The 288,358-nt window shown below is 45.2% G+C and overlaps 1 protein-coding gene across 1 annotated transcript; it reads left to right on the top strand.

Moving 5' to 3' along the window:
- Positions 1-51,611: 51,611 nt before the first annotated feature.
- LOC147729083 (Krueppel-like factor 13) lies at positions 51,612-281,402 on the top strand. Its single transcript, XM_086959366.1, has 2 exons — positions 51,612-52,352; positions 280,447-281,402. The coding sequence occupies exons 1-2, from the start codon at positions 51,794-51,796 to the stop codon at positions 280,737-280,739; spliced, it is 852 nt and encodes a 283-aa protein (XP_086815492.1). The 5' UTR covers positions 51,612-51,793; the 3' UTR covers positions 280,740-281,402.
- The last annotated feature ends 6,956 nt before the right edge of the window (positions 281,403-288,358 follow it).

Here is a 288,358-nt window from a genome sequence, read left to right as displayed (position 1 = left end):
CCCGCACACACCACGACACCCGCCTCCGCTACAACTCCAGCACTCTCCACGCACTCAACGCAAGACGATCTCGCACCTGCTTCCTGGCCGCTCCGAAACGCACCCAAGGACCCTTCTCCTGCCGGAACTGCAGCTTTACCAGCATCCAGCCCGCCAACCCACCCAACTTGGAAACCAACTTCCTCAGATATATCCTGCTCAACACCCGCTCCGCCCGCAAACACGCCGTCGAACTCTGGGACCTACTCGACACCAATGCCCCAGACGTCGCCTTCCTGACTGAGACCTGGCTGACCTCCTCCTCGGCACTTGACATCGCCATAGCCATCCCAGAAGGCTACAAGATCACCCGCAAGGACCGCACAAACGGAATAGGAGGAGGAATTGCCATCGTCCACAGAAACACTCTCAAAATTTCGACACACGCCAAAGACACAATCAGCACCATTGAACACCGGCACTTTCAGATCCACACCAACCCCAACACCACCCTCAGAGGCACCCTCATCTACAGACCCCCCCAGACCCCGACCGCAATTCTGCAACTCCATCACTGACCTCGTCAGCACACACGCCCTTGCCTCCACGGACTACATCCTCCTCGGGGACCTGAACTTCCACCTCGAGAACAACAACGACGCCAACTCCTCCACCCTGATCGGAACTGCCCTCATCAACGCCACCGACGACATCAGGAACATGCTCGACAACGGAGAAACCGCGGCCCTCATCCTCCTGGACCTGTCAGCTGCTTTCGACACAGTCTGCCACTGCACACTAAGAGCACGCCTCCACGACGCCGGAATCCAATAGAAGGCCCCAGACTCGACCACCTCCTTCCTCTCCGGGAGAACCATGAGCATCCGCCTCCCCCTCTTCCACTCCGAAGCCACCAAGATCATCTGCGGCGTACCCCAAGGATCATCTCTCAGACCAACATTGTTCAACGTCTACATGGCACCACACGCCCACGTCACCCGACAGCATGACCTAAACATCATCTCCTACGCCGACGACACCCAGCTGATCCTCTCACTCACCAAGGACCCCCACACCGCCAAAACCAACCTCCACGAAGGAATGAAGGCCATCGCCGACTGGATGAGGAACAGCCGACTGAAGCTGAACTAGGACAAGACAGAGGTCTTCATCCTCTGCTCCACCCTCTCGGCCTGGGACGACTTCTGGTGGCCGAAGGCACTAGGAGAACCCCCTACACCCACCAACCACGCACAAAACCTAGGGGCCAACCTCAACTCCACACTCTCCATGACAAAGCAGCTTAACGCTGTCTCCTCCTCCTGCTTCAACACCCTCGCATGCTTGGCAGGATCTTCAAGTGGATCCCCACCGAAACTAGAAGGACGGTCACCCAGGCCCTTGTCAGCAGCAGACTGTACTACGGCAATGCACTCTACGCAGGAGCCCCGGCCAAACTCCTGAATTGACTCCAACGCATCCAGAACAGAGAACACCTCCGCGCATCTGATCCTCGACATCCCGCACCGCAGCCACATCACACCCCACCTGAAAGACCTGTACTGGCTCCCCATCAACAAGAGAATAACCTTAAAGCTCCTCACCCATGCACACAAGGCACTCCACGACACCGGATCAGCGTACCTCAACAGACGACTCAGCCTTTACACCCCCGCCCGCCAGCTCTGCTCTGCAGACCACGCCCTCGCCACCGTCCCCTGCATCTGAAGAGTGACCGGCCGCAGTAGATCATTCTTCCACCTCGCCAACAAGACGTGGAACACCCTCTCCATCCACCTACGGCAGACCGAATACCTTCTAGCCTTCGGGAGACTCCTCAAGACCTGGCTCTTCGAACAGTAGCAGCCCCCCCCCCCAGTGCCTTGAGACCCTCACGGGTATGTAGTGCGCTATACAAATGCTATCATTGATTGATTGATTGAATTCCCACTGGGAGTCTGAGAGGAGGATAAATCTTTACCGTTCCTACACCTTCTCTTGGGAGCAGACAGGTCAATTTTTCACGATCCAGGGCTCCCTCAGTACCTAACTTCTTGGCCTGAGCCCTAGTGACAGCAAAGACAGTGGCTGGAATTCCCATCATTTCTGCACTCCTGAACTCCACTTCAGACCAGACTGGCATTTCCAAATAATTGCCCAGTAGACAGTCCACAGGTAGACCTGAGGATACCACAGCTCTCTTTGGGCCAGCTAAGATTAACAACTGCCATGGAATTATCTGTCCTGACAGTGCTAGCATTGGTCACTTGGTAACTCTTACCAAGAAGAATCTGCTCAGGAGACACAAGTTTCTCTATCACCATAGTGACACTGGCCCCTGTGTTCCTATAAGCTACAGAGTCCTGACCATTGATGAGAGGTTATTTGCTGTATTTGCCCAAGTTAGTGGGACTTTCAATAAGGGTGGCAAGCTCAGTGCCACCATTACAGACTAAAGCAGCCTGAGTGGGTGTTCTGACTAGTCCAGAACCCACTTCAGTACCCACGGTTAACCGAGCCTAACTCTTGGGGTACTACTCGTACCAGTGCTATTGCTAGGGGGCACAAGGAGGTTTAGGAGCAGTAGTAGCAGTATTGGTGCTAGACTTAGAGCAATTGGCATCCTTTGCCCTATGGTCTTCTTCCTTACACAAATAGCACCAAGGTTTCTTATTAGAGGAGGGAAAAGAATTAGGACCTGCCCCCCAGAAGAAGATTTTTGAGGACCTTCAGAAGACTCTTACTTTTCTTTAGATTTTTCACCAGCTTTCTCTTGGAACTTAGAAGAAACTTGTTTTTTTCTGGTCACCACCACCATGAGACATTTGTTTGACCCTGGTGCGGACCCACTCGTCTGCCTTCTTTCCCAATTCTTGGGGACAGGTCAGATCCGAGTCCACCAGGTAGTGGTACAGTTGCTGATGTTGACAGTTATTAAGGTTGTGCTCCCTCACAAGTACATTGTACAATCCCTCATAATCAGGCACATTACTTCCATGAAGCCATCCTTCCAGAGCCTTAATAGTACTATCTAGAAAAATCTACCAAGTCTTGAGTGTGTGCCATCTGTGTGTTAAGAACCTTAATCCTTTATTGCTCAGTGGTTAACCCAAACCCATCTATGAGGGCACTCTTCAAGACTTTGCAATTGTCTGCATCTTCTTCCTTTACACTCAAGAGTTTGTATCTGCCTTTGTTAGCAAATGAGAGCCACAGGATATCTGCCCACTGCTCCTGAGGATTCTTCTAAACTTTACAGGCCCTCTCTAAAGCAGTAATGCACTTACGCATTCCATCTCCTTCCTGGTAAGGAGGGACTATCCTGCTCATGTTCCCAGTGTCAAAGGAGTGTTCCCTAACTCTAGGTTCATTCGTGCTGCCACCATGGGATTCTAATCCCAAATTCTTCCTAGCCCTCTGGACTTCTAGTGTTCCCTTAACTAAGGCCTAGTGTTCCTTCTTGATTCTGAGCTTGGCTCTCTCAAGTTTGAGCTGGGAGTATTCCCTTTCCAAAGAATCCTTCCTCTTGATAGAGATGGTGGTCCCTATGGAAGTGGCAGAGGAGGTTGAATTAACTGAGTATAATCTGGACCTCCCCTGAACCCTTTTTACCCTTCCAGTAGGAATAAAGTTGGCCCTGCCTCTAGGACATCCCTCTGTGTCATTAGAACTATTTCCTGAGGTCTAGAGTTCTCCAGTAAGAGGTCTTCAGACTCCTCCTGGACAAGCTCAGAAGCAGAGTCATGGGTATTGGAGACCCTTGGCTCATCTTCTGGAGCAGCATCACCCAAATCCAACTTATCCTGCCCATCTGACCTTTTTTCCTGGTAGCAATAACTATTCACCAAAGCTTACTTACCTATTAATGCATAACTCTTCAAATGTCACTTGTAAATAAATCATCATAGTCTTGAGCAAGGTCTCCATGCCTTCATTCATTGTTTCAATTAAATGTACAATATTTTGGCTCAAATAATCCTAGCACAGGGCTTGTTATTAAGCTTTGAGCATTTTATAGTTTTTGTGAGCCTCCTAATTATCAAGGTTTTTGTGCGTTAGTGCATCCCACGCACGACTCATTTGTGTCCTTCCACCCAGTATTCATTTGTAAGCTTCACACACAAACACTATGTTTCTGATGTTCAAAAACCGATCATATCTGAGGTTTGCACACAACTCATTCTGCATATCTCACTATACCAATCTTCTGTGAGCATCTCATATGTGTCTCTCACAGCAGGCACTTTTACATTGGTAAGCATCTCTCTACCACACAAACACTGAACATCTCAGTTTTTTTAGCATACCACACAAGGCTAATTCTTATTGCAAATGTATCACATGGGGCTTCTTTTACTTTTATGCAAGATAATGTGGTTTGAGTGCACTCCACTAATATCATCCATCTGCAATAACACTTCTTATAGATTAGACAACAACAGTTTCCCATCATCCCCTTTTTTTTCCGCTTTGTTCGCCCTAAATTGGCAGGGTATGCTCAGACGTGAGTCCCTTGCTCACTTGGCTACTGGATTCAAGATAGCCTGGCTGATGAGGATTATGAATCAGAAACCGGTCCCAGGATACTTGTTTCCGGTCCAGGGAAGACATGGCTTGGCAGTTCGGGCTGGTCTGTTCTCATGAGGCACAGGGTCAGACTGATTTGCTTATGGCCATGTCTGAACTGGGGTGGCTGAGTGAGCTAAAGAATGGTGATGGATTAAACCCAGATCAGTTGACTGGGTGTGAGTGTTTGATTTGCTCAAACGATCCGTCCATCATCCCCTTTTGTTTCACTTTGTTCGCCCTAAGTTGGCAGGGTATGCTCAGATGTGAGTCCCTTGCTCACTTGGCCACTGGATTCAAGATAGCCTGGCTGATGAGGATTATGAATCCGAAACCGGTCCCAGGATGCTTGTTTCCGGTCCAGGGAAGACATGGCTTGGCAGTTCAGGCTGGACTGTTCCCATGAGGCACAGGGTCAGACTGATTTGCTTAAGGCCATGTCTGAACTGGGGTGGCTGAGTGAGCTAAAGAATGGTGATGGATTAAAACCAGATCAGTTGACTGGGGGTGAGTGTTTGATTTGCTCAAACGCTCCGTCCATCATCCTCTTTTGTTTCGCTTTGTTCGCCCTAAATTGGCAGGGTATGCTCAGACGTGAGTCCCTTGCTCACTTGGCCACTGGATTCAAGATAGCCTGGTAGATGAGGATTACGAATCCGAAACTGGTCCCAGGATGCTTGTTTCCGGTCCAGGGAAGACATGGCTTGGCAGTTTGGGCTGGACTGTTCCCATGAGGCACAGGGTCAGACTGAATTGCATATGGCCATGTCTGAACTGGGGTGGCAGAGTGAGCTAAAGAATGGTGATGGATTAAACCCAGATCAGTTGACTGGGGGTGAGTGTTTGATTTGCTCAAATGCTCCGTCCATCATCCCCTTTTGTTTCGCTTTGTTCGCCCTAAGTTGGCAGGGTATGCTCAGACGTGAGTCCCTTGCTCACTTGGCCAATGGATTCAAGATAGCCTGGCTGATGAGGATTATGAATCCGAAACCGGTCCCAGGATGCTTGTTTCCGGTCCAGCGAAGACATGGCTTGACAGTTCAGGCTGGACTGTTCCCATGAGGAACAGGGTCAGACTGATTTGCATATGGCCATGTCTGAACTGGGGTGGCTGAGTGAGCTAAAGAATGGTGATGGATTAAACCCAGATCAGTTGACTGGGGGTGAGTGTTTGATTTGCTCAAACGCTCCGTCCATCATCCCCTTTCGTTTCGCTCTGTATACCTTGAGAAGCTTTAAAGGTTTCTCCACCCTCCAGCCACAGGAATGCAGATGATAAACTTCCACTGTTTAAGAAACTATTGTCACTCTCCTTCTTGTATACACAAAACAGGGGGAGGAGGAGGAGGGTCCGAGGGACAGTTTAACGACCTAGCAATGCTATTATCCCTATTAACAGTTAAACCAACACAGAATAGCAAGAGGTCCACTCATATGCAAATTAAGCTAATTCCTATGTAAAGAAGAAGTTAGACTAATCATGTGTGCTACTAAAGTCACGCATAGGGTCTCCCTTCCTTGTGAAAAGATTCCCATCAGTCACCACTCGGATCCACCCTTCATCATTTGGGATCCTTCAAACCAGAAGGTAGAATAGTGCACCCACTGCGGACTTGCAGATGTCAAAGCCTAGACCTACATGTGGGACCCAATGATTAAATTTCAAATTGTGTATTGGGGGTGACTGAAAGCAGTGCTCTATAAGTGAAATAAAGGGTGAAAATGCGTGGAAGTGAATAACAATAAAATTTGGTAGGGAAGAAAAAAGAAATTTTAATATGTTTTTCTTCAATCACAAAGTAATAAAAAGTGCATAGTGGACTAAACAAATAACCACTAATAAGAGTGAAAGGTCGACATGTTTCTGCAGACTATTTAGATCCAGCTGGTATCTCGCTGCTTCTTCAGGACCATTAACGGAACGCTACTGCTTATTGAAAATATTAAAAAGGTAAAATATCACCTGAGATTTAGTGAAAACAATCCTGAGATTTAGTGAAAAAAATCCTTCTCCTGACCGTGTGGCAGGAGAGAAACGCCCCACCTCACCTGGCTGCAGCCAGGTGAGGTACAGGTACCCGACGGTCAGAGCGGTGCGCCGTTTTACCTGAGCTGCAGCCAGGTAAGGTGGGGCTACAGACCCCGTCCAAGATTTAATCTTGATCCCTGGCCGATCACTCACGGATTGAAGCCTTCACCACGCCAGACAGGCATTCTGTGCAATCACGAACCTGTCCAACGGAATTGGAGCCTCGGTCTCCGCTTCTACTGGCTATTCTCGTGTCTCCTTTCAGATTCATTCCTACCCCGCCCATCCCCGCTGGACCACTGCCTTGAACTTCATCTTTCCTCCCCCGGATCGGACCACGCTACCTACCATCCCAGCCGACTTCGAACGACCAGCACTGTTTTCCACCAACCCAGTCCTGATGAAGATCCCAAGTTAAGAGGATCGAAACACCATCGACCACACAGCGCAAACATAGGCGCGATGATACAATGTGGCTCATCTAGAACAAAATAGACCACAACTCAATTGAAACCATATTGTTGCCTTTATTCACTGTATATATTCGCACAACAGTCACCTTGCGCCGTCTGTGCTCTGCACATTGTCACTTGCGTCGCCACTGTGTACCTCACTTGCACCCTATAAGCACCAAGTACAATTTGGGCTGTCTTTATTTGTTTACTTACAGTGCTGCTACAACTGTAAATTTGATTTGGATAAACATGATGCCTTGTGCACATTCATAACTATGTATGAGTCTCCTTTTTCCTCTCTGATAATGTTTTCTACATGTCAATTGTATTTGCCTTAATGGAAGGCAACGGAAAAGTCGTGGTTGCAGTTTTAAAGAAGAAGGACCCTTCCCAGCACACCCAGAAAAAAACCCTTTGGAAGATAGGAGTTTGGAGACCCACCCCACCTGTGGATGCCCCAGGAACCAGGTTACCTGCACTTGGGAAGCAGGGTGCATAGTAGTGAAGTGACGTCAGAACCTGCCGTAAACTAAAATGGAAGACTTTGAAGTGACATCAGAACCTGCCGTAAACTAAAATGGAAGACTTTGAAGAAGATGCCTCTGGAGAAGCCTGTGAAGGAGTCCGGTGGAATCCAAGAGTGGATTTTTGAAGAAGAGAACCTGCAAGCAGAGGTGACTGAGTCTATGCCACTCGGAAGTGACCAGGAGGCATGAAAGCAGAATGCCCACCGATGATTTTGTTAGGTTCAAGAGTGAAGACAGTGACCATATCGCTGCAGCTGTGAGGACCAGGTGATGGTGAGGAAGACAAAGAGCTGTGCACGAGCAGTCCCATATTGGGTGTCGGTGTTCAGGTGGTTGGTGTCCAGCTGGAGCACCAACAAGCCTTTGTAGAAGCAACTGGCGTGGAAACCAAAAAGATGCAAACATTGGGACCAACAAAGTCCAAGGGACTCACCAAGTGCAGGAGAGTCAGACCAGACCCTGAGCAAGCAGGAGAGTCCCCTGCAGCAAAGAAAGACCCTCAAGAGGACCCACAGGCTGAAGGGGCAAGAGTCGCAAGAGGACCTTGGGCAGCTCACCTAAGATGAAGATCCACGTCAAAGGGATGCAGTGAGGATGCTGATCTTTGAGGGATGAGGTGCTAGAGGCCGGAGCTTCTTGTAGCCCGCAGACCTCTGGATGCCAAGTCAACAAGCCTTGTCAACGGCAAGTTGTTGCAGTGCACAAGAGTTTGGTCCCAGCGGCTTCAAACTATTTTCTCACAATTGCAGAGAAGACTGGTCAGGTCTCTACGGAGCTGCAGACCAGTCAACTCAAGTCGGTAGGATGACATGAGCAGCAGACCAGTCAACTTTGCTGTGGTGCCTGCAGATGCAGGGGAGTGACTACTTCATTCCAAGGTAGATTACTTCGGATGGCCTTGATGCCCAGAGGCCTTCTGGAGAACCTGGATGTAGCACAGACACAGATGAGACAGAAAACTTGAAGAACAGTGAGAGAAGGAGATGCAGGAATCTTTCTTGATGCAGTCTTGGTTCCAGATGAAGTACAAGTGTCCAGAGGGTCGAATATTGTCTTTGATTCAGAAGTGAGTCTTGTTACATGTCGAATCTAAGGACCCACCCACAGGGGTGCTCTTAGAGGGGCCTAGGGAAAGGTTTGGAACGACTCCCAGAGGAGGGGCTGGACAGAGGGGGAGAATACTCCCTCGTCATTTGTTCAGTTTTGCGCCAGAGCACGAACCAAGGTCTCCTGAACTGGCTCAAACCGAAGTGTGCATGGGGGCACCAAATTTGTCCTTCAAAGCAGTCTGGTGCTGCTGGAAAGCACCCCCACCCCAATACACTAAGTCCTGTCTGGGAAGTGGTCATACCTCCTTGTGACAGAAAACCTATTGTTTTACCTTCCCCATGCTCTAGCTCAGTTCAGTAGCAGGAGGCTAGAATTGTGTCTGTGGTCAGCAGCAGCCCTAGCTTGCAGGCAGGCCCTGAAAAGCTGTTACCGGCAGTACAGTGGGATCCTTAAGGAGCACCCCCACCCCGAGTACATGGGATCATACTTCCAGCACTAGAATCGGTGATGGGGTATGATTTAAATATGTTTGATAACAAACATGACCAGGTTCAGTGCAGCCTTTATATATTTAAACATCTCGTAATGACTGATATATATATACCTAAAATGGCTGACTGCTCTTACAAAGTCTAGAGAATGGACTATGGGGTTTGTAGGGGTGCCATGCTCATGCAGGGGCACCCTCACACTTGTAACCAAGCACCCTGCCTATCACAGGGGTAACCTATAGGTTTTAAGTGCAGTGAAATCAGATATAAGGAAACGTATGTTTGCCGTGAGATGTACAAACACCATCTCACACAGGCTGCAATGGACTTCAATGATTGGCACAATACATGCTGCAGCCCATGGGAGACACCTGGTGTACCATGGCCTGGGTACCTTAGTACCATATGCTAGCAACTTATAAGGGTACACCAGTAGCCAACCAGAGCAAATTTAGGGGAGACAGCACAGTTGCTAGTGTCCAGATTATCAGGATCCGAGCAGACTGCTGCCAAACACACTGACACCAGGCAAAAAGTGGAGGTAACCATGAAAGCAGATCCTACTTTCATACCCCCTCCCTCTCCCATCCCATGTAAGGATATGAGACTAACCTTGCCCAGTTGATTCTTCATTTTCTAAGTGGAAATATCTGTACAGTCCATCTGCATTGGCATGGTTACTCCTGGGTTTATGTTCCACTGAAAAGTCCATCCCCTATAGGAAAATGGACCACCTCAAACGTTTTTGGTTTTCACCCTTCATCTGTTTATGCCATAAGATAGGCTTGTGGTCTGTCTGCACAATTAAGTGAATGCTAAACAGGTATGGCCTCAACTTCTTCAAGGTCCAGACCACAGTAAAGGCCTCCCTCTCAAGAGATGACCAACACTTCTCTCTGGGGGCCAACCTTCTGTTTGTAAAAGCAACTGGTTGATCCTGGCCCTCTAAATTAAGCTGTGACAATACTGCACCTATTCCTATCTCAGAAACCTCTGTCTGGACAATAAATGGTTTGGAGTAGTCCTGACTTTGCAGAATTGGAGCAGAGCACATGGCTTACTTCAGGTCATCAAATGCCTTCTGCTAGCTAAATTTCCACGACCTTTCGTAGGCATTTTTTTGGAGGTGATGCATTAAGGGGTGTCACTTTGAATCCATAACCCTTAACGAATCTTCTGTATTACCCAGTCAGGCCAAAGAAAGTTCTGATCTGAGTCTGGCTAGTGGGAGCAATCCAGTCCATGATGGGCTGAATGTTGCTCTCCAATGGTTGAACTTGGCCTCCAACTACATGAAGACCCAAGTACACAACCGTACTGTGCTGTGCCGTATCTGGCACTTTGTGGCCTTGATTGTGAGGCCTGCTTCATGCAGGGCCTCAAGTATATTTCTGAAGTGGACCAGGTGATCCTCCCAGGTGGAACTAAAGACCGCTATATCATCTAGATATGCTGCACCATAGGCGTCCAGACCTATTGAGACTATTCACCAGCCTCTGAAATGTGACAAGTGCATTTTTCCAACCAAATGTCATCATAATAAATTGATAATGCCCCTGGGGGTTGAAAATGCTGTCTTTAGGTTGGCATCCTCATAGAGTCTGCCTTGCCAATAACCAGCAGTCAAGTCAAATGTACTGAGCTATTTGGCAGAGGCAAAAGTATCAAGCAGTTCATCTGCCCTTGGAATTGGATGGGCATCAGTCCTAGTGACTGCATTGAGGCCTATATATTCAACACAAAACCTCATCTTTCTCTTACCATCCTGGGTGTGAGGGTTTGGTACCAGGACTACATGACTAGCCAAGGAAGCTCCATGACCCTCAACTCTAGCATTTTTTGACATCTGTCCTGATGCAATCTCTGACATGGTCAGGCGCTATGTACATTTTGCTCTTCACAGGTAGGCTGTCACCTGTGCCCACTTCATGGGCCATCAGGTGGTTTGACTGGGTGTTATAGAAAAGAGACCAGGAAACTAACCGAGAACTTGTCTTCAGTCAGCTTGCGGTTGATCAGTGGGGCCATCTGCCAAGACTATTCCTTCAACTGATCCATCAACAGGGTCCTGAGAGAGGAGATCAGGAAGAGGGTCACTCTCTTTCTCCTGTCCCTCATCAGTGGCCATGAGCAAGTTCATGTCAGATCTGTTAACAAAAGGCTGCAGGCGATTCACATGAAGTACCCTCTGGGGACTTCTTGGAGTACCTAGACCAACTAAGTATGTGCCCTCACCTTTTTTTTCCAGTGTAGTGCGGAGTGCACTCCACTTGTCTAGTGGAGCCTCTGTGACCACAGGCTCCAACACTCACACTTTCTGTCAAGGCTGGTAAACAGTCAGTACAGCCTTTTGGTCATGTCAAGCTTTCTGAACCTCCTGGCTGGCCTCAAGATTTTTGCTCGCCTTCTTAATGTTAGAACACAGCCATGCAAGAACGCAGGCCATAACATAGTCTACTATGTCCTGTTTAGAAGGCTTTGGAGGATGCTCTCATCCTTCTTTGACTAGACATAATGGGCCCCTAACTGGATGTCCAAACAGAAGTAAAAATGGACTATCGCCTACCTCTCCTGAGGAAACTCTCTGTAGGCAAAGAGAAGGCAAGGTAGTTAGACATTTTCTCCTTAGCTTTTCTGGGAGTCCCATGTTCATACCTTTGAGGGTCTTCACTGAACCTTTCGACAAGCCTATTACCCTGTGGATGGTAGGGTGTGGTAAACTTAAAGTTAACACCACACTCTTTCCACATATCAGTGATGATGCTAGACATGAAGTTAGTACCTATGTCTGACAAGACCTTAGGGAACCCAACTTTGGAAAAGATTCCCAGGAGGGCCATGGCCACTACAGCAACCGTAGAGGTACTAAGGGGAATACTCTTTAGACATCTAGTGGCATGGTTTATCACCACTATGATAAAACTATGTTCAGATGCTGCTGGAGGGTTTAATACCTACAATGTGTATCCCTACCCTCTCAAAGAGAACCCCATCCACTGGTAGTAGGATTAACGGGCCCTTTGTAGTGTCACCTGACTTACCACTGGCTTGGCATGTGGCACAGGAGCAACAAAACTCCTTTGTGTTTTAAGACATGTGTGACCAGTTAAAGTGAGGGTCAAGCCTGTCCCAAGTCTTGCTTTGCCAAAGATGTCCTGCAAGGGGAATGTTGTGTGCCACTGTCAATAGGAAACTCCTGAACTTCTGAGGTATGATCAACCTCCTGGTGGCACTACGCTTGGGGTCTCTCATTTCAGAACTTCTGAGGTATGATCAACCTCCTGGTGGCACTACGCTTGGGGTCTCTCATTTCATAAAACACAAAGCCATCTTCCCAATAAGTCCTGTGGGATACACTGACTTTCCCTGCTCCCTTCAAGAGCAGCTTGCTATCTGAGTTGTTCAAGAGAGGGGCAGGCCTTCCGCTCCAGACTCAAGTCTTCCCTGGACGGCCCCCTGCCCCAGTAGCTCTGCCTTGTCAAGCCCAAGCTCCTCTGGGTCAGTTCCTTCACAGGTACTAAGATAATCTTCCTCAGAAGGCTAATTCCCCTGACCCTCCTGGTAGGTCGCTCCTCCTCTGCACAGCTCCGCCTGTGTGCCCCTGATGCTTCTGAGGTCTCGCTCATAAATGTGCTACTTCCGTCTTGGTGTCCCATTTTTTTTTGCCTTTGTGCCACTGTTTTGCCCGTCCTTGTGCCCCTTTTTTTTGCCTTCTGAGCCACTGTTTTCCCCCTCTTTGTGCCCCATTTGTTGCCTTCTGTGCCACTGTTTTCCCTCTCTTTGTGCCCCATGTTTTGCCTGCTGTGCCACTGTTTTCCCCCTCCTTGTGCCCCATTTTTTGCCTTCTGTGCCACTGTTTTCAACCTCCTTGTGCCCTGGTTTTTGCCTTCTGTGCCACTGTTTCCCCCTCTTTGTGCCCTGTTTTTTGCCTTCTGTGCCACTGTTTGCCCCCTCTTGTGCCCCGTTTTTTGCCTTCTGTGCCACTGTTTACTCCCTCCTTGTGCCCTGTTTTTTTGCCTTCTGTGCCACTGTTTTCCCCCTCCTTGTGCCCCGTTTTTGCCTTCTGTGCCATTGTTTTCCCCCTCCTGTGCCCCATTTTTGCTTTCTGTGCCACTCATCTCCCCCGCCGCTGTGTCCCCTGCGGCCCTGCCCCCCTGACTGACCACTGCCCATATGCTGGTCCCGCCACCCGCCTCCCAGCTGCTCCTCCCTCCCACCTCCCCATATATGCCAGACCCTGCGCGGCCGCGCCTCAAGTGGGTCAAAGGCGCGCCTAAGGCAAGCCCGTCTGCACCCATCCGCACCTGGACCGTGCCCAGGGACAGGAACTTTGGACTCCGCACACACCACGACACCCGCCTCCGCTACGACTCCAGCACTTTCCACGCACTCAACGCCAGACGATTTCGCACCTGCTGCTTGGCCTCCCCGAAACGCACCCAAGGACCCTTCTCCTGCCGGAACTGCAGCTTCACCAGCATCCAGCCCGCCAACCCACCCAACTTGGAAACCAACTTCCTCAGATGTATCCTGCTCAACACCCACTCCGCCCGCAAACACGCCGTCGAACTCTGGTACCTACTCGACACCAATGCCCCAGACGTCGCCTTCCTGACTGAGACCTGGCTGACCTCCTCCTCGGCACTTGACATCACCACAGCCATCCCAGAAGGCTACAAGATCACCCGCGAGGACCGCACAAATGGAATAGGAGGAGGAATTGCCATCGTCCACAGAAACACTCTCAAAATTTTGACACACGCCGACGACACACTCAGCACCACTGAACACCGGCACTTTCAAATCCACACCAAACCCAACACCACCCTCAGAGGCACCCTCATCTACAGACCCCCCAGACCCCGACTGGAATTCTACGACTCCATCACCGACCTCGTCAGCACACACGCCCTTGCCTCCACGGACTACATCCTCCTCGGGGACCTGAACTTCCACCTCGAGAACAACAACAACGCCAACTCCTCCACCCTGATCAGAACTGCCCTCATCGACGCCACCGACGACATCAGGAACATGCTCGACAACGGAGAAACCGCGGCCCTCATCCTCCTGGACTTGTCAGCTGCTTTCGACACAGTCTGCCACCGCACACTAAGAGCACGCCTCCACGGCGCCGGAATCCAATAGAAGGCCCTGGACTGGACCACCTCCTTCCTCTCCGGGAGAACCATGAGCATCCGCCTCCCCCTCCACCACTCCGAAGCAACCGAGATCATCTGCGGCGTACCCCAAGGCTCATCTCTCAGCCCAACATTGTTCAATGCCTACATGGCACCACACGCCCACGTCACCCGACAGCACGACCTAAACATCATCTCCTACGCCGACGACACCTAGCTGATCCTCTCACTCACCAAGGACCCCCACTCCGCCAAAACCAACCTCCACGAAGGAATGAAGGCCATCGCCGACTGGATGAGGAACAGCCGACTGAAGCTGAACTAGGACAAGACGGAGGTCCTCATCCTCTGCTCCACCCTCTCGGCCTGGGACGACTTCTGGTGGCCGAAGGCACTAGGAGAACCCCCTACACCCATCAACCACGCACGAAACCTAGGGGTCAACCTCGACTCCACACTCTCCATGACAAAGCAGCTTAACGCCGTCTCCTCCTCCTGCTTCAACACCCTCGCATGCTTCGCAGGATCTTCAAGTGGATCCCCACCGAAACTAGAAGGACGGTCACCCAGGCCCTTGTCAGCAGCAGACTGAACTACGACAATGCACTCTACGCAGGAGCCCCCGCCCGAACTCCTGAATTGACTCCAACGCATCCAGAACACCTCCGCACACCTGATCCTCGACATCCCGCACCGCAGCCACATCACACCCCACCTGAAAGACCTGCACTGGCTCCCCATCAACAAGAGAATAACCTTCAAGCTCCTCCTCACCCATGCACACAAGGCACTCCACAACACCGGACCAGCGTACCTCAACAGACGACTCAGCCTTTACACCCCTGCCCGCCCACCAGCTCTGCTCTGCAGACCACGCCCTCGCCACCGTCCCCGCATCTGAAGAGTGACTGGCCACAGCAGATCATTCTCCCACCTCGCCAACAAGACATGGAAGACCCTCCCCACCACCTACGCCAGGCCGAATACCTTCTAGCCTTCGGGAGACTCCTCAAGAGCGGCTCTTCGAACAGTAGCAGCACCCCACCCCCCTAGGTCCTTGAGACCCTCACGGGTATGTAGTGCGCTACACAAATGCTATGATTGATTGATTGATTGAATTCCCACTGGGAGTCTGAGAGGAGGATAAATCTTTACCGTTCCTGCACCTTCTCTTGGGAGCAGACAGATCATTTTTTTCACGATCGAGGGCTCCCTCAGTGCCTAACTTCTTGGCCTGAGCCCTAGAGACAGCAAAGACAGTGGCTGAAATTCCCATCATTTCTGCACTCCTGAACTCCACTTCAGACCAGACTGGCATTTCCAAATAATTGCCCAGTAGACAGTCCACAGGTAGACCTGAGGATACCACAGCTCTCTTTGGGCCAGTTACCCCTCCCCAGCTAAGTTTAACAACTGCCATGGAATTATCTGTCCTGATAGTGCTAGCATTGGTCACTTGGTAAATCTTACCAAGAAGAATCTGCTCAGGAGACACAAGTTCCTCTATCACCATAGTGACACTGGCCCCTGTGTTCCTATAAGCTACAGAGTCATGACCATTGATGAGAGGTTATTTGCTGTATTTGCCCAAATTAGTGTGACTTTCAATAAGGGTGGCAAGCTCAGTGCCACCATTACAGACTAAAGCAGCCTGAGTGGGTGTTCTGACTAGCCCAGAAACCACTTCAGTACCCGCAGTTAACCGAGCTGAACTCTTGGGGTACTACTCATACCAGTGCTATTGCTAGGGGGCGCTAGGAGGTTTAGGAGCAGTAGTAGCAGTATTGGTACTAGACTTAGAGCAATTTGCATCCTTTGCCCTATGGTCTTCTCCCTTACACCAATAGCACCAAGGTTTCTTATTAGAGGAGGGAAAAGAATTGGGACCTGCCCCCCAGAAGAAGATTTTTGAGGACCTTCAGAAGACTCTTACTTTTCTTTAGATTTTTCCCCAGCTTTCTCTTTGAACTTAGAAGAAACTTGTTTTATCTGGTCACCACCACCATGAGACATTTGTTTGACCCTGGTGCGGACCCACTTGTCTGCATTCTTTCCCAATTCTTGGGGAGAGGTCATATCTGAGTCCACCAGGTAGTGGTACAGTTGCTGGTGCTGACAGTTATTAAGGTTGTGCTCCCTCACAAGTACATTGTACAGTCCCTCATAATCAGGCACATTACGTCCATGAAGCTAGCCTTCCAGAGCCTTAATAGTACTATCTAGAAAAATCTACCAAGTCTTGAGTGTGTGCCATCTGTGTGTCAAGAACCTTAATCCTTTATTGCTCAGTGGTTAACCCAAACCCATCTATGAGGGCACTCTTCAAGACTTTGCAATTGTCTGCATCTTCTTCCTTTACACTCAAGAGTTTGTATCTGCCTTTGTTAGCAAATGAGAGCCACAGGATATCTGCCCACTGCTCCTGAGGATTCTTCTAAACTTTACAGGCCCTCTCTAAAGCAGTAATCCACTTACGCATTCCATCTCCTTCCTGGTAAGGAGGGACTATCCTGCTCATGTTCCCAGTGTCAAAGGAGTGTTCCCTAACTCTAGGTTCATTTGTGCTGCCACCGTGGGATTCTAATCCCAAATTCTTCCTAGCCCTCTGGACTTCTAGTGTTCCCTTAACTAAGGCCTAGTGTTCCTTCTTGATTCTGAGCTTGGCTCTCTAAATTTTAAGCAGGGGGTATTCCCTTTCCAAAGAATCCTTCCTCTTGCTAGAGATGGTGGTCCCTATGGAAGTGGCAGGGTAGGTTGAATTAACTGAGTAAAATCTGGACCTCCCCTGAACCCTTTTTACCCTTCCAGGAGGAATAAAGTTGGTCCTGCCTCTAGGACCTCCCTCTGTGACCTCCCTCTGTATTTCCTGAGGTCTAGAGTTCTCCAGTAAGAGGTCTTCAGACTCCTCCTGGACAAGCTCAGAAGCAGAGTCATGGGTATTAGAGAGCCTTGACTCATCTTCTGGAGCAGCATCACCCAAATCCAACTTATCCTGCCCTTCTCACCTTTTTTTCTTGGTAGCAATAACTATTCACCAAAGCTTACTTACCTATTAATGCATAACTCTTCAAATGTCACTTGTAAATAAATCATCATAGTCTTGAGCAAGGCCTCCATGCCTTCAATCATTGTTTCAATTAAATGTCGAATATTTTGGCTCAAATAATCCTAGCACAGGGCTTGTTTTCCAGCTTTGAGCATTTTATAGTTTTTGTGAGCCTCCTAAATATCACATTTTTTTGTGCGTTAGTGCATTCCACGCACGACTCATTTGTGTCCTTCCACCCAGTATTCATTTGTAAGCTTCACACACAAACACTATGCTTCTGATGTTTAAAAACCGATCATATCTGAGGTTTGCACACAACTCATTCTGCATATCTCACTATACCTATCTTCTGTGAGAATCTCATATGTGTCTCTCACAGCAGGTACTTTTACATTGGTAAGCATCTCTCTACCACACAACCACTGAACATCTCAGTTTTTTAGCATACCAGACAAGGCTAATTCTTATTGCAAATGTATCACATGGGGCTTCTTTTACTTTTATGCAAGATAATGTGGTTTGAGTGCACTCCACTAATATCATCCATCTGCATTAACACTTCTTATAGATTAGACAACAACAGTTTCCCATCATCCCCTTTTGTTTCGCTTTGTTCGCCCTAAATTGGCAGGGTATGCTCAGACGTGAGTCCCTTGCTCACTTGGCCACTGGATTCAAGATAGCCTGGCTGATGAAGATTATGAATCCAAAACCGGTCCCAGGATGCTTGTTTCCTGTCCAGGGAAGACATGGCTTGGCAGTTTGGGCTGGTCTGTTCTCATGAGACACAGGGTCAGACTGATTTGCATATGGCCATGTCTGAACTGGGGTGGCTGAGTGAGCTAAAGAATGGTGATGGATTGAACCCAGATCAGTTGACTGGGGGTGAGTGTTTGATTTGCTCAAACGCTCCGTCCATCATCCCCTTTTGTTTCACTTTGTTCGCCCTAAGTTGGCAGGGTATGCTCAGACGTGAGTCCCTTGCTCACTTGGCCACTGGATTCAAGATAGCCTGGCTGATGAGGATTATGAATCCGATACCGGTCCCAGGATGCTTGTTTCCGGTCCAAGGAAGACATGGCTTGGCAGTTCGGGCTGGACTGTTCCCATGAGACACAGGGTCTGACTGATTTGCATATAGCCATGTCTGAACTGGGGTGGCTAAGTGAGCTAAAGAAAGGTGATGGATTAAACCCAGATCAGTTGACTGGGGTTGAGTGTTTGATTTGCTCAAACGCTCCGTCCATCATCCCCTTTTGTTTCGCTTTGTTCGCCCTAAGTTGGCAGGGTATGCTCAGACTGAGTCCCTTGCTCACTTGGCCACTGAATTCATGATAGCCTGGCTGATGAGGATTATGAATCCGAAACCAGTCCCAGGAGGCTTGTTTCCGGTCCAGGGAAGACATGGCTTGGCAGTTCGGGCTGGACTGTTCCCATGAGGCACAGGGTCAGACTGATTTGCTTATGGCCATGTCTGAACTGGGGTGGCTGAGTGAGCTAAAGAATGGTGATGGATTAAACCCAGATCAGTTGACTGGGGGTGAGTGTTTGATTTGCTCAAACGCTCCGTCTATCATCCCCTTTTGTTTCGCTTTGTTCGCCCTAAGTTGGCAGGGTATGCTCAGACTGAGTCCCTTGCTCACTTGGCCACTGGATTCATGATAGCCTGGCTGATGAGGATTATGAATCCGAAACCAGTCCCAGGAGGCTTGTTTCCGGTCCAGGGAAGACATGGCTTGGCAGTTCGGGCTGGACTGTTCCCATGAGGCACAGGGTCAGACTGATTTGCTTATGGCCATGTCTGAACTGGGGTGGCTGAGTGAGCTAAAGAATGGTGATGGATTAAACCCAGATCAGTTGACTGGGGGTGAGTGTTTGATTTGCTCAAACGCTCCGTCCATCATCCCCTTTTGTTTCGCTTTGTTTGCCCTAAGTTGGCAGGGTATGCTCAGACGTGAGTCCCTTGCTCACTTGGCCACTGGATTCAATATAGCCTGGCTGATGAGGATTATGAGTACGAAACCGGTCCCAGGATGATTGTTTCCGGTCCAGCGAAGACATGGCTTGGCAGTTTGGGCTGGACTGTTCCCATGAGGCACAGGGTCAGACTGATTTGCATATGGCCATGTCTGAACTGGGGTGGTTGAGTGAGCTAAAGAATGGTGTTGGATTAAACCCAGATCAGTTGACTGGGGGTGAGTGTCCATCATCCCCTTTCGTTTAGCTTTGTATGCCTTGAGAAGCATTAAAGGTTTCTCCACCCTCCAGCCACAGGAATGCAGACGATAAACTTCCACTGTTTAGGAAACTATTGTCACTCTCCTTCTTGTGCCTTGCTAAACCAGAGGTTTCCAAAAGGGATCCGACTGACTTCAATACTCAAACAGGCACACAGAATATTATATTATACTATTAGACCTGCCAGCTGTAGGGTGGCCTTCCACCAAATTTTTTGACTGCTTACCGCCTCTTTTGCTGATTCTTGTTGTTGGACTTAGGACTCTGAGCACTTTACTACTGCTGACCAGTATTAAAGTACATACACTTCTCCCCTAAACATGGTAATATTGGTGTATACACAACTGGTATATTTTATTTACTTGTAAGTACCTTGTAAAGTGGTATACCATATAGCCAGCACCTGTAAAATAGATGCTACTAGTGGGTCTGTGGCATTGATTGTGCCACCCACACAAGTAGCCCTTTAAACATGACTCAGGTCTGCCACTGCAGAGCCTCTATGTGAAATTAAAAAACCCTTTCCAAGCCTTTAACATGTCTTTTATTACACAAAAGGCACACCTAAGGTAGGCCCTAGGTTGCCCATAGGACAGGGTGCTATGTTACTAAAAGGTAAGACATGTAATTTTTTTAAAACAGTTTTTTATTAAACATTAAACAGAAGATCTGCATTTACATCTTCACCATTGACAGAATGTTATATTAACAGTCCCACATCGGGCAACAATTTGTACAGTATATTGCAGTTATACACATATCGTGACATTTACACCTCCTCTTCAGATTCCCGGTCAATTGCTGGAGGGGTACATATGTTCCCTCTACAAGCATTCCATTTACCCCATACTCTGGGGCACCCTTTGTGTATATAAGTGTTTTTTTTGCCACCATAATCATGTCCATGTCCCTGCACCAATCCTCTAGAACCGGGGTTTGTACCGCCCCCATCTTCTGGGCAATATTTTGTTTGGCTGCAATCATCACTGTTGTTGCCCAGTTTTGTATCATGGTTCAGATCCTTTGGTTCCCATATATTCAGGTGGGACTGGGCTGGCGCTGACCTGTGTGATAGTGTTCATTACGGCTGTCCAGTATAGTTTAATGACTGGGCAGTCCCACAGAGTGTAATAGAAGGTGCCTATGTCGTTGCATTGACACATGCAGCATTGGTTCGCGGCTTTCCCTATTTTGCATAATGTCACTCTCGCGAAGTACGTCCTATGCAGGATTTTAAGTTGTACCAGGCGTAATCTGGAGGACACCGCCACCACACTGGGTGATTCTGAAGAACTGGGTTTTAGAACCCAGCAGCGCCAGGGGCACGCCCAAAGTCTTCGGGTTCACCTGTCTTAGAATACAGAGACACGGGATACTTCTCGGTGACGTCAGAGATCAAATTTATTGGCTGCAACCAGGAACAGAAGTCTAAGAAGTACGACACAAGTAGGTTTGTCAGAGTTTGCTCAATTTTCGTATTGCGAGACATCGTCTTTTATGCTAAAAATCACATTCCGGACAAACACCCATTATTTACAATTTGTCCAATCATAGGTAACATTGCAAAAGGTATCCCATGGCGACAAACCCTCTTTTCAGTTGTCCAGCCCACCATCAATTACACGGGAAAGCCCAACATTCTTTCTCGAACAGGCCAGACAAACCCATAATAAAAGACCACAACCCATACCACAAATAGGACATAAAAGAAGGAACAGAAACAGATGAGAAGTAGGATAAGGGGTGTGTGTGTGCATACCAAACTTTACAACGTCCTGCTCTCTGATCTTTAATCTTGATCAACTACTGGACAAGGAACTGGCTTAACAAGGTCAGCTTCAGGCAGCGGGGTCAGTTCACTCAGGCTATTCAGAAGTCAGCTAACGTTTACGTGTACTAAAGACTCGTTCGGCCGTAGTCATTGACCTAAGTGAGGGCAACCACAAAATGGCTGCCATACACAAAATGGAACCTAAGGGTTCAGAACGAAATCCCTAAATACGTAGTGAATCCATCGATCAAACATGACGAAAACACCCGTACTTGCCGCACTCACTAGTTACGGTTCGCTACTATCACATTTGTAACGAAACCATGACCTTTATGAAACGGGTTCAGAATTCACAGAACCTCAGAACCTCCTTTTGCCCTTACATAGGCAATAACCTAAACTCACGTCAATCTGAATCCAGGTCTATATTCATCAGATCATCAAGATGTTGCTGGAGCATAATCCTATTACTTAGTATCTCTCTCTGGACAGGTCTCGTTGCACGCGTAGTAGCACAAAGGCCACATATAGAAGGAGCACACTGTACGCAAAGACAGAACAGGAAAAGAATAGCTAAAGCCATCCCAATGATCATCAGAATCATCTATCCCCAGGTGGATAACAATCCCCAAAACCATCCCAACAACGACCAATCTCCTTCGTCCATATAAACAGACTCGGAGATCTTATGTAGCTTAAAATGGCCTGGTACACTGTAGGAGCATTGTCTGGAATGAAAACGCAGCAACTCGATTGAATCAATTTACATACCTCTCCTCTATCTGCAAGTGTGACGTCTAACGCAACACGATTCTGCAACGTCATAAGACGATCCGATTGGAGCTCAGCAGTCAAATTACTAAGGGCACCGGCAGTCTCAACTATGGTGGACTCAACCACTCTCGTCAATTGCCGTATGTTCCTACTATTAACCATAGGTCCCCAAAACGGCAGGAAACCCTTAAGAAAGTCTCCCAATTCTTGTCCTGCAGTATCTTCCTTACTGAAGACACCTCTAACTACTCTCGTTCTGTGGTAATCTGCGGCTGCAGTATATGTAGCGGGCAACAGAAACGAAACATAACATGTTCCTGAATAATCAGGGGGCAACCATGTGTATGCTCTATCATAGCAGACAAAATACGTACCCTTAGCTGCTAAAAACGGTGGGGAAGTCTGGGACGCAAAAACATACGTCTCAGTACAAACACTCTTCCCTAACTGAGATCTCGGATTCTTGCCATTACCTTGCAGACAGAAATGACCACGATGGGGTACGATCCAAATTGGAGATTTTTATTTTTTTATTTATTTATACAACTTGTATAGCGGAAAATACCCTAAGGTGTCTCGGCGCTGCTGGATCTAAAGCTCAAGATGGGTTCTAATTTAATTATTGACTAAAAAGCCATGTTTTTAGTAGTTTCCGAAAGATCATTAAAGATGGACTGATTTTTATATATAGAGGGATAGAGTTCCAAAGTCTAGATGCAGATACTATGAATCGTCTATCACCCCAGTTCACTCTTTTTGTTCTCGGAACTGAGAGCAGAGAAGCTGCAGATGACCGTAGCGTTCTTTTGGGCAAGTAAGTGCATAAAGCTTTTTTTTTAAATTCTGGGCCAGTATTATTCACAGCTTTATAAGTAATACAGAGCGCCTTAAACTTGATGCGACTCCTGACCGGGAGCCTGTGGAGTTGGCGTACAATAGGGGTGATGGAAGAGAATTTTGATGTGCCTGTTAAAATTCGGGCAGCCGCATTTTGAATTAACTGCATTTTATTCAAAACTTGTTCTTGGGCATTTAATAACAAGCCAATGCAGTAATCAATTTTAGAGAGTACTAAAGTGCACATTAGGATTTTACCTGCACCAAAAGGAAGAAAAGGTAGTAGTTTCTTGATCATCCTCAGAGTGTAAAAGGATGAGGAGACTACTGCATTAGCGTGGTTCAGAAATGATAGCTTGTTGTCAAATAGTACCCCCAGATTCCTGACTTTGGTAACAGGCAGTGGGGGAGCTCCTAGGTCTGATAGCCACCATACTGGGGACCAAGACGGGGTCAGTTTTCCAAATACCATGACCTCCGTCTTGTCAGAATTTAATTTCAAACAATTGTGATCCATCCAGGAACTGATAGCCATCATACCTTCCTGAAAATTAGCCGCAACTGTTCCTCCGTTGTTATGGATGACCAGTACCAACTGGGTGTCATCTGCATATGATGTCACCCCTATTCCATATGTTTTAATGACCCTCGCCAAGTCCGACACATAGATGTTAAATAGTGTTGGACTTAGCGAGGATCCCTGGGGGACACCACATGGTAAAGTAAAAACAGGGGAGTAGAAACTACCCAGTTTAACAGACTGATTGCGGCCAGATAGGAAGGAAGTCAGAAGAGATTTGGCTTTACCCTGGATGCCAATGTGGGCTACACGGTCGATCAAGATGTTGTGATCGACCGTGTCGAAGGCCGCAGACAAGTCCAATAAAATCAGGACTGCTGCTCCTCCCTGATCCAAAATCAGTCTGACTTCATCTGCTGCTTTAATCAATGCAGTCTCCGTCCCGTGCCCTTTCCTGAACCCAAACTAAGTTTCATCAAGAAGATTCTTTTGATCAATGTAATCCATCAGTTGGCAATTCATAATCTTCTCAAATATTTTGGAAGGAAAGGGAAGAGATGCAATCGGTCGGTAACTTTTAGGTTCTAGTGGATCCAAGTCTGATTTTTTAAGTAATGGTTTTATGACCGCTTTCTTCCAAATTGACGGGTAGGAGCCTGACAAAAACATAGAATTACAAATATTTGTAAGAGTTGGAGCTATCAGATTAGTCACTGGTTTAAGAATCAAAGGGGGGTACGGGTCCAAAGGAGACCCGACTTAATACTGATCATAAGTTCCTCTAACTGCTGTTGAGAGATTTGCTTAAATTCATTAAAAGTTGTAAGGGAAAAAGGGTCATTCCTAATAGAACCAATAGGTTCAGTGCTCATCTTAACCGTAAAGTTAGAAAAAATATCATTTACCTTAGATTGAAAAAAATCCGCTAGGTCGTTACACAGATTTTGAGACGGTTCTGTAGTAATGCTTTCTGGTGGAATAGATAATTTTGTAACGACTTGATAAAGTTGTTCAGTGGAATTTTTGGCTAATTCTATTTGCTCAAGATAGAACATTCGTTTTTCTATGATTAAGAGCTTTCTGTATTCAGTCAGGGCTTTTTTATAAAGATCTTTTTCATTGTTATCATAGTTTCGGCGCCAGCGCCTTTCTAGATTTCTGCAACATTGCCTCTCTAACCTAAGGGTCTCTGTAAACCAAGGGGCAGAAGGTATGTTACGATTAGGTAGCATTTTTTTTGAAGGTGCTAGTGTGGTAAAAACGTTGTTAAGCCAAGCATTATATTTCTCTGAAGCTACATTGGGATCTATTATTACCTTTGGTTGAGTAGAAGCCAGAGTAGATTGTAAAATAGAACCATCTATGTTCTTCCAGTCTCGAAATAGGACATGAGAACGATTAGTCTGTGAATTTGTATAATTTCTCTTTACAATTGTGAACATTACCGCTGCATGATCTGTCCATATTAGCGGTTTCACTGAAGGCGGAGTGATATTAGAGTTATTAGTAAATATACCATCAAGGGTATGTCCCGCCTGATGGGTAGAAGGAGTACTCAATAATTTAAGGCCCGCCGAGGCGAGGTCCGAAATAAGGGCTGAAGAGTCCCTATCATTATTGGCTTCTAAATGAAAATTGAAATCTCCTAATATTGTATAACCAGTGTTAGCTGCTATGGGTTCTAATAAAGTATTAATACATGCCAGGAATGAAGAGCGGAGGGTTGGTGGACGATAAAGAAAAATGCCTTTAAAAGATTGGACAGGAGAAAGCAGAATGGAAAAATTTACTGCTTCAGCAGAATCAATATCGATGGATTCTATCCTTATTTCAAGATCTTTTCTATGTATAATAGCTATACCACCGCCTTTCTTCCCTGAAGATCTGTCCTGCCTGACTACATGGTATCCATCCGGAACAGCTATACAGAAATCTGGGACAGAAGCTTGGTCCGCCCAAGTTTCGGTAATGAAAAGGATATCAATATTAAGACTAGTTATTAAGTCATTAATCTCCTCTTTATGTTTAACTAGCGGCCCGTCCCGACGTTGTCCGGGTAAAAAAAGGCTAGGCAGCAATGGTTTTAGTATCATTGTACATTCGTCCCACATGATAAGAGACATTTTGAAGCAGTGTCCCCAAAGGTCCATTTTTCCGAATAGAGCATATTGAATCCCTTTCAAGGGAAACTGTTAGAAGCAGTTCAAAGGTAGAATGTGCTGTTTTCCCAGCTGTTAGCAAAGTGGCAGCTATTCCATATGAAGCAACAGCTAGAGCCAAATTCCCAGAAGATCGAACTTTGGCAAGTATGAGGTTGATTAGGTAAGTCTTTCCTGTGCCACCGGGGGCGTCTATGAACAATAGTTTGCCTTGCTTCTTTTCAACACTATCATCTATGGTGTTGTAGGCGAGTTGTTGTTCGGGAACTAAGTTAGGCAAGTGTTGAGCAAGGTAGTTATGAAGCTCTGGAATATTGTGTGCGGTAGCGATATTGTGGTATCCAGTTAGATTAGTTTGGACCGCTGGCGGCAGGCTGAAATCTTGTAAGGACTTCTCGCTTAATAGATACAGTGAGTCTTCAATTTTTATAAGTCCTTGGTTTATGATTTCATTGTTGATAGCAGCCCATGCCGACGTTGTCCGGGTATGAATTGCTGCCAGCAGTAGTATATTGTTATGTAGGATTTCGTTTTGATAGCATTTCTTATCTGTGGCAGGCCTGTGAAACGCTCCGATCCACAGTGCACTGCTGATTTACTTAAGAGTGCGCCTTCAGTAGTGTGTGAACTCGAGTTTCCCTACTTTATATTTCTTTGCAATATTATATAGCGCAAACTCGACAACATGGCATGAGCACAATTTACATTACAGAAGAACACATTCATTTGTGGTAGGCACGGGGAGACAAAGCGATTTGCCTGGAATCACAGGATGTTGAGCTGATGCCGAGATTTGAACGTAATAATAATAATCCACATTTGTAAAGCGCACAATCACCCGCAAGGGTCTCTAGGCGCTGGGGGCCGTCAGGAAGATTAAGCAAGCTATTGCCCAGAGTCACATGGTGCTGGGCTAATCTGCCGCCAGTGCCGGGGATCGAACCGTGATCCCCAGATTCCGGAGTCAGTTGCCCTGGCCGCTGCCCCACACCACCACAGCTCCCCAGCTCTAAAGTTCGCAATTCTAGAACTTGTGGCGGGAGGTGTGTCTAAAAGTGTATGTTGGTGCTGGCCATCAATGAGAGTGACCTGTGCATTTTTCAAATGGGTGGTGAAAAAATATGAGTATGTTGCTGGAGATGTGGGCTGCCGTGCCACCAATGTACTTACCGGGGGAGGGTAAACACCGATTATTCCGCAACTTTCTTTCCGCATACCATCACTCCGCATACTTTCATTACGAAAGTACCATGACTCCGCAATGCCTTTATAACGCATGGCATTACATTTTATATGCTTTTACTACGCATACATTTACAACGAAATTCGTTGTAAATGCATGAATGGTAAAAACATGTTTTTTTTAATGTTTGGATAAGGTAAGTATGGGTATAGGGGTATATGTTTTTGGGGTACTTAGGTATATGTTTTGAGGTGTTTGGGTATTTTAAGGGTTTAGATATAGTTTTGGGTTATGGCGTACAGGGATAGTTTTAGGGTTTAGGGATAGGTATGGGTTTTGGGGTACAGGGGTATTTTTAGGGTTCAGGGCTAGGTTTCGGTTTTGGGGTATAGGGGTATTTTTAGGGTTCAGGGGTAGGTTTTGGTTTTGGGGTACAGGGGTATTTTAAGGGTTCAGGGCTAGGTTTGGGTTTTGGAGTACAGGGGTATTTTTAGGGTTCAGGGTTAGGTTTGGGTTTTGGGGTACAGGGGTATTTTAAGGGTTCAGATATAGTTTTGGGTTTTAGGGTATAGGGGTATTTTTAGGGTTCAGGGGTAGGTTTGGGTTTTGGGGTACAGGGGTATTTTAGGGTTCAGGGCTAGGTTTGGGTTTTGGGGTACAGAGGTATTTTAGGGTTCATTGGTAGGTTTGGGTTTTGGGGTACAGGGGTATTTTTAGGGTTTAGGGCTAGGTTTGGGTTTTGGGGTACAGGGGTATTTTTAGGGTTCATGGGTAGGTTTGGGTTTTGGGGTACAGGGGTATTTTAAGGGTTCAGGGCTAGGTTTGTGTTTTGGGGTACAGGGGTATTTTAGGGTTCAGGGGTAGGTTTGGGTTTTGGGGTACAATTGTATTTTTAGGGCTCAGGGCTAGGTTAGGTTTTGGGGTACACTGGGTATTTTTAGGGTTCAGGGGTAGGTTTGAGTTTTGGGGTACAGGGGTATTTTCAGGGTTCATGGCTAGGTTTGGGGTACAGGGGTATTTTTTGGGGTTCAGGGGTAGGTTTGGGTTTTGGGGTACAGGGGTATTTTAAGGGTTCAGGGCTAGGTTTGTGTTTTGGGGTACAGGGATATTTTAGGGTTCAGAGGTTGGTTTGGGTTTTGGGGTACAGTTGTATTTTTAGGGTTTAGGGCTAGGGTTGGGTTTTGGGGTACAGGGGTATTTTTAGGGTTCAGGGGTAGGTTTGGGTTTTGAGGTACAGGGGTATTTATAGGGTTCAGGGCTAGGTTTGGGTTTTGGGGTACAGGGGTATTTTAAGGGTTCAGGGCTAGGTTTGTGTTTTGGGGTACAGGGGTATTTTAGGGTTCAGGGGTAGGTTTGGGTTTTGGGGTACAGTGGTATTTTTAAGGTTCAGGGCTAGGTTTGGGTTTTGGGGTACAGGGGTATTTGTAGGGTTCAGGGGTAGGTTTGGGTTTTGAGGGACAGGGTATTTATGGAGTTCAGGGCTAGGTTTGGGTTTTGGGGTATAGGGGTATTTTTAGGGTTTAGGGATAGGTTTGGGTTTTGGGGTACAGGGTATATTTATAGGGTTAAGATGGGTTAGTGTTTAAGGGTGTTGGGGTATTTTAAGGAGTAAGGGTGGGCTATGATCATGGGGTGCAGGGGTATTTAAAGGGAGCAGGGTGGGATTAGTACAAAATATGAGACTTGGCATGAAGGGTGGAACGTACCACACGCCCCCAGTGTTTGTCACGCCCACAGCACACGCCCACAAGGGACTACTTTGCTGGCACGGTTCTTTTACCTTTTAAATGTATATGGTGGGCGTCTGTATAGCCTATGTCCTTCTGCTGCAACTGCCCTTTCCAACGCTGTATTGGGTGTTGTGATTGGTGCTGTGGTTCCTGAGATTACCCGCCTCAAAGGTTTGGGCTCTCTCTTTATATTATTAGTATGGATAAGAGAGCGGGTATTAATGAGCGCACAATAAGTTTGTTTAGTCTTAAATTTTTCTTCTGAGGAGGTGGAGTGCGTATTTTGAAAAGGAAGCGTTAATTTAAATGAACAGTTTGAGCATTGAGAGGACTGTAGATTAAACAAAGAGTCAGAATGAAAATGATGGCAATGGGAACCACTCCTGGTGTTTCTTAAATCCCTTAGTTGGATGTTAGTATATGTAATTACCTCAGTCTCATGATAAGCGGAATTGGGGCCAGGGATAATGGCGCTAGGCGCGTTCTTAGCACGGACGGGCGCAGACGGGCACCCCTTTGGCGCGGCTTCGGCGCGCAGACGGCGCGCCCGCTGCGCGTCCGAGCAGCCATTGCTATTTAAGTGCAAAGCCCCTCCCCACACTAGAGCGCTAACTCTGTTAGCGGCGGGATCCGGCCCTCAGGCAATATGGCGCCCTACCCTGCCCTCCACATCAAACGGCACGAGGGCCGCGGTGGAACGGGGCTGGTAGGAGAATGCACACAGAGCAAGTGCAAGTGACAACAGGTACAAATAGGATTTAAAAGTACATCATTTTAAAAATACATCGCTGTAATTAAGTTGGGGTTGGGGTTTAAAAAATACTTTCTGCAAGTTATTTAGGCTAGTCCAGCTGGGGTCAATACGGGCAGAGGAGGATCCCCTCGCAATCTGCCGGACACCGAAGCAACACACAAGGAGCTGCCACCACCTTGAAAAATCGCCCGGACTCCCAGGAATACAATCTATTTAAGTGCAAAGCCCCTCCCCACACTAGAGCGCTAACTCTGTTAGCGGCGGGATCCAGCCCTCAGGCAATATGGTGCCCTACCCTGCCCTCCACATCAAACGGCACGAGAGCCGCGGTGGAACGGGGCTGGTAGGAGAATGCACACAGAGCAAGTGCAAGTGACAACAGGTACAAATAGGATTTAAAAGTACATCATTTTAAAAATACATTGCTGTAATTAAGTTGGGGTTGGGGTTTAAAAAATACATTCTGCAACTTATTTAGGCTAGTCCAGCAGGGGTCAATACGGGCAGAGGAGGATCCCCTCGCAATCTGCCGGACACCGAAGCAACACACAAGGAGCTGCCACCACCTTGAAAAATCGCCCGGACTCCCAGGAATACAATCTATTTAAGTGCAAAGCCCCTCCCCACACTAGAGCGCTAACTCTGTTTGCGGCGGGATCCGGCCCTCAGGCAATATGGCGCCCTACCCTGCCCTCCACATCAAACGGCACGAGAGCCGCGGTGGAACGGGGCTGGTAGGAGAATGCACACAGAGCAAGTACAAGTCAAATCATACATAGTCAATCAGTACAGGATGTTCAATCTCGCTAAACTTTGTCGGCCTCGGCACTCCCCATGCGTTAGCCGGGCGACCAAAAATTATTTCATAAGGACTAAGTCCAATTCGGGAATGCACTGTAGTTCTTGTTGACAAAAGTGCCAACGGCAAAGCATCGAGCCATTGGAGACCAGAGCTCGCCTGAATCTTGGCTAACTTCAGCTTCAGGGTGCCATTGTAGCATTCGACTAAACCAGCTGATTGGGGGTGATTTGCAGCATGGAATTTCTGCCTAATGCCCAAACCTTCACACACTTTCTTCATAACTTGACCCACAAATTCACTTCCATTATCACTCCACACCATCCTTGGCAATCCAAATCTAGGTAAGAATTCCTTGAGTAGGGCTTTGGCTGTGGACAAGGCAGTATTATCTTTCAGGGGGTATGCCTCTACCCATCTCGAAAAGGCACAAACAACTACAAGGACGTATTTCAAATTATTGCATCTCTCCATGTGTATAAAATCCAGTTGCAGCACCTCGAACGGATACGTCGGAGGCGCAAAGTGACCAGCTGGAGTTGGAGTTCCCTTGCCAGGATTATACATCAGACAAACCATGCAATTCTTAACCAAATTCTCCACACACTTAGGAATTCCAGCTTTCTGCCATACTGGAGCCAACAACTTACAAATACCTTTCGCACTAATGTGAGACATTCCATGCGCCATCGTAACCACTGCAATCACATATGCATCAGGTAACAACCATTGCTGATGTTCCGACAACTCAACCCAACAACCAGTCGAATCCAATTTTCCCGTACTCTCTCTCCATACATTCAATTCTTTCCCTGTAGCTTCAGCCTGAATTGACTTCACACTCTCTATTGTATCCTCACACATTCCTCTATCCAGAACCCATCTCGCTGGACCCGCAACATACATTCGACTCGTTACATCTTTTGCCGCTTCTTTCGCAACTACATCCGCAAACGCATTACCACGACCAACGTCATCGGTAACCTTCTTATGTGCACTGCATTTCACAATCGCAACTTGCATCGGCAACGTAGGTGACTCAAGAAGCTCATTCACCAACTGACCATGCTGAATCTTCGTACCATGAGACGTAAGGAACCCACGTTCCTTCCACAAACGCCCAAAACTATGAGCAACACCAAACGCATACTGGCTATCGGTATACACAGTCACTCTCTTTCCTTTCGACAACACACACGCTCTCGTCAGTGCAATCAACTCTGCTGCTTGAGCTGAATTTTGTGGGATACGTGCAGCTTCAACAATCGTATGTAAAGTCGAAACCGCATATGCTGCAGTCGTATCGCCATTCGGCAGCTTAAAGCATGAACCATCTACCCATAATGTACCATAAAACTTCACAAGAGGAGTGTCTTTCAAATCAATTCTACCCTTCGTTTCTTCCTCTGTCCTAAGAAAGCAATCATGCTGTTCCTGAACATCTCTCTCTACAGAAATCAGCAACAACGTAGCTGGATTCAACGTGTTGCATCGCTTTATATGCACATGACTTGCCAAAAGCGTCAACTCGTAGCCTGACAATCGAGAACTAGTCAAGTGCTGTGTTTTCGTTCTGTTTAATAAAGTATCCACTGCATGTGGAACCATCACAATCAACGTATTATCCATCACCAAACCAGCAGACTGTCGGATAGAAACAGCCGCTGCCGCTGTAGCTCTCAAACAACTCGGCAACACTCTAGCTACCGGATCCAAAGTCGACGAGAAATACGCACATGGACGCTGTTTATCGCCAAACTGCTGTGTCAGGACTGACAATGCACATCCTTCTCTCTCGTGGACATAGAGTGTAAAAGGCTTACTGTAGTAGGAAGTACCCAACACAGGAGCCGAACACAATGCATCACGCAATTCAGAAAAACTCTTCTGACATTCGTCAGACCAAGGAAGAGGATTTGGTGTATCCATAAGAGTAAGTGCTAACAGAGGTTTCGCAAGTAGCGAAAAATTCGGAATCCATTGCCTACAATACGAAGTAATACCCAAGAAAGCACGCACTTCTCTCTGTGTAGTTGGCACATTCATTTTCGCAATCGTTTGAATTTGTTCTGGAGTCAACCTTCTTCCCTCCTTCGATAAGAGATGACCTAAGTAGGTCACTTCTTGTCGACAATTCTGCAACTTCGAAGGTGACACTTTATGACGAAGGTCGGACAAATGTCGCAACAAGGAAAGAGTAGCTTCTTTACAAATCTCCTCATTATCAGCAGCAACTAACAGATCATCTACATAGTGAATAAGAGCAGCACCATCAGGCAAGACAATCGTATCAAGCTGTGTTTTCAAAGCCTGACTATAGATGGATGGACTCTCACAATAGCCTTGAGGAGCACGCTTAAACCGGAAGCTTCGACCTCCTAAAGAGAAGCTGAAAATATCTCTACTCTCCTCTGCAATCGGGATACTGAAGAAAGCATTCTTCAGATCAATCACCGAAAACCAGGCAGCTGAAGCAGGAATCATATTCAACAAAGCACTAATGTCTGGAACAACAGGAAACTGTGGCACAACAATCTTGTTCACTTCACGAAGATCGATCACGAACCTATACACAGGCGGCTGAGAAGAATCAGTACGTTTCAAAACAGGCAGAACTGGACTATTGCACACATTACCTCTGTTTAACTGTACTGGTTTAATTGCCACATTCCCTTCCAGCTTTCTTATAAATAGGTCAATATATAGAGCGAATAGCAAGGGGAAACAGGGGCAACCCTGTCTCGTCCCCCTTGCTATTCGCACCGGCCCCGACAGAGAGTCAGAGATCCTAATAGCCGCTGTCGGATGACCATATAATGTCTGCGTAGCTCTGATGATCTCTGCTGGAATCCCCATCTTTGCCAGCACAGACGATAGAAAGGATCAATTGACCCTGTTGAACACCTTTTCGGCGTTCAACAGGGCCACCCCTACCGAAGAGCCGGTCCCCTGTGCACAGTCCAGCAGGGATATTATCCGCCTAATATGGTCAGTGGTCAGTGGTGCCTCTGCCATGTATAAACCCGTGTTGCCTTGTGGAAACAAGCCTTACTGTTAAATCATTTAGCCGGTTGGCAATCAGCTTAGAATAAATTTTACTGTCAGTATTCAGCAGAGAGATTGGCCTATAAGACCCCATCTCTTCTGCGTTTTTACCTTTCTTTTTGAAAATAACAACTATAGCTTCTGCCCATGATCGTGGTGCCAACCCCGCAAAGGCTTGACTGCAAACTTCCACCAGTTCCCTTTTTAATTGGTTTCTAAATATTCTATAAAATTCAAACGGAATATTATCTGGCCCTGTGGCCTTGCCCGGGGCTAACCCTAATATCGCTGTCTCAATCTCTTCCCATTCTGGAGGTATCGATAGGATCCTTTTCTCAGCGTCAGAAACAATTAATGGGGTTACGTCCTTTAAATATTCATTTGGTTCAGCAGGTTCCCCTTCCTCACTGTAAAGTCTCTGATAAAACTCTTGAAAAGCTAGCAAAATCCCTTCTTTTGTTTCCTGAATACCCTAATTTTTGTAATGTCATTAAACACCTGCTTCTCCCTTGCTCTCTTTGTTAATATTCTTCCTGTTTTTTCCCCGTACTCATAAGATGATTCTTTGTATTGAGTATAGTTAGCTGCAATTATGTCAGCTATCTTAGAATAGACATTAGATCTTTAATTGAAAGATCATTTGAGCTAATTTACTCAAATTAGGGTCACCACCTTGGATTAACACAGCTGCTAACTTTTCCTCAGCTTTTATTATTTCGTCAAAATCTTCTTGTTGTTTGATTAAAAGTTGCTTCCGTTTAAACCCAGAGTAGCTGAGTGTCTCGCCACGAACAACTGGTTTGAACGTATCCCAAACCGTTTCCTGAGGTGCCGTACCTTTATTAATAATAAAAAATGTGTCTATTACTTTAGACATATGTAGGCAATACTGTGTATCTAATAATAGTTTACGTTCGAAAGACCATCTTGGTGGTTTTATTCTATCCCCCGTGTCAATACTCAATTCCAAAATAACAGGATTATGATCCGATATTATTTTAGGATCTCATGTGAATCATATACCTAGGCAAATGCCCTAACGCAAAAACATTTAAATACCGTACTGCTGCCATTTTCACCCCCCCAGAACCCAACCCTCGTGCCCCCCCCATCAACCCCACACCCCTACGAAACACCCCTCCCCTCCCCCCTCCCCACCTCCCCGCAAAATGAGGCCCAAGGACCATTAGTCCCTGCAGTGATGGAGTGCCGTGTCCCCCCCCCCCGCATCCCCGAGACCAAAATCTTAACCTACCTAAATCGCTAAAAAAAAGGGATAGAAGGAAAACTATAAGGTAAGGAAGAGAGAACGAAAGCAAAAAAAAAAGCAAAAAAAAAAAAAAAGGATGGCATTATTACCAACAGACCCTGTACATAGTCTACAATCTACAGTCTACTATCTATAAAGTTTCCAAAAACTTGGTCTGGCCTTTGAACATGTTCTTAAGTTTTGCCGGGTTCTGCAGATAGACAATGGCCCCTTTCTTTTGGAAGTCTGGGATGAGTTGCCTTAAATTCCACCTTTTAGAGACCGTTGCCTGGCAGAAGTCAGGCCTAACAAAAAAGTTGCATCCCTTGCCCGTTGCTTTCTTATCCGGTCTTGCTCGATCGAAAATGTCTTCTCGTGCTAAAAAGTTGTTGAAGCACACTAATATCGCTCTTGGAAAGTTCTCTTGACCTTGAAGAGATTTTCTAACATTGAACGGGAACCTGTGGGCCCTCTGGACTTCTCTTGTCCAGTCCCAGGCAGTCAAATCCGGAAAAGCTTCCTTCAGAAGTTCAGCGATGAATTTACGAGGGTTCCCCCCTTCCAGCCCCTCAGGAACCCTGCGGAAACGTAGATTTTGTCTCCGAGCCTGATTTTCTAACTCACACAGCTTATTGCTCAAGTCGTCACGATGTGCCTTGATGCTCTCCAGGTCCTCTTTCTGCGCCACAGCGCGGTCTTCTAATGCGGAATTCCTTACACTCCTCGGGGCGGAGGCAAGATGGCATCCGTGGTGTCGGCTGTGTGAGCAGCTCCGTCCTCCTCTCCTGCTCCGGGACCACAACCAGTATTACTGACGATATTTTCACCGGCGCATATGCAAGAGGACGAAGAGAGAATATGATAGTAAATTATCCGTCTGCAGAAAGAACAGTTGTTGGAGCAGTTGCTGGTGCCAGGTCGGATTGAGGGAGAGGAAAGGCTCGAATCAGCTGGGTGGGATCAGCTACAGAGAGTCGGGAGCCGGGAGCCGACCGGGAGGCTCTCTGGAGGAGCAGCGCGGCCACAGCTGGGGGAGGCACCGGTGATTAGAACCGAGAGTCGAGAGTAAGGAGAAAAACTCTGCTGGCAAAGACGCTGACCCTCAGCCCCAGACCCCAGTGACGGTGTAAAACACTGTAGAATTGTGAAGCAAGGGAGTTAAAGAGTGAGAGAGGATCGGAGACATCAGAGACAGCCCGGGACTTTTCTTTTCTGAGACACCAGCTGAACAAGGTGCAGGAGTAGCAGCTGGCGCAGCCGAGGTGGAAAAAGACTGGAAGTGAGTCAAAAGCGCCCTATAAAGTGCTAATAGATTTAGATTTGTCTGTCACTTTTGCTAAAAAAAAAAAAGAAAAAAGAAACAAAGTGTTTTTACAAGTGGTGGCAGGGTAATGCTGAGCGACCTAATAACATTCAGGTGCAGAGCACCTCTCTGGAGGTCTACTTTCCTTTCTCTGTTTGGCGGGCTGCAAAGCCGGGTTATTCGAGGCAAAGGAGGTGCCCTGAGTAGAAGGAAGATGCCCCCAAAAACTTTAGCGAACACAGAGAAGGAAAGAGAGACTATAATGGTCACTACCTCTGAGTGTGGTCTTGGGGTCGATGTGGATCTGGAAGTGAAGGTGTTCTGCGTTAGCGAGATTGACGTCAGAGCTGGTTGAGATGCGGATGGATTTCTTATGGACGATAGCGATGCCTCCTCCTGTTTGGTCGGTGCGGTCCTTACGGATGATCTTGTAGCCTTCCGGGATGGCAATGGTGATGTCCGGGGCTGATATGGCGTTCATCCATGTTTCTGTTAGGAAGGCGACGTCTGGAGAGATGGTGTAAAGTAGATTCCAGAGGTCGATGGCGTGCCTGTGGACCGAGCGGGTGTTGAGCAGGATGCATTTTAGGTGGTTTGTGTCAGAGAACTGTTTTGTGTCCGAGGATGAGGAGTTGTTCTTAGTGCCGACGAACTTGCAGGAGTTGCAAGAGAAGGGTCCATGGATGTGTCCAGGAGCGGCTTGGACGCAGTTGGGGAGATGGCCGGGGTTTAGGGCTAAGAGGGTGGTGACGTCGTATGTGATGTGGGTGGGGTGGGTGGTACGGGGGACAGGGGGTCTGGTGCTGGACGCGGGCTTAGCGCGGACGGGCGTAGACGGGCTTACCTTTGGCGCACCTTCGGCGCAACTGGGGCGCGACCGCTGTGCGTGAACGCTGCGCGAGAATGCATCTGTCATATATGGATGGAAAAGAGGGAGGGGCAAGGGAGGGTCAGCAGGGATGCGGGGCGGGCTGTGGGGGCCAGGCTCTGAGGCACCAACAACAACAAGCGTAAGATGGCGTAAGAAACTCTGTCGCTCCCTTGAGAAGGCCTGGAAAAAAGACCCAAACACCAGCACCAAGGACGCCTTCAAAAACACCACCAGTATACACCACCAAATGATTCGGACAGCCAAGAAAGCCGCTTTCAAGGACCGACTAGATAACAACGCCCACAACAGCAAGGAATTATTCAACATCGTCAAGGAATTTACCAACCCCTCAGCCAACTCCAACGACATCACCCCCTCTCAAGCCCTCTGCAACTCCCTAGCTTCATTCTTCCACAACAAGATCGCAGACATCCACAACAGCTTTGACAACCGACCCGAAGACCAACCCACCCAACCCTCCGCAGGACCTCCACCCCCCTTGAACATCCTCAATGACTGGAACCCAATCTCCACTGAGGACACCATCCGCCTGATGAACTCTATCCACTCAGGATCCCCCACAGACACATGCCCTCACCACATCTTCAACAAAGCAGACTCCATCATAGCACCACACCTCAGAGACGTCATCAACTGCTCCCTCAACTCCGTCACCTTCCCGGAAAGCTGGAAACACGCCGAACTCAGCGCCCTTCTGAAAAAACTCACAGCTGACCCCACCGAATTTAAAAACTACCGCCCCATCTCGCTCCTTCCATTCCCGGCCAAAGTCATCGAGAAAGCTGTCAACAACCAGCTCGCCGCCTTCCTCGAAACCAACAAATCCCTCGACTCCTCACAGTCCGGCTTCCGAGCCAAACACAGCACTGAGACCGCACTCATCGCAGCAACCGACGACATTCGAACCCTACTGGACAATGGAGACACAGTCACCCTCATCCTCCTCGACCTCTCCGCAGCCTTTGACACAGTTTGTCATAGCACCTTAATACAACGCCTCAGAAACATCGGAATCCAAGGAAAAGCACTGGAATGGATCACCTCGTTCCTTGCCGGAAGAACTCAGAGAGTCCGCCTTCCACCATACAAATCAGAAGCCACCAAAGTCATCTGCGGCGTGCCACAAGGATCTTCACTCAGCCCCACCCTCTTCAACGTATACATGAGCCCCCTCGCGGCCATCGCACGCCAACACAACCTCAACATCATCTCCTACGCTGATGACACTCAACTGATACTATCACTCACCAAAGACCCTAACACCGCCAAAACCAACCTTCATGAAGGAATGAAAGAAGTAGCCGAGTGGATGAAGCACAGCCGTCTAAAACTGAACTCAGACAAAACAGAAGTCCTTATCCTAGGTACCTCCCCCTCCGCCTGGGATGACTCTTGGTGGCCTGAGGCCCTTGGAAAACCACCCATCCCGACGAACCACGCACGGAACTTAGGTGTCATCCTGGACTCCTCACTCTCTATGAACAGACAAGTCAACGCCGTCTCATCATCTTGCTTCAATATTCTCCGCATGCTCAAAAAAACATTTCGCTGGATCCCCACCGAAACTAGAAAAACGGTCACCCACGCACTGGTCACGAGCCGCCTGGACTACGGAAACACCCTATACGCCGGTACCACCGCAAAACTCCAGAAAAAACTCCAACGCATCCAGAACGCTTCAGCCAGACTCATACTAGACATCCCGCGTAAAGACCACATCTCTGGCCACCTGAAAAACCTCCACTGGCTCCCCGTTAACAAGAGGATTACTTTCCGCCTCCTAACCCACGCACACAAAGCACTTTACGAACTTGGACCCGAATGCCTCAACTCATGACTTTCCTTCTACACCGCCACCCGCCAGCTACGATCCTCCAACCAAGCCCTTGCAACTGTACCTCGCATCAACAAAACCACCATGGGAGGCAGATCCTTCTCCTACCTGGCAGCTAAAACCTGGAACTCACTTCCCACTCACCTTCGCCTCACTCAGAACCACCTAACATTCAGAAAGCAACTTAAAACCTGGATATTCGACAAGTAATTCCCCACCCTTCTTCAAGCGCCTTGAGACCCTCTGGGTATGTAGCGCGCTATATAAATCACTTGACTTGACTTGACTTGACTTGACCGTCAGCTGGTGAATTGAGCAGCACCAGCACTGTTAATACCGCGAAATCGGGTGCAACCAACACTCCTGGAGTTAATTTAAAAAGCGACAAATGCGATAAAGGAAGGGTCTCTGCAGCCCCACGACCTCTGAAGAAAGGAACACAGAAAGGAACACAGAATTTGACTCTCCCGGCTATGTTTGAGCGGCAGAACGTCAGAAGTAATGATGGCTTAACGGGAATGGCAGAGAATGAGGCATCAATCTCAACTTTAGTACTAACTCCAAATGCTCTGGGGGCATTAGTTGAGTATGTAGATAACTGTGAAATCCAGGAGAAGTCTGACAAAGTGCAGACTACGAGACACATTGAATCTCGAGACTCTCAGGAATTTCTGGAACAGGAGCTGGGTAATCTTGAAAGTACTGCTCAGAGAGACGGTTTAAGGAGAAGCACGGAGGATATAGTCATGCATTCTAATTTATCACAGAAGGAGGTTGGCTCACAGGGCACCTTGTCAGTACCAGAATCTGGAGAGAATGACTATTCATTGTCTGAAAAGTCGTCAGATGAGGCCTGGATAGATGATGAAAGTGAAGTCAGTACTGGCGATGAATTAACTGGGGAAAGCGGACTCTCGCCTAACCGTACCGCCTCTACTATAAAGAGGATAACAAGGAGGGAAAAGAAAAGAAAAGAAAACTCAGAGGACATGCAAGAGTATTCTCAAGTATCTGGTCTTCCTACGGGAGAAACAGCAGAGGAGATACAAAGGATAAGTGAGATGAGAAAAGCAGACCCAGTATCCTCTGAGTCTTTACCCCCGCAGGAAATTACCCTCGCTACTATCTATGAAACAATAATGGGCCATAGGGCTGAGAGCAAAGCCGAAATAACACGGGTTCAGGCTACATGCAGCAAGGTAAAAAACGCTGTAAGGTGGGCGATAAAGCTAGGCGCTGAAACTGCCGACAGAATAAGCTGTACTCCTGAAGGAGAACAATGCAATGTCGCATACAATGGATTACGAACTGGGGCGCCAGAAAAACCTACCGAAACATTTGTCAAGCCAGACAAAGGTGCGCCAGGGAGTTTAGAGTGCATGATAGAACTCTTCGCCGCACCAGTATCCAACAGAAAAGGCTCTGACACACCTGATGTAATCACTTCAACATAAGGTCCACTCTGATCTACTGGAACTGACACTACTCCCTCTCTTTGTCTATGGCTGTCCTAGCAACCATTACCGTCAGCATTCTCACCCTCAACATAGTAATCGTCAGCATAGTACTGAGTCGACTTACCAGACACAACATTCTGTTGATCAAAACAATTCATAGAATTCTGTGGAGGAAAGGAACGTGCATTCTGGGGGAACACACCACGTCCTCTACCTCTAGGAGCTTACTGAACACCTCGACCTCTCACACCAGATGCACCATTCGTACGCTGCAACAGAACCGGACAACTACTCTTGAAGTGGCCTTCTTCTTTACAATACGCACACTGATTAGGACCTACAGGAACACGCTGCTGAAAAGACTCGGGCCTTTGCGATCCTCTCTGAAACTGCTGAGGTTGCTGAAACTCACGCTGATTATAACGAGGCGGATATGCCTGTTGCAAAAGAACCTTCGTCTTTAAGTCTTTAGTCTTTTTCTCTGCTTACTCTTTGTCATCCTTATTTCTATTCTCGTAATATTGTGCAGTAGCCAATATCTGAGCTGTCGAAGAAACGGCCCATGAACTCTCTGAATCCTTCAACTTATTACACAACTCTGGAAGCAAATAATGAACAAACTTATCTACAAATAACCTTTGGCCACCTTCCCTACTCATATCTTGACCACTCTGATTGATAAACGTCTCTTCAAATCTAGTGAAGAAATCAGACACACTTTCATCTTTTTTCTGCTTACATGCAGACAACTTATCCCAATTCACTCGCATAGCAGGCATCAGAGTATTCATAAAATTAATAATCCTACCTGGGAGTTCTGCAACTAAAGCCTCAGGTTTAGCCCCACCACCCTGTAGACCATCTGCAGCTGTAATGTTAGCCCATGTATCACCTAACTCTTGCGCATGATTCTCATTCCGAATCTTTGCCCACAAAGGCTGAGAAACCACATTACCAAACAGCATGTCTATATCGGCTAAATTCATAATGCACGCATCAGCTGTCTGTGACAACTCTTTGTAGTACCCTGCAGGATTTTTACGAGGATCAGGTAGAGTCTGTTGAAGGGCCAAAACTTCAGCTCTCTTCCACGGAACATGTACCCAAACATGCTGAAAATGAGCTAGTACAGCTTGAATACCCTGATTAGCATTAGCCTGAATTGCCTCTTTCCATACCGGAGGAACCTCTCTCATTGGATACTGTCTCACTTTTCTCCTAACGGAAGGATCAGGCTCAAACAACGACTGGGAAGGAAACACACTCCTAAACGCAAGCAGCGTCGCAACTGCTTTCTCAACATCGGAACCCACTATCGTCCCTTTCGCAAACTCAGACTGTACATTAAACAACTCTGATGGGGTCTGACCCAACTCACTATCTTTCCATTCCTCACGGAGGAAAGTACACATGATATCGAAGACATACCTCTGCTTCGGTGCTTCCCATTGACGGAAGACATCCATAACCGACTCTAAATCATATCTCAAAGAATTAGTAACCCATTTACGAGCCAAATGATGTAACACTGCCTGCTCTTCGGGACCAGGAAACTGGCTACGTAATTGCTTACATGCCGAAACAGGGGTCACATTCAATGACCCAAACAAAGGAGACAAAAGACCAGTAACAGTACTAGTCATTCTCTGCCGAACAGAAGGAGAAGTTGTCAGAAGGACAGGAGACAAAGCAGACTGAGATGAAACAAACGTAGGATTAGTAGCAGAAGAAGTAGCAAGTACAGGAGAAAAAGTCGTAGGAATTTGAGGCGGAACTGATAGCAAAGTCGGCGGCCCTAGAGAAGGCTGCGCCAGAGGAGGAGGAACCAGCTGAAGAGGAGCTGGGGACTGAGCAACAACAGGAGGCACAACAACTGGAGGTTGCGCAACTAAAGGCTGCGGAGGTGCCGTAGCACTCTGCACATAAGGGGGTGGCGAACTCAACAAATGTGACATCAAAGGATCCTTTTCAGGGTCTTTTGTTGCACCTTGTAGAATAGGTGACAAAGCTGGATAACATTTATCGATGGCCATTTCATGTTCCCTATGCAACTCTTCACTCGCTTGATCTTCTTCATTCTCTTTAAACTTGCCGCACTCACTAGTTACGGTTCGCTACTATCAAATTTGTAACTAAACCATGACCTTTATGAAACGGGTTCAGAATTCACGGAACCTCAATTCCTGTGCTTCCTGCCAGTCGGTGTCATCCAGTTCCCCCACCTCTTCCTGCCATCTAGCCTGCAGTGTTAACATGGGGTCCATTTGATTATTAATGATTTTATGATATGTAAGGGACATTGCTTTCTTGTCTAAGTGGTCCATTAATAGCAGGTCCACTAAAGGGGAGGCTTGAGGGAGAGTCTCCATTGCTGGAATAGCAGATTCTAGCACATGTTTTACCTGCATGTACTGTAACATCTCGGCGGGTCGATCGCAAATTATTCCTGCAGGTGAGCAAATGAAACAGTTTTCCTCCCCTTCCAGAGGTCACCCAACCGGGAGATCCCTATTAGATCCCACTTTTGGAACCCCTTGTTTTTGCCCAGAGTGCCTAGCTTGTAGGTATCCCATAACAGGGTGTGTTGTGTGAGTCTGTCAGCCCGCCCCAGGTACTGTGTCATTGTATGCCACGCGCGAACCGTATGCGCTGCTGGTCCCATCAAGCCTCATTTTTTCTGTTTATTATATAGCACTCGGTTTACTCCTCCTTATCCCAGAGCTAATGTATCTAGGCGGTACGCAGGGTTGGTGTGGGGTGCGTGGGTCCATTGATTGCTTACTACCAGTTGGGATGCCCAGTAGTACGCCTGGACACTGGGCAGGGCAATGCCGCCATCATGCCAACTTCTAGTCAGGTGGCCGCAGCTATCCAAGCCGGTTTGTTCTCCCACAGGAGATTATTGACTTCTGAGTCAATGGCCCTAAAGTACGATTCCGGGACACGATTAGAGCATGTTCTGCAAGGCATATAGAAACCTGGGCACACCATCATTTCAAAAAGTGCCGCCCTACCCAGTAGGGTGAGCAGCAATGCTTTCCAGTGTTTGACATCTCACCTCAGCCTCTGTAATGGTTCTTGGAGGTTTAGCGCCTGAAATTCTTCCAGATCAGACGTCACATGAATTCCAAGGTACTTAAAGCTACCTGTTACTATTCTAACTGGGCAATTCCTTGGCAACTTTGGATGAGGCCAGTATAGGAGATATAGTACGGACTTCTCCCAGTTGATCGTATATCCAGGGATCTCCCCGTACCTCTCAAGGACATGTACTTTTCAGTTTTGCATGTCCTTCTAGTGAAAAACACTAACATTTGTTTTTCACTACTGTGAAGCCTACTCCTCTCATAGATTAACATTGGGTATTCCTCAATACACTCTTTTTAGCTGCAAATCATGGTTAGAAAAAAGTAGTTGGGCCAGGTTTTACATCTTCTGTATTACAATGATAAATCCTCCTTACGGGTAAGATTGGATTTCATATTACTATTTCAGATATGCCCAGTAGCGGCTGGTGGAGGGAGTGCTGCTGGGCGCTGACGTGGAGGGGGGGGGGGGTAGCTAACTCCGGATTACGGCCGATTAGAGGTAAGTAAACATATAAATAAATTAAACTAATTTTGTTGCGCACGCTGTATCGCATTTGGCGAAGCAGCACGCGCAACAAAATTTGTTTTATTTATTTATGTGTTTACTTACCTCTAATCGGCCGTAATCTGTAGTTTACTACCCCCAACCCTGCCCATCCCCGCCCCACATCAGCGCCCAGCAGCACTCCCACCACCGGCCACTACTGGATATGCCACTTTTACAAAGTGTCAAAGAATAGTAGAAAAATAAATATAGACTCAGTCAGTTCTATATTGCCGAAGACATGCCCAGCCGGACAGAGGTCTCCAAAGTATTTACTTGAATAAGAGTTTTGAAACACAAAATGACACCTTCAACAATTCACGTGCGTGGAGCACAAGCCTGTACCCAACCACGACGATACATAGACACAGACAACACACAAAAGGGCTTGCAAGGCAAGAGCGGCAATCTCTGTAGAATTCCAGTTATACAGAGAGATTCTTATAGGTACCATTACATAGCATTGTATATTAATTCTTTTCACAGGTATATGGTACTCAAAAGGTCGACGACGTTTCGGACCCCCTACTAAATGATGGGGTCCATCATCAGGACAAAACAATAGTTGCCTTAGAATATAAGCCTCTTTAGCCTAAGGAGGAAGAAGGGGGGAACAAACATATATTTAGTTTAACCAATCACATAACATAATCATAAGGAATATGGTGACATTGTGTTGTGGTTATACTAAAAATCGCTTATTTCCGGAGCGGAGACAGCGAGTGATATTTACATTAAAGTGTTCGCAGGCATGCGACTGAGTGACTGAAAACATACTTTCGGTGACTGTTGGTGACAGGCGTTCAACTATGATGCCCGAATTGTGAAGGGTGTACATGGGTAGTTGGACGAAGTTAAAAAATGGGGCACCAATGAGCAGTTACATCAGTGCAAACCAAAACGGCGCAGTGAGACAGTTCAGTTTCAAGGAGAGAAAGTATTAGAAAGAAGAATTGCGTAGGCTCACCAAGAGAGCGCAAGATGAGAAGCTCACAGAAGAGCTTGAGATGAATTCAGTTCAGCAGGGCCAGGGACTTCGACTCGTTAATGTCGAGGACATGAATTAGCTAAAGTGAGGGAAGGCAAAATTCAGTGAGGAGTCAGCAGAGTTCAACTGTGCTCATGAGGAAAAACGGGAGCCGGTCACACTTGTGGGTGAAAATTGGCTTACCAGGGAAAAAATTATTTGCTGTTGTTCTCGGGCCCAGGGGCGGAGCACGCGAATTACTTAGAGTCCGCGTGTATCTGTATAGGTAAGGGTACAAGTTTTAGGAGACAGAGCGGATATAACCAGTGGCGTGTGTGGCCAAAATTAGAGGGATGCTTACCGCAATCCGGATACTACCGGTAGCGCCGAGTCGCGCTGGGGTCATGGAGCCAGGGGTGGCCTGCAAGGGGATAAATAATTAGGGCCTATTAAGTCAAACGGGCTTTTGATTTTGTGTGACCACAGGCGCTTGGGCATAGCGCGAGGTGCAATCTTACCGGGTCAGTCGGCAGCAATGGATTTCCTGGCTAGGGGTATCATGTGACCGACACCATTATAACACGGTTGGTCATTGGCGCTGGTTGGGGCATAAAAATAGAGGACGGACTACACATCGGTAGCCATATTGGATGGAAAAAGTAAAGGCAGAAGACAGATGAAGGGTGCCAACACGTGACATTTGTGACAATAAAAACAAATTGCGTAAAGTACATTTAGGTCATGGAAGCGCATTTAAAGAGTCTGTTGAAATACACAGTTCTTTCACGTGAGTTCTTTAGAGGACGTAGTGTGCAGAGCAAGGTCAGATTAAAGTGGTCCATTCCTCTTGCTGGTTAAGACCAGAGTTCAGACTGTCTGTCCTTATTATCCATTTTAGTTCTTCCTTGTTGAGCAGAAGATTGAGGTCACCGCCTCGAGGTGGCATTGTCACTTGGTTTATCACAGTCCAACGAATGTCATTTTCTGTGTGCTGCTTGGAGGTGAAGTGCTCAACCAAAGGCGCATTGGGAGTCCTACAGCGTATTCTGCTCCGGTGTTGGGAGATGCGAAGCTTGATTTTTTGTTTGGTTTGTCCCACATAAATGAGGTCACAAGGGCATAAAATTGCATATATAACATTGCAGCTGTTGCAGTTTGTAAATGTTTTCAACACATTTCTAATTTCCTTGTATACAAATTCTTTCCCCTCAATAGTGAAATCACACACCACACATGTACCACATTTTGAGTGGCCCTTAAGAGGTGTTGTAGCCCAGTGGTCATCAATCGTTCTTTTTAGGGGGGCAGTGGATGGTAAAGCTGCTCTCACTAGATGGTCTTTGATGTTTTTGCTTTTTTTGAAGGCAAAGAGTGGATTTTCCCAGTTTAGTTGGCCCGAATTTAAAATATGCCAATTCTTTTTTATGGTTTTCTTGATTTTGTTGGAGACAGTGGAGAAGGTCATCACACAAACCAGTTTGTTTGTAGTGGGTTTGGGTTTTTGTTCCAAAAGGGCCTCGCGCGGGCAGTACCATGCGCGTTTCATAGAGTTCTTAATGAGGCGACAAGGGTAGCCCCTTTGTTTCAGTTTGGTAGCCAGAATGCTCGCCTCAGAGAAATAGTCCTCTTTGTGGAAGTTATTCCTTCTCAGACGAAGGAACTGTGAGTATGGCAAACTATCTTTCAGTGCCCTAGGATGGCAACTATTGTAACTCAAAAGAGTATTTCTCTCGGTTGGTTTGCGGTATAGGGAAGTATATAGTAGCCCATCCTGGTGCTGGATGTTTAAGTCCAAGAAGGGGATATTTGTTTTGCTGTGGGTAAGGGTGAATGTCAGACCACTGCAGTTATTGTTTAGCCAATGTAGTAGGGCAGGAAATGTGTCTGTGTCTCCACTCCATATCATGAAGACGTCATCTATATAACGTCTCCATGTAAGGATGCCTTGGTTGAATGGATTGCTGTCAACGAGAATCGTATTGCATTCAAGCCAATCCATATAGAGAATGGCTAGAGTAGGCGCAAAAATGGCTCCCATGGAGGTGCCACGGACCTGTTGATAGTATTGGTTGTCGTATGTGAAGAGATTTTGCGTGAGGCAGATTTCAAGGAGCTGAATTATAAACAATGTGGGTACCCTATGGGGGCGTGTTCTTTGGTTAAGGATAGCCTCCATTACAGACAGTGACTCTCTCTGTGGAATGTTTGTATATAACGATTCGACATCGAGAGTACATAGGGTCTCGGTGTCGTGATTGAAAGGGTGATTCTCAATAAGATTTATCATATGTGTGCTATCTTTTATATAGCATTTGGTTGCTGGAACAAAGTCTTTTAAGAAAAAGTTTACGTAGTGGCCCAATGGTTCCAATACCGAACCACATCCAGATACAATCGGGCGGCCTGGAGGTTTTTCAAGCCTCTTGTGCACTTTGGGCAAGGTATAGATAACTGGGGTTCTTGGAGTGAGAGTGTTTAGAAAATCATACTCATGTTTGGTCAAATAACCATCATCCAAGGCCTCCGTGGTGATAACTCTGATCAATGCTTGAATTTCCCTTGTGGGATTGGTGGGAAGTCTGCAATAATGGTCAGTATTTCATACTTGACGTAATAGTAATACCGTACAATATCTCTTTAGAAGAAAAATCAGCCATTTCCACACTTAAAAACAACTCCAATCTAATTATTAAGCCAGCAGATAAGGGGGGTGGAATTGTGCTGCAAAATATCGATAACTACAAAGACGAACTATTACGTCAAGTATGAAATACTGACCATTATTGCAGACTTCCCACCAATCCCACAAGGGAAATTCAAGCATGGATCAGAGTTATCACCACGGAGGCCTTGGATGATGGTTATTTGACCAAACATGAGAATGATTTTCTAAACACTCTCACTCCAAGAACCCCAGTTATGTATACCTTGCCCAAAGTGCACAAGAGGCTTGACCAACCTCCAGGCCGCCCGATTGTATCTGGATGTGGTTCGGTATTGGAACCATTGGGCCACTACGTAAACTTTTTCTTAAAAGACTTTGTTCCAGCAACCAAATGCTATATAAAAGATAGCACACATATGATAAATCTTATTGAGAATCACCCTTTCAATCACGACACCGAGAGCCTATGTACTCTCGATGTCGAATCGTTATATACGAACATTCCACAGAGAGAGTCACTGTCTGCAATGGAGGCTATCCTTAACAAAAGAACACGCCCCCATAGGGTACCCACATTGTTTATAATTCAGCTCCTTGAAATCTGCCTCACGCAAAATTTCTTCACATACGACAACGAATACTATCAACAGGTCCGTGGCACCTCCATCGGAGCCATTTTTTTGCCTACTCTAGCCATTCTCTATATGGATTGGCTTGAATGCAATACGATTCTCGTTGACAGCAATCCATTCAACCAAGGCATCCTTACATGGAGACGTTATATAGATGACGTCTTCATGATATGGAGTGGAGACACGGACACATTTCCTGCCCTACTACATTGGCTAAACAATAACTGCAGTGGTCTGACATTCACCCTTACCCACAGCAAAACAAATATCCCCTTCTTGGACTTAAACATCCAGCACCAGGATGGGCTACTATATACTTCCCTATACCGCAAACCAACCGAGAGAAATACTCTTTTGAGTTACAATAGTTGCCATCCTAGGGCACTGAAAGATAGTTTGCCATACTCACAGTTCCTTCGTCTGAGAAGGAATAACTTCCACAAAGAGGACTATTTCTCTAAGGCGAGCATTCTGGCTACCAAACTGAAACAAAGGGGCTACCCTCGTCGCCTCATTAAGAACTCTATGAAACGCGCATGGTACTGCCCGCGCGAGGCCCTTTTGGAACAAAAACCCAAACCCACTACAAACAAACTGGTTTGTGTGATGACCTTCTCCACTGTCTCCAACAAAATCAAGAAAACCATAAAAAAGAATTGGCATATTTTAAATTCGGGCCAACTAAACTGGGAAAATCCACTCTTTGCCTTCAAAAAAAGCAAAAACATCAAAGACCATCTAGTGAGAGCAGCTTTACCATCCACTGCCCCCCTAAAAAGAACGATTGATGACCACTGGGCTACAACACCTCTTAAGGGCCACTCAAAATGTGGTACATGTGTGGTGTGTGATTTCACTATTGAGGGGAAAGAATTTGTATACAAGGAAATTAGAAATGTGTTGAAAACATTTACAAACTGCAACAGCTGCAATGTTATATATGCAATTTTATGCCCTTGTGACCTCATTTATGTGGGACAAACCAAACAAAAAATCAAGCTTCGCATCTCCCAACACCGGAGCAGAATACGCTGTAGGACTCCCAATGCGCCTTTGGTTGAGCACTTCACCTCCAAGCAGCACACAGAAAATGACATTCGTTGGACGGTGATAAACCAAGTGACAATGCCACCTCGAGGCGGTGACCTCAATCTTCTGCTCAACAAGGAAGAACTAAAACGGATAATAAGGACAGACAGTCTGAACTCTGGTCTTAACCAGCAAGAGGAATGGACCACTTTAATCTGACCTTGCTCTGCACACTACCTCCTCTAAAGAACTCACGTGAAAGAACTGTGTATTTCAACAGACTCTTTGAATGCGCTTCCATGACCTAAATGTACTTTACGCAATTAGTTTTTATTGTCACAAATGTCACGTGTTGGCACCCTTCATCTGTCTTCTGCCTATACTTTTTCCATCCAATATGGCTACCAATGTGTAGTCCGTCCTCTATTTTTATGCCCCAACCAGCGCCAATAACCAACCGTGTTATAATGGTGTCGGTCACATGATACCCCTAGCCAGGAAATCCATTGCTGCCGACTGACCCGGTAAGATTGCACCTCGCGCTATGCCCAAGCGCCTGTGGTCACCCAAATTCAAAAGCCCGTTTGACTTAATAGGCCCTAATTATTTATCCCCTTGCAGGCCACCCCTGGCTCCATGACCCCAGCGCGACTCGGCGCTACGGGTAGTATCTGGATTGCGGTAAGCATCCCTATAGTTTTGACCACACACGCCACTGGTTATATCCGCTCTGTCTCCTAAAACTTGTACCCTTACCTATACAGATACACGCGGACTCTAAGTAATTTGCGTGCTCCGCCCCTGGGCCCGAGAACAACAGCAAATAATTTTTCCCCTGGTAAGCCAATTTTCACCCACAAGTGTGACCGGCTCCCGTTTTTCCTCATGAGCACAGTTGAACTCTGCTGACTCCTCACTGAATTTTGCCTTCCCTCACTTTAGCTAATCCATGTCCTCGACATTATCAGTCGAAGTCCCTGGCCCTGCTGAACTGAATTCATCCCAAGCTCTTCTGTGAGCTTCTCATCTTGCGCTCTCTTGTGAGCCTACGTAATTCTTCTTTCTAATACTTTCTCTCCTTGAAACTGAACTGTCTCACTGCGCCGTTTTGGTTTGCACTGATGTAACTGCTCATTGGTGCCCCATTGTTTAACTTCGTCCAACTGCCCGCGTACACCCTTCACAATTCGGGCATCATAGTTGTACGCCTGTCACCAACAGTCACCGAAAGTATGTTTTCAGTCACTCAGTCGCATGCCTGCGAACACTTTAATGTAAATATCACTCGCTGTCTCCGCTCCGGAAATAAGCGATTTTTAGTATAACCGCAACACAATGTCACCATATTCCTTATGATTATGTTATGTGATTGGTTAAACTAAATATATGTTTGTTCTCCCCTTCTTCCTCCTTAGGCTAAAGAGGCTTATATTCTAAGGCAACTATTGTTTTGTCCTGATGATGGACCCCATCATTTAGTAGGGGGTCCGAAACGTCGTCGACCTTTTGAGTACCATATACCTGTGAAAAGAATTAATATACAATGCTATGTAATGGTACCTATAAGAATCTCTCTGTATAACTGGAATTCTACAGAGATTGCCGCTCTTGCCTTGCAAGCCCTTTTGTGTGTTGTCTGTGTCTATGTATCGTCGTGGTTGGGTACAGGCTTGTGCCCCACGCACGTGAATTGTTGAAGGTGTCATTTTGTGTTTCAAAACTCTTATTCAAGTAAATACTTTGGAGACCTCTGTCCGGCTGGGCATGTCTTCGGCAATATAGAACTGACTGAGTCTATATTTATTTTTCTACTATTCTTTGTCTCCTTGCCTGGGACCATTGTTGTGTTTGTTTAATAAGTTCCCCGAGGTCCCTCGCTGATACTATTGGGGTCCCTTGTTGTTTGAAATAGAGACTTTTACAAAGTGGACAATTCTCTCCTCTTAAAGCTCTGTGTGCCTGTATCCAATACACTCCAACATTAGTGCAGTTGCATTTTGAGGTTTAGGAATGTTGCAAAGAGCTTTCAGTTTATTCTTTCTTTTTTTCCCGTCCCACCTTTGTTTTCTTGGTGCATGAAGATGTACGATTCAAAAACATGTTTTTTCACTTTTAGTCCAATTACTTTATGAATGTAAAATAAATCATACTTGCAAACTGTGACGACATGCTGCGATTATATTAGATTTATTAGGGCTCTTTGACCATGGGCAATTTGTATAGGGTCACTGGAAATTCCAAATTGATGTCCTCCATCTCACCCAACCCTACCCCCTCCCCCCCTCACCATCATCCCTCCCCCCCCCCCCCCCCCCCCCCCCCCGCACAATAGAAAGAAAGTGTCTCCTACGCCCCTGGTAGGGTCATTGTTTGTGCTCACTTATTTGTGCCCCTACTGATTACATTTCCAATGAAGCCGCTGCGTGCCTCTTTTCTGTAGCTCGTCCATGATATTTTTGAAATGAGAGCGTTCTTCAGGGTGCGAGTTGTTCTACATCATTTATAGAAAGGCTTCATGACTTCCCGGACACTGAGAGGAAGGTGTGTCACTGAAGTGAGGCATGCCGGGCCACGTGACACAAACAGCTGCGCTCTGCGGCACGCGATGCAAAGTGTGTCCTGCATCAGCGGGAGCCACCTCGTCATGCCGAAGCAGGCGTGTGCTGTGCCTGAGCGGGCAGCAGCCCGGGGCGCCTCGCTGTGCTCTTCGCAGCTGGCAGCGCACTGTGCACTGTACGTGGGCCCAGCCCAGGATGTGGCTCCCAGGCACAGTCAGCAGCAGCATCAGGCACTCCCGCAGACCACACCCCCGCGCGAGGGCGAGACTCGAACGTGCTCCCTCTGTCACTGCTTATGTAAGCACAGGGCAGCCGGCTGCAGTCACACCTCCCCGGGCTGGGATGCTCCTCGCCGGGCAACACATGGCTGTTCAGGGGGAGGCTGGGCGGGTGTGAGCTCTGGGGTAAAGGTGCCCCGTGCGGCACCCGACCGGGAAAACCGGCGCCTTTTAGTAAGGGGGACCGGGCTTTCTGGGGATGGCCGCCCTTGTGGACCACTTTGCAGCCGAGTGCCTGGTGTCCATGTCCAGCCGTGTGATCCTGCACAGCCCGAGGGGGGACGCTTCCCCGAGTCCCCGGGCGCACCCTCTGGCCCTCAGACCAGGTGCGGCCCCAGCCCTGCCGGCAGCTCCCACGCCTGGGGCACTCGCACCGTCCCACGCCCTTCCCAGAGTTATCCTCCCGCCGCCCTCGGACCCCAGACCTGGGAATCCCTTCGCCCTGCCCACGGGAGAAGCTGCCGGGGACACTGCCTCCCTGCTGGACGTGGCCAGCATCCTGGCAGACCTGAACCAGCACAGCCCCGGTTCGGCGGGGGGAGGGGAGCCCGGCGGACCGACGCGATGTCCCACGCCGCCCAGCTACCTCCCCGTGACCGCCGCGGACGCAGGGCACCCAGAAGGACTCAACACCAAGCATAGGAGGGACCGGAGCGACCCGGAGATGCCCCAGAAGAAGCACAAGTGCCCGGACCCCGGCTGCGGCAAGGTGTACGGCAAGTCCTCGCACCTGAAGGCTCATCTGAGGACGCACACAGGTCAGTCCGGGCGGGCGCAGCGTGAGGGGGGCTGGCACTCACTTCTCGCTCTCTCACACCCTGTCCACAGGAAGAGCACATCTGTTTCTCATAAACCCAGCACGAGCCTGCAGTGGAGGAATATATTGAAACTTTGAACACTGCAAGATTTGTCCTCAGGGCCGCGCCCACCTTGCACGTCGGTTTTATAGTATTATGGAATCATCGGTATTACAATTAATAGGATGATCTCTGCTCAGTGATCCAGGGTTAATAAACATAAGGGGCCGCAGCTTAACAAAGTAAATGGCCACTAGACACCCAGTACCCGCCAGCCCATAAGCCCCCTTCGCCCCTCCCATACCACTGCTCTCTGCCGCGCCCAGAAGACAGCGTTAACCTCAGTGCCACGATTGCGTGCCAGAAATACAGCCAAAGGGAGCAAGCAGACCTGCTACACTCTCTTATTATCCAAAGCAGGGGTTCCTGCCAGCACGCCCAGCCCCTTCAGAGTAGGATAAGCACCGTGTCAAAGTACCCATAAAATCAGGGTGATTCACTCCCCTACACCTAAAGCCAGTATCGGTGTCATGAATAGCTCCCCCAGTGCAATGCGTATTACAAAAGAAAGACATGGCATCTTAACATTATTTGTACATATAAGATAAAATTACACCAGAGTACACTTTTATAACACCAACAATTACCTACAATATGCCAATGCAAGCACCTTGAGTATGCACAATTGTGCCAAGAATGTCCACAGTGTATAAACCAGTACCGGCATTTTGCTCCAGAGTTACTCTAGGGATGGCCAACATTGCATAAAGAGTGTTTTTAACATTTCAATAATTACCATGATTATGCCAGTGCACACCTTACACGGGAATGTATGTGAAGAGATGCATTTTGCCATATTTATCCTTACTGCATTTTTACATTGCCCCATTGCTTAGTAGTTCTCAGTCTGTGTTTATATGAGCCCATCACTCAGTAAACCTTCCTACGTTTCGATTTACACCACTGTTCAGTCTCGAGTGTGTGTTCAGATATGTACATAGAAATATCGAGTGCTGGCACTGATCTGCAGCATCACTGAAAAGTCTTGGGCGCACGGGCATCTTTGAACCATCACTTATCATTAGTGTGTTTTCAGTTTAACACTCAGTGATTCTAGTGCACATTAAGAGTTGCCACATAATTTAGTAACCATTAGTGCAAGTTCATATTCATACTCTCATTCACTAATTTCCAGTACATACCCAAATGTGCACCGCCACTCAGCCATAATCGGTGTGTGCTGGTATTTACAGAAATACTTTTAATGTGTGCTTGGATTTGCATCATTAATCTTAAGTCTTGAGGATGAGTTTTACCCCGAAATCCGATTTGCCCCATCACTTTTTAATCCGTAATGCATTTTTCAATTTGCACATCACTTAGTAATTCTTGGTGCACGTTCATCTTTGCCCAGTTCTTCAGTAATCCTTAATTAATAGATTTACCCCCTCTTTCTGTAATCTTTGCTGCAAGTTCAGATTTTCCCAGTCGTTCCCTAAAAAATAAATGCATGCTTGATTTGCACCATTACGGAGTAATCCTTTAGACATGCTGACATTTGCTCCAGCACTCCGGAATCTCAAACCCTCCCAGTTTTGCTCCATTACTCAGAAATCTGGACTGCCAGACAAGATTTGGATCAGAAATAATTCGCCTCAAACCATGTGCCTTTGCTTATCTTTCCTTCAAGATTCCAGAAAGTAGGCTGAGGTTGGTGCTACAGACCGTCTACAGACGTCATTCACCTACCTCAGTCTAGCACCGGAGCTAGGGGTTTGTAACGAGAAGCACACAGTGGTATGAGAAATGCAGGAACCACAGGCGCCACGCGGGGCATGGGAACCCAGGGAGCATGAGAGGCGCAGAAGCTCGAGACACAGTGGAGGGGGATGGGAGGCGCAGGTGGCAAAGGAGAAATGGGGGACTCTAGAGGTACACGTGGCACTGGAGGAACAGCGTAGCATGGGTTGCACAGGAGTATGAGCAGGCCAGCAAAGGGGCAGAGGCACAGGTAGGGAGACATGAGATACAGGCAGGGTAGCACAAGTGATGAAAGCGGACTAGGGAGACACAGGGCTTAAAGAGAAGTGGGAGATGCATGGAGGAGTTACAATGCTAGTGAATGGTTAGGCAGGAGCGGGTACACGAGCAGTGGTGGGAAGTCACGGGGTGCAGGCTGCACGCCACAGGTGGGGTGCTTGAGGCAAATGCCCTCTGTCAACTCCAAAGGGTCCTCTTATCTGCAGGAGGAAAGCTGTGTGTTATGCAGTCCAGTGAGGTAGTATACCGAACTCGACTGGCACTGTGACTTCACCCCGTGGGCAGGACTCCAGACAGGCCTCCCCTGCTGCTAGGAAACTCGGAATCTCTGATGATGACCTCCAGTTTCCTCTGCCTCTTTATCCTGCACACCTGCTGGGCGCAGACATTTTCCTGATCTAGGTATTGTGACCTGGGTACCACAGCCACTAATCTTTTAAGTCAAAAGTGGGAGTTCTTAGAAGCCTGGAAACAAGCATCCTAACACTGGTTACTGGGCTTCACCCCTCTTCAGCCAGGATAGCTTGACTCCAGTGGCATGGAGAGCACGGGACCCACCTTTTGGGCATACCCGTTCCATTCCGTCCATCAATTGTTTCTTTTGCATTTGTCGCCCTAAGTGAGAAGGGTATGCCCAGACGTGGGTCTCGTGCTCACTACACCACTGGATTCAAGCTACCCTGGTGATGCCCTGAAACCAGTCCCAGGATGCTTGTTTCCATTCCAGGGAGGACCTGGCTTTGTAGTTCGGGCTGGAATGTTCCCGCAAGGAACAGGGTCAAGACTGATTTGCATATGGCTGGGTCCAAACTGGGGTGGTGGGCTGAGCAAAAGAATGATGGATTTAACCCAGATTCTTGTGACTGGGGCTGAATGCTTGCATTGTCCAGCATTCCGTCCATTAATTGTTTCTTTTGCAACTGATCTTGGAATATGGCATTACTTTTTTCCTGTTGGCCCTGTGTCAGCTGTACAGGTGAATCTGGCCTTAGGGGTTTTGGCAGCATAACATATATATTTTAAAGTACTAATTCGCCCAGTAGGGTATTGTCACACTGAATAACAGATGTTTACTATTAGTCAACTCAGTAGATTTCATTTCTTCAACCTGAAGAGGATTATAGGCTGAGTGAGTCTACCAAGATTTTGACCTGTGACCATGAGGTCAAGTGCAGGTCTCTTCAATGGATACATTAGTCTGTTTAACCACCAAACCAGAGAAGAGGAAGAAACTAAAGCCTCTATTACAGCATTTAAAATAATCCCAATCCAGTTGTGTGCATATGTTTTTGGCTGACCCAGGATTCTGAGTGTGCGGGTTCACAAAACACATGTAGTCATTTATAGAAAAAATCTGTCGAACTGTGCCCAAATAACATTCCCAAAATGTGTGAATAACTTGTGGAATCTGTAATGGACATATGTCTTTATTAATTTATTGGAGTTTAGATCAACCAAAGTGAACAGTGCGTGACTGGATTGACCCTTTGGTTGATCTAAACTCTTATGATTCCAGGACTGACAACCCTCATCAGTCACAGCACCTTTAGAATAGTAGTATTAGTTTGAATATATCCGGAGTGCCCCCCACGAACCTTCCAATAACTTTTATTAATTTATTGACATCAGTAACATTTCAGAAAGACACGTTTGATGGGATTGAGGTTTGAGGGAGGACCTGTCGTGTGATGTTAACTGTTGTGTACAAAGCCATGGTTGAATGAGCAAGGGCGTATTTTGGGAATAAAGTAGGTACATGCATTGGGTATCAATATAGGCCTGAGGGAGTCCTTAGGCAATGGATCAGTGAATGGTGCGCGCTGATTATTGAGATATCGGGGAGATTTTATGAGAAAACAGTATGGTACAGTTGATTATTGAGTGATAAATCTATGGATCGCATTTAGATCTTGGCGAACGAGTGACTAAGTCGCAACGGTGATGGATACCCCATCTGCCGAAAAATAAATCCCATTATGCCCGGGGGGATTTATATTACAGAGGAGTGGCTATCCCTCATGATGGAGTAACCCGTCCGCTGAGATCTAATGAAAGGCCCTAGGTCTCCGAGTGTGATTGGCGTGAGTGAGTCTAAGACAGGGTAAAACCACTAAAGGAATGGGTGATCATACTAACGGATAGTCCATATGGTGCTGTCTCAGATATCCAGTGATACTCAAATGAGGATGATGCGTAGGATGGTGTAGGATTAGGGATGGCTGTGAGTGTTTTGCACTGGGGGATGCCTACTCTCCCTTCCTTTTGGTTCCCAGAGGTGCGAGAGAAGGTACCGTGAACAACATGGAGTGATGCTGGTGTTAATGAGTCCAAGGGATCCGAGAACCCAGCCGTCTCTTTAGTGCTCCCCCTCAACCGTTACATGATGTGCTTGGTCGATAAGGTGTTGGGTATAAAACCGTGGTGTGAAAGTAAATGTGCGGTCATATGAGGTATTGTGGCAATCTTTACCTTCAGTTTTAGTTGTTGCAAGGCGTGAGTAGATTAGTATGTGAAGGCAAGTGTGTTGCAGTGCATCTATGTATGTATGTACTTACCATTTAGTTAAAATGCATCAGCAGGTAGTAGTGTTCCCTATGAGGGAAAGAACCACACATCAGTTAGAATAACGTGTCTATAACAGTAATGAGCGTGAATAATTTGATCGCTATAATTGTAGCGGGGTGCTAAAGTATCTTAGAACATCTACTACCTAGAGGTGCAATCAGCACGTTACAAGGTGACATGCATATCAATACACAAGAAAAAAAAAGCTGTTACAGCACACCTATTACTATGTACACCAACCCAAAAGCAGTGTTCCACAACTACAGGGGTCTCCATGGACCGGTTTGGAGACCCCTGCATAAATGCTAAATACAATCTAGATTTCAATATATTCCTAAGCATATGAGGACAATCCAATGAGACAGATAATATGCAGAGCATTAAAAATAGTCCAAGAACGTCATTAGTTGATAGTTCTTTGTATTTTAATTGATTTCTTAAGGATTCCCAGCACACGATTTAACCGACACATGTTTTGTCTGTACTCAGACTTTTTCAAGGCAATTTGGGAATGACGAGATAGTTAAGTCCAATGTAGATGAATGTGAGTTTGCAAGTCCGATCGTGTGTTCCAAAGCCCAGAATGTTCGTACGATGTACCAGATGGTCTAACCAAAGTAAATAACTGTGATGTGACACAAGAGAGATAATGAGTCACGAATTCCAAAATGTGTGCTTAACGCCGCTACAGTCTTGACCATTAGCTTTGTCATTTATGTCTCAAAGCAGTAAAATATAATTATGTTGACCATGTGTAGCATCCATTAGAGTGCACAACATCCTTATGGTATATGACACCCATGGTAAATTTGCAACCCTATAGATGATTATATCTCCACACCAAGAAGGCATGTGACCGCTCGCAGTGTATGTAAAGGATGCCTTTTTTCCTTGTGCATCAGAAGGTATTACTTGCAGCAAAGCGAAATACGAAGTTCAACTTTGTTAAAGTGCGTTTTCGCGTAGTTGACTCAATGAGCATTCATGCTTAGCAAGCATGAGACATAGTCCATCCCTATCATTATTAATACAAGCAGTCGCTGGTAGGGCCTGACCCTTGCCACTCTATTGGTGTATCTTTAATGATTTCATAAAATACAACAGACAGACCTGCCTTACCTAAAAAGCCTCCACTATTTCACTGAAGCCTCCTGCATTTTAGATGTACTCACTTATGTCAACAGGCCAATCGGGGGTATACAGCCTTCAAGTGTGCTCTAGCAAGGTTGTATACATTGATACTAATATAAAATATGACTTTCCTATATTTTGTAGAAGTTTACAGTACCATTTGAATCCAGCGTGTCTCCCTCTCTGCTCCTCCTCTCCTATGGCTTCCCTTATGGCCTCCACATGTTTTCTCCTTGGCATCCATTTCTTTCTCTTCAGCCAGCTCTGTGTAACCCCATGGCTTATAATCAACTTCCTGTGTGTTCCCATAATTTGCCAATGTCTCTTATATGGCAACCTTAGGGCTTGCATGCAGCCCTAATATATCCTGATCAATGCCCAATTGCTTATGATGCTTGGCTATCAACTACAACATTATTAGAACTGGGGGTCTTTAGTTGGCAGAGGTAGGTACCACTGTCCAAATAGGGACCCTTGCTTCTAGTCAGGGTAAGGAGGAAACCTCTGAGATAACCCTTGGTAGCTTGGCACGAGCAGTCAAAGCTTTTATCAAAAGCAATGTGTAAAGTATTTGTAACAAAACTCACAGTAACGCAGTGAAAACACCACAAACTTACTCCCCAACAGTTTAGAAAAATAAAGGTATTTAACCTAAACTTCACAAGACTAAAACGACAAAAAACCAACATACACAGTTCAAGAATATGGTTGCAAAAGAATTCTTATGGGTAGCGATAAAATTATTCATAGTTGCGTCATGTTTTTGCCACAGTACCTTTTTTAGCGATAAAAAGTTCCAAGCACAGAAGCTGTAGCGGTGAAAAACAAGCGATGCGTTGCTCCTGAGACCATGGGGAGGCGTTAGCGACAGCCCCACTGCAGCAGCCAGCGTGTTGCGACGAATCCGGTCTGTATGGGGAGGAAGGCCACTTGTATGGATTCCGGTGCGTAGGTTCTGTAGGAAGTTTTCTCCCGCAAAGGCACGATGCGATGATTCTCGGGTGTTGCGACGATCTCCCGGGCGACGATGCGCGGTCCAGCAGCGATCTATCACTCGCAGCTCCTCGATGTGATGGCTCTGTGACGATACCCGCAGCGACGTGATGCGATGATTTCACCCAGCGATGACAGGCTCTGGGACGATGTTCTCAGCAGCGGAAATCTTCCCGCTAACGAAGGGTGCAACGTCTTCAGGCAGCGGTGACAGGCGCGGCGACAGGCGCTGCGACGATCTCGGTCTTCGTAGCGGTGGGAATTTTCTCGCTCGGCCGAGATTGCGATAAATTTTCTGTAGCAAAGTCTTTAAAAGCTTGATTTCCAGCTCCCCAACACAGGTACAACTTCCAGAGGCACCACACATGGGCCAAGCAATCCAGGAAGGACAGAGCTCTCTCAGAAGAGCTCAGGGAAGCTGGGGGTGGAGTCCTTTTGTTCCTGGGACTTCAAAACAGGGAGCCAGCTCATCTAAGGCCCTTGGAGATTCCTTCAAGCAAGGGGACACAGCACCAAGCAAAGTCCTTCCCCTCTCCTTGGCAGTAAGGCAACAGCAGGTCAGTCCAGCAGAGCAACAGCAGGACAGTCTTCCTTCTTCAGTTTCAGCTTTCTCCTTGGCAGAGGTTCCTTCTTGATTCCAGGATGATCTAATTTTCTGTTGTCAGGGGTACTGTACTTATACCCCTAAAAAGTCTTTGTTCTCTTTGTGCAGGAGGGCTCTGAGCCCGGGCTGAACCAGTTCTGGGTGTTCCTTGAGCACTTTGTTTTCCGGGCTTCTCCTTTCCTTTCAGAGTGAGGGGCAGGGTCGTCAGCCTCCCAAGCAGGAGGTGGAACCAGCATTGTGGAAGGCAGGCACAGCCCTATTCAGGCCCAGGTGCTATCTCCTCCCACCACTCAAGTTGCAAATGCAGTCATTCAGTCTAGGGCTGACTCAGCCAGCCACCTGGGGAATCCCCAGCCCCTGTCACTCTCAAACCAGACAGTCAATTCACAAACAGGCCAAGGCAAACAGAAAGGTCTGACAAGCGAACAACAACTTTCTAAAAGTGCTATTCTCAAACACAGGAGTTAAAAACCACCTTTCCTAACAGATGTGTTATTAAATTTTGAGTTCAGGGATACCAGACATTTATGTCCTATCTTGGTCTTATGGGAAGATATGCTGGTAGCCACTGTAGCCAGCACCCCCCATGATAGCCTATTGAGCAAGATAGCATTGCAGCAGTGAAAAACGAAAATAGTAGTAATTCACTGCCAGAGCATGTCACCTGCACAAGTACATGCTCTACCTTTCACATACACTGCACCCTGCCCAAGGGGGTACCTTGGGCCTTGCATAGGGGTGACCAATGTGCACAGAAAGGGAAGGATTAGGCCTGGTCAGTGGGGACACTGACCAGGAGGACATGGCAGTTCACAGACTGCACACAGGCACTGTGGTGGCAGGCCTGAGACACCATTTTAGGGCTACTCATGTGGGTTGCACAATCAGTGCTGCAGTCCCACTAGTTGCATTTGTCATCACCAGCCCTGGCACACCCAGTGCACTTTACTAGGGACTTCTTGGTGATACAAATATGCCAATCATGTATATCCAATCACAATACCAATTTACACAGGGAGCACTTACACTCTGACACTGATCAGCAGTAGCAGAGTTTCCAAAGCATCTAAACCAGGAAAAACGAAATCCGGCACAGCATCAAAAATACAGGAGGTAGAGGCAAAACGATAGGGGGAAACTAAGCCAAGGATGCCAGGTCTAACACATATAATGGGCCCGCCCACACCCTCTGTATTTCTCCACTCGCCCTCAGTTTTCCCCAAAGCCTCTATATATTTCCATGAACCCCACTTAACTTTTACAGCCCTCTCGTTAGGCCCCAGCACCTTCCTACAACCTTCACGACTCTCCAGCCAACCTCATTTACATAATGCCTACTATATGACTCTAATGTCTCCCTTCGCTGCACAGTATACCCCTACTTGTAGCTCTTTCTCTTCCCCTCAAAGACATTTGATTAGACGGACAAGAGCTTGACAATCACTTTCAGGGGCTCAGATGTGTTTTATTTTTGGCAGCCAGAAGGGTTTTGCCTCCATTGAGATGGAACAGACCCATGCTGGATGGTCCTATTTAGCCTAATAACTTGTGATAATATAACATTATAACTGACTGCACCATGAACACCCATTTAAAGGACTGGGTAGACAGCATCTAAAGTGAGCAGTTAAAGTCTGGTCCTTATCAATGATTGGTCTTTGGCAATTGAATCCTATTTTGCTATGGAAGAGGTTTCTTTACCCCATTATATTATTGCACAAGTGTGGCCTGGTGTTCAGATTCCCATCCCCTCTGTTAATTGGTTGATACCTACAGCCGGACACACTGTTATCCATTTGAATAAGGTCTCAATTTGACGCAAGTCCTTTGTCGCAGGTTTCCACAATTGGCATGGAGGCAGATAAAGAGTGTGCAGGTGGATGTTACCTCCTTTCCATCTGGTAATATTACCTACTTCTGTGTGTTTCACACTGGACCATGTCTTCCGCTGTCTTTAGTTGGAACCTTGGGATTCTAATTTCCTGATTGCTGTTTTAAGGTTAGCAATGTCTGTATTTTACTAATGGTAATGCTTTATCTCTGGTTTTACCATAATTGTTACAGGGTTGACATCATTGGGTGTAGTCGAAGACAACACCATCCTCGACCCTTCCCTATCCAGATTCCGAAGTAACCACAGCACCGAGATCGCCCTATTTGCCACTACTGTGGACATCCGCGCCCTCCTTGACCAAGGCCACACCATAGCCCTGATTTTACTCAACCTGTCAGCAGCTATCAACACCATCTCCCACCGCACACTCACAGCCAGACTACATGACGCATGGCCTCAGCCTAGTCTCCTAGGCCGACAAGACCAAGCTCATCCTCTCTCTCACCAAGGACCCCACCATCACCAGACTTAATTTCCAGGAAGGAATGCAGGATGTCACAGCCTGGATGAACAACAGCTGCCTAAAACGCAACTCAGAGAAGCCAGAAGCCTAGTCCCTGGAACCACCCCTTCGGTGTGGAACAACACTTGGTGGACCACCACCCTCGGCAGCCCTGACCCCCACAGACCATGCCAAGAACCTCAGCATCATACTCGACTCCTCCCTCGCCATGAATCGACAGGCCAATGCCGTCACCTCCAGCTGTTCAACACCCTCCGTAAGACCTTCAAATGAATCCACCCCGAGGCAAGGAAGACAATCACCCAAGCACTCATCACCAACAGGCTGAACTACTGACATGCCCTCTACGCCGGCATCAACAAATCCCTACTCCGCAAGCTCCAGACAATACAGAACACCGCCGCCAGACTCGTCCTCGGGGTCCCTCGACACAAACACATCAGCCAACACCTACGCAAGCTCCACTGGCTCCCCATCGAGAAAAGTGTCACCTTCAAGATACTCACCTACGCCTACAAATGCCTACACAACACTGGACTCCAATACCTCAATGACAGAATCACCCTCCACGTGCCCAAACGAAGGCTCCGCTGCACCAACCTCCTCCTCTCCGAAACCTTGCGCATCCACAGAGCCAGTGCAGGGGGAAGATCTTTCTCCTACATCGCAGCCAAGACATGGAACGAGCTCCCCACCGACATCCGACGTGCCCCCTCCATGAACACCTCAGTAAGGCTCTGAAGACTTAGCTCTTCGACTGATGCGGAACTGCTGACCATCTCCCCTCTTAGCGCCTTGAGAACCTCACGGGTGAGTAGTGCGCTTCTAATTCCCTGATTGATTGACTGAATGATTAGTCCATTGGCCCTAAGTTGAGGTACAGAGTGTTTAGCATATCTACCAAGATTCTTTCATTGGAAGGGTTCTTCTGAATCAGAAAGCCATTCTTTTGAACTTCTGTCTTGCTCATTGTTTTGAGCTGTCTACTTAGTATGAACATATGTTGTGTTTATTTGGTGTTCTTGGAATATATTGCATATTAATTGACTTTTTTACTGGTTTAGTACTGCTTAAGTAGTTTACACATTTCTCTAAGTTAAGCCTGTGTGTGCTCCGTTGAGATCAGGTTAATTCAGTGACTTTTAGGGTTACCTCTAACGAGGAGTGTTATTATTTCATGAGGCGGGCAATGACCCACCCATAACAATAATTCACTTTCTTACAATTATGGCAATAATTAACCTAATTATCCTTAAAATTAATTGAGCATCACTCAATGGAAACGCCATCATTGCTACTCCCAGAGTTATGCCTGTCCTTTTTTTGAGAACAACTGTGGAAATAGTCATCAAGATTGTTGTGTAGTGTGTGAATGTTGAAGGCTCGTGACATGCTTGCTCCCAGCATAAAAAAGAAAATGCAAAGTAAACTTTGTGGGGGAATTCCTGCAGTACAGAAATGTAGGTAATGCTTTAAAAAATTCTTTACTGGAAGGAGCATCTGACCTGTGCTGCTTCCCCTCAAGGAAGTGCTAGACATGCTTGGTTCATCATATTATCTGGCTAATAAAGGGAGAAAAGAAGCACCGGGTGCAGACACTGAGGGACTTATAAGATCTAATTCTAAACAAGTGCAAACTTGACAAAAACCATCTTAAGCGCATATGATAAGCCTTCAATACATGCTGTTGTTTTGCAAACGTGGAACGAGACGCTCGTTATTGGCCAACATCCAACATTGCGTTGCCTGGTCATGTCACTTTACCTTGCAGTCACTTACCTGACATAACCTCCTTAAACAGTATTAGCTGGCTAAGAGCAAAAGAGATCCAGCATCATTTTTTTTATTTTGTTTGCCAGATTTGTCTGTGCTGGTGGAGTTTAAAACTCTACATCTGAAAATCTGCCACACATGATTGACTACTTAGAGTAGACGGTAGAGTTTTTACAATAAAGTGGCTCTATCTACATGGGAAGAACACTTTGATGTAGAAACATGTTGACAGTGTCCAGCAAGAGTGATCACTGGAAATGTCTCCATCTGCAGAGCAGAGAATGAAAATTTAGGAGATAAAAAGTGAGGGCAAAAAGAAAGAAACGTAGGTAACATTAGTGCGTAAGACCAATGACCTAATACAGCAATAAGCAGCGAGTATTGCAAAGGCACAAGGAAGAAAGATAAGAAGAGAAGAAAGCAGAGTAAAGTGGCCATTTTCACTTAAAAAACTGAGAAGGGAGATAGTGTAAGATAGTCAAAGATATTAATAGAGGGACAGGGAGAGGAGATAAGGAGGAGACAAAAGAAAATAAATACTTGAGTTGACAAAGAGAGAAAGAAGCAAAGGAGTGGGATATATAGGAAAAGAAAGAAGTGTGTTATTGCAAGATGCAGGGAATGCTCAATTTTCATGCCATTCAAAATACTAAGTCTATCCCACACTCTAAAACTAACCCTAAGGTTAAGGTCAAACCATAACCTTACCTAAGCCGAATTCCAACGCCACACTTAAAATTAAACTTTACACTAAAACTAAAGCTGATCTTAAACCTAAATCTACTACTTACCGTAGCCTTATCCAAACCCTAAAGCTAACCAATATCTTAACCGTAGCCTAAATCTAACCCCTACCCTACTATTGCAGCGAAGGCTAATTCGCACCCTAAACCTAGCCCTAAGAAAAAGCCTAAATCTTAACCCTGCCTTAAAAGAAACCCTAACTCTATGCCTAATTTTGGACCTTACCCGTAACACTGCACCTAATCCTACATCTAAGTCATTACTTACCTTAACATAAACCTGCTCCACACTCAAACACTAAGCCTAAACAAAACTCTTAACTTTAGTCTGAACTAGAGGAATGGGTAAAACACTCTGTAAAATAACCCCGTGGATTTATTAGCTGATAAAGCACAAATTATGACAGAAATGTCAGCAATTGTTAATAATTTTACCATCAGTGGAAAATAAAAAAAAAAGGTCTTTATAAACGATCTAGTTGAGATGTATGTACATTGCCAGAGAAACCAACATTTACACTCGTGAACACACATATACCATCTTAAGCTTCAGAGGTTTAAAAGTCAACCTTGTAGTAAAACTAGTCAAATAATCACAGTTTCTATTTTGTTCGGATTATTTGATGAACACATTTCTAACAAGTCTCCTTGCCACTTAAGTTCTATGTTTACGTGTCTTATTCCCCTCATTATTCTCCTGAAAGTCCCCCTCCATTGAGGTATGTTTATCTATGTTACCCCTGATGTATCAAGAAAGGTTGGAGTCATAATACTTCAAAAAATCCCTTTCATTTCCTGAGGAAATTTTCATGGCCTACCGCCTTTCAGAGATTTTAGGGTTATCTTCAGATATAGGTTAGAGCTCTGTTCTTTTATTCAGAGTATCTAGTCCACCAGTGACTGCCCGTGTGCCAGATTGCACAAAGGCAATCTGCATTAACCACTTCACATGCATCATGCCCACACATTTTATTTTGTTGATGTAGCTCACCAGTATTTATGGGTATCTTGTAGCAGGTGGCTTCCAGTGGTGATTAATAGAATAGAGTAACCACTCATGTCCAGTCCAATTCTTCACATACTTAGACAGCATGGCTTTGGGGGGGAGGGGTGGTAGAAGCTAAAGACTCGCTGCACGTTGCAAGTTTTACACAGTGCACAAGGGAACAAAGCACTGGGGCTGTTCAGTGCTTTATATGTGCAGTGGCGGTCAGTGACAACAAATGAAATAGAATCCTGCACAGGTCCTGCAGCCAGAGGTCAGCTCTAGGCTGTTCTTCGCATGCTTTAAAACCATAGCTCAGCAGGGGATGGCAAAAGAGTCACTTTTCTTTCCAGAGAAAGAGAACAAGTGTCAGGAAACAAAGATCATCATCACTTTTAATGTTGAATGGCTGTCAGCTGCAGCAAATTGTATAGTCCATGCTCAGGTTCCACACCCTCTCCCTATTAAGTTTCCCACCATGACACCGCCACCTAAAATGCTTCTTTTGCTACTGGCCGTCCTTCTATGTTTCTCAAAGATCACAACCAGGTACTAACTGATTTTCAATTTTCTAACTCATTCCCATAGGTTTAAGGAGATTTGAACATGGATTGCCCCCAGGAGCTTTAACCTTCTTAGCTATCCTCCCTGCTTGTATACTGTTATATGTACCAATATGTAACCAAACAGCTAGTCACAGCGTAGATTTGATGATTGGACCAGAAACAAATCGTTACAAATTTCACTTTGACTTGGTGAGATCACTATCTTCTAATGAGTCAAATAAATTATATCTACTGTAGTAAGTCATCCTCTATTGCAAACAAATCTATGTGTAACTGACACCTTTTCACTACGGATGACCTTGCTCCATATTAGTACCTAATATTAACAATCGAAAACATTTCCATCAGCTAATGGTATATCGAACCAGACATCAAGGTTCTTCTACACCTCAATGTCTAGTACCTTTAACATCCTGGCACCACTCAGATTTGTCCACCAGCAAACCAAAATCAATCTTGCTCTGGGGTACAGCGAAGATCTTAAACAGCAAAAAAAAGTAGCTCTAATAATTCTGAAAGTGAATGGAGATATAATTAGAATCCCTCCATGTTAACCTGTTATGAAGTTTCATTATGGCAATATAAGAAGACTAAACATGCAAGACGTTCTTATTTTTCCAATAGGATACATTCTATCCTTAACATCTAAAAAGAATTCCTCTCTTTTATCAGACAATTTTCAAGCACTGGTGGCGTGGTTTTAGGGAATTCTTTATCATTTAAAAGTGAAAAAACTCCCCCAAAAAATTGTTTCCTTTGCATTGGCAATAGAATCTGGCATTTCCCAAGCTAACTGGAATAAATTTGGCCTTAGGAATTCTTCTCATTTGGCAATATTTTTTAAGTGCTGTAAATCAAGATTAAGACTGATTGACATTGACATTACGTTGGCATAATGTGTTTAATTGTGGAAATGTAATGTTACAATTGTTACAGAAAATTCCTGAAAATACGCCACTCACATAGTTACCCGGCAATCATGGTAATTTTTTTTTTTACCGCCGATGCCATTTTCGGTAAACTTCTATTGTGAACACACAAAAAATCAAAACTAGAGCTGCTTTCTGTAGTGCTTTTGTTTTTTGGTACTATTTTTTAGCACAAATGCATCCTTGTGTTCAAAATTGATGGATTTGCATTTCACATAATTTTGCATACATTTCCAAACGTCTACATAATTAGGGAAAATCAAATTACACAAACTTTGCACACCACCTATCTAGATCCCCTGGCCCTTCCACATTTTATATTTGTAGTTAAACTTCGAGAGTTTAGTGATATAGCCCTGCTGGACGTCATCCATATCTTTTTACACACTATAGTTGTCTCTGCTTCGTTGAAATAAGGCATTGACTGCACATACTGCACAGACATGCCAACTTCTAGAAGTTGCACTTCTCCACTAGACAGAACAAGCACTGGCGTTGCCAATAGGTTTCGCATTTGGAAAGTTGGAGCTATTGGTTTTGTAAATGACATTTTATATTTATATATCGTTATTGGCATTGTCAATAACAATATATAAATATAAAATGTCATTTACAAAACCAATAGCTCCAACTTTCCAAATGCAATCTTGCGAGGTCAAAGCGCGTCAAGAACTGCCTTGCGAGCTCGGCCTAGACTTACAGTGGACTCCACGGGCCGTTTAAGAAGCAGAGGAGGATACTAAACGCCCTACTAAGCCTGCTTTACGCAAGCACATGTATAGACAACTCGCTCTTAGGTGTATACCGGTCGGCTATGGCGCAGCACCAAGCAGCCGAGGCCCTGCTCTCTCACCGTAGGAAGCAGCGATAACAACAGAAGAAGGACTTATTGGCCTAGTTGGCGGATCCGCCCTCTACAGGGCTCCGGTAATGAGGCCATCTTAAAAGAGAAAGCTCGAGCAAAAATCAGGTTTAGCAAATTCAAAGTAACAAAAAATAGGCATTCACAGATATCAACCTCGTATACATATTGTTCAAGTGATAACATTTAGAATATCGCTTAAATAATAATATATTTTTGCAAGAATCGTCACGAATTCTCTGGAAATCCATAATTTCGTTACTGTTTTTGATAAACACCCTCAACATCTTAAAAGGTTTGATCACATTTGGTGAGCAAGGCCATTTTGCTCTATAAAGTTGCTAAAAGGGGGTTGAACGGCCACTTTAATGCTCGTTCAGTTTCTAATCCCATAGCCGCATTTTTAGGGAAAGGGTGCCCGTTGATGGTAGTCTCCGCCTTCAACAATGAAGTAGGTAGGTTTGTAGTGATGTGAACTTAATGTTTACGTTTAGAGGTCCTACTGAAATGTATAAACTCACGCTACAGCTCTATGTTATTTTTGTTACGCTCGCGTTCATCGAGTTACAGGCGACTGTCACTAAATTCTAGAGTGACCGCTCGTGGGTGAAATTAGACCATATTTCGGAAAGAGAAACGCCACGAGTGTGGCGGCCATTTTAGGAAAGGAAAGCGTGATCTCGTCCATTGAAACGAGAACACGCTTGGTGTTTTTTCTTTCAGTTTGTCAATGACAACTGCTTTTCTATTTTTGGATAGAATGCTTAAATGATCAGTGTTCGACAAACCCAATACCTAAACTACCGGACCTTACCTTTACTGAATTCGGTGGTACTTTTAATTTCATTGACATTGGAGTGTGTACATTGCAAAAATAATTCGTGCACATTCAATTTTGTTTCCTTATCTGTAGACGTGATGGTGTTAACGTTTCAAGCATGGCTGACGTGTAAGCAATGGCACATATTGATTGTGCGAAGATGTTTAGAAAAGAGCCTGGTGGTGGGGGGGGGCGGGAATGCGAGCGAGGGGAGGAGAAGTGTGGCATTAGGGAGATGCGCGGAGGGAAGCCGGATGGGGGCGGGAGAGCCTGGGGAGATGCGTGTGCTTGTGTGGTCACGTGACCCGCTTTTGTGGTCACGTGACTCACATGCACTGTGGAAAAACCGCAGTGGTTTGACGAGTCGATGGAGCACTTGAATTTTCGCCTATTACATTCGCAAGCGAATGATAATAGGCGAAACCTAAAAAATCTGCACACATCATCGCGCAGCATTTAATCTCACGAGTTCACACCTACCAAACCCGACCCTGCACTCCCCACACATCAGGAACTACCTTGGACACACATATCCCCATGCATTCCTAAGGGAGGACAGGCCACTCTCACCACACGCACGCACTGTACACTTGACCACAGTGAAAAAGTGCGCAGAGGCCTAAAATCACCAACACCAGGTTACAGAAACAGGCTAGGCAAATGCAAAAAGTTTCAGGGTGAACCTGCCAAAAGGGCCAAGTCCAACATTAATACATTTCTATTTTGCACTCCCTCTATATTTGTTCCATCCTTATTCTGGATTCTCCTATTTTTAAGGATTAAACAACTGTATGCGCTTTGCAGGTGTTTAAAACTTCACAGTTATCTTCACATTTGGATCTGAAGGTTAGTAGCCATCCATTTTGAGGTAAACTTTCCCTATATGCAAGAATTACTGAATGAACCAGTCTATATAACCATGCCACCGTTCCCTTGAACCTATATGCATTTTAAATGGCTGAAGGTATTTATGATACAACGTTGCCAGTACAATACCAGCAAATTAACAACACTATATTTACTTCTATTATTCTTATTTTCTTTAGTATAGCATGAAGTGCGCAATCCGACTTAAAAAAATCTAATGAAAATAAGCGAAAAACATAAAAAAGAGTCTCCTGAATCAAAGTTCTTGTTGTGAGAAAAATGCAATTAAGCTGTAACCTTATTCATCCTTGGAAAAGTGTGAAGTATCCAGCTACCACACAGCTAAACAGAAGTCGGCAATTGGTTGTTGGATTTATGTGTATAGTAAAGTAGGGGAACTGTGTTAGACAGCTGCAGTGATTAAGACTGAAACAAAATTGCTTGCTGTAGCTTGTGTAGGACGCTTATCTTCTTCTCACACCTGAATACAATGTCCGAAGGGTGTGTCTATTCTGTAAGCTTTTACTGTAGATAATTGCCGTCAGTTGGTCCGCTTATCTCCTTTCTGTTCTCCCAAGGTCCAGCTTACCTGAGGAGTGCCAGAGGTGTCCTCTTTGTCCCCACTCCTCTTCAATCTGTACATACGCCCCCTCATACACTCCTTGAAAAAGATGAAGGTTATGATATATAACTATGCAGACGATATGCAATTGCTCCTTGCCATCGATACCTCGCCAGAATCCAAAGCTGCTTTTCAAAATACATTTCTATTCATCCGTGATTGGTGAACCGTAATCAGCTCAAACTAAACTCTGACAAGACGAAAATTGTCTTAACTAGCAGCAAACTTGAAATGTAGAATCCTACTTTTTGACCAGTAGCAATGGGCACTCCTCCCCAGCCCAAGTGGTCAGGGAAGAGCCTTGGGATTCTCATTTACAACAATCTGTCCAGGAAACTGTCTTGCTTCTTGCAGCTGCTCAAAATAAGAAAGATAGGTATGTTTTTTATCTTTGAAGCCCTCATCAGGGCCGAATTGGCCGTTGCGGCCTCTGGATGTTTCCCTGGTGTGCCGCCAATGTTGGGGCCGGTTTTGGGCCCCTATGTGTCCGTTCTTGTTATCGGGTGCCTGGAATATCGGCCACCTGTAACAAAATCAGCCAAAACCTGCCCTTCCAAACAACTCTTCTGTACCCACTTAGCCCAACAAGGGGGGCCGGCCGAGCAGTTTGCCAGGGCCGGTTTCGGTTCCCAGTCCAGCCCTGGCCCTCATCCAGGTCATTATTGCATTCGTGATATCAAGGATAGACTATGCAAACTCCCCTTTACTGGATCTTCCAGAGGGCCTCAACTGCAGGTTATAACTGGCACATAACCAGGTAGCCAGGCTGATTTATCAAAACCCAGAAAATGCCACATCATCCCCTTGATGAAGAAATTACACTGGCTGCCGCTAAAACACTCTATATTTAAGTCTGGCTGCATCATTTTAAAAACCCTGTATGGCAACAGTTCATCCATCCTTCATCTCTGCCCGCATCCAAAAATATCACCCACCCGCAATCTGAGACCCACCCACCTAAATCTTCTTACCATTCCCTTCTTTAAAAAGAAGAGGCTCAATGGCTCTATGTTCTCTATACTCGCCCCAGAATCTTTGTTGTAAATAGGAGCCTGGAGCCTGGTATTATTTAGGTTGTTTATTTCAAGATAGATTGTAAGATCAAGTCTTCAAGATGGTAAGAAAATAAGTTATAGCGAAGACCCACCAGGAGTGACCAGGTTGCCACTCAGCCTGCCTGGTTCCAACTGCCAGTTGTCACCAGGCTAAGCCCCAAACACTCCATGATGTCACCAAAGGTTCTAGTGGTGACATCATGTGAATGACAATGAAATCCCACAGGCAGAAAAGAGACAGGCTAAATACAACAATCTTCAGCTCCCTGTCACTAGAAATTAGGACGACCCCTGCTATGGCAGACTTAGACAGATTTTGAAAACTTGGCTTTTCAAGCAGGCGTACGAGTGAACTGTGTGCAGTGTGGTATGTTTCTGTATTCTAGCCTCAAACCGGTCAGTGTACGTGCGCTCTATAAATGCTTATAACATAACATAATATAGTCCGGCACAGTCGCAATCTGTTCTGCATATTTTCAGGTATGTGTTCGCATCTAATAAGATTATGGCTGCATTGTTAATGTTTCAGCTTGGATCCTACACGTCGCAGACAGGATTTCCACTTATGTACTATCAGTGGCGTATCACAGGCCCCGCATCCTCCTCGGTGCGTTGGGGGCCCAAGCTCCGAGGGGCCCCACAGCGTAGTATTCTGGCCAGAGATCTCTTGATTGAGTCCGGAGGGGGGCCCTCCACGTGCCTTGCAGGGGGGGGGGACCCCTCCCCCCTCGAGTTTCGTTACTACAGTGTGTACTCTAGTACACTGCACATAGCTGCTGAGATTCCTGCTGAGATTCCTGCAACCCTTAACCACTTTTTCAGAATTAAACCTGTCATCTAAAAATTTGCCTAGGAGTCCCTTGAAATTAGGGGCATTGCCTAGCATCTTAGAATGCATTAATTAATGACCACACTTTTGAAAAGGGCCATTATGAACCTAAAGTCCTTGGTCAATTACAGAATATTATCTGGCTTAAACTCTGTAGCCAGCGTACTGGAGATTATTCTCACTTGAAACAGAACAATCCTGTAATTCTTTTCCAGGATGTGTTCAATGCATAATTGGGCACTGAGGCATCCCTTACTTGTAGAGGGGTTGGAAAGGCTCGACCTCTGGCTGCATTCGGTACAATTATTAGAAAATGTCAGAGTGGGCTTGAACTAATAAGGACATTAGCAGCATGACCATAGCACATAACAATGGCGATCTACTGTTCAACCACCAGCACTGTGTCATCAGCAGTAAAACCTCCAAAGGATCGGCGCTGTCACTGATTCGCCTAAGTTTTACATATTTGCTATACGTTATATCTCGTAAAGTAGTTTTGCTACATTTAAAAGAGGAAAAAGATGACAATTTTCTTCATTCTGTCGGTCTCTTTTGTTTGCGTGTACATTTTTGTAGGTAAAATCATTAGTCAAGTATACATTGTCATTTTAGCTTTACTCGTAAAAATATTTGTTTTTAGTTTTAAAAGTGTAGTATTAGAGCATATTTTTTGATTTGTCTTAAATACTGATCGCAACATGTAACTGTGTTTGATGTAACATAGATGTATATTAGGGACAAGACAGACCCTCCAATTGCGTTAGCTCGGGATGTGAATGTTAGCTGTTGTGTAATTTGCAGCAAAATACATCCAAAAGTACATTTTATTCCCCACCCCCATGTGCGCAAACAGCATATGAGCACTATTTGCTCCCATGATTTGAGGACATTTTTTCATGCTGCAAATTTGAAGAGCAAACACACCTTATTTTCTCCCACATAATGTTGTGATGAGGGCCTAAGGATGAAATTGTTTGCTTTTGTGGGATCCAGGGCCTGCTTCAGCATTGGTGGCACCCTGTGCAACAATGTTTGTTGGCGCCCCTCAGTGACCACCTCTGTCATGGATCCCCTCACTACGAGCATTTAACAGTGCCCCTCAAGTTTCCATAACCACTCTCTCAGAATCATTTTGTTTTATAGTGCCACTCATACCAGTGTAAGGTGTCAAAGCACTTTAAATCACATACACTTTGCACAGAGACAATCATACAAGTGTAAATCAGTGTGTAGGAAATGTTACACTAGACAAAGAACTACAAGGTGTAGGAGTCACTTCATCCACACTGGTAGGCAGTATAGTTTAAGAGTCCTTGGTCTAGAAAAGCACAAATTCAGGATTAAAAATGTAACATTATTGATAGGGGTTCTCTTTAATAATAAGAATTGATTTCTACCCAAATGAACCCTTTTTACAAGATTAGGATGATGAAAGACTGGGCAAAAATATTCATTAATTTGCACTTTCAAGGCTTTTCTCTCTGATTTTAGCATCACCCAATCACGCAACAGACCTACAATCAATCAATCAATGACACTTGTAAAGCGTGCTACATACCCGTAGGGTCTCAAGGCGCTGGGGGGGGGGGGGGGGGGGGGCGCTACTGCTCGAACAGCCAGGTCTTCAGCTTCTTCCTGAAGGAGAGGTGGTCTTGGGTCAGGCGCAGGTCGGGAGAGAGGGAGTTCCAGGTCTTGGCGGCCAGGTAGGAGAAGGACCTTCCTCCTGTAGTCGCTCTTCGGATGCGGGGGACGGCGGCGAGGGCGTGGTTGGCTGATCGGAGGTGGCGTTTGGGAGCGTAGAAGTTGACTCGGCTGTTGAGGTAGCTCGGGCCTTGGTCGTGTAGGGCTTTGTGTGCGTGGGTGAGGAGGCGGAAGGTGATTCTTTTGTTGACGGGGAGCCAGTGAAGGTCTCTCAGATGTCCGGAGATGTGGCTGGTTCGTGGGATGTCGAGGATGAGTCTGGCTGAGGCGTTCTGGATCCGCTGGAGTCTCTTCTGGAGCTTGGCGGTGGTACCGGCGTAGAGGGCGTTGCCGTAGTCCAGTCGGCTGGTGACGAGGGCCTGGGTGACGGTCTTCCTGGTCTCGGTGGGGATCCACCAGAAGATCTTCCGTAGCATGCGTAGGATGTTGAAGCACGCCGAGGAGACGTTGTTGACTTGCCTGGTCATGGAGAGGGAGGAGTCCAGGATGAAGCCTAGGTTGCGTGCATGGTCTGTCGGTTTGGGTGCGGTGCCCAGGGCGGGAGGCCACCAGGAGTCGTCCCAGGCGGAGGGTGAGGAGCCCAGGATGACGACCTCCGTCTTGTCCGAGTTCAGTTTCAGGCGGCTGGTCGTCATCCACTCGGCTACCTCTTTCATCCCTTCGTGCAGGTTGGCTCTGGCGGCGGTGGGGTCGTTGGTCAGGGAGAGGATCAGCTGGGTGTCGTCGGCGTAGGAGATTATGCTGAGGTTGTGTTTGCGTACGATGGCCGCGAGGGGGCTCATGTAGACGTTGAAGAGGGTGGGGCTCAGAGATGATCCTTGAGGGACGCCGCAGATGACTTCGGAGGCCTCTGACTTGTACGGTGGTAGGCGGACTCTCTGTGTTCTTCCGTCGAGGAAGGAGATGATCCATTCCAGCGCCTTGTCCTGGATTCCGATGTTGCTGAGGCGCCGTACTAGGGTGCGGTGGCAGACCGTGTCGAATGCCGCTGAGAGGTCTAGGAGGATGAGGGCCGCTGTTTCTCCCTTGTCCATCAGGGCTCGGATGTCATCGGTGGCGGCGATGAGGGCGGTCTCGGTGCTGTGATTGGCACATACCAAAGGTTCCCCACTAGACCTAATCATAGCTGAAGAGAACGTCATACAAGTGAATGCCACAGCACCTTGTGACTGGTCAGACCATGGCTAATCTCCTTTCTCATATTGTAAAGGGTGTTGATTAGACAAGAACAACCTCGTAAGTTCAAAAAATAGTCTAGAGATCTGAGGAACATCAACATAAATGATCTGACAAACTTGTGTAATAATCTTCTGCCACAACCACCCCAACTTGAGAAATCTGGCTGACCTCACTGAACACTACCTTCATTCCATGACAGACATATTTGAATCATTTGCTCCAGTGCAGCTAAAAAGGATTCCTATCAAACATTCAGAACCTTGGTTAAATGGCTCCCTTAACGAGGAACGACGTAAGTTAAGGATCGTAAAGGTGAACTTGGAGAAACTCCTCAACTACAATAAATCTCAAACAGCTAAGGAGAACAAGGAATGCGTGTAACAAACATATCCATAGTCCCAAAACAGATCACTTTAGGCCACAACTTGACAATGCCAAAAACAGACCTTAAAAACTATTCGAAATCATCAAACAACAAACGAACCACTCCGTCAAGCAACGCTCACTTCATTGGAAATAAAAAAAAGGTTGAACTAGAACTGCAACTTTCCTTAACAGACATGCATCATCAGTCTCTGTCCACTTCCTCCACACAACTTCTTCCTGAGAATCCACCTCTTGCTGGCTCACCGGATTTTTCTCCAAAAAATGGTGCATCTTGGAATTCCTTTGTACTTCCAAATGATGCAGAGTGCCTGAACAACCGCACTGCATTAAAACCCTGAAATTATTACAACGATCCTATGTCTACCAAGTTCTTTAAAGAGCATGCAAGTTCCATTTCCCCCCTCTAGTCTAAGATTGTCCATGAATCTCGTCTAGGGCACAATTTCAGATTGTGTCAAGATAGGACAAGTTGCCCCCATCCCTAAAAAGTAAAACTCGGATTTATCCGACCCTAACAACGTCCGACCTTGCTGCAGTATCATGACTCTAGCTAAACTATTTGAGAAATTCGTACACACGCAACTCTGCAAGCACATCAAACAGTTTCAGCTCAAGGACCAATACCAATCGAGCTTCAAATCTGGTCACAGTACAGAAAATACACTAACACACATTGTTGATGATGAAGTAAGACTTTGTGACCACAAGGAACCGTGCTTGTTGATACTGATTGATGTCTCCTTGGCATTTGACACAATCAAACATGATATCATGATTGAACTGCTTCAAAAAAGGATGGTGTTATCGGGCCCAGTTTTAAACTGGTTTGATTCCTTCCTTCATAATGGAACACAAAGAATCAAAGTAAACCATGACCTCTACAACAGTAAACAGTTCTCAATTGGAATACCTCAAGGATCGGCACTATCCTACACTCTTCAGTTTGTACATGGAACCTCACCGAAATTCTGAGCAATTCAAACATACACTTCCACATGTACGCAGACGATGCTCGACTGCACATGAGAATTTCTTTGCAGGTTGACATCAAAGTTCTTAACAGTTAACAGTGTACTTCTGAAAACCCAACAATTGTTCTCTCCCAGAATAGCTTATGTTAAACACACTCAAGACGGAATTCCTCCTAATTGCCCCTCACAATCATTCAGCCCTTATTCAGGATTGGCTCAAACAACTTATGACCCTCAATTACATCCCACAGGTTGTAAACTATACTAAATCCCTAGGTATAAGCTAGGACAAATGCCTAAGTATGCAAAACCACATCAGTGCTACAACAAGAGAAGCCAATCACCAACCCAACACCTTAAGGAGAGTCAAACCATTCTTACCGCCTGAGTACATGAAACTAGCTGTCGAATCACTGGTTATCTCCCGTTAGGATAAGTAATTGGGACCCTGGCTGTGTTACCCAAAGCTAAACTGGCACCTTTAAGGGCTACTTTGAACTCTGCTGCTAGACTTGTCTCAGGATCAAGAAAACGTGATCACATCACACCAGATCTAATCCAACTCAACTATCTCTTTCGCAATGCAAGGATCAAGTAAAACATAGCCTGCTTAATGCACTACATTACAACACGCCCTCTTACTTGAAAAAAAAAACGTGAACTTTCATGCATGAATCGAACCCTAAGAAGTTCCAATACTGTATTGCTGAAACTACAAAAGTTCAAAAGGAAGAAAATCGATACCCCCGCCTTCTCTGGTCTGGCTCCAAGAATTTGAAATTATCTCCCTCCCGAAGTCAAAATGACCCACTCGACAGCCGCATTAAACAGTAAGTCAAAGGATTACTCTTCAATAGCCAAATGCTACATTAAACCAGTAGCCTCTCAAAGTAACTCTTACTCCTTGTGTACAACTCTAACCTACCGCACTGCTAAGCATTTGTTGCATGTGTAACCTATTATTTGGTGTACCAATTTCTTTTGTACCTGCTTAATGTCTATGATTCAGTGTACAGCACTCTGATACTCTAGTGGGTCTTGTTCGCGCTATATAAAACTCTTCAAATAAAAAATAAAAATAAATATAACTCTAATATATACCTTAAAGTTGGAATGCAGCTCTAGGATGCCGGGTTGTAGCTCACTGTTCTATATCAGGATTTTAACTTATAAACTGCCCCTAACAAAAGGATCTCTCTTATAAAAGCAGTAACCCACTGACCTATTTATATTATATCTACTTTGTGATCTGCATGGTACACGCTCTTTGCAGGAGGCATATTAACCCCTTCCACGCGGGGCTAATTCCCCGACCCCCGTGCAACAATTCTGCAGATCATGGTGTGAGGAAATATATAATTACTTTAGCAAATACGAGCACATAGAAAGAAAATGTCATATTGCCGTAGCACCTAAGCAGGAATCCATGGCGTAATAATTATTCAACATCCATTATGCTAATGTCACCTGGACATGTTCAAACAAAATATAAAATACATTGACAATAAGACTTTTTTTAAGGGAATAAGTCTAGTGTAGAAAAGGAAGATATGGTTACAAGTGACAATTTTACTTATGCACCATGGAAAGTTCATTGTGAGGAAAACAATGGAATGAAAATAAACTAATATGACCTTAAATTGACTGTGTGCTGCGGAGCCTATGGGGTGAGTGTTGAAACTGGCACTTCCTGGTTGACTGAGGCGAGGCCCTAGCCAGGCAGAACCTACCACTCCCGTCAGGGGTGTGTGATTACACTCGCTGTACACCTATGTGTAGCTTCGCACTGACCAGTCAGGCTGAACACAGAGGCAATGTGTAAAGCATTGGCACAACACTCACTTACAATAAATACACTGAGCGTCACAAAAGAGACTTCACACGTCATATATGTATGTAACGTTTGTATTCAAGACACACAATAATCACCACAATATGAACATTTTGTGGTGATTATTCGCTGAGCCTATTAAAAAACTGACTGGTATCTGCTTCGGCACTCTTATGATCTTTAGGAAGTTCTTCCCTCTGCTACCACAGCAGGCTCGGGCACTTATCCTCTCCAGGCTTGACTACGCCAATGCCCTTTTTATTGGCATCCCTGGCTACCTCATGAATAAACTCCAACTGATTCAAAATGCGGTGGCCAGACTCCTATTTAACATCGCCAAACGATCCAGTGCGAGGCTGCTGCTACGTGACCTTCATTGGTTACCTGTGGCCCAGCGGGTTCAATTCAAGATCTTGACCATGGCGCATAAAGCCTTGCATGACTCTGGACCCTTATACATTAGGAAGCGCGTGGCCTTTTACAAGCCTGGCCGCTCGCTCCGCTCCTCCTCTCGTTGCCTACTGGCCATTCCTCGATTTCAATGCTCCAGGATGGGCGGCCAATCGTGGTCAGTAAAAGTGGCCATTCTATGGATCAAGCTTCCTGGCCTGTTGCGACATACACAGGACCTCTGCATCTTCAAGAAACTCCTCAAAACTCATCTTTTCAACCCTCCTAGTTAATTTCATTGGTGCCCTCTCTGTCTATGTCCATTCGCGCCAGGATACTCCTGAGTAGTTGCGCGAGTTACAAATTATATATAACATAACATAACATATAACATTATGTATTTGTGGGCATAAATCACACTTGGAAATATTACTATCGGTACTAGGCCCAACCATGTTGAAATGACATTGGTAATATTCACGCTTGGGAAACAAGGGGGAAACCCCCCTCCCAGCACCCTTATGCAGTGCAACATGTCGTTAACCCTAGTAATTCTTATAATTCAACACCACCCGGTTTTAGGGTGTACCCCAGGACACAACGATTCCTAAAACATGTACATGCAAAGAATTATAACACTTTTTAGCAGCACTGCCAGCAGAGGCTGCATGGGCAAAACCAATGTCAAATGTAGTGTTCTCCCGGCCAGAAATCAACATGTAAAGCAACACTGCCGGTCTGTGTCGTAAATTACAGGCAGTTTGCAGACTGTCACTCCTACACACATGAACATTCACTTAGCACCGATACACGGTGCAACTAATATTAGACAGGTCCATACGGAACTCGCTCGCACACATACACACACAGCACCCTAATGGGCTGCAACTGATATCCATCTGGTCAATTTATAGCACACTGCAGACCCCATGGGCCAAGCCTCCCTTCAGCCTCCAGCTCACCCCGGCTGTCATACGCCCATAGATTGGAGGTAACCAGCGCCCCACCCTCGATGCTGGGTCACACACAGCTGAAGTCACACTTAGTCAGGGTCCCAGGGGAGTAAGTGTGGGGCAGGGTTAGGTAGTAGGACTAACTAGGAGGCACTCGTCAGTTGGGGGCTTGGCAGCCACTCAGGAAGTTTACCCATAGGATGCAGAGCAGAAGCAGGCTGAGGGCAATAGTCAGTCACTCACAAGGGTTCCACAAGGGGCTTCTGGCAACAGTCCAGTTCTGCAAAGCACATGGGGGTCATTCAGGCTCTTGACTCGCTTCTGATTGCTCTTGCAAGTGTTCCTTCAGCCCAGTCAATCACTATTACTGCCCAAGCCCGAGCCGAGCAATACTATTTGGCACACAATGTCGTTGGGGGAGGAGAGAGCAATTGGTCTGCGCACTGATGACCAGGAAACAGTCAATGAATGGGGAATGAAGCAGAGTAGCCTCTCTGATAAAAGAGGCACCCCGGTACACGTCGATCAGACTCCCACCCAGACAATCTGGGCACAATGTCTAGTGAACTGTGATATGAGTCGCACCAGACAATTTCACCTTCGCAAAATGAAGAGTCGCACTCTCAGTACCTCCCTGGAAAGGAGACACTACGCCTGGTGCTCATTGATATGGGGCACACCAGACCGTTACGGTCACACACAACGAAGAGTTGCAAATGCCGTACCTATCTGTAAATGAGGCGCAACATCCGGTGAGTGTTGATATGGGTTGCACCAGACAATACCGGTCAAACACAACGAAGAGTTTCAAACTCTGTACCTTACTGGAAATAAGGGACAGCGCCTGGGGCGTGTTGATAGTGGTCGCTCCAGGCAATTCCGGTCACACACACACAGGTGCAAGTTTAGCAATGCCACACGAGGTAGAATCAGGCACTACTGCGGATGCACCCCCACCTCTATGGGTCGCAACCTGTGAAGCAGACAATGCATGCAATGAGCAGGCAGTCAGCATGGCAAAACAGAGAGCTGCGTCACAATCAACTATGCAGGCCACGCTGGATCCCTCAACCGGTGAATCCACTCACCACTAAGACACTGATGTGTGTTGAGGTCCTCGTGATGCAGGGGCCACAGCCTTAGATGCTGGCAAGAATTCTGGAGTGCCACACAGGGCAATCTGTTCTCCAGACATAACTCTTAGTTCCACTCTCATGCTGCGCTACCAGTTGGGATTCAGCAGACGGTTTGGTCACTTGAGAGGGTTCAACTCACCAAGTGTCACAAGTACATTGTGTGGGTCCCTCGTAGATCTTAATTGTTGTGAAAATATATTCTTCTCTTAAGTGTCTTACACTTGTTGCCACCATCCCTTGTCAACAAAGCCATGCTGACCATTTCACATACTAGTTACTATTCACTTCACTCATTAATCTATGGACTTCCTTTATATTGAGGGTACTCTGTGTACCTAAATTAATGTAAATTACAACAATGGGATAATTTATTGCTTCATATTTTTCATTGACTTTATTCAATATATATGATATATTCACCTCTATTTGCTCTTTTCCTTCTTTCTCAGAATGTAAGAGTAGATACTTTCACTTGACTTTGCATAGTTACCAGAAATGCCATTGTTATGCCGAGAAGACAGCTGCTTTTTGCACAACTTTCATGCCTTGTATGTGAGGTGAAAATAGTTCAGTGATGCAACTGATAAGGAACCACAGTTCTTTTCAAGTACCTATTGGGAGATTACAAATGCCAGGACCTGGAAGCTTCATAATAATAATTTTTCAGAGCTATGTCCTATCTTTGGACTAATGTTTTACCTTTTATATGGCACAAATACAAAAATATTTGTTTGAAATATATATATTTAGTTGAATATTTGTAAGTTTTATATAGCAATGCAAGTCACCTCATGGTTATGGCGTACAGTTCAAATTAAAGTCCAAGGGGCATATTATCAACAACTAGTGATATTCATCGCTAAATAAGCTTGGTGATATTTTTTTTATCTCTGCGCATCGCCGGATTTTATCGCAGAGATAACATGCTATTAGCAACGTTTATCTCCAAAGCGATAACATATCCAGCGATATCGGTGAAATGCGTGAATATCGATGGGAATCCAGCGATATTCAGGCATTATCGCTAATAGGGTCTTAACCTGAATATCCACCTCCCATTGGATATACAGGTTAAGAAGTGGTCTGAGCCGGCGTTAGAGCGAATTTTTTCGATCGATTCACCTGCGTTGATAATAGGCGATAGCGATGTTAGCGACTGCTTTCAGTCGCTAACAGGTTGGGTACGCCCACTTTGCATGTCATTAGCGATAAATATAGCTGACATACAAAGCGGGCCCCAAACCGCTCGCTATCGCCTACAAGCTGTCACTAACTGTTGTTAGCGACAGCTTGCTAATGGGGCGATAAAATTATCGCCGCTTTGCGGCGAAAACGGCCGCTAAAGCAACGATAATCTCATATCGCCTGCCTTGATAATATGCCCCCAAGTTTGTCTACAAAGCATGCTCTCTAGTTGCTGTCCATCACTTGCTCTCATCAAATCTTATCAAAGGCCTTCTAAATAGTTTGGTTTTCAGGAACTTTCTAAAGCACAAGTCAAAGTTTAGGAAAGTTAATCACTTTGGATTTTTAATTCAAAGGGACTACCTGTTTGATTTTATATGTTGGCTGATTGGCGTGATGTAGCTGATTGGAGATCCCTAGTTAGGATGTAGCTGGGGCACAATTTTGTAGTACCCTGCCATTTTTGACAGTATTCTGTATTTACCATGCCTACATCTTGATTCTTACTTCCAGAACTCCGCCGGAGCAGGTCTCTTCAGTGATGGGGGAACAGCATGGCAATATTCATAGGGGGGTGTCTGAGCTGTTGGAAGCTGGACTTATTGTACAAATTGTAACACTTATTAGGGAGGAACTGCACCAGAATATGGCATGATTGGACACAATAGGTCGTGTTTTTCAGGACATAAAGAATGTGAAAGGGCACTCTGAAGTCCTTCCTTTTCACCCAGATTTTGAAGTCCAAGAGGTCACAAGTAGTCCAGGCTTGTTAGAGCATACCCATAGGAACATGTCCATCTGTGGTGTCATTAATCTTTACTTAAATCCTCTGACTCATGTACCAAGAGATCAAGATAGGCCTTATATGCTGGGCAGAGTTAGGGGAAATAATTGTAAAGATACCCCAGTGGGATGGGCACAACAAGCAGACAGGCAAATGGAAGGAGCCAGACTAAGGCAGGAGAAGACATATTAGAAGACAACCTGTATTAGCCCTTTCCCCTGCAGTATGTCCATACTTAGGTATCCTTGCGGGGGCACCCAGATTAAGAAATGGTCACAATGAATCATATGATGAGACATTCAATAAAACCTTATGTTGGCGGGCCTGTTACAGAGGTTTCCCGCTCTTACAGGCTAATAGTATCTTGATGTTTAGGAGGGTGAGATGCATTGGCCCATAGGTCGCAGATCGTCAAGGGGATTGTATTCATCTTAATTTCACTTCCCCTCTTTTGGCCAAAAAGGCTATTTATTGGGTTTTGGGTATTTTTATAAACCTAATTATCAAAAAAGCATTGGCATAGCCAATAGGTCTCGACTTTGAGATCTTATAGCGTTTAGCCATGCAGCACACAAGCTGCGAGTTTACAAACATCAGAAAGTACATTCAGCAGACGGTCACAGTTCATGTGAATTGCTTTTTTAGGCATTCAGAACATTGCTTGGTTTACTAACAGTGCCCAATTGTTACTGGTGACAAGTAGGTAGGTACAGGCAGGTTGTTGTTAAAGTACCCTAACAGTGACTTCAAAATAAACTCCATAGATGAACCACATAAAGGTAGTAGAAAAGGGCGACACTCCTCTGCAAACAGCCATAAGTGTGTTGATGACTTGGGTTTTAGATGGGGGTGAGTATGCATACCTTACAGGCACGCCTGAATTTAAGGACAGCCACTCTGATTTGGATATAAAGTGGCAACACAGCGGTACCTGAGCTAGGGTGCTTAACAAGGGGAGTACTTAAAAAATCATCTGCAGGGGCAAGCCTGCTATCTGTCAATCAAAATTCCGGAAACTGACATAATGTACAATACACACCCCCTTTACAGCTCTCTATTAATACTGTGAGTGGCATGTGTGGGACAAAACGTTAAAAAAAATATCATTCTGATATTTAGTAGTAATTCACAAAAGTGAGGACCATTGCTCCAAAATACTGATTCAGATACCTAGCGCAGGACAGCACAAGCATTGGCAAAGCCACTAGGTCTCGGCAATCAGAGAGCTATTGGCCTTGTCAATGTCAATGTTTTTTAGGCATGCTGAATAGCAAGCAACAGGGCTTCTGTTCAGCGTGGCTGAAAGTCAATATGTATATACAACCAACATGTAATCTGTGGACACATTGTATTAAAACGCCAACCTCATTAGAACGCTCATGCCGATATGATGCAGAATTATAACATGAAAACTACGGGAAACAAAACCAACCCAAACACCAATCATATGAGATGGGCATACCACAACATTAGCTTTATCTGCTCCAACCATTTTATTCCCCAATCTCAACATGGCAGCTATGGGGAGGGGAATTTTTCATTTAGCCCGAACAAAGATAGCGGCTACTGTGTGTAATCTCCACTATAGATTTGATTTTGTCTCAGCAGATTTGTACATATGAGGGGTAGGGTTTAAGGCTTTGTGGAGTATTTTTAGCGACCATATTCCCCTTCTGCCTGAATTTGGCTGGAGAGGTTTGTGGGAGAAGATTCAGAACAGGTACAGCAACCCTCCTACATTAAAAGAGCAGGGTAGGCAAATAAGTTGGGGCAGTATAGTCCCTGAGGATTTTTTAAGGAAGCTAATCATAGGTTGTAATTGTGACTTTGAGGTCCGCCTAAATCCCAACTCCCCAGGTCAGGCTATTCTGGGTGCGTATGTTACCATATGCAGAGAGGTACAAAAAGTGCCCCTTAGCCCGAAATTGAAAGCAAAGGAGATATGATACAAATGGTTTGGTAGGCTTTGTTCGAAGAGCCATAAAGATCTAAAGCTATTAGGAATTCCCTCAAGGGTCCCAGAGGAAATTGTTCATGAAGAAATGAGAGCAAATATTATAACCGATTTTATTCTACTCCGCCCAATGCTTCTATGGCTCTCCATATGGCTTAAGAGTGAACTGGAATTTAACAGAAGGATTGTGATTGATTGCATGAATTTGGAATTAAGTCATGCCATATTATGGTTAAGTTACATTAAAACAACCCTAGGGTGTTGGGTAAACCTCAGCTGTTCAGCACCCTAGAGCTGATCAGTAAATCGGACATAGGTTGGGTGAAAGAGGCTTTTAGTTTAACTACATGTGAAGCTAGGCTCCACGTAGCTCAATCCAAAGGTAGTTATAAGCACTTAATGATGATGAAATCCATGAATACAATGGAAATGCTCTTAACCTTGGATATGACGGCTCATCATAGAAGATTGCTAACTTACTTCTGTTTAAACCTGTTTCCACAGCTGCTGATTGGGTTGTGTAAGCCATTAGACTGTCCTTTTTACGAAAGTGACATGTCTTCTTCACTAGACACTTTGCATATTGTTTTTCTCTGTCCTAACTGGTCAGCCTTAAGACAAAAGTACATTCACCCGCTTTTTGGTCCTTTGGGGTTTTATCAAGTGAGCCCAGCCTTACTTTACTTGCAACTTTTGAAATCACCAATAACCTGTTTTTGGCGGGGATTGCTAAATGAACTGTGACAGTGAGCAATTTTACAAATGTACTGTTCATGAAACCTGGACAAAATTTGATTAGATTAATGGTTTTAGGTGGCCCCTACTATTTTCTACCTACAAAGCGGACCCTTATATGGAGGTTTTTGTTTGTTAGGTTTTTACAGGATGAGCCCGACATTGTTTTATACAGTATTTTTTAAGATGTTTTTGCTGTATTTATGTTTTTTTAGTAATGCATTTTTATCTTTTCAAATGTATTTAAAAAGATTTGCTGTAATTTTGATAGGAGATTAATTTTGGATATTTTATTTTTATGTGCTTTAATGGCCTATTTAGGTCCAAAAAAGAATGTATTGGATTTGGTTCAGTTTCCACTTCAGTATGTGGGTTTAAACCAATATTATGGCTTTTTTTTTAGATGTCTAATGTTTGTTTTCAAAATATTGAATACGAGTGAAGTGCACTCAGGACATGAGCTGTTTTAAAACTTCATGTTGAAATTTATATTTGATAGACTGACTGACACATCTGGCGTGCTATGTATCACACAGGCGTTCCCCTATGTTGTGGTCTACAGATGTTAGCGCTGGCTCCAGGAGAAGGAACCTGGGGCCATGTTTACATAGAGCATGTTTATTTTTTTGTTCTGTTGTTTTTGTTTTAATATACAACAGTACTTGAGCCAATGCAATAGCTTTTCCACCAAGTCCTGCATCAGCTGATTTGGAAACAAAATGTTGCTGAGTTAGCCCCAAAAATGTCCCCAGTGTGCTAAAACTTTACCGTATGTGTTTTTGTGCAGTGGTATACTTACAGGGTTTGTTTGGTTTCTGTAGTTCGAGTCACATGAGTCCCTGAGATCATTATCTCAGATTGTTCGACAGCACTCAGACAATAAGGGTCATGTGAGGCCAAGGATTGCAGTCAGACAAGCTGTGTGCCGACTCAGCAGCTTTCAGAAGGGATGAAAGCCACTGCAGGGAAAGAAACCCCGTAAAGTACAGCCTGCCACTGGAAAATGAACTCATAAGTTATTCTTTGTGTAATTGCAAAAAGAGGCCCATAATAGCTAGGAAACTGACAACCCAAACAACATTAGGGCAGCACGTGCTCCTTAAATTACCAGAGTTTATTTATAGCTTGCCAAGTCAAGACTTGCCCAGTCTGTCTACAAAGTGTTCATTATTATATAAAACATGTATTCATGAAGTAAAGACTAGAAAGTTGCTTTTTTGAAAATGTACGAGCATGCAAAAATATTTCAGACTGTGCATTACGCTATGATGTGGTAATTAACTAAGATGAGTCGTGTATATCTATATTTAGAACTTTCTTTAAATGTACTTCAATGGATCCGGAAGTAACCCTTTATTTAAGAGCCATGTTTATCCCAATTTGGGAGCCAAGGTGCGTTTTCACCTGAATTAAGATTGCATTTTGTTTGAAAAATCTTGCAGACATGGTAGATTTCCTTTAAACGACTTCTTCCATGTGAATCCTACGAAATTTTCAGTCGACCCTCTCTAAAAACCGGGACCGAGGCTACATTTCCTGAAATCTGCCAGGACAGCTGAGAAAAACCGGGACCCTCCGGGCAAATCCGGGACGCCTGGTCACCCAATGCGGTAGCCAATCTGATTGGTACCCATGATCTCGAACTGCTATGAATTATGGATTTCTGGCTTAACATTCAGTATTGAATCATCATCGATTTGTTCGTATGTCAAAGTTACGGGATACTTTATATCAGGGCTCGAGTCGGGGTACCACGCAGGTGGACGGCGTCCCCCCACTTATTTTACCCGGAGCTCGATTACTGCAGCAAATGGAGCCACACATTCACTCTTTGGCCTCTCTGGGGCAAGATCGGAGCTCATTTCATGACGTCACTTCCTGTTGTGACGTCAGCGCCCCCCACTTCTTTTTTTTAGGACTTGTGCCCTGCTTTATATGCAGATAGACCTCATAAACAAGAGGAAGGCCTTGCTGTCATCTACAAAGATGCTTGGAGGAACCGGATCAGGTGTATCGCTTCAGAGCTCTGGGTTGAAAAACCCTGCGAACCACCCCACCACCTAAATACATCCTTGCAGTGGGAAGACACTGCAGGGCATGCCTCCCTCCCTTTCCCCCTTACTATGCCTAGGGAGGGTGGGAATCCCGCCACTCTACATCATTGAAAGGTTCTCCATGCAATGGTAAGAACTTCAGAACACTTCCTGCTCACCATCTGCCCCTGGCTCCTGACTGTAGCCAGACCTGGGTTAGGCTGCAGAGTACAACATGAGGTGACCAGATCCTTGCCATGCCAGTGAACGACCATCTCCACCTGGGCAGCCTTGTTTGATACTTGTAGCTTGCTGGTCACACTGACTATCTAAGGCACCTGTGTGGATGCACAAGTGTGCAAGGATTGCAACAAAACCATGGGGTTCTCTAAAGTTTGGTGTTGCCTCCATTACTTTATGGTAGTCCCTGCAGCTCCCATGTCTGTAACATCAAGACCGACAACCAGCCAAATTTGGGGTTAAAAATGTCCACCAAGAGCTTCAAGTCTAGAAAAGAGAAATAAAATAGGTATTTTTCTTTTTATCATTCACACAAATTATGGAAAAGATGCCAATGAATAGGCCTGCAATTGGAGAATTATTGGGATGGAATACTGCTGGACTCCTACACAATTTTCTCTACCTTTGGGTAGATGCGGAGGAGACTGCTCATCACTTTTGGTTGCTCCTTGGTCCTGGTTCTGGTCTCCTCAAGTCAAGTCAAGTCAGAATTTATATAGCGCACTACATACCCAGAGGGTCTCAAGGCGCTTGAGGAAGGGGGGGAGGTTTACTTGTCGAATATCCAGGTTTTAAGCTGTTTTCTGAAGGCTAGGGGGTTTTGAGTAAGGCGGAGGTGGGTGGGAAGGGAATTCCAGGTTTTGGCCGCTAAGTAGGAGAAGGATCTTCCCCCCCATGGTGGCTTTGTGGACATCGGTGAGGGCTTGGTTGGACGAACGCAGCTGGCGGGTGGGGGTGTAAAAGGAAAGGCGCGTGTTGAGACAGTCAGGTCCAAGTTCGTATAGGGCTTTGTGTGCGTGGGTGAGGAGACGGAACGTTATCCTCTTGTTGACGGGGAGCCAGTGAAGGTCTTTCAGGTGAACAGAAATGTGGTCTGTGCGGGGGATGTCTAGTATGAGTCTGGCTGAGGCATTTTGGATGCGTTGGAGTTTTTTCTGCAGTTTTGCGGTGGTACCGGCGTAAAGGGTGTTTCTGTAGTCCAGACGGCTTGTGACCAGTGCGTGGGTGACCGTTTTTCTTGTTTCGGTGGGGATCCAGCAAAATGTTTTTTTGAGCATGCGTAGGATGTTGAAGCATGATGAAGAGACTGCGTTGACTTGTCTGGTCATCGAGAGTGAGGAGTCCAGGATGATGCCCAGGTCTCCTGCCATCCTCATGTGAGTGAGACACCTGGTTGGGAGTCTGTTGGCTAACTTTAAAGGTAGGCCACAATATTTCTATGGTTACACACAAAAAAAATCTTTTTATGCATTTCCAAGCCGTAATTTGTCCCAGTCTTATACGTAAAGCAGGCCTTTGCAAGTGGAAAGACTCTCTCAGCCTATGCTGTAAAAAGCACTTCAATTCTGTCCTTTATAATGTCTCCCATTATGCACTTTATAAACGTAGGCCTAGTGGGCCCCAAGGCTCCTTCTACATCTAATTTAACTAATAATAAAAAATTGCCTTATTAAGTATGTGATATGCGTTCTTTTAATGTGGGTGATGTTGCTAGGACTAAGGCTATGGACTGCATCTGCAGCTTTGATGCTATGTTTTTAAAGTCTCCCATGTGGGTGCTGCAAATCCACATTGCGTGCAAATTTTATGTCACTGGCACCGTTTCTGCACAACTGTCTAATGTCTTTGCCTAAATGTCAGATATTCAAATTGGGGTTTGCTAATATTTGCAAACTGTAGGCGTCAGAGTACTTGCGCTCGTAGGGGTCAGCTTCCCACTGCTAAAAGACAGACATTGACAGCAAAACCAGTCAAACAAATGGGGAAACCACACAGCAAGATGCACTTTTCTACAGAAACCTTCTACCAATTTACTAACATAAGAATCTGTAAAAATACTGCTCAAATGTTTAACACTCGAACATTTTTGCACTACTCTTCACTGGGATGCATGGAGATTACTTAATGTGGGGGGAATCCCCTCTGCCCTCTTCTTTGCTATTACTCATTCTGAAGCTTCTCTACGTTTGTTGAAAATTACATCACACTTGTGAGAAGATGCCCCTTTTTGCTTTGTCACTGCCCCTCCCGCCATTTTTTGTAGAATTGGAGCGCTGCTGTCCAGTAACCAGTGTATGTGGTCCGACTTCTAAAACATGTACAAACTGGCTAATCCTTGACTGCTTATTTACCATAGAATGTGATGTTGAAACTGCACCTATGCCATAGACAGTGAAATGTCACTTGTGGACTGCACCACTTTTTGTTCCATCTACTAGTGTGGCAAGGAAAACTTGGCTTCAGGCCTACCATTGAAGTTTAAACCTGCAGTGCTGTTATGAGCCCTAATGTACCCCAATATAGGCATAGGTAGTTACACCTATATTTGTCCTACCTTGATCTACATAACGGTTTTGACGCTGACCTATAACTTATTTAGGTGCCAAATAAATGTTGTGTTGTTTTCTCTGAAAACTAGCCTGATTTATTATGCATGACGATTCTCAGTATCACAGCAGGATTTACATCTTCTACTTAATTACTCATTATAAGGGTCACCACTATCGTCATCCTTGGCCAACATGACCACAGAACCATGACACATCTAGGTAAAACTCCTGAGGGTACCATTTGGGTATAAAAGTACCACATCTTCGCTGGGCAAGCCAAAGGAGCAAAAACGTACACGCTGACCCAAGACACTGAAGTCCCTGCATAAAGACACTCCAGCACGCAGTGGTCGACCTCTCTCGATGGGTGTCCAATTCGAGACCAAGACTGGGTCCTTCGCTCTCTCACATCATGTAATGGGGTTGGCTCTTTCCTATGGGGATTCTTGACTATACACCTACATACATGCTAGGTACACTTAGGTACATGTATTTAGGGTTTGCATCGTAGGAGTACTCATGATTACTGCCATGTATCTATATGCCTTAATATATTCACTGTTTTAGCGCCATGGTTGAATTCTACCTTTTATTTACGCTACTGGTGCTTGCAATCGTATATATCTGTTTCTGCCTAATGGTTGTTGCAGCACACATAGTTTATACTAGAACCCTTTTCCCTGCCTGAAGTTCCTGGAGGCTTCTTGGCCTGAATAAGGTATGAATGAGGTGTGAAATTATTCCCAGGAGAAACAAAATTGGTCATTGTGAATGACAGGCCAACCTGAAAGGACATGGATTTCCCCTTTGAGCTCAGCATCCGGCAAGACAGGTCTGTCTGAGAAACATGTAAAACTTCTGCACCCTTCAAAGGAAGCAAACAGGATGACAAAACAGCCAGGGGATCTTATGTTTCCTATTTATCCTTGCTGCTGTCCTGTGCTTTTGTCCTACAAGACTTTTGACTTTTGTCTTCTGGATTGTTGTGAGTACAGAGCCTGCTTCAAACTTGATTTGAATTGTTAGTTCTCGGTGGACATTGGTAATTTCATAGCCCAATCCCCTACACACCTCTAGTCTTTAGAGCCAAGGTTTAGAGTGGCTGAAGACTTTAGCCATGTTAGAGTTGCCATAACACATTGCATTTTGGTCCGGTTAGCCATAAAGTAAATAGAAACGACTGAAACTGTAGGTAGGCGAGGCCAAGGGAAAATGTATTACATTGATTAAAGAGGGATTAGGAGTGTTTTAGGGTGCCCACACCCAAAGGCTGCTGAACCATACAGAGCTAGACCCTCACCCATCCTTCCTCAGAAAACTTTCTGGACCTGCCGAGAACACAGAAGGAATGCACCTGCAGTTTGAATCCTGTGAGGAGACCTGTAGGGCTGGACTTGTTCCACTTGGCCCCAGGACAAAGCAGTGGACTCCAAGAGTCAGTTGGCTGACCACCTGTGTAGCTGCAGGGACACAACAAGCTTTGAAAGACCTCTTTCCTAAAATGCCCAGCTGGTCTGTAGTAACTAGACCTGGACTGGGCCCTGCTGTTGGTCTCTGCCTGACAACCTCTGAGTCTCTAAGTGCCCAGGTGGCTCTAGAGGTGTACTTCTGTGGGTGTCTAGGCACAAAAGAAAGTTTGGCAACTTTTGACAACTTTTCCTTCCAACCAGTGTGATCTAACCAGGACCAGACTACTTGGTGTATCCGACACAGTTCCATAGTGGTCGGCATGAAATTGCATCTTGGTCCTGGTCTACCACGTCCATTTACTAGTATTGCTGCCTGATCTCTCCTTAGTTATTTTCACCGAGGGCGATATGTACAGATTTTAATAATCGTGATGACCTAATTGTGTTTTTCTACGAATCGCAATTAGGGAATTGTGATTCCTGATGCATGAAGCCCATTTGAAATTCATGTAACGATTCCTAATGGGCTAAAAAATTGACCTACCTCATGAATATTAATGCGGTTGGTCGCAATTTGCTAGTCATTAGGATTTGCAGGCATCACAAGGATGGTGGCCTGTCAGAGTTTCTAGACCACCATGTCTCTGATTTCATTTTAATAAGCAATCTTTTTCTGTTTTTTTTGTATATGCAGCCTGTTTTCCTTAAAAGAAAATGGGATGCATTTAAAAAGAGAACATTGAAATGTTTAAGTTTCATTTTGTAAGAGTAGGCAGTGGCCGTGGGACCACTGGCCACTCTTAAAAAATATTTGTGTCACAATTCCCATGGGGACCCCATACCATTTGCGAATGGCTACCACCTCCTTTGTAGTTCCAGTAAAAAATTAACGATTTGCGACCGTAATTTGGTTGCAAAACATTCATACATGCCATTGCGAATCGGTATTAGGAAGGGACATCCTAAACACGCCCCTTCCAAATACTGATTAGCAAACCTAAATTGCAATTTGGTAACAGGTTACCGAATCGCAATTTGGCTTTTGTACATTTTAAAAACCTTTTTTTGTGGCTGTAAACAACCTCAAAAACGGGTTTGTACGTATATCCCTTAGTACTTTAAAAAGTCATATCTCTGTTTCCTGCTTTTGGATTTTTGTGTTATTTTGCGTATAACATTTTTCACTCTTTTTATACATTGGAGTTTACTTTTTAATGTGTTGTGTTTTTAACTTTGTAACTGTTTCAGTACTTCTAAATGCTTTAATCATGTTCTCGAAGTTGCACACGTTTGCCGAGTGCCACAGCTGCCAGCTCAATTACTGAAACATTACTTAAACATTTGACTGGACCTAAAAGGTTAGTGGCTTTATTACTTGTGGACTCACATCCACCCCAATTAGTTATTCACTTTCTCAAAATTTGATCTTGGATTCAGTGGAAAAACAGAACTTCGGTGAAAACCTCAGAGCTGAGGACCTCTTGCAAAAGACTAAGGAGACTTATTTTTGAAATAAGAATGGGCCCTAGAATAAATGTCTCTGGGTGTCTGGCCAGGCTGCTGTGGATGCAAAAGCACCCAGTTTTAATTCTTGGAGCCCTTTCCAAATTAATAGCCAGATTAGAATTACTTAGGACTGAGGAAGTCTGATAGGCACTATTTGAAAGCACTCCATTGTAGATGCAGGAAAGTGTCCTCCTATTTCATCATCAGGATACTTTATTCAGTTTCAAACCATCAAATGAACAAAACGTCCATAGAATACATATAACAAATTTCACCTCAATCAGTAACTTTTTATATAATATAGTGTATAAAACAATAACGTGCAATCATAAAACTTGGCCCCAGCACCACACACAATATGATTTTATTACCGATGTTGCTCTCAAACTATCAAACTAATCCCTCAAGTTATAATCTTATTACTGTAAATTCCTAATGGATAAAGATTGTTATATTTTAAAAAGTGGAATGTTCAAAAGTGTTTTTGGAGAGAATTAGCTAATAAGAAATAACTATAAAACATGTTTACATGAGGTATAAATACAAAATTGTTTCCTCCAAACAACCTATGCATTGAGATTACTTGAGTTACAGTACTTTCAAAAATTTCTCCAGCTCAATCCAGATGTTAAACCAGACCCAGCTCACAATAAAAACATCCGGACCAGATGTATCAATCATTAATATTCTTTTTGCCTCTCTAAAATGTAGTTGGCCCAAGGACGAACAGATTTGGCGCAACCATTTTCTGCATGCACCGCGATATTCAGGACATACAAACATCACATGACCAAGGGTCTCATGATTCATGCCACAAACTGGACATGAATCAGGTGAAGAGTTGTTATTCAAATTTTTGTTGAGCAATCGAAGGCGCAAACAACCTATACTAAATCTGATAAACAAACTCTTGGCCAGTGGTGGTGTAATAATGTCAATATAGTTTTCAAAAGCTGGAATAGGTTTAAGTGCCAAGAACTGCTTGGTAAGGTAGCCCAGAGAGCCCCTAGTTGAGTCTTGCCACACAAGGTACAAATACGTCGATTTTAAAATCTGCTTATCCACACCTTGCAGTACTTCAGGCGAATCCCACATTCTGATCAAACCCAATTTTGTGCACCAGTCACGTACAAACCTTAACCAAGGTATCTCCATGGTACAATCCAAAATCATTACATCGCTCAAAGAATTACTATATTCGTCTAATATAGAAGTAATTCAAAGACGAATCCAGACAGTAGTGGTTATAAGTGTGCCTGGTCAAATACTCTTTTCTTCCCTGTGTCACTATAGAGCGGGACTAAAAGGGTACTTGTGGGATGGAGAGCAATGCTCTGAGAAATATTCTCCATCAATGCGAGCCTCGAGGTGTCAGTGTAACCCCAAACTTAAGCGCCATACAGTGCGGCGCTTTGAGCCTTAGCTTGATAGACTTCCAAAGCTGGGGAGATAAAACGCGAATATGTATTTTTCTGAAAGCGTAGGATGGCCTTAGCTCAATGTGATATTGTGAGGGTTCCTTTATTTATTTTGTGAAACCATATAAATTTGTTTGACAGGATCAACCCAAATAATGTAATCTGAACACCCTTTCCAAATGATCATTCCCCTCCACAACTGGACAGCTCTTGTGTACACTCTTGCTAAAGGCCATGAATTTGTTTTTTGCAGTCTTCCTGTGTCACTGTGCATGCACACAGTGTGTGCATGAAACATGCATTGGTATTGGCAGTCAACTTGGAATGGGTTTTCATTGATTGAAGACCCATTGCAAGATTGCCAGCGATGCGTGCACAGGTATCGTGGCACATGTGCAGGGGTACTGTTGGAGAAAAGCAATAGCTTTGCCTTTTAGAGCCCTGACCTTCTGGCTTTGCCTATGCATGTTTGTTTTTCCAAGTGATGAGCCCTTAGTGCCATGGCATGCTTAGTGGTGGGTCTCATTCTGACTGTGCCACTGGACTGAAGCTACATCTCACTGATGAGGCCAAAAAGTGCTGAGACCAGTCTGCGGTTGCTAGCGTTTTCTTCAAGAGGCTCCCTATCCTTGTCTTTCGGACTGGACCATGCCTATTGCTGCAGGACCAGGTCTGATTTGCACATGATTAGTCTTTGTCTGGGGGGGTATAGCAGGCAAAAAGAATACAGTACAATAAATTATCATTGGCTGAGAGGAATTCAAGCATTTGACTATGACTATTAAGGTGTGAATTGACAGCGCACCTGTCACCATACCATATGTAATCACACACATTTTTTTAAGAAGCACTATTTAGAGAGGGTCTTCAGCTCCATATTATTCTTCTGTCTGCAAGCTTTTGATTTATTTGATTTAGTAGAAGGGGTATGTCTTCACTGCAGAGAATGTTTGTTTTGCCTTTTGTGGAAAGTCAGTGCTTTATGCAGTAGGCCTGAGTTGATTATATTGACAAGCCAGTAATCAGCGTTATAGGCCTGATTTGTTTATTGGAACAGGTTATGACAGAAGAATTAGGTGTGATCTGTTTATAATGAAAAGTAATTTCTTAATGTGGAGGCCATGTTCCAGATTTAGAATGATGATACACTATGCACAATACCATATCAATATTACTATCTGCATGTTTGTATGTGATATTTTTATAGTGTGAACCTAGCCAAAAGGCAGCGGAGTGCAGTACAAAGCCAAAGGCAAGCTTCAGGGTCAATGAGTGTGGGAGGTAGCTGTATTCTGAGAATGTAATGTTAATGCAGTCTGATGTACTGTTCTTCAGCTTCTGATGGATAAGGGGATGTTGTTCTGGATCCTTTGTGCATAGATGGAAAATGTTTTTTACCTTGTTTTTTCTTTCTACGCTTCTTATTTGCCAATTTGATGGTGTCCTGGCTGCAGGTTGTGCTGAGAGGCACCAGGGATGGCAAGATTGTCTGCAATGTAAGCAAGGGGGCTGGTCTTGATAGCTTTGTATATGATGTAGCTGATTTTAAAGATAGTGCAGACTAGCAAGGGAAGCCAATTGAGTTCCGTTAACATTGGGGTGATGTGATGATATTTATTCAGGCCCTGGATGAGATGTGCTGTGTTGTATAGGATGCCCTTAAGGGGTCCACTGTGGAGCATGACATCACCAATGTCCAGATGCTAGAGCATGATGGCTTGAGCTACAGATCTAAAGTCGCTTTCAGAAGGAAATTGTTTCACTTCCTTTAGATGAGACAGCTGGAGCCAGGTGAACATTACTTTTTACCGTGTAGTCAGATGGTGTCCAGGGTGAATCCAAATGGCTTGGCATTCCATAAAAGTTGGGTTTTAAGTTGGGTCAAAATGTATGTAACTGAGCCAGGTTTCCACTATGTCTTGCTTTTTTATGCCAAGTAACAGTAAATCTGTCTTGGTTGGGTTCATCTTCAGGTCTGGATGAGGTGCTCACAGTGTTTGTGGCCATGGATGTATAGAGTGGAGGAGACTTTCATCAGCATATTGGTGAATTTTGATGCTCTTATCTGAGAGTGAAGCCCCAGAGGGTACCATGTAGAAGTAGAAAATGACAGGGGACAAGATTAAATCCTCCCACTTCCTCACTCCCAATCGCCACCATCTTACTTATCAAGTGAGTAGAAAGCCAGGCGTGAGATGAAATTTAGCAATCAGCTTATTTTTATTATTTGATGCCTCCTACCACTTTTACCTGAAAATGAAAGACTCACCTTTCTAAAGCCATTCATTTTCCCCATGGGAATCACTATGCTTTTCAGGTAACATTGTGATATTTAATGTCACTCTGCTGCCAGCATGATAGGTGTGCAACGCCATTCGACATGAGTCATCATCAGTCATGTGGCTATTACACATAACACTCACTTCACAACTGAGGACAAGGTATGGGGCGGAGTCAGTCATTCTTCAAGCCTGTGCCTTTAAAAAATGGTATGCCCAGACGTGGGTCCCTTGCTCACTCTACCACTGGATTCAAGCTAGCCTGGCTGATGAGGATTATGAATCCGAAACCGGTCCCAGGATGCTTGTTTCCGGTCCAGGGAAGACATGGCTTGGCAGTTCGGGCTGGACTGGTCCCATAAGGCACAGGGACAGACTGATTTGCATATGGCCATGTCTGAACTGGGGTTGTGGAGTTAGCTAAAGAATGATGATGGATTAAACCCAAATCAGTTGACTGGGGTTGAGTGTTTGATTTGCTCAAACACTCCTTCCATCATCCCCTTTGGTATCGCTTTAAAAAATGGTAGTCTGACAGTGCCATGAACGTATTCACCTTTCAGACACATTCACCTAAGGTACAAACTCTGTCCCTTTCTCAGGGGCGATCCTGGCACGTGACTTACTCTGCTTTAGCCCTGAGGGCTCTGCAGAACAGACTTTGCAGCTCACACGTCACAGACTCTGCCCCAGCCATCGTGACCCTCACCCTTCAGACATCAGTTCGACATGGACCTGGGCCTGATCAATGTAGGTGAGACTGACATGGGAATGTCTCTGTTTTTACCCATCAGCTTTTTCGCCTTCCATGTCATCAATTCGTTCCTAGCCCCCGCTGATGAGTTCCTGACTCTGCAACAATGCTAACGCTATTTCGATGGAAAATCTGACATATGCTTGTCTGTGTTCCAAATATAAGGCTACTGCAATGGCAAATACGACATGTTCCTGTCTCTGCACCAGAACCGAGGCCATTACAATGGGAAATGAATGTGACATGTGCTTCACTCTGCTCCAGCTATAAGTCTATTTTAATGGGCAATCTGGCATGTGCCTGACTGCCCCCAAACTACATGTTTTAATGGGAAATCTAACATTCTTGATTGTGCCCCAGATCTATGGCTATTTCAGTGGAAAATGTGACATGTGCCTAACTCTGCAGCAGATGTTACACTGTTTCCATGGGAAGTCAGACATGCGCCTGTCTCTACCCCAGATCCAAGGAGATTTCAATGGGAAATCTGATGTGTGCTTGGCTCTGCACCAGATCTAATGTTATGCCAGCAGTAAATCTGCCATATGGCTGTTTCAATGGGAAGTCTGACGTGTGCTTGACTTTGCCCCAAATCTAGTTCAGTGGGAAGTCTGACAATCTATGGTCTTGCTTTTGTCCCAGTAATGCAGCGTATGCCAGGCATCACTATCCTATGTATCTAAAAAGAATGTGAAGTGCCTCAGTATGGTAGAAGCCTGTGTAGAGATGTCCAAGGATATCTGTCTGACCCTGTCCTATAAGGTGTTTGCTAAAACGTTTGCCAAAAGTCATGTGAAAATTGTAGCAGCATTCATGAACGACACATCGAGTTGGAACAAGTTTTAATTCTCACCTCATATAGGACCTCCACTGACAGTAGCATAGGAAAAATGCAGTGGGCCGTGGTGCGACGAAGGAAAATGGCCTCTTTGATTGGTGTTTGCATTGTAAATACAACAAGCATTTGCAATGCAATTGGTCTCGCCTTTGGGACCTTATATGTATTTAGCTATACAGCGCATTAGCCTGGGTGCTGAAACATCTACTATTCTTTAACATGGAAGGAAAGTAAGCACCAAACTGCGTAAAATGCCAGGTATGGGAACACATGGGGAGATATATTGCCTTTCAGCGGGAAATGGTATAGTCCAAAGTCGGGACCTTCAGTGGTCATATCACTGAAAATACAAGATTTGAAAAGAATATTATTGTCTACGGGTGCTCGTGGAAGACCATTTCTATGGACTGGAATCTAGAGAATGCTAAATTGATTCTGGTATTATACTGACCTCTGCTGGTCGTTTTCTGTCAAGAAAGTTAAATGAAGGAAGATGCCAGAAAAATAAAAAAAAGAAAGTCTCTCAGCAGAAAGCAATTCTGGTATTTTACTCACCTCTGCTGGTTGTTTTCTATCAAGACAGTTAAATAGAGGCAGTTGAACAGAAAAAAAGTCCCTTAGCGGAAGCAGACAAAGCCTAGGGCTGATCTCCAGAGCCCAAAAAGTACATACACATATAAGTATATAATAATAAGTGTATACTAAACTATATACAAGAGGTCTCGAATGCTCGACCTAAAATGAATAGGTCTCAATGGGCCCTTCTGGGCTCTGGATCCCAGTACCATTGTACCTCTAGTACCAGTGATAGCTACGTGCCTGGACACTGAAGACAAGGGTGGTGCAACAAACTCAGCTCTGTTTATGATCAATTTTTAGGGTTATCACTTTCTCCTAGGTGCCAACCTTCAAGTCTTCCAACAGGACCCAGGAACAATATTCTCTGATGCAGCAAAAGATATATGTATCTGCAGAAACAATGTGCGCCTGATGCACAACGCTGGATATAAAGCATTACAATGGGTGTGCTGCAGGAGAAACAACCTCTGTTTAATACTGTATGCCCCAGTGGAATGAACACTCCTCTGGAAACATAAGCCGGGTAAATTACACCAGATTTAAATTCTGTGGGAGGAGATGACGCTCATTAATGTCCATGTGAAGGGCAATAGTCCATCAGAACAGTCCTGCCAGAAAGAAATAGCATCAGAACTGAGAATATTGCATGGATAGAAGCCACCATCTATTACCAGGTGATCTCAATAATTGTGTATCTGAATTTGCTGAAATACTACAGTTTGCAGTCAGTTGTATTAGGGTGGAGAATGGAAGCACTAGGAGAAAGACAAGGCTTTCAGATTCATCAGCTGGAATCACCGCAGGAAAAGAAGCAGTCATTCACGAGCTGAAGTCTGCATTGAGAAACAAAGATCATTATGTAAGCCCAGGGGCCAGATTAGAGCTAGGGGGCACCGCAGTGTCCCTGTTTGCCCTAACTGTGTGCACCAAGTACAAACTGGGACAGTGCACCCTATCAAGGTTACTATACTATCCCCAAGGGTAGCCACAAACTTGCACCTGCCCTGGGGAAGCTCATTATGAAAGGCAGGCAGGCGGTGTGAAGCTATAGCTCTTACAGTCCCAGTGCAGGCACACCCCTGGCTGCTTTAGAAGTAAAGACATAATCATCATCTTTTCCTTTATTTTGGCTCATGGAACTATAAAAGGTACAAAACAAAACATACCGTAAAAAATTAACATAAAGACCTATATATTCAAATCAAATCAAAATGTAGCTTTTATCGATTTTTGGGTAAAACCATAAAAGCACAATAAAAGCATGATTAAACATTTACAGTGAGAACGCAACTACTCGGTGCTTTGATAAAAATCCATAGAGAAACATATTTGTTAAAAAGGAACCTAGGTCATTACAATTCAATTTAAATAAGGCATTAAAAACCTGCATACAGATCTGAAAAAAGCAATATAGTGTGATACAATTAGTATAAATATGATAACAATTGACCACAGACCCCAAGAAATGTATTACTACTGAGCATAGATAAGAACACTAATGTATACAAATTGCATGCCGCGAAGTTAACAATATTTTTTTTAAACCCCAGTCTCATTCCCCAAAATGGAATCACACAACACAATATAGTCACTGGGCAAAAAGTGCCTTACATTTTGATTCCTATAGGTCTAAATGCCTTCAGCCTAATGTGCTATATTGAGAACAAATCATTTGAGACTGAGAAAAACAATACATTCTCTGTTTGTCTTGCATACTCTCAAGGCATTATAATGGTCACTAAACCCAATGAGACGACAAAGGGGAATAAGCCAGTATGAACGCTGCTTTGCGTAAGCACTACAAAAAAATAGAGCCTGGTCATCATTTTGATCTACCTGGCAACACATAGGACATCAGTTGCTTGAATTCGTTTTTTTGTTCCAAGCACAGGTAAAGGAAGCCAAAGATCATTTCCCTAGTCTACATTTTATAAGAAATGCTTGTGCAGGTGGATTCTTAATGTAATTAATAAATGCCTCAAAGTCAGGTGAACATTTAAAAGACAAATAAGAATCTATAATACTGCCCGGGAAAACAATATTTTGTCTCATATAACAAAAATTCAATAGCCCAATATATGCTTTTCACGGGCACCTCGTGATATTGCAGTGGGATGGAGCCAATGATAACTCAAGCCTAGCTTTAATAACCAAGTTGTTATGTGTAGTAGCCAGGAAATTGTGCTAACTGATTGCTCATTTAATAATTCTCTAAACCCACCCCTATAGGGCTCCAGGTCCTCAGTTGTCCAAAGATTAATCCATTATAGAATGGGTCTCAAAACAGCAATGTCTGAGATGGATCTAAGATTTTGATCAATTCTTACTGGGAGTGTTGGAGCATTAGTGGGAAGTCTCAAAGGAGACTGTATAAAGCCATTTTTGCCTTTTTTAGGTCTCGCCTATGCAGAGCACATACGCTACCAAGGCAAAAAAACCTTTTGCGATCGGTATGGCTTTTCAGCCAAACACGTGCACGCGTTCCATTGCCTTCAATGGCAACACATGCATTTGTGGCGATTCACTTGTGGGAGCGCACGGCGACATTTGGGAGCAATTATCGCTCCTGGCGCTGCACGCTACCGCAAGTGAAACGCACTCGCCCCCTCCTCTCGCCACTCCCCCTACTGCCTCCTTTTGTTTTAACAGGACACTGAATGTGCACCCTTCGTCCCAAAGTAGCTCTTATTTTAAATCTGTGCTCGGGAATATCCCAGTCAGCTCCTCGCCCCCTGCCTGCCCCAATCTGGTGCCTGGAAAGGATCAATTGGCATGAGGGCGGCAGGATAGTGCTGTCAGTTCAGGCCTCGTTAATAAATCACGGCGGTGCTTGAAAACACTGCCCGAACAGCTGAGGCGTTATTACTAGATGTGAGCCCAGCCACTGGCACGTCTATTTACTTTGAGGCATGTGAAACCCAGCCCTCCTTCCCTCCCCAACCCATCACACCTATAGCATTGTTTACAGTGGTCGAAACAGATATGCACATCCGTAATGTAGTGCAACAAGGGTAAATACTTTTTCCTTAAAGGAAAAAAGATAAGATAAAAACATACCTTTAGGGCCTGTAGGGACCTCTTCCAGCACGGCAGTGTATTATTGAATCCTGCAGCACAATGTCAAATGACGTAATTAGAAAACGCGCCCAGCACCTTCAGCCTGCAGATGGTTCCTGAGAAAAGGACGCGACAACAAACGACTTGTTCCGTCAGGCCGCACTTCTGGAGGCTCTGTGAACGTCACAACATCCCCAAATCTATGAACGCTCCAGTTTTAACATCATGTGAGCCAGTTGGGTCACATGTTATGTAGGCTGCACATAGGATGGCTTGAAATCCTCCTTGAAGTTACAGAGCCCCCGTGCTCTGTAACTTTAGATCTGCCAGTGTTCCCTGTAAACAGATTCAAGCCCGGGACATTTTTAGACTTCACAGAGGAGAATCTTGGGCTTTGAGGCTCAAAGAGTCGAAGGAATCGGGATGAGAAATTGAGGAAAAGCCCTCCCAGCTTTGGTGCACCGCACAACTGTATGTGCCACACTCCCTATTTTAAGAGGACAAGGGACAATTATTGCGCGGTACAACTCATTCATTGACATAATGTGTAGTTCGTCATTGGCTTAAAGAGCTTTTGTTTCGACAGCAGTGACCCAGTGGCGTAGCAAGGTGGGGAGAGGACGGGGGAGGGGGAGGGGGCTGTTCACCCCGGGCGTCACGAGTTTTGGGGTGTTATCTCCAGCCTACGCCACTGTGTGGACCTGGGCCCCAAGAGGCTGAACGTTTTTGCCATTCCTGGCATTTCCAGACATGTCTACTAGAACTGGGGGCAGTTTCTCCCACTTCGTAAATCGCTTTATCATAACTCTCCCTGGAATGGACATATAACTGCATAAACACTGATCCACAGTTACCTGCAGGGTCATCATATACAAATATTGAGAATGGCTAATGCAATTAATTCAAAAGAGGTAACACTTATTTATATTATGCTTCTATTATGCTGTGCATGGAAAAATTATCGGAGGTCTGACTGGTAAGTAAAGTGACAACATAATCTTCAAAACCATTTTGAAATCATAAGTAAAAATATCACCAGTGGTAATATATAGAAATATAGATGGTACCAGTAAATTAAAGTGATGTTTTTCACTGAGGGGTTCAAGGTGACACCAAATAGACAAGAGCGAAGTTCAGGTTGTGTATGATTTATACAGAGCCCTGAGAGGCCATGGTATGAATGGGGGAGCCAGGGCTTTAAGTGGTCCGGGTCTCAATAATACACTGCCATGCTCGAAAGGGGTCTCTATCGGGCTCTGTTTTGTGCCCTGGCACATGTGGTCCTTTTTTTTCTGGACTGCAGTGACAGCAGGCACATCCATGTATGCGTGGTGAGCGTTGTAGAGGAAGGGAAATCCTTTAAATAGAGTCATTTTTCTCTCTGAATTTCCCTTCTCTTTTTGAAACTCGGGAGCAGCAACATTGTCGTGGTGTCACCAGGGCTTTAAGTGGAAGTTTTTTCAATATTATATACAAGCCATTGTTGCTGCTTATTTATCTTATGCAACTAGCAGCCATTGACAAAGCCAATAGTTGTGGCTTGTAGGGATGATGTGACTTGTATTTTGCAGTTCCTGTCATTGCGTCTAGGAATATGATACAAGTCGGGCTGCACACTGTGCTAAATACAGCTTACATGTTTTTAAGCCACGTCCTCAATTACATTGACCACGCCCCTTTGAGAGACCCCCCAGTTTTTTCATCCCACTTAAAGCCCTGGGGGGAGCCACACATAGCATGACCTTTCCTCCTAATCCAAATGTAAACAAGCATTGGCATAGCCAGTAGGTTTCACTTTTGGGACCTAATAAGTATTTCGTTATGCAACACAATATCCTTGGTGCAACAACATTAACTGTTGCATGGTTAAACACTTATAAGGTCCCATAGGTGAGACCTATAGGCTATGCCAATGCTTGTTAAGTCTGTAAGGTTTGCAATAGCCCCACAAATCCGCCACATTCAAGGCTGCCCCAAATGCTTGAAACTTATATATTTTTATAGCTGGTGAAATAGCAAAGGAGGAGGTCCTGTTGGCAAATCTTGTAATGGACCCAGTTCTGTGTTTTAACACTTTTCCCTGTCTTGGGTAACCATCTGTGGGAATCGTTAAGTCCACACACAGGTAATCAAATTTATAATCCCTGTCTAATGTCTCACCCTTTAACTTTACCTTACAGTTGATCTTTTTTGAGCAGTAAATATCATGTAAATTGTTTTATTGCTGTTAATTTCTAATCTGTGGTCTTTGCAGAATAGGCTAAATTTACCCAGGAGGATAGATCAGCACCATGCAATTTAGAAAGAAGCAAAAAGAAGACTAGGTATTTTAGGCCCAAACATTTTGTTGGAGTCATTTTCACAATCTAAAAGATAGGGAATACATACATTTATACATAGCAAAAAGAGAGCAGACGCCAGGACACATTCTTGATGAGGACCTCTTTTAATGGGGCTTAATCCCCTCCACCTAACCCTTGCAAAACTATTGGTATACAAAGCCGGGATCAGAGACAACAAGCCTGCGGGAACCTAACAGTTCCCCAGAGCTCCCAAAGTATCGCCCTCAGGCATGGTCAAATGTGGCAAGCAGGTCCAAAAAAGCTACAAATAGCGACCCCCGGTCAATATCCACTGTTTTCTATTTCATGAACAAAAAACGTAAGACCTGATCAATTGTGCTTATATTGGATAAAACCCCGCCTGAAGGTGAGATAACACTTGTTTCGAGGATATCCAATTTCACTACCTTAATAAAGATTTGCATGGTATAAAACTTTTCAATGTTATCAATCAAACTTATAGGCTGATAGTTTTCTGTGGCCAGGTTATTTCCCTTTTTGAAAAATGGCATAATTTTGGTGTTTTTCCAATTACTTGGGATAGGGACTCCTAACGCTATATCATTAGACAGAGAATATACATATGGCCCCATATTTGGAGTTTGGAACAAAATATATTAGCTGGACCTCTATCTAAGCCAGGGGCTTTCCCATATTTCTGGACCTAGATTGCAGCTATGGTTTCCTCTCTAGAGCCAACGGATAGCTCGAGTTTTTGTGCAAGGTATATCGGGATGTTGAAGTATAAGGCTTTTTGGGTCATGAAAGACAATTTTTGGGTAGATCCTTGCTTCATATGGGAGCCAGTTAGGGACTTCGCCTCAGGGGTGATATGGTTGTTTCTATTAGAACCGGTGATGAGCCTTCCAGCAGAGTTAAGAGAGGCCCTTAGTGGAGCCATCTTAGATATGGGAAGGCGACAGAGCGTTGTGCTTCCATAATCCAACTTGGAATCCACTAAGGCATGCACAGCAGACCAGAAGTCATTGGGGGGTAGGAAAGGCTTTATTTTCTTTAAGATGCTCATTTGGAAGTTTGCTCCTTTGGTGAGTGTACTGATGTGCTTCTGCATGTTCCAACTCTTATCTAGCATTATGCCCAGTGAGCCCATGGAGTCAATGATGTGTGGTTTGCAATTAAGAGCTGCTAGTTAATTCATCCATTCTTCGTTGGCTGGTGACTGTTTGAGTGGGGCGGTTAAGATCAATTCCATTTAAAAGTGTTTCATTTAAGTTGGTTAACAGTCAGCCAATTTGGGGTTTTCTGTAGAATTGTGTTGAGAGTAACCTGATGTCTTCAGGGGAGGAGTGTTTGCATAGGATTTGCGCATTAGAAAAACATAAACTAGGGCCTTGGTGCCTAGACTGATTAGACACCCCTGCAGGATGTATTGGCCTATTGGCCAGCTAGCTCACTGTGCCACCGTAAGCCCTCCCTAACCTACCAAGGAGCGAATAATTTCTGGCAAACACAAAACCTGACAGCTCTGACCCCTCAGGGATCGTGGAAACATAGCAGGACCTTTATCTCAATCACTCGTGCTCACTTATTCTCAGAGGATTATACAAAGAATACACAGTGGGACGTTTTCAAATTAGTTATTGAACCAACGTTATTCTTGTATAGAATACATGTGCTGCAATGATTAATACAGTACAGCAAAGAAATGGTCCAGTAGCACACAACGCTTATTGCAAAAACAACAGTAAGTTGCATCCACAATACCAATTCTAGAAGTCAAACTTGCAAATAATGCAGTTTATGTACAATCAAATAGATATTCCTAATTGTGGCAACGCAGTTGCTCAATCATCTTCAAAAAATTGCTAATATTTACAATATTCGGTGCTCAGGGTTGGGAAACAGAAAATGAGAAGTGATTGTGATTAAGGTGAAAACGTGAGGGTAGTGGCCAAGGACAGGGTAGAGTGACATATATCCATCATATTCACATGGTGATACTGATTCGGCCTTAATAAAGGTCAATTGTTCCAATGAAATCACATAGCAGTCTATGAACACTGTCAATGTATTATGGTTGTCCTGGCTTGTGATCAGGTTGAAGTCAATCATTAATAGACAGGCGTAGATACAAGTGATTCCAAGCTCCTAAAGTGTGAATAGTAGATATAGTTCTACCATGGTGCTAAAAAAATGTATATATGCTGGCATATAAAAGAATGCAGTAATCAAAAGTACTCCTACCATGCGAACCGTACTATTAGTGTACCTAGAGTGTGTGTAGGTGTAGTAGAGCCAAGAATCACCCCAAGGGACGATCCAACACCCTTTTCTGGTGGGAGAAAAGAAGGACCCCTTCTTGGTCACAAACTGGACACCGCTCACGAGATATCAGCCTAATGTGTGGTGAATTCTCAGCATGCAAGGACCCTCGTGTCAGCTGGAGGGCCTCCTCTGCTAATCTATTGGGATTTTCATCTTTTATAATAGAAAGCAGCCTTGTGATGTGCATATAGATTTGGGATGTTATGGATATGGGGATAGCCCTGTCGCCCCTTGAGTGAAGATAGAGATGACATTTTGTACATAGTACGAAAAGAGACCTTGTACGTGGAGTTCAGGGCATTGTGATACTAGAAGCTAGATGTGTAAACAAGTTTAATTTAAGGGAAACAAATCCAACATTGGCACACATCAAATATGTGCAAAAGGTTACTACTGAAAAATAGGACAATGTAAGAAATAAGCTGCTTCCCTACATGGGCCTTACTCGGGAATATAACAGGAGACTTTTAGGTGCAGTTGGGTGTCACCAGCATACATGTGATAATGGATGCTGGATAATTTTACAATTTCACTTAATGGCTCCATATACAGGTTGAAGAGAGTGGTTGAGAACATGGACCCCTGTGGTATCCCTAGAGTGACTGGTGAGGGATTGGACAGGGATTGGTTAACCTTGAATCATCTTTGAGTTCTATTGTGGAGAAATTAGGAGAACCAATTTAGGATGGGCCCTGAAAGCCCCATCCTATGTTCCAATTGGTCTTGTCAGCTGTCATGTTTAACCGTGCCCCATGGGCACAGAGAGCTGGTGCGCAAACCCATTGGAACCTGTGGACATTTCTTGAAATACAGCCCCTGCAAAGCATTACGAGTAACTGTAGACCCTATTTAGAGTGAAACAGTTTCAGTGAATGGAACACCACCGAGTAGGGGGTTGGATGCAAACTGTAAATGAATGCCTTTGAGAGAGACAGAATGAAGACAAAATGCATGTTAATTGTGGTGTTAATTTGGTATCACACTGTATTTCATCGTGGTCTCTTTTGGTATCATTTATGAGTAGGTAGGGAAATAGTCAGATAGGATGTGTATGATGGTGTCATTATTGTGTTGAGTGAATGCTAATACAAAGTGATCTTGCTGCTGTGCATTGATATCCGCTCTCTAAATTCCCTATGGAGCGGCAATCTTTCACTACATGTTCAGTGGCCTTGGGCTGCATTGGAGAACCTCAATCAATAAGACCGAGTTAAGGCATTAAAATAGCTCCTTCCTGCAGAGGGCAATTCAGCTGGGAGGACATCCATTAAAGCTGCTCCCTGGCTGTGGCGTAACCCAATAGTTGTGCAATCGTTCTTCTTTTTTCTCCATTCACTTGCAGGCTAGATGAGAACTTAATGTGTTTTCAATTCTAATTCATTACCTGTTCATCACTGATTCGTTAATATATTCCAAAACCGTTGTTTGTAAGTAGTATCAGAAGCGAAGTGCACATCCGTGTTGCAATTGGTCATTGCTCGGAATTTGCTGAGTGCCGCATATCCTATTTCATTTGCTTATAATCTGGCAGGCTCGGCAGCACTGCGCTCGTAAATCCCTTCTCTGGGGTGTGATTATCGAAGCTTAGCCACACCCTGTTCCGCTGCTCTTTATAAACGGGTTCCACTGTGCTTTATGCACAGGGCTTCCGAAGAAGCAGCAGTAAGTGTACTGCAGTTCCTGGGATTAGTGGTAGAATGTAATCCTCTGTAGAGCTTTGACACATGCAAACTCTTCCACTCAATTGCCTCGAGAGTAGCAGAACACAAACACAGCCATGAAACTATGGATAATTTATGATGAGTATAAATAACCCATGCATACCTTCTCTTAGATCTCTCCTGTCCCTACTACCTTACTTTCTCTTTTATCACCCCCTTATTTCATTTTCATAAGCTGGAGTAGATTTATAGAGAAGATATTTTCATGTGTACCATGTGCCTAGAGGCAAGAACGCTTCATCACAAAGTGCTCCGGTAATGTTCTCTCACCTCTGGAAGAGGTAGGCCGACACCAGCACTAGTTGCACAGCCAGTCTTTGAGTTCTCTGCGAAACACTCTCTTATTAGGTTGGTTTGGATCCCACTTTTATACACATTTGCAGATGGGAGATGTGGTTTAGGTTGGTTCTCTTTCAAGTGTCAATTTCCGGCTGTTCTTCAGACACAGCTTTTATACAAGGTGATGGCACTCACATGAAGTAGCAATGGGACCCTTCACAAGCAAGAGAGTCCAGAAGAAGGGCACAATGAAGTGTGAGATGTCTACACCTTAGTCTCATCAGACTTCCTGTAGAAACAATCAAGGTCAGACAAAAGAGCAGGCCCTGCCTAAAAACCTCTTAACCTTAAACAGCAAAAAAAGCAGTCCCACCACTCAGCTTAGCCACGTACCAGATGGCTGTTATTCAGGAAGAATTCATCAGCAGCCATTTGCTAACAAAGTCCGTGCTGAATTTGAAAAGGCAGTCCGCTTCCATTCTCCCTGGGTACAGTGTATTGATTTCCACCGTCTAGCACAGGAAAGCAGGCAATACATTTCCACTGTCTAGGAAGCTTTCCGCATAATTTAGCTTGTGCCATGCGAAACCAAAAGCATACAGAATATGTGGCCTTAGCCCTAGTGTGCAGACTCCTACCACATACACACAGCCCTTCCATCGTACATGTGGTACACACTTACTGCACATACATGTCCTCAACTCACACACGGAATGTTAGTGCAAGGTGCTGAAAGGCACATACCAGTAGTGCTTTGCAAGACAGGGGTCGTTACAATGCACTCTCTGCAATATGGAGGAAAGGTCTGGTCACACTAAAGAGCCACAAAACAGTAGCAGCCCCCACCACTTTTTGCGATTGACCCAGGAAATGGACAGTAGCCCAGTGTCCACTATGACAACACTCTTGGTGTGACCCTTCAGATCACAGGACAGATTTCTGACTTTGCATTCCCAAGCACAAGTCTAGGCATTTTTGCGCTGGCTAGATTAATGTGATGCCAGGGTCAGAAGAAAAAAGTCAGGATACCAATATGACATGCAGTGGGGCATTCAGGCAGGAGTATATACCCATTCTCACGCAGGAGAGATTTCTGTCCCAACAGCACTTCATTCAACACTTCTGCTATTTCTAAGAGCTGTAAATGACAGATGTTACTAGTACCCAAATACATGTCATCATTTTATCCACCTCACAATGATGGGAGGTGGAGTCAAACTTGTCACATGCAGATCACCAGCAGATTTTGTGTTTCACACATTTCCTTCTGTGATTTTTTTTTTTAGCTGGACGAAAATACCCTTTTTAAACTGGATTGTGCTAGGACATTTTGCTGAGTAAATCTGAGCAAGTAATTATGTATTTTTTTAACTATTTGTCCTTTAAAGTGTAGCTCTCAACTCATTTAAATGGCTTGCTTTTATAAAGGAAGTTTTTCACTTTGCATTTGTCCATGTACAAATTCCTATCTAAGGTATGAGAATTATTGTCACCAAAATGATTTTTGTTTCTGGAAATCGCATAGTTTACCTGTGTAATTTTCATAGGTTTAATGACAGATGTAACTCGAGAAAATGTCTATGAACTAGCAAAAATAGTTAAATAACCAATTAAACCTATATTTTCCGGAATCTTTGAGATTCAGACCTAAACTGTTTACAATATCATTAGATACTACACCTGAGAAATAGAATGTTTAGATACTGGACTAGTAGGAGGTTGTACGATTCAGTGGCGACTGGTGACTTTTGAATGTGGCTGGCATGCACACAAACATTAAAAATGCTTCTAATTGATGGTAAATATTTGATAAATAGAATGTGCCCCAATCACCTCTGTGTTCCGAATTGAATTCTGCAATGCAGAGGTGATGGGGGCCCATTCTATTTATAAATCATTTACCAACCCTTATACTGGCAATAATTAACATAATCAAACCTGGACATCTGGATTGACCACACGTTCAGCTTGCAACTACAAACCAGTAATCTGAGGTCACATTTTTCACGCATCGCGCTGCCTGCCTCTAAACATGTGTATGCTGGTCCCACAGAAAGCCCGAAGCATCCTAGCCAATCCAAGCACTGCTTTCATGCTGCTTACAATAATAAACAGCATAAGAGCAGGGCCAGGATTGCTAGGCCAGGCAAACACTGCGCTCCATCGGAGACTGATGCCTTATCTCTTCTGTTGAAACTCCCTGGTAGCATTATTTCTGAAGTCTGAACTACGCATGTTAGGCTGACCAGAGCAAAAACACCAGACAAACTGATGTGTGCAGTTCAATTAACTGTTCCAGCTTGTCACAATCAATCTGGGAGAAAGAGTGCTGTAGCCCCAACCCTAATGGGAAAAAAATAACAGCAGTACGGTAGAAGTAAATTAGGAGAACATAATGAGTGTCTCAGGTTTGAGGGATTGCGGTAGAGGTCAACGTCCCCGCGCCTATATAAAGGAACCGCCCCTGGCACCATTGTCCTGAGAAAGTGGTGGATAAAATTGAGGACAGTGGTGTGGTGAGTAGATAGTTTATCTAGATCCAAGCAGTTGGAATTCTACATCTTAGCCGCATACACTTGCGACGTTTTGAGGTCTCGATCCTTCATCATAGACTTATTTTGATTAGTTACGTTTTCAAATGTTTCTTGCTATTTTGAGTATTAGCAAATGTGTGGTAAGAACGTTGCATGTACAAAGTGTAGAAAAGACTTTTATGAAATTGGATGGTGTCCCATGTTGCTGTATTCTCAAATATTAGAATCACACTCCAGATAACCGTATTAGTTACACATGGTAAGTTTATCCTCCTCTATGTTAATTTTTTTTTTCTTTTTTTTTTTTTTTGTATCCTCATCTGCCCGACACACGTCCCTTAGATGCGGAAGAAACCAACCAACCATCTCACTGCTTTTTTTTGGAGCAAGGCCCTGAGAATTGAGCCGCTTCACAACTCAGCAGAGAATTTTATGAGGTGATAGGGACATCCATACATCTTGTGACGATGTCTCAAGGCAACTTCGTGCCAAAATATTCAGTATTTAGATGTCGAATTCTGGGCAGACCACAATACTGAACTATTGAGTGGGTGGGCTTAATCATTGGATGTTGGGGAAAAAAAAAAAACCCAAGGAGAACTCACTTCCATTCTGTCAAAAGCTTCCAAAAAGTGAGATTTTTTTGGGCTCTGCATGATCTTCTCAGATCTACCTTTGAGGTTTCATATAATGAGTTTAACCAAGCTGAGTGAGTTGGAATTCTACATCTTAGCCGCATACACTTGCGACGTTTTGAGGTCTCGATCCTTCATCATAGACTTATTTTGATTAGTTACGTTTTCAAATGTTTCTTGCTATTTTGAGTATTAGCAAATGTGTGGTAAGAACGTTGCATGTACAAAGTGTAGAAAAGACTTTTATGAAATTGAATGGTGTCCCATGTTGCTGTATTCTCAAATATTAGAATCACACTCCAGATAACCGTATTAGTTACACATGGTAAGTTTATCCTCCTCTATGTTCATTTTTTTTTTTTTTTTGTATCCTCATCTGCCCGACACACGTCCCTTAGATGCGGAAGAAACCAACCAACCATCTCACTGCTTTTTTTGGAGCAAGGCCCTGAGAATTGAGCCGCTTCACAACTCAGCAGAGAATTTTATGAGGTGACTAGCGGCCCGTCCCGACGTTGTCCGGGTAAAAAAAGGCTAGGCAGCAATGGTTTTAGTATCATTGTACATTCGTCCCACATGATAAGAGACATTTTGAAGCAGTGTCCCCAAAGGTCCATTTTTCCGAATAGAGCATATTGAATCCCTTTCAAGGGAAACTGTTAGAAGCAGTTCAAAGGTAGAATGTGCTGTTTTCCCAGCTGTTAGCAAAGTGGCAGCTATTCCATATGAAGCAACAGCTAGAGCCAAATTCCCAGAAGATCGAACTTTGGCAAGTATGAGGTTGATTAGGTAAGTCTTTCCTGTGCCACCGGGGGCGTCTATGAACAATAGTTTGCCTTGCTTCTTTTCAACACTATCATCTATGGTGTTGTAGGCGAGTTGTTGTTCGGGAACTAAGTTAGGCAAGTGTTGAGCAAGGTAGTTATGAAGCTCTGGAATATTGTGTGCGGTAGCGATATTGTGGTATCCAGTTAGATTAGTTTGGACCGCTGGCGGCAGGCTGAAATCTTGTAAGGACTTCTCGCTTAATAGATACAGTGAGTCTTCAATTTTTATAAGTCCTTGGTTTATGATTTCATTGTTGATAGCAGCCCATGCCGACGTTGTCCGGGTATGAATTGCTGCCAGCAGTAGTATATTGTTATGTAGGATTTCGTTTTGATAGCATTTCTTATCTGTGGCAGGCCTGTGAAACGCTCCGATCCACAGTGCACTGCTGATTTACTTAAGAGTGCGCCTTCAGTAGTGTGTGAACTCGAGTTTCCCTACTTTATATTTCTTTGCAATATTATATAGCGCAAACTCGACAACATGGCATGAGCACAATTTACATTACAGAAGAACACATTCATTTGTGGTAGGCACGGGGAGACAAAGCGATTTGCCTGGAATCACAGGATGTTGAGCTGATGCCGAGATTTGAACGTAATAATAATAATCCACATTTGTAAAGCGCACAATCACCCGCAAGGGTCTCTAGGCGCTGGGGGCCGTCAGGAAGATTAAGCAAGCTATTGCCCAGAGTCACATGGTGCTGGGCTAATCTGCCGCCAGTGCCGGGGATCGAACCGTGATCCCCAGATTCCGGAGTCAGTTGCCCTGGCCGCTGCCCCACACCACCACAGCTCCCCAGCTCTAAAGTTCGCAATTCTAGAACTTGTGGCGGGAGGTGTGTCTAAAAGTGTATGTTGGTGCTGGCCATCAATGAGAGTGACCTGTGCATTTTTCAAATGGGTGGTGAAAAAATATGAGTATGTTGCTGGAGATGTGGGCTGCCGTGCCACCAATGTACTTACCGGGGGAGGGTAAACACCGATTATTCCGCAACTTTCTTTCCGCATACCATCACTCCGCATACTTTCATTACGAAAGTACCATGACTCCGCAATGCCTTTATAACGCATGGCATTACATTTTATATGCTTTTACTACGCATACATTTACAACGAAATTCGTTGTAAATGCATGAATGGTAAAAACATGTTTTTTTTAATGTTTGGATAAGGTAAGTATGGGTATAGGGGTATATGTTTTTGGGGTACTTAGGTATATGTTTTGAGGTGTTTGGGTATTTTAAGGGTTTAGATATAGTTTTGGGTTATGGCGTACAGGGATAGTTTTAGGGTTTAGGGATAGGTATGGGTTTTGGGGTACAGGGGTATTTTTAGGGTTCAGGGCTAGGTTTCGGTTTTGGGGTATAGGGGTATTTTTAGGGTTCAGGGGTAGGTTTTGGTTTTGGGGTACAGGGGTATTTTAAGGGTTCAGGGCTAGGTTTGGGTTTTGGAGTACAGGGGTATTTTTAGGGTTCAGGGTTAGGTTTGGGTTTTGGGGTACAGGGGTATTTTAAGGGTTCAGATATAGTTTTGGGTTTTAGGGTATAGGGGTATTTTTAGGGTTCAGGGGTAGGTTTGGGTTTTGGGGTACAGGGGTATTTTAGGGTTCAGGGCTAGGTTTGGGTTTTGGGGTACAGAGGTATTTTAGGGTTCATTGGTAGGTTTGGGGGTACAGGGGTATTTTTAGGGTTTAGGGCTAGGTTTGGGTTTTGGGGTACAGGGGTATTTTTAGGGTTCATGGGTAGGTTTGGGTTTTGGGGTACAGGGGTATTTTAAGGGTTCAGGGCTAGGTTTGTGTTTTGGGGTACAGGGGTATTTTAGGGTTCAGGGGTAGGTTTGGGTTTTGGGGTACAATTGTATTTTTAGGGCTCAGGGCTAGGTTAGGTTTTGGGGTACACTGGGTATTTTTAGGGTTCAGGGGTAGGTTTGAGTTTTGGGGTACAGGGGTATTTTCAGGGTTCATGGCTAGGTTTGGGGTACAGGGGTATTTTTTGGGGTTCAGGGGTAGGTTTGGGTTTTGGGGTACAGGGGTATTTTAAGGGTTCAGGGCTAGGTTTGTGTTTTGGGGTACAGGGGATATTTTAGGGTTCAGAGGTTGGTTTGGGTTTTGGGGTACAGTTGTATTTTTAGGGTTTAGGGCTAGGGTTGGGTTTTGGGGTACAGGGGTATTTTTAGGGTTCAGGGGTAGGTTTGGGTTTTGAGGTACAGGGGTATTTATAGGGTTCAGGGCTAGGTTTGGGTTTTGGGGTACAGGGGTATTTTAAGGGTTCAGGGCTAGGTTTGTGTTTTGGGGTACAGGGGTATTTTAGGGTTCAGGGGTAGGTTTGGGTTTTGGGGTACAGTGGTATTTTTAAGGTTCAGGGCTAGGTTTGGGTTTTGGGGTACAGGGGTATTTGTAGGGTTCAGGGGTAGGTTTGGGTTTTGAGGGACAGGGTATTTATGGAGTTCAGGGATAGGTTTGGGTTTTGGGGTATAGGGGTATTTTTAGGGTTTAGGGATAGGTTTGGGTTTTGGGGTACAGGGTATATTTATAGGGTTAAGATGGGTTAGTGTTTAAGGGTGTTGGGGTATTTTAAGGAGTAAGGGTGGGCTATGATCATGGGGTGCAGGGGTATTTAAAGGGAGCAGGGTGGGATTAGTACAAAATATGAGACTTGGCATGAAGGGTGGAACGTACCACACGCCCCCAGTGTTTGTCACGCCCACAGCACACGCCCACAAGGGACTACTTTGCTGGCACGGTTCTTTTACCTTTTAAATGTATATGGTGGGCGTCTGTATAGCCTATGTCCTTCTGCTGCAACTGCCCTTTCCAACGCTGTATTGGGTGTTGTGATTGGTGCTGTGGTTCCTGAGATTACCCGCCTCAAAGGTTTGGGCTCTCTCTTTATATTATTAGTATGGATAGGGACATCCATACATCTTGTGACGATGTCTCAAGGCAACTTCGTGCCAAAATATTCAGTATTTAGATGTCGAATTCTGGGCAGACCACAATACTGAACTATTGAGTGGGTGGGCTTAATCATTGGATGTTGGGGAAAAAAAAAAAAAAAAAAAAAAACCCCAAGGAGAACTCACTTCCATTCTGTCAAAAGCTTCCAAAAAGTGAGATTTTTTTGGGCTCTGCATGATCTTCTCAGATCTACCTTTGAGGTTTCATATAATGAGTTTAACCAAGCTGAGTGAGTTGGAATTCTACATCTTAGCCGCATACACTTGCGACGTTTTGAGGTCTCGATCCTTCATCATAGACTTATTTTAGTTACGTTTTCAAATGTTTCTTGCTATTTTGAGTATTAGCAAATGTGTGGTAAGAACGTTGCATGTACAAAGTGTAGAAAAGACTTTTATGAAATTGGATGGTGTCCCATGTTGCTGTATTCTCAAATATTAGAATCACACTCCAGATAACAGTATTAGTTACACATGGTAAGTTTATCCTCCTCTATGTTCATGTCTGAAATGTAATGCACATTTTAAAATTAAAATGTGTATGAACTGCATTCAAAGTAAAATTGCAAACTTGCATAAACTCTGCAGTGTAAAAGATTAAATATTTGTGAACAGCTAAGAAGCAGGCGGAGCCCAGTGAAAAGTGCTCACATGCGCATCTTCAGTCAGATAAGTAAAAGCAAAATATTTTTTAGGCGCAGCTGGCATTGGACATCAGATGGCTTACATTTTAATGCACAAAATTAAATAGAATTTCCAGGAATAATCCTCTATAATTATTGTTGTAAGCAAAGCCAAATTGAAATTCCTCTAAAAAATATCAGTGATAGTTACCCTGGGTCCGTCCTTCAGATGACAAGATGCTCCTCTCTATTAAATAGATCAATTTTGCCATGTTTTAAAAAAATCAGCGTCTGGCTTATAATGTCAGTTTTTAGTTAGAAAAAATAAGTGTGACTATTTCAAGCAACATCCATTGTTATTACAAGACCTTTCAACCTTAGGGTGGTCTCCCTTCAAACCTTTTACCTTACTCCTCCATTTTAGATGATCTTGTTTTTGTTGGCCTTAGGACTCTGTGCACTGTACCAAGGCTCAGTCCTACATATAATTAGATGCTCTTCTCCATAAAATCGCTCAATTTTGCCATATTTTATATACATTTGGGATCTTTGGTTTGGCTTGTAATGAATGCCCGTTTTTACTTAGAAAAAACAGCTGTAATTATTTCAAGCAACATCTAGGGCCTCATTATGATGTGCGGCGGTCGGAGGCAGTGGGTGGAGGGACCGACCAACACTTTCGACGGGTTCAAGGAGCTCGTCCGACCACCGGAACGTAATACCCTGCAATGGGTATTATGATGTCCCTTTCAGACATCCTTCTTATGGCGGTCCGACCGCCATAGAAAGGTTGTTGGAAATGGGCTTCGGGGGCCCCTATCAGGACCCCTGTACACCTGCTGCCTCTGCTATGAGGTCTGGGGGGACCTGTGGTGTCCCTCCATACATCCATACCCCGTGTTACAAGCAGCACTTGGTGCCTGGTACATGGTGCATGGATGTCTGAAAACCTCAATTTGTCCAATGCAGCTTGTGCTGCGGCCCTTTGCCAGCTGCAACAGAAGCCACAATGGAAAAATTGATGTTTCTGACTGCTCCCTGGATGATCACATACGTATTTGTCAGATGGAACCACCGACTACAAGTCAGGTGGTTTCCATTCCGAAACGATGTTGGTCGGATGCGCGTCTGACCGTCACTGTAATAAGGCTCCTAGTGTTATTGTTAGACGTGTCAACCTAAGAGTGGTATTCCCCCAAACCTTTTGCCCTACTCCTCCATTTTTTAAAAACTTTTTTTTGTTAAGTTCAGGGCATAATATAATCACATGGCACACAGACGTGTCACTGTTCATAAATATGAATTCAAGAGAGTGGATCTGCACACCTTGTGATGTACCAATAATCCTCTATTGTCACTTAGTTGGCAATCTTAGCGTGCTTCTGAATGTAAGGGAACGTGCCCCCTCCCTACCGGGTGCTAAAAGTGTGTTTATAAGGACAACGAAAACCCTGGACTGTCAGATGCACAGCTAGTGGGCTGTATGCCTTTTACAAAAGTTACCTTTTTACATAATCAAATAAGTTGGGTGTGTAATCACATTGCTTTTAATGCACAAAATTATACATACTAAGTAGAAAACATAATCAAAAATTCCTCCAAATGCATTACTTTTTATGATCAAGCACTGATGTTTACATATTAACTGAAAAACGTTCTTGAAACACATTCAACAATTCACATTGTTTTTAGAATTGCCTTGATGAGCAAACTTGAAATTATAAAACTTATGTGCGTTTGTCCCAATGCATTTCGGGTTCAAACTGAACCCTTCTTCAGGGGGTGCACAGTTCAAGAATATATAGTGAGAGTCTTGAGATGTTGAAATTCCGATTCAAAGTCTCTACGGGACCTAGAAAACAGCAACAGCAACGAATGGATGTGTATCCAACACTTACATTAATTACATACAGTTCCAGAAGAAACAATCAAGCTAGGGAGCCACAGAGGAATAGCCTTCACATGTGCGCAAAAGAGTGAATTCAAATAGGAACCGGAAACCCTACACAAAAGGAGAAGTAAAAGGAATAAAATGCCGGTGATCTAAATTACAAAAAACGTGAAAGAATGGGCCAATCACCCTGTGTACAATAACATAACCAAGTACGTGGGTTGTTACTCACAGTGCCAACAAACGTTATATGCGTTGTTCACCTCGGACCTTTCCTAGAGGTGCTATACTTTTGTAAAACCTACGGCATGTATATGCCCAGACGACTTCTCACAAAGCCTATGTGAAGAAGTGTCATCTTACTTTGAAAATAAAATAGAAACGATTTATGGAAAAATCCTAGGATCCCAACCTAATAGCGATTCCCAAAATGCCTCCTCCCTCAATGAGAATACTAACCTCACCCTAACTACATTCCCTTCTATAAATACTGAAGAGCTTGACACAATAATGACTCAAGTCAAATCTGGATCTCCGGATGATCTGATCCCTGTTAAAATCTTAACCCCCCTTCGTACCCTGCTAGCCCCATACATTCAGGATATCATCAACCAGTCTCTTAAAAAGGGAAAGGTACCAACTGAATGGAAAAGAGCAGTGGTGAACCCAATCCGCAAGAATGCGGCCCTTCCTTGGACGGAGCTTTCCAACCTCCGCCCTATCTCCCTCCTACCTTATTACAGTAAGATGGCCGAGAAGCATGTCAACGCACACCTGTCCAACTACATCGAGGCAGCGGGCGGCCTAGACCACTCACAATCTGGTTTCAGGCCCAACCATAGCACCGAATCAGCCCTTCTGTCAGTGACAGATAACATCAGAATGTCACTTGACAGAGGGAGCTCAGTGATTCTGGTGCTATTGGATTTGTCCGCTGCCTTCGACACGGTGTCGCATGAAGTTCTTCTCGGCCGTCTGAAGGGAGTTGGAGTAGAAGGGACCGCCCTTGCGTGGCTGGAAAGCTTCCTTGAGGACAGACAACAAGGGGTCAAATTAGGCTCCTACAAATCTGTCTGCAGGAAGCTCACCAAGGGGGTGCCACAGGGCTCATGTCTAAGCCCCACGTTATTCAACGTATATGTGGCCCCCCTGGCAGAGATCATTAGATCTCACGGGTTCTCACCAATCTCTTATGCTGATGATACTCAGCTGCTTTTCCCTTTTCAAACCATTACACCTGCAGTCATGCAATCTTTCCAAGACGGCATGAGAGCGGTGGCAGGTTGGATGGCCCAGAACTTCCTCCAATGCAACGTGACCAAAACTGAGGTCATGCTGTTTGGAGGGGCCACCCTGCTTTGGTCCCCGGAATGGTGGCCACCTGAGCTCGGACCTGTCCCAGCGCCCAAGCAAACCATCAAGAACCTGGGGGTACGCCTGGACCAAACCCTGATCATGAAAGATCACATCAGTCAGGTTACAGGAATGTGCTTCCGCACAATTGGTCTTCTACGGCGTATCTTCCCTCTCCTACCAAACACCAATAGGAAGACGCTGGTTCAGGCACTAGTCCTTGGACGGGTGGACTATTGCAACAGCTTACTCATATCCGCCAATCAGGAACAACTTCGCAGACTGCAGGTGGTACAGAACACCGCTGCAAGACTTATCCTGAATGCCCCCCCCCGTACCCCCTCCCGCCCCCTCCTCTCCCACCTTCATTGGCTCCCAGTGCAACAGCGGATTCACTTTAAGCTTTGCTGTATCATGCACAAATGTATCTATGGCTCTGGTCCCAGATACCTGAAGGACATTTTTCTTCCTTATTCCCCTGGACGCATTCTACGCTCCAGCAACACTATGTTGCTATATGTGCCTAAAGTAAACAGAGCAAGACAGGGTGGCCGTGCCCCCTCCCTTAAAGGTCCAATGCTGTGGAATTCCCTCCCCCCCCAGCTAAGACATACTCAGCACCTTTATAATTTCAGGAAGCAATTGAAAACTTACTTATTTACACAGGACTAACTCAGCCTCCCTTCCGCCTTTTCTGATTTATAGTTTTGCCTAACTCACTCAGAAGCCACGCGCGGAGATACCCCTTCGGGGCTGATTCATGCGCGATACAAGACCATAAATAAAAATAAAATAAATAAACTTTCCTCACTGTACCCGTAATTCCTGTTAAGAATGGCATAGAATATCAGGACCCCGAGTGGCAGAAATTCAAGGTTAGATTACCAAATGCACTACACGGCGCTTACCAGCTCACACGGTGATGGATCAAGCCCTGATCTGTTGACTGGGTACGAATATTATGCTTAATTCAGATGCTCTGTCCATCACCACCCCCCTTTTCTGAATCGTTTTGTCCACCACAAGCGTGGAAGGGTATGCTCAGATGTGAGTCCCTTGCTCACTGCACCATTAGGATTCAAGCAAGCCGGGCCGAAGACGGCTGTAATGCCAGAAACCGGTCCCCGGAAGCTTGTTTCCTTTCCAGTGAAAGAATTGGCTTGGTAGTTTGGTCTGCCCTGTTCCCATGATGCACTGGGCCAGGGACAGACTAATTTGCATGTAGCCAGGTTCTGAGCTGGGATGGTGCAGTGAGCTAAAAAACGGTGATGGATCAAGCCCTGATCTGTTGACTGGGTACGAGTATTCTGCTTAATTCAGATGCTCTGTCCATCACCACCCCCCTTTTTCTGAATCGTTTTGTCCACCACAAGCGTGGAAGGGTATGCTCAGAGTTGAGTCTTTTGCTCACTGCACCATCAGGATTCAAGCAAGCTGGGCCGAAGACGGCTGTAATGCCAGAAACCGGTCCCCAGAAGCTTGTTTCCTTTCCAGTGAAAGAATTGGCTTGGTAGTTTGGTCTGCCCTGTTCCCATGATGCATTGGGCCAGGGACGGACTATTTTGCATGTAGCCAGGTTCTGAGCTGGGTTGGTGCAGTGAGCTAAAAAACGGTGATGGATCAAGCCCTGATCTGTTGACTGGGTACGAGTATTCTGCTTAATTCAGATGCTCTGTCCATCACCACCCCCCTTTTCTGAATCGTTTTGTCCACCACAAGCGTGGAAGGGTATGCTCAGATGTGAGTCCCTTGCTCACTGCACCATCAGGATTCAAGCAAGCCGGGCCGAAGACAGCTGTAATGCCAGAAACCGGTCCCCGGAAGCTTGTTTCCTTTCCAGTGAAAGAATTGGCTTGGTAGTTTCGTCTGCCCTGTTCCCATGATGCACTGGGCCAGGGACGGACTAATTTGCATGTAGCCAGGTTCTGAGCTGGGATGGTGCAGTGAGCTAAAAAACGGTGATGGATCAAGCCCTGATCTGTTGACTGGGTACGAGTATTCTGCTTAATTCAGATGCTCTGTCCATCACCACCCCCCTTTTCTGAATCGTTTTGTCCACCACAAGCGTGGAAGGGTATGCTCAGATGTGAGTCCCTTGCTCACTGCACCATCATGATTCAAGCAAGCCGGGCCGAAGACGGCTGTAATGCCAGAAACTGGTCCCCGGAAGCTTGTTTCCCTTCCAGTGAAAGAATTGGCTTGGTAGTTTGGTCTGCCCTGTTCCCATGATGCACTGGGCCAGGGACGGAATTATTTGCATGTAGCCAGGTTCTGAGCTGGGATGGTGCAGTGAGCTAAAAAACGGTGATGGATCAAGCCCTGATCTGTTGACTGGGTACGAGTATTCTGCTTAATTCAGATGCTCTGTCCATCACCACCCCCCTTTTCTGAATCGCTCCTGTAAACCGGCCACTAACGACGCGGGTGCCGTTGACTACAACTCCCAGCCTCCCCTTTGTGGCACCCACACACCGCATCACGGAGAAGCGCCAGGAGGCGTATTAATACCGTTCAATGGCTCCCGCAGTGCGGGTCCCTTTAAACATTTTTCCGCTGCTGCTAAATAGAGTGGGCTTTAAGACATTTAGTGTGGACGCTAGCCCATCAGTAAGGGGTTGGCCATCGGGGGTCTGGTAATATGGATGAGAATTACGCTCGAAATTGATATTGTTCCCCTGCATATACCATCATGTGACCTGGTGGGTTTAAAAATGTTTACTCGGGATGGCAAAGACTTATATTTAATTAACATCTATAATAGGCCAAGTCGTGCCAACAAAGAATCGTTAGTAATAGAGCAGTTAGACTCTTTTTTAGATGTACTAGTGTCTAAGTGGAGGATAATCATAGGTGGTGATTTTAATTGTGATTTTGAACCTGTAATAGGTTTCAATAATCTTTTTGATGAACAAGATAGGGCAAACAATATTTTGGCTCTGGAAAGTAATAGGCAGGTAAAGTGTACCGTAGCAGTGGTCCAAATTTTGAAGTTTACAATGGGTCACGATTTGTGAGCATGTAATGGGTGCTTGCCTTCGGATAGGCCAAATGCATACACATTTTGTAGAGGCAGCTCGCGGAGCAATATAGACTATCTACTGGTTTCAGTAAATTTCTGGTGATATATTTCAGACCTTAAAATCGACTCCAGAACTGAGAGTGACCATCAGCCCTTACAGTTGACAATAACATCACAACTTTTCTTATCTACCTCAGTGGGCAAAAGAGAAAATGGCATCACTGAGGATGAGCGTATAATAAGCAATAACAGGCGAGCTGTAAAGTGGCCCTATATTCTAGGCAATACCCAATCTATGACAAATATCTATAGTACCTTCGCCGAGATCATTACACCCTTCTTAAATTTACCAGTAGAAAAAATCCCAGTACTCGATCTACACAATACCCTGATAAATGCCCTATTTCCGATTGTAAGTAACATACCTAAAGAGAGGAACGGAGATGGTAACGGGCAGAACGAGATGGGAAATTCCTGGTATAACAAAGATTGTCAAGTAGCCAAGACAGAATTAATCCAGGCAATCAAAAGTAGCAATATACTAGTAGTAAGGGAAAAGAGATATAATTATAAGAGATTACTTGCAAAAGTGAAAAAAGACTGGAATGAAGATATTTGGACAGATTTAGTAAATGCAGCTAAGTCCAAAGGCCAGGCAGGTTTTTGGAGATTAATAGTGAATGGGAACAAAACAGGTAGGTCTAATAAAGACCTATTCCTAGATGAAAATACATGGGTCGAACATTTTTCCTGTTTATATTCAGATACAAATTGGGACCAGTATGTCGTAACTAAAGATTTGGAGCTTGCCGCAAAGGCTGGCAATATGCAGTTTAGCCTGAAAGAAACAAATAAGGCAATTGATGCCGTTGAACCAGGGAAAGCCCCTGGGCCTGATAAAGTTCTAGGAGATTTATTGAAACATGACTCTGTGGTTTGGGGTCCATATATAAACTTCTTGTGTAATTCAATAGTTGCAGGCACACCAATACCTGAAACGTGGAAAGGGGCAGAGATTATGACGATTTTTAAGAAGGGTAATCGACATGACCAAGCAAATTATCGCCCTATCAGTTTAATCGATATTTTACAAAAAGTTTTTGCTAGGCATATTTTAAACAGATTAACTGAGTGGATAGAGGAGACCAAAGTTTTGTCAAAATACCAGGCAGGGTTTAGAATTAAAACAGCATGATTGATCAAGTTTTTAGATTTACATGTATATGCTGGAAATATATCAATGTAAGGAAAGACAGTTTATATATTGCCTTCGTAGATTTAAAGGCAGCGTTCGATCTGGTACCCAGGCACTTATTGTGGAGTTCGTTAACATTTTAGGGGTGTTCCCCCTCCCCGGGGATGTATTGGGAGCCTTGCTGTTGGTCTCTCTGCCCGGAGGTTGGGGCGAGAGACCCGGAGCGCCAGTCGTGAAGTGACTCCGGTCCGGTTCACTCCCCCCGCCCCCACATCCTGCCATTATCCAGAAGCACTGACACTGCCTACGGTCAGCGGAGGTCCAGCGGTGCCCCCTGGAATAACTCCGGTCCCGCTGCGCAGTCGGGGACTGAAGCTGTGTGCAGCAGAAATTTGGGCCTCCTGATCTGGTGAAGCCCGTGGCTCGAGTGAAATTAGTGACAGGCTGTGGATTGGATGGCACCCGCGGCTGGGACCGGGAGTTGCCAGCTGAGCTCGGATGTCTTCTAATCCTGCCCGCACGGGTAATAATTGAGCCCCCCCTCCTGTCTGAGGTACTTAGGAGGTCCATCGGGGGGTACCCTCTCACTGAGAGACGGCAGAAAAGAGTCCCCGGCTGACGGGGAGAAACAGAGAGACAACGGGCCCGGCCGGGGGGCCAGAGAGACTACCGGGTAAACGGGTGTGCAGAATTGCGGCCGGGAGACCGTCCATCGCGGAGAGAACACTCCCCGGCTCTGAGTGTTGTGTTGCACCCTGGGGTACCCTGCCGGCCAAAGGTTGTAGAGATAGGTATTCGGCTGCACGAGTGATCGCTGGTGAGGGTCGATCATCCGGCGAACTTTTCCTCTCCCCCCCCCTAAGATCTATTGGAGCCTTACTATAGTTCTCTCTGCCCGGAGATTGGGGTGGGAGGCCCAGAACGCCATTCGTGAAGGTTTGCTCTGCTGGACAGGGCGGGAGGGGGGCCTGAACTTCGTATTTTCCAGGGGTGCAGAATGAGTACAGCTGGCCCGGCGGGGTGCTGAGGGAGAGGGGTGGCGTTGGAGCCTACGGGGGGCAGCGAGGCCTGTGAGGGGGTCTGCCGACATACTCCGTGTTCTGGACATTAGTGAGTTGGACATCCCAGTCTCATAATTGTCGGTCTGGCCGGGTGTGTTGTTGCCGCGCCTGGCACAGTGGTGGGCCTTGAAAGACCCGAGTGGAAGATTCCAGATGGCGACCAAGCCTGAGAGCGATTAGTCACAGTCCCGGTCTACTAAAGGATCTTGTTACATCCAGGCCAATAAACTGGACGCTATACGACACCTAGGGGGTCACCTCCCGATTTGAAGAGAACACAAGACACTGGTAGGGAGTCTGCCAGTCCTCCACCGGAGCCCACATTGCTGGACTTGATGGCGGCCATAGATGGGGTCAGAACATCCCTGGGACAGAAGATGGAGTCACTTGACCATAAGCTGAATACGGTAACTATAGAAGTTAACCTCATTCATGCTGATCTCACCAAAACTAGTGAAAGGGTTAAGTCCCTGGACATTAAAACCGCTAGCCTGATGGACGATGTGGCGTCGCTACAACAGGAGGTGCGAGATCTTAGGGCGGCCAGTGACCTCACGAGCCGAAAGCTGGATGATTACGAAGGGAGGGCTCGGGGAAATAATGTCCGCATTACAGGAGTCCCGGAAAAAGCCAAAGGCCAATCCCCAGACTTATTCGTGGAAGACCTTGTCCTTAACCACTTTAAGCCCAAGGGACTGAGTAACTTTTTTACTATCAAGCGGGCGCATAGGGTCCTGGTGGGAGATCAAGGCCTGGGGCACCCCCTTGTCCGATGATTGTGAGGGTGCTTACCTTTAGAGACAGAGACGCTATCCTGCAGGCCTCCAGGTCGGGAGGCCCCCTATGATTTGAGAATGCCAGTTTTACATTTTTTCCAGATTTTACACAGGCGGTACAGAGGCAACGCCAGGGCTTCCTGGATGTTAAGAAAAGACTCAGGGAAAGAGGTCTGAAATATGCCATGATGTTCCTGGCCCGGTTGACGGTTGAGATTGAAGGGAAGACGTGGTTCTTCGACAATCCGAACGTCGCCTCGGACTGGTTGGAGGGACTTTCCCCGGTGGGGTCTGAGGGGCAGGATGGTGCGGAGGGGTGGACACGCGGGAGCAGGAGTAATGTACGCCACTCTTGTAGACGATGTTGGTAACTGTCAAATGGGGGGCCTCCGACATGCCCTTCCTTTCGTCCTGACCCTCGAGAGATGTGAGTCGTATTAGATGCAGAGCTTGATATTCCGGGGGTGGGAGGGGGTTACTGGGTGCTGCCTTCCTCCTCATTTCTACCTGTAGATAATTGGTTAGTTAGATCATGGGGCGACAGGCACACTGCAAGTTGGGGTTAGGCGGAAGCCGTGAGCAGGAGTACAGTGTGGGGGGAGGGGAGTTGGGAATATTGTTATTGTGGTGTTTTTCTTATTTTTTCATATGCTTCAAGTGGGATTGTTGCAGTTATTTTCCTTTTTTCTTTATGCATTAGGGGAGAATGGAGTAGCTGGATGTTTTTTGTGTGGGCTAGATGGCACAGGTTAGTCAGGGATCGGGGATGAAGGTGCTGAGCTTGAATGTGAATGGCCTGGGAGACAGGATTAAGAGAGGGATGGTCAATTAGCTTATTAGAAGACACTCTCCAGATGTGGTATTATTGCAGGAGACACACCTTGTAGGTAACCGCTGTATGGCCCTATATGCCGGGTTTACAACCGGGTCCAGAGGTGTCGGCATTTTGGTTAAAAATTCCTTTCCCGTGACAGTACAGGCCACTTGGTTGGATCAGAGGGGCAGGTATGTCGGTGTTTCGGGGCAACTATGGGGATGGACGGTCACCTTTTTGTCAATATTAACGGTGGGCGTAAAATCCGTTTCGTGGGTGAATTTGCGGATTTTCCGCGATTTCGCGATCCGCAAATCTCGCGAAATCGTGGTAAAATCCGCGAATCAGCGGGGACGAATTTTCAGCCAAGCAAGGGTTACAGCAGCAGGTGCAAAAGTTGAACCTAATTTCTTTGTAACCTTTTACAAAAGGGTTACAAACAAATTAACTTCAACTTGGACACCTGCTGCTAATTGCTTCCTGGCGCCTCGTTGCCTACTTGCAACTATTCTCTGACCCTGCTCTGACCCTTGAAGCAGGGTCAGAGAATAGTTACAAGTAGGCAACGAGGCACCTGTCCAAGGAATTAAACCTCATCAGGAAGCACTTACAGATATAAAAAACAGGAAGAAGGGAGAGGATGGCAAATACACCCATTTTGAGTTGTCAGGAGGGGTTAAACTAAAAGAGACCTTTACAGCACAATTTTCATATGCATTTTGCTAAAAAATAAAAAGCTGTATGTTCTGTCGAGGCAACTCAGGAATCTGGCCCTTCAGAGATCCGGCCTCTCTTTCTTTCTCTCGTTCTCTCTCTCCCTCTCTCTTTCCCTCTCTTTCTCTCTCTCTATCTATCTATCTATCTATCTATCTATCTATCTATCTATCTATCTATCTATCTATCTCTCTCTCCCTCTCCCATAAACGACTGCATGGGTAACTTCGCTATGCAAGCGGCTCGCGAAGACGCAAAAATCCCCGCGAACACGCAAAAAACCCAGCGAACACGCAAAAAACCCCGCGAACACGCAAAAAAACAAAAATCCGCAAATTCGCACAAATTCGCGGATTTTGCGGATCGCGAATTCGCAAATCCGCAAATTCGCGGATCGCGAATTCGCAAAATTCGCCCATGCTTAGTCAATATCAGCCTTCAGTCTGATACTTTTCGATACCTGAGTACTGTATTTCTGACACTGCCCCTTGGCCTTTTTGTTTTGGGGGGTGATTTTAACACAGTGCTAGATGGAGAGGTAGACAAGAGCCCGCCGTGACTACTTAGGCAATCTCAGAGATGGCTCGCAAACTTCCTTGAGACGCTGGGACTGGTGGATAGCTGACGAGTGCGTAACCTGACGCAGACACACTTCACCCACATATCAGCAGCGCACAATAGTTTGTCCAGGTTAGATTACATATTGCTACCGGCAGCTATTGCAGCCACAGTTCAAGAGCTATGGTATCTTGGCAGAGGTATTGCTGATCATTCTCTACTGTGGTTGCAGCTCACGTTCGGACGGACGGCGGTAGGTAGGGTGGTTCCTATTAGCGCATGGCAATTAAAAGACCCGGCCACTAAGAAGGAGGTTATTCAGATGTCAGGACGTTATTTCAGGGAGAATGTAGGATCAGTCGACTCAGCACAGTCCCTCTGGAAAGCTTACAAGGTTGTAGTGAGAGGTGAGGTCCTGTCTCTGGTTGTGGGGAAGAAGAAGAAATGTCAGTCGGAGGTAACCTGGAAAGAGGCAGAAGTAATACGTTTGGAGGAGAGAGTGGCTAGATCACCTGTGCCAGAAGACCTCCACCTATTGAGGTTACGGCAAGATGAATACAATTGCCTAGCTAGAGATAGAGCGATAGCCCAAAACAATGCCATACAGAGCCGAATATATGAGCATGGTGACAAGACAGGCAAATTGATCGCGTGGCTTGAACATGAGGAATGGGCATCTAGGCTCGTACCTGAGCTAGAGGGAACAGTTTCAGATACAGTTACAGATCCGCAGGCGTTGGCTGATGCATTTTCCGAGTACTACAAGGTGTATACACCGCCGGGAGAAGGTTTATAGAGGCGTAGAATAGTGAAATGATCAGAGATATTGTCATGCCGGCATTGTCTGAGGAGGATAAGTGCTATTTGGACTCTCCCTTCTCCGACGAAGAAGTCTCACAGGCTATTAGAGTGATGAAATTCGGTAAGGCGACTGGCCCTAATGGGATGCCGATAGAGTTGTATAAATTAAATGCCCATAAGCTCGCCCCGTAAATCCGAGCCATGTTTCTGGGGAGTAAAGAGAAGGGTCAGCTCCCATATGATCAGCGAGTTGCGAATATAGTGGTCATACATAAAGCAGGTAAGCCCAAGACACAATGCTCTTCATGTAGGCCCATTTCACTCCTTAATGCAGAGCCCAAAATCTTGGCGAAACTGCTTGCCACTAGGTTGGTTAAGGTAGACACAATCTTGATACACCCTGATCAGTCTGGCTTTATGCAGCGCCGTAATACGGCTCTGAACTTGCGGAGGTTGCATGGGATTCTCGGGGGTTCCTCGAAGATACAGGAGCCGGCAGTCTTGGTGTCCTTAGACGCCACCATGGCATTCAATAGGGTTGAATGGAATTATTTGTTTGCAGTGTTGGCGAAACTGGGTTTTGGTGGGGAGTTTATCGGATGGGTGCGATATTTGTACGCAAATCCCCTGGCCAGAGTGGTTGTTAATAACTGTAGATCGAATAATTTTTCATTGGAGTGGGGCCTGAGATAGGGATGCCCGTTGTCCCCGCTGCTATTCGCTCTTGCAATAGAGCCTCTGGCGGCGTGTGTCCGATGGGATCGGCCGATACCTGGCTTGCGGTGGACACCAGACTGGGAGGATAAAATGTAATTGTATGCGTATGAAGTTTTGCTCTATCTCACTAATCCCAGAGCGTCCTTGACCAATTTTCTTGATGTGCTTGCTATATTTGTTAGGTACTCAGGATTTGCTATAAATTGGTAGAAATCATACTTTTTGTCCTTACAGGCGAACCTCCGATAATTCCGCAGTTGTGCCCTATTCAGAATGAGCCAGTAGGGTTTAAATATCTAGGTATCTACATAACACTCGACCCAAAGTTGAGATACGCAAATAACTTGGGTTCCCCCTTGAACCGATGTAAGATGGATGTGGAGCGCTAGAGAGCTCTTCCACTATCATTGCTTGGAAGGGCTGCGCTGTTTAAGATGATGGCTCTACCCCGATTCTTATATGCACTTCAGAACTCAATGGACCCAGTGCCGGTCTCCTATTTTAGGGACATTGAGGCACTTCAGAGGCAGCTTCTTTGGGACGGTAGACCCCGAATAGCGTTTGTTAAATTAACTCTCCCGTGGTATGATGGGGGAATCGGACTTCCGGATTTAAGGAAGTACTATTGGGCTTCGCAATTAGCGGCTGTGAATCATATTGTCTATGGACCTCCTGGGGATCCAGGCTATGCCATGGATCGTGGTCTAGCGCCTGGTGAAGAGATTAATAGAGTTTTATATGCTAAGCCGGGGAGGTTTGCACTAGCAGGCCCAACAGTGCATGCAGTACAGGTGTGGCATGCGATGCGGCTAATAGATATTTGGGCTGGGAAGGAAAATTGACATTGGCCACCCCACTGTTGAATTTGGAGAGACTCTGGAGCTTGTGGAAGTCTAAGGGGTTTGATAAGTGGGATCTTATTGAATTACCCAGATAAAGGATGTTTGGGGAGGAGACAAGATACATTCATTCGATTTTCTTAAGCAACAGTATGGTTTGCAGGATAATGAGCACTATCGATATCGACAGGTGAGACATGCTCTCCTCACCCACGTACCCAGGGACGCTGTACTTCCGGAAGCCTCTCCTCTTGAAGATCGTGTGCTGGATGGGCACCTTCCTGAGAAGACTATTTCCTTGGTATATAGGAAGCTTGTCAATAACAATTTGGATCCGCTGGGGCGGGTGAGAGCTCAGTGGAGTGCTGATGGGTTGGAATTAGATGATGAGGACTGGGTGGAAGCAGTTTCCTCCCCGAAGGTAGTGGCGATTCAGATGAGGCTCCGGCTGGTGCAGCTAAAGATTTTGCATAGATCATATATTACCGTGCCTCGATTGGTGCGAATGGGGTGAGTGGGGAGTGGAGAGTGTACAAGCGAATGTGGAGAACCTGGCACCTTTATGCATATTCGTTGGCACTGTGTGGCTGTACAGGCCTTTTGGACGAAGGTACATGACAAACTGAAAGAGGTACTGGGAGAGGAAATACGACCAGAGGCCCGAAGGTGTCTATTGAATGTGTGGGAACCCACAGATCTGAATGTGTATCGTAGACAATGGGTGAAACTGGCGTACATGGGGGCTAAACAAAATATTGCTCAACTTTGGGGAGCAAGCCAGCCGCCTCGAGTCTCTAGATGGGCCGAGGATCTGGACTGGTGTATGTTTAGGGAGAAGTCTGTGTACAATGTGGCCAGGGGTTGCCCGGAGAAATGGGGAAAGGTCTGGGGGGCATGAAACAGTCTCCGTGGAGAGATTTGTGAACCACCGGCGCCACAACTGCAATTGGAAGCACAGGAATCCCTGTGATCCTATTACAACAGATATAGTTGCATGCGATTATGTACCTGTGAATATTGGCCTGTGCGATGAGAAGAGTATGATATCACCTGATGTCTTTATTTAACCCCTTTTTCTTTGTAATGTAATTTTATTTTTTGTTATTTGTTTAATAAAAAGAGTTTTAAAAAAATGTTTAGGGGTGCCAGCTGAACTACTTGTACAACTAATTAGGCTCCACGAAGGGAACTTTTCTAAAGTAAGATGGGGGCCTGGGGGAGAACTCACCAAGGCAATACCAGTGAGTAGGGGTGTTCGTCAGGGGTGCGTATTGGCAACCACGCTCTTCTCACTGTATGTAAATGATTTCCCAAAATACCTGGGAAGTTGTAAAAATGACTCTCCCAAGTTGGGGGGCGAAGTAATACCAGCATTATTATTTGCTGATGATACCATCCTAATTTCGCAAACCCCAATGAGACTGCAATGCCTCGTGGATTCTTTCTATACAAATTGTACTATGAAAGGTCTTGAAATCAAATCCAGCAAAACTGAATACATGTCTATAAATCCACATAAATCTTTCAAGAGGAATTTAGTATTAAAAAATCAAAAACTAGAACATGTGCAAAGTTTTAATGATGTAGGGATAACACTGGATACTAAATTGTCCTGGAGGCCGCAATTGGAAACAAATAGAATAATTCTGCTCCAAAATTCATCGTCAATTTTGAAAAAATATGGGGCTAGCGCTTCAAAAGCAGTTTCCCCTGCATTGGAGGTCTTTATATATAAAACTCAATCAGCCTCCCTTTATGGAGCGGAATTATGGGGGCTTTATTGCAAAAACAATTTTGAACTGGGAGAAAATAATTTAATTAGGAAATTATTAAGTATTCCTAATAGAACACCTCTAATTCCAGTTGTCATGGATCTTAATATTAAACATACTGACCACTATGCACTATTAAGACCTCTCTTATTTTGGGTGAGGATATGGTCAACGCCAGAGCTCTTACACTATAGAGAGGGCCTAGAAGAGATTATGAAGATTGATCAAAGTAAGGATATTCCTTGGCACAAACATGTGGCAGTGTGGTTGATGAAGTTCGGTTTATCCAATTATTGGGAGGATCCTCTTCAACTGGATCCGGCCTGTAAGAAATTATTAAAATCTTCTTTCTGGGCCTACATTAATGATAGTGTGCTACATGGTTCCTCCGTTGCTGCATCTAACATTAAGATTTTTAGCTTTCAAAGATGTAGCACAGTTCGAACTCCTTTTAGATGAGGTGCGTCCCCAGCTAGCGAAATCGCTGTTCTTGAAAATTTAGATACGGGGTTCTCCAGACAAATGTTAATAAATTTTGATGGGGCAAAAATGATGATGATAATAGTTGCGATTGGTGTACTTTATGTACAAAAGAGGCCCAGGAAATTGACTTACGTATATTGTTTTTCTGGCCCGCATATGATATTGCTAGGAAAAAATGAATAAGCCCACTTTGTAAAAACTTGAATATTAGGCGTTGTAGTGAGGCTGAACGTATATTGAAGGCAGACACGTCACAAATAATCTTCTTCAGTGTAAGCAGGTTCCTATTCAATGTAACTTTAGTTACTAGGGGGTTAGTGACCTTAAATTGTTAAAAATCCCTGCATTTGCACTTTAGCAAAAGTGGTTGCTTCACTGAGGGATTGCGTTTCTCTTCTGTTTGGCAATAACATTGCTCTATTAGCTATCTCCTAATTAAAATTACCAAAACACCCAGGTTAGAATGTATGTTTGGAAAAAAATTTATGATTTTGAATTTTCTTTCTTTTAAATGCCTAGCTTTTATATGGCTTTTAAAATATTTATTGAGGTAGTTAGGTTTTATTGGCGTATTTGTATTGGATCATGTAAACTGCCACAGACTTAAAATGCCCTACCATGTTGCTCTGAAACCATTGGATTTATTTATGAATATACTTTTATTGTAAAATTTATTACCTGCATTTTTTGTGGTTGAAATTAACCGAAATAAAGATGTGAATTGAATTGAAATTGAATTGAATTAAAATAAAAATTTGACTTTTCTTTGGAGGTAAGTAAACCTGCTTTTTTACTAAGCATACAATTATATTCATAACAGTATTTCTGAAGTTGGGATTTATATTGTGGATCTCTAGATGTGATAAAAAGTCCTTCCACTGCTGCAATCTGTGTCTCCAATTCATTGAGGTGGGAATAAAAAGATTTGTTTTCGTGTACCATTATAGAAATTGAAACTCCACGGATGTAAGCCGTGCCAATGTATGATTTTGGAGATGTCACAAGACTTATTTTAAAAAAAATAATCAGAAATGGCTGAGGCCATTTTTTAGCATTGGTGGGGTTCTGAGTTCATTCGCCATTTTTATTAGGAATTTTGGGGATCGGAAATAGATAAAGAAAAAGAGATTAAAGCATGGTCTTAAACCGTAATAGGGTGAATAACTGATTCACTAATCGTGTGACATAAATTACGTGAAGATAATAAATAATCAATTCTAGAAAAAGAAGAATGAGCATTAGAATATAAAGTAAAATCTTTGTCTGTAGGGAGTTCAGACCTCCAAAAATCAACCAATTTGGTAACAGGTTGAAAAGATTTCAAAGCAAAGAAAGCCTTGCTAGGCCCAAACTTAAAAACAGAAGACCGGTCCAACAATGAATCCCTGTTAAGATTAAAATCACCCCCCTTTATAAGGGACTCGTTTCCAATTTTGAGTGTTTCAGTAGAGACATAGGACCAAAAGGACCAAAAGGCAGGGTCATCAGAGGTAGGGGCATAAATATTAACCACATTTAAAGTTAGTTTGTCTATAGGAACTTGAGCAGCAACAAATCTACCATTTGCATCATGGTGATGTGACAAAATGTGTGCATGAGCTTTGTGTGAGAAAAATAAAGCTATTCCATTTTTACTTTTTGCACCAGGAGATGAAACTATAAGCCCTCCCCAACCTTTAGACATAGCATGCAGTATTTTGTCATTAACATGAGTTTCTTGAACAAAACAGATATCAACCCTAGACTTGTGTAAATATCCTAAAATATTACGTCGCTTACCTGGGTGTCTAAGACCTTTCACATTTAATGAAGCAACAATTAACGTTTGTGGCCTAGATATACTTTCCTGTAGGAAAGAGAAATAACAGGCCTATGTAAAAAAAGACAAAACAAGACAAACAACATGAAAGGAGGTCAGTCACCAAGTCCTCATATTAATAGAACATTGGAGACGGAGGTACGAAGCAAGAAGACCACCACCCGCACTTGCAAAGAAAGTGAATAACAACCTGCAGTAAGGGGTTAGAAAAATATTATTAATAGCAGCCCTCAGAACCAGAAGGTTGAGAGTCCATGAGAACAGGATGATGTTGATCCAAAAATCTTTTTAAATCTGCAGGAGCTGAGAAAGACTTAGAAATGTAATTTTTCCAGATGCACACGACTGCAGGGTCAAAAAGATCATATTTGTAGCCAGCTTCTCGCAGGCGAGAATCTGAAAATTGACGTAGTATTTTAACAGTCTCTTTGCAAAGTCCTAGTGAATGAAGACTTTGTTTCCTTCAATTAGGAGAGAAGGGATCTCTCAGACAGCCTTACATATAAGAAGATCATAATGCCTCCGAACTTTGAAAATGATTTGTCGTGGTTGGACTTAATGGGTTTATGAATTGAAGGTATTCTGTGAAGAGGCAGGACTAAAACCCCTTTAAGAAGGGTTGAGGCTTCTAAAAAAAAGAGGAGGTGTCCAGTGGGTTAAGTCCGCCTCTTCTGTGTGGAAGGCTGCTGAAGAATGCTGAGGAGAGCAGGAGCCCTCTGTGAGGAGAAACAAAAAATGCCTACCGAACTTCCTATGGAGGCACAGGATTCCTGAAAATGGACCTGACGCTACAGGAACCACAACGGAGCAACTGGGGGGCAAAAAAGAAGCTTAGTTTGCCCCTATCGTCGGTAAAGACTCGTCGGTTCGACGGAGCTCAAGGCGCGGCAGCCATCTTGGATCACACGCGCTGCCGACTCCCTTCCATCACCATGTTGTTTTGACATTTAGTTGAAAAATTGATACGTGGGACAGTAACAGGTCTGTTATACTGTGTTAATCTGGGGGGCAATGCTATCTTTGAGGCATTTTACAGCTCAAGTGTTGCCAACACAAATACTTGGCAAGCAGAGTTTTTTGGCAGAGAACAAAAGATCCATACATCTTAATGGAATTGACAACAACTGGTAACAAATTAATTTAGCACAGTGGATGCACTGGTTAACAATTGAGGTGTATTCAAAATAGTTACCTCTATTAGAACAATATAATGGCTAGAAGTGCTTAGTTTAGGCTGACTGAGTTTGTATTGATAGAAAGGCTATGCCGTAAACATTAGTAAATGCTATTACTACTTAAAGCAGCAACTAATTAATTCTAAAATCCCTTTTATAGGATAAAACACAAGAAGCAAGTGCCTTTTCGGTTGTGTACTGGATGGATAATGAAGACAAACTGGCATTTTACATGTTATTTCCCTGTGTAAATCTCATACAGATGCACCTGGTCAAAGTGGTACACCCAGTCATAGTTCTTGTAAACCTCTTCCCCTCCTCTGGGAACGTTCCCTACGATCTCAGGACATCACACGTCAAATTAAATCTTCGAAAAACAAGGCTATAACCCAACCAACCCTGTCCACTTCAGAATGATCTGCAATTGACCCTCTCAAGCCAAAATCTGCATCACTTAGCTCCCCACCTCCCTGATGCCTGTGACCAGGTACTACTGAAACCCTTCCTCAACCTTTCAACATCCCTCCTTACTACGGAGACTAATAGATGTTAGAGAACAAGGTATTGGCCCAGACTGCAATTTATCCTACCTTTCCAAAGAATGTGATATAATCTCCCACGGTACAACTGAGTCTTGGTCCTTTCTGGTCACTGCGAGCATTTAATTAATATCCACCATTCCTCCAGTTCCTTTAAATGCTTACCTATTATCAAATACTTTACCCAATGACGCTCTGACAAGGAACAATCCTCAGATGTGGCCTTTGGACCCTGCATTCCTACTTGGATCACTGAATGCCACAGAACCACTTCAACTCGCCCAAAGCAAAAATCCTCTTAGTGGAAACTGGTACACACAGCACCGCAAGACCTTCTGGCCCTGTGAATTAGAACCTCTGCCATTTGTCAAGAACCTGGGGAAATTATGAACTTTGATCTTTCACTTCTCCTTCAGGTAAATCAGGGAATCAAAGACTCCTGTTTCATGATCCACACCCTACAAGGTATTTGTCCACACCTCATGTGCCCTCACAGGGTACAGACTAGAATCTCTTTGGTCCTCCCCTGCATTCTTTAGGCTGATTGACTGTAACTGTGGATACCTTCCTCTATATGGTGCATACTCTAGCAAAAGAAAAAAACTCTCAGTGAAACACAGAGGGAATTCTCAATGGCAAACAGAGGGGTTAACCTTTGTCATTTGAAATCTGGTACATATGAAACCAGTAAGAGTGGGAAGAAAGTTGGAACCGTATAGGGTTTGGACAAAACAGAATGGTATTTCAGAAGTAGCAATTCTAGGAGAAAATGTCATGAGAGGTGGCAAATGTGCGACTCTCACAGCTACTTTCTAGATGTGTCACGATTGGATAGTTACTCTAACAGCAAAATTATCTTTGTGACATCCAACTTTCATGCTAATCTGTAAATGGGAGCTCTGAGAAGCTTCTTTGATGTGGTCATTATCAGTTGCATAGTAAATAATATTAATAAATAACAGTCTGCCGAAATAGGCCAGATTTAAATCCATTAAACCAGCTTACTGATCATACAGTTAAAAACAGGAAAACCATGCCAATGTAAAATGAGCATAACAATTTTGTAATGATATTATGTAAAAGCAGGCTTTATGAATTCAAATGTTGTCATGAAGTGTGGAGAAAAAATACCATTGCCTTTACTAAGTTCTTCATCTCTAACAATCAACACTAATAGGCATTCCAGAATGTTGCTTTTCTTGATGACGTCTCCTTGGGTTTTGAGGTCTATTGTGACATAATTCACTGGATGGTTTATTTAAAACGATTCAGGCATATGAGTTATTCATATATTGATTACCCTTTATGTATCCTGTGACTATTTGCAGTGTAACTAGAATGCAGCATTGACATAGGATGCAAGCTGAGGGATATTAGGATACTACTGTAGGTGGAAGATGTGCATGTTTATCTAATTTTGAATGGTAAAGATTAAAGACTGTGGCATGTCCTGGAGCACACACAGATATGAAAAATTCCTCCACGGTTAAGTTGAACAGTAGTAAACACGCAGCTAAAGCTTTTTGTAACCGATTTACCAAATCGCAGCAAGATTAAGACAGTTTCCCACCACATTCAGTATTAAATAGTGCTTTCACTAACTTAGGCCATGGGATTGAGCTTGGTGGTTGCTGTTCAAATTTGACTCTCTTGAGTCTACTTCACGAGACATGCAGCGTGAGGCACGGCTCCTCTCTGCTTGCTTGTGTTGTGAAGATTAGAATCTAGACAGGGCGATGCATTGACCATTGGAGAGCTGGCTGGCGGCTCCCTCCTGCTGATCTTTTTACTTAAAATCATTTTACCAGTCTGTTATTGCTGGCACATCTTTTCAATGGCGACGAGGAGAACCAGCAATGCAGGAGGAGAGCACCCTTGGGGGCCTGCAGTTTGAACAGTGTGGAGCACATCTATAGTCGCAGTGCCTACCCATGAAGACATTTTGCCGAAAGTTGCTTCACCGCAACAAAGGAATAAGTGGTGCTCACAATGTCTTCTCCTGGTAAGGTGCAGTGTGGCGCAGATAGCTGGTTGAAGTCTGTGCATGACTAAAAGATGTTTACTAGTGCGCCGACTGACGCTCCTAAGAAGCCATATTGAAGGTATTAGGGCATCTTCATCCAAGCACAACAAGCTTCGGAAGAGTCATGCACGGCGCGACGGGTGGCCATTTTGAGGCATTGGGAAAGTTCCCATTGACTACTGTTGCTCTTGCTGCCCTAATTTTCTAGGTTGGTATAATGCAGTGTTTATTTCCACATAACGGTAAGAGGCACACCTAAAGCTGGGAATTAAGCTTTGTGTGTCCACTGACCTTTGCCTGGAGAGTTAATTTTGCCAGGATTTCAGTGACCGGCATGCTATATACATACATGTACAATCAATAAACAGCTTTGGCAATTCTAGTGCTCATTTGCTGTGATGCGCACAGCTACTGTTTAAGTTCTTGTTATTTTGAAAAGAAAATCTAAGTTCTTGGCATTAACCTCAGTAGTGGGACTTATGTAGTGCATTTGGCGATACAATGGAAGGGTTAATAGCACCATCATCATGTTTGGACTTGCCAGGAGAACCAATTGTTATTTGGGATGATTGGAAGGAAGGTTTCCAAGCATATGTGGTAGCTGTGGGCGGTGCAAACTTTACCTCGTCCCAGAAATTGGCCTTGCTCAAATGTTTGGGGGTGGAAGGAAGAAGCATTTTAAAACACTTGTCATCATTACCTGATGAAAGTGATGAGGATTCTGAAGGAAATGTCTATGAGGTGGCAATGCAGAATTGTATTAAAAAAATTGGAAAGAAGAATGAAGTGGTGGAGTGTTGTACATTTAAAAAAAACACAGTTCACAGGAGTGTATGTGGACAAATTCATAGCGGTGCTTAGGCTGTTGGCGTCTACCTGCAACTACAAGGGGTTTCTGGATAAAAATATTCAGAGACCAGTTAGACAGAAATTGAGAGACAAAAGGGTTCAAGAAAGGTTGTTGAACACTGAGGGCTTGACTTTTCAAAAAGCTATTGAAAAAGCCAAAAAGACTGAAAGTATGGAAAAGGGGATGGGAAGAATTTGGGAGGGGTTCAAGGTGTAGTGTATAAAACATCCAGAGAGAAGGAGGTGATGGATTCCCTGAGGAAAAACACTTGAGGATGAGAGGGAACAATGTTCTGTTACAAGTGCGGGTAGAGAGGGCATGTAGCGTCTGATCCTACATGCCCAGTTGTGGGTCAGGTGTGTAGAAGTTGTAAAATGAAGGGACATTTTGCAAGAGTTTGTTAAGGAAAGGGGTTTCAAGCCAATGCATCTGCAGACAAGAGGAGTGCTAACATGTTGCACGATGAGAAGGAGGGCAATGATTTGCAGGAAGTGAGTGAGGTAGGAGATGAAGGGGTGAGAGATGATCCGTTTTGTAGTGTAACTATAAATGGAATGGAAGTGTGCGTGATGGGAGATTCTGGGGTATGCAACAGATTAGTAGGAGAAGTGTGGGGAGGGACGTTTTCTGGGAATTTTGCATGCTCCAGACGACAAGCTTGTGTCATACGGAAACCAGCCCTTTGACTTAGTGGGTAATTGGATGGGTACACTGTAGTTTTAAGGTGAATAGACATTTCCCCAATGTTTGTGGCCAAGTGTGGGTCAACTTTGTTGGGTTGGTCTAAGCAGTGAGAATCTATATATAACAGATTGGACCCCAATCACCCTGATCAAGTGATGGTGGCATTGACCAATGTGAATATAGTGTGTGAAACCAAGTGGGAGGGTGAATTTTCTGCAGTCTTCCAGGAAATATTATGCTTGTTAAAGCAGTTTGAACACAAAATTGTCTTGAAGAAGGTGCGTGACCCATAGCACACAAGCCTCGAGGGGTATGGGAAAGGGTACCATTGTAGAACCTTTGCGGAAGAAATTGCTTAGATATACCAAGAGGATGTTGTTGAGGAAATTGAAGCATCTGAGTGGTTGGCTTTGGTAGTTTTAGCTAAAAAGGGAAATGGAGACTTACAGATGTATGTGGATTGACATGACATAAACAAATGCATTTGGATTGATCGGTATCCTCTTCTCCACATTGGTGGTATGTTAATGTCAACGATAGGTCACTCCTTTTGTCACTATTGAAGGAGCGTACCAGTTTAAGTGTATGCCTTCTAGACTGGCATCTGCAGCAGCGGTGTTTCATAGGGCCATGCACCAGTTGTTTAAGAAAGAGGATATTATTTATTTATTTATTTTTAAAGTTTTATATAGTACTAGCTTAACCCGTAGGCATCAGAGCGCTTTACATACACACCGTAAACAGCAGAAGGACATTACATTACAAAGTGGGCTGGCAGAGAGAAAGCAAGCCAAAGAAAAAAATACAGCAAGGGAGATAAATATGCAGTGCAGCGGAGAGGGAGAGAGCAATAAAAAAGAAAAAGGTGAAAATGACATAGTCCGGTCACCCACTATCCTTGAATATCCCGGTAAAGAGGAGACAACTCAGATATAGTAGTCTAGGTAGGTTGACGTTGGTCATGAAAGTATTTGTTTAGGAGATGGAGTTTGAGGTAAGGGTGGGCGTAGTTCGTGAAGTAGCGCTACGCGAAGCTACGCGAAGTGCACTTCGCACTACGCGAACTTCACGTAGCACTACGCGAGCTGCTTAGTAGCATGTTCGCACTGTGCAAGATGCGTTTTCAATGATTGCACAGTGCGGACAAGCATCCGGCACTGTGCAATCATTGAAAACGGCATCTTGCACAGTGCGAGCTGTAGTTTTTTGCAGCTCGAGTAGATTTTTACTCGAGCGGCAGCTTTCTCAACAAGAACTGGTAGTTTCTCATTGCGAGCGGTTGCGAGCATGCGCAACCACTCGCAATGAGAAACCTGACCTCCCCGCGTTGAGAATATTGCCGGGATGTCATTTTGCTTGCTCGCGGTCACGAACATGACGTTGAGGACCGCGAACAAGCAAAAAATGACAGCTGCACTACTCTACGCTGCACTACGTGTGTTCGCACTGTGCTACGTGCAGCTCGCGTAGCGCGAATTTGCGCAAACTTCGCAAACAACGCGAGCGTAGCATAGTGCTTCGCCCAGGGTTAGTTTCAGGTCCCTTTAGAAACAGGAGAAGGAGTGGTTGCATATGAGTATTCTAGGGAGAGCGTTCCATATCCTGGGAGCGTTGCCAGAAAACAAATGGTATTGGGTGGATTTCTTTTTCATTTTTGAAGGAATAAGAAGGAGTGAGTTGGAGCTTCTCAGCAATCTGGATTGACCAGCTCTTTTCAATTTGTTATTTAGCTAGTTGGGGGCCGGAGAGTGAAGGGTTTTGTGTGTGATGCAGGCCAGTTTATAGATTCATCTCCCTTCCATGGGAAGCCAATTTAGGCAGTTGAGAGCTGGAGTGATGTGTTCAAATCTTTTAAATCCAGATACGAGTCGAGCGGACATGTTCAGCACTGCCCTTAGAGGGGCTAGGTGAGCTTTTGGAGTCCCTGTAAGGATGGCGTTCCCTTAGTCTATTTTAGAGAGAACTAGGGATTGGACTACTGTTTTGAGGTCATGGTGGGGTAGAAAAGGTTTCAATTTCTTGAGGTGTTTTAGAGAGAAAAGAGCACTTTTTGCAGAGTTTTTGATGTGGTTCTCCATTGATAAGTTCTTGTCAAGGGTGATGCCTAGAGACTTAACTGAGTCTGATAACGTAAGGGGGCAGTAAACGGCAACCAGATTCTGGAGCCAATCTTGGATTGGATGATGGTTACTTTTTGGAGAGAATAGAATTAGTTCTGTTTTGTCTGGGTTGAGCTTTAAGTGGTTAACGTAGAACCAAGATTGGATCTCAGTTAGGGTGGTATTGAGGAGTTGGATTTCGCTGGGGGACTTGATCCTCAAATAGATTTGGGTGTCGTCCGCGTAAAGATGGTAGTTCACTCCGGCTTTTTTCAATATGATTTTGAGGTGCTCCATGAAGAGATTGAAGAGGGACGGGGAGAGGATCGAGCCTTGCGGGACCCCAAGAGTGACTTTAGTAGGCTTTGAGAGACAGGAATTAATTTTGATTTGTTGTGAGCGGTGTTGAAGGAAGGAGGTGAACCATGTTAGTACTGTGCCATTTATGCCGTAGCGTTTCGACAGGGTCTCCAGAAGGGCTGGATGGTTTACTGTGTCAAATGCCACAGAAAGGTCAATTAGGATGAGTAGGCAGGCATCACCTTCGTCTAGGGCCTTGTGGATGTCGTTGGAGACCTTGAGCATAGCTGTTTCCATGCTACAGCCTTTTCTGAAACCAGATTGAAAGGCGTCGAGGAGGTTGAACTCATCAGTGTTTATTGAGTTGGAGGAGAACACATTTCTCCAATGTTTTTGCAAGGAATGGGAGGTTAGAGATAAGGTGACTTATTTTTAAGATGATATCCTGTATTTTGGGAAGGACATGGAAGAGCATGATGAGGTGTTAAGGAGAATGCTACAAATTGTCCAGGTGTGTGGATTGACCATCAGACAGGAGGAGTTCCTTAATGGGGGTGGAAGGTATGGCATAATTGGGACATTGGTTGCGCCCAAATTGAAGTTGGTGCAGGCCATTAAGGAGGCACTGGCTCCACTGAACAAAGACCAATTGATGTCATTAATAGCATTAGTGGAGTACTATTCACGATTTGCCCAGATGTTTGCTGACAAAACTGTATGAGAAAACTCATGGCAAGAATTATCAAATTGTACTGGAGTGGGGAATGTCAGAAGGGATATGTCTTGATCAAAAAATGTATTGCATTGGCCTCCGCATTGTAGCCATTCGACACAAGAGATGGATGATGTATAATATGCACTGATGCTAGCGGTGTGGGTTTGGATGCTGCATTATTGCAACAGAGGAATGGAAAGGAGGTGACCTTTGCTTATGCCTCAAGGCCTTCAAGAGGTGCTGAGTTGTCGTATTCTACGATTGAAAGAGAAGGTTTAGCGTGTTGGTGAGGTGAGCGTCACTTTCAAATGTTTGTGTGGGGAAGGGAGACTTTGTGATTTGCACTGATCATCAACCCTTGGTGTATGTGTTTACTATGAAAGGTACAGGTCAGGTTTCATTTAGGATTACCAAGTGGGTTTTGAGATTGATGGAATACACTTTCAGAATGGAACATGTGCCAGGAAAGGAAAATGTGGTTCTGGACTGTTTGTCTACATTACCAGTGGTAATTGAGGATGGAGGAGTTGAAGAGGCGGGGCATTGGCTTGTGGCGATTGTGAAGGCACTCACTGAGGGTCGAATATCTAATCTGGAATGTACATGCAGACCGTGAGGACGCCACATTGTAGGAGGTTAGGGAGTATGGGGCTCACTCACAGAACTAATCTGAGACAAAATCCTAAACTTACTACTTTTGGTATTCACAGAAGGCATTTAGTAGTAGTAAAGTTAGTATTTTGTCTTAAGTTAGTTTTTTGTCTAAAGTTAGTTTTAGTCTTAAGCCAAAATCCGAATCTAAAACAAAATACTAATTCAAGACAAAATCCTAACTTAAGACAAAATAATAACTTAAGACAAAATATTAACTTTACTACTACTAAATGCCTTCTGTGAATACCAAAAGTAGTAAGTGTAGGATTTTGTCTTAAATTTTGGTTTTACAACAAAATCCTAAATTGAGACAAAATCCTAATTTAAGACAACATACTAATTTAAGACAACATACTAACTTAAGACAAAATTACTAACTTACCTTCTACTAAATGCCTTATGTGAATACCAAAAGTAGTAAGTTTAGGATTTTGCCTCAGATTAGTTCTGTGATTCGGCCCCGAAATGGTTAAGGGATGGCCGGCCAAGGGTAAAGCGTCTGATAAGGCAGAGTTGTTCAGAAATGTTGACACAGAATTATCTGTCATTGGTGAAGTTGTTTTCAGGGGTGAGCTGTTGGTTGCACTGGAGGCATTGAGAAATCGTATATTGAGTTTGGCACACGAGAGGCATACTGGCAGGTGCAACCAAGCGTAGCCTGAGGTCAGAGTACTGGTGGCCAGGATTAAACAAAGATGTGGAAAGGGCAATAAGAGATTGTTTATCGTGTGCGTGGAGTGACAAATCATAAAAGCCAGTAGAATATCCACAAGTGGTAGTGAACAAAATGTATGCACCCTGGAAGAAGTTGGGTTTGGACATCTCTAGTCCATGCAGAGTGTTGGAGTTGTGCCACAAATTTGCCCTGGTGGCTGTTGATTATTATTCGCAGTGGCCAGAGGTGAAGTTTGTGGATCATGTAACGTCTCAGGACATAATGAAATCTTTGGAGGAATTATGGCATAGGAAAAGGTAACCTGAGCACATGGTGACAGACAATGGTGTGCAGTTTTTTGCAAGAAATGAAGAACTTCTTGGGAATGGATGGTGGTGAACACGTCAGGTCTACAGTCTATTTTCCTCAGAGTAATGAGCTTGTTGAGAGGCAGACTAGAATTTTGAAGGATGGTCTGCAGCTGGCATTGCACCCAGGTTATCAATGGAAAAGAGTAGTGTAGAAAGTGACGTGGGCTAATCGTACCATGCCCAACAGTGTCACAAGAAAGGTGCAGTTCTAAGTTATGCATGAAAGAAAAGTAAGAGGAATGATGTACAAAGGAGTGGAAAAAATGAATTAGGCTTAGAAGGTTGAAGGACCAGGGAAAGGTTTTGGAATTGGAGAATGGGTGTGAGTAAGGAAAGAATGTAGGGAGGACAAAGGATTGGCTAAATAATCTGATCCTTTACAGGTTACGAAGATTTAACCTTTCACTGTATTATTGAGTGAGAGGTATGTGTGGAAATGCAAGAAAGTGGTGAAAATTGCAGACTGCTTAAAGGGTGTAACAGAGGGTGGTATTGATGTTGATGGACATGGTGAACTTCACGTGCGGAATGGAAAGAGGCAAATTGGACAAAAGATTGAAGAACGTACTGACCGTGATCCTACTCAACATTCCACATGGGTTAGGCAGAAACTGGCTTGGCATGAAGATTGTCATTGTATGAGTACACACATGTATATGTGGATGTGAAGGATGCAGATCCGATTTGTATATTCATAACTAAGAAAGATACATGTTGTATTAGGGTGCACAGATATGCATTGATTTTAGTAATGTGCAGATATATATATTACCTACTGGCGATCACCAGTAGGTTGTGCTAGTTAGGACCCGATTTCTATTAAAAAGCTGTTTTTGATTTGCCAGTAACTTTTGCGTTATTTATTAAAAGATAGCTAAATTTTCAAAACTAATTTGACGTTCACTTCATATCCTGTAATGAAAATTTCAGAGTGATCCGTCAAGTTGGGGCGAGAAAAACTGAGGGTCCAAAAATGCTTTTTCTCCTTGTTAATTTCCATTGGAAACTTTAGACCTGTTACAGCCTGAACTGCTGAACGAAATTACACCAAATTTGGCACAAAGGTAGCTCTTGGTCCAGAAAACACCCTTTTTGTTGAATGGTGTAAATCCATTCTGTAGTTTGTGAGAAATGTAAAGATTTCTCATATAGCATTTGTAGAGACCCATTGACCGTTAGAGGGAATGTTATAAATGCCTTTGAATTAATATGTAAAAATGTAGCACAGTCACTCACGTGTAAATCTAATCATAAGCCCCGCAAAGTACACGGGTGGTTCAATGCTGAGTGTTCAAAGGCTCACAAAATCCTGCTAGACGCTCTGAAAAGTACACCGCGTGACACTGTTGAAGTGACTAGACTGAGGAAGGCTTATAAAATAACGGTTGAGGCACGCAAGAAAGAAATTAAAGCCAAGGCCTGGGAATCACTATATGATAGATTAACTCTGAGGGACAGTGCTAAGTTTTGGTCCATAGTGAATACACCTCTGTTTAATGGAAGAGAAAATGAGGTGATGGAGGTCAACATTACCGAGAAACAATGTCTGGACCATTTTGAGACTATCTATGGCAGTAAGACCGCCACTAATCCTTTCACCCCCATAGAATGTACGACCACAGAAACCCCGCTGAGAATTTCGGTGAAGGAAGTGCAAAAAGCCATAGAAGACACTGCGGGTGGCAAGGCCCCCGGCCCGGACGGGGTTCCCGCAGATATGTATAAGGCACATTCCCATGTGTGGTCTATAGTCCTTGCAAATGTTTTTAATTTAGCATGTATGGACAAATCTAGTATACCCGCCTCCTGGTCACACTCCATCATAATTCCCATTTTTAAAAAAGGCCAAAGGGGTGACCCAAGGTGTTATAGACCGATATCGTTGATCGATTCATCGTTCAAGATATTAGGTAAAGTCATCCTAGAAAAAATTAATAAGTGGGAAAAGGAAAACGAAATTTTGTGTAACGCCCAATACGGATTTAGAACTGGGAGAGGTACAGAGGATCAGTGCCTTAATTTGTACCTGACCATCAGTAAATATACTGTTGCCACTAGGGGGTCGATCCATTTGGCTTTTATGGACCTGTCCACAGCCTTCGACCTAGTAAATAGGTCGAGGCTGTGGACAATGCTCCTGGAGCTGGGTATGGACCAGGCTGTTGTAAATTTTCTAGCATACTTGCATAGAGACCTGACTGCATCAGTGCGTATGACAATGGACGGGAAATGTACTACTGGATTTAGATCAGCCAGAGGTGTACGACAGGGGTGCATCCTGGCCCCCATGCTGTTTTCCTTGTATATCAATTCATTGAACACAATTCTATCTACTGCTACACCAGATATACCCAGCATGGGAGGGATTCCATTGCCCGTACTGATGTATGCCGATGATACGGTCCTTATCTCTAGAACCCCAAACGGCTTACAGCTGCTCCTCGATTCTTTTGGGACTTTTATGCAGAATTTAGACCTGGTGGTGAATATGGAAAAGTCACATGTTATGTCACTGGGGAAAGGAAAGAAAATTACGAAAACCCTGCGCTGTAACGGGGTTGTGTTGTCAAAAGTTAAAATATTCACCTATTTAGGAGTAATATTCGATGACATGGGCACCTGGACTCCCCAGATTGCAAATAAAGCGATGGCTGTGCGCAGGTCGTCGGCGGCCATATTGGGTTTTGCGAAAAGGCTCGGAGGGAAACCCACAGAAGCCATACAGACCTTGTTTAGAGCCAAAACTTTGACTCTAGCAAGATATGGTGCTGGGATATGGGGTTATAAAGATCCTACCCCAATACAGAAAGAAGAGAACAAATTTCTGCGTTCTCTATTGGGCCTACCACATTCTACCGCATCCTTCGCAGTACATACGGAACTAGGGATAGGCTATATCGAGGATACACTCAAAATGGCCCCACTACTCCTTTGGGTGAAACTATGGCTGAACCCTAGTTTGACATTAAATCATAAAATCATCAGCGATTGTATGGGGCGAGACAGAGCCAAAGATATAAAATGGTTGACACATATTAAAACCATTGCTATACAATTGGGTCGCCCAGAACTTTATTTTAACCCGGAAAGCCTTTGTAAAGATGATATTACCTGGATAAAAGGTCAATTCACGAATAACAGAAATCTCTACCGTGAAGCCCAGGAAATCGTGAAACCAACAGTAAGGGCACACTATTCAGTAATATCTACTATGACTATGCAGCCTTATTTGACTATTGTGAACAGACCATATCACCGATGGCTTTTGACGAAATTTCGTTTTAATCAAGTGCATCTTTTACTGGATGAATATATGAAATGGTGTACTCAAAGTGAAAATGTCCCATGCAAATGTGACAACTTTACGGATCAAGACTTGATACATTTTGTCTTTTTCTGCCCTTTTTTGGCTGAGGGCAGAAAGAAATACATCATACCACTTTTGAGGGACAAGGGATTCAAGCAGGTGAAACCCGCATTGATGTTTTTACAACTTATGGTGTCCCCTATTGTGATGTTTGGGGTTGCAAACTTTTTGTTAACATCTATACGTGCTAAACGGAATAGACTGCTGAGAACCCCAATGACTGAATGTATACAGGACTAGTTTAACTTTATACCGATAAGAGTAGTCGATTCTTTGGGATTAAGTAACCCGGTAAAATGAAATTATATGTAACCCTCATTAACATGACAGATTTAAGGTACATGAAGTCTTTTTGTTTTTAATTGTTTCCTACTTTTCCTACCTAACTGTTTTTATTTGTTTTTATTAATTGTCAACATTCCCCATTAATTAATTGAATCTTTTTAAAATTGAATTGTATTGTTGATCTGTGTATATTTGTGTATATTTGTGCATTTGTATGTGTAGTATACTTTTATGATTTTAAAATAATCAAATAAAGTATTCTTGACTCTGACTCATATATACACCTGTGGTCGCGGAGGGTCCGCGACCCCTCCTGATCTCGTGCCTGAGATCTAATTGGCTGCCAACACTTCAAATCAGGAAGTGCTGGCAGCTATCTTCTGACTCGGTTCAACCGAGTCACAAGAAGAAATGTTAAATAAAAAGAAAAATGGGCAGGGTAGAAATACCCTGAGCCCCTAGGCCTGTTCAGGGGATCCCACAAGGATGCCCGGTGCAAAAAATAAGCACTTTTTTAAAAGCTTCATCAAGGCTTCCTCCCCCTACAGGTAGTGCATCAGGAGTTGCGTTTGTGGAATAGTGGAGAGAGGGGACATGGCCTGCTCTCAGATCTCAGCAATCCTGCTGTATGAGACTTACTGGACGTAATAGGAAGGGTAGTTGACCCTCAAGGAGGTCTTCAGGGGCCAACAACCCCTCCTGTTACCTTCAGTAAGTCCCACACCTCAGGGTTGCTGAGAAGTTGTCAGAACCCACGCCCCCTTTCTCCACCATTCTGCAAATATGCCTCCCTTTGTACTACTAGTTGGGGGATAGAGTCTCCTTGGCTCCAGAGGGACCTGGGGGCTAAGAAGCCCTCCTGGTACCCCCTGTAAGTCCTACACAGCAGAATTATTGAGAGCTGGTCGAAGTCCCAGCCCCCTTTCTCCACCACTCTGCAAATGTGACTGCTAGTTAAAAAACCTTAGAAATTCACACAAAAAAAACAAAAGCTACAGGGACGTTATAGTTAGGAATTAGCATTAAAAACTTTAGAAATTCACTGAAAAAAACATAGGTTACAAGGATGTTATAGTTAGCAAATAGAATAAAAAAATCATAGAAATTCACTACAAAAACAAAGGTTGCAGGGACATTATAGTTAGGGTCAGAGTCTACTCATACAAAACCAGAGAAATTCAGCCGTTATAGTTACCTGAGTTAACTATAACTCGCGCCCCCGCAATGCACTGCTTATGACCTCCCATATTACATTACTCATTACATGCAGTGACTATTTGATGTAATGTTTTCAGGTGTCACGGGTCAACCACGGGTTACTGGGCTTAGATCTGAACCTTCTAATACTTGTGACATAGGGCTTATGTTTACTGGTAAAGCGAAAACTGATCCCCAATTACACTGTTCTTGCACTTGACCCTGGTGTGGTGAGGTCGAGAAGTACAAGGCTTACTCATGGAAAGGGTGTTGGGTTAGAGAATCCTATCTCATCAGGCATCAAATAACAATCAATAAATTACTGTCCAGACGGAAACTGTAACACATTGTAAAGGCGATACTCCAACTTGCCTGTAAAGCAAAGTAGCAAGCTGCACAGTAACAGTGGCTGGAGCGGCTAAGGGCGGTGGGGCAGGGCAGAGCTGGGGGGAGATGAGAGGGGGAGAGTTGACAGACAAAAGGATAAGTAAAATTTAAATAAATATAACATTCCATTGTCTGTCTTCTTCCTCGCACTGGCCCCCCCCCCCACCGTGCTTACCTGCACCAGCCGTGACTGCGGCACAGTAAAACTTCTAAGACAGTTGTTATGTAGACTGACGATTGCTCTTGATAGATAACAGTTTGTCAGAACATAGTGGTAAAATTCATAGATAATTATCCATTATATATATATATATATATATATATATATATATATATATATATATATATATATATATATATATATATATATATATATATATATTTATATATTTTCTCTCCAAACAGGGCAATGGAACTTAATTACGAGACAGAAACTCTCAGCGAAAACTTATTACAGTGCAGATGGCAGGTTCTTCTCTTTGAGGAAGTACGTAACAGCCTTGAGGAAATGATATAATTCATATGTGTATAATACTCTACTCAATATCCTCACAAAACCCTTGTTCCTTTTGCGAGGTTTGAAAGTGAAGTTACACCTTTACAAAATGTGAATGGTACTACCCTTAACCCTATGTCTTCTGGGCCTGATAAAACATAAAAAATATTAAGCATATTCAGGTTACAGGAAGCATTAAACGTGTATAAGATGACATCCAAATTTGATTACATTCGTAGCTACATGTGCAATCATTAATACTGTATAATATGGAGGTATATGAACATAATGAGGTCAGGCGTAAGTTTTGTTTAACCCCTTAACCGGGGGGGGGGGTAATTCCCCTGCCATGCAGGGGGGTCGGCCGCGCGCGGCGCCGCGGTGCTCATGACAGGCCCAGATCGTCATAAGGCACAGTGGAGCTGTGCTCATGACAAGCTGGGCTCATCATGACTCCGCCCACTCCCGTAGAACATCCACACAGTCGTGGAATTTGCCACGCGGGGGATTGGCGCGGCCATTATGACGAGCCCAGCTCGTCATGAGCACAGCTCCACTATGCCTCATGACGTCATCTGCAGGCGAGGGGTTAAACAATACACATAGTGAAACTAGCTGGTAAATCTAGTGGGTAGGTGTAGTTCCAGGTTAGTGATTCAGTCCCAAAGAGTCACACTCTTCTCTCTTTTCTTGGGGTTGTATTGTCAAAGTTCCCCTCTGCCCATGGTGAAGCACTTGTTCATGCAGTGGTGTTACTTGTTCGGTAGTCCTATCACTCCAAGTGCTGCCTCCTGAGAGAAACCTGCCCGCTCTTCTTAACAGTCTTGCGGGCCCCAGTGTTTGTCTGCAGTAGATGTGTGCTTTACTGGACAAGTGTAGCCAGCATCACAATTTGACAGAGTAATAGTACTCCGTACTGTAGACATCTCTTCATCTGATTCATTGGTCCTATTGTCTCCATAACCTTCCAATGAAATTACTGGGTGGTAGTTCAAGCTTCTCTTCCACAAAATGGATCTATCAAGGTTCAATTTCGAAACTATTTGCAGAGACAATTTGCAAAAACTTGAATTAACTTTACGCTAGCTTTCCCTGTGCAGACTGAGCCATATCCTGGCACCGTATCTTTTTAAAAGCATAATTCAAGTTTTGCAATGTGAATATTTCTGGATTTCCAGAATGACCTAGTGAAAGCAGTAAATCCTTTTTAATATTACCAAATTTCTGTTCTGCCGGCTTCATCTTTCACATTGATCAAGGAAGTCTACTTTCCTTTTAAACTTAGTTCATCATCACAGTTTTTCGTATCTCATTTGCCATTCTGTTTAGTGTTTTTCTCTTGTCCTAATTCTAGTTGTAAGTGGTTGAACTGCTTAAGAACATTAACCATTGATGCATTCAGTAAAAAGATCTCAATATTTTTTCTTCCTCAATATCACCAGTTAGGTAGATCAGTCTGACATAATGGATTTGGCTGCTCATATTAACAATTCTGGGGTACCCGGTGAGTCCCATATCAGCTGTTAACTGAAAAAAGCACGGAATTGGCAAATGTGCAAATTTTATATCGAAAGCTAATGTTTGATTGAATATCCTCGGTTATAAAAAAAAAACGTTCGATAAGTTAATGTATGCAACTACCTCACAGTCTGATAAAGATGGGTCATTGTTTATCAAATGTTACAAGTAATGTCAGCTTTTTTTCAATAATGAATAATTCACATACTGGCCCAATAATAAACTTGCGCATGAGGGTGGGCTCCCTTTTTTGAGCTCTCTCCATAAGTGTTACCATGGCAATCTCTTGCTCTTTGATACCCAGACATCCAGTGATTAATCTGTAAAAGAATAAGTGCTGGTGTTAAGATCCAGCCACTAGGGCTTCAAAGCTGATTGTCGTGGTTCCTGAATACCAAGGCTGTCTAGTCTTGATTCAACCTCACGCCTCTTTTTTCACCACAACCACTTCCTGTATTTTTTTCTCACCCTTATCATTGCTGGTTCTTTTCATCCCTGCTTTAGACTTATGGCACTGCTTTCCCATCTTTCGCTTCCTCCTTTAACCCCTTTTCTGTCTTTCTCTCGCTTGTTCTGGGTCACCGTCTGATGATGACAAATGAGACATGGTCCTAAGAAAACAGTGGCTTTGGATTCACCTGCACCCATCGCTCAAATTAAGTTTAACAGAAATATTGACTCTTAACCACCATGCAGGCAGATAGATTCACATAAAGATATTAAAATCTCTGCAACAAACACTTTTTGACCTTTTAGCATCCGTGGGCAGCTTATGGATTTTAAAGTGATTTTGAGTAAATGTATAATTAAATATCTTATGTATTTTGCGAGTTGCAGTCTCACTAATTGATTGTATTTCTGATATAATTACCTGACCATTGACTCCATTTTTCCACCAATTGTGTGATATTCTTAACTTCTTTATGCCTTTCACCCAGTCTAACAGATATATTGTAAGAATGTGGGCATTCACAGCAATTCTTTTATCTAACTGTCGAACTCAGTGGGAGCAATATTATTACTGAAGTAGCTCAATGAAAATGTAGTTTAGTTCCTATATTCCCAATAGGCTCTGCGCATTGGAATAACATAAACGATAGTTTAGACGTAGGATTGAGGTCGACTAGGTCTCTATGGAATATGTTAAACTTAATTATGAATGCCAGCTAGCTCAGAGGTCACTAGAAACTTTCTCGAGTGAACAGGAATGAGTTAACTTTCCTGAACAGAAAAGAAGGGATTGGCTTCTGACAACCGCATAAACATGACAACTTTGCTCCCTCCAGAATAAGGAGTATATCTCCAGAGTCGTGTGAATACAATTGATAGCTATTTCACTCAGTCAATCGTGCATGCTTAGTTTCACCAGAGTGCAGAGAAATAGAGAGACAGGCGTTTTCAATAAAAGTTGTTATTTATTGAGCAGTCTTCTTTCTCATGCAAGAGAAGTGAATTGCCACAATTGCAATACTTGTTATAAAGTAAAGTGCGTACAGTAAAAGGAGTATTATGAAATAATACTGTAAAAGCATTTATATGGTTTCTGAGCCATATTATACTTAAAACGGATAAAATATATACAATACATATAATGATAAAAGTTGACTAAACGTACTCAACTGGTGCTTCTAAAATACGCATACCCCAGTGTACCTAACCTAAGACTAGTACGTGGGAAGGAGTAAGTGAGCTGCAGTTTAAGTTAAGTTAGTTTTGCCAAGAATCTGAATCAAGAATTCTCTAAGGATCTAATCAGCTCCGTACCTTAGGGATAGAATGAAGGAGGTCTTGTATCTCTTTCTCAGGACTCGATCTCCCAGCAACCCGCAAGGGTGACTGGAAACACTGCAGCTGGATTTCTCGGCAGGAGAAAAGACAGCGTCTCTCTCAGTGCGTCAAAATGGGAGGGTCGGCTTACTTCGGCACTCGCATCAGCTGAGCTTTGGGTAAGTAGATAGCCGCTCTGCTCCAAACCACCGCGTGTTGCTTAAGGCAGATGTTGGTATATTTATACCTGGAAGGTGCTGAGTTTGACGTAAGGTTAGACATAAGACGTCACTAAGAACTGACAGTTCTTTCAGGACTCTCAGGAGTTCTAGGACAAATCAAAACAGAAGCAGGGGGAATTCCCGGGCTGCTGGAGCCTTGGTTTGTTTAAAGAACGCGTTGTACTTTCTAGGAGTCTAGGGAAGTAGCCTTGCCGTATTTGGACTGCATTGGCTATGACTAAATATGTATATGATTCTTATGCCTTTATAAGGATATGATTTATTATAACTACATAAGGGCATGAATCGGGAATATTTAATTAGGGTCCTAGATACGTTCACAACAAAAACATCGACAAGTATTAGGAAAAGTGAACAGCCTTCTCTTGTTCCTCCGGTGATTTTAGCGCCTATGCCTTCTCAGCGTCCACCAATACTTCAAACCTGAAATTGTACTACGGGTGAAAAATTGTAAATGTGTCACCCAATGTTCTGCTTTAATAGTGACATGATAAAGGGATCCCAATTTTTTCAGCTGCATCAACAGCACCCCACTGCGCACAGGCCTCCTGGTCTTCATTAGTTAGGTATGGTGGCACTGAGTTTAACATATTAATCACAATCTTACAAAACATATCCACATTTTTGTTAATAACGGAGATTAATCTCTACGAACACAATTCAATGGTGACTTTACTGGCTCTAATACTAATAACATGATGGGCAAATTCCAAAAAGAATCTAATATGTAAAATGACTAGTGTTTGTATAGAGAATGAGAGCCATGACATCACAGTAAGTGCCTGTCAAGCAGGTGATCCACCACATTCTGTTGTTAGGATCAAATGAGGACCTCACACATGCATATCGAGTAACACAAATTATAAAGCTGTTTAGCTCTAATTCAAACATACTACCGAGTAGCTTTTTGCTGGTTCGTATGATACCTGAGGCGGTAATCTCTATGCCCGCAGCAGAGAACCTGGTCTAATGGAAAACCTAGGAACCCCAAGTCTACTGATACAACATCTCAGTCTATCAGGATGACCTCAAACTAGACTACCTATTAATCCATATGTCTATCCACGCTACACCGGACTACATTAGGATTTAGAGGAGCCAGTCTCCAAGACTACCTAGTAACCCCTGTGGTTACTTGGACAACACTTGAGTCTATCAGGCTTCAATGTAGCCTGTCTTAAGCACTACCTATTAATCCATATGGCTCCCCGCACGACTTCTGAGTTTGTTTGGCATAAGAGAAGCTAGTGTAAAAAACTGCTAAGCACTCCCTTACCCACCATTGCAGCTTCTGAGTCTATTAAGATTTAGAGGAGCCGGTCTAAGGGGCTTCCTAGTAACACCTATGTCTCCTCATGTGACACTCATGTGACACTTGAGTCTATTAGGAATCGAAAGAGCCGGTCTAAAGGTCTACCTGGTAATTCCTAAACCTACCGCTAGGATACATGTGTACTTCAGGCCTCAGAGGTGCTGGATCTTCCTTTAGCAGACTACTCATTAACCCTGAGCCTACTTGTTCTACACCTGAGTCTAACAGGCATCACAGGAACAGGTTGTATGAGCTATCTATTATTCCCTATGCATACCAGTGTGACACCTTAGTATTATAACCCTATGTCTGCCAATATGACACCTGAGTATGCTAGAAAATCAGAGGAGTCGGTCTAAGAAATTTCCTAGTATTTCCTGTCACCTATTAGATGGATTCTATAAAGTAGTGCTACTCGCGGGTAACTAAGCAAGCCTGGCTCTGACTGAGCAATGTTAACTCCTGATGTTTGTCACGAGAGGTTTATATTGGTGTAGGTCTACAGCAAGGTTCTACTGTACAGAGGTTCCGTCGTGTTATGGGTCTCTGAACATTTGGGGGTACCTCATATGATTGAGACTGTCACCCAGGGTGGTTCAGATGCATGCTAGTACTACTGAGCTGCATCCACACATTGTGCCTGTGTATGTCCAGCCATATATGGATGCAGGTACTGCATTCAAAAAAGAGGTATTGTTCGTGATCTAGAATTCAGCTTTATACTAAAGTTTCTGGAGCAGAGACCATGAATACAAATTGTCATCACGAAATATTACATGGGTTAAAGTACCCCCTGTCGTACCTTATAAGGATATTGAAAGTCACCAATGAGTTATGTGATCATATAGAGAAACAAAGCCAACAACGAAGTTTATTTTGAAGATTATGTAACTCTCATGTGGCTTGCACCATCTGTAGTTCAAAATTAAACACACAAAAAGGAGCCAGTAGTTTGTTGCAGAAGCTATTAGAATCTGTTTAATATAAATAAGATTAAAAAATGCGGTGGCTCAGGATGTATACAAGCATTCCACAAAAGTCTCCCTGTTCTATACTGACCTGTACTATGCAAAAACTAAACCTGTTGCCATAAATAATTTCTTTTTGCTGATTACTGTTCATTTTAGAAAAACAGGTCAGAAGAAGGAAAAGCCAGTACCTGTTTCCCTTACTTACATTGCGGTTGTTATTGTGCTCTGTGACCTTCATTTCACCTTGACTGCTTGCTCTGAGAGCAGCCATTAGGAGGTCATGACTCTGAGTAGCTACATCATTCCTTCATTACAGGTGGCTAGAGATCCCAGAAGTGACTTTAATAAGGAGGTTAGAGATGGGCTTTTATACCGGCATTGAAGGCTCACATGTATTCCAATAATAATAACAATAATAATACAGTGCTTAACATCGCAGGGTTACCTTCCGTAAGCACTGTGAAAATCAGATCGTCTTATTACACAATGTAATGGCAGTAGATGAATTCTCCATCACCCGAGTCCCTGCAGCATCTCTTGATGAAATGTGCCAAGGAATTTGGATACTCTCAGAAAAACAATGAATATTTGCCAAATTCCTTGTCACATTTGATAAATCTGCGCTTGGTTAACTCTATCTTGAGGGGCAGACTGGGAACCCAAAGTAGCCCAGGCAGTTATGTTGGACCAGCCCCTGGGGAAGCCCAGTATGGCCCCAGGAGGCTGGACACGCGTGCTTGCTGCTTTTGTTACTGGGGACCGATATTGCAGCGCTCTGTAACAAAACCGGCCCCTACCATTCCAGCCTCCCGGGGAAACGCCCGATGCCATGTATGGCCCGTCCGGCCCTGCTGACTTGGAAACCTTGATGCCAGCTACACTCCTTGCACTCCCTGTATGTGCCAGACACGCCGGCTCCCCCCAGGGCACTGTGTGAGCTTCAGCAGCTAATTGTTGCGCCATGTGATATAATTAGTGTCTCCGTTATTAGAGGTCTGCTGCTGTTTACTGGATTAAAATCTTAACTTAACATCCTCACAAAGAGTGTTTGATAAAAACAAAGAACTAAGAAAATGATAATTTGTCACAGCTGCTACGAGAAGCCTGCGGTCTGCTTGTAGTTCTGCCCAGCCATAATCATTGACGCCAGTTGTGCACCACTTGCCTATGAACTGGCCCTCATGACTGTTGCATCCTTGCCCGCCTGAAATAGTCTTGTGGAAGCATCCATTAGTGATTTCAGTTATCCCGGGATTGGAGCCCTCCGCGCCAAGACACCTAGTTATCGATCCCTCGGGGAGCTCCCAGTCACGCCCTGTGGATGGCTCTTGGGTGAGATCGGACGGTGCCCAGGGAAATGGAGACTACTCAAAAATAAAAATAAAACACTTCTAAAAACAGATTAGCTAAAGACGTGATTGGTGTATGTGTTTCGTGTTAACCGACTGTGCCAGTAGCACCCTCTGTACTTTTTAAGTATGTGTAATTACATGAACTCAACTGTATTTGTAAAACGCAGGTTCACCCGAGATGGAATATCTAAGCATGACAGAAACTACAGATGTTTATTGTTGCCCAACTCAGTGGGCACTCATAGTACATTATGTGATGTTACAGAGATTTATGTAAGTCAGACCAATCTAAAGTGGCAGAGCTGCGCTTCACAACATGGAAAGTTAACACTTTATTGCAACGTAGAGAAAACAGGATAAGTGAGGATGCAATAGCTAGAGAGGGGAGGGGGGTTGAGGCAGACCCTTGGTGCAGATCAGTCCAGGCGGTAGGGTGGGCAGAGGATATATCGAGTCAAGATCAGCAGTGAGCGCAAGATGAAGGCCTTTAATGAGTAACACAAGGATGGCATGAGAGGCCGTTTTATATGATGAATAAACATAATTACTTCTTTTTCTTAAACCGACGTTGCCACTTCCATAAAATACATGGAGTCTAAAACCTTTTTTTTATTTAGAAACCTTTAGTTGTCTTTTCAGTTTTTTTTACCCAAGCAAATAACTTATTTCTCCACTCCTCTGAGAAATCTTTGCTAATTAGTGCACATTTCAGTGGTTGCAACACCTCTTAGGCCTGCATTTCATATGGACATGTGGGTAATACTTTTGTAATTATTTGTCAACACATACCAAGTTACACCTTCATAGGTGCTCCTCTAACTTGCATAGGATTTCCCTGAAGTCTTTGTGTCCCTGAGGCTTTAGAATAGGAGGCCGGCACACACAGGTCCTATGAGATTCTTCTTCAAGGAGCTTCACAGCAAAGTTCCAGTCTTTGTCCTTTCCTTGGCAGAAGAAGCAACTTCAGGCCAACCCAACACAGCACCCAGCACAGGAGCAGTACTCCTCCTCACAGCTCTTCAGCTCTTCTCCTTGGCAAAGGTTCCTCTTGAGTCCAGAAGTGATTAATTATTTTTCTAGCTGTTTACTAACTGAAATTAGCATTATTAAATGCAACAATGTAACATTGTGTTTTACTATGGAACACCCAGCCTTGCTACAGTGAATATAGCTTTTGGGGCTTTTTCGCTGTATGGACATGTCCTAGTTTTATATACCATGCATCCTGCCTTATGGAAATAAGGGTGACTTAATAATATTTAAAAGGAAGGTTTTCATTTGTCAAAAGTGGTTAGTTTGACAGTTCGGAGTTTAAAACTGCAACAGACAAGCTACACATGGTAGACCAAACAAAACAAGTGATGGACCGAATGTGGATCAATGTCACACATTCACCCCAGTCAAAAGATCTGGGCCCAAATCCATCGTTTTTTTGCACTCCACACCACCCTGGGTTAGACAATGGCGATATGCAAATCAGCTCTGACCCTGTGCCCCATGGGAACAGTCCAGTCCGAACTACAAAAGCCATGTCCTTCCCTGAACGGAATCAAGCATCCGAGGACCGGACCGGTTTCGAGGTAACACCTCATCAGCCCGGCTAGCTTGACTCCAGTGGTGTGGAGTGCCTGGGACCCACGTCTGAGCATCCCCAGCGCACTTATGGCGGTATTGCAAACAAAACAAGTGATGGACCGAATGTGGATCAATGTCACACATTCACCCCAGTCAAAAGATCTGGGCCCAAATCCATCGTTTTTTTGCACTCCACACCACCCTGGGTTAGACAATGGCGATCTGCAAATCAGCTCTGACCCTGTGCCCCATGGGAACAGTCCAGTCCGAACTACAAAAGCCATGTCCTTCCCAGAACGGAATCAAGCATCCGAGGACCGGACCGGTTTCGAGGTAACACCTCTCATCAGCCCGGCTGGAGTCAAGCTAGCCGGGCTGATGAGAGGTGTTACCTCGAAACCGGTCCGGTCCTCGGATGCTTGATTCCGGTCTGGGAAAGATATGGCTGTTGTAGTTCGGACTGGACTGTTCCCATGGGGCACAGGGTCAGAGCTGATTTGCATAAAGCCATTATCTGACCCAGGGTGGTGTGGAGTGCAAAAAACGATGGATTTAGGCCCAGATCCTTGTACTGGGGTGAATGTAAGACATTGATCTACATTCTGTCCATCAAATTGTTTTTTGTAATTTTCTCCCTGAGTGTACTGGGGTAGCTCAGACGTGGGTCCCAGAGCCTCCACACCACTGGAGTCAAGCTAGCCGGGCTGATGAGAGGTGTTACCTCGAAACCGGTCCGGTCCTCGGATGCTTGATTCCGGTCTGGGAAAGATATGGCTGTTGTAGTTCGGACTGGACTGTTCCCATGGGGCACAGGGTCAGAGCTGATTTGCATAAAGCCATTATCTGACCCAGGGTGGTGTGGAGTGCAAAAAACGATGGATTTAGGCCCAGATCCTTGTACTAGGGTGAATGTAAGACATTGATCTACATTCTGTCCATCAAATTGTTTTTTGTAATTTTCTCCCTGAGTGTACTGGGGTAGCTCAGACGTGGGTCCCAGAGCCTCCACACCACTGGAGTAAAGCTAGCCGGGCTGATGAGAGGTGTTACCTCAAAACCGGTCCGGTCCTCGGATGCTTGATTCCGGTCTGGGAAAGATATGGCTGTTGTAGTTCGGACTGGACTGTTCCCATGGGGCACAGGGTCAGAGCTGATTTGCATAAAGCCATTATCTGACCCAGGGTGGTGTGGAGTGCAAAAAACGATGGATTTAGGCCCAGATCCTTGTACTGGGGTGAATGTAAGACATTGATCTACATTCTGTCCATCACATTGTTTTTTGTAATTTTCTCGCTGAGTGTACTGGGGTAGCTCAGACGTGGGTCCCAGAGCCTCCACACCACTGGAGTCAAGCTAGCCGGGCTGATGAGAGGTGTTACCTCGAAACCGGTCCGGTCCTCGGATGCTTGATTCCGGTCTGGGAAAGATATGGCTGTTGTAGTTCGGACTGGACTGTTCCCATGGGGCACAGGGTCAGAGCTGATTTGCATAAAGCCATTATCTGACCCAGGGTGGTGTGGAGTGCAAAAAACGATGGATTTAGGCCCAGATCCTTGTACTGGGGTGAATGTAAGACATTGATCTACATTCTGTCCATCAAATTGTTTTTTGTAATTTTCTCCCTGAGTGTACTGGGGTAGCTCAGAAGTGGGTCCCAGAGCCTCCACACCACTGGAGTCAAGCTAGCCGGGCTGATGAGAGGTGTTACCTCGAAACCGGTCCGGTCCTCGGATGCTTGATTCCGGTCTGGGAAAGATATGGCTGTTGTAGTTCGGACTGGCCTGTTCCCATGGGGCACAGGGTCAGAGCTGATTTGCATAAAGACATTATCTGACCCAGGGTGGTGTGGAGTGCAAAAAACGATGGATTTAGGCCCAGATCCTTGTACTGGGGTGAATGTAAGACATTGATCTACATTCTGTCCATCAAATTGTTTTTTGTAATTTACACATGGTAGACCAGCAGTCATATTGCACCGTCACTGTAGTGGATGGATAGCCCAATGGTTGCTGCAGTGCACTTATGACATTTGACCTGCAGGCCCTGGGTACCCTTTTGTCCCCAATAATCGGGACTTACAGAAAAGTGAAATATGCCAGTTAGTAGTATGTCAATTTTCACCATGATGAAATGGGGAGCAAAAACTTTTTCAGTGGTGCACAGAGCTAAAGTGCTTAGAGTTCTACAGCCAGCAAAAATATAGGGAACAGCAAAAGGTGAAAAACCTGGGGTGACACTGCAGAAAGAGTACATTTCCTATGACAAGTTGCCATCAAATAAAGACCTCATAAATTGTTAAAGGCTTTATGTGTCTATATTTCCATATTTGTAAAGCAGGTTCATTTATGGGGCACAGGAGTCCTAAAATCTTGCAAATGAAGCCTTGATTTTGGGAATATCCAGCAGGCACGGGCCGTGCCGGGCGTTACACTGGGGCGGTGACGTCAGGCAGGGGAGGGTCAGGGTGGGGGGATGTAAAATACGGGATAAGGACCATTAGAGGTAAGTATCGATAAAAATAAATAAAACGAATTTCGTTGCCCACTCTGCATCACCAAATGTGATGCAGAGTTCGCAACGAAATTCGTTTTATTTATTTTTTCTCGATACTTACCTCTATTGGTCCTTATCCCGTATTTTACATCCCCCCACCCTGACCCTCCCCTGCCTGACGTCACCGCCCCAGTGTAACGCCCGGCACGGCCCGTGCCTGATATCCAGATATCACCAAGATGTCCTTCCTGGATTCCGGTTTCTAGCAGTGAGGTAGCGTTTGTCTTCCATAAAAGTGTAAGTAGAGCTGGAGAGCTGTACAAGTCAAACAGAAGATTCTGGAAGTAATGCAGCTATGGAAGCCACTGAAGAGATGTGTGATGCGACCCACCGTTGTTGCCCGTCAGAAGATGAGAGCAACAGAATGTACAGTCGACTACAGAGGGATGAGAGTAGGGTTAGAGTGAAGCTGCAAAGGGGTTTCACAGTCATTTCTGTGATTACTTTTTGTACTGTTTGGCATCTGTTTGATGAGAACGCATTTAATAAAGGCAATAACATCTTATTTATATATTCATACTGCTCTGCTTTCATTTGTAAGCACTGTAAATATGTGGAGTTATTTTGAGCCGTTTTATTCACACTCAATTTATTGACCTTGGTAAGGAAGGATAGCTGAGTTAGCCTTTCTAAGAGTACAACTCATGGCCTCTAGATCACACATATCGCAGCAGCGAGAGTTTACTTTACATTACTAAACCATCCTTCTGGCTCATTCCAAATCCTTTAGTAATCATTCACATTGCTATAGAAACAGACAGTATCTTTAAATGTATGCACACACATTGAGTCTTACTGGGCTCAAGTGTTGGATGAAATAGATAAGTACTTTGAGACTGAAATCCCACGCTTCCCGGCGTATGTGCTACTGGGCCTCCCTAATCCCCTGACCTACCCTCTAAAATCTCGTAGAGGCAGACAGATAGCTATTGCACTGGGTTCGGAGCTTCAAAATATCCTCACACATTGGTGTACCCCCACTGTGCTCTCATTTATAGGATGTCTCCACCGACTATGGCACGTGGTTGGGATGGAGAAACTGTCCCTCTTTATAGCGGGGGAGGAGTCCGCATATGATAATCTGTGGCAACCGTTCCTCTCACTTTTGGCCACAGAGTTCCGAGAAGTCACATGTCCCCGATATCTTAGATTGCTACGCCTCACAGAACTGCGGAAGACAGACTGTTAAATAGGTTGCTGAGGGATTGGCATAGGCGGGAGGGGGAATGGGAGGTCGGCGAGGGGATGGTAGCACTGGACGGGGGTTCTGGGGGAGGGGGGTTCTTTTTGTTTCTTTTTCCATTGTTTGCTCTTTCACTTTTATTCAACGCACGAGCAATTGGCCGGCACTGTCTAGAATATTATATTTAAGCTCTCGGTGGGCGCTGCCAGGATGCACTGTTTTGAGCAAAGTTGAAGACAGCTAACTTTATGTGGAAACGCTTGTGTGTTTAAATTCAATAAAGATATTTGCACCATAAAGTAAATATAGATATAGGACTTTATTTCGAGTTTGGCAGACGAATAACAAAGTTCTGTAGCCACATAGATGTCTTATTATTCAACTGTTATGCTCCCGTCAGCTCCTACCAGGTGCCAGGATTCACAATATACAGTCTGAAGAAAACTTGTGTCTGATAAAGCAGAATTGCCACTGAATGCCTCAAGACATCTCAGTATGATGTATTTATCATTGCTGTTGTGATCCGTCTCAACACAATTTTTTCTGTTGTCCTCATCTATTACATCTTTTGTCATTGATGGCGCCCAGAGCTGAAAGGACCTATGATGGATAATGTTAGTATCCCAGAAATACCAGAATCAGGCACACACCGGGCTTCCATCCAATGAATCCCTGATTTCCAATTGCATAGGAATTTTGCAAACCCAATATTTATCCATGCACACATTCCTCCAGGTTCTCTATGTGTTTCTTAAGGATATTTGCACATGTGAAAGTGTCAGACCTAGGAATACGTCATTTTCCAAAGCAGTAAAACACCTGTATCCCATCTGGCACTCTTAACATGCATTGAAACTAGGGACTCACACAAAGGAAAAGAGGTAAACACTGGAACCTGGGAGCTTTTTCACCCCAAGCAGAAATGGCTCCTCTCTTACAGCTTCTGATCTGGCTGGAATCCATCTCTGATTAACAAGAGGGCTCCTGTAGCTGTCATGAACACAGAGCCTGTCTGCACTTCTGCACGGTTTGCTCATCAGCGCTGATTAACACTACTCACAGTTTTCATAAGCCCCTCCCAGTACTGTTGCCATCTGTCATTAATCACATGAAAACTGAAAGTAAGTGTTTTCTCATACAAATGACAATATATTCACAGTATCAGGTTCCTGCTTTAGCAACAAAGCCTCTCTGTATTTAAACATACTGAAGTCATAGTGTATATTGGGGATTAGATACTGCAGGGTGAACAACATAAAATGACCTTCTTCGAAACTAAAGGAAGGATTTTATGGCCCATGGACGCCTGTTTCGTCATTCGTAACAGATTAGACTATCTCTAACTACCACATACCGTCCGTACTAGTTAAAATATGAGAAGAGCGTGCTCATTCACCGTATAAGGGAGCATCTAGGGTGCTCACATTAAATACTGTACCTAATTCCTTCCTGACAAAGGCTTTTTTCCTAGTCCACCAATCCTTGAAGGTGTTTAGCTTAACATCTTTGGTTCCACCGCAAACAATCACCTGACAAGATGCTCTTAAGCATCAGATTCGCTTGGGTCTTGCATTGGGATGTGTTTATAAATTGTAGGAACAGATTAAATTCAATTTTGACCATCATCCCCCAAATTATCATCTCTTGTGTTATCACAGATGTTCTCACCCAAATCTTCCTCTTCCTCTCTGGGTAAGGATCGAGCCCGGACACTTTCATATCTGCAGCCTCAAGTTGTTTTTGTGTGGACGAAGCACACGTTACCTCTGTGTACCACAAAGGGTGATCTCACCAAACATGGACGGATGGCCACCCACCTGTTATGTTATATGTTATACGGGGATTTATATCGCGCACTGCTACTCAAGAGTGTCCTGGCGCACAGATGTTTGTATTAACCCCTTTAACTGAATGAAAAAAGGAAACTTGTCTAAATGAATGATGAAAGTTACACAGAGTAGTAGAGAAACTCGCAGGAACACGCACAAAATAGCTTTGACTCCGTATCGCAATATGCTCACTGCCCTTAGTGAGTCGAGGTGTCTCTTGCATCATCAGACATGTCCTTAGAAGTGAATGAAAAAGAAAAGAAGCTAATATGCAGGCCCAGATTGATCAAGGGCTTGCATCGCCCTTCCCTAACGCAAGGCGACACAAGGCAATGCAAGCACTTAAGTCAGATTTACTGCCATGCAGTGTCGTGTAATTCCTATAGTACCTATGCAGGACCTGTGCGTTTGGATAACATAAACTGTAGGATTGGTGGTGGCCGACTGGTTCCGTACACCCCCACTGAGAAATGTTAGCCTGTTTGCATATAAGCTAGCTCATAGTGATACTGGTGTCTCCTCTTATCGGGTGAGATTAGTTTCTGGCAGCCTTAGAACATGACAACCCTGATCCCTCAAGATCGTGAAAACAATGACCTACTTTTCGCTCAGTCACTTGTGCTCATTTAGTTTCTCTCAGAGAGTACCACAGAAGAAACATTCGGGCATGTTACAATAAGTATTTATTATACAGTTGTTCTTCTAGTGTAAAGTATATGTGCTGCAACAACCGTTAGACAGTAGCAGAGATATATGATCAGCAATACAGTGAATATAAAAGGATAGTACAGTTCTATCATTGTGCAATAAGCAAGAATAAATACATGAATATAAAATGCATGATAATAGTGCACGTACTGCTACGATGCCTATCTAGATCTACCTAATTGTACTTAGCATATGAGTAGGTGTGAAGCCAAGAATCCTTCAGGGATTTAGTCAAACCCTATTAGCTGAAGTGTGAGAAATGTCGGAGCCCTTCTTGGTCTCGAGTTGGACCACTGTCAGTTTGAGCATCTGCATGCAGGAGCCTCAGCGTATCCGATCAGTGTGTCGACCTGGAAGTCTTGGTTCCCTCTAACTATTGCTAGCAAGCGGTGCTGTATTTAGACAGAAAAGTATATAGAGTCGCTTTGTCCCTTGTTCTTGTGTTAATCAATGTTGGGTATGAGGATGACGTGTGTGATGAACCTTGTGCGTAGATATTAGGAAGGTGGTGTATCGCCCCTGCCTGGTTTCCAAGTAGCCTTATGAATATTTCTGTTATAGTTATCTAAAGATGAAGTCATAGAACACTATTGGACAGGGAAACCCCCCTCCTGCACCCAGGCCTAGAACTAGGGAAAAGGTTCAGTCCATAAAAGGTGTGCAATCCTTAAAAAGCTCGCTACAGTTTGATGTAGGGGAGATTATGTAGGTGAAAGCATATGATGTTACCTGGACCTATATTAGGGTATCTAAATGAAACATAACAGCAGAGCCACTCAAGAGCCACATTGAGTGGCTCTGCATGGCTTAGTAAATATGCAGTAAGTCACTGTCTTGCGTTACGGTGGAGAAGTGTGGCTCAATGATTAGAGCGGCAGACCCCGATGCAGAGGTCTAGCCCGGGACCAGGGTTCAATTCCCCGCCTCCGCGGGTCTTCGGCTCAAAAAAATTCCACAGACCTGATAATTCTCGCCTCGGTGCCTATTCCAATCATGGAGTCCCACTCTGGAACTCTGGGCAATAGCTTGCTGAATCTCCACAACGGCCCCCACAACGCTAAGGATGCCTGGCCTCCACCTTGGGGGTGCCCAGGAGTGGACGCCTCACAGGGAATGCCAGGATGGGTTCCACAGCGGTATTCGTACAAGTGCCTTGAGACCCTTGCAGGTGAGTACTGCGCTATACAAGTATCAATTTACATTTACATTTACTCTTCACTGGGAAGGCGTTCCATGGGTGGAGCAAGGGTGCTCCCATGAATCCACTCATGGCTTTTTATTGCATTCCTACATTGACTAAGACTAATAAACCTGGGAATACGTGAAAATGTCAAAACTTCCCAGGTGAGGCGTAACGAAGAGAAATATGTTTATTTCTTCTTCTTATTTCCTCTTTCTACATGCGCTGCAATCCGCATCATTCTGCAGCACACTTCAAAAGAGGAAAATGCGGCTGGGGATTGTTTTTGTGAAGGAAGCTATCCCTTCCTGCTTAAAAACAGTCCTGGCTGTAACACAGGTCACCCCTGCACTATGGTGCAAGGATGTCTGCTTATTTGGTGCTTGACAGTCACAAGTGACAGCAGGAATGCGCCATATGTTAGTGAGAGAGCAGCAATGCACCATAATTACTGTCACTTGGCCTTTTAGTAAATCTGGACCCCAATGTTTAGTTGTGTGTAAAATATCAAATAGTTGATGTCAAACAATCAAATTGCAAATACCTCGCATGTTAAGATATCAGAATTTTAGGCATTTCTACGCACTGTAGTAGAAAGGTTCGGGTGATACTCTAAAAGCATTCTGTTTTGGCAAATACTCATTCCACTGCCTTTACAGTGCCCATTTGAGGTGCGAATTTGTAATGGGTTTTTATGTCTAGTATCATAGAGTTTGTTTTAATGGATCAAATGTCAACTCCTTTCGAAAATTGATGAAGTCTATAACAGATCTCATATTCAATGTTTGGGACATAAACATTATCTAATGGAATATTCAGAAAATGAAGACAGGGATTTCAGAATAGACCCAATTCTAGATAGTTGGCCCTCTTGGAACTGGAATTATGGAAGGAGATATTTTTTAAGTCTGTCCAGTTATAACATCGTATTAGGTTTTGCAGCAAAACCCAAGTCCGGGTTATAGTCTTGTTTTCGTCTTTTTGAAATAACCCTATCCTCTGTGAGTTTGTTTCAGAAAAAAACATAATTCTGACCTGTTTAAATAAATATGGAGACCACTAAGCATTCAACTCTGCCTTTACTCATCCAACTCCACGGTGGATGCACTAAAGACATGATGATCCCTGCCAAAAAAAAAATGGATTTTATAAATATAGTGGCTGATCTTCAGCCAAAAGGGTGAAGGCCTGGGTGCGCTGATGTAATACAAAAGGGGATGATGGACGGAGCATTTGAGCAAATCAAACACTCACCCCCAGTCAACTGATCTGAGTTTAATCCATCACCATTCTTTAGCTCGCTCAGCCACCCCAGTTCAGACATGGCCATATGCAAATCAGTCTGACCCTGTGCCTCATGGGAACAGTCCAGCCCGAACTGCCAAGCCATGTCTTCCCTTGACCGTAAACAAGCATCCTGGGACCGGTTTCAGATTCATAATCCTCATCAGCATTGCTATCTTGAATCCAGTTGCCAAGTGAGCAAGGGACTCAGTCTGAGCATACCCTGCCAACTTAGGGCGAACAAAGCGATATAAAAGGGGATGATGGACGGAGTGTTTGAGCAAATCAAACACTCACCCCCAGTCAACTGATCTGGGTTTTATCCATCACCATTCTTTAGCTCACTCAGCCACCCCAGTTCAGACATAGCCATATGCAAATAAGTCTGACCCTGTGCCTCATGGAAACAGTCCAGCCCGAACTGCCAAGTCATGCCTTCCCTGGACCGGAAACAAGCTACCGAGGACCGGTTTCTTGCATTTCAGCCTTCTTCAGCCCGGCTTGCTTGAATCCAGTGGCCAAGTGAGCAAGGGACTCACGTCTGAGCATACCCTGCTTGATTGGTTCGGATTCTCCATCCATCACCACCTCCTTTTGTACCGCTGGGTGCACTGATGTGGCAGACAGGTGAGTCACCCATCAACTTCAGATTAGGCCCTCATCATCCAATGTTCAAAGAATCCTTTTCATATCACACATATTGTTGTACTGCTCCAGTCCACTGTATCAAACTGGATAGATACCCAATCTCGAATGTTGCCACTGATAGCAGATAGGGGAGGGGGACTTTGTAGCATATTGTTTACATTTCTACTATTTTTACAACCATTATCGTTGGCGGTCTGGTAAAAATGTCAGGTGTTTTACCGATTAGAGACATGTTATTATCAATAGTTCGGCCAAAGTCAGCAGGAGTGAATTGACCCATTCCACCTTCTCTGCAATCTGAATTTCAGTAAAGCTATTGCTAATGCATATATGGTGGGCAAGGGCCATTCTTGGTTCACCAGAATAAGCTTTGCTTTGAGACCATTTACCATTTCCAAGCAGTAAGGAGAGCGACAGGTGTGCAACTCAGAGGCCAGGCACCTGTTACCAGATAATCTACTTAAATAGCTTCTGAGGTCACAAACTTTCTGATTACTGTTGCAGAGAGCATTTCTTGACTTGTTTGATTAGATGTTGGTCTTCCACTATTGTATGCGTTGGTTATGACATCAGTGTGAGCTGTAATTCTATACATTTGTCTTTAAAATACATACATAAATGTGGAGCATCAATCTCACCTACAGCAGTTATACAATCGTTTTCTGTCTTATTACCACATAGAAATACTCCAAGACCAATAGCAACATCGAAACATCACACATGCACCAATGTAATGAAAGCAGATATCTGTGTCTTGAACATATCATTGTAGTCTGGCATCTACCAAGGTAATGTTTGCCATCTTTTCAAACACACCAAAGTTTACAGTTCTCCAGCCAACATATACATTTCTAAACATTAGCTAAAACGAATCTTTCTGATCAAATTAGGACTTTTCCATTTAGGATTAACACCTACCCTAACTTGGAGGATCTACCACCAATATATTTTAGAAGTCTTTTATCGTAGACCCCATTATGGTAAGGAAAGACCACAGTGGATCCCAACAAATCATTGATAAACTGGAGTGAAGCCTTTCTAAATAGCCTCTGTGTCAGACTGTAATTTACTAGCTGAGTGACACAACAAAAATGTCATCCTTGCTAAATTATTCACACTATTCTGATTACAAGCATCGCACATATGCTTCACATGCTGTATTTTCAATTCAGTTGGTAATGGCCCTCTAACGTAGGCCTTTTAAGAGTTAATTCCTGCACAATTAGATAATTTCCTCTTCGGTGAATAAGAGAACTAAAGAACCTTAACAATTGCGTTTGAGCCAATACCGATTGAGTTGGATGAAAGATGAGACAAGTTATTCAATCACTTGCTTTCTAAAGGATTCTAGAGAAATCACCTTTCAAGCTCTGCTCCATACTATAGGAGGGGAGAAACTGTGCCTTTGATGAATTTTAGTGAGGGTCCTACTGATAAGCTACCACACTGATTGTCAGTGCTAATCAGTACTCAGAGTTTACCTTTCCGAAATTTGAGCCAGAAAGCATCCAAATGACTCTATAGACCCACAGGAGCAAAATCCATTACAACCAAGAGTGGGTGGAATTGAATAATTTTTTGTAACAGAATTTCATGAAATTCCACAAAACATTTCTTGAAGTTATACTTCTAAGGCGAAATGTGTTTCCAGTATCTCTTGCATCATGTTTTAGCGAGAGCACTCTAGGTAAAAAAAAGATTTGCGAGATGCCGGTAATTGACTTTTTCAAACAAAAAATGGCTCTCAGCGACATATTTTCTTTGTCAGGTGTCTGTACTGCAAAAATTACACAAAACTGAATAAGTTAAAAATTCAAGTAATTCTGAGTATTTCACGTAACATGAAATTCAGTAATTAGACGAGTTTCACCAGCATAATTAAAATATATTTCAGGCCTGACTATAATCAAATTGTTGCCCTATAGACTGATGCACCATAAACAGTGATGTAGAAAGGGCCCCAGGGGTAATAATAAATGCAAACTACATATATGTGTGCCTGTTTCCCACGTGTTACCACATTAACTAGAGACCTGTGGACTTTGCCAATGCTTATTATTTTTTTAAATAGCCGTTATGTGTGCCGTTATGTTTGCATGTGTGTGTGTTTCAGCGAGTTACAGGGTTTGTGACTCCCACTCAGTTCAAGAAAGAAATGTCTGCTGTACTGAAAAAATATAACAAAAAGGGTTGCTTTCTATATACAGTGCATTTATGAGGTCCAGAGTCAAATGTGTGATGATTCAGTGTACTTTTCAGATGAAAAATAGTCCTTCATGCATTTCAGTGTTAGCGCCTGGCATAATTTCATTGAGTTAATTTGTTTGGAGTTAAGGAGCTGAGAAACTCTTTGTTACTCACAGCCTCCAGAAAAGCACTTTCAGACTTTCATAGAACTCTGAAAGATACATAGCAGTCAATTACGATGTCTTTCTTGGAAACCATTCCGACCAAATCTGTTTCAGAATGGTGAATCAGATTCTGGGAGTCCATCCAAATGATTACGATATTTTCCAACACCGTTGACTTCAATGGGAGCCAGTGTTTGATCGAATACACATGCTCCCATTGGAAATAGGGGTGGTTGGGGAAAAGTGTGCACCCTGTGGTGGGCACCCCTTGGTGCCTGCCACACTGTGCATGATTAGAAATTGGGGATCCATGGGTAACCCCCCGGGCCCTGTTCGGAGGCCCCTGGGTGAAGTGGGGCCTGTTATGGGCCCCCAAAGTCAGATTCCGACCGCTGTTCCGTGTCGGGCAGACTGATTTGGAACGGTTGTCCGAATTGGTAATCGTAATCGCTTGTTCGGAAACCATGTCCATAGAGCTGTATGATTCAGCTGCAAACAACTTGGGCTGTCCAAATCCCCTTCAGAACTGAATCGGACAGCCAGAAATGTTTCCTTTCATCCTAATCGGTCGTTTGGACATGTGTCTGAATGGGTCGGAACCATAAGTTCCGAATCGTATTCGCCGAATATGAATCCCGTTCGGAGCCTTTCCGAACAACAATGTTATCAGCCCCTATGAAGGATGCTTCAGGGAATGAACATTGGAGGGGATCTGTTGAGGTATTTATCATCAATACTGTACCTTTCAGATGAGTTGTGCTAGACTGGTATTTCATCAGTATATTGACTACAGAATATCGTAGGTCAAAATATTGTGGCAAAAATATCTATTATGAAAATATTGTGAAATTAAGATTTTATGTAGGTAAGCATAGGTTTACTGTACTTAACTTAACATACATGTACCTTGATAATATGAGTATGTTAAAGGTATGTATATGTGGAGTTAAGAAAAATAAATGTAGACTTACTTGTAGGCAGTCATCTTCTCAGTATTTTGGTGCTTGATAATTTTACCATGATATTTTGACCTCACAAAATATTTTCCTTGGCGCTCAGTGAACTTGCGCTTTATAATTTCTTTTTAAAGGGCATGACCAAGATGGCGGTGAGGTAAGACACAATCTTCGGAGCTCTCCCTCGCCGCCCACCGATTATAGCGACTAATTGCTTCTCAGGGGGCCGGAGTAACATATAACTGCTCCGGAGGACTCCCCCTCAGCATCGGCACGCTCGGTGCCCGAGGCGGGGGGCTACAGACTCCAGGCACTGAAGCCAGCACCAAGAGCAGACGAGACTGGCAGGCCTGCGTAGCTCACGCCGAGGCGGAGGCCCCGTGTCAGGGTCGTCCCGCTTCAGGTGCCGCCGTGGCCAGCTTCCACCAAAAGGGCTTCTGCCGGGCAGCCTAGAAGACACGCGGGCCTCCCCACTGTGCCTGGGGTCTCGCGTCGCTAGCCTCGGGACCCTATGAAATGGGAGGCTAAGTGGCATTGAAGAACTGAGAGCGGTGCAGAGCTGGGAGGCTGCTGGCCGGCCTGGACGCCACGCGCCTTCGCAAGCGGAGGTGAAGCTTTCTCGCTCCTTCGCAAGGAGACACAGCATTGCCCTGAAGACGTCGGAACCTCGGTGGGCCTACCCGTGGTGTGAGGAGCAGGCCGTGGACAGAGCCGGGGCCTGGAGTGGAGGAGGGCCGATTGCCCCCGCGCGGCCTCGCACTACACGAAGACACCCCCTGCAACAGATAATGGGGGCTGCCTGCTTCTGTCAGCGGTATGAAGATGATGCAAGACTTCCATGGTCGCAGTGAGTAATCCCGGGAGGGAAACCGTGCAGCCTCGCTGGGTGGAGCCCCGTAGCCTATAGCTGCCATTTTCCAACATATTGTAAGGCCCGGTCTGATCCCCAGCCCTAAGACTGACGCAGGTGACCGGCTTGGCGGTGGAGGAACGAGAGGGAGCAGCGACGGCCCACACAGCACTGGGTCGTGGACATAAAGGCACCCAACTCGCAGCAAGCACAATGCAAGCACGCCTTTAAGCTTCAGGGCCACGAATAGGGAGCCCACCCAGCATCGTAGCGCTAGTACGTCACGTGTACAGCAAGCAGCCTGGAATCACCGTGGCGCTCCTGCGCCCTTGGCCGTGATTTCCCGGGGTGCCCCAGACTTGTGGACGGTTCGTAGATCAGTGAACTAGGTGTGTGAAGTGAAGAGGCCTGACCAGCGGCCGGAGGTGGCCTCGGGAGTTACAGGGGTGCAGTTGGGAATCACAACGTCTCTCCCGGGTTGAGGGCGGAGTGAGGCTTCCTGAGTGGCTCCGGTTTGGACTTTTGACCTTTGGGCCCCCCCTGCAAATTTGCTATTCTGCGCTGGTAGACCTGGGACTTTGACACAAGCCTGGTGGTTAATGCCCTACCCGACCATTCACAAAGAAGCAGTGATTGATACTGAGCGCCGGGGGAGTACGACGGTAGTGCCCCTTAAAGTGGGCTCTCTTTGATGCCCTCCTGACTAAGACCTCAGTTAGAACGATGAAACAGAAATCCCTGAAGGATATTTTCGGGAGAGCGCAGTCCAACCCTGACCTGCCAGCTGGGTCCTCCCAGATGGCATCCCCTCAGACACACCCCGACGTCGGGAGTGAATTTATCACCAAAGCTTTCCTGGAATCGCTTTTAAATACCCTCACGGCGGATATACAGATGTTAAAGACGGATCTCACTGCTGAAATGCGAGAACTCCACCGAGATGTGGACAGCGTGGGAGAGCGAGTGGTGACTCTAGAAGTAAAGAATGACAACATTACATCAGATGTGCACATACTCCAGCAAGAGATTCTTCGCCTGCAGGATCAGCACCTAGATACCCAAACGCACCTGGAGGACCTGGAGAACAGGTAACGTTGCCACAATATTAGAATCTGGGGGGTGAAACCTTCAGAAGACACCAAAGACGTTCGCCTTCACAGAAGGCCTCTTCTGCTACATTCTGGTGGCACCGCTGATGTCCCCATTGTCCTAGACAGGGCACATAGAGTCAGTCCACCCCGGACGCCCAACGCCCCTCCGGCTGATTTCCTTGCTTGCAAGACTTAAAACGAAAGAAGCAATTCTCACAAAGGCCTTGTTCCTTCACCCCATCTCTTATCAGGTACACTCCCAAGTACTGTATCAGGACCTGGCTTTGATCACCTTGCAGCGACGGCATAAATTTCGCCCCGGGACAGAGCACCTCAGGTGACAGAACATTACGTATTCATGGGGCACATATTCCACCTTATCTTCCGCTTCAACAACAAACTACACCAGATGCGCTCCCTGGTTGAAACCTGCCAATTGCTGGGTCTGGCAGTGCCCAGTGTTGAAGACGAACAGCGGAGTGTGGTGTCAGAACCAGAGACTTCCCCCTCTGGGTGGCAACGACCCAAGCGACGGCGGCGGTTCCGGAAGCCAGACAAACGAAACATTGTGCAGGGCCAGCAGGGTGCAATCACCTCCGCTGCTGACGCGCTGGCAGGCCTGAGCTCTACTGCTGAATGAGGAGCTGACGCCTGCCTCCCTTGAATAAAGCTCTAATATAAACAATAGTTCTGTCGGGTAAAAAGTAGTTCAAGCTTTAGAAAATGAATTCATACACTTTTTTCACAGATTGCAGTATTAACTTGCTCTAAATAGACCAAACACAAAAATGCAAATCCAAAACGAACAAATAGGGTATAGACAGATTATTTTATGAGTTTAGTGTCATTCATAATTACCCAGTATTCAATACATACATTAGAAAGTTTTACAAAAACGGCGCATCAGAATAAGGTGATCGTGATATTGGAGTGCAGTGATTTATTGTGCAGTGGTGAAATAAAACCAGTGACTTATTTACAGGTGAAGGAAAGGTTGGAATAAGATGTTGGCCAAGACAGTATTCAATTGGAGATATTCCTCTGTGCCACAGCGGTTGGCGATTGCTATGGAATACTCTCCGTTGGTCCAAGGGTTTCTTTGTCGACGTTTCGACCCTAGTGACGCCCGATTCGTGGGTAAGAGCGGGTCTTCATCAGGACAAGGGGGGGTGGTGGGAGGGGGTGATGCCGCCTCTGGGTTGCTCGTGGGTGGAAAGAGGGGGGAGGGCACCCAGATTTCCACTGGATCTCAAAGGCTAAGTACTCAGGTTCCAGTGGGGAGGATCCTAATTCACAATTGAGTAATTCAGATTCTTCTTGCATGTCTCTTCTTTTTTCATGCTGGTAATAAATCGAGCTCTGCAGCGTTTCGTTTCCTTCTTGCTGACAGCTCTAGGCAGCATTCATTTGGTTCTTCGCCTCGCAAATTACTCAATTGTGGATCAATGGAGGCTTATGAATCAATAAAAGTTTTATATATTGGGGTTCTAGGAGGCATCTTTGACAGCTTGTGCATCACTCACATTGTCTGCATTTTCACTGCGAAGTCCTTATTGTAATCAGCCCCCTTATTGATCACTGCATATAAATCTATATGTTTTCGTTAATTACACCCCATGTCTCCTAAAGGTATGAGTTACATTATACAGTGCACTAGGCCTCGTCTCAAACACTGATCTACCCCAGCTAGCTCTCTAATGGAATGGAAAAATTCCCATTGCTTTATTAGATTAATTTATTTTTAGTATTGAAATACATCTATAGAAAGTAGCAAAATAAATGTTGTCGAGATGCTTAAAATATACTAGACTTGTAGCTAGGGAATTACTTTTTATATCTATGACATGAAAAATGTTACACATTGAAAAAAACTAATTCATGTACAACTGTGGTGCACAATTGTATTTCACAAATAGTTCCTTTTAATAAGTTAATGATGATTTAACTGTGAGGAAGGATCTTTGTATAACTATGTATGTCATATTTTCGTGTTTGCTCAATAATGTTACAAACATGTCTGAGTAGTCATTATAATTAAACATGGGTGCCTTACCCAAAAAACAAAACAATCAATAAAACAAATTTAGGAACACCAGTCATTGCTGTAGGCAGCACCAACCAATGCGAGGCAATGTTGCAAGGACAGTCTGTGCCTAAATCATACAATCCAGACTCTATCTCTAGCAAGGAGGGATAAAAACAACATCTTGACAGCTTATGTCACACCTAGGGCGTGTGTATTTAAACCTTGTACACATCCATTGTTTATCTAATCCCGCTTCACAGAAGTACTGATATGATCCAGTGAACTCACTGACTTGACATTCTTAACAATGACTAACACAAAGATTGCGAAACATGATACTTAAAGTGAACATGAACATGTTCCTGGCACTTCTTTGAAACCCAAAGGACACGGTCACGTGATAAGAAACAAGACGTGCCGTCACAGAGAAGCATTGTGCAAAGCCTTAACAGAATGAAGAGATTTGCGTTTTGGGTTGGTTTGTTTGTGTGTGTTGATATGTTAGTTTCCCTCAATCCATCAATGAGTTAATAGCTAGTCATTGCTCGAGCACAATACACAACTGCTTTGTGAGTTTTATAGCCCTTAAACATTTCTATAAACCACTAAAACCTTCCCACACTCTGCTGCTATTATTCAAGCATTACAACATTAAAAATGGCGAGCCAATCCTAGTGACAATAAGTGACCAGTATATCAATTTGAAGAATTATGGCCAGGTATACTAAATGTTTTACAGTCCCAGTCTGAATCCACAGCAAATAATTTTTTTTCATGTAGAAATGGCGTTTTAAGGTCAGTACATTTTTACTGAATTCTAAAAGTTGTTTGCAAATGGTATTCCCTCCAAATACGAATTGGTATGTGATGTATCAATGTTTTGCAAATTGAATCCGGTCGCAAAGCATTGAAAAATGACTGGGTTGGTGTGGTAAGCCATTGCTGTAGCCCTGGATGAATAAAGTTTTGTTGGGGAGTAGCAGTGGTTTAGGCCAAAGCTTAATAAAAACAAGGACACTTTTTTCCTTAAACCCGCATATAAAAATGTTTTCTTTATAGAAAGGCGATCGCAGTCATGGTAGTCTGCTTGACCCTAGTTGGCCAACAAACATGGAAGTCTGCTCTGATCCTAGCAGGCCATCATCCCTGTGATGGCCACTAATCAGAGTGAATTGCTGTTTTCAAAATGTCTTATTAATATTCATAAAAAAAATATATACATTTTTATTAACAGTTTTTGAATTAAATCACACTACAAATCATTGTATTTTGTAGACGACAATAGTATCATTATGTAACCATAGGATATACATCTTGTACTCAAAGGGGGTACGAGTCGTTGTAGTTCACTTGTCCTATCTGTAAAGTGATGCTAGGGGGGAACTGGGGAAAAGAAACAGGGGATTACATGAGGGAAGGGATCAGGGTACGTGCTACATATAGGGCATCAGGGTCATGTCAGTAACAGCCAATAGGTGTATCATCGCGTTGTGTGCGGGCTATCATAGGGCAGTGTTGCTAGTAGTGGTGTCTTGTGCGGTTTGTTGCGAAATTGTTGCGCTATGTGCAGTATTTGGGATTGTGGGAGCTATATCACGCATACCCCCGAGTGGAGCTTGCGCCTCCGAGTTTGGTGGGGTGCTTTGGGAGGCGCCTGGATCGGTGAGCTTGTGCAAATGTTTGAACTGGTGGGACAATAGGGCCCATTCCACAGATATGGGATGTTTTCGTAGTCCCCGTGCCTCCTCCTGACGCAGCGTGTCTTCTTCTGCCGCCACCCATTTCTTCACTGCACCCTCCCACGCCTCCAACAGGGGGGGAGGGGCCCTGCATGGCTCGCCAGTGCATGATGATACTTCTTTTTGCTAGGAGTGTTGCGAATGATGCAAAGCGGGCAGTGACTTTGTGTGTTTTTGGTCGTCAGAAGATTCCGAGGTCGACCGCCTCCCGCGTGTGAATATTCATGAGACCTGTGAGTTCTTTAAGTGTCTTGAGAACTATGGCCCAGTGCGGTTGTAAGTTGGGGCAGCTCCAGAACATATGCTGGAAGTGTGCATCGGGTGAGTGACATCTGGGACAGTGGAATTGGGTGTCTGGGTAGAATCATTGTAGGCGGGCTGGTGTTTGGTACGCTCTATGTAGGAAATAATACTTTATGTTTTTGAAGCGCGAATTCCGAGACACCTTCATCGGGAACTCTAATGCCCTTTCCCACTCCCTATCGTGCAGTTGATGCTCAAGTTCGTCCTTCCATTTGGCTCGGAGAGCATACATTGTTTTTTTAGTTAGTTCTCTTATGGACTTATACAACCATGTGACTAAGTGCCGGCCTGTTCCCATGTATAGGATGGTGTGGATAACCGGGTGTGTTGTTGGCTCACCCGCGGATAGGTCAAAATGTGGTCGGAAATGTTCTAGGAGCTGTCGGTGTGTCAAAAACTGTCCCGGGGGAAGATCGTAGTCCTCCATGAGCTGGTCGTAGGGCCGAAGTTGACCCTCTGTGAATAGCGATTCAGCCTCAGTAATCTCTCGCTCTGTCCATACACGTAGCATGGCAGCCGTGAAATATTCCTCCCGTTTGGGCCAGCCGACCAGCGGCAATCGGGGGGGGGAGTAGTGCGGAGTCTCTGCCGCCATGTGATGGATTCTTTGCATGCATTGACGGGCTACCAACACCTGCAGCGGGTAAGTTCGCCGAGGCTTGGTACCTGGGAGCAACATGCGCCGGAGTTCAGGGGTAGGAACCGGGCCCGAGACGTGTATGTTTCACCTGTGTGCCTGCCCGCAGTCCAGTAAGACAGCCATTGTAAATGTGCCGCCAGAAAATATGATTCAAAGGAGGGGGCGCCTAGACTTTCTTGTGTGGTAGGCAATTGCAGAGTGGTGAGGGCTATCCGGTGTCTGCTTGCCCCCCAGATGAGCGAGCGAAGGAGTGAGTCGAGGTCGCGAAAGAAGGTTTTGGGGGGGATAACCGGCACATTCGTGAAGTGGTACAGCAACCGGGGGACGATGATCATCTTAGCTATTATTATTATTATTATTATTAGGGAAATTTGTAGAGCGCCTGGTTACGCGCACCGGCGTGTCCCCGCGCTATGGTAAGTAAGGTAAACAGTCCCATGGCTATGCGGCATAGATTGTGGATTTGTCCCAGTTTACTTTAAGTCCAGACGCCTCCACGAACTCCGTCAAGGTTGTCCAAATGGGTGTGAGATCGGTGGTAACATCGCGAATATATAGGAGAAGGTCATCCGCGTACATGGAGACACTATGTATGGTTTCCGCTATGGGAATGCCCCAGTCTGGTCCCTCCTGGTGCAATCGTATTGCTAGAGGTTCTACGGCTAGGGCGAAGATCAGGGGTGAGAGCGGGTACCCTTGCCGCCTTCCTACGCTCCACCTTGAAGGGAGATCATACAAATCGGCCCAATCGAATGCGGAATGTAAGCTTAGTGTACAGAAGTTGTGTGTACGCCAGGAGAGTGGGACCGATTCCTGCGCGTCGCAGAGCGGTGAAGAGGTATGGCCACGTGAGAGTATCGAAGGCCTTTTCAAGGTCTAGGATCAGGCAGGCCGCATTAGGGTGCATGTCTCCCACTTGATCCTGAATGTGGAACAAACGGCGTATGTTTTAGGACGGATTTCTACTGGCAACATCTCCGCACTGATCTGGGTGCACTAGGGGTCACCGGATTTGTTCATATCTATCCACCAGAATTTTCCCCAGTATTTTACAGTCGGCAGAAAGGAGCGTGATATGGTGGTATGAGGATAGTTGCTGTGGGTCACGGTGTGGCTTAGGGAACGTTACAATTACCGACTCACTGAGGGAGCCAGGCAATTCACGCCTCTTAAGTGCGGTCGCGTACATTTATACGAGACGGGGGACCAACAGGGAGGAGAAAGTGCTGTAATATTTGAGTAATAAACAAAACAACTGCCAATACTGTTCTCCTTCTGACCTATTATTTTTCACAGCACAATGGAATCAAACCAAAGTGGGTTCCCAGACTAATTGTTCAGTCAGATTAAATCATCATTTAGTTTTATTCACTTTAAATGCATGTCAATTATTTTATACACTTTATACAAATCTTTACATCCCTGCAATCAAAAACATTATATAAAATCAATATCAAATACAATTAAAAAACAATACAAAGCATACATCAATTCCCTACCAATCCAAACATCCAACATTCACCCAGTCACGTTCATACTCATAGAAACATTGTTCACCATTTACATAAAACAATCATTGCACCATAAACAATATTTATATATGTTTGAAAATTTGAACAAAAATTACGAATATTTGAGATCATATGGCGTATAAACTAGCGGTCTACGCATTTCGAACTCCAAATGGGTTAGGAGTTCTCATCAGGACCTCATGACTGTGGGAAAAAACAGAAAGATCTGTTTATAACTATTTCTTGTTTGTGGAGTACTCCTGATCTTCTTCATGACAGCGGAGTCCGAGCACTATATCTGACGCCCGGTGGAGCTGCACTGTTCAGCTATTGAGGAGACTGGCATTGGTTCATCCCTTGACCGTCACCTACCCAGGCAGAATTTGGGCACAGTTTTTCTCCCCTCTCCCTGTCTCACCCACCCCCCCATCGTATTTCTGTAACTCTGCTTTTTCCTTGTCTCGTATCTAGCTACCTGTTCCCATTTAGCACTCTTTCTTCCTTTGTCTTACTTCCTTTGTTCCTATCCCCTTTCTCCTGAATCTTTCCCCTTGCCCACTACACCGCCTAGCCCCCTATCCTTTTGTGCCCTTTGACTAAGCACTCCTTCTCCCCTTGTTGGGGAAATATTCAATATTTATACTATGGAGTCTCAGCGAACCCGCTGAAGGGGTCCACAGCGCCCAGGGAGCCACTCACAGTTGAGGTATGGCATGGCATCCCTGGCCAAAGCACTCCCTCTCCCCTTTTTGGGAAAGGATCCAGTATGTAGACCTTGGAGTCTCAGAGACCCCTCTTAGAGTGTCCACTGCATATAGGGAGCCTCTTGCAACAGAGATGGGGAATATGGTATCACTCCCTTGGGATCACAGCTTACTGGACTTTGGACACAGCTATGACTCGCGTTCCCGTTTGTGTCCCCGTCACCCCACCTCTTTCTTCCATGCTTTGTCACACACCCTCCTCTCCTCTTCCCTCCTCCATTCTCTGTCTTCTTCCCATGCTCTTACCCCCTCCTACCCTGAACCTCTATCCTTGCCTGCTTTTTCCCTCACGTATATGTCCTTTTTGTTTGTCTCGACCTTACTTGTCACTATGTTGCCAGGCTCTTATAACTCTGTAATCTTTGTAACAATGTAATCTGCAATTATGGGCTGAATACTCATGTAAAATGCTCTGATACCTCCGGGTCTAGCCAGCACTATATAAAACCTTTTGAATAAATAAATAAATAAATACGGGCTGCATATAAAGATTAAAATGAAAGGGAGAAAGGATGGATGCATATGGGGCACTTCAGATTAATTTTTTTTATTTGGATAAATTGGTGATCTCAGAAATATGTCTATTAGAATATTCTATGTCTAAGAACCTCACGAAAGGCAGGGAGGTGGAATAGCAACGAATCAGAAAACCACTCTGTATATTGGCTCATTTGAAACATCTAATCGCCATCCGTTAGAGTAGATGCTCTTGGGGCCACATTCACACTATCTTGCTGTTGAGTGCTACCTCTTGTGGGCTCTTATCTGTATAGAAGAGTTCTTTTGCTAATTTTATTGATCCACTTCTTTCCTAAATGTATATTGGTCACTAGTGACATTAGCACCTGGGCAGAATATTTTTATAGAGAGCCTCACCAACTTTGTTACGTTTTAGTGACACAACCCTCACACCGTCGGGGCGACATTTTATTGAATTTTTTCTGTCAAATACCTCCATTTTCTATGACCTGATCCAATGATCTGAAAGTTTTTTTAGGCATTACTGTCTTCCATCACTAGTCTATTATTGTTAACAATTTACAATGAACTGGCCCCTATTATGATGTTGGACGGACCGCCACCGTCAGGCTGTTGGTGGCGGTCCACCCGACATCCAGGAAAATGGTCTGAATGCCGGATTAATATACTAGCGGTCAGAGAGCAGAAGGTGGGGTGAAAGATCATAGTAATCCCTACAATGGGACCGCCATAAGGATTACGATGTCCAGTTCCCACAGCCTTTTCATGGTGGTCCCACCGGCATGGAAAGGCTGTCAGAAAGGGATTTTGAGGGGCCCTAGCAGGGCCCCCCATGGGCCCCTGCTATGTGGCCAGGGGGGCATATGTGGTGCCCCCTCAAACGTCCATGCATCCGTGTGCCAGGCCCACTCATGTTGCCTGGCACACGATGCATGGATGTCTGCAAACATGCCCTTCTCTACTGCGGCTTGTGCTGCTACCATTTTCTGGGCTGCAGCATAAGCCGCAATAGAAAACTGCATGTTTCCTACCGCCTACACAGAGGTCCTATCATAATATGGTGGGTGGAACTGCAGACTACATGTCGGGCAGTCTCCATCTGACCCTTATCATAATGAGGCCCAACTAAGTCCTTAGACTATGCAGTGGTGTTTGGAACAGCCTGGAATGCATGCTACATATTGGTGTACAATTTCTTAGTGAAAGGCCACATTTCCTTTCTTCTTAATTTGAACAAATGGTTTGAACACACACAGGATACTATTACTTTTTTTATTGCCAGGATGGAAAAAAAAACATCCACACCGAAAACCAAGTATTCCACAAGTGGCCCTACTTTTATAAATTGGCTAACTTTGGAAAAACAATCTTACAACCCATATAAGGCTTTAATTAATTAATTGCGGGTTTCTAACGCGCTAGAATCGACTCCCGAAGGAGTATCTCTGTGCAATAGACTGCTGGGGAACCCGTCCTGGCTTTCTCTGTAAGATGGTCCCTACTGGGTATCTCCAGGGTGAAACCAGGCATCCCCGGCGTATGTGGGGGGCCGTTGTGGAGATGAGGCAAGCTAATGCCCAGAGTTGCCGAGTGTGATCCCTGGTTAGAGTAGGCACCGAGGTGAGAATTATCGAGTCTGCTGTCCCTGGTCCACGACCCTGCTGCGTTGGGAATTGAACCCTGGTCCCGGGCCATCCTCTGCTCCCGGGTCTGCCGCCTCTAACCAGTGAGCCACACCACTCCAGCCAAAATGTATAACAGTGTTATTATTATTAATCTCTTGATATTTCTGATGGCTCTAATACTTCCAAGGCACTTCTTGCAGGTGTTTGGGGAACATGTAAACTTGTTAACTAGGCAACCATTATCGCTCTTACAATGGTGCTCTGTGAAACTTGATATTTTTTATTCCAAAGCCAGAGAATATTTTTCAAGAAATCTACATGGCTCAAATATTAGAAGCCAACATACCCAGGAGCGGGCATCCTCCGATTTCCTTTACTAAATTTGACTCTATCTCATTAGCTGACTGTATTGCCCTGTTTTAAACAAGTTGGTATTTGGGCTCCCCTACTAAGGTAATGGCGTCCAATGCTTCTCGTCAAGATAGTGGCACCTGTGTTTTTTAGATATTGACATTCACTTTCTACAGGGCTAGTCCCTTTGACTTAAGTATGATAGTGGTGACGTTCTTTTTATCGTTTTCCTTCAGTTCCCCTAATCACACTACGGTATTCCACACCTTCAATTTTCCAGCTATTATACAATTTATGAAGTTAGCCAAGTTTTTAGCTAACACAACAATGACTCGAGGAAGACTTTTTCTTATAGATTCAAGTCATTGACTTATTTTAAACCTGAGTTTCTTGAAAGATTGAGACAAACTAATCAGTGATGGGGTTGGTTCACTAATTCTACTATTGTCATGGAGTTATTTTAAATTGGTGAGGATAAATTTCAGAGGCTGACAGCTTTTTTTCTCTCATATCAGTCTAGCCTTGGAGTTAGAACAGACATTTGTAGGGTACATCACCGCTCAACCTTGTTTTCTATGTTTTACTGCTTCCAAGTACAACTTGTGTAGCAGCTATCTAAAACTCAACAGGAGTATTGCTAATCCCTCACTTTTGGAGACAGAGCAGACATCGGATCTTGAAACTATGGCGCTCTTCAATAGACCAATATCCAGATCAGGTTTCCTTGATCAACCCAGTGAGTTATTGCCTGAAGAAGACCTGTAACTTACCCTCGAGCTGAATGTGGTCTGCTGTTAACTCATAGAGCTTTCTTTCACTGGTTGCCGTCTTTATTATGTAGACTTCATTACTGCAGAAACCTTTTTAGTTACATTGCATTGCTACCTTTCAGGTGGCTTTTGCAAGTCCTGAACTCTGCAGTTACATCTCATGTTCAGGATTAAAATCGCAATAGGTATGTCTCCCATGAAAGCCTGCGCGCACTGGTTAACGGCTACCTATTAATAGGTGTGTGCAGTTCAAGCTACTTTTTACATCCAGATAGTTTTTTTATATTGCTATATCTTTTTGAACAACCAAAGAATCCATCACAGACCACCATGCGATTTGAGATGGTCTATGGAAAAACTGCTAGTCAACCTTTGATTTTATGGTGTGAGACTAGGGGTGAAGCATGAGAGCTGGACAGTAATGTCTTCGGAGTGGTGGCCATTGGCAAGATCTGGAATTCTCTTTTGGTAAAAAATCTGACTTTTACTTGTCTATGGAAGACATGTCTGTCTCTTCAGTACATATAGACCGAACAGTGCCTAGATTTCAGACATCACCATAAAGTCCCTATTTATCTAACTGCCTTGCACTGTATTATATCTGTAGGAGAGTAGGGTCTGCAATCCTATGATCACCCAGATTTTTTGCTTTTGTTTCACTGGTTTACGACTTTCTCTGGCTGTGGGCCTGCCAATCAGACCCACAGCCTGGCTGTTCTCTTTCTAAATTACGAGATGTACCCTAGGTGCATTTACCAATTGGTACTGGGCCACCTTATCAGACCCTGTAACTCAGGGCATAGGTGTACCCAGGGCCGCCAGGGGCTGCAGCGTGTATTATGCCACCCCTGGCTGGCCTCCTAAATTTGACACAACTGGCTGCATGACAGCTGGGGCGAAGTCGTGTAATCACCCTTTGCTTTAGATATAGTAGCCCTATATCTAACCCTCCAATGGACACCCGAGTTCCTATCAGTCACTCCTATGGCAGGCCTTGACAATCCTGAAGGCAGAGTGCATGGGCTCGTGTGAACTAAGCTCTGGCCCGAGCCGAGCCCGGTTGCAGCTTGCGGAATCAAGACCCAATGGCTGTTCCATGATAACGCGTACCATATCGGTAACTTCGGTGTCGCGTTATCAAGACATGTCGAGTAAGGTGTCATACGAATCGGGATGCTGCCCTCTCACCAACTCTGGCGACGAGGTTAGCATTCCACCCTTCTAGAGGGACACGACATGTACGTAACTGTGAACCCCGGTTAAAGTTAACGAAAGCCTCAGCTCCACAAAATGGATGCTGCCACCACAGACACGAGTCTGACCTCCTGCTGCTGGGAGTCCTTCCAGCGAGGAGCACTTGGACAAAGGGTTTCCTGTCAAGGGCGGTGGTCGCACCGTCCCAGACAGGGTTTGTGTATTCTGGGTAGGTAGGGCTTTTGCGAGAAGGTGACTGCGGAGTGGCACCCCGGTGCTCACTACGCATCTGCCGGTTAGAACCAGTTCCAGGGGCGACAGCCCTGGCCTGGGGAAAGTCCGGCAGGGGAGAGGGGTGTAACTACCCCCCTTCCTGGTCCCACCCTTAGGGCAGGACCTAGTCATGTACCCACCCCTTTCTTTAGGATAAAGGCCGGAGCGGGGACCCTTCCAAATTAGATCATCTTTGAATCAAGAACTACTTTCTACGAAAGGACATTCGAGACTCTTCTCAAGATTTCTCCCTTGTGGCTAAGGAGTAGTCACCCTGCATCAGCGGGCACCATCTAAGAACTCTGTGGTTTGCTGTAAGTCCTTCCTCAAGGAATCCGACGGCCCAGCTCGACGAGAACCGGCTTCCCTGGCACCTCTGACCTCTACCCACGTCATCAGCTCAGCTGTGATCTGTGGGTGCGACGAGACCTCGAGGGACCGGCCATCATCAGAACCTGCACGCTCTTAAAAACCAGCACGACCATCGAGGTAACTCTCTGGTGAGTGCTCTGGGGTCCGAGAAGCCCCGACCCTGAGCCGCTCCAGCACCGAAGTGCAGTCTCCCAGCATCTCCACGATCTGCGTGGGGCCCTTCTGCTCGCTGCTCAGCACGTTGTCTGGTCACTAGCCGCTGGCTTGTGTCCTTCTGTGACGACATCCGAAAATCAACACTGCCGATCTGGTTGCTCCAGACTGGCCCTTGCTTCCATCTTTTCGAGAAGCACCCCGGACCCTCCTGGTCCACTCAAGACGCCGACAGCGACATCCGTCGTGGGACAGCTCGCACCTCCACCGTGGTCGCCGACAACGCCTCCTGGTCTGTGAGACTGCAGAGCCTAGCGTCGCCCACTCACCTGGTCGAGGTGACGGCCAACTGGTGCCTTCCTCGTACCCTCTGACTACTGGCTAGTAGTACGAACTTGGTCCCCTCTGCTTTCAGGTTTCATCAATCTCCGATCCAGGCTTGGATCCCTACGAACTATTCATCACTGGTCGCCGGCCAGCAACTCCTTTTCTTCCGGCTCCTGGCTCGTCAGCGAAGACCCCGACGCCTGTAAGACTTGCAGCCGCAGCCCTCGTGGCTAGGTAACTCGGCATTTCGGTGCCTGCATAGCCTCCTTACTCTAGGGTCCCGAGTCCCTCGCTTCCGACTTGCCTTAACCTTTCCGTGTCCCCGGACACTTGTTTTAAACTGTGCACTTGAAGTATTTGCTAAAGAGATTTGGTTTGTGCTTAGTACCCTGTCCTCATAAAGAGTACAGGGCTGTTGTGATTCTTAATAAATATACTGTTTATTTTCATAACACTTGTGTGGTGTCCTTTCACTGGGTGTTCAAGGGGTACATGTGTGGTGAACAGCTGGCTTAACGCGCCCTCTCGAGTCTTTAGCCTTAGACTGCTCGTATCCACGCTACTAGGATAGCTGGTCTATAGGTTGACTTACAACCAAACACCATAAGGGTCGTTGGAACGATACATAGCGGTCGCTAGAATAGCGAACGTTGCATATCGGGCCAACTTCTCACATTGGTGAGCAGCGGGTGGGATTTGAGCTTGCTGTTGTTTTACCACACGTATCCTAAGAATATCTTGGTGAAAGATCACACAAGCACTGTTAGTACATATAACTAAAACTTAGAATACTCTGAGTTCTACTGAACCAGCTGTTGTAGCTCCTCAAGGCTTAGCACACCTTGGCTACAGCTCTTAGCAAGGGAAAAGTAGGTAAACACATAGTGTAGGTAGGTGCATCACTTACACCACACTAGAAGCAGTATGTCGGACAAAGGAGGAAACTCTGAGTCTCCCCTTGTGTCAGTTGACCCTCCACAGGTCATCACGTCAAGATATACTGCGCTTAACTTCCATGAGTTACGACAAGTATGTACCTCTAGGAAGATTAAGCAAGGGGCTAACCCCACCACCTCCTTTCTGATTGGTCTCCTAGAGACTTATGATGCCAGAAAGGCTGAGAAGCTTCTTAGCCCTTCTAATCCAGAAGGAGGCATGCCTCCCCTCGAGGGAACCCGGGACGATCCTGACCTCATTCACCTCGCAACTGAGAACGAAGATGGCGAGGAGGATGAGGATCTCTCTGGGGACGAGGCAGATAAGGGACAGGTAGAAGTCGTCAGACTGACACGGTCCAACTTAAGCAAACATGATAGTGGTACTGGGGAAACCCCGGCGCTACTGTCGGGTCCGCTTAACATGGGGAATGGACGAGCCAGATCTCTGTCAAGAGGCTCTGGCAGATCCCTTCATACCAACGGCTCTCACAACTCTTCTCAAAGAGGGATGACGTCCCCTCAGAGGAGAGTGTACGAAGCTAAGGAAAGGGCAGCTAATCTGAGGATCGAAAGGGAAGAACTTGCCCTGGCCAAAGAAAAGCTTGCTTTTGCTAGAGAGCAACAGTTAAGTGGGGCAGTCCCCACTGGTGGCAGCAATGTACCTAGTAATAGGGAAAAGAGTTTCGATACGAAACACCTTGGGAAGATAGTGCGCCCCTTTAAGCAAGGGGACGACATCCACAAATGGATTACTGCTTTGGAGAGGGCCTGCACTGTGCAAGGTGTTCCCCAGAGTCAGTGGGCAGCTATCTTGTGGCTCTCCTTTGAAGGTAAAGGAAGAGACAAGCTTCTCACCACAAGGGTAGAGGACGCTAACAATTACCAAGTCTTGAAGAATACACTCGTTGAAGGGTTCGGCCTAACCACTGAGCAGTACAGGGTACTGTTCAGGGATACCCAGAAAACGCAGGCTCAAGACTGGTCTGATTTTGTCGATTGTGCCACTAAGGCTTTTGAGGGCTGGTTGCTGGGCAGTAAGGTTACTGATTACAAAGGATTGTACAATTTGATGATGAGAGAACAAATTTTAAACAATTGTCAGAACCAGTTGTTGCATCAGCATCTTGTCGACTCGGATCTGACCTCTCCCCAAGAATTGGGGCAGAAGGCAGACAAATGGGTTCGTACGAGAGTTAAACAGAACCAGGGCCAGAATCAAGGTGGTCAGAAGAAAGCAGACCAGAAGGGTAAAGATTCTAAGGGGGAACAAAATGACCAGAAGTCTTCGACAGGTCCCCAACAACCCAAAGAGGGTGGGGGTCAGGCTCCCCAAAAGAAGAAAGAAGGCCAATCCAAACGATGGTGCCAGTACTGTAAAAGTAAATCTCACTGGTTTAGTGAGTGCACCAAGAAAGGAGGAGGGAAGACTCCTGCCACTGCAGCCCCTAAGGCACCTGTGCCCCCTAGTACAGTCAGCAGTGGTAGTGCGCCTCCCAAGGGTTTAGTAGGGTTAACCCTGGGTTCTGAGGGGCGTGACAACTTAGTTGGCACACTCACTCAGGCTGTCCTTGTCAGTACAGGGGACGTGGACGTGTCCCCTGACGTAAGCCCCAATACTTTGGGCAAATACAGACAGACGCCTTTCATAAATGGAAAGATGGCTCAGGCCTATAGGGACACTTGTGCCAGCGTCACCATGGTGACGCCTAACTTTGTGGACCCTGGACAGATCATGCCAGGTACAGAATTCCTGGTGACCAATGCAAGCAATGTCACTACCAATCACAGTATGGCAATTGTAGCTTTCTCCTGGGGAGGGGTAACTGGCCAAAAGAAGGTTGTAGTTAGTCCAGACCTCCCAGTGGATTGTTTGTTGGGCAATGATTTGGAGTCGTCACAATGGTCAGAAGTGGAGCACCGGACTCACATGGAAATGTTAGGTTTGCCAGCACATGTGTTCGCTGTGACTAGGTCACAGGTCAGGAAATGCCCCACTGAACAGGTGCTGGATCCTGGAACAACGGACCAGACACCTCCCAAGAAAAAGAGCAGTAGGGTTAAGGCTGCGCCTTCCCCCTTGCCCCAGGTCGAGGATCAAGTCTCAGAGGAGGCTGACCTACAGGAATTGAGGGAAACTGAGCCGAGAGAGTTCGAACTTGATCAAGTTGAATTCTTGGGCTCAGGGGGACCCTCAAGGGAAGATCTGGGGAAGGACCAGTTAGACTGCCCTTCTCTTGAACCCCTCAGACAGCAGGCTGCTGCTGAGGCTGCTGGGAACGCCACAGGTACCCACAAGGTATACTGGGAAGATGGACTCCTGTACACTGAGTCAAGAGACCCCAAGCCTGGCATGACCAGGAGGCTGGTCGTCCCCTTGTCTCAGCGTGGTTTCCTACTTACCTTGGCCCACGAGATTCCCTTAGCAGGTCACTTAGGCCAGACGAAAACGTGGGACAGGCTTGTCTCGCACTTTCACTGGCCTCACATGAACGAAGATACCAAGGAGTTTTGCCGCTCCTGTGTCACTTGCCAAGCCAGTGGTAAGTCAGGTGGCACGACAAAGGCCCCCCTTATACCAATGCCTGTGGTGGGGGTGCCCTTTGAACGGGTGGGGATCGACATCGTCGGTCCCATGGAACCACCGACAGCATCAGGGCACAAGTTTATACTGGTGGTAGTGGATCATGCCACCAGGTATCCTGAAGCTATTCCCCTTAGGACCACTACAGCACCTGTTGTGGCAAGAGCCCTAGTTGGAGTATTCTCCAGAGTGGGCTTCCCTAAGGAGGTCGTCTCCGACAGAGGTGCAAACTTTATGTCGAGCTACTTAACTGCTATGTGGAAGGAATGTGGTGTCAACTACAAGTTCACTACACCCTATCATCCACAATGCAATGGGCTTGTTGAGAGATTCAACAGGACCCTAAAAGGGATGATTCATGGACTACCGGAAAAGCTTCGGCGTAGATGGGACGTCCTGATCCCCTGCCTCTTGTTCGCCTACAGAGAAGTCCCACAGAAGGGGGTTGGCTACAGCCCTTTTGAACTTTTGTACGGGCATCCTGTAAGAGGACCCCTGTGTTTGGTGAAGGAAGGATGGGAGAGACCTCTCAAAAAGCCTGCAACCAACATAGTGGACTATGTGCTCGGCCTCCGCTCGCGGATGGCTGAATACATGGAGAAGGCATCCGAAAACCTTAAGGCCAGCCAAGAACTCCAAAAAGCTTGGCATGACCAAAAGGCTGTCTTGACTGTTTACCAGCCCGGACAGAAGGTGTGGGTGTTGGAGCCAGTGGCCCCAGCAGCACTCAAGGACAAATGGTCCGGGCCCCACACCATCCTGGAGAAAAAGGGAGAGGTCACCTACCTGGTCGACCTGGGAACTCCCCGGAGCCCCCACAGGGTGCTTCATGTCAACAGGCTAAAAGCATATGTCGACAGGAAGGACATGAGTTTGCTCATGGCCCTAGATGAGGGACAGGAAGAGGAGAGTGACCCTCTCCCCGACCTGCTCTCTCAGAATCCTGACGATGGCTCGGTAGATGGTGTTGTCTTTTGTGGCAGCCTCTCCGAACATCAACAGAGCGACTGTAAACAGGTTCTTCAGTCGTTCCGACATCTGTTCTCTCTGACACCCAGTCAGACCGATTGGTGCACCAATGAGGTCGACACTGGTGACAGCTTGCCCGTAAAGAGTAAAATCTACAGGCAGCCTGATCACGTTAGAGACTGCATCAAAAGTGAAGTGCAGAAAATGTTGGAGCTGGGAGTCATTGAACCCTCGGATAGCCCTTGGGCTAGTCCCGTAGTTCTAGTGCCGAAACCTCACACCCAGGGTGGTAAGAGAGAGATGAGGTTTTGCGTAGACTACAGGGGTCTCAATGCAGTCACTAAGACTGACGCCCACCCAATACCAAGGGCAGACGAGCTTATCGATAGATTGGCTTCGGCCAACTACTTAAGTACGTTTGACCTGACAGCTGGGTATTGGCAAATCAGGTTAGCTGAGGACGCCAAGCCTAAAACCGCGTTTTCAACCCCTGGTGGGCATTATCAGTTCGTGGTGATGCCCTTTGGTCTGAAAAATGCACCTGCCACCTTCCAACGGTTGGTGAATCACGTCCTTACTGGGCTGGATGACTTCTGTGCGGCGTATCTTGACGATATTGCTGTCTTTAGCTCCACCTGGGAGGATCACCTGGTCCACCTGCGGAAGACATTGGAGGCGCTGCAAGCAGCAGGCCTCACTATCAAGGCCACCAAGTGCCAGATAGGGCAGACACAGGTTGTATACCTGGGCCACCTTGTAGGTGGAGGTCAGGTTCAGCCACTGGAGAGCAAGATACAGTCAATCAGGGACTGGGCTCCTCCAACCACCCAGACTCAGGTTCGAGCTTTCTTGGGCCTGACTGGTTACTACAGGAAGTTTGTCAGGAACTATGGTTCCATCGTGACACCATTAAATGAACTGACAAGTAAGAAAATGCCAAAAAAGGTTCAGTGGACAGCGAGCTGTCAAAAAGCATTCGATGACCTAAAGCAGGCCATGTGCACGGCGCCTATCCTCAAGAGTCCGGACTACTCCAAACCATTCATTGTCCAAACAGATGCTTCTGAGTTGGGTGTGGGAGCTGTTCTTTCTCAACTGAATTTTGATGGTCAAGACCAGCCCATTGCTTTTATAAGCAGACGGCTGACCCCTAGAGAGAAGAATTGGTCAGCTATTGAGAGGGAGGCCTTTGCTGTGGTTTGGGCCCTGAAGAAGCTGAGGCCATACTTGTTTGGCACTCACTTCAAGATTCAGACCGACCATAAGCCCCTCTTGTGGCTAAATCAGATGAAGGGTGAAAACCCCAAACTGCTTAGGTGGTCCATTTCCCTACAGGGGATGGACTTCACAGTGGAACATAGACCTGGTACTGATCATGGCAATGCCGATGGGCTCTCCAGATATTTCCACTTAGAACAAGAAGACTCACCTGGTCAAGGTTAGCTAGTTGTTCCGACGTTTGGGGGGGGGTCATGTAGGAGAGTAGGGTCTGCAATCCTATGATCACCCAGATTTTTTGCTTTTGTTTCACTGGTTTACGACTTTCTCTGGCTGTGGGCCTGCCAATCAGACCCACAGCCTGGCTGTTCTCTTTCTAAATTACGAGATGTACCCTAGGTGCATTTACCAATTGGTACTGGGCCACCTTATCAGACCCTGTAACTCAGGGCATAGGTGTACCCAGGGCCGCCAGGGGCTGCAGCGTGTATTATGCCACCCCTGGCTGGCCTCCTAAATTTGACACAACTGGCTGCATGACAGCTGGGGCGAAGTCGTGTAATCACCCTTTGCTTTAGATATAGTAGCCCTATATCTAACCCTCCAATGGACACCCGAGTTCCTATCAGTCACTCCTATGGCAGGCCTTGACAATCCTGAAGGCAGAGTGCATGGGCTCGTGTGAACTAAGCTCTGGCCCGAGCCGAGCCCGGTTGCAGCTTGCGGAATCAAGACCCAATGGCTGTTCCATGATAACGCGTACCATATCGGTAACTTCGGTGTCGCGTTATCAAGACATGTCGAGTAAGGTGTCATACGAATCGGGATGCTGCCCTCTCACCAACTCTGGCGACGAGGTTAGCATTCCACCCTTCTAGAGGGACACGACATGTACGTAACTGTGAACCCCGGTTAAAGTTAACGAAAGCCTCAGCTCCACAAAATGGATGCTGCCACCACAGACACGAGTCTGACCTCCTGCTGCTGGGAGTCCTTCCAGCGAGGAGCACTTGGACAAAGGGTTTCCTGTCAAGGGCGGTGTTCGCACCGTCCCAGACAGGGTTTGTGTATTCTGGGTAGGTAGGGCTTTTGCGAGAAGGTGACTGCGGAGTGGCACCCCGGTGCTCACTACGCATCTGCCGGTTAGAACCAGTTCCAGGGGCGACAGCCCTGGCCTGGGGAAAGTCCGGCAGGGGAGAGGGGTGTAACTACCCCCCTTCCTGGTCCCACCCTTAGGGCAGGACCTAGTCATGTACCCACCCCTTTCTTTAGGATAAAGGCCGGAGCGGGGACCCTTCCAAATTAGATCATCTTTGAATCAAGAACTACTTTCTACGAAAGGACATTCGAGACTCTTCTCAAGATTTCTCCCTTGTGGCTAAGGAGTAGTCACCCTGCATCAGCGGGCACCATCTAAGAACTCTGCGGTTTGCTGTAAGTCCTTCCTCAAGGAATCCGACGGCCCAGCTCGACGAGAACCGGCTTCCCTGGCACCTCTGACCTCTACCCACGTCATCAGCTCAGCTGTGATCTGTGGGTGCGACGAGACCTCGAGGGACCGGCCATCATCAGAACCTGCACGCTCTTAAAAACCAGCACGACCATCGAGGTAACTCTCTGGTGAGTGCTCTGGGGTCCGAGAAGCCCCGACCCTGAGCCGCTCCAGCACCGAAGTGCAGTCTCCCAGCATCTCCACGATCTGCGTGGGGCCCTTCTGCTCGCTGCTCAGCACGTTGTCTGGTCACTAGCCGCTGGCTTGTGTCCTTCTGTGACGACATCCGAAAATCAACACTGCCGATCTGGTTGCTCCAGACTGGCCCTTGCTTCCATCTTTTCGAGAAGCACCCCGGACCCTCCTGGTCCACTCAAGACGCCGACAGCGACATCCGTCGTGGGACAGCTCGCACCTCCACCGTGGTCGCCGACAACGCCTCCTGGTCTGTGAGACTGCAGAGCCTAGCGTCGCCCACTCACCTGGTCGAGGTGACGGCCAACTGGTGCCTTCCTGGTACCCTCTGACTACTGGCTAGTAGTACGAACTTGGTCCCCTCTGCTTTCAGGTTTCATCAATCTCCGATCCAGGCTTGGATCCCTACGAACTATTCATCACTGGTCGCCGGCCAGCAACTCCTTTTCTTCCGGCTCCTGGCTCGTCAGCGAAGACCCCGACGCCTGTAAGACTTGCAGCCGCAGCCCTCGTGGCTAGGTAACTCGGCATTTCGGTGCCTGCATAGCCTCCTTACTCTAGGGTCCCGAGTCCCTCGCTTCCGACTTGCCTTAACCTTTCCGTGTCCCCGGACACTTGTTTTAAACTGTGCACTTGAAGTATTTGCTAAAGAGATTTGGTTTGTGCTTAGTACCCTGTCCTCATAAAGAGTACAGGGCTGTTGTGATTCTTAATAAATATACTGTTTATTTTCATAACACTTGTGTGGTGTCCTTTCACTGGGTGTTCAAGGGGTACATGTGTGGTGAACAGCTGGCTTAACGCGCCCTCTCGAGTCTTTAGCCTTAGACTGCTCGTATCCACGCTACTAGGATAGCTGGTCTATAGGTTGACTTACAACCAAACACCATAAGGGTCGTTGGAACGATACATAGCGGTCGCTAGAATAGCGAACGTTGCATATCGGGCCAACTTCTCACAATATCTATAAGTGCATCTAAATTATGGCCACTGACCCACTACTCACTTGACGAAGCATTTATTTTTTCCGTTAGCACCCACTTCCCAGATGACCCTTGGATGTTGTGTAAATTTGGTTGCCTCAATCAGTCTGCAATGTTTGCTTTTGCGTTAGCGTTTGCTGTTTTTTTGCTGCAGTAATTAAAACGTGTTTCCTTGTTTTATGGATGTTATCTTTGTTTATTAGCATTTATGATCCCTGCATGTGATATCCTTCTGCACTGTTAGCTGCTTGGGGCTTTGGTTTTACCTCCAACCATAGAAGTTAGATGTTGGCCCTATGTGATTGCCTGTGAGCTGCTTTGAAAAGTTTTATCATCTTTGGCTTTTGAACTTATATCAGGGTAATTGTAAAGTTACAATGTATTTCTCTTCGACCTTGTACATTTCTTGCAAATACTATGATTTCTTCCAACATTATGGAAAGATTTCTGATATAGTGTTGACATCACAATAAGGACTTTCACACCCCTTCATCTAGTGCTTTGAGAAAGCATCACAGTTGTGAGGAAAATGTTTTTAAATTTAACAAGACGTCGATATATAAAGAGGTGCGATAGGGATGTGTACTCGCCCCAACTTTATATTCTATGTGTCTCAATGATGTGGTAGCCTACCTGCAAGATTATGAGAGTGACGCCCTATGGAATGTGGGCAGGAATATCCCCTGCTCTTGTTTGCAGAAGACACCTTGTTGGTTTCTAAGGCTCCAATGGGCCTGCAGACTTTGGTTGATCGTTTTGCTCCCTTCTGTATAGAGAGAGGACTGGTAATAAACCATGCAAAAACTAAATGTTATGACCATCCACTCACATAAGTCTTTTTGAGGATCTATTGCCCTTGAGGGAAAAAACCTAGACAAAGTAGCAAAATTTGACTATCTTGGCATTAGGCTTACCATTAATATGCTATGGTCTCCCCAGGTCAAGAAAAGTAGTATGAATTTATGTCACTATGTGTCTGGGATACAGAGAATGTATTGGGCCTTAAAAACTAGGCAGATTTCACCAACACTTAGCGTGTTCAGCAAAGGCTGAAGTTAGCGCCCTCTATGGAGCAGAGCTGTGAGGCTACACAGGGCTGCCTAGTGTGGCCATAGCTGAAAACAACTTCCTAAGATCCTGGTTGAGCCTCCCGAAAAGTACACCCTTGCTCCCTTTACGGTGGGATCTGGGTGTCAACCTAATTACCCACAAAGCACAGTTCAGATCGACCTGTTCTGCCAGAGGCTTACGTTTATGCCGGCCTTAGCAGAGTATCACAATGCTCTTAAAGAAATAGTTGATCTTGATATAGATTGCAGGTTACATTGGGTACGCTCTACCAGAGACATCATGCATCAAATTGACCTTGAGGATCGCTGGAGAGACCAGAGTTGTTTACTGAGGTGAGCAATGGGAAACAAGAAACCCTTACCACCGCCTGTCTAGACCTAAAACCCACAGGGTGCATGAACCATTTCTAGATTACATTTTGGTTCCTGCAGCAAGAGTCTTGTATGTTAGATTCCAACATAGAACATTGCCTCTTCAGTCCTTTTGTGCAAAATAGAAACCCAAAGCAGTCCCGAGCATGGCCTGTCCTGTATGCTTGCAATCTGAAGAAACTTTACAACATATTTTCTTCTATTGTCCTGGCAACCCTTGACCAAGGTGAAATTGGATTTCCCCAAATTGGTGGACAGTTGGGGGTTAAGCAATGTCTGGCGACTCTGAGTATTTTCCGAGCATAGACTAAAGAATCTATTGTCTATGCGGTCGCCAAATACCTTCAATGGTGTTGGAGCATAAGGGTCAAAGCGATGATGTGATTTGCAAAAAATTCCCCATCAGTTACCAATACTGATATTCAGAGGATCTAGCAAGTGCCCTGACCTCCCGGCCTGGGTAACCGCTCTCCCTCCACGCAGTACCGCCCAGCTGTCTCCGCCACCGAACTAGGAGATCAGGGTTCGAGACCGCTCTTGACTGGCTCCCCTACTTGTTTTCCTCTGCACTTATTTTACTTATTTCCTCTCAGCCCCAAGCTTTTTTTTACTTTATTCCTTCTCAGCCCCTGCGCTTATTTGTACTTATTTCTACTCAGCCTCAGCGCTGTCTTTGCCATTCCTTGTGTGCTGACATTGCCCCTTGAGCCACTGTCCCCTTGTCTGCCTCATTGTAATTCTCGTTTTCCCCTGTTGGCGCCCACTCAGCCCCGCCCACCTCCTGATCGCCGTTCCCGCCTTCCTGCCTCCCCTCTCCCCTACTTAATGGAGGCAGCTGTGCAGAGCCAGTCCGCGTCCCAACCGTGGCCAGCACCAGGAACCCTGGATCTCCAAAAACCCACTGATATGATTCTGCCGCCCTCCATGCACTCAATCCCCGAAGGCACACCGACTGTGTAAGATCCTCACTGAACACCACCCATGGACAGTTCTCCTGCAGACTCCGCTGAAGTTCCTTCACCATCGACAATGCCCCCCCCACAGCTGAAAGCCCACCATACTCATGCACCGCCAAAGGCCTGACATGCATCCTCCTCAACGTGCGCTCCCTACCCTACACCGACATGTCGTAGAGATCTGAGACCTGATCGACACCCTCTCACCTGATGTCGTATTCTTCACGGAAACCTGGACCAACGCCACACCCACCCCCGACATCGCCACCGCCATCCCCGACGGCTACAAGATCCAGAGGAAGGACCACCTCCACTGCCAAGGAAGAGGACTTGCCATCGCACACAAGACCTCGCTCCGACTCTCAACCTCCAGCACGAGTGACCCCCACTCCAACACATAACACCTCCACTTCCAGATCAAGACCAGCCCCCAGGACTATGCTACTCGGCACCCTCACCTATAGACCCCGGGACCTCGCATCCAGCCCGCAAATACCATCGCCGAGCTCGTCGCACCCCACGCCATCACCTCCACGGACTACATCCTACTCGGAGACCTGAACATCCATCTCGCCAACCTCAGCGACCCCGACTCCACCACACTCCTTGACAACCTCGCCAACCTTGTACTGAAGCAGCTCGTCGACACACCCAACCACAGAGCTAGACACACCCACAACGCCATCTTCGCAGGAGGTGCTAACATCAGCTTCAGCCACACCACCCAGCCCCCTGGACGGACCACCACTGCGTACACTTCACCTTCAACACCATCACCGCACCCAAGCCCGCCCAGCGCCCGCCACGAAGGAACTGTAGCACGGTCACAAAGGAACACCTCATCACCACCCTCCTCCAAGACCCCACCAGTGCCATGACCGATACCAACTCCACAGCCAAAGATATTCACCACTGGATCGCCTGCTGAGCCGACAGGCTAGCACACCTCCGCGACCCTGCCAAACATTGCCCCCTGAAGTCCTCCTGGTTCACCACAGAACTACTAGAAGACAGACGCTCCTGCAGACGCCTAGAGAAAACCTAGGGGAAACTAGAAAACCACAGAAGCACTGAACAAACACAGGAGCGCCCTGAAGGAATACCACCATTGCGTCAGAGACAGCAAACGGACCTTTATCAGGAACAAAGTCCTCACCAACGCAACCAAAGCCAAAGAACTGTTCAATGTCATACAGCATCTTACCAAACCCCCAGCGAAGCCATGGACATCACACCTTCCCAGGAACTCTGCAACGAGCTTAGCTCCCACTTCCATCTGAAGATCAAGGCCCTATACAACAACTTCAGCGAATGGACGCTGGACACCACCCTCCTCCCCACCTCTGCCGGCAAGCCAACCATCATGACCTGGAAGCCCTCTACCATCGCACACATCACCGCGACCATGAAGAAAACCCACTCAAAAGCCCCAACAGACCCTTGCCCTCCACACATCGTCCACAGGGCCGCCGCCATTGAACTCGAACTAGGACGGACCATCAATGCCTCCTTCAGAACCGGCACCTTTCCAGTTGACTGGAAGTGGGCAGAGGTCAAACCTCTCCACAAGAAACCCTCGGTCGACCCAACGGACCTGAAAACCACCGGCCCATCTCTCTCCTCCCCTTTGCGGCCAAAGTCACTGAGAGACTCGTAAGCTCCCAGCTGACCACCTTCATCCTAGACGCCTCCCAGTCTGGATTCCGCAGCAACCACAGCACTGAGACCGCCCTGCTCACCGCCACTGATGACATCCGCATGCTACTCGATCAGGGACACACCGCAGCCCTTATCCTTCTAGACATCTCCTATGCCTTTGACACTGTCTTACACTGCATGCTCGCTGCCAGACTTCACGGTGCAGGGATTCAAGGAACCGCCCTCAACTGGATCCAATCCTTTCTCTCCAGCAGAACCCAAAGGATCAGACTGCCCCCTTCCTCTCCGAACCCACAGAGATCAACTGCGGAGTACCAAGGATCATCGCTTAATCCCATGCTCTTCAACACTTACATGGCCCCCCTTGCCGCCATTGTCTGACAGCATGGGCTCAGCATAGTATCCTACGCCGACGACACCCAGCTCATCCTCTCGCTCACAAAGAACCCAGAGAACACCAGGCTCTGCTTCCAGGAAGGAATGAAGGACGTAGCAGCCTGGATGAAGGACAGCTACTTGAAGCTCAACTCCGAGAAAACTGAGGTCCTCATCCTTGGACCCTCCACCTCCGCCTGGGACACCCATCCTCCGCAAGACCTCTAAATGAAGCCCTCCCGAATGCAGAAAAACAGTCACCCACGCATTCATAACCAGCACACTGGACTACGGAAATGCCCTCTATGCCGGAATCAACAGAACCCTCCTACGAAAACTCCAAACCATCAAGAACTCCGCAGCCAGACTCCTCCTTGGGACTTCGCATCGCGAGCACATGACCCAACACCTAAGCGACCTCCACAGGCTCCCCGTCGAGAAGAGGGTTACTTTTAAACTCCTCACCCATGCCTACAAATCCCTCCACACATCGGACTGGAATACTTCAATGAGAGAGTCTCCTTCCATGTACCCAGAAGGAACCTCCGCTCCGCCGACCTCGCGCTGGCAGAGATCCCCACCAATCAGCAGAAACAGAGCAGGAGCCAGAGTCTTTTCCTACATCGCAGCCAAGACCTGGAACGAGCTCCCAGTGAATAACAGACACTCCCCGACCCTGAACATTTCAGGAAGGACCTCAAGACCTGACTTTCCAACTGATCTGGACCCGCCCCCACCCCCAATCTCCCCCCCACCACTAGCAGCTTGAGACCCTCACGGGTGAGTAGTGCACTTTATAAACCCCTGATTGATTGATTGATTGATTGATTGATTGATTGATTGATTGATTGATAGATGTCTTACTTGTGACAGATTTTTTATCTTTTTTTGTTGTAGCCAGTTACCCAGATTAAGGTTTTATACCATCTAATGTATGGCAATTTTATCATGATAGTGTTTTTATTCACCTATTTATTTATATCATGTGTATGTATTTATTGCTGTTGCTGCACTTTTATGGTCTTAGTACCGAATAAAGTACTTTACTTATTTAAATGTAAACCATGAGTAAGCATTGCATCCATTTTCAGAGACAATTAGTGTTTACCAGGAATTATTTACAGTTTGTGAGCAAAAACATTCTGTGGCATAAATGTAAGAAATGCAGGCAACTATGGAAACTATCAGTAGGTTAGAATTTGGGCCAGATGTACTAAATATTTTTCAATCACAAACAGTCTGAATTGCCTGCCAAAATATGTTTTGCCATGTCATAATGATTTAAGAGTCAGTACAGTATTACCGACTCCCACATGTGGTTTTGGAATTGGTACTAATTTGCAATTTGGTAGTGACATGTTGTATGCTTCCATTCCAAATAGGTATTTGATCAATGTTCTGTGACTGTAATCAAGATGTAAAACATTGAAAATGTGAATGTTAAAAAAAGTTTGTTGGGGAGTGGGCAGTGGTCCATGAGCCACCACCAACTTTCAAACAGACCTCCAAAAACAACTGACCCTTTTTTTTCAAATGCACCACCATATCCTTTCAGGAAAACTGTAAGTATAGGAGGAATTTCCAAATTCGCGTATCGCAAATTCCTGCAAATTCGTAATCTCGATTCGCAAAAATCCGCCAAATTCCGTGAGCTTGCAAATTTTTTTTTTTTGCGAGTTCGCGAGATTTTTTTACCAGTTCGGGAACGAGAACTTGCGCATGCGGTCGCAACGGTCTCGAACATGTTGTTTTCTCTTAACCAGCCTGCTCGCGATGCCTTTTTCCTGTTTTGGGTCACAATGACGTGTTCGCGTTAGCAATTTCCTGTTTCGGGTCTCAATGATGTGTTCGCAATTTCCTGCTTCTGGTCGCAATGACGTGTTCGCGATCGCGGCGTCGCTCGGCCAGCTACCAAAATCTTGCAGCGCACGCGAACACGGAGGAAAACACATCAGCGAACGCAGAATCATGGTAAGTCAATGCCGCGTGCTCAAGATTGTATTTTTGAAGCATGAACAAGAAAAAAAGAATCCACCAACTCGCAAATTGTGGATTTTTGGGCAATTTCACACGATTCGCGGATCGCAAAATTCTCAAAAATTCGCAAATTCCGCGAGCGGAACAAATTTTCCACCCAAACTTAGTAAAATGTTGGCATGTAAAAAAGGTTTACTTTATTGAAAGGCGATTAAAGACCTGGTAGTCTACTCTGACTCTATCAGGCCATCTGCCATGTGATGGCTACTAATTGGAGTCAATCACAGTTTTCAAAATGCCTCATTAATATTCAAGAGGTAAGTTGGATTGCGACCCATTCCAATTTTGAATTTTACATATTGACCTATTAGTCCATTGGTTAGTTCATAAAATGTGTTACTACTCAAAAAATACTACTCAAAAATTTAAACCAGTTTTTTTGTGACCAGTAATTAACACATCTGGCCCTATTTGTCTTAAAATTTGTGTTCACCCTCCCAACAACTCAACACTTTTAAAGAGTGAGTTTGAACTCATATTTGTTGAGACTGTACTGGGCCATGAGAAGTGCAGAGTGGCCATTGTTACAAGACGCATGATCGGGGTGTGGCCAGGTGTCAGTTTCTGTCTGTATCCATTCCTCTGCATATGGGAGTAGGAGGGATCTGGTTAACTTCTAAAAATTAAAGGTACATGCATTAGTCTAAGATACTTACGGGGACATTGTTCTGTAACTATTGGGGGAGTCAGAAATCGGTCATGTAGTAATAAATTGCATAACTCTCCTTGAGTCCTCTCCCCATCCAAGTAGCCAGTTTCTCCCTGCTGGACTAGCTTGATGGCATGAAGTACTATGAGTGTAATTGAATCCCACTAAATTCTCAGCGTACGTCACTGTGTTCTATCTGGAGCATCACCAGTACCTTTAGGGTATGAGGAGTGTGGGGATGAAGCTACGAGCCAAAGACCCACCTATACCAGAGATGTGTGACTTTTCTTTTTTAAGAATTAGTTTTACTCCTGTATTTCTACATTGTTTACTAAAAGGGAAGATTTGTTCATTAAATTGGCTCTTTGTCTTGGTCCATCTCAAAACTGGATGAAGTTTTTATGCACGAAAATGATAGGTAAAGATCGAACTGGGCAGAAGGTGTCTGAAAGTGGACATTTGACAGAGGAAGGAGGGAGGGATACCGTCTTTGTTTCACATTTTCAGTAGAACCTTTGGGATGCAGATTGACGACCAATTTATAAGACGGGGAATAGACGTTGGAGTTACGACACACATATTATCAATGCACGCTAATGATATCCTAATATACCTGCAGAAACCAGCAGGATCAGTACTATTGCTCCTGAGGAAAATGAACTAATTTTGGACGTTCTCAAGACTGTTTTCAAAGTTGGAAAATTAAGATTGTTCCCTCAGAGTAAGCAATACAAGGGGCAGTGGTTCCCAAAGCAGTGGCTTGCAAAGGGAAACTCCAGGCTTCTGGTATCTAGGTACATGGGTGGCGCTAGACGAGATAAATAACTGATTGCTCAATGTAGGCATGATGATAGCCAGGTTTAAAGAAGTTAATGACCTTCAACTCTTTTTTTGTCAGTAATGGTGTGGTGGTCTCAGCAAAAATGTTACTCCTCCCACAATGTTTGTACGTGTGCAGGTCTCCATGGCTCCCTTGCCAAGCAGGGAATTTCAAAAGCTGGACTAGCTACTAACCCTTAGTTTGGGTTGATAACAGAAGTTGAGTGAACCATGTAATGCTGACATTCCTGTGGGAGAATAGTGGGCTGGGTTTGCCAGATATGGAATTATGGGCCATATGTATCAAGAACCTGATTTGCGGTTCTCAAATAGCGATTTTTTAGAAATCGCTATTTGAGAATCGCAAATAGGGATGTATGTACAAAATTGCAATTCTTTAGCGATTTCTTAGTATTCCTTAACTGCGATTAGCAAATTGCAAATCGCAATTAAGGAATACTTTCCCATTCATTTCTATGGACCAGGAGGCCCATAGGAATGAATGGGAAGTTATTCTCAATTTGCGATTCGCAATTTGAGAATCGCAAATTGAGAATAATTTCAAGGGTGCAGGGGTGTCCAAAGCACACCCTGTTGCACCCCTGAAATAAGCATGGGTGCACATGTAGCGCACATACATGCCCTAAGGTCATGTATGTGCTTCACATTGCACTTTGAAAAATGCGAAAAAGTGCATTTTTCAAGAAATTCACAAATTACCACCAACATGAAGGCGGTAATTTGCGATTCCTTAGGGCCAATTTGCATTTTTTTTATGCTTCTTACATGACATTTAAGGAATCGCAAAATTTGTGATTCCTTAAATGCAATCGCAAAATAAGGAATTGCAAATTTTGCGATTCCTTATTTTGCACGCAGATTTCTTTGATACATACCATTTAGCACTAATGCGTTTGCAAATGCCGAAATTCTGCGAATTTCGGCATTTGCGAACTCATTAGTGCTTGATACATATGGCCCTATATTACATAACCTCGCGGTTAGAGCATGAGGAGTAGTGGCTGGATAACAGGATATCTGGGAAAATAAGCTGATAAAGGGCACATGTGGGCAAGAAGCAGTGCTGGATCTATTAATGATGGGGGAAAACATTCTTCATTCCTATCCATGTATCATCCATATATAATCTTGGAAGTGGGTTGTGGGTGGGAAAGAATAGTTAAAGTTGTATTGCAAGGATATGTGTCTGTCGAGTATTAAGCCCTTCAGGAAAGTAGATTATGGGATGTCTGTAGCAACTAAGTTGTAAAATGGTAGGAGATCTTTTCCCAAATGACAAATGGATCACTTGTATAGAGGCTCAGGATGCTTATTGAGCTGACCATGTTTTACAGTACAACAGCTCATCACAGACATTCCTGGAGGCACCAGAACTCACACAAACACTGGTCTCACTGATAGAACTAATGTGGGGGGGGGGGGGAAGACTAGTGAGCAACCTTTGTAAGACACTATAGCAGATAAGGACGGAACTGCAAGAGAATCAAGGGAGAACAGTCTACTGGTACCCTGGAGCCATTCTCAGATATGGCGTGCGAGAGCTCATGCGTACAGGTCATCAAAGTGTCCAGGAATGCTAGATTTAAGTTAATCCAGTTTAATTACCTGTTTCGTATCGCAGAACCTTATCAAGATATATGTCCAGAAATGCATTTGCCTGCCAGATATGTGGGGAATTTAATGTGGGTTTCATCCATATGACATGGAGCTGCCCTTGAACATGGCTTTCTGTCAATATCTGGCAATTTGTTCATATTTGCTGCACCGAGGACGACATTATGCCTATGAAGAATGACTAAAGGACAGAATAGTGAGGAAGTGTGATGGAAAATGAATGAATGTGAGATTGGATGCCCATAGTAGGGCGTTGCAATAGCTTGCGCAATTGATGTATCCGCATGTACAGATGTTGTTCATAATTGGTGCATTTTCTGTTGACGCACGCCCATCATGTTGATTTAAATATATATGTGCTCGCTTCGACAGCACATATACTAAAATTGGATTTAATATATTGTTGGAGATTAAAACAAGAATAATATACTTAATAGACAGAAAAACAAAAAAAAAACACATTTGTCTCATTTTCCGCAGGGTAGAGTTGTCACAGAATCAGGTTATTTAATCACTGCTACTTAATAAAGGCACACTACCTTCACAGTTCGTATAACTGTGGCAGGCTCCAAAGTGTTGTATCCTAGTTACCTAGTTTTATATTGTCGTAATAAATGGGGGACATTCAGTAAACGTAGTTTCATTTCTTTTGCTTGAATTATTTGCAAATGGTTCCCTGTTTGCACTCACTTGCCAACATTTAACATTTCCTGGCAAAAAAGAATGCAAATCGTGGGTGAATTCAATTTACCTTCAGCCTCAAAGTGAGGCTAGCATTAAAACAGCTGCAAATACATGTTGCACACGTTTAGGCACTATTAGAGGGGCTTAAGGAGAGACCTAGAGCTCAATAAATATTCTAATAGAGCCATACCTTTACATATAAGTTGTCACTGCACCTGTACTCACTGGAATAAAGGACCCTGTGTCTCGTTTGCACTTGACATGAGTCAGAAAATAACCAGAAAGATGGCAGCTGCCAAGTGTTGACTTTTACTTATTAAAGTTCGAAATAGGACAAAGTAGCAGCATTGGGAAAGCATTTTGCACTGAAGGCCATTCAATATCAAAAACTAAGCAGTGGTTTGAGCTCTGATTTTAACTTGCCATTGCTTTCCTTCGCCGGATGCACTATTTCTGCTGAAGTCGTAGACTCTGCAGTAGATCCAGTCTGTTTCTCTCCTCCTTCTCTTGCAGCAGTGCCCCCTGACAGACTGTGGTCATGAGGAGTGTAGTCACAGGTGTTCCCTACCTAGCATGATCCCACTGGGGAGCATCACATGGTCCTGGCACCATCTGAAGTCACATCCCCCGGAGAGCCCATGTGCACCAGTTTTACACACTCGTGGCTTCAATTATTGTGAATGAGTGAACTATAAAATCTCATTTAAAGCTTGAAATGCCTATATGCGCTCGATGTGGTGCACTGTGCAGAGCACAGAAAGTGGAGAGTTTAAAAATCGAGCCTCGAAATACGGTGTGTCAAGTTTCCTCTTAAGTACAAAGTCGAAGAACATTCAAGAGTGTTTCTCCTTCGTGGAAATATGAGGTGGCTCTCTGGGAATACATTTTAAAGCAGAGACTGTCACATTTGTCAAAATATTTTAAATGTCTTACGCAAAGCATCTGCTGAAGTTCTCACAATAATATCCTGGAGTCGACTAGAATTTTGGGAACAAGCCAGAGGTCCATATTTACTAAGCCTTGGCGTCGCCCTTGTGTCTCACAAGCTGACACATGGCAAGGCAAATGCTAATTTGGGATTTACAAAGACACACAAGGCCTGATTTGCGTGGCATTGCGTGGTTTTGTAAAGAAATGTAATGCAACTCAGCAGCTTGCTCTGCGTTACATTTCTTAGTGGTAGGTTTTCCATAGGTGGAGCATGGGTGTGCCTGTGCATCTACCCATGGATTTCATGCAATTCCATATGAAATATGTTTTTTCTCCTCATTACTTCTTCTTTCTATGCATGATAGAACATTATGCATATAAAGAGGAATTTGCCTCTTTGTATTGATTTTTTGCAGGAAGACATCCTTTCCTGCAGAAAAACAATCCTGCCTGTAACACAGGCACCCTTGAATCCATGGTGCAAGGATGCCTTCTTTGATGGTATGGAGCCTCAAGCATGCCACTGCTGTGAGAGAACTGAAGTGCATCATATCTTAGTAGATATGGTACTTTTCAACTCTCTCCCGCTCACGCAGTGCAAAACAGCAACTTTACTTGCGGCCCTGCATTGCATGAAGGTTTTTATAAATATGGCCGATAATGTCTTGAAGAGTGTTTTTGTCCGTCCATGGAACCAATTAGGTTTTTGTATAATCGGGTCAGCGCCATTTTATTTCTATAATCCCAATGTAGATTTGAAGTAAGTCAGTCTGGAACTCGAGAAAAACGAACATTTGCTTGGTGTAGTCTACGCTTGAGAAGGTGTCCTCTACTAAAGCCTGTTTATTTGGAGTAATCGTTAGACCTGACGTCCTTGGTCTGGTCTTTCCCCAAACTTTTTTGCCTTCACCCTCCTGTTTTTTGGAATTTCATTTATGTCGGCATTAGGACTCTGTGCACTTTACCACAGCTAACCAGCGCAAAAGTGCTTTTGCTCTCTCCTATAAACATGATAAAATTGACTTGTATCAAATTGGCACATTGAATTTACTTACAGGTCCTTAGTAAATTGGTATTACATGTACTCAGGGCCTGTAAATAAAATGCTACTAGTGGGCTGTGGTACTTACTGTGCCACCCACCAAAGATGCCCTTTAAAACTTGTCTCAGGCCGGCCTTTGCAGCCATCAGGGCAATTTTAAAACTGTCATTTCGACCTGGTGGCAAAATAAACCCTTTTCCAGGCCTAAACCTTCCTTTTTAGTAATTTATATAAGTCACCCCTAAGAAAGGCCCTAAACAGCCCGTCGGGCAGGGCGCATTGTATTTGATTTTGGGTTTCACATGCCCTGGTAGTGAAACACTCCTAACTAGCTTTTGAATGGGAACAGATAGGGATATCAAGTTTGGACTCAAATGAATTGTAATTTAAAACCCTCCTTAGTGGTAAATTCGGATTTTAAGTCACAAGTGATTTCTTATTCGTTTCTAGTCAGATTTTTTTTATTGCAAAGTTATTTAAAACTTTTGCATTTCTTGTTTTATTTTCTCTAATCCCATTGCAAAGTATTTGAATGAAACTCCTAAACTCAATCTGAGAAAACTGGCAGCAGGCACCTGAGGCTTGTCTGTCTGGTCGGTGTGACCTGCTGTGGGGGACAAAAGCTTCCTCCTTGCGCCAATGACTTGTTAATTGCACTGGTAAAAAGACACACCTCTCTCAAAGACTCTCTGACACCTTCTGGGGCCCGGGATGGAAGAAGGAGCACCACATGATAGCGTCCTCCTAACCCCCTATTGTCATTCTGCAAATAACAATTAACTGGCCTAATATGTGGCCTGCTCAGACTACCTCTCACCTGAAGCTGCAGCTGTAATGGAAAACCATTCCAGGGATTTGGAGTTTCTTGATCCACAAAAAATTGGCCCACAAGCTGACCTTTGACACAGGCCCCTCGGGCACGGGCCGATTGCACGCCCTGCCAATCTGACCCTGGTCCTGACAGAATAGCCCGTCCTAGTGTACCTAGCCCTGAATTCTGCATTCAAAAAGGCACAAACAGTAAAAACAATTTCAGATGAACGCAGAGATTGTAGGTGGAGAAGGGCTGCTGTGCAGCGTTGAAATCCTCAGTCTTTTGTCACCTTACAGTTCCTGGAGCCATTTGATTTGATTTGATTTGTAGATTTATAAAGCGCGCGATAGCCCATGGGCGTCTTGGCGCTAGGTAGATGCAGGAGACCTGACAGCTGCCAAGTTATGTTTCTAGCCGGCGGTGAACAGCCAGGTTTTTATCTCTTTCCTAAATAAGAGCAAAGAGGGGCTGTTTTTGATTGCAGTTGGGAGCAAATTCCACTCCTTAGCTGCATGCAGCAGAAAACTTGTCCCCCGCCCCATCTGACCTGTTTATATCTTGCCACCTGGATCAGTTTTAGTTGACTGGATCTCAAGGTCCTAGATGGCTCATACAGTTTCATGTGAGTTTTCAAAAAAACAATTTAAACGTTATTCTTTTTCCTATTGGAAGCCAGTGTAGGGATCTCAATTTGTGTGCTATTGGCTCATACCTGGGAATGTCCAGCACCAGCCTGGCTGCTGCGTTTTGCAGGCTCTGTAATTTTGGCAGATGCTGGACCTGGATCCCTGCATATAGAGCGTTTCCAAAGTCCAGCCCCTATAGGGCCAGCATTGTTACCACCGTTTTACAGGATTCATGGGGAATGAACGGCAGGAGTTTCGTGATCATTTTCAGGATGTACCAGATGGAGGATGCTACTTTGTTAGACTGTGCCTCATATGACAGTTTATTGTCCAGGAGTACTCCCAGGTTTTTTACCTTATTAACTGGAGATGGGCGATTGCCTAGGCTATCTGGCCACCTGTCCTGGGACCAGATTTGTATGTCTGTCCCCAACAGCATGACTATGCTTTTATCTCCGTTTAATTTTAGGCAATTGCCCTGCATCCATTGGTTAATCTGTTCCATGCAGTTTTAAACAGTCTCTTTGGCATTGTTTACGATTGACACTATGATTTGGGTGTCGTCCGCGTAGGAGACCGTCAGGAAGCCGCAGTTCCTTATTATTGCTGCATTGGTGCAAGGGGTGCCACGTACAGATGAAATAAAGTGGGACTTAGCGAGGACCCCTAGGGTATGCCACACGGAGAATTGAAAGATTTAGATTTAGCTTCTCCCAGCTCTACTGTGAACGTCCTGTTGGACAAGTAAGAGGCCAACAGAGTTTGAACTGACTTGTGGACTTCAGCTTCTGTTAGACGGATTAGGAGAGTGTCAGGGTTTGCCATGGCAGGTGAAGTGAGAAACCTTCCAGAACCAGCTGTGGGGGTAGCCAGTATGTCACCCTCACTTTAAAGGCTGGCACCAGGACCTCCTAAACCATCTCTTCAGTGCACTTCTGGACCCGTGGCAGGCCCCCTGCAGCAGTGTAGTGCTCAGTCCTGCAAGAGGACTGAGCACTGCACTGCTGCAGGGGGCCTGCCTAGACCACCTGCGGATGGTCCTGCTGTTTGAGGACTGCCTGGACCCCCTGCAGATGGTCGTTCTGCTTGAGGCCTGCCTGGTCCCCCTGCGGACGGTTCTGCTGTTTGAGGACTGCCTGGACCCCCTGCAGATGGTCCTTCTGCTTGAAGCCTGCTTGGACCTTCTGCGAACGGTCCTGCTGCTTGAGGCCTGTCTGTACCCTGCAGGCTATCCTGCTGCTGAAGGCCTGCCTGGACCCCCTGCAGACAGTCCTGCTGCTGAAGGCCTGCTTGGACACCCTGTGGACGGTCCTGCTGCTTGAGGCCTGCCTGGACCCCCCGCTGACGGTCCTGCTGTTTGAGGTCTGCCTGGACAACCTGCGGACCGTCCTGCTGTTTGAGGCCTACCTGGTCCCCTTGCGGACGGCCCTGCTCTTTGAGGACTGCCTGGACCCCCTCAGACGGTCCTGCTGCTTGAGGCGAGCCTTGCCCCTACGGCCGGTCCTCTGTGTGAGGCCTGCCTGGACCTCCTGCTGATGGTCCTGCTGCTGGAGGCCTGCCTGGACCCCTGTGGACTGTCCTGCTGCTTGGGGCCTGCCTGAACCCCCGGCGGACGGTTCTGCTGCTGGAGGCCTGCCTGGATCCCCTGCGACGGTCTTGCTGCTAAAGGCCTGCCTGGACCCCCTGCGACGATCTTGCTGCTGGAGGCCTGCCTGGACCCCCTGCAACGGGCCTGCTGCTTGGGACCTGCCTGGAACCCCGGCAGACGGTCCTGCTTTTTGAGGACTGCCTGGACCCCCTGTGACAGTCCTTCTGCTTGGGGCCTGCCTGGACCCCTGTGACGGTCCTGCTGCTTGGGGCCTGCCTGGACCCCTGTGACGGTCCTGCTGCTTGGGGCCTGCCTGGACCCCCTGTAACGGTCCTGCTGCTTGGGGACTGCCTGGACCCCTGTGACGGTCCTGCTGCTTGGGGACTGCCTGGACCCCATGTGGACGGTCCTTCTGCTTGGGGCCTGCCTGGACCCCATGTGGACGGTCCTGCTGCTTGGGGCCTGCCTGGACCCCATGTGGACGGTCCTGCTGCTTGGGGACTGCCTGGACCCCTGTGACGGTCCTGCTGCTTGGGGACTGCCTGGACCCCATGTGAACGGTCCTTCTGCTTGGGGCCTGCCTGGACCCCATGTGGACGGTCCTGCTGCTTGGGACCTGCCTGGAACCCCGGCAGACGGTCCTGCTTTTTGAGGACTGCCTGGACCCCCTGTGACGGTCCTGCTGCTTGGGGACTGCCTGGACCCCCTGTGACGGTCCTGCTGCTTGGGGACTGCCTGGACCCCTGTGACGGTCCTGCTGCTTGGGGCCTGCCTGGACCCCCTGTGACGGTCCTGCTGCTTGGGGACTGCCTGGACCCCTGTGACGGTCCTGCTGCTTGGGGCCTGCCTGGACCCCCTGTGACGGTCCTGCTGCTTGGGGACTGCCTGGACCCCTGTGACGGTCCTGCTGCTTGGGGACTGCCTGGACCCCATGTGGACGGTCCTTCTGCTTGGGGCCTGCCTGGACCCCATGTGGACGGTCCTTCTGCTTGGGGCCTGCCTGGACCCCCTACGACGGTCCTGCTGCTTGGGGCCTGCCTGGACCCCCTGTGGACGGTCCTGCTGCTTGTTGCCTGCCTGGACCCCCTGTGGACGGTCCTGCTGCTTGGTGCCTGCCTGGACCCCCTGTGGACGGTGCTACTGCTTGAAGCCTGCCTTGCTAAAGGAGAACTGGACCATCTCTTTGTTCCCATGAAGACGTGAGTGATTCCAAGGGTAGTATAAAAGGAACAGGAACTCCTGACAGTCATATGTGCATACAGACAATTAAGTGAAATAAAAATGATTACCCTGGTACTAAAACGGACTCGTCTTGGTAAAAAGGAGGTATTTGTTTTGATCTTGCATTAGCTCCGTAAATCATAAAACAAATCTTGCAAACACATCACCGCAAAACAACCAGGTTGCCTTCACAGTAACCCTTTGAAAACCGCCCTCCCTCCCTCCCACGCCCGTCCTGCCAGCTGAACAGACTGTACCATCTGCTGGGGAAGCACTGTTATCATGAACATGTTTGTTCCCAAGGTAGAGCCCTCTATCTTTTGGGAATCAGAGGTCCCGGCTGCAGCCATGGTAACTACACGAAGGCACAGCAACACTTACCTGTGCGCACCCTTCCTCGGATCCTCCTGCAGGAGCGCGCGCCTCGGAAGTCCGATTGTTGACTCTGTGTTAATCATCAGTGCTCAGCTAAGAACGCCGTGTACCTTCGAGTCTCTCGTGGTGCGTGAGGGAGGAAGGCCGCATTACAACTGTTAAAATGTCAGGTCACAGGTAGAAAAGCCCGTTGGTAAGACATCTGAGCGGTTCATGCACCTGCTGCTGCACAGATGCATGAATAAAACAGTAGTATATGTGTATACGGAGAGACGGCCCACAGAGTTTTTTTTGACTATAAAAGTAAGCAGATGCACCGTTTAGACGTGGCAGATAGATGGACTCAGACTTTTATCTTTACGACTCCAAAGGTGATAAAATGAGGCCTAATGAGTTCGATAACAGTGACTGATGTCTGTTCTTTGCAGAACCTTAAAAGTACATCAGCGTGAGACTATAAGTACATCAAGACATTACTCTTCGTCAGTCGAGTGCAGTGGTTCTTAGGGACAGATGTATCAAGCCTTTTGCGATTCGCAAAGGCCGTAATACTGCGAATTCCGGCCTTTGCGAATCGCAAATGGCTAATTAGCATTTTTTGACATGTATCAAAAAATCGCAAACTAAGGAATCGCAAAAATTAGCGATTTCTTATTTTGCTTAAGCATTTAAGGCTGTGGTTCCCAAACTGTGCGCCGCGGCGCCCCAGTGCGCCGTAATGAGGTGCCAGGGGCGCCGCGCACACTATCTGTAATTTTGGCCATCACAGGGAGCAGCCCTGCTCCCCTGTGAGAGGCCTCACCCCCGCCGCTGGAGGCGCCTCGCACTCCTTCAGGAGCACAAGAGCAGCCCCTCCCGCCCCATTGTCATTCAGTATGCCGCGGATTGCCACTTACTGAATGTCAATGGGGCAGTCTGGGGGTGTGACACCATGTGGCGGCCTCCTCCTGCCTCAGAGTACAGAAGTGAATATAAGACAAGGGGAGGTTGTGTCCAAATGAGCGCTGGGTAGGACAACGTAATCACATGTATCAAATAAAGGGAACCCAGTCACTTTTCATTTCTGCTTATTTTATTTGGAGCAGATACCACCCAACTTTTTTGGATTCGTGGGTGTTGTGATTTATTTATTTATAACCACATTTGCAAGTTGCTTCACTTGGATCAACCAGTGTACTAGTCCGAGGGTTTTTTTTTTTGTCAAACACCAGAGGCTAGCCTGTCATTTTAGAACTGAAGTATTTTCAATATTGTATTTAACAAAGCCATGGTTGCTCCTTTTTTTTTTTTAAGGAACTAGCAACCATTGACAAAGCCAATAGTCCTGGCTTGTTGGGGTGTAATGATACTTGCTGTATTATATATCTGGATGCAATGACAGAGACAACATAATACCAGTGAGGCAGAACACTATGCTAAGCGCATATTTTTAGCCTAGGTGTTTTAAGCTGCGCTCTTAATTACGTCAAACACCCCCTTTGAAGAGACCCCCCAGTTTTTTTTACACCGCTTAAAGCCCTGGAAAAAACACCATGTTACAGTAACCTCACATCCTGGCACTGTGCATCATGCATGACTTATACGTTTTCAGTCTGCCTATGTGCAGGGGCATAGTGAACTCTCCACCAGCCCACCCCTTGCTTTAGTTCATTCTTGATGGGACTCTTCTGCCTGCCACTCTGAAAACAAAGGCTCAGCTCATAATGCGAAAAGGTGGGTGAGTAAATAAGTGAAGGAATGTCTGAATGGCTGGATGGATTACTGAAAGGATGAATGCATGAATGAAAGGGGGAATGGATAGATAATGAAAGAAAGGATGGACGGATGAGTGAATGAATGGAAGTATGGATGAGAGAAAATGTAAATAGATGGATGTATGGGTGGAAGGGTAGATCTATGGGTGCAAGGGTAGATGGATGGGTAAAAGTGTGGATGGGTGTGTGAAAGGATGGATGGATGAGTGAAAGGGCAGCTGATGGGCGAGTGAATTGGTGGATGGGTGTGTGAAAGGATGGATGGGTGGATGAATGAAAGGGTAGATGATGGGCAAGTGAATGGGTGGATGGATGAATTGATAAGTGAAATGGTGAATGGATGGATGAGTGAAAGGGTGGATGTAAGGATTGATGAGTTAGTGAAAGGGGGTAGATGGACAAAAGGATGGATAGATGAGTGAAGTGAAAGGGTGGATGGATGAGAGAACGGATGGCTGGATGAGTGAACGGGTGGTTGGATGAGTGAAAGAATGGATGAGTAATAGGATCAATGGATGGATTAATGAATGGATGAGTAAATGGGTGGGTAGATGGATGGATAAGTGAAAGGGGGATGGAGAGAGAAAGGGAGGATGAATGACTGAAAGGGTGAATGGGTGGAAGGATAAATGACTGGGTGAATGGATGAGTAAGTGAATGGGTGGATGGATGAGTAAGTGAATGGATGGCTGGGTGCAAGAGTGGATGCATGGATGATTGTACAGATGGATGGGGTGAAAGGGTGGGTAGATGAATAATGGATGGATGAGTGAAAGGGTGGATGGAGGGATGGATGAGTGAAAGAATGGATGAGTAATAGGATCAATGGATGGATTCATGAATGGATGAGTAAATGGGTGGGTAGATGGATGGATAAGTGAAAGGGGGATGGAGAGAGAAAGGGAGGATGAATGACTGAAAGGGTGAATGGGTGGAAGGATAAATGACTGGGTGAATGGATGAGTAAGTGAATGGATGGCTGGGTGGAAGAGTGGATGCATGGATGATTGTACAGATGGATGGGGTGAAAGGGTGGGTAGATGAATAATGGATGGATGAGTGAAAGGGTGGATGGAGGGATGGATGAGTGAAAGAATGGACGAGTAATAGGATCAATGGATGGATTCATGAATGGATGAGTAAATGGGTGGGTAGATGGATGGATAAGTGAAAGGGGGATGGAGAGAGAAAGGGAGGATGAATGACTGAAAGGGTGAATGGGTGGAAGGATAAATGACTGGGTGAATGGATGAGTAAGTGAATGGGTGGATGGATGAGTAAGTGAATGGATGGCTGGGTGGAAGAGTGGATGCATGGATGATTGTACAGATGGATGGGGTGAAAGGGTGGGTAGATGAATAATGGATGGATGAGTGAAAGGGTGGATGGAGGGATGGATGAGTGAAATGATGGACGGAAGGATATATGGTGGATAGGTGTGCAAATGGTTGAATATGTTTGGATATAGATGGGCACACAGATGGAAGGACAGACCTTTTTAGTGCAAAAATAAGGCTGGGGATACTGATTACGACAGACCAAACTCAATGTTCCATTTTCTCAGAGCCGGTCTCAGTACCAAAAGGTACTGAAAGCAGCATGGCATAAATAATGGTTTGGGACCAGGTACTCTGTTGGGGAACAAAACGATGGATTGGGATGCAGCCAGTGGATGAGATTAATAATTCAAGCATTCCAACCAATATAATACTTTAATTGCATCCCAAATACTTTAAGGAAGATAACAGGAGGTACACACCACCCACCCACCCACCGGTAAAAAAATGGTGGGGAGCCACGGCCAACTGCCGATTAGGTCAGGGGAGCCACAGGTCAAAAAAGTTTGGGAACCACTGATTTAAGGAATCGCACATTTTGCGATTCCTTAAATGCGATGAATGTAGGTTTTCGAAATTGCGAATTTGGGTTAAGAAATTGCAAATTACCACCAACTTGTAGTTGGTGGTAATTTGCGAATTCTTTTAAAAATGCCCTATTTGGCATTTGTGAAGGTGGCATGTGACGCACATACATGCCCATAGGGCCTGTATGTGTGCCACATGCACACACATGTAAATTTCAGGGGTGCAGCAGGGTGTCTTTGAGACACCCCTGCACCTTTGAAATTATTCTCAATTTGCGATTAGCAAATTGCGAATCGCAAATTGAGAATATTTTCACAATCATTCCTATGGGCCTCCTGGCCCATAGGAATGCATGGGAAATTATTCCTTATTTGCGAATTCGCAAATAAGGAAGACTAAGAAATCGCTAAAAAATAGCGATTTTCTACATACATTCCATTTTGCGATTTCTAAATAGCGATTCCTTAAAAATCGCTATTTAGAAATCGCAAAATGGAATCTTGATACATCTGCCCCTTAATTTTTTGACTAATGTGGACCCTTACTTAATCATTACTGAAAAACAGGCTCCTCACTGAAGCATTATTGGAATCAAGGGAGCCCTGCGGAGTGACTACTGGAAGCCCGGGATCGATGGTGCCTGTCAGGGCCGGCTCTAAGGCAGTGCGATCGGTGCCACCGCACCAGACGCTGACTTTGAGAGGTGCACCGTGCTTTCAGGTACAAATGGTTTCAAAAGCACCTGCTGCAGCATTCCTTGACTCCAGCAATGTTCAGGCAACCCTTAGAAATGTCAAGATAACTGGTGAACAATGACCCTGCTGCAGAGACTTTGGAGTTTTGTCAAGTGGAAATTGTGGCTCATCATAAAGTATGGGAGGAGGTTAAAATGCCTGCTGGAAGCACGTCTACCATGCAGATCACAGAGTGCATATACTGCAAATAGGTGAGCGTGTTACTGCTACTGTCAAAAAGACTCTTCTGTTACTTGTAATTTATAAGTTTACATCCTAATATATATCAGTGAGCTATTGACTGTCATTAAAGAACTGCATGATAACTGCAAGGTATAGATTGGCTAGATATAGATATAGATATGGCTAGCTCTACGGCCAATTATACTTTATTGAGGGAATTTGATCTCCATTTTGATGACCGTTCACAGTTGGAGGCATAAGAGCTTAAGAAGGATATTGCAGCCTATCAGCTCCAACAAAAAAATTATTGAACCCACCCATGCAAAAAAGCACTTATTGGACCCCATCTTTTCCAACCTTGAGGATCTAACAGGGAGGAAACCTACCCCTGTGCCATGGTCGGATCTCTTCCTCATCCCTCTCCTCTGTTTGCCTCCGATGATAGGTTCATACTCAAAGTTCATTCGTACAAGCTCCCGTCCCTGGTCCAAATTGTCCTTGGAACATTGGATTGCAGAGCTAGAAAAAACCAAGCCAGCCTTGACCTCTGATGTTGTCACCGCTAATGATAACTTCAATAAGTGAATTAGAGATTCCCTAGACCGGCTGCTCCCTGAAAAACTGACTCAAATTAAAACAAGAAGCAACAGACAGGCATGGTTCTCCCCAAAACTTCAGGCCTTAAAGCAGTCCTGTAAGAAGTTTGAGGGATCATGGAGGAAGGACTTCTCTGGAGAGAAGAAGTTAAAATACAGAGAGGCGATAAAAGTATATAAAGTAGAAATCAAACTAGCTCAGGTTGCCTATTATGAAGAAAAAATGTCAACAGTGTCTAATTCCCCCGCGAGATCTTTCAAATTGCAAAAGAGCCCCTCTCCCTAGTAGCCCCTAACACCACAAGCTTACGCTGCGATGATCTAGCAGAGTTCTTTCTTGACAAAGTTAAATCAATCTTCACTTCCTTTCCCCCGACCAAGGGTTGCATTTTGAGCCGAAATACCAATGGTACTTAACCGTTCCTGGACACCATCCCTCTGATAGATCACTCAGCTCTAGAGCCTCTTTCTCCTCGGGAGTAGTCCCTCCTTTATGGAAGGAAGCAATGGTGAAGGCACTCCTCAAAAAACCTAGCCTGGATCCAACTGCCCTGGGTAACGACCGTCCCATATCTCTTCTTCCCGGTATCAGTAAAACTGAAGAAAAACACACTAACTCAGTGCTGTCTACATTCTTGGAGACCCACAACCTTCTCCATCCATCCCAGACAGGCTTTCAACCTTGTCAGGGAACAGAAACAGCCCTGTTGTCAGTTGTGGAAGAGTATAAAAGGATCGTGGACTCCAGAGGCACCGCTGTGGTCATTTTATTGGATCTCAGCGCTGCCTTCGACATGGTCAACCACCTCACCCTGGTACACAGACTCAGGAAACTGGGAATAACTGGAGATGCTCTTGACTGGTTACAATCCTTCCTGAGTGACAGATCCTTCCAGGTTTATGACCATGAGGAGACCTCCAAACAGTTGCCTCTGTGCTGTGGAGTCCCTCCAGGCTCATCCTTGAGCCCCACCTTGTTTAATGCTTACATGTGCAGAATCATTGTCACCCTTTGACGTACCAGACCATCCAAAACTGGGCAGCCAGAATGCTTCTGGGTATCCCTAATACATTCCAGTCAGCAAAATATGCATTGAACTCTCTTCATTGGCTTCCAATCAGGGAGAGAGTCAAATTCAAAGCAATGTGTATTGTCCACTAGTCCTTAGCAGGAAAGGGCCCCACTGTCCATGATTCCATCCTTCAGCCCTATCGAGCAAAATAATGCCTCCGTTCAGATGACATGAATCTTGTCACGGTACCCAAGATCAGGAAAGCCCGTAGTGGAGGCCGGCGTTTTGCACTTAATGCCGCCAGGCTCTGGAATACCCTTCCTTTGTATCTTTGTAAGGAACCCAATCATTTTGCCTTCCGTAAACTTTTAATGACATGGCTATTTCCTTAGTCTGGCTGTTTCTCTTTGTTAGCTGTTTCTAGCTCTGGGATGCCTCCGGGTAGTCTTGCGCTATACAAATGTTTGTTTCATTTCATTAGGGCGGTTTATTTTTGCCCCCAGTCTTTCATTATCCCAATGTTGCAAAAAGGATTCACTTGGGTAGAAATCAATTCTTATTAGTGAAGTTAACTCCAACTATAGTCTTACGTTTTAAATTCGGAGTTTCTGCTTCTCCAGACCAAGCACTCTTAAACTATACTGCCTACGAGTATGGATGACATGAGTCTTACACCTTGTAGTCGTCTGTCTAATGGAACATTTCCTATACGCTGATTTACACATGTATGATTGATTGTCTCTGTGTAATGTGTATGTGATGTAAAGTGCTCTGACAACTTGCACTGGTATGAGAGGTGCTATAAAACAAAAGAAATGCACGTGGTTATGGAGACTTGAGAGGCATTGTTGGAGGGCCGTAGTGAGGGATCTGTGGAGAAGGAGGTCATTAGAGGAGCCAGCAAACATTGCCTGTAGGCTGACACGCCTTCCCTTCCACAGCGCCCAGGGCCTACCCTGCACCAGGGAGGGAGCGAGAGATGTAAAGAGCTGCTCCTTTGAGCGGCTTTACCAAAGAAAGTTATTTTCGTCTTTGCAGACAGCCTGTGTTAATAGAAGGGTTTATTTTCTGTGCTCAGCTTAACTGAAGACTGTCACCCAAGATTCACCCCCTTAAAATACAAATGTGGGCCTAATGAGGGTTATTTCACAAACCTCAAAGACTCTTTAACTGATGTTTTAAATAATGTAGTCTCTGTTCACATTTCATGCTTTACTTCATTCTACATTCCCTAGAAGTACGTTTTTCATGCAAACATATCACTATTGTATAGTGCATTTTGCGTTTAAATCATTTTTACTCAGTCAGTCAGTCAAAATACTTTTATTCGATTAATCAAAATCAAAAAAAGAGACATAAATATGAATATATCAAAAGGAGTAAACAACAGTAATTCATATGGTATATAGTCAATATATATATATACATTACTCATAAAAATACAGTTAAGATATTTCCTATTAAAATAATAAAAACAGCCTATATGCAATTAATTCATACAATGGAAGGGAATACATTGTGACCTATGGCGACCTTTGTTAATACGGACATACGTTACCAAGTAGCTTGCTACATGAAAAGTGACTCGTGCACTAGGTAAGAGTTGCAGAAACAGGAGAGCGGACCTCACCTGGAGGAAGCCCGCCTCCCTCAAAATCGGGAGGAAACATTTTTTCCTCATTTCTGCATAATGGTCACAAAACTTCATAAAGTGTACTGTGCTCTGTGTTGAAAAATTGTCACAGTCGCAGGGTTTGGCCTTTTCTGGTGTATCCCAGGTAGGGAAAGAACCAAGCATGAAGTGTATTAGATTAAAACGAAATCTGATTAAAACAAACCGATGAAACGGTCTTGTTACTACCAAGAGATAAGGTGCAAGACCAGGGGCAGTTATCAGTCCATAATTCCTTCCTACAAGTGGTTTCTCCATCTCCTTTGCCTCCCGCTCGACAGTAAATAAATTTAACAGGGCAACTTTAATCTCCCTCACGTCTTCTCTTTTGATACAGCCGGGAGAATGGAAAAGCTCAGGTCTGCCTAATTTCGTCAACATGGCTTTAATATAGGCCAACCATGGTATCTTGAGGGCTTTATCCAAAGCCAGGCAATCCTTGAGAATCAAATGATTCAAGGAAATTTCCTGGTTAAGCCAGGTTTTGATCCAACAGATTACAGGAGCGGACTTCAATAGGTCTGTAACAAATCCCAACCCCCAACTCCGAGTGAGTTGAAAAGGTCGGGGTTGACTGTGGTACAGAGAGAAGGGATCTAATAAATTTATTCTCCACCTTCTGGATGTCATCCTGATTAGTATATCCCCAAATGGAGGAGCCATAGGTGGCTATTGCCAGACATTTGACTTTGTATACTTTAAGTATAGCCTCTATTGGTCTGGCTCCCAACCGTTTGGCGAAACCCAACACAGCCGACCTAGCAACTGCATTACATTTGAACTTCTGCTGGGGGCCCCAAGTTCTTTTTGCATCAAAGATGACACCCAGGTAAGAAAAGATGGGAACCCTTTTAACCTCTTCCCCCGTGCAAAAGAAAGAGCTACATTTACTTTTCGTTTTTCTACCACAGGGTCCCACCACCATAACCTTGGAGGTATTAATTTTCAAGTCTAGTGATAACATGAAGTCACCGAAAGATGCTAATAATCTATTTAGGGCAACTCCTGATCGAGCTAGAAGAACCCCATCGTCCGCGTATAGGAGGACCGGGATATTGGTATCTCCTACACACGGTACGTCTACAGTTGCCTCTACTAGTGCAGGCTCTAATGCATTTATATACAGAGTGAAGAGGATGGGGGCCAGAATGCAACCTTGCCTGAGCCCCCTCTCTGACTTAAAGTGGCTCGTACACCTCCCCTCTTGAGTGACTCTGACTGAGGCTAGGAGACCGCAGTGAAGGTCAGCTAAAAATCCAACCAAAGGAGGATCAAAACCTATTCCTAAAAGGGCCTTCCACAGCTTTGACCTGTTGACTAGGTCAAAAGCTGAGGAAAGGTCCATAAAAGCCATATATAGAGCCCTCCTTAGCAACCGTATATTTGCTGATTAAAAGTTGAAGATTAAGTCACTGATCCAGAGTGCTTCTCCTGGCTCTAAAACCATACTGGGCATTAGACATAATTCCACTGTCCTCTAGCCAGTCGTTAAGCCTACCTAATATGACTCTGCCTAAGATTTTAACGGCAGAGTCAATTAGGGAGATAGGCCTATAGGTCAGAATATCAGAACCGCCAAATCATCACACACACACACACACGAACACACACACACACACACACACATACACACACACGCACACGCACACACCCACCCACCCCCCCACCCCACCCCACCCCCCTAGTAATTTTAGATGGGATTCTATAGGAAAGTGTAGGACGGAGGTGCACAGCTGTCAAAAAGACTGAGAGTGCCTAAGAAAGAGAAAATGCAGAACTTACTGATAAGTGGGTGGATTATGAAGTGGAGGAGGTGAACAAAAGGAAAGAGAAGAGCGTACTCGAGGGAAAGAGGTGACATGTGAAGTATGATGATGGAGGATTTCAGAAAGATGTAGGTAGAAAAGAGGATTAAAAGTGAGAACCTGCAGAGGCAAGTGGTGTGAAGAGAACAGGAGAGATTGAGACACTCTGAAGGCTCCTATCCAATCCACAGATATTAATATTTATATCACGGTCTCACAATTTCAGAACTGAGCCATTTTCATTTATACTTATTATCAACAAAATCCTTGTTTCTACTATAATTAAATCTGCTAACAAACATTGACAATGACTGTAGGTCTGCTTGTTTAAGGCCTATGCCGATTATGATGTTATATGTCTGGATGCGATAACAGAATACTCACAGAGAAACACCTCAATACTGGCTGTAGGGCTCACTATGTGCAGCGCAGGCTTCTAGTTTTCCCTTAATTACATAGGCCACGCCTCCTGGAGAGGATTCCTAGATAGGTTTCTTTTGTTGTGCCTTTTTAGAGCCATTTTTCGTTCCAAATGAAGCACTGGACATGGCGGAGGTCCACAGAGCTGAGTTTGGACCCTGCTTCCACATAATGCAGACTTTTTGTTCTGACTCATGAGTTTACTTTATGCCTTAAGTAATTGGTAACATTATTGTCAAGAAAGAGCAGTAAAAGTACTTTACTGCATTGGAGTCATGCTTACTTAGGAGTCATGCTACCCATCCACATATTAAATAATATGGCTTTACCATGTATAGCTTAAGGTTCCTTCATAGCACTGCATGAGACCAGAAACCTAAATTGTGTATTTCAGCACCAAGATTTAGTTAGTGAGTTATAGTTATAGTAGGTGGGGTGTAATCCTTGTAGAAAGAAAGATGTGCTGTCATTTGCTCAGGTTCTCTAAATATTTACTGGCCCCCATGTATGGAAAATGGCAATACTTTGTGGGGGAATAGAAAAACTGGCAGCCAGTTACCCAGCTGACACGCTGGTAGTTAGTGGTAGCTGGGAGCGAGAGGTGAATTTGTCAGTCATGGGAGTGGTAGTTGGGTGCGAGAGGTGAATTTGTCAGTCATGGGAGTGGTAGTTGGGTGCGAGAGGTGAATTTGTCAGTCATGGGAGTGGTAGTTGGGTGCGAGAGGTGAATTTGTCAGTCATGGGAGTGGTAGTTGGGTGCGAGAGGTGAATTTTCTAAGTCATGGGAGTGGTAGTTGGGTGCGAGAGGTGAATTTATTAGTCATGGGCCTCTGGAAGTTAAATTACTCCATGCTCCTGAGCCTTATACCTGTGACTAGTTTTTTTGAATTACATATTGCCTCAGTGTCTTTTTTACAGGTGGGATGGGAAAACGTTTGTGAAAAAACTCATGCATGTCTTTCAGCTGGCTTGTGGTCAGTGTGACTTTCATTCAGTGTGATATGAGATGATGATATGATATGATAACAATTATTTATAGAGCGCACGTTCACTTGCGGTTTCTTGGCGCTTGGGTGGAGGGGCTGAAGGCCACGGCATTGTGTTGGAATTAGTTGTATGCTTGGGAGAAAAGCCAGGTTTTAAGCGACTTCCTGAATTGAGGATGGGAGGGTATTAAGCAGAGTTCTGGAGGGAGAGATTTCCAGAGGAGTGGAGCTTGGGTGGAAAATCTCAGACCGCCATGTTTCTTGCATCTGAAGGTGCAAGGGGACAAGAGATTGGAGCAGGAGGAGCGCAGGATGCGGGAAGGGACATAGCCGTGGATTCAGGAGGCAATGAAAGAGGGTCCCTGGGAAGAGAGGGCTCTATGGATCAGGCAGCCAAGTGTGAAGAGGCTGTGCTGAGTCACTGGGAGCCAATGAAGGCACCTAAGGAGGGGTTTAGCGTGGCTAAACTTTTGCTGGCCGTGGATTAGCCTGGCTGCTTGGTTCGGGACAAGTTGAAGTCGGTGGGATTGGTACGCGGGAATTCCGACATACAGAGTGTTGGCCTAGTCGATGCGGGACATGACTAGTGCCAGGGTGACTTGGACGAGAGCTTCATGTGAGAAAAATCTGCTGATTTTCCTGATTTGGCGTAGGTGGAAGAAGCAGACATAGACCACTGAGTTGATTTAAGCCCTCGTGGAGCGGTCGTTACTGATGGTGACGCCTAGGCTCTTGACCGAGGTGACTGGGGATGGTGGACAGCCCAGGGAGAGGGGGCAGAAATTGGAGTTCCAAAGGTTGCCTGGGGGCCCTGTGAGAACCAGCTCTGTCTTGTCAGGGTTAAGTTTGAGCTGGTTTGCGTTCATCCAGCTGCTGATGAAGGTCATGGTGGATTGAACGTTCTCAATAGAGGAGAGGGAGGGATCGTTGTTGAAGATGAGCTGCAGATCATCGGCATAATTAAAAATGAATACTGCTCTTTTCTGGAGTTCAGAGATCAAGGGGGGAAAGTACAGGTTAAACAAAAGGGGGGAAAGGGAGGAACCCTGAGGGACTCCACAGGTAATTCTTTTTTCCTCCGCAGAGAAATTGGAGAGGCGGACCGCTTGATATCGGTCTTTGAGGAATGAAGTGAGCCAGCTCAGCGGTGGGCCCCGGATGCCGGCGCTCTCGACTCCATCGAGAAGAAAAGCGTGGTTGGCGGTGTCGAAGGCCGCCGGCAAGTCCAGGAGCACCAATCCCTGCGAGGTGTTCAGATGAGCCCCCTTTCTAAGTTCATCATGGACGGCCAGGGCGATGGACTCAGTGGAGTGTTGGGGTCTGAAGCCAGCTTGATGGGGGTCTAAATATTGGGAGTTTTCCACAAAGGTGCTTAGGCAATTTGCTACAAAAGCCTCCAGAATTTTACACAGCAAGGAGAGTAACGAGATAGGGCGGAAATTACATAGCGCCTCGGGGTCGGCTCCTGCTTTTTTAAGGATAGGTGAAACCACCGCAGTTTTGAAAGAATTGGGGACCACGCCGGAAGTAAGGGAGTTATTGAGGAGAGGAAGGGGGGTCGGGGTGTTGAGAAAGATCTCCCGGGCAACGTGGGGGGTACAGCTGTCCCGCAGAGAGCCGGAGCGAACTTTCCTGAGGAGGGAGAAGAAATCATCCTGAGTGACCATGGGGAAGAAGGAAAGGAGAGAAGAGTTACGGGGTGTGTTGCTGGGATCAGGGGGTGAGACGTCCTTGGGGATACTGGTTTTAATGTTGGTAATCTTCTCAATAAAGTAATAGTAAGGAAGTCACAGAGGGATTGTGATGGCAGGGGTTTGATAGTGAAACAGTCGGGTTTCAAAAGTTCGTCCACGATGAAGAAGATGTCTTTTGCTTTACTGGTCGAATTCAAGATCTTTGAGGAGAAGTATTCCGTTTAGGCTGAGAGGATGGCGGTCTTGTCTTTTAAGGCAGAGCGAAGGGTGGATTTTTTGAGGGGACAGTAATCAAGTCTCCACTTGCGCTCAGTTTGGCGTAGGGCGAGTTTCCTTTCTTTGAGGTCCTTTTTGAACCAGTGCTGGGCATCTTGGGGCCTCTTATTTTTAAGTTTTTTCAGGGGAGCGAAGTTGTCTCTACCCTGGGCCAGCCTGGTGTTAAGGTCTTCAGCCTGAGTGTGAGGTGAGATCGGTGGTCCGGTGGATTGGGAGGTACTAGGCATAGAGGTAAAAAGGAATGCACAGAGAGTAGGAATATTTACCCAACTCCAGTTCCTGATCATGAGAGGATCAGTGGTGGGGGATTTGGTAGTAGTGGGTGTAATGATGGAGAAAGAAATAAAGAAAAGTGGTCAGACCAGGTACAAGGGGAGATCTGGAGATTAGTGATGTCAAGGTTAGAGGTCCAGACCTGGTCCAGGGTGTGTCCTTTAGTGTGGGTGGCAACTTTGATATGCTGGGTGAAGTTCATACCGTTGAGTAACTCCGTGAAGTCCATCGAGCAGGAGCTTTGGCGCGAGTCATGCGGTCAGTAATTGAAGTCCCCTATGATGAGGATTTTGGCATGATTTATCACCAGCTCAGCTGTCATGCTACTGAATAGTTGGAGAAAATTCGGCAAGTGGCCGGGTGGCCTGTAAAATAGGGCACAGGTTAAAGGGAGACTTTTGGATTCAAGTTTACACAACAGGAAGTCGACAGAGGGAATTTTGGGGGTGGTGAGGGAAGTACATTTATGGGATTGGGAGATGATAGCTGCGACTCCTCCCCTCACTTTGCCCTCCGGCCTATTTGCCTGGAGGATATAGTAGTTATCAGGGATGGCGGGCAGTATGTCTGGAGTAGAATCGGATGAAAGCCATGTTTCCGATAAGAGCAAAATGTCTGGCTTGATGGAGTCTAAAAGATAAAAAATCTCGAGCTGGTGCTTGACCAGCGACCGGGTGTTGAGATACCATATGGATTAGCGGTCTTGATTAGGGCTGGAAGAATAGGGGGGGATTTTAGGGTGGGAAACCCTTGGGCTCGAGGGTAGTGTGTGGGGAAGAGGGTCGGAGGAGGAGTCATGGGTGGTGTTTTTAAGCGACAGAATTCCAACGGTGTTTAAAGTGCTGAAAACGTCTGGGTGAATGAGCCATTTTCCCTGGAGAGATTTAAGCTCCATTGATGTATAACGGCGGGAGATACGGGCAGGGTACGTGGCCCCTGGCCCCGGTCGGCCGCGGACGGGCACAGACGGGCTTGCCTTTAGCACGCCTATGGTGCCCCAGCGGTACGCCAGCTGCGCGCATCCGCTGCGGGACTTGAAGCACATTGATGGTTATAGGTGGAGACACGGTGCTAATCGCGTTGCTCCGCCCCCATCTGGCAGTGAGGAAAGACTGCCTTCCTGCGTGAGCCTGCACCCTTCACAACAATCGGGAGAGCCCCGTGGTGAACCGGGGTGCAGGCGGAAAGTGCAGGAGGTAAGGTAAAGCTTTACAAAAGTACTGTGCAGATAGACAATTAAGTGCGGGTTAAAAATGTTTTTTTTTAAAAGCGAGAAAGCAGCAGGGTGCGAGTGGTACTTAGGTGTGACTGCTGGGCATGAGATCGCCGAGCCTTATGCTGCCGACAACTTTTCCCACTGAGTACCTTCAGCACATGTCCACAGCGCTAGGGGAAGCACATCCACAGTTAAAGGCAGCGGCACGGTGCTAATCGCGGTACTCCGCCCCCAACTGGCAGCGAGGAAAGACTGCCTTCCTGCATGAGCCCGCACCCTCCACAACAATCGGGAGAGCCCCGTGGTGGACCGGGGTGCAGGCGGAAAGTGCAGTAGGTAAGGTAGAGCTTTAAAAAGTGCAGATAGACAATTAAATGCAATTTATTAAAAGCGAGCAAGCAGCAGGGTGCGAGTGGTACTTAGGCGTGACTGCTGGGCATGAGATTGCCGAGCCTTATGTCCCCGACTACATTTCTCACTGCGTACCTTCAACTCAGTATTGTTTTTTAACCTCATAGTTCCAAGCTTGCTGGGACTGGAATACTTAGCTTGAAAGTCACTCTTGTGACTTCAGACCAGATGACTGCTGTGCTAGAGGAAGAGAGTTTATATTAAAAGCAGTCATTGTTTGGCTTTGTTTGAGAATATTATGAGCCTCAGCTAGTCTGTGGCTCAACATACGTCAGATAAAACACATGCCAGATTTTCCAGATAAGCACTGGCAAGGTAGAATAGTTCAATTTAGCATTAGCGTGTGTAAATTTATCTCATCTGGAAATCCTGAAAATGTGCATCAGTGTGGCAGTCCTGGAGCTACGGTAGGCAAAACTGTCCTAACAAGACGTTCAGAAGCTAATGTAGCAGCATTGGCGTTGGTTGTATGACCGAACAATGCAGGGAAATACTCTGCATGACTTTACCACGCATGTTTTTCTCAGCATTTATTTGGAACACATATGCTTTTACAACGTATGCCTTTTCCATGCATTGTTTATATATATACTTCTATATATAAACAACTAGCAGCCCGTCCCGACATTGTCCAGGTATGAATTGCTGCCGGCCAGTAGTATATTGTTTTGTAGGATTTCGTTTTGATAGCATTTCTTATCTGTGACAGGCCTGCGAAACGCTCCGATTCACAGTGCACTGCTGATGCACTTAAGAGTGCGCGTTCAGTAGTGTGTGAACTCGAGTTTCCCTACTTTAATTTTCCTTGCAATATTATATAGCGCGAACTCGACAACATGGCATGAGCACAATTTACATTACAGAAGAACACATTCATTTGTGGTAGGCACGGGGAGACAAAGCAATTTGCCTGGAATCACAGGATGTTGAGCTGATGCCGAGATTCGAACGTAGCTCCCCAGCTCTAAAGTTAGCAATTCTAGAACTTGTGGCGGGAGGTGTGTCTAAAAGTGTATGTCTTTGCTGGCCATCAATGAGAGAGATCTGTGCATTTTTCAAATGGGTGGTGAAAAAAGATGAGTATGTTGCTGGAGATGTGGGCCGCCGTGCCACCAATGTACTTACCAGGCGAGGGTAAACACCCATTATTCCGTAACTTTCTTTCCGAATACCATCACTCCGCATACTTTCATTACAAAGTACCATGACTCCGCAATGCCATTATAACGCATGGCATTACATTTTATATGCTTTTACCACGCATACATTTACAACGAAATTCGTTGTAAATGCATGAATGGTAAAAGCATGTTTTTTTTAAATGTTTGGATAAGGTAAGTATGGGTATAGGGGTATATGTTTTGGAGTACTGAGGTATATGTTTTGGGGTGTTTGGGTATTTTAAGGGTTCAGATATAGTTTTGGGTTATGGGGTACAGGGGTAGTTTTAGGGTTCAGGGCTAGGTTTGGGTTTTGGGGTATAGATGCATTTTTAGGGTTCAGGGGTATTTTAAGGGTTCAGGGCTAGGTTTGGATTTTGGGGTACAGGGGTATTTTTCGGGTTCAGGGCTAGGTTTGGGTTTTGGGGTACATGGGTATTTTAGGGTTCAGGGGTAGGTTTGGGTTTTGGGGTACAGGGTTATTTCTTCGGGTTCAGGGCTAGGTTTGGGTTTTGGGGTACAGGGGTATTTTTAGGGTTCAGGGGTAGGTTTGGCTTTTGGGGTACTGAGGTATTTTAAGGGTTCAGGGCTAGGTTTGGGTTTTGGGGTACAGGGGTATTTTAGGATTCAGGGGTAGGTTTGGGTTTTGGGGTACAGTGGTATTTTTAGGGTCCAGGGCTAGGTTTGGGTTTTGGGGTGCAGGGGTATTTTTAGGGTTCAGGGGTAGGTTTGTCTCATATTGTGTGCTAATCCCACCCTGCTCCCTTTAAATACCCCTGCACCCCATATTCATAACCCACCCTTACTCCTTAAAATACCCCAACACCCTTAAACACTAACCCATCTTAACCCTATAAATATACCCTGTACCCCAAAACCCAAACCTATCCCTAAACCCTAAAAATACCCCTGTACCCCAAAACCCAAACCTAACCCTGAACCCTATAAATACCCCTGTACCTCAAAACCCAAACCTACCCCTGAACCCTAAAAATACCCCTGCACCCCAAAAAGTGCTACATTTTATGTTCTCCTCACTTGCGGGGATAATATATACCAAGAAGTCAAATCAAGGGAAAAAACTTCATTAGCTTCAGGTCTGACTTTTTGTGTCCAATGAACTCACCAGTTGAAATATAGAGATAAGGTCCGGTTATCTACAACATATGTTTAAGGCTAAAAACAGCCAATTTATACTAGTTAGCAGTGTTGGAATAGAGAGAAAATCAAAAAGGAAACAGTTTGATGGACGGCTCCATCATGTGGACTGAGGCGTGCACCAAACTTCCAAAATCATTGACGGGAACTGCTGTGATTGCGGGTCCTGCCAATGCTTTGGAAATGAAGACAGCTTGGCAGTCATTTCTAAATTTGGCAGACGGAGTAATCTCGGCCTGGCATGTGTTAAATCCTCCACCAGACCAACGGAGATTACTCTACCCGAAAATTATAAATCAATCCCAACGTGTTTTGGAAGCATATTTGATCTGTAGGTATTTAAGGTATGACACATAATGATAAACATTTATTTATGCCTTGAAGGTCACTTACACATGTTTGCAGTGGATGCATTAGTCACACAGCCATTTGACATGATTGCAAACCATAACCTGTAGGATTAATAAGGATTTCTGTGGCAAAAGTGTAAAGCTACTGAGTTATTTTATGCACCTTAGAAATCAGTGGCATACATATTACATGTAACTCTTGGCATCAAACATAGCAATATTCTGAACTATTTATTAATTCAAATTTATGACTAGAAATTATACAGGGTTCTTTCCAGCAAGTGCCTTAATCACCTGAGCTATTTGCCTAGTATAATACCATGAAATAAAGATCTTGTCAGCAGGTGCAGTAACCTCCTAAGCATGCTGTCTGTTTATGAAGTAAGAATTAAAATCTTAACTATCACTTTGTTTTCCTTTTGTTAGTTTATTTCGGGTTAGAATGTGTAGTAAATAATGCTTAGGAGGACTGCCATTAAACATATGTTCATGACTCTAGCTTGGTGAATCCAGACCCTTTTTGCTGAAACATGTGTAACTCAATTTGTGGGTTCCTTGAGTAATTTTTTTGTATGCCTAGACTACCGGTCATGTTACAGGCATGTATGTATTTAGTAGTATGGAAACTGTATGCCACATATGCATACAATTTGGCAGTACTAAATCCAACACAATGAGTGGAGTGGGAAACAGGAAGATCAAGGCACTTGTGAGTTTGTGGGCGTTCACAAACTCCTCTCAGACACTTTCCCACCATTGAAATGGCCAAAGATTTGCTAAGTCTACAAAAAATTCATAAAGGTTTAGGGAAGGGGGTTTCTCTTAGGAAACATGTTTTTTAGTGGAAAAACAGACAAAAAGAAAAACAAATATGCATTAGACCAGTGGGACTACCTTTTCCAGTGAATGTGTGTCTGTGTGTACAATTCTGCACTGGAAAAACAGCAATGTCCTAAAATGTGACTGATAATGTCAATAGTACACCGGGAAAACTGCGACTAGTGTATCCTGCCAGCATACAATTGGTCGTGTCTCTGAATTGCATAATGTATATAAAACGGCACTTACTCACAAAGTGCAGATTTACTACTTTCATTTTTGAATCTGCCCTATTTACGCAAATTAATTTTCTGAGTTAATTCCAAGCAGATGCAAATACATGTTTGAGCCCACATTGTTATTGGTACCTTGGCCCAGAATGCGCACCCTTTTTTTTACCAGCTCAGGGCAGGCAAATAGCACACATGCACTAATAGCATTACTTGTAATGGGCAGCAACATATTCTGTTCACTTGTTATGCCCCATTCTAAAGTGTGACAAGAGGAGTCTGGTGCAAATTGTGCATCTGGCAAACATCAAATCCTGCACAATCGCTATTCCTGGAATTGCACACACTTGGCCTGCCTCGTATGATTAGGGCTTAATTGGTGCAAACAGTCCTTTCACCAGTTCTGCATGCTTTTCCTCAGTTTTTTCGCTCTCAGTAATTGCGCGCCAAAGCACATGTCCGAAGACCATTTGTGTCCACGTCCAAATAGAAGCAAATGCTAAAAGAGATCCTATTAACACGTGCAAACATTTTAGCACCATTGTCAGTGACTAAATGAAACAAAATGTGATGGGAGCTCGCTTGCAATAATTCTGACTACTGGCAATAGCGTGGGGTAGCATCCCAGCCCATCATTCTTTGCTCGCAATGCCATCTCAGCATGCTCAGAACCACGTCTATTCAGAAAAGGGGGTGGTGATGGACAGAGTGTCTGAATTAAGCAGACCACTCCTACCCAGTCCAAAGATCAGGGCTTGAACCATCACCGTTTTTTAGCTCACTGCACTAACCCAGCTTAGAACCTGGCTACATGCAAATTAGTCTGTCCCTGGCCCAGTGCATCATGGGAACAGGGAACTACCAAGCCAATTCTTATACTGGAAAGGAAACAAGCTTCCGGGGACCGGTTTCTGGCATTACAGCCGTCTTCGGGCCGGCTTGCTTGAATCCTGATGGTGCAGTGAGCAAGGGACTCACATCTGAGTATACCCTTCCACGCTTATGGTGGACAAAACGATTCAGAAAAGGGGGTGGTGATGGACAGAGTGTCCGAATTAAGCAGACCACTCCTACCCAGTCCAAAGATCAGGGCTTGATCCATCACCGTTTTTTAGCTCACTGCACCATCCCAGCTCAGAACCTGGCTACATGCAAATTAGTCTGTCCCTGGCCCAGTGCATCATGGGAACAGGGCAGACCAAACTACCAAGCCTATTCTTATACTGGAAAGGAAACAAGCTTCCGGGGACCGGTTTCTGGCATTACAGCCGTCTTCGGCCCGGCTTGCTTGAATCCTGATGGTGCAGTGAGCAAGGGACTCACATCTGAGTATACCCTTCCACGCTTATGGTGGACAAAACGATTCAGAAAAGGGGGTGGTGATGGACAGAGTGTCTGAATTAAGCAGACCACTCCTGCCCAGTCCAAAGATCAGGGCTTGATCCATCACCGTTTTTTAGCTCACTGCACTATCCCAGCTCAGAACCTGGCTACATGCAAATTAGTCTGTCCCTGGCCCAGTGCATCATGGGAACAGGGCAGACCAAACTACCAAGCCAATTCTTATACTGGAAAGGAAACAAGCTTCCGGGGACCGGTTTCTGGCATTACAGCCGTCTTCGGCCCGGCTTGATTGAATCCTGATGGTGCAGTGAGCAAGGGACTCACATCTGAGTATACCCCTCCACGTCTAGGCATACCCATGCCATCTAGGGCAGTCAATGAAACACAAAAAAATGATGGGAGGACAGCCGCGGTGCGTCCATTGGGGCGTAGGGGCGTAGCCCCACTAGCCCACATGGACCCGCGGCTGGAAGGCAATTGTTGAAGACTTGAAGTACTTATTATTTAAAAAAAAATCGCCAGCAGTAATTTATTTTTATGCGCCGCCGAGCCCCGCCTGGGATCCGGGCCGCACCCGAGTTGACCGGGAGTGCGCTGCGCGCAGGGGGGCTATCCTGCACAGCTTGAGTGACACCAGCGCTGTAGCAGCAGAGACAGGTACCCCTAGCGTGCATGTGAAGCTTGGGGCTGCAACTAGCCCAAGCATGCGCAGTTAGGTCCCCTCTCATAGTGAGTGACCAGGGTGGTGCATGTTTTGCCGGGCAACAGCCCCCAGCGTTAGGAAGGGCGAGAGGGCGAGCAGACAGTGTGCCCCCCTAGCCAATCGTGGCGCTGCATGCAGCGCCAGGATTGGCTGGTCACCGCGCAGCAATCCATTATTGGATGCCGCGCATGGGTGGTGCACTGTTGCTCAGCAGCACTGCATAATGGCCAATCACTGTGTCTGACTTGAATGTAGTCATGCAGTGATTGGCCATTTCAGTGCTCAGGCTGCTGACGTCTGAGGATCCGGTTCTAGTCCGGTCGCCTCGTGGTCGTGGACTCGTCGTGGTGTCTGCCGTGTCTTGTGTCAGCCCTGGGCCTGTGGTGCGCATCAGCCAGCCTGCCTGTGTCTGTGTGCCCCCTGTGTGGTTTAACGTGGTTTCATCAAGAGACAGTGTCGACCCGTCGTCTAATAGTGAATAGTATGTTCACCTGAGTATGCTATAATATTAATAACAGAGTCACGCTGTCTGAGTGAGCATGTCAAGGACTTAAGGGGGTGAATGAAGTTGCTTTATTGACTGAGTGACACTTTTCCAATTACTGTGTGAGTTCGAACCCCCGTCGGTCGCTTCAGTGTTACACCCGTGGCTATTGGCTAAGGCATTTTATTCCTGTTGCGCAGCCCTACCTTTTAGCTACGACTAGGTGCCTTCAAATATCGATGGCAATGCTGCCAGCCCAGCCGTAAGGAATGTGATTGCATGTCACAGCCAACCAGACCACGCTAACCAGCCTTCTTCGTAGTCACCACTTTACAGTGATTTTCTATTTGCCATTGCTGCCAATCCTAACGCCTGATTGTCTTCCAAACAGGAGCGAGTTATGGTAATTGGGACGATGGCATGGGGTCAGGTTAAACTCAACTCTGAATTGAATGATGGAATGATTTGACTAGACAATCGAGGACAAACTCTTAATTTGGAGACATCAGTCTGGGTAAATGTAAGGTGTGTTGTGTGACCTAACGTGTGTGGTTAATTTATTGCGCAACAACAACCCAGATCGCTTCAGATACATAAAACATGCATCATTATCAACTACGGGATCATAATGGTGGAGATTGAAATAGCATAAGGGTATAGGATGAGTAGCATGTAGGACCGATGTGCTGCATAATCCCATCCAGTTTTTGTTTCATCTACAGACCGCTTTGGATGGTTTTTTGTCGAAGACCTATTGTCTACAGTACATGATGCCCCTACCATTATGACTAAAAGATTCCGGTGAAACAGCATGCTTGAATCAGCCGTATCATGCAAAGAGATCGCACAAGCACATTGACTTTTTTGATTATTTGATTTTTATCAATTTGTCCGACGGTAGATCAGAGCACATTGCAAATCAGTTACATAATTTGACGTAGTTCAAACACTATGTGCAAAAAGGAATGCCCCCTCCATAAGCCTTGACATAACGTAGTGAATACACAGCACCAACGTGAACAAGTGTCCACAGGTGTATTTGTATTTTCAAATGATTTAAAATATGTTTCTGTTTTCAATAAAAGATGGGATTCAGAGCAAACAGACCATTGTTTCAAAAGAAGTCCACGTAGGTGAGAATTTTTATGGTTTAACTTAGTTTATTAGTATTATTATTATTATTATAATGATGATGAGTTCCATATACACTTGCCAGTGGATGACTTAAAAATGAAAAAATTAAAACACCCCATGTACCCTCCCAAACACCCCTCTCCTGTCCCGTACCCTTCGCTGCTTCAGACTAGTTTTGTAGTTTGCATCAAAAGTCATAACAATGAATGAGAGTTGGATGCCTCCCACTGCGGACCTCTGGTCTATCATAAGGAGGGGAGCTATAGTGCGGTACGCTGGACATGGTGTGTGTGGGGTATGGTGTCGAGAGGTGAAGCACCCTCAAGTACTAGTTGGGGCATGTGATTTCCCTGAACTCCTGCAAAAGGAATGCTCTGAAACTGCAAGGTCCTCAAGTTTTCTCAAAGAGGGCCACCCTCCCCTTCAGCCTGGCTGAGATTTGCGCTGTCCCCAAGAGTTTCCGCAGTCTGTTGAGCCATGCACAGTAGTTTGGCTTTGTGTCCTTTCCCCAAACAGCTGTGATCTCCTGTAGGCTGCAATAGAGCCAAGGAAATTGTAATGCCTCTTACTGATCTTAATAGGTAAGTTGGCCTGTTAGGTAAACCTAGGCAAATGTATGCTGAGAATTGCAGGATATCAGTAGAAAAGATGGCATTTATACTAGTTATTACTTATTGCAATTCCGCGGGAGTTAGGGCACCAACATAGGAGGTGCGTCAGAGTTCCTATACTCCCACACCAGCTGTCTGTAGTCTACATAGGGTTCCAGCTATGTATGCAAGCTGGGGTGTAATATTAATACAGTGTCGTTTTTGTCAGGGCCTTCTTGCCTTTACTGCTCAGGGCACAGATGCATGTTCTATAAAACAAAGTCCATCCATACCTTAAACATGTGTGAATACGCCAGTTCTACGTCCCACTTTTCTGTACTTGAGATTTCGCTGGAGGAACCATTTTTTAATGGCTTTACTAAATGTACAGTATATGTGCTTGTCATCATGGTTGGTGAAGACCCATTTCTCAAACAGTGTCAGCTGTATTGGCTTGGGATTTGATAGATGGCTGGGTCACCCAGTGTCTGATTTGTAGATAGTGTATGCATTCATTCTCCTGGGTACCATACCTGGATTTCAATTGTTTGAAGGTCTGCAGGCTCTCCACGGCATGAAAATATTTTACCCTCTAAAGATCTGCTAGTCTGCAAATTTATTACAGGTTAATGTAGGGTAAATTCAGGATTATTGGTTATTGGTGTCATTGGGGAAGGCATTGTTGTAAGACCCTTGATTACTGCCACCCTGTCCAATGCTTCTAATGTTGCACTAGTGGATGGGAAAGATTACAACTCAGTGACTGCGGAAGAGTACACGCCTTCTTCCTGGTTAACCAAGGGACCTTCCATGTATGGATACCTGCAATGTGCTTGTTGATAAAGCACCAATGTTTCTCAGGGATGGGCCGATGCCATTCCACCATAAGACACAGTTGTGCTGCCATCTAGTACTCATTCCAGTGGCCCTGGCTATAGCACATGCAAAGTCATCCAGGAGATGGATTCTTGGGAGACAATATATCTAATTAATTGGTTGGTCTGACACGCGCGTTTGATTAAATGCTGAATCCAAAAATGTGTCTTATACCATGCAAGGTAATTATTGTGCATAATGTACTGCGTTTACTGTTGAAAAGGCTGTCTTTTGTTCCCCTAGAAGGTGCAGGTGCTTTTAGTGTTTGGCTTGTTTTTGTCCCATGGGCCTACCTGGGGAACATAGGTTCCCCAGGGAGGCCCTTTGGCAGCTCTAAGCCCCAAGTGCCTGACGCTCTTGCAGTTTTGACTCAGTCATAAGTTGCCTCCAACACAAGGCCCAGGTTACTCCCTGCGATCATTTAGTTACCAGCGTGGAACTAGGAAGACTGAGAGAGCCCTGTATTATTATTATTAATAATGGTTTTTATTGAGCGCAGACATATCACCCTGTTGGGTCTCATGGCGCTGTTACGCTGTTATGTATGACTTCTTCTACTCTTAGAGCTGAGATTTCCATGAAAGTCTTATAGTCTGAATTCAGCACCTGAGAATATTAGGACGGAATGTATGAAGCTCTGTGGTTATACTGAATAATCAGCTACCTATGTTATGCCATCTATTAATGTAATAACTGCATTTTCACAATTGCTTTATTAACCTTCCTGCTTTCTCAAATTTGCTTGAAAATGCACGACTTTTCTTCTTTTTTTTCAAAATTTTCTTGGGGGGGGTAACCCCTCCAAACCCCCCTTTTGGGGTTCGGGCTCGCTCGCTGCGATCGCTCGCTGCGGTGCTGTATGCAAATCACCTTGCGCCCCGCCACATTCAAATGTCACCCACCGCCCCTGTGGGAGGAATGCGCTTGCCTTGGGCAAAACCGGTCCTGGGAGGCTTCTGTTCCGGTTCAGGGAGGACCTGACTTGGCATTTCGGGCTTCCATGAGGAGCAGGGTCAAGGCTTATTTGCATATGGCTGAGTCCAATCTGAGGTGGCATGGTGAGCAAAAGAACGATGGCTTGGAATGCTTAACTGAGCGATTGCCATTGGTTTGATAAATGGCAAGCATTCCTCCCATCACCTTTCGTGTGTTTCATGTACCACCTTAAGTGGCATGAGTATGCCCAAACGCTAGTCCGGTTTTGTGTCACTTGAACCAAGATGTACTTGGTTGATGAGCTCATATTTAGGGTGAAAGCAGTCTTAGGTTGCTTGTGTACCGGTTCAGGGCGGACCTGAATTAGAAGTTTGGGCTGGACCGTTCCCATGAGGAACAAGGTCAAGACTGAGTTGCACATGGTGGGGTCCAAACTGAGGTGGCATGGTGAGCAAAGGAACGATGGGTTGGGATGCTACCCTGAGCTATTGCCAGTAGTTTGACAAATTGCATGTATTCCTCTCATCCCATCAGCTTTTGTGTGTTTCAGTGACCTAAATGATGCCATAACCATGACCAAAGGCTGCTGTGCAGGGACTAGAGTGGTGACAGTCAGATTTTCCTAAGTACTATATGCTTGTTTGTATGATAGCATGCGCATTTGTTTGTGCGGTTTTCTATGTCAATGACACAAGAATGGGCCTTGCTTCCTTGAGAGAGTCGAACTGGAGTTGCTGACGACATTGAAGTGGCAGAAAGTTTCCACGGTGACACCTTTGAGGGTGAAACGAATACCTGGTCTTACTAATTAATGGAGAGAAACCTATGCAATATTGATTAACCTCTAGCAGCATCTTTAAATATGAAACAGTATTTCTTGAGACAATGTCAATGTATTGACCAAAATGAGAACCGAGCCTCGTGGTTTCGGCCACTGGTGCCGCAAGAGCGCCCCTCAAGAAGACCATGCATTAGGAGACATACTGAGGGGCACTCTTACCTAGAGCACAGCTGACATTTTTTACTGTTTTGGAAATTATTTTGTCTGATAGCAAACCATTCTATATCAGTGTATGATCTTTTAGCAGTAAAAATAAAGCCGGGTTTATCTTTTTTCAAATTCAATACCTACTAGCATTTCGCACCTACTAGCATTTCGCAGGGCCGTGAAAACCTACCTGTTTTAAACTTTTTATGTTGATTTTCACTTTCTTCCTCGCGTTGTGTTATGTTCACCTTTTCCATGCGCCAGGACGCTCCTTCGCTGGAGCAGCTGTGCGCAAAATAAATGTAGCTAACATAACATAACATAACAAATCACATTAGTACCATCACTAGCTAAGACTAAACATATTGTGACTTTGAGACATGCATCCACAATCCATTCAAGAAATATGCACCAGCGAAATCCACTTGCACGAGTGAAGGGCCACACTTTGGGTAGCAAAACCCACTTAAAACTGGCACTGTGTATGAACTGCTTCTCTAGCACAGCTTTCAACCATCTATTATGTGATGCATACTCTTGGTCTTGTTATTTTGCACCAAGAAGGATTTGATCTTGTTCTTGTTGCCATGGTCCTCCTCCCTTGTGGGCAGGTTTCCAAACTCTAGTTCTATCGCATCACGCATAGAAAGAGGACATTTCCTCTGAGTGTTGTTTTTATTCAGGAACACATACCTTCCTGCACAAAAACAATCCTGCCTGTAACGCCGGCACCCTTGCACCATGATGCGAGGGTGCATGCGTTGGGGCCAAGCAGTATAAAGTGCACCAGCGGAGGTAGAGAGCTGTAGGGCACCATATCTTAGTAGATATGGAACTGTTTGGCTCTCTCCCGTGCATGCAACACAGCACAGTAACTTTGCTTGCTGCCCTGCTGAACTTGTAATATATATGCCCTGATGGTTCATGTTGTTTAATCCGTTCGCTGCGGCGGCTATTCCGCCGCAGTGCTAAGGGGGCGGGGCGGCCGCGCAGCAGCCGCATGCTGGTGACGGAACCGCTCCGTCACCAGCCTCGGTTGAGGTGTGCTCATGAGGAGCGGTTCCATCATGGCCCGCCCCGCTCAATGGAACGTCTAGCGCAGGCCCTGAATTTGCTCCGCGCAGGCGCGGAATTCGCTCCGCGCAGGTGTTCCGAGCGGGCCATGACGGAACCGCTCCGTCATCAGCACAGCGCACCCGCAGCTGATGACGGAGCGGTTCCGTCATCAGCATCCAAGGAGTTAAGTGCATACCACTGGCAAGAGTTGGCCTAGTTACTATCCCAGAGCAATCTCAAAACTGCTGCAGAAATATTTGTTGCCAGTGTCATGCAATCTGACCCGAGGAAGAGCACCAGGTAGTGTTGATTTGGCCCTCCAGAAAAGGAGTTTACCTGTAAGGTTCTGATACATGTGATCCAAGCAGTATCTCTGGCAGACGATCCCATTGAAAAGAAAATGGTAACAGAACTTCTGTCAAAACATAGCACAAGTTTTGTGTACCATACTTAGTGTTCCATTGTACAATGCAGAAGGTGTCGGAAGGCCGGCGTAACCCTGGCTGGACGTTTGCTCTTGAATTTTTCCCGAGTGCTAGTTGCACTGGCCCCTGCTAACGTACAGGATCTATTAAGTCCAGGGTCATCCTGAGAAGATTGCTTACCCTCCAGAACCTCCTGTTTCTACTAGGATGGTGCAAATGGTCCTGAGACAGACAAAGCTGTTGACTGCCTTGAAGATTTCTGCACCCACCATTTGGTACTGAGCTTTTCTCTTTTTTCTCATCGTGGCTCTGCTTTCGTGTGGTCAGATGTTACAAAAAATATGAGACTGAAGAAACAATGGTCTGCCAGGGAGAATTATAGCAGACTATGAGTAACATTTCATAGCTTTTAATCAAGGTAAAGGTCAGAACGGTTGAGAGGAGGCCAGAGCAAGCTTCCAAACACACAATGACTCAATTTAGGAAGCTTTAACTATGCAATTTGTACTGCTCAGACCTTTTTTGGGATGAGACGTTTGAGGCTACAAAGGGAGCCCTCAACCAGTGTATCCAATCATTTGTAGCACTATATGGCTGGAGCATCTCGGCTTGCCTTTTTCAAGATTTATGAACTCCAACAAGATTTCTGTACCCAAAAGTAATATCTTTAATTTTGACCAGCAAGTAGCTCTTCTCAAGCCATGGCTTTGAGAGAGCGAAATTTGAATAAAATGTATATGCGAGTCATATTTACAAGCACATTGTATAACGTAGGAATGAAATGTATATCGTAATATGAAGTTAACGCTTATAGCATAAAGTTAACCGATATAATCAAAAGTAATATAGGAAATGTAACTGTATTTACTTTAGAACATGTATTAGACTTAGAAGGCCCGTATACGTAGTGGGCTAATGTTGAAATGTGTAGAAATGCTTACGAAATGTAGAACGTGCAACGTAGAATTCATGTACGTGAGTAACTTGAAATAGAGAAACGGCGTGAAATGTAATGTGAAGAAATGTGCAGAGAGCATACACGGCGATGTAACCAATGAGAATATAAAATTATACTCTACGTAGTTTATATTCTATGTACAATATCTTCACTTATACGTAAAGGATTTGCTAAATGCGATTGTATATAAATGTGTGTTAAAGGTTATATTGTGTAGAAGGCTTCTTGTAAGAATGTTAGAAGGGTTTAGGTCATTTGTGATTTTAACCTGACTGACCAAGGGTTCGCAGGAGGGTAGTTCGCTATTTGTAATTTAGTGGGCTCACAGGAGTCGTGAATAGCCTTGCTGTGAACGTGAGAGCCAAGGAGTCTAGTTCTTGTTAGATTTAAGGTGACAATGCCGGACAAAGTTTATGGCCTAAACGTGAGAGGAGACGCTTGGAATTTGAGTCTTGTTTTGAGAAGTCCGTTCACAGGACCAAGAAAGGTTATATACATAACTATAAAAATTAAAGTTCTACTAAGGTTATAAACTTTTGATCTGAAAGTGTCAATTGTAATGTCAATGAAGTCATCAATGAGAAGATGAAGATGGCGTCTAAAGAAGAAAGGTCAACTTAACGGACGGCGAAAGAGACGAAGCAAGGAAAAAGCTAGAAGATGACCTCACGGGGAAAGTCCGTGGTGGGCGTCGAAGGGGCGTTCCACCCACACTGTGATTGTGTATTTTAGGGACAGCACCCCGGAGATAAGATAGCGCAGATGGCATGAGCAGATGTCCAGTGAGAGAGAGATCAGAGCGCAAGAGAGCAGTAGGCCGAGGACCCTTAGAGAGCGGATGGGTAGGCAGCGAGGGTACTGCTTCTTAAATTTAAGTTACCTTTAGAGGTTAAGAGAGTTTGAACTTCTTTGGGAGTCAAACTGCTGACACCTTTTTAGGTTAGGAACTTGCGAAGTAGGGATGTCACGTAGTATAGAGTAGGGACAGATTTAACTTGATTATTTTTTTTTCTTTCTGTAGATGACGCAAAGGAACCACTTCATATCGAGGATTTTAATTTGCTGATTCTGGAATTGATTTTGTATTCTTTTGTATACTTTTCGAGATTTATCCTGAGAAGATTGTATATGCATTCTAAATTTTGATTCTATATAAAACTTTTAAACTTTATCAGTTGTCAGTGGTTCTTCAGAGTGGCGTCAGTTTATGGGGTTTATCTAACCTATGCGGGGTTTGTCTTTTACTCAATGACAGAAAATAAGCGATCCAAAATTGTCGAATGAGATAAGTTATTAAATTGATCATAAATTGATATTAAAATCTCATTCCCCGCAGTTGGTAGCAGAGGATGGTTTTCTTCTTGAGGAAGACAACCTAGGTCAGGTTTAGTTTACCCCAAGGTCCCTAGTCATCGACGACCAGAAGAAGAATCCCAGCCGAAGACGGTGCTGACGGTGCATCGAGAGAAAAAGCAGCAGAGTCGGTCGAGAGTGAGTATAAGGGTCATGCGTTGCCAGATTGCGGTGTTTTGTGTTGTACTTGTGTTGTAATGTCAAGCGGAGTTGAATGCCTGTAGAGTGATTGAGGGAAGGTTGTGAGCGCGCGCAACCGGATGAAATCTTAAGCTCCAGGGAAGGACTTAAGTGGTTCGGGTGTATCGAACACCCAGAGTAATTTGTCTACCATTGAAAGGGGGTCATGAGGTACCATTGATCGCCCGACAGACCGATGATAGGGGGTGCGTATGAGTGAGTGAATGAGTAACGGACGCTGGTCGTACGTTACTGTGTGTAAGTAACCTATCAGTTGAGGCGATTGTCTGACCGTAAGAGGGAAGACGTTTCGTCAGTTAAGGTAGCAATTACAGTTAGACTGTGGCCGTACAGTCAGAGAAAAGTGATCGCTTGGACGGAAGTAATCATTTTTCGGTGTATGAATGAAAACGCATGCGAGATCGTGAGACGAGTTGAGAAAGAAGGAGAACTGCTGTAGAGGGAACGAGTGACGTTAGCATAGAACCGCGCTGAGATTGGTTAGCTTGTCATACGTCAGCGAAGAGCTGCGCTGAGATTGGTCGGTCAGCGTAGAGTCGCACTAGGATAGGCCGATTTAGCGAGAGCCGCGTAGGGATTGGTTGGTTTATCATTGGGACATAAACAAGGAAGAGAAAGAGGAAAATAGTAGAGTAGCGAAAATGAAGTGTTTTAAGAGTTTAAGAGCAATCTTTAGGAGGAATAGAAGAAACTTATATGCCGGAGAAGAAGCTCCACCAGAAGGCACACCAGCTTATCATATGGCAGTAAATGTAGGCTTACACTCGATACTATGGATCTCCGAGTGGAATAGGCTAACTGAAGGGAATAAGGAACTGACGTTTCCGAGATTCGGTACGTTTAAGCTAGACGTGTTGAACGAACTGAAAGCGGTAATGCTTGCAACGAGACCTCTACCGAGGCCAACACAGTTCGAAGCCCTTAGTGCATGGTTTAGAGCAGCACATGAAAAGAGCGTAAAGAGGCGCCAAGAAAGAGTGAGACGATCAGTAAAGGCAGTGCAGGATGCTAAATGGGATGAGGAAGCCAAAAAGTGGAGGGTACAAAGGATAGAAGCAGACAAACTGTACCCGATGCTAGAAGTTACGGGAGAAAAGAAACCTCTAGAGGAAGATGAGGAAAGCGAGACGGAGGAGGATCTGATAGAGAGGCTATTAACGGATAGACCTCTTCCGTACAACAGCGAAGTTGCAAGTCCCGTATTGCAGCAAGGGGACGGAGCTAGATGGGGGGAATATAAATCACTCCCAGTAACAGAGTGGGATGTCAAGAAAGATGAGGAAGTACCTCAATCTAGTTCCGAACAGAGAGTAGTGGGAAGATTTGTGGTCCAGAAGGTGCCAGAAACGCAGCATGCAAGGTCATATCAATTGCCAGACGCTCTACAAGTACCTGTTACCATAGGCCCTATAGTGTCAATCTACAACCCAGAAGGGGTCCAGCAGGAGGAACAGGCACGATGGGACAGGGAAAGGGCAGAGATGGAGAATAGGAATACCATGATAAATCCTCAGAGGCAGATACTAGCACCGATGAGTCGGAGTACCCCATTAGATGCCGCAACAGGTCCCTGGATAGAACAAGGGAGTCAAAGAGGACAGATGGATCTGAGGGGACCGAAACCGAAATCCTATAAGGAATTAAGGGAGTATTTGAGAGAATGGGATGCTGCCGAAGAGACTCAGAATAAAAGATTAGAAACAGGAGCAGAATGGAGTGATCAGGATAACAGGATTCTCTCTCACTGCGGAGCTGGCGAAAGTAGCCCTGAGTGGGAGAAAGGGAGTCAAGGAAGCAGAGGAGATACTTGCCATACTAGCAGCAGCAATAGGCAAATGTGCGACGACAGGAGTGCAGGGTGTGGCGAAGTGCCTCGCGTCACCTTTAGTGAGGGGGAACGAAGGACGCAGGAGTACCGAAATACTTTCAGATGCACTCACCATACCCCGGGTGAAACAGTGCAACATTGGAATCACGGGAACATGGAGAGTCGTGAAGGGTCTCGCCATGCATCCGGTGATCGCGAGCGAAGTCATGAGAATATAGGGAGTCGCGAAACGTCTCGCCATACTTCTGGTGATCAGCATCGCGATCGCGGGAGCATGGAGGGCCATGAAGGACCTTATCGTTTATTGAGCGACACCAGACAGCAAGCGAGTTACAGTGGTTTTGAACAGAACGGTGGATCCTATCTCGTATCTGGAGAAACCGAGCCGAAAAGGCGCAATGTAGGGATGGGGGATGGAGTTATGTTCCACCACACCCCACGGGAAGATGGAAAGGCTTGGGATCTAGAGAGGTGGGAACAAAGAGATGGAAGGAAAACTCCTCATAATTCACCCGTGTTTAGGCGTAGGGCGCATAGTGGAGGTGAGAGGGGTATGAGCGAACCACCTAGGACTGATATACTGAGAGCTGAAATAAAAGCAAGACGGATTGATGTAATGAGTTTAAAATCAGACTTGGATGAAATAATTGACGGCACAGTGGCAATAGAGAGGTTGGAACTGTACGCACCAGATGAAATATTGTTCTTATCCAAAGATGTTACTCGGAAGGCAAGGGCAGCTCATGAAAAACTATCTGAATTAGCGGAGAAGTATATGATAGACATGTCACGAACTAAAGCTCTACAGCCCAATCATAGGCTAAATTGCACAGATCAAGATCTAGATGAACGTAGAACAATTGGACTAAGAGTACACATAAGGGAACTAGTCATGTGCATTAGAATATGGAGAGATCTGGATAGATGGGAGGAAAAATGGTCTAAGAGGGGATCTGTCAGAAGAAGTGCAATTGTAAAGTCCCAAGATACAGACCTAATGTGAATGGAAGCTTTCCCTTTGCGAGAAATCGCGAACGGAAACTACGTTCATGTACCTTGGAGTAGGGGGGATTTAGCGGCATTCACTAACTCTTTCCCCAAGTTAAGAGAAAACCCCGTAGAGTGGTACAAGCAGGTAGAGAGGTTCGTGAAGTTCTCTAAGGTGCTGTGGATCGATTTGAACACATTGTTCGATATCGTAGTACCCGGAGATTTGTGGACGGCATGCAAACTTAGTATTGAATGGCCCACTTGCGAGCCTCCGAGAGATACCCAGACGAATGGTCCATCAGTTAGAGTCATGGAAAAGTACGAAAGAGTAATAACATGGCTAAAAGAGAAAGTGCCAGTACAAGACATAGACTGGGTTAAGATAGATCGAACAACTCAGGAGCCTAAAGAAACAGTTCACGAATTCTATGAGAGGCTACTGAAAGCATTTAAACAATACAGTGGGTTAGATGTAATGGATCCTAAGGACATAGGACAGTTTGTGTCGAAGTTTGTTTTAGGATTGAGACCAGACATAAGCCTGATGATACAACAGCATTTGATCTGTTGGCAGAACAAACCTTTAGATGAGATTCTGAGGTATGCAAGGTACTGTAGCGATGAAATAGATTCAAAGGCAAAGAAACTCAAGGAAAAGCTAATGCTGGTACAAATGCAAGCAGCTGGAAAGGGTGGACAGCGGCAACAGGGAACAGGAACGCAAGCAAAGAAACAGAATAATCAAAGCAGAGATGGGGAGGAAAGACCAAGGCCAAGAATGGATATTGCGACACTGAAAAAGACGAGGTGCCATCAGTGTAATGAGGTGGGACATTGGAGACGCGAGTGTCCTTACAATGTTGAGACAGGGGAATTAGAACAAGAGGAGGAAGAGGTACAGACCAACGTGGTTAAGGGAGCCGCAGTCCCGAAGGGAAAGTTTATCAAAGGGGGGACTCAGACTCCTCGAGCCCCGTTTCCTCAACCACCTCGCATCACAAATGCAGGGAAAACCTATAGACAAATGCCATTGTTTGTAGGAGGAGAAGAATGCTACTACGTTGATCCTCTTACAGGGCAACGAGTGAATAGGGAGGAAGACTGTACTTTAGGAGCAGCCCTGGAAGTAGATCAGAGAGGACCATACGTAGAGGCTGAAGTAGCTGGATGTCCTACAACCTTTTTGGTGGATACGGGGGCCACTCGATCCACGCTGAGATCAGCGGTAGTCCCAGGTCTGCCAATATCGGGAGAGACGATTCAGGTGGTAGGAGTCGCAAACAAGAGGATGACGAATCCTCTGACCGAACCAGTGTCAGTGAAGATAGGGAATTACAGTGACGAACATCAGTTTGTGATCTGTGATTCTAGCCCTGTGTGTTTGCTAGGAAGAGATCTGTTGTGTAAACTGAATTGCACAATACATTGCACACCTGAAGGAGTAGAAGTGCAGACCAATGATGAGGATGCCGATTTTAAGGTTGTAGACTCGCAGGAGTGCGTGGAACTATATCCTACCTTAACAGTAATGTAATGTAATGTAATGTAAAAAGGATTTGTATAGCGCTGCGTTCACCGGACGGTTTCTTGGCGCTGATCACCAACCCAGGAGGAGGCAAAGAGGGAAGAGAGAAGAACTTTATGTATAGACACCGCGGAAAAGGTGAGTTTTTAGGAGAGAGCGAAAGTGAGGATAGGAAGAGGAGAGTCTGAGGTCTAAAGGTAGGGAGTTCCAGAGTGAGGGGGCCAAGAAGGAGAATCTAAGACCTCCGTGCTTTTTACGCCTGTACCTAGGTGTCTGGAGGAGGGCGTGATGGGAGGAACGGAGGTGTCTGGGGGGGGCGTACGGATGAAGAAGAGAGGAGATGAAAGAGGGGCCGATACCGGCCAGGGATTTATGGGTTAGGCAGCCAAGTTTGAACTTACAGCGCTCCGACACAGGAAGCCAATGAAGGGCTTTGAGGAGGGGACGAACGTGGTGATGTTTTGGCTGACGATGGATAAGACGGGCGGCCTGATTCTGGATTAACTGAAGTCTCTTTATTTGATATTGTGGAATGCCTGCGTATAGGGCGTTGGCGTAGTCGATCCGAGAGATGACTAGCGCCAACAGTGCCAGGGTGAGAGCTTCAGTGGTCAGGAAGTGAGCTATTTTCCGGATTTTTCTGAGCTGGTGGAAGCAGGAGGATACTGTAGCGCTGATCTGATGATTCATAGAAAGATCTTGTGAGATGTAGACCCCTAGGCTTTTTACTTTTTCAGCGGGACTAGGAGGGGGGCCAAGGGAGAGGGGCCAGAAGGTGGAGTTCCATGGATTGGCTGGCCCTCCGACAAGAACGAGCTCCGTCTTGTCGGGGTTAAGCTTAAGGTGGTGAGCGCCCATCCAGTCGCTGATATGGCAAAGGGTGGACTGGAAATCCTGGGCCGCTTCCTGCGAGTCAAGGTTGAAGATGAGCTGAATGTCATCTGCATAATTAAATGCAGTGACATTCCTGCCCCGGAGGGAGCGGATCAGGGGGGTAAGGTATAAATTAAAAAGGAGTGGAGACAAAGACGAGCCCTGCGGGACTCCGCAGGTGAGTTTCATCCTGTCCGCCGAGAATTGGGAAATTCGAACAGATTGGTGGCGGTTCGTCAAAAAGGAACAAACCCAATCAAGGGCCGTCCCTCCAATACCAGCCTCCTTGACACGGTCGACCAAGATGGAGTGGTCGACCGTGTCAAAGGCTGCCGACAAGTCCAGGAGGATTAAGGCTTGGCTGGCGTTAGAGTCAGCACCTCTGCGGAGTTCCTCCATAACAGAGAGAATGACCGCCTCAGTTGAATGGGCTGGTCTAAACCCAGCCTGTTGGGGGTCCAGGAAGTTGGAGTCCTCAACAAAGGAACTGAGGATGCTGGTGACATATGACTCAAGTACCTTACTAAGGTAGGGAAGGAGGGAAATGGGACGGAAGTTGGCCATGATCGTAGGGTCAGCGCTGGGTTTCTTCAGGATGGGTACTACTTCCGCGTTCTTAAACTGACTGGGAACCTCACCGAGCAGAAGGGAGTTGTTCAGGAGGGCCAGTGGAGGGGTGGGGCAGGCTGAAAAGGCAGCCCGGAGAATCGCGGGGGGCAGCAGTCTGTGGGGGAGCCAGAGGAGACTTTATTAAGCAGACTGATGAAGACTTCTTCTGATATCGGGGGGAACTGAGTCAAAGAATGAGGGTTGACAGGTGGTGCAACCTCAGTTAATGGTGTAGCCGGGGGAGCGGAGGAGATGCTATTTTTGATTTTAATAATTTTTTCTATAAAGAAACAGTTGAGGGAGTCGCAGAGTGCTTGAGACGGAAGAGGTTTGAGAGTTACCCTATCCGGGTGTGAGAGCTCGTCTACGATTGCAAAGATATCTTTAGATTTCTGCGCAGAGTTAAGGATTTTGGTGGAAAAGTAGGCGGTTTTTGCAGCAGAAATGGCTAGTTTGTACTCTCCCAATAATTTTAGAAGGGGTAATTTCTTTACGGGGTCGTAGTTTCTGCGCCAGTGGCGCTCGGCCTGGCGGAGACCTAGTTTTAAGGTTTTAAGGCTATCAGAAAACCATCGATGTGCGTCGTGGGGGCGCTTGGATCTTATTAGTTTAAGAGGGGCAACCTTGTCGCTGGCATATTCTAGCCAGTCGACTAGTGCAGCTTCTTGGGAGTCAATGGGGCCAAGAGCGGCCGGAACCGAGGATGATAAAGAGGTGAGGAATAGGTCATGGTCTGCTTTGTTCCAGTTGCGAGCTTGGAGGCAAGGGCCTCGGCTGCGAGGGGGCGGGGGAGGAACCAGGAGGAGAAAAGAGATTAAATGGTGGTCGGACCAGAGGCAAGGTGAGATCGTGAGCGACTTGATTTCAAGGTTATAGGTCCACACCTGGTCAAGGGTGTGGCCCTTGGAGTGAGTGGGTAAATGAATGTGTTGGATACCATTAAGCCCAGTTAGAAGATCGGTGAAAGCCAGGGATTGGGGGCTTTCATGGGTGTCTGATGGCCAGTAATTGAAGTCTCCCAGGACTAGGAGTTTAGAATTGTTGATGGTGAGCTGGGAGAGCAGGTCACCAAAGTTCGAATAAAAATTGGGCATAGATTGTGGGGGACGGTAAACCAAAACACAGGTAAGAGGGGAGACAGAAGATACGAGTCTAATTCCCAGACAGTCCACCTGAGGGATGTTAAGGAGGGAGAGGGAAGTGAACCTGAGGGAGAGATTGATAATGGCGGCTACGCCGCCTCCTAGTTTGCCGGTAGGCCTATTAGCATGGAGTATATAATATCCTGGAGGGATGGCTGCTAGAATGTCTGGGGAGGAGTCCTCAGTCAGCCAAGTCTCGGTTAGGAGAAGAATATCGGGTCGGTCCGAGTCTAGGAGGTGGAAGATGTCAAGATGGTGTCTGACAAGTGAACGAGTATTAAGGTAGATAACCGCCAATTCCATATTAGCGGGTACCTGAGCGAGTGGGGGTTTAGGAGGAGCAGGAAGAGCTGAGGGTTCGGAAGTGAGAAGGGACGGGAGGGACTGTAGCTCAGGAAAAGTACTCCGGGGTTGATAGATACCTAGTTGTTGCAGGCATATAGAGCTGGTGGTGTCCAGTGGCCTCACAGAGTGTAGAGCAATCAGGTCCCTGGGAGTGAGGGTAATAGTAATTTGGGCAGAGTGACATGGCCCGGGCCCCGTCCGGCCCCGGACGGGCGCAGACGGGCTTGCCTTAGGCGCGCCTTCGGCGCGCAGTCGGCGCGCCCGCTGCGCTCGTCCGCTGCGCTTCCGGTATGGACACATCCTAAATACAAGTGAATGGGGGGTTGGAAGGGGGTGTGGCCTAAATAAGTGGGCGTGGCCTAATCACGCGAGAGAGGCGGCAATTGCAATCAAGGCTGGTCTCGCCCGCCCGCTGCAGCGCTGAGTCGGCTGTTTGGGGGGTCTGGGAGTGGCCAAGATGAATCCTTCGTTGCACACAAGGTAAACAGTGTTTTAAAATCACACAAATCACACAAGTAATCAGTTTTAAAAGCAAATAGAGTAGCGTGGCTCCCGGCTGTGCCTCGGAAGGGAAGGTGGTTCAAGCGAGCGCTGGTTCTCAGTGCTTAAATGCGCTCGGCGAAGGGGGCGTGGCCTAAATAAGTGGGCGTGGCCTAATCACGCGAGAGAGGCGGCAATTGCAATCAAGGCTGGTCTCGCCCGCCCGCTGCAGCGCTGAGTCGGCTGTTTGGGGGGTCTGGGAGTGGCCAAGATGAATCCTTCGTTGCACACAAGGTAAACAGTGTTTTAAAATCACACAAATCACACAAGTAATCAGTTTTAAAAGCAAATAGAGTAGCGTGGCTCCCGGCTGTGCCTCGGGAGGGAAGGTGGTTCAAGCGAGCGCTGGTTCTCAGTGCTTAAATGCGCTCGGCGAAGGGGGCGTGGCCTAAATAAGTGGGCGTGGCCTAATCACGCGAGAGAGGCGGCAATTGCAATCAAGGCTGGTCTCGCCCGCCCGCTGCAGCGCTGAGTCGGCTGTTTGGGGGGTCTGGGAGTGGCCAAGATGAATCCTTCGTTGCACACAAGGTAAACAGTGTTTTAAAATCACACAAATCACACAAGTAATCAGTTTTAAAAGCAAATAGAGTAGCGTGGCTCCCGGCTGTGCCTCAGGAGGGAAGGTGGTTCAAGCGAGCGCTGGTTCTCAGTGCTTAAATGCGCTCGGCGAAGGGGGCGTGGCCTAAATAAGTGGGCGTGGCCTAATCACGCGAGAGAGGCGGCAATTGCAATCAAGGCTGGTCTCGCCCGCCCGCTGCAGCGCTGAGTCGGCTGTTTGGGGGGTCTGGGAGTGGCCAAGATGAATCCTTCGTTGCACACAAGGTAAACAGTGTTTTAAAATCACACAAATCACACAAGTAATCAGTTTTAAAAGCAAATAGAGTAGCGTGGCTCCCGGCTGTGCCTCAGGAGGGAAGGTGGTTCAGTGGAGGAGGAGGAGGAGGGAACAGTGGAGGAGCTTCCACAGGATCTGAGGGAGAAAGTGTCAGCTGAGGTGTGGGATTTTACTGGAGAGGAAATAGGATTGATTAAAGGAGTAGAACCAGTAAAGATCTTGGTAAGACTCAATGCCGAATATCCAAGAACACCACAATACAAGTTGACACCAGAGACGATTGCAGGAATAAAGCCTGTGATCGAATCCATGATTAAACAGGGAATACTGAAAGAGATCGTGGGTAGTCCATGTAACTCCCCGATTATGGGTTTGCAGAAGCCTAGTGGAAAGTACAGAATAGTGCAGGATCTTCGAAAGATTAATAATATTGTTGTCTCATGTTGTCCAGTGGTACCGAATCCATCAGTGATATTATTTCAGATACCGTTCCAAGCTGAATGGTTTACCGTGATAGATTTGTGCCAGGCTTTCTTTTCGATTCCTTTAGATGAAGAGAGTCAGTATCTTTTCGCTTTTAAGCTGGAAGATCGCGTTTTAACATGGTGTCGTATCCCTCAGGGGTATACAGAAAGCCCATCGATCTTTAACCAGCAATTAAAAAGAAATCTTGAAAGTCTAGTACTGCCCAAGAATTCGGTTCTAGTCCAGTACATAGACGACCTCCTAGTTGCGTCAGAAACTGAGGAAGCTTGCAGAGTAGACACCATAACCTTACTGAATCACTTGGCCGAGAATGGACACAAGGTGTCTCCAAGTAAATTACAGTATTGTAAGACTGAAGTGCAATACTTGGGCCATAGGATTGAAAAGGGAAAGCGGAAGGTGTCTCCAGACAGAATAGAGGCGATCATGAAAATGAACGCGCCTACGACACAAAGAGAAGTCAGGATGTTTCTAGGCATGGTCGGTTACTGTCGGCAGTGGATAGCTAACTTCTCACTGAAGGCAAAACCTTTATTACAACTGACGCACAAAGGAGTAAGTGATCCGGTACCATGGGACAAAGATTGTCTGATGGCGTTTTTGCAGCTGAGGGAGGACTTATGTCGCGCCCCGGCTTTAGGAATGCCTGATTACACAAAACCATTTTTGCTTTACTGCTGCGAAAGAGAGGGATGCGCTTTAGCAGTTTTGGCCCAGATACATGGAGATGCGCGTAGGCCAGTTGCGTATTTTTCGGCTACATTAGATCCAGTAGCCGCAGCGTTGCCCGGATGTCTCAAATCCGTAGCTGCAACGGGTGTCAGCATTGAACGTTCTGAAAGCGTGGTAATGGGACATCAGTTAGTGGTGTACGTACCACATTCTGTAGAATTGTTAATGACCAGGACTAAGACTCAGCATCTGACAAATAGCAGGCTCACACGCTATGAGCAAGTCATACTGGCTGCCGAGAATATGACCCTAAAAAGATGCTCCGTCTTGAATCCTGCAACTTTGATGCCACTTCCAAATGAGATAGATGATGAAATTTGTACAGATCATGATTGCCTTGATGTGACTGAACTATGCACCAAACCGAGACCCGATATCGTAGATGAGCCATTGGCTGACCCCGATGAAATATTCTATGTTGATGGTTCATGTGTAAGAGACGATATCGGTCAGCTGAGAGCAGCTTATGCAGTTTGCACAATTACGAGAGTAATAGAAGCCGCTTGCCTGGAAGGAGTACACTCCGCTCAGGTAGCTGAAATTGTTGCTTTGACGCGTGCTTGTTTAGCAGGCGACAAACTTCGAGTCACCATATACACCGATAGCCAGTATGGTTTCGGGGTAGTTCATGATTACGGGCAGTTATGGTCTCAAAGAGGTTACATGACCTCCTCGGGTTCTCCTATTAGGAATGGAGAATTTGTGAGACTATTGTTAGAGGCATTGCAAGGTCCGTCAGCCATTGCAGTTGTCAAATGTGCTGCGCATACAAAAAATGTAGATTGTGTGTCACAAGGTAACCGCTATGCGGATGAAGTAGCGCGTTACTGCGCAGAACAGGGATATTCTCACACTGATGTAAAAGTGGGGGGAATCCAAGAAAGAACTGAATTGACAATGTTGTTGGATACTGTAGATACGTGGGATGAGCTAAAGAGTGTTCAGGAAAATGCACCAGATGATGAGAAAAAGAGTTGGGAAACAGCGGGTTGTACTAGAAGTGAGATGAATTTTTGGATCTCTGCCGATGGGAGGGCAGTTTTACCAAATGAACTTGTTAGTCCAATGGCAAGGAAATTGCATGGATCAGCACACATAGGTAGAGATGCTATGGTAAGAGTGTTCAGACAAACGTGGTTTAACCCGAAGTTTAGAGTAGCGGCAGAAGCAGTGTGTCAGCGATGTGCGATCTGTCAGCAACTAAACGTGGGCAAGAGAACACCGGTCACATTGAGTCACATTGGGAGGTCTGGGGGGCCTTTCAATAGAATGCAGCTTGACTTCATAGAAATGCCTAAGTGCAATAGACTCAGATACGTTTTAGTGATTGTTTGCATATTTTCTAGATGGGTTGAGGCTTACCCTACACGTAGGTGCGATACACTTACAGTAGTAAAATTGTTACTTAGAGAGTTAATACCGAGGTTTGGGGTGCCATCCTCTTTGGAATCGGACAGAGGAACTCATTTTAACAGCGAAATAGTAAAGATGCTATGTTCAGCTTTGGGTATCGATCAGAAATTACATTGCAGCTATCGACCGGAAGCTTCAGGGATAGTAGAGCAAATCAACAGTACAATCAAGTCCAGACTTGCCAAAGTTTGTTCATCAACATCCCTGAGTTGGCCAGACGCACTTCCAGTGGTTCTTATGAGCATACGTAGCACACCAGATAGAAAAACAGGTCTCTCTCCTCATGAAGTGCTAATGGGGAGAGCCATGAGATTGCCATCGGTTCCGACTGCAGCCCTAGTGAACATCACAGACGATTTGATCTTGGACTACTGTAAGGGACTATCTGACGCCGTTAATTCTGTGTCCCTCCAGGTCCAGGCTGCAGAGGTTCCATCAGCACAAGATTTGTGCCATGACCTGAGTCCGGGGGACTGGGTTTTGGTGAAAAAACACGTCAGGAAGAACTGCTTAGACGTGCGCTGGAGAGGACCATTTCAAGTCATACTTGTGACGAATACTGCAGTAAAGTGTGGAGGCCTGCCAAACTGGATACATGCCTCACACACCCGAAGAGTGCCAACACCTCTAGAAGAAACAGCTCCTCTCTCGGATGAGAATCCAGCGGAAAGTGGAGAAGCCATAGAGGGGGAAAGCCAAGCCGTGGAAGTGATCGAAGAGGCTGAGACTGAGACGGAACAGGTTGACGAAGGTCAGGACACCAGTGGGACCGAAGTCGCCTCAGGAGAAGAGAGTAATTGGGAGATCGAATCAGACACTGAACAAGCAGAAAGTGACCAAGAGACAAGTCCAAGAACAAGGAGCGGGAGGACAAGGAGTGATGAAGCTAGTTGGCCGGAGAGAAGGAGAAGGCCAAGCTTAAAAGCAGATCAAGAAAAAGCTCTTGTCCCGATCGCTGAAGAATCGGATCAGGAAGAGGAAACCACAGACTCGGGAACTGAGAGTCCAAGACGATCAAGAAGGGTACGTGTGCCCTGCAGAAGGTACGCCACCCCAGAGTGGATTTATCTAGCAGATGTCTTGGGGACAGAAATCTGGGAGAGTGAAGAAAGTGAAAGTAATCGATCACGATCCATTTGTGGCAGTGGAGATATGGATGTTGACGCCTGGACTCGAGACTGAGGGGTTACTGACTTTCACACTTCCCATGCCCCCATATTTGAGTCAAATTCAAGATCTAGTGTTAAATAGATTACAGTTTCCGACTTTTGGTCATCAAATTCCAGAAGAAGAAGAAAAAGTCATTCGTTTTGAATTATTGGGAATTGTTGTGAAAGCTGCAGGTACGAGAATAATTGTTGATGCATAAAGGACTTTTGTATATAAGCTATAAAAAAGAAGATAACCTAGCGCCGAGTGGAAAGAAGAATAAAATTAGGGATTACATTTAGAGGACGGAGAAGGGTTAGGGTTGTCTGTTGCTAAAGGGAAAAAGACATTGGTTGCAAAAAAGAGACTTTTTGTTGATAAAGAGCACTTTATAGACTGAGAAAGTAAATAAAGCGAACACAGACTGGAAAAGAGAACTTTTCGCTAAGGAACGAGCTACGCTGTTTTTGATAACATGGAGAACGGCAACCCAAACCGAAAAACTAAATGTATAGTAGGTACACTAATAGCAGTAGTAACTTTTCTCATAATTACAGTAGTGACAATATCATACATAATAGGACATGAAAGCGATAAAGAAACAGCAGATGTAAAGCCTGTAACGACTTTGAGACCTGCTCTTGTGGGGAAGAAGGAGGAGAGCAATGTGATACGTGAAAAGGCGTTACTGGCAGATGAAGCTCGTAGGTTACACATAGACGAGTCACAGGGAAACTTTAGGTCAAACGCATATGCTAAACTGTTGTACGAGTATATCGATGCCATGGAGGCCAAAGATTGCTATGTTTGTATGCAATTGCCGGCTTCTGTAGATGAAGGCATTAGATATCATCATCTCCCACTGACTTACGGGATAACATGTAGTTTACTGCTTAGTATATTTTATGGTAGAGAAGGATTTGAGTACTACTTTTCAAATTATGATTCGGTATTGCCTGAAGTTCCGAATTATAAGCAAATGAATAAGTGGGACTATTACAAAAAGGAGGATAGATTAGCCAAATTCTTTCTTCCATAGGATACATTAGATACATCATACGCACGTAGAAATAATCTAACTTGCAAAGTATCAGAGGTTGAGAAAAAGTTCATAGGACAAGTAGATGACCGATACAGAAGGCAGAAGATTCTAAAAATGTCAGGCCAATGGAAAGCAGATTGGACCGAAGAAGAGAAGGCACATAAAAAGAAAGGTAGCAATGGTCCAATAGCATTGGATAGAACGCAGAAGGGGAAGTTATGTTTAACTCGAAGCAAGACGTGGTACGAGAGTGTATTTGTAGGTGAAGTAAATTGCGAACATGCTTTTAGATTAGAGTACTATACGAAAGATTTCATGAAAGGGATGCAAGCTATTCCGAATGTGTATTTTGTATGTGGAAGAAATGCCTATGTAAAACTACCTGACAATTGGTATGGTTCGTGTTACTTGGCAATTGTCTTCCCCAAAATATATCATGCAAAGGATTTAGCGATAATAGAAGGAAAGGCTTCGACGAGGGCGAAAAGGGAAGTAGGAGATGCAGAAGTTGTTGGAGATGTATTTGGAGTGATGTTTCCTATGTTAGGTTTAATTCTTAACGATGTTAAAATCAGGAGACTAGCTACAGTAGTAGATAGATTATCTGCAAGTACTGCAAGGTCATTAATGCTAGTAGAAGGCGAGATGCAGTCGATTAGAGCAATGGTTCTTCAGAACCGACTTGCTTTAGATGTACTATTAGCAAAAGAAGGCGGAGTTTGTAAGGCTTTGAAGGTTCAGGAATGTTGTACTTATATTCCTGATAATTCAAAACCACTTGAGAAAGTCATAAGCAACATTACACAGATTCATCAAGAGATCGAAGATTTATCAAAAATAAATGTTTGGGAAAAAGTAGGTCATGGAGTAGGAAAGGTTGGGAGTTGGTTTGTCAACCTTGGTAAAAGCATAGTATGGTATATATTAAAACCTGTATTAATAGTATTGATTTGTATAATAACATTATTAGGATTAGTAAAATTGTATAAATGGTATAGGTCGAACCGGTTACAAAAATCAATGAGAGAACGAGAAAGGAGATTGGCTGCGTTACAAGATCAACAGTACAAAAGCTTAAGAGCTCTCGAAACGATGAAAAGAGGGAATGTTGTAACTAGTTCTGTGTAAAGGACTTATTCAAATTGCATTTAGTGATGACTCCTAAAAGTCATCAAAGGGGGGAACTGAGAGAGCGAAATTTGAATAAAATGTATATGCGAGTCATATTTACAAGCACATTGTATAACGTAGGAATGAAATGTATATCGTAATATGAAGTTAACGCTTATAGCATAAAGTTAACCGATATAATCAAAAGTAATATAGGAAATGTAACTGTATTTACTTTAGAACATGTATTAGACTTAGAAGGCCCGTATACGTAGTGGGCTAATGTTGAAATGTGTAGAAATGCTTACGAAATGTAGAACGTGCAACGTAGAATTCATGTACGTGAGTAACTTGAAATAGAGAAACGGCGTGAAATGTAATGTGAAGAAATGTGCAGAGAGCATACACGGCGATGTAACCAATGAGAATATAAAATTATACTCTACGTAGTTTATATTCTATGTACAATATCTTCACTTATACGTAAAGGATTTGCTAAATGCGATTGTATATAAATGTGTGTTAAAGGTTATATTGTGTAGAAGGCTTCTTGTAAGAATGTTAGAAGGGTTTAGGTCATTTGTGATTTTAACCTGACTGACCAAGGGTTCGCAGGAGGGTAGTTCGCTATTTGTAATTTAGTGGGCTCACAGGAGTCGTGAATAGCCTTGCTGTGAACGTGAGAGCCAAGGAGTCTAGTTCTTGTTAGATTTAAGGTGACAATGCCGGACAAAGTTTATGGCCTAAACGTGAGAGGAGACGCTTGGAATTTGAGTCTTGTTTTGAGAAGTCCGTTCACAGGACCAAGAAAGGTTATATACATAACTATAAAAATTAAAGTTCTACTAAGGTTATAAACTTTTGATCTGAAAGTGTCAATTGTAATGTCAATGAAGTCATCAATGAGAAGATGAAGATGGCGTCTAAAGAAGAAAGGTCAACTTAACGGACGGCGAAAGAGACGAAGCAAGGAAAAAGCTAGAAGATGACCTCACGGGGAAAGTCCGTGGTGGGCGTCGAAGGGGCGTTCCACCCACACTGTGATTGTGTATTTTAGGGACAGCACCCCGGAGATAAGATAGCGCAGATGGCATGAGCAGATGTCCAGTGAGAGAGAGATCAGAGCGCAAGAGAGCAGTAGGCCGAGGACCCTTAGAGAGCGGATGGGTAGGCAGCGAGGGTACTGCTTCTTAAATTTAAGTTACCTTTAGAGGTTAAGAGAGTTTGAACTTCTTTGGGAGTCAAACTGCTGACACCTTTTTAGGTTAGGAACTTGCGAAGTAGGGATGTCACGTAGTATAGAGTAGGGACAGATTTAACTTGATTATTTTTTTTTCTTTCTGTAGATGACGCAAAGGAACCACTTCATATCGAGGCTTTTAATTTGCTGATTCTGGAATTGATTTTGTATTCTTTTGTATACTTTTCGAGATTTATCCTGAGAAGATTGTATATGCATTCTAAATTTTGATTCTATATAAAACTTTTAAACTTTATCAGTTGTCAGTGGTTCTTCAGAGTGGTGTCAGTTTATGGGGTTTATCTAACCTATGCGGGGTTTGTCTTTTACTCAATGACAGAAAATAAGCGATCCAAAATTGTCGAATGAGATAAGTTATTAAATTGATCATAAATTGATATTAAAATCTCATTCCCCGCAGTCTCTTATGGGTACTCCCCAGAGATTACATTGTTCATGGTCATCTGTATAGAAGCCACTTTGGACTTTTAAAATTCCTTTGTATTTACCAAAGGTTAGCTTTGTGCACCTTTCGCAACAATTGTCCTTTATACGTTTCCATCTTTCTTCTTGGTACAAGTTACCCTTAGTTGGGGGCTGGTAATCTATGTGCTACTAATGATAGATTGGTTCAGACTCTCCACATATTTTAAAAGAATTAAAAAAGAGATTGCTTCCAGGCAGATATACATGTTTGTGAAAATATTTATTACATTTTAGAATGACATGTTGTGCAAATACCTAAAAAGAAATTATAATAACAATAGCCACTTTAAGGTATTAAAACTAGACTGTCAGCCTTATTTTGTATGTACAGTTCTATTTCTTTCCCTCAGGGTGTGTTGCTGGGTTGTCTCAACACCATGTTGTTTTCCAGGGTGGCTGGCAGACCTGTGTGCTCCACCACAGAACGGTGAGAGCAAGGAGTAGCATAAGGGATTGTCAAGTAGGCTAGCATGACAGCTTGATCTACGAGGGAAGGGTCGCAGTGAGTCTGCTTCGGAAACCACACTGCCTGTCTTTTACATTATTGTCTCTAAGGAGCAGAGAGGGGTAACATACCCTGGCAGGGTCTAATGTCTTAATGGGGCAGAGGGCAATTGTTCCAGGTCAGAGTTAACTGCTTTTGAGTCATGGGCACTGGGAGGTGTATACATCACAGAGATCACTGAACATGTGTTTTTAATTTTTTAATGAGTTTTAACAAATGAGGCCAATGGTGATCCTTTTCTCCCGACCCAAGCATATCAATTTTCTTAAGGGACTTTGTAGCCGAAGGCATCCGGAGTATGAACGTCCTACTTGGTAAGACTGTGAAGCGGAATGTTATGTTCGGCTCGCGCCTTACACATTCTCCGTGTGTAGGACACACGCCCTACACGCCTCGTGAACAATAGAGGCTTTAGACTGTGGGTCGGTATTCGATGTCGGGTGGCGATTGGCACCAACTGGCAGTCCGCTTTGGCCAGCCAAGGGAGGAGACAGCTCCTACCTGTGTCATAAAAAAAATCCTTGTTTCTCCAAGCAACAAAGTTCCTGCATCATTTGTTCATAACACATAACTATGACGATGGCTTTCATTAGGTAGGCATGGTGGATTGCATAAAGCTACTTTTGCGCAACTGCTATTCGGGCAATCATACAATCAGTGTTTGCTGTGCTTGTATTCATTTTGCATGGGCATGATTTTTCCTCTTTGTTGCTACAAAGTAAATTTCTACATTCTTTTAGAACGTATTGTACATATTTCTCTTCTAGGTCTACTTTTTTTCTCTACCTTTACAAAAACTTAGGGCATCTATTCATCGGGGGAGGATGTTTGTGGAAATACTATAGAAACAAGTAAGAAACTTATCGTCTGTCAAGCTGCACAGGGGCCATCTTCGTTTCTGTAACTTGTACATTAGCAGAAGGAAAATAAATTATTTATATGTTGGTGCAAATAACACAAGCTGATAATCACCCTAGCTCAAATAATATTTGCTTTTTGACTGCCAGTTGGAAATGCTTCTGATGAAGTGCCTCTTCTCTGCTATTCCTACCAGGCACCCTCGGGACAAACTGGTCTGAATGTTGCACACTGTCATTCAAACCTCTTTTTCAACTAAAATACTTACCCTGTGGCCAATCACTGTCCCTTTTCCCTAATGCATGGCACTGCATAGGAGGCCTCTGCCAGATTGACTGTGACAGGCCTCTGCAGCCCTGCCATTTGAACGGGGCTTGCTTCACAGCTCACTTAGCTCCGTTTCAGCTCAGACAAATTAGTGTATTGAAGAAGCTGTCACTGAAAAGGGCAGGCGCCGTATGATGCTTCCGACTGTGTTCTGCGCCTGGCAGGGCACGTTCACGGGCACTCAGTAACAATGTGCGGCAGACCCAGGGGAGCTCGCCATCACTTCACGTGGAAGCAAACATGCTTTTCTGTGAGGAACACTTGTCAGACATGATTGGGAATCCCAGGCCAGAAGCAGAAGTGAGGATTTGTTGTGTCAGAAAATGCAACGATGCCTAAACTTCTTATTTTATAAAACGATGCATTTTTATAAAACACTTGATTTCGTGCTGTTTTAAATGAGCTTTCACAGGAAGCAGCATGATATTATATTAATATTTTGACGTGACGTGTATCACATTTCAGTGTTTCATAACACATTAAAAATGTACCAAATAAGAAAAAGGTATTTGCCAGAAAAACAGTTCTTTGACGGCTTTTCACCGCCACCGTGTTAGAGTGTTTGTGACTGTTAGATGGATACTAAGGTGTAGTTTTATCTTACGTTTATAAAAACTCTACAGTTTCTCACTCCTTTGTCTTCTAATATGCTATCAGACTCAGTTACACAGCCCAGATAGATTGCTGACATGCGTTTGGTGAAACACTTTGTCAAGCAACAATCTGGACCAGATTAACCCTGGGCGAAGTACTACGCTACGCTTGTGTAGTTTGCGCCACTGTGCACTACGCGAATTGCACATAGCACAGTGCACACATGCGTAGCGTAGCAGTAATTTTTTGCTTACTCGCTGTCGTCCACTTCAAGTTGGTGACCGCGAGCGCGCAAAATTACATCCCGGCGAGACTTTTTCCTCGTTCGTGATCAGCAACATCAAGTTGCCGATCACGAGCGGGTAAAATAAACCTCCCAGCGAGATTCTCAACGCGGGGAGGTCAGGTTTCTCATTGTGATTGGCCGTGTATGCTTGCGACCCCTTGCGATGAGAAACTACTAGTCCGCGTTGAGAATGCTGCAGCTCAAGTAGAAATCTACTCAAGTGGCAGAAAACGACTGCTTGCACTGTGCAAGATGCGGCTTGCACTGATTGCACAGTGCGGACAAGCATCCGGCACTGTGCAATCAGTGCGAACAGCATTTTGCACAGTGCACTACGCAGTTCGCTTAGCTATGCGTAGCTCGTGTAGTGCGAAGTGCACTTCGCGTAGCTACGCATAGTGCTACTACACGAACTATGCCCAGGGTTAGACCAGATGTCATTGACTTCGTTTTTGCTATGCTATGTAAAGTTCGATACAGAGGATAGGCCAGTAAGACACTAGCCCTAATTTAGGCTTGTTCTGCTAAAGTCAGGGAGGGTGGGGACGACTGTCTGGACGGTGATGTCCGTTTAGGCTTGTGTGATTAGAAAAAAGGAGGGAGGTAGGCTTGGTGGATTAGTGCTCAAGCAGCCGGGAAGGTGAGAGAAACAGAATGATGTAGGGTATATGGTGGTAAAAATAGTTAACTTCCACCTTGGTGGGTTACCTACTAGAGGCAGGAATCTGTGACGACGTTATCCTTCTTACAAAGATCTCTAATATCTAGACAATTGCCTAATGTGTATTTTATTCTCAAAACATTCGGCCATAAGCCATGTCTAATTACCCAGGTTCAGCTGGCTCATGACTTTAAGCCGGAAGGCATTATTATCGTTGAAGCTTATTGCACACATATAAATAATATTGGTAGGTATGCAAATTAATTTATAGAACTGACTTGCATAAGTACTACAGATTTTTATAGAATAAGGTTGTCAATAAAAAATCATGTTTATATGTAAACTGCTTCTCTTTTCTTCGTTTGGTCCATTACTTTCCCCATCCTCTCTTCTGCTAGATATGTAATTTTGAGTACAGCAGATTACAATTCAGTTAAAGAACAGCTCGAAAAGATTATGCTTAAGGTTTGATAGGAACTATGGGCCAGATGTACAAAGGTTTTTGCAGTGGCAAACTCTCTGATTTGGTAAAATACCGGGTTTGGGACTGCAAAACGTTTTTATTACTTATGCACTGAACCGATTTCTTTGATTTGAACATTTTTTACCAAATCGCAAAATGGGTTCCGAAATGATTACCAAACTGTAATGTAGAAGCAGCTTGTGTGGAGTCTTCTTTCTAAGTTGCGAATTGGCAGCTTATCAATTAATGATTTGCAACCATAATTCCACTCACAAACCATTGATCAGTGCATACTCTCACTGGTGGGCAATTGATTCAGAAAGGGAAATGGATCCCTCTTGTACCCTTTCCCCTTTGTGAATCAGCGTCGCAGCTTTAGGAGAAGTAGGCAGTGATCCAGGGCACCACTTCCTGCTCCCACTGAAGTTCTCAAAAACAGAAAACTTTAATTTCGTTGTCATACTATGGTGTTTAATGTTCGTTCAAGATATGATATAGCTTGTGTTTAAAAGCTTCTGTTGTCTTCCCCCTGTGGTAATTAAATAAAGTTGGGGAAAAAAGCAGCTGTGGTTTCTTTAACCCCTCCCATGCTAGCCACGGTGGCCGTGTGCTCATGATGAGCTGAGCTCCTCATATCGGCTGCAACGCTCGCATGCGGGGCTTATTCCACCGCTGTGCTGAGCGTTCTAAAGAAATGGGTGTGGCTGTGACGAGCACAGCTCGTCATGAGCACACGGCCATCGTGGCTCATGACGAGCTGAGCTCGTCATGAGCACCGGGGCGCTGTGCGCGCCCCCACCCCAGCACAGCAGGGGAATTAGCCCCGCAGGCAAGGGGTTAAGGAACTCGGCTGGGTTAAAAAAATAAACGTTTTCAGTTTTTCAATGTAGCCACACTGATGGTGGCCTCCTGTACCTTGAGTATTCAATAAATGAGTCTCAAATTGTGATCACATCTGATCAACTGCTATCACAGGGATGGCCCTGCGATAGCAGTCAATCAGATTTGGTCGCAATTTGAGACCCATTTATTGAATATTGTTTAAGCAGTTTGCTAGTGTGTGCCCTTTTCTGCAGGGTCATCCACAAACTTTTTGCCTTCACTCTTTTTTGAGGGGGTTTAGGACTCTAAAGTGCATGTGCTCTTTCACTAATACATGGTAAACTTGGCTTACACTCAATTGGCACATTTAATGCACTTGTAAGTTCCTAGAAAAGTGGTATTACATGTACCCTGGGCTTGTAAATGAAATGCTACTGGAGGGCCTGCTGCACCGACTGTGCCACCCACTTAAGTATCCGTTTAAACATCTTAGGCCTGCTAGTGCAGCCTGTGTATGCAGTTTAAAACTGCCATTTCAACCTGGCAAAATATACCCCTTGCCAGGCCAAACCCTTTCTTTAAATAAATATAGGCCATACTTAGGGTAGGCCCTACATAGCCCACAGGACGCGGTGCAGTGTTTTAAAAAGCTTAAACATGTACTTTTAACTTTTACATTTCCTGGTCCTGAAAAACTCTTAAATTCGTTTTTCACTACTGATAGACCTACCTCATCCAAAGGATAACATTGGGTTACCTTATTAAATTTAATGAGTGATAAATTTCAATTGGGAGCAAGTAGGAATCTTGAGTTTGATATCTAAAAAATGGCAATTTCAAACCCTCTTTAATGGCAAAGTTGGTTTTAGAAAGATAAAGACACACAATTGATGGACGCAGAACAAATCAAAACATTCACCCCCAGTCAAGAGATCTGGGTTAAATCCATCATTCTTTTGCTCACCATGCCACCCCAGTTTAGACCTGGCCATATGTAAATCAGTCTTGACCCTGTGCCTCCTAGGAACAGTCTAGCCTGTACTGCCAAGCCAGATCCTGGAAACAAGCATCCTAGGATCGGTTTGTGGTTTTCACCCCTCATAAGCCAGGATAGCTTGAATCCAGGGGCACACTGAGCCCGGGACTCATGTCTGGGCATACCCCGCAGACTTAAGATGAGGAAGCAAAAGACAGACAATTGATGGACGGAATTCTGAACAAATCAAAATATTAACTCCCAGTCAAGCGATCTGGGTTAACTCCCTCATTCTTTTGCTCATCATGCCACCTCAGTTTAGACCTGTCCATATGCCAGGTCCTCACTGAAAGATGGCATTTTCTTGTCATAAGCATTGGGTGCCTCAAGCCTCTATCCGGGGTCACATGACTAGATGTAGCTGGCAGTTGGTCTTTGTGTATTGCTTCCAGACAGTTAGATAAAGGCGAAATAGGTTTTGGCAGGAAGGGCACTCTCTGAGGGGGAGTAGCTGTAATCTACCATACTTGCACATCATAAAGGAACTGCCTTAGTATACTCACAAAGAGGTTGACAGCAGTCTTTTCTACCCCCAGACAAGCTAGGGCCTGGGCAGGGAGGCAGGACATTCAAAACTTTTCTAGGGGTTGAAACCTCAAGAACCGTCTCCTACCTCAAAGCTGGCACCAAGTCTAAATATTTGACTTTCAGGCCAAACTTCCCAGTACTCTGGTGCACTGCTGGTTGAGTAGTAAGTACTGGACCTGCAGCTTGAACCCAGGACCATTGGAGTTACTCCAAGTGATAGTTGGCTGGCCTCCTCTTCAGAGCCTCAGGGACGAGAAGGCTCCAACCACTTTGAACCCAGAACCTGGACTGTCTGCTGTGAGTCTTGACCCCAAGAAGGACCCACTCCATTCCTGGACCCTGAATGAAACCTTTGACATTTTTTTTAATTAGATTTTATTCCTATATGTATATTACTTATTTACCTAATGTCTACAGTACATTTGCTGCCCAATTGGTACCAAATCAGCAGTTGGTGCACCTTAATGCCGGTGAACGCAGCAGAAAGAGACAGCTGACAAAAGAGAGGAATCTGGGAGAAATTATGCTAACTGAAAATGACAATGAATGAGTCTTACAAAAATGGGAGTAATTTTACTGGGGGGAGTGGCATTTGATTTACAGCTTCGCAGCAACCACAGATAAAATGTTGGCTACTTAAGCCTTGGACATAAGCAGGAAATGTTGGCTAGTATGCAGCAGAAATGAGAAAGCTGTGTATGAGCCTATTTAGTTCTGAAGGCATCGAGGATTGTTGCAATCAGGCATGTAGAGTGAGGGAACTTATCTTCAGTGTAATCCTTGCTCTTATCTGGAGTCAGTGTAAATGTTGTAGGAGGGGGACGATAAGCCAATTGGTCTACCTTTAGAACTTGCTGTTACCAATTTAATTTGAATATAGTGATGCCAGCATAGAGGTCTTCAAAATAGGGGTATTAAGAATAAAGCATGGAATCCAAGGTGACATGCTGAGAATTGCCTAAAGTAAAGTGTAAAATGTTGAAAATTGAGTGTGTAAAGATTTTTGAATCAGGAAAATATTTGCTTAAGGATGGTGGGGGTGGCTGCAATAAAGGCTAGAGGCAAGAGACACAGGAAAGGGCCACAGCTTTGCAGCCATTGAGCTTCATGCTACTCCTGCCTGCCCAATTAATGAGTACTCTTCGGCACCTATTGACTAAAGAGAAGTATTTTGATTTCTATTTATATAAAATCACATCTGTGCGTGCCCTTGTGTGTCCTGCTAAAAGTGTAGTGCATTCCAAAGAGGTACACATTGCTCCATGTTGAAGGTTGTCTACAGGGCAGTGTACGTAACCAAGGCTATGGAGTCATTTGTGTTTTCAGCAGTGGACAGCATATCATCCCATGAATGTGAGACTGTCACATTTATGGCCGGGTAAAAAGATGTATAAAGTTAAAGGTTTCTATTGCATCTTACAGTTCAACACAATGGTTCAGCACACCATACAGTATATAGTGACAATGTTAATAAAATTTATGATATCAATAAGCCATGGAGTTTTCTTTCTTGTTTTTATTCCAAATCTTCACACACAAGTAGCCCCTTAGTCTATCTTTCTGTTCCACATTTCGGAGAGTCAGGGTGGCTCAGGGGTGAGAAGGTAGTTTGAGAGGATAGTGTTATTAAAGAGGAGTCTTATTCTTGCAACGGGTGCACATTTTTAAGTGGGTTGAGGACAATACCTGTAGTAAAGGAGGAGGTATTACTATAGCTCATTACCTCAGCATGAATATCTGTGAAGTATTTCATAAATGTGAAGTGGCATTTCCATCGGCCCGGACCTGAACCTGGGTTGCATGTGCGTCGAGTTGAAGAGCTTTGTTCTGCAGCGATACAATGGACCCAGAAGGGTAAGTTCATCATCCTAGATAGGGAAGAGGAGATGACAAGACAGCAGAGTTAATCTGGGAAGAGATACTGGAGTGCTTAGGACTTTTTTGACAAATCAGTTATTTGTGATGTCACTGCGATCCTTTATAAATAATCAGGACAGTTTTCAAGCAAGTTCTGTCAAAGAAACTATTGCACATTTAAGAACAGGCACAAGAGGTTGATGAAGGTTTAAATACATCCCATGACTCATGTCTCCTATCTACTGTGTTCTATGATGCTGCACAAAAGACCTGGGAAGAGAACATTGATAATGTCAGTGTTTGGAGGTCAGAATGTACGCTGCCAGGCATTTGTGGTGGAAGTACTGTGCCCGCTGTCTCCACTACATTCCATGCACCTTAAGGGTTTCAAGATGGGAGAAGGTTTTCACTGACCCTGCTTCTGAGGACACGGCTGGAGCACATTCCGTGAACTATGGCAGTGTTGGACAGCATGGATAGGCCATGGTGGCAAGGACGACGGGTCTTTCAGAAAAATGCCACCCAACTGTGTTTGTTTTTGGAAAACTAAAAATCTGTGGTGTTAGTGACGTGAGGAGGGTTTTATACCAGTTTATAGGAGATGCTGCTTGTTTTTTTCTGCCCGTTTTCCCTATGGTTGAGTGTGGACTATTCAGATGTCAAATCTGTCACTGAAGGCTGGTGGTTGCTCTGTCATGAGGGTTTTTCTAGCTGCAGAGCCTGCGGTGGCTCTGTTGTTGGAAACACAACAGTTTCCCACCCTCAAAGTGAGGTTAGATAACCCAGAGGTTGCCGAATTGAACATCTGTAAAAGTTTTCCCGATGCAACATTACTAAATTAATCACATCCTTTTCAGAATGTAAGGAATGTCAAAAAAAAATTAAAAGAATTGCTGAATAAAATTCAACATCCTTGTTTTTGTATGTGTGTGTGTGTGTGCAGTTATATGCTTGCATCACATGCAAGAGTTAGATGAGTGTGCTACCTCTGCTCTCCTCGGAGGACCACGATACTGCAAAAGACCAGTGCAAGAAAACACTAGATACATATGGTGAAGTCAGAATACAGTTACTGCAAATACACTGAGGTTTAACAATAAAAAAGTCTTCTTCAGAAAAAGTGACTATTACATGGAAGATGCCAGGCAAGATGGGGCAAAATCAGAATCTGCGTCCACGGCCCAGATTTACTAAATCTTGGCGCTGTTGAAAAGTGATGTGAGCTGATGGAAAGTGGTGCAAGGCAACACATTGCTATTTACTTGCCTGTAATAAAGGTATTTTGTGCTGGAATGGCCCCTTTTTTCTAACACAAATATTGTTCTGTACTACTTAGCACTGCTTTGCATGAAAGGGACATTAGTGGGGTCTGCTTGGACACATCACCACAAACACCCACAATTATTGATGCAAATCCGGATTACTAGGACAAGCAGACTGGTCTTTGCATCAAAACGAATGCCTTCTTGAAGCAGGAGAAATGTTTTCATTTCTGAGAAAACACCTCCGCATTGTATGTATTCGCGCACAGCACCTGTCTAATATCCTTCTGAAATGTGTCAGGGAAGAAGGATTTGTACTGGAACACATCCTATGACAGATAGCATACACTCATTGCTGCAGCATGTGTGAGGCTGTGCGTCACATAAGGTTGCCTCATTAGAGCAGCAGTCCACAGGATGACAGCAGCAGCTTGCCAATCATAGTAGATGTGGCTCTGCATTTTGTTTTCACATTTTGCAACACAGTGCAGCAAATTTTATTGCAGGATTATGTGAAAAATGTGTAAATCTTGCCTCTCTGTATAGTAATCAGAGCATAAGAACAAAAGTTGAGCAAATGACTAACTGGTGATGTCTGGCCAGATGTACAAAGCATTTTTCCGGTTACTAACAGAATCAGACCATTTGCAGAATCAGACCATTTGCGACCAGAAAAATCCTGTTTCAATTGTACAAAATGCAAAATAGTACTTAGTAACTTTTTACAGAATCGCAATTTGCATTTGTAATTTGGTATTTGGAAGGAACATCTTTTGGGTGTCCCTTCCGAATACTGAATTGGAATGGTATGCGTTATTTTTTTCGACCATATTCCGGTCGCAAAACAGTTATACCGTACCACCATTTTATGTGGTGGTAACCCATTTGCAAATAGGAAGGGGAACCGTTAGGACTCCTTTCCCTTTGAGAATGTTGAAAAAATATTTTTTAAGAGAAGGCAGTGGTCCCACGTATCACTGCCTACTTTTACAAAAATGAAACTTAATCGTTTTTTTTCTTCTTTTTAAACTCATCCCATTGTCCTTTAAGGAAAAAGGGCTGCATTAAAAATATATATATATTACTTTATTCAAAAGCAATCACAGACATGGTGGTCCTCTGACCCCAGCAGGCCACCATCCCTGTGATGGTTTTGATTCCTAATCGGAAGCAAATTGCGACCTACCTCATTAAAATGCATGAGAGTGGTCTATTTGTGACCCACTAGGAATCGCTAATGCACCTCAGGAGAGTTTCATACATTAGGATTTCCTAATTGCGATCTGGAGTTAATCACTATTAGGAAATCGGTATTCCTAAAGTAAGGACATCTGGCCCTTAGAGCCACCAGCATGTGTAAAATCAAGCCCAAATGTAATTTTCTCTTGATTTTACACTCTATGGTGTCTGGACTTGACACCAAATACCTACATGTACTACCAAAGAGTAACTGACCATGAAAATCTCATTAGTGTGGGTTACATCACTTACATAATGTTGCAAATATTCAATTTGCGCTTATTTTATTCAAGTATTTTACACGTAGATATCAATATTGCCTATTTCGCATCCGCGGCTGGGTGGAAATTTGATGTGTTGCAGGGTTTCTGTGCTCACTGCGTTCAGTCTAGCAAGCTGCCTTTCCCATCAGTTTCTATGGCCCAGATTTAATAACGCCTCGCATCAGGTGTGCATCACAAAAGTGACGCAAACCTGGAGCAAACTGTAGAGTTGGGATTTACTATCCAACGCAAGCTAAGTTTCGCATCGGAAAATTCCCCTAAGTAACGCAAAGGTGTGCTGCGCACTACTTTGCATGAAGGAGTTGATTCATAGGTGGTACATGGGCATTCCCTCGCGCAAGAAAGCATTGTCCACACCTTCTTTTAGGAGCAAGAAAGGCCACTTTTATTTTAGGACAGGTGCATCATAAAACATCATAAACACATTCATTATTTATTTATTATTTGCATATTTCAACTCTACAGTGAGCCTACTAAACCTAAATCCCAAAACCCCGAACAAACTCCTGCCTACTACCCCTAGCCTACCCAACGCTACCCTTCAGGATGGCCAACCCGCTCCAGGCTGCCCACCCCCACTAACAAAACCCGCCTACAAAAGAACAAAAGCACCCATCCTAACAGTGGCAGAACCTACCTAAACTAAACAGTGCCTAGAGCACCGCAAAATAAAGAACCCAGAAATAAATAAGGAAAGAAAGAAAAAGAGGGAGGGTGGGTGGGGCAAAAACAACCTCCCTTCGCCTCCCGCCACGCAGTTAGTAAAAACCCGCCCGACTTCCCCTTTTAAACCCTCTGCTAATCAGCCACTCCACCTGGTCATGCTCCTCGCGCGAACCTGCCCAGGGAGAGACCGGCTCGTGCCTGGCTCTCCCTGGGTCCCCCCTCGCGCAAGAAAGCATTGTCCACACCTTCTTTTAGGAGCAAGAAAGGCCACTTTTATTTTAGGACAGGTGCATCATAAAACATCATAAACACATTCATTATTTATTTATTATTTGCATATTTCAACTCTACAGTGAGCCTACTAAACCTAAATCCCAAAACCCCGAACAAACTCCTGCCTACTACCCCTAGCCTACCCAACGCTACCCTTCAGGATGGCCAACCCGCTCCAGGCTGCCCACCCCCACTAACAAAACCCGCCACCCAGGAAAACCTTTAGCGTTTTCCTGCCCCACCTAAAGGAAAGGAAGGAGCACACCACAATTGTACCTGAAGAACCTTGCTAATCAAGTCCCTGAGTTCAAGGAGGTAAAAAGAGAGGCCCAAAGCTGAGAGATGCACACCGTCCTCACAAAATAAATGATGTTCAGATACTGTCAAATGATAATGGTCCAAACTGTAGATACCCCAATGTTGACAAAATGGGCGCATTGTCCTGTTCACTTTCCTTCTAGCCTTTTCCAGGGCAGAATGATTCCGCGCCCCACGCCATTGCAAACGAGGCACAAACTCAGTCCATATAAGCATGGTGCTCACCCATGTGGTCCTGATGATTTCCAGATCCTGCTTCATCAATTTTAACAAGGTCAACCCCGAGAGGGAAACCAAGTCATTCTCTCCCAAATGTAGCACCAGGAGATCCGGAGGGCCCCCCAAACACTGTGAGACCAAAGCAGCCAAGGCGGGGAAAAGCCCGCCCCAGCGCATTCCCCCTGTTCCATGCCAGGAGACTTCGTGTGTCATACTGTTCAGACCAAGTGATCTCCCACAGAGCTGTCTGGCAGCGGCTAAAGCTGCCCGTTTAACAAAAGAGTGCCCCAGTATCCACACCCTTCTTTTGCATCCGGCGGCTGATGGCCAAGGACCTAGGAGAGAAAGAAATGTTAGACAAGCCAAAATGCACTATTTCCTCACATACTTCTCACAGCACTTGGAACGCCAACGACCAATGCGCCGGATCTGGGACCAGTCCCACCCCAACCTAGCGGCCTCTGTTGCCGCGCCAATTCGGAAAGAATGAGTACCAAATTGAACAGGATCCTTCCCCAAACGCAACAAAACCTTGCGTAGCACAGCCAACAATTGAGATGGCACTATGGGACTACCATCCGTATGACAAAATATGGACCCCTGGAGAAAATGCGGAGAGGACACAAACACCTCCCATTCCCCAACCGGGCAACATGCAGAGACCCCACTCCTACCAAGGAACACCCACTTACCCCTCCCCATCTGGTCGGTTTTAGATGCCCGCAGCCACAGCCGCACTCTGTCGCTTTCCAACACTACCTCATCGCTGGTCATACCTACCCTGCCCCGCAGCCCTAACAACTCTGATGCCCTAAATGCCCCAAAGAACAACCAAACAAAACACAAACGAAATTTGGCACTTTCTAGGGCATCATAACAACACACCTCCAATTCCGGCAACAGCAACTGGAGCAACTCAAAAGTCACAGGCTGCCGGAGCCGCTGACCACCAGTCCGGAGCCTGGCCAAACCTTTCAGCACTTTACGAACCAACACCCCCCCAACCGGATCCCTCCCCCAGCAAAGCTGCCCATAGAAAGAAACCCCAGCCAATTTGCCAGAAATGGTAGTGGGCGATAGGCCTTTGTCCGACAAATGTAAAACAAACTGCAATATGCATTGTTCATCAGACCAACCAGCCCTGGACGGCCCCATCGAATCCTTACCAAACTGCAGAAACTCATTCCAGGCTTTCACATAACCCCGCCGGGTGGATTCAGCCACTGAATTTTCAACCAAGTGGTGAACCCTTAATCCCCCAGGTCCCATACGTACTGTGGGATCGGTGTTGGTTCCAGGTCCGCCCCAGGAGCTAACTTGCGAAACTCGGACCACTGAAAGCGAGACAAAGAGTCAGCGATGCAATTAGAAATACCAGGAACATGCCGTGCTTTAAAGACAATATTTAATTGCAGACACCTTAGCATGAAGGCGCGCAGGAGCCGCAAAACCCTCAAATCGCGAGCCTTTTGGTGATTGACAAGGTGTACTACTGCCAAATTGTCCACATGAAACAGGACTGAGCGATTCTGAAACTCAACCCCCCATAAGTGCAAAGCAACCAGCAGCGGGAAGAGCTCCAGAAACGCTATGCTGCGACCTTGATCCTTCCAGTGCGCCGGCCAGCCGGCCGCGCACCAACGACCCTCCCAGAAAATTCCGAAGCCGTGAGCCCCCGACGCATCAGTGAACAACTGTACTTGCCACACCATGTCCTCATCCGCAAAAAACAAGGACACGCCGTTAAACTCCTGTAGAAAACGAAGCCAGACAGTCAAATCGGCACGCACAGCGGTGGTAATGCGCACCCTGTGATGGGGAAGGCTTGCTCCGGACATGGACAGACCCAGACGTCTGCAGAACGTCCTGCCCGCCCGAACAACCCGGCAAGCGAAATTGAGGTAACCCAACAACTTCTGAACCATTTTCAAAGCCACTTTCCGCTCCCCCAACACCAGATGTATGAAAGCAGACATTTCCTTCACTTTGGCCACAGGCAATCTCGCCACCATAGACAGCGTATCAATTTCAATCCCCAAGAAAGTCAGGGACGTACAGGGACCCTCCGTCTTATCCTGCGCCAATGGAACACCCAATTCCTCCGCTAGAGCCTGAAAGATGTTCAAAGCCGACTGACACTGCCCAGAGCGACCTTCCCCAATGAAAAGAAAATCATCAAGGTAATGACAGACCAATACGTGGCCACTAACAAAAGTGAATCGCCACTGCAAGAAGGTACTGAAAGTTTCAAAAAGGGAGCATGATACTGAACAGCCCATGGGCAACACCCGATCCACGTAGAAGCTACCATCAAAATGCATTCCCAACAGACTGAAATCCCAAGGATGAATGGGCAATAGCCTGAAAGCCGACTGAATGTCGCTCTTTGCCAGCAAAGCCCCAACACCTGCCGTGCGCACGAGCCGTAAGGCATCGTCCACAGAAGCATAAGTGACAGTTGAGTCAGCTGGATCAATAAAGTCATTAATTGATGAACCCTCGGGCCAGGACAGGTGATGTATAAGACGAAACTCCCCTTCCGCCTTCTTGGGCACCACGCCCAGGGGTGATACAATCAAGTTAGGCAGAGGACAATTCACAAAAGGACCAGCAATCCTACCAGACGCCAGCTCAGCATCCAGTTTCTTCCGCACAACATGGGGACTCTCCTTCGCAGACTTCAAATTGTCCGACCACCTGCCCACCCTGGGTCCCTGATACCCAATCCGAAACCCAATTTTGAAACCCCAAGACAAAATCTTAGCGGCCTCAAAATCTGGATAATCCACCAGCCAGAGATCAAGGACCTCTTGCCTAATAGGAGTAGGAGCCCTTGTAAGCAGACTGTTGGTGCTGTCCCCTACCCCCTGAACCTCTTCCCTGATCACCCAATCGCTGGCCGGGAAAACACTGGGTGAGGGCATGCTTCCCTCCACACTGCGAACACTCGTGTTTGTACCTGCAAGCAGGTCTGTTACAGGAACCCCTGTTAAAATGCCAGCATGTGCCAGAGACGGCTGATTGACCTCTGCCCCAAACCCCCGCTCCAGACTGAGCGGGGCGAGCCGAAAAGGGGCGATAATACACGGGCTGCCCGCTAGCTGTGTGGGCCGTAGCAGGCGGGTTTGCCGATGCCATCCATTGTAACCATAATTCGGAATCAACCTCACCCCACGAACGCTCAGGGAAAGCGCTCATGCGCGCCCTGAATTCGTCATCGTAGGACAACCAAGCAAAGCCGCCAAAAGAACTGTGAGCCTTGCGGATGACATCTGCATATTTAAACATGTCTATTGCTTTTTCAGGATGACGTTGACAATAAACGCTGGCATAAATAAGAAAGGCCGATGTCCAGTTCTCTATGGACCTCGGAACACGAGGCCTCCGAGCCAATTCTAATTCCTCCTCCTTCGACCCTTCTTTTGCCTGGACATCCCTATGTAGCAGTCGAAAAACATCCACAAATTCCCCAGACCATATCAGATTCTTTGTTTTTTCAGACAAATGGGACCCCAGGGGCATCCCAACCCCTGAATAAGGCAACTTTTTTGGACGGATACTATCCTCCGTGACCCTTGTGGCAACCACCCCACCATCCCCCGCTGTAGAAACTTCTTTTGCAACTTGCACATTAGAAACATTCGAAAATACAGGCCGCTCAAGCCCCCGTGCCAGAGCGACTCGCTCAACCACAACCCCACCATCCCCTGTCTTAGAAAACTCTTGTGCAACTTGCACATTAGAAACATTCGAAAATACAGGCCGCTCAAGCCTCGGTGCCAGAGCGACTCGCTCAACCACAACCCCATCACCCGTGCCAATAGATCTTGTACTTTTATCCGGGAGACTCTCCCTGGGTTGCCACACAGACCACCACCCATCCTTACCTTGCGGCAGTTGCTCCGCCTGCGGTTGAACAGCCACTCTATCCCTTGGATGAGATCCAGACCGCACTGCCCCTCGTACTGCTGCATAGTCCGCACTAGACGCCTGCAAAACACGAGAAACAGTGTGTTGCCCAAACCCACCCCCCTGGGCCCGTGCTGCCAAAAGCCCAACCTCTTTGTCTCTCAATTCCCCCTCTTCCAACTCATCATCATGAAAACTCCCACCGAAAGCTTCATCAGAAAATTCCACTTGAGCACTACCACTGGGCATAGCCCCATCACCAATACCCCCATCATAACATTGCCAGTCGAAGTTTTGAAAGCTATGTGCACTTAAAGCTGTAGAAGAGCCGTCCGCTCCAGACAGCCCCCCTGTAAGCCCACCACTGGAAACAGCCGTGTGGACAGTTCCCGGGCCCGTAGAAACAGCCAAGAGCCGCCCAGCCGATGGCGCAGATCGAAAACTGCGGCCGCTCGAGCCAGACAAAGAAACAGCCCCTAAAACATTGCCCCCCACCTCTAAAACGCAATCACCCCCCGACGCCAGGGCAGTGCCACCCACCGACCCATCCTCAGGTCCACCCAGAAAACCACCCGGACGACCCCTGGGGGCCGGGCACAGTGACTGGCCAAGGACTGGGGGCGCTCCCTTGCGTAGCAAACCTTTGCCACCCGTGGGCAGGGAGGCGTGGGAGGGGGGCTGGGAGCCAAGAGCACCAGTTGGGGCCACCGTGGCCGGAGGGGGCAGCAATGCATGCGCAGTCCCCAGCATAACCCCAGCAGGTGACGGGGGCAGGGCCTCCGGGTGATGGGGCGACGGAAGCGGGGCGCTAGTGCGCTGGGCGACTGCGTCAACCAGGGGGGGGGGGCCAACATCAGGGGGGGGGGGGACAGGAACAGGCCTGGGCAATGCCGGGGAGAGCAGATAACACTGCCCGTTGAGCCATAGGCATGGGGGAACCCCATCTGCCAAAGGCGATACCAGGATGGGAGAGTAAGGGGGCACCGCAGCGGGTAGAGGGGCGTGCAGGCGTCCTTGCATCTCCAGGCTGCGCCCACGCTTGGGCTTGGGGCCCCCTTTCGACCTCCCCGACTTCCCCAGTGACAATCCGCCTGTGCCCGGGGCCAGCCGGCCCACGGAACGCCCCCGCCTCCCCCCGGGCGCCCCTCGTGCACCAGCATCTGAAAACGGTAAAGCACATACCTGCTGGAGGGCGCCCGGGTCGCACGGCGGGGGTTCTGCAGTAACGGCGGGCAAAAGCAGCCCAGGCCCGTCTCCCGGCATGGCAGCCTCGCCGTCCTCCTCGTCCTCCGGGCCCGTCGATAGGCACGCCTCCACGGCCCTGGCGACGCCCACCGAGGCCTTGCGAGGGGGGCGGGCCATGCCGACCCAAGCTTCCGCCGGGACACCCGGCATCAACAGGTCCTCGCGCCCTGCCGCACAAAGGATTTGTACGGCCCTCCTAACATCTGCAGCTTCCTCCATGGCCCAAGACAAAAGAGGGATCACGAGCGCAAAAACAACCTCCCTTCGCCTCCCGCCACGCAGTTAGTAAAAACCCGCCCGACTTCCCCTTTTAAACCCTCTGCTAATCAGCCACTCCACCTGGTCATGCTCCTCGCGCGAACCTGCCCAGGGAGAGACCGGCTCGTGCCTGGCTCTCCCTGGGTCCCCCCTTGCAACCACCCCTGTGTTTGATGTAAATCGCTACCTAATAATATTAGAAAGGGATTTGCACAGAAATCTTACTCCTCCTCGTGGCAGGAGTAACAAGGAGAAGTGATTTTCTTTCTCCTTATTTGCCGAACGTTGCATGTGTGTTCCATCGCAGGGCACACATATGAAGTGTGGGAATAGTCTCAAAGGATAGGTTTTATACTGGAAGGGTCTCCTACCAGAACAAAACCCTTGCTTCTGAGAACTCGCAGTCCCTTGAACGGGATTGCTGTGTGTTGACACATAGCAGTCAAAAGTCTGCCAGCGCTGGAGGAGAGAAAAAAATGCAGCACATTTTAGAGATGAGACATTTCTTCTCTCTCCCTATGACGCAAGGCAGCGCCGGAGCTGTGTTGTGTCAAACATTAGTTCATCTGGGTCTATATTTCTGGGTGATTATTGGTCTCTGCTCTATTCACTCCATATTTCATCTTTTAAGTTCAAAATAAGCTTTTAAGGCCGTGTAATTGCTGACAGGCTGCTTGTTATTAAAACTGCAGCTTTATAATGCGCACGAGTTTAGTGCATGCCTCTTCTGAAACTCAATTTCCTGGTTCAGAGGTGAAGTCTCCGCCCATTTTTGCCTCGACTCCCGGCTCGTGCCAGTGCCAAGGAAGGCGAGCTGCTCGAACACACGCATATTTGTTTAGGTAGAAAGCGGAGGGCGTTCGATCGTGTCGGCTGAGCTTGTATTTCTTTGTTTTGGCTGGCATCCCCAGACCGGCGTGGCCTTCAGCGAGCCGGGTCACAGATGAGAATAGTCCGGCCATTGAATTATTTTCTTCCTCTGTGGTCGTCCCGCAGACGCAGAGCTCCAGTTTGGGATATGGGAGGCGTGGTGTGTGACTTTTAATAGAACATGTAAAAATAGCCCTGGTTGTGTGGCTGCCTGAAAATAGAGCCGGTGAAATCTGCCTTACTTCCCGCAGGATGCAGCATTTTGGCAAACTGCAAATTATACCCTCCTGTTCACAACACACATCCTACCACTCCTTGGCAAGTCAGTGCCCCAGCAAGTGAACGCTGCGCTTTGTCTTCAGCCTTTAATTCATCATCTGCTAAACAGTCTGCAAGCTTCAGCACTAACTACTACGGGTACCTCAGGGTGATGGTGCCGCCAACACAACTAAGTGAGTCCTGAATGTGTTAATAATTTACAGACATAATCCGCAGAGTGCCTTGCTTGAAGTTATCTAATATGAAACATCATCTCTAAAAGGTGCTATTACATATGTTCACTCGGTGCCTGATTCACAAATATGTGAACACAAACTTTTAAGTCGTGATGAGCCCCTGACAAATGAGCCGGGCACATATACTACTGGAATCTCGGCAGCCAGCCAAGTTTGGTGCTGGCCTCCATGCGTCTGCTCTGTTAGGGATAGGCTCGCACAAGTCACGTGGGTGTGCTGATGTGTCAGCAGGCTCCAAGCCCCATACCCACATCATCAGTGGGAGCATCTTTTACATGGACCATTTATATTAATGCCTACTTAACACTGCACTCCTAAATTAGGTTCTAGAATGTAAATCCCCATTGCCTACCAACATTTGTACCACCTGCATGCATTGCGTCGCACTCTGTGGGAGCCCTCCGCTGTGTCGCTATGCCATATTGGAATGGTGGACACACCTGACGCAGTTTCCACCACATATCTCTTTGATTGCGGGATGCACTGGAATCCGTGCCAGCCAAACCAAGGAGGCCCATTGAAATATTGACATACTGCAAGATGTGTGCTCACAAGCCAGTTTGCGCATATGCTCAAAAGGCATTTTTTGTTTTCAATTCTCCAAAGGTCAGGACCAGTGCTGTAATTGAAAAAAAATTACCATGCGAACCCATAAAAGCAAAGGGGGTGGTGGTGTAACTTGTAAAATAGAGTCTGACAGTCAATTTAAACATTTATTTAAAAATATCTGTTGCAAAGACGTTAGCAGCAAGGATATGTGTGACAGTAAATCTGTTCTAGATTACCTAATTGGTCTCACAAACAGGCTGGATTTTAAAATATATTACAGGGTTAAGACACCTGCTATAGAGATCATTCAGCACCCAGCAATTTCGAGGGGATTATAATAACAGTAATATAACTCTAGTGGTTGACACAGTTCTGGGAGAGTTCTGTGTTTTGTTCAGTCACAGTTTTGACTCAAAGTATCATAATTTGATTTTACATCATGTAACATGCACATCATAGAGTCGCATTTTATAAAGAGAGGTAAGTGGGCTACTACTTTTGATGCTGAGATAATTTTGTTGTTTCCGGGACATAAGTTGCAAGCCTTGTAATATAGCACAGTGCTTTATTTATCGGCATCAAGGGGCTGCATGCAAACTGTAAGCCTTGGGTTTGGATCCTTAATGTTTTTTCTCAATCTGTTGTTATTCGAAGATTGTAAATAAGTGCTTCTTTAGGAAGTAATAACTTCCTGTTAGTAAAGTAAGTAATAGGCTTGTCAAGTGCGCGAATGCTTGCAGGCATCTTGGCACTAACATCTAGAACAGTGCCATCAAAACGGTGACCGATTTGGCAAGAAAGGACCAGAAAAGCCAGGTTTTGAGCTGTTTCCTAAATTGTAGCCGCTTAGACTGAGCTCTGAGTTGGAAGGGCAGTGAATTCCACAGTTTACAGGCAGAGTAGGTTAAGTTCCCACCACCCCATCAAGCCTTGTTGATTCTGGGGGTAGCCACAATTTTAGCTGAACTGGACTGAAGGAGGCGTTTGGGCGAGTGCCAATAAAAAAATCTTTTGAAAATAAAGATGATGACAATCACTGCATTACGGTTTATATCCTGGCTTTGTGTTTCTTTCGGAAAATTAAGTTGTAACGTAAAGGCGCAGATTTACTATGATTTTGTGTTGGGTAGCTTAACCTTTGTGGCACAGATCCAATGCAAAATAATTTTTTGACATTGACTAAGAATCTTTGCTGGGCTTAGTAAGTAGAAAGTAGCACAATGAAGTGCGCTACTTTCTATCAAGTAGCATCCCTTGGGGGGTGCATGGGTGTTTCCATTCATCCACCCATGTATTTTGACGCAAACACAGATTTGCAAAGACTTGTAAACCTGGGTTTGCATCAAAAAGGTGCGCCTACCGGACAGAGGAGTAACAGAGAGAAATATCTTTATTTTTCCTTGTTACTTCCTCTTTCCATGTGAGCTGCATTCTGCCACACACACATAAACAGAAATATGCTACTAAGGATTGCTTTTGTGCAGGAAGGTATCTCTCTGTTTAACATCTCACTGCCCTGTCGGTCTATCCACATTTCTTTCAGTCTGAAATGGTATTTGCTCTTATACCTGCAAAAACTGCTCATTCTTTATATCTTTGGTGTTTGATCAGTCCATGTCCACTCTACGTGTGTGTCACACATTTCTCCATCCTGTAATCTCTATGATTGTTGCTATATATCTCTGCCTTGTGTGTAATTATCTCCTCATTCAACTTGTCCTAATAGCTATGTACCATAGGAACAGTGACTAAATTAATGAATGAAAATATAGGTTGGTTAGCAAAGATATGTCTTTGAATGATACCAAAAGCTGACCTAAAAAGGGAAGAGATAGATTTTCAGACCCTACGTAAAAGACAGATGATTGAACATGGTATACTAATACCGACGCAGAGAGATCCAAAGGGATGTTGGACAGTAAGAAAAGGAACAACTGTTCTGTGCATTCTTCTAAGAAATAGGACTGTCAGATGGAATAAAGAAGAAGAACGAAAGTGTGAATAGGAGCACATGAGTGAATATGGCCTGCGCGTGTCCCGTGCCTAAGCAGTCGACAGGTTAATAAACCATGCAGAGGTCTTTGCATCTTCTAATCTTTTCTCCTCCCACTTCTCATCTTCAACCCACATCTCTACCTGCCTTATAGCTATCCAGTGCTGGATGACCTTGTGCTCCCTCATGCTCAACACCTCTAAAAACGAAATCCTCTACTTCCATTGCTCTGCTGCCTACCTTTAACACTGTACCTCTTTCCCGTGATAGCCTTGTGCCCTCCTCCGCAGTTTGGAAACCTGTGAGTGCTCTTCAATTCCTGAATGAGACTGGACTCCTTTATCTCCACCAAAGTCACAGCTTTATAATATCTACTGCCTACTGTAATAAATATGTTCACACCTTCCTTTCAATCAGAAGAACCCCAAGAAAACACTACCATTGTATTGTTACAGCGTTATCAACTCACAATGAGCAAGGCACATTACTGTTACACGTTATCAACTTATCAGTTTGCATAGCGTTCATCCTCCATCATGAACCTGCCTCCCACTATCCTCTACATCTTAGCTGCTTTTCCACCAGCTGCAAAGGCTAGCGTAAAGGCGTTAGCCTAGTCTACAAAACTATCCATAATCTACCCTTGCATATGTCATTGCGGTCTTCTCTCTCTATACCGCAACTAAATCTGCATGATCTGTCAATGTTTACCATATTATGGTAAGCAAACCCCGATGTGCCCAAAATCAACATTCGTATTCAGTTCGAAAGAGTTTTCCAACTCGCCCAACCTTAAGATCTGTCTGAAAACTCCCCTTGAATTTGCAATTCCATCAGAGGGTAACTGCCCTTCCTCCCAACTCAGTCACTGCTAATAACAAATTAACTGCAAATATGTCCATATATAAACAGTAATTGTTGTCTATCTTTGTCGTTCATCCTCACATACAGCATGGTTCAAGATCCATACCTCTACCTCACATTTTTTGTTTTATGTCAACTGATCCTATTCCAAACACCATGAAAAACCCAACCTTTGACCATAATCATTAGACTGACAATAACGTAACCCTATACCTGCTTACCATCCCCTAATGGTAACTTGACCTTAACCTAAAAGTTTGACCTCTGCTGTTATTCAGTGACTTAGTCTGATCCTAATGATATTTTAACTCTGTTTCAAGCTTTATCCTAACAGTAATCGTTTTCCCGATTTTTATTCTGATTGAATGATCCAGTTTATCATACTTTGAATGAAATCTTTTTTTGATTTGTATTTCACTAATTTTGTTTTTAAACTACATTTTTACAATTAAATGTTTTAATTGAAATGCTATTCTCAGACAGTGTGACAGTGGTTTAAGTTCAATGGCATAATGCATATATACATTTGCATAACAAGTACTTATAACAAACCCCCCAAACACAAAGTAGCCTTAAATACAATCGAGAATAACTGCATACTATACAGATTCAGTAGAGATAACGCATTATACTGCGAATTCTAGAAAAGGTTGAAGTTGAAACAAAAAAACTAAAAGAATAACATAAGAAAAGTGGCAGGAACAAAGAATAATACAAAAGAGAAATAAGAACGTATATGATGTGGAAGAGTGAATTCATATTGTAACTACAGAAAGATGGCTATAAGAAGTTTAACAGAATAAATAAAAACACATATATATATATATATATATATATATATATATATATATATATATATATATATCTATCTCATTGTAAAATCCTGTACAATATCAACAATATATTTAAGAGATACACAGCCAGTAGAGAGAGCTATAGAAATAAGCAACTCATTGAGGTTTAACATTTATCATATTAGCAAAATACTAGAAATAGACAAAACGAGGTTAGAGGAAACCAGAAAACATACTTTTATTCGCCTTAAGAAAATATACACTAATGAACAAACGTTGGACTAGGCTTTAAAATAACCATTTCAGTATCTTATCACATTGTTATTTTTGTTTTTTCCTGAACAAATTTTCTACCTTGCACAGTAACTCTTATAAATTGATATAAGGTTCTCCTGTATTCTCTTGAACTTAACAGTTACTTTTTGGTATCTTGACTTTAGTTTGGTGTATGTATAGAGTAGGCTCCAAACTTGCACAACTCATTAGATTAACCATACAATATCATTTTTTTTCCACTAGGTGAGAAGCCCTTTGAATGCAGCTGGCAGGATTGCACCAAGAAGTTTGCAAGATCCGATGAGCTGGCTCGGCACTACCGCACCCACACCGGAGAGAAGAAGTTTGGCTGTCCCATATGCGAGAAACGCTTCATGCGCAGCGATCACCTGACAAAGCATGCCCGGCGCCATGCCACTTTTCAGCCTGGCATGCTAAAGAGCCGGGGTAGCAGCACTTCCAGAACAGGGTCTGTCAGTGACTATAGTCGGTCAGATGCGTCCAGCCCTACGATTAGCCCAGCTAGCTCACCCTAAGACCCTCTGCACTGGATGTCGGCCACAATTGGTCCACATAGTAGGACATTGTTTGTGTTACATTCATTATATACTTTTGTGTTTCTCTTTGTGTAGCTAGTGTGTAGCTGCCTTTTGCTGCAAATACTCAAGTCATTTTTATCCTAGTAAAAAATGGACGGCTAGAACTGATGTCAAATATGACCGGATTTAGTATTTCGATCTTTTTACCAAGTTCTGCAACTATTGCATTTTTTCCATGTTTTCCTGCCATAAATCGCAATGAACATGTTTTTACTATAATTTTTGCCATCATACACGAAGCAAAGATTTTTTTTCTTCAACTCAGGATTCAAAAACAGTTTTTTGAAGACAGACTGAAACGTTGTCCTGACGAACAGGAACCAACTCTTTCGAATCTTCTGTCTCGCTTTTCCCCTTTCTCAGGGAAGGATTTAATCAGGTCACACTACTGCAGCCTTACTTTTTAACATTCCATTCATATCAGGAGATGCCTCCCATAGGCCTTCATCACTGGAAGAACTTGTTCAGATTTGTGGTGCTGGGTCTCTCCAGAAAACTAGCTATCACTTCAACGGAGTAATGTAATAAGCCTAATTTTGATGTGATAATATGTCTTCTATGAATTATTTAACATGTTGGTTAAATTGCCATGTGTCATCCAATCACCTCTTCAGTTTGGTGTACCAATGGAAGAAACTCTATTAAGTTCTTGCAGATGAATGCTCAGGGCCAAGCTCCTTGTAAAAACCCTCCTTACATGGTCTAATGTGGATCATTAACGTTTCATTTGAAAAGAAATGAAAGGAAATTAAGTGCCTTTTTGCTTTCTAACTGGTTATGACTACAAGGAGGCTCAGATGGGAACTGCTTATTATTTTTCCAAGAAATGTTTTTAAACAGGGATCATCTGTGAATATCTGGGTATTTCTGTAGTGATTGGTTGCTTCCTTTCGATGCTGATAACCAATGGAATGAAGGAGCATCGGAGTAAAGTGACAGTGTAGTGGGCAAGCTAAGCCAATATCTAGCAAATGCGCTGTTCATAATGCTTCTCAATTTTGACGGAGTCTTCTCTACACATGGCAAAAATAACATTTTCCATTTTAAAAGGTTGCTTGTTAGAGGAATTTACATATTAAGTCTCGTTAGTCGAATTGCTTATTTAGTCATATGATTTATTTAGTCATACTTTGGTGGTTTCAGGCTCAGTTTCACTGAAGATCCCCTGTGACATTCTACAGTACATAAAAGTGTAACCATCTCACTACTAGGTTGGAGATATTTAAATCATCCCCTGCCACCAGCATTGCAACATGCTTGGAAAAACCTGTTTCCATTTTACTGGAATAGTGGGACGACTCTTCATGGTATTAACATTTCTTACTGGTAGAACTTGTGTTTCTTTGGAGTATGAAACAGTAGGGCAGTGTAACAAAGTAGAAGCATAGGCACAAAAATTGACCCCACCCACCTCCCAATCAAAATCTCCATCGTAAATTTAGTCTAATAATTTATATCCAAATAGGAGAACCAATCCTGTAAATTGAAGCCACCCCTTAAGTCTTAACACCTTTCTTGACCTATCTAGGTAAATTATCAGCGTCAGTGCTGTAAAACCGCAAGTTCGTGGCACGCAATACCCCTAAGTAACTTAATCCTTGCCTTGCAGAACTGCAGCACTCTGAAGTAATACCTTCTTACTGACTCATTTACCAAAGTATCTTAAAGAGTTCATAGCTCCCAAGTAGTCAATTAAAGTGATTTGTTACTTTCAGCTTCCAACCTTTTACAGCTAGAAAGGGGCAGAAACAAATCAGAACACCATTTTAGAAATCAGTGTGCAACAACTGCAAATATTGCAGCACAATGAAATGGAAATGAGGTGAAGTGAAACAAGATCAACAGATGCAAAACAGTAATCGAAGAGACACCAAAACATGTATAGGGATCTATCAAGGCCGGTGTATTCACGTATTCCTACTCTCAGAAGGAAAACAATGATTCAGCTGTGGCCTGTGCAGGTAAGAGCGCTGAGGCCAGGTGAGGGGGGATTTCGATGGACGATGACGAGGGTAAATTAAATAGTCCTTTAATTTTCCCTGGTCATCGTCTGTCGAAATCAGCCCCTTCCCGACCCCACCTCTCTTACATGCACAGGCCACGGCTGCAATGATTTTCAGTGCTGCAGGTAGAGTTGGCTAAATAAAAGTCTGTATGGTTCTTGTCAGAGGCTCCCTTAAAGTCACCAAGTGGGATACGGCCTGAGAGCTCCTGTAACAGTTAAAGATCTTGTGAGTTTCGATTACAAGTTTGTCCATGGTTAGTCTATTTTTCCAGTCCTTGCCCTTTTTTTCTATGGTGACTGGTTGCTTCTCATGGTTTTTCATGGATGTGTTTAACAAATGCTCTCTAGTGACATCTATTAGAAGCAGGGAACAGCAAACATTTTGGGTTGAAATGGAGCCAGTGAAGTTTACTGTCACAATAAAGGATACATGCCTTAAACTGGAAATAGGATGCAACAGTTTGGATGTTCAGAACATGTCATAAGCCTTGGATTGGGAAAACACAGTATAAATGCAACCGTATGCTATGAGTCAGTGAGAAGAATTCATTGAGAATAAGTGAGCATAAAGTAACAGGTTCGTTGGGGGTCAATTAGACATTCTTGGAGTAAGAAAAAGCATAGCGGGGCAAGAGTTGAAGAATTTCCATGCAATCGTTTGGTGACAATGCTTTCCACTGTCAAGCAAATTCAATTTCTTTCTTGGTTGTATTTCTTGCTTTTTCAAATAGCTGTTATGGAACAGGGTGTTTGGGGAGAGAGGGTGGAAGAGGGATTGGTTAACAGAATAATCAAAATGGGTGGCTCAACAGTTAAGAAATGTGTGTTTGCGTGGCTCAAATTGGAGATACAAACACTTAAGGGACACAATAGGACCACAGCATTGCATCACAGTCACTTGTGTTTTATAATTGTAGGGTATATTACATGGCATTCATATATGATCGGTAAAGCTCATGCCTCTCAGGAAATTTCTTTAGGGTGAGTTTAAAACAGATTTTAATTTTGATGTGCAATCCTTCCCTTTTGGCTAAGTAAATATATATCATTTTGTTTTTGTTAACCGACGTGGGGTTTAATTCTCCAAGTTAAAGTAAACTTTAATTCTTAGGTACAGATACCAATGTTAAGGAATTTTTTTAGAACAGTGTTTTATTAATACCAACAATTATTTACTACAATAATTGTAACTTAAAATAGTGCCTCAACTCCACCTAAACACTTCTAGGCAGTAGTGGGAGAGGTTGAGTTAGTACCACATGTTTCATAAACGAACCCCTCTACGAGGAATAGTACTGTGACTAGAATACCAACCATAACGATTATGCAGAATTAGGCTGACAGTAAAGTCGGCTGTTCCCAGATAACCTACTAACATAACTAAACTCCTAATACCTTACAATAATAAACCTGTTAATCAATTACTAATGATTCTGTAAGTGCAGTCAATTAGAATGTGCCTACTGATAAACTCTCTTCCTTTCTGTTTACATATATTGTTATAACTATGTTGATTTATTATATCAGCAGTAAACTGCACATTCATTGCTTTTAAGATAAAACTGTACTTGCATTCTATCTTGTTAATACTCTTTGTTCTTAGGTTTTGTAAGTGAAAAAATATAGCTTCATGTGTATTTCCATAGAAATACTACAGTATGTTAAAAACTGTTGAGTTTGACAATGCTTGAATTAAAAGGCAGTCGTTTTCTAAGAAAAATTCTAGACACAAATTTAAAATAATAAAAATAGCTTCACACCAATACATCTGCAAAATAAGCCCCCCCCCCCCCAATATACCTTTCCTACATACATGTCGTCTGCTATGCAATGACATTACAACATGAGTATTTGGCCCCAGAGCAGTTTCAAGGAGTGCACTTAGGCAGGGCTGAAACTAACACTTCAGGGACTCATGGTTGATGGTATGATTATCACCATAGCTCACTAATTGAGAAATGAGCTTCAGGACTCCCACCTGGCACTCTGTCTCTGCAGATTTGTAATTATCTCTCACACTTTTGTGGCATAAATCTTCAGAGAAACCAGAGCAACTACTGCTGCATCTGTGCCACCAGTGGAAACTGATCAGTTAACTCCCACTCCTCAGAAAACACTGATGAGAGCTTCTGCCTATGTCTGCAGCAAACTTCTCCCTCACTCAACCTTTCTTCTCCTACTAAGTTAGTCAGTTTCTATGACAATGTTCCTCCAGACAATATCTATGGCATCAATTACAATGTGCAGAAATACTAATTCACCAGAGTCCTTGGTACTCCTTTATACTGATAAACTACCATTTATACCATAACAAAGCTTGACGACTCCAGAGCCCTAGTAAAACTCTAGATAGATCTCATATTTGAAATATCTCTGCATAGACTGTACTGTAGCTTGCCTATTTCCTTGTTCACTAAGGCAAGACAATTTCTCCAATGTATTGTAGGACATGTATTTATTAATCTTTATTTATTAACAGATTTCTGTAGCAGGAACTAGGATGCTAGGACACTTTACACCAGGCAAAGTTACCAGTTATAGGTTCTACAAGAGAGATTACACAAATTATAAAAAGTAAGCAAAGTAGAATGTGGGGAAAACAATATTCTACTGTTCACTAATATTACATGCTAGAGGAGTAGCAACTATGAAACAATACACGAAAAATAGATAATAGTGAGAAATATTGTGAACATACAAACTAGTTTAAAATATTATGGCAGAATGTAGGCTTTCCAGAGTAGAAGCCATTTCCCGTAATAGCATGTGAGGTAGCATTGCAACAGCCCACATTTTAATTTTGTTAAAAATGCCCAGTAATGTACCAATGGGCAGAGCGATGGAGTGCCACACACTGGGGTCACTCCCAGAGAAGGATTGCTTTAGTGTCTTTGTGGACCATTTGGAATTTGGTGGTCAAACGTGACAGAGTACCCTGTCTGTCAAACCCCCAGTCTGCCCGGTGTAGTAAGAGTCAGGTAGATCATCATCTTCCCAAGCAATGCTGGTACCCCGGCTTGCTCTGATCTTGAAAAGCTTACTCTGATGGAGTCCAAATGTGTGCTAAACAGAAGACTAATAAATAAGTTACTTAGAGTATGACAACGAATGAAACATATAGGGCACCTCGTTGTATAGGTTAGGTAGTTGCAAACTGAAATGTGGCTATTCTAACAAGATACTCATTAACATTTTTACCCAGAGCAGGATAGCCTCTCTAAAGTTGGCACGCTTGCACAATGTGGGCAAACCACTTGGTTCTTGTAGAGAGTTCTCAACAACAATCATTTCCTCAACAAAGTAAAATATATAACACATTTTATGAATGCATTTACCGCACATAATGGGGACAGTAGAGGAATGAAGCAATCATTTATCTGTCAGTGAAATCAATTGTTAGTGTTGGAGCATGATATGTGCATTTCTTAGATGCAATAAAAGGAAAACAGAAAAATATCTGGGATCAGTTACCATTTTGTAAAAACAGGCAAAAATGTGTCCCAGGTTTCAGATTGCATTTTTAGATGGACATACCTATGTTCCTGCTTAAGCGTATCAGCACACAAATGTTCAAATGTATGAGGGCAGACTACTGCTGATACCGTATGGAGATGACACAATGAGGGCATATCAGCCAATACCAGACCCTGTACCTGCTGGGCACACTAGAGAGTCACCTGCTGCCATTGAGTATTCCCATATAGTGCTCCAAATTTGAAAGAAGCATGACGGCCAGGAGTACAAGTGCAACACATGTCCATGCGCCCTGCAGCCTAGTTGCAAATTCAGAGACAAGTGGTGGCCCATGCCCCTCTATGGGTGTTCAATAGGCTGCACATGGACTTTAGAGAACCTGCTGTCCCCTAGAAGTGTGGTGCAGTTAGAGGCATCACCATTCCTCAATGAACATTAGGGCCTCTGGTGATGTCTGATGCAGGCATGCACTGCTTACTTCTGTATGGTGAATAGAAACCCTGGGACTTCATAGTCCCTCTTTGGGAACCCCAAACCTTGGGAGGAGCATTTTAGCCCAGTGCAATATCTGTAATGGGTATTATTACACTGGGCCATTAAACCTGCAAAAGAGGGAAACTGTACTAGTACTTCCTATCACAGATGGAGCCTTCATTAGTGGGTTACAGTAATAAATGCTCCATCAAGAGGGCGAAGCATCCCCATAAACAACCAATACATATGTTACAACCAGTTCCTAGGATAATTAATTATTTTAGGCATTTTGAATACAGTGCACTAAAACTTTGCAAGCTCTTTAAACAATCCATCTCCAAATCAGCTGGATTATTTCTATTGTTATATTTAAGAAATATACTTATTTCTCACATTTTCCTTTTACAGATGTCTGTTTTTCTTTTCTTAAGATGCTGTTTTAAAAAAAACGGAACCATTCTACATTTGTAATATTTTATATGTGCGGACATTGTATTTGGTGTTAATATTGGCTTTCCTGTGGTGTAGCAGGCTGGGTTCGACGCTAGCAATTTTCCTGCACAGTCTAAGTGAATAAAATATGTAATTCCTTGGTGCTAGCCGTGTAACCCCCCCCCCACCTCTCTTTTACTCTAATTTTACTCTACTTTGTAGGTATTAAATGCAGTCAAATGTAGCAACATGAATGGCAGTTGTACTGTACACGAACTCCTGGAATTTGCTATCAACAATGCTTTGTATTCAAGTTGAGTTTGCATTCATGTCTCCTTTGCACAATGACAATTTTGTATGTTATTTTGTACTGTAAATATTGGCTTTTCAGGGATTCATAAGCAGCAGTGGAGCGGAATTCATTCTCTCTTCCAATAAGGGCTTTGCCATCCACCCAATTGTTTGTACTTGCCTAGTATTGCATAAATATTTTGTGGGGACTTTTCACTTTAGAAAAGAAGGAAAGGTCTGCCAGTCCAGCATTTTCCTGGTGGGATGTCAGTGCCAGCCCTGCTTTCCGAGCAGGATGGGCTGCCATGACCTAATCATGACCCCTTGACCCCTTGCTAGTCACAACCTCCTGAGGTGTGAGGTTGCTTCGAAAGATTTTGCCAAGCCTTGTTTTGATTTCCAGTGCAGCCATGTAAGAACACCACTTATCCAGCTGCCAGATGCCCCCTTGAAACAATGGACTGGATTGAAAGTCATGAACATCCATCTAAGGCTCAGGTGTACAAAGTAGGTCCTAGCTGGCAGCAGCCACATCAAGGGCCAGGCTTATCATTAATTGATGCAGCACAGAAAGACAACTTGCTGCGCTGTGTCAAATAGGGATGGCAGGAATGTACCATATTTACTTTGATTATGGTGAAATCCTGCTCTCTCCCAGCGCTGGCACGCTGTGTGCTGCCTTGCCCCAATGCAGGCACACTTGCACTAAGGCGCAAGGGTGCCTAAGCCGCAGAAAGGATGTTTTTATGCAGCAAGGGACACCTTCCTGCACCTAAACAACCCTTACTGGTCTTTCCAATGTCTAAGTATGCTGCAAAATACAGCACACTTAGAAACAGGAAAAACAAAGAAAAAAAGAGTTTTTCTCATCGGTGTGCTT

The sequence above is a fragment of the Lissotriton vulgaris genome, chromosome 2_2 (assembly GCF_964263255.1).
Source record: "Lissotriton vulgaris chromosome 2_2, aLisVul1.2, whole genome shotgun sequence".
Taxonomy (NCBI): Eukaryota; Metazoa; Chordata; class Amphibia; order Caudata; family Salamandridae; genus Lissotriton; species Lissotriton vulgaris.
Note: the sequence above shows the minus strand (reverse complement) of the source record. Positions and strands in the feature narration are given on the sequence as shown.

Coding starts and splice junctions, on each gene's coding strand:
- LOC147729083 (XM_086959366.1), top strand. CDS start 51,794: ATGGCCGCCCTTGTGGACCACTTTGCAGCCGAGTGCCTGGTGTCCATG. Junction 52,353..280,446: donor TCATCTGAGGACGCACACAG/GTCAGTCCGGGC, acceptor TTTTTCCACTAG/GTGAGAAGCCCTTTGAATGC.